The sequence below is a fragment of the Hippichthys cyanospilos genome, chromosome 4 (genome assembly GCF_059441005.1).
Source record: "Hippichthys cyanospilos isolate Australia breed blue-spotted pipefish chromosome 4, RoL_Hcya_1.0, whole genome shotgun sequence".
Lineage (NCBI taxonomy): Eukaryota > Metazoa > Chordata > Actinopteri > Syngnathiformes > Syngnathidae > Hippichthys > Hippichthys cyanospilos.
In genome coordinates this window covers 15,631,038-15,919,395 of record NC_142372.1, presented here as the reverse complement: position 1 = coordinate 15,919,395, position 288,358 = coordinate 15,631,038, and the positions used below count along the sequence as shown (strand labels likewise).

Sequence of the window (288,358 nt, the reverse complement as noted above, 5' to 3'; positions counted from 1 at the left end):
ATTTTTTGTCACGTTAGCTCCTATGCTAAAATTCTTGAAATCTTGACACGTTCAAACTCTTTTAAATTGCTGTCCAAGTTGGTCTTAAATGCTAAATTAAGACGCCTTTGATAATGAGATGACATTTCACTTCAAGTTGAATCTATTTTCTTCCTCATCCTAGCTCAGTCTGTATTGAAGGATGCAGACATGCTGCACATTGTGCTTCGAGGGACAATTATTTCTTCTGGTTGCTTCCAGAAATCGGTTAATTGATCACAGGCTGTTTCCCAAATCAAAAGCCTACAGAGCAATTAAGCATAGGCCTCAGATATGATTATGAATTAATTAGTGTGGCATTAATGAATTGTTAATGACAAAAGAATGGCGGCGCTGTTTTGCGACTCCAGTAGAATGCCGTGCACCCGAAGATTTCAGACATCTGCTGAGGCAGAATCATCATGTGGAACGGTTGTTGGCTGTAGATTTGAGCACCGTGGCATTCTTTTGGTAGTTGTTTTTGCTTTTAGTGCCTCATGTTAAAACATTGTCATCTTTGAGCATGTAGCGCAGAAGTTCAGATCCTTGTTTTCTCCTGCGCTTGTTCACTTTTGGTTGAACTCCCCTGCTGCCAGCATGACAATCCACCCATGAAAGATGGTCTAACAAGAAGAATCGCAATTTAATACGTCCCAGAGGTGGTTGAAAAGCGATATGTATCAGAAATTGGAGATGACTGCAAAATATAAGGTATCTAGCCATACTGTATGCATGAAAAATCCTCTCTGCCCTTGTTTGTATTAATTCATTGAATTTAATTGCTGCCTCGTCATCAGCACACTGAGCCTCCGTGTTGTGGTTGGTTGTCTTTTAGGGATTCTGCTTCAGTGCTCTTGGATGGAACATGACACTTACATTAATGTCTTCGTGTAATTTGCTGTCCACATGTGGGGAAACAAGCAAAATGGGGGCAAAAATAGGAAGCTCGTTGCCCGTGTTGCAGGAAGAAATACACCTTCACTACATTCACTGCGAGGAGCCCAAAGTGGACAAGTCCAATAGTGTGTGCATGTACTCTTTGTAAGTACATATTGAAAAAATTGTCACATGCATTTTGCAACTTATTCCTAGTTGTTGAAATGCTTACTGTTTTGTTGAATTTTATTATTTGTATTATTTTATGTGTGTGTGTGTTTTGTGGAAAACCCATACTTGTCTTGACCAGGACTACTCAAAAGACAAATACTTGTGCATCCCGAAGAAGGGATACATGAGATATGTAAAAACGCAAGCGATTGAGTTTAAATCAGCGCACAGTCAGGCAAATTATGCTTTGTGGTAGGCTAAATGATGAAAACATAAATGATGGAGTGGATTCTGAGCTTGTGAATACGCAACAGACGTGTCTACGTCATCGAATGGCATATATGGAGCCTGTGCCATCGTTAAAAAAAAAAAAAAAAAATCTACGACATTTCATGAAGAATTTGATGGCAAATTCACTGTAGCCAAGCTGAATTTGTCAGATCCGTGGATGTTTTTATAGATATGCAAACTGTGTTGTTCATATTTTGAAGGAGGAAAGGACGGTTGAGATGTTTCCGATGCCAGTAAAACGAAACAAAAAATAGTACAAAAGTCATTGTTGTACAGAAAACACATCTTTTCATAAAAATATTGTTTTATTTTACTTTGTTCAAAATAGCTCTGTGCCATTTAAACGACCCATTTCAAGTAGAATAATACTTTTTGTTTATCTAAATAAGGAATGGATCTTTCTTATGATAGCAGCCATGTATACACAAACATAGCACACAATGTTCTGTTGGGCTTGAAGGTGAGTGAAATTTTTAAAATTGGCTAGCAATCTCAGGGTAGCCTTTTGACACTGAAAGAGTTCAGTTATCCTGTGTTGGTTGGAGAGAGAATGAATGCAAAATGCACTGCGTTATGCTAAATGTAGTGTGAAAAGGCCTTTACATATCAGGGGTTAGAAATAGGCGGCTGATTGGCTGGTTGAGGGTCGAGATTTTAGTTGTCAAACATACTTGCGTGATACATGATAAACATTTCAAAGTATGAGTGCATCAGCCTGAAGAGAAGAACTTAAATCTAAGATCTTAAATCTAAGCTAGTGTAATTTAGTTGCTCTCTAATCTCTCATTTCATTTTGAATGGAACCAATCTTTTTGTCCTGACATAGGCTACGAAATGTAGTCGACCTGTCTTTTACTATAACAGACCAAAAGGTCTTTGAAATATATCCCAGTACGGGTGATTCATGTGATGAACAAGAGGTAGAAGGACAAAGTGAGAAAATACAGCATGAGATACCCGACTACAAAGGCAGATGCTGGCGGAGATCACGCAGGGCTTTTCTGATGTGAGAAACACTTGAAAGTACATCTAACACAAAAGTTGGTCCTACGTCATGTCCCAAAGACATGTCGAAAGATGAGTGAGACAGTGTGCCTCTCTGACGGGCCTTTCTGACTTCACAGTCCGATACCCTCGCTCAGTTTGTGTTTCACTCACTTTTTGCGAAATTAGGCAGGGAGGAAAATAAGAAGAGACTTAGCTCAAATAGAATTCCAATTAATTGATTTCTACAATGTTTCATAGGGTTCGATTCACACGATCGTATTTATGAAAACAATACGCCATACATCATTGGTGTGCAGAATTTCTCAGCCGGCACCTTTATCAAATTCGCCAAATTTGTCTTCTACCACCTGTGCCACAACATAAACCTGCTCAGTACGGGCGTAAAGTCTCGTCTACTTTCACTCAACAAATTGTTAAGTGCAGATCAAAGCATAGTTTAAGTACGTCCTTAAAAGTGAGTTACAACCTTTGTGCAAAGCATTGATTTATGACACTGACATTGTGCGCTAAATGATTCATCCCATATATGCCATTTGCCATTTTGCCACATCGGTTTAGTATTTTGATTTCTTGTCTGGTATGTTACACAACGGTTTCAACGTAATGATAAGAAGTTTTGACAATCCTAATACAATAACTGTTATTACCATTATGACACAATGGCAAAAGGGTTCCTCACAATATTATTTTCAGCTCGTGCTATTCATCATGATAACAAATGGCAGTAACTCATCCGAGGGCATAAATCTTGCAGGCCCCATTGTGACACAGTGTTTAATTACAACACGTCTAATTGAAACACCCCGGAACATAGTGGGATGTCTTCCTGGCTGTAGCGGTGTTGAAAAAAAAAAGAAGAAAAAAAAACTTAATTAATTATGAGGCACCTCCCTCCCTCTTTATTCTAAGTCACTGCTGTTCCTGCCTCAGTGGGCTGATGACATTTTCAGCCTCCCTTTCATCCTTCAGAGAAACGAATGGTGTGGCAGGAGCGTTATCAAATGAGCTGTGGAGTCAGCCAGTGAATATGTCATTGAGTGTGACTGCTCCCTGAGTGAATTGTGATTTATCTGGAGGGCTCCCTCGTCAGGTTAACTGACTTGCCCCCTGGCACCCCTCCCTCACCCTCAACTTGTTGTTGACGGGCTCACTACATCATTTGAGGGCGTTTTCTGCCACTGAACAATGGCGTACTTTCGGTTGACTCTCAACACTTCACTTAGGTCACCTGAGTTGCCCGGATTCCTTTCATTTCTTGGTGGCACTGCAATTGCCGTTATCATTTAAAGCTTGTTGCGTTAGATACAAGTCGTAGAAGTATTTCAAGATACAAGAATTTGTTTTCCTTGACTTGAGAGTAAAAATGTGATATAATGTTGAAGGATCTCGGATGAACTCATTTCCTAATTTCACAGCGAGCAGCGTTTTGGCAGGTGATTAAAAATCATTTTAAAAAAAGTGCTTCAAGCTGCTTACTACCACCGGAGTTAAGTCTGTCACACTAAACAAAAAGTAACCGAAAAATGTTTTTAAACACGCCTCATAACAGTTTTTGACCAAAGTCCGCACTCGTGAGGCAAACGACTATAAACACAATTTGAACACAAAAATTGGAACAAAACATTTAGACAGACACAATAATTATAATTTTAATAAATGAAACGCTGACAACCCCGCTCGATGAACATAATGTTTGGATTGGCTCAATTAAAATAAGAATTTGACTGCTTTTAATGTAAAATACAGATATTTTGACTTAATTAATGAGCATAACGAAAATACAGTTTTACTATTCATTGTTAAAAGTCTGAGAGACGCATCTTCCAGCTTGCCCCGAAACTGTATCTTTCACCCTAAAATACTTTATTATTTATTGTTGGCACAATATCGGAATATCATAGCGTGCCTCACCGTCATTCCAACCCCTCACTTTTACGCCCGAAGTGTTCTTGATTTGGAAAAACGTTAGTTCATTCCACAGCTGCCATGAAGCTCCTCAAAAATTTATTTCAGAGTGAACTCTTAAGAAACTTCTGCGAAACTTGTGGCACGGACAGCTTGAAGTTGTTGACAAGGTACTTTCTGATTCCCTTGCACAAAAACAGCCCCTTGATAAGTGAGTAATGCATTCATCAACCTACAGACACTCAAATGTCTATTTTTGTCACTCGGGGATTGAACACAAGGGTGTGTAAATATCCCATGAAATCTTTCTTAGTGGAAAGGGGTGATGCACCTTCCCAAGTAATCTCTCCCATGCCCTGCCCCTGTCTGAGCGTGATTAGTACACGGCTGAACCTGAAGTACAGTGTTGAAGCGCTGCCAGCAGACTCTCAGCACCAAATCAAAAGACTCACTGTAGAATCAAAAGACTTCAGTCTTTCTCTGCATAAACATGAGCGTAATGGAAGTGGTGGCGGCTTGCGCGGAATGTGAGCCGTTTCTGACAACCCTCGGTGGTTTGCCGACACTACTGTCATATACAGGAGACGCTATGTCCTTCCACCTTTACTGTCAAAATACAGAAAATACTGTGGTAGGTTATTTTATGGAGGTTGTCAAAGTGTTGCTTAATTTGGTTCAATATTATTATAAAAGTGCTTTCGGTGTACTCGTTGGAACGCTCTGTCATTATGAAATTCTAGTCAAATTAATGACACTGAGGTCCTAATAGAAGTGATGTACTTGATTTTGTCCTGTCACACATATTACTTTAACTACATGTGATGACTGGTTGAATAAGTCGTAACAATAACAAGAACATTTTGCATGGAACCTCTGTTCAACGTGATTGTCAGGAAAGTGCCTCTTTGATGAACCATCACGGTTTTTTTTTTTTGGACAATTTGTCTTTCTTCTTCTTCTTCTTCTTTTTGTATTTTATTAATGTTGGATGTCATCTAGCTTCCGTGTCCACTGTCATTGTGAAATGTCAATAGATATTGAATGAAAAACATTACACAGCCACTCACGTTTGTAAGTGAATGTCTGACATGTGCTCATGTAATCCTAGCAAGAGACAAAAATGTCCACCTCATGATCCAACCTATTGTTGAACTTGGAATTTGCTGTGAAATTTAACTTTGGACATGCAGGCTGTTTTGCTCAATTGGTTAAAAAAAACAAGCGCAATTCAAGCTTTCATCGCTTTCACTGTAAATGACCGCACGCTGACGATCGCAGCACATATCCAACCGCTCGGCCGCGTTCCCTCAGCTCCTAAAGCCTTCCTTAAATACATCGAGTATGGATGCATTAGTAAAGAGAACATGAACATCTCATTAGAATAATGGCCATCAAGAGAACACAGTCCCCGGGCTTGTGTTCACACTCACGTACAGACTTTCCTATTTGCGCTGGCGCTGTCGTTGGAAAGTGTCATGCAAAGAGACAGGTCATTTACATTTGTGATAAAATGATCCTACATTTTTTATTTGTCTGTGAAATTAAAGACTTCTTTAATCATTGTGGATGGAGGGGGACTTAGCCGACGTACTCATGTGTTTCTGATTGCATTAGAACTGATGTGGCGTGGCATGATGGATATTTAATAGTTGTGCTGTCCCTCTGTATCATGTCAGGATTCTGACACACACACATGCTCTTGGAGCTCTCTATCCTGCACTGAACTGCTTTAATTATTAGGCCCATCATCTTGGCTCGGGGATGGATGATAGATGAAAGAAGGGCTGGCAACGAGTACGGACGTGTAAAAGAATGCGCAATGTTGTCCAAAAGCCTAAAAAGAGACATTTGTGCAAAGTGATGCGATACCTTTCCCCGGTTATGATTTTGTAGCTTCAGAGGCCCCTGGAGTGCCAACGGCGGTCGCGCGGTGCCCCGGGCGCTCGGCTGATCAGAACCTCTACCTCCGCCTTGTTTAACTGTCGTCCGCCGCGGCTCCAGCATGTGATTTGTACTTTGCGGCATTAAACCGACTCGACTTGATTTAAACCATCAGATGTTGTCATGCCAATAGGAGCAAGTCCAAAGACGCGGCGACCACAGTTGCGTCACTGGTACCGCGGAAACATTCATCAGCGCGCTGGCAAGTCTATTCTTGATAATCTAGAGCTATAATGAAGGAACATAAAACAGCCATAGAAATTTGCCTAGAATGCTTTTTATAGGAATAAAGAGGATAGTAGATGGGAGCAGAGGCCAGAGAGTGATTATGTGGGACAGAACAGCCACTCTTACGCTGGCACCTCCAGCGTGCGGGCCATCTGCATAGAGGGCCTGGAAATTGATGACAATGCTAATCACTGCCATGGAGGCCTGACTGGTGTGGATGAATGGCCATCGCAGCCTCTGAACACACTGAGTAGTGCTCATCACACAAGCTTTTTGTCTGGGCTTGCCAGGTCCGCAAGCCTTCGCTGGCCCCGCCCCTTTCCTCCATCACACAGTGGCAACATTTGTTTGGCTTCCTCTCAATTCAGGAAGTCTTGGTTCATGTCCCAGCCACATTCATGGGCCAGGCAGAGGATACTCAGCCATTTCCCATTTCCCTATTGAAGCAATTGTTGTTAGTCATTCTTATTCATCGTTCCAACCCACCCCCGCATTTCATCATTATCAGCTTCTTGTTTTGCTTTTTTTTTTCCCTCCCAGTCCCTCGTCCGAGTATCTCTTATTTTTTTCGACTGCGTGACCTTTTGGTCGGCGATGTTCGGTAATGGAGACTTAACGTTTGTCACAAAATGGGCAGGAGGCTGTACCATAGCCTGAGGTTATAGCGAGTAATCAAAGCGGGAGAAATTGTCTGGAGGTTAAAATCGATGAAGATGTAAGAGATTTTCACTTGCAGAAAAATAGTCATTAAAATTGAGAAGAATACACTGTAAACACAAAGATGCTTCATCTTGATATTTGGTCCTGATGGTTTCCAGCTGTAATGCGTTATAGTCAAATCTTCTTGTGCGTCCTCCTCCCCTCAATGAATGTGAAGGGGACCAGCTGTCTAGCAGGAAACTTCTGTTCTTCCCTCCCATTACGTTACCTTTTCAAGTGCGCGTCGTAAACTTTGAATGAGAAGTCACTCTTCCAAATAGACAGTACGGTTTATGCCTCGATACAAAACAAAATGGTAACAGACCATTTGTAAAAGTGTGTTTCATCGCTTCCTTCTCATACGGGATTTGTCGGGAAAACACTCCACTCGAATGTGCAGCGGCTTTTCAAAATCCAGTCCAATCCAAAAGGGAGATAAAAGCCCAGACAACTGCATTACTGGCCATCTTGTCAGCTTTGTTACATTTAAACTCCATCTTGCCTGCCAGTCTGAGAGCTGGCAGAGCGCGGGACCCGAAGCGACAAAAGCGGAGGGCTGCAGCTGTGATTCGAGGAAGGCAGAATGGACTCCAAATGCATTTTAACACATTTGCAAGACATCCATTCTGTTCCCTATGAATCAATAATAGGCAATGTGCGGCAGACCCCAGATACAATTATCCACTCTGAAGTTTCCTCCCTTGTTGCCACAATGAGCATTAAAGTTAGCATGCTGTCAGGTGCAATGGCATTCACGCTTCCTTTTTGCTCCCGTCTCCTGGGATTGACGCATTTCTCATAAATATTCTCCCGTAAAATTGAACAAGGGCATGTTCATCATAGTGTCATCAAAGCAAGCTGCTAAAACAAAACAAGACTCACCTGTTTAATATCCCTCATTCTGCATCGGCTTTATTATTATTAATTTGATTTACCAATGTTTTTTTTTTTTGTTTGTTTTTTTGGGGAGTCAAGTAGATGCTCTCTAACAAATGCCGCTGGAAGGAACATTCCATCGGTTTTCACCACCTCCTTTTCTCATTTGGAAGCCTCCAGTCCCTCAGCATTGCTTTGGATATTGAACCGTTTCATGCAATTATGAAAACCTCATGGCTCGCATAAAACATCCATAAATTCAATTAGAGATTGTGTCGTGAGACTTTTTTTTCCAATTCAATGAGTTTTGAATGAATAAAGAATAGTCAACAATAATGCCTAACAGAAACATCCACTGGGGATGTTGAGATCGTTGTATTAGGCCTACACTGGGATGCATAAATTAATGGCTAAATTGGCTCCAACTGTATAATTTGGTTACAATGATATTCCGTAACCAACAAATCCTCCATTGAATTTAAACAATCCATACTCATGGATATGGAATTATGTTGAGCCATAGACCAGCTGAATAAATAAGGCAGTTTAAATAGAAAATCGATTGCGCCGGCATTTAAATCATCGTCTGATTTTGTACTTTGCGGCGCCTTGTTCATTAAAATAGAAGTCACAACACTTCAGCAACTGGCCTTTCCTTGAATACAGAAGTGCATGACTAAACCAAACAAAAGTAAACAGTCATGGACTGAATGCTTCACTTGTGGCTGAGAATCATTGAATTAATGAATTCGTGTCCAAAAGATTTAGAAAGAAAGTAACTTTTATTGCAATCTCTTTCTAAAATACTTGGATCATTTCATACTCCCGCACTAATCATTCTTAATGTACAGTGTATTTTAACACACCACATTCTTGTCGTCTTCAAGATAGCCATTATATTGATAAAACCTTTACAAACAAATCTGTACAGGGTATGAATGACTGATTTTTGTTTTTCTAAACAAAAGTATGATAAAAAAAACATACTAATATTATTACATGTTTTACAGTAAAAGAGCATAGCAATTATTATATATATATATATATATATATATATATATATATATATATATATATATATATATATATATATATATATATATATATATATATATATATATCAAACCCTATAATTATATATTTTACTGAATTATTTTCACATTCTGAAAACACACACATTGAAGACAACTCATTAAAACGTATTGATAAATATACTGAGAAGGTTTGAACATGTTCACTGGTCCTCACAATCCCACCATTTTTTAAAAAATTACGGTAGTTTTTGTCTTGACATTAATAAAGCAACAGAAAGCCCGCCTTACATTTGGCACAAATTAATTGATTGTGAATTTTATAATTGAGTGCATATATTGTGAAGCGTGACATTACAATTAACACATTTTTTGGAAGGTTTCCTGACTGTGAGAGAGTTCAAGTTATACATTGTGGTGGCAGAAGCCTGAAAATGTAATGGCCCACACACAATATGCTTGAGAAATGACAAGCTCTTCTTCCCACCCGTCTACTGCAAAACTTCTCAACAAAATGCCACAGGATGAATAAGATGAGCATATTTACTTCGACAGTATCCCTCATCTATTTGAACCCGGACACAAAACCCAGCCAGCAAAAATTTTCATGGTATCCTCTTTTGAATTGGTCAATTATAGGCTAATGCATTAAAACAATTGTGATTATCAAGCCGACTGTAGTTGCCACGAGACACCTTTGTAATTTCTATTCATGAACTTCTTTATCGACGGCAACAGCAGAAGAGTATACACCAACATAGACATAAATAAATTCATGCAGTATATATGTGATATTACTCTATATGAAAAAGAAAATAACCTCAGCATAAGAAATTAGGAAGAAACAGACAGGGTTTGACAGAAACCATTTGGTGCGAACAAATGTGAGACATGAAAGATTGTGTGACGCTCTTCCATAAAAGCAAGTAGTCGCAACCCATCCTTTAGCATGTGGTAATGGCCTCTCGTTGTTAGATTCAACGGAAAAGGCTATTCATACTGTTATGTGATTGAAAAGAAAATTGAACCCTTTTGATGTTATAAATGTGTCTATTACCGCATTTGCACACAAAATTTCGATGGAAATTACAATGAAAGAAGTGATTCTCCACAGGAAATGTTTGGGTATGACATATGTCCTTCTATTTCTTCTTGAATATCAATATAGTGTACACATACTAGAATAAGTGTAAAACACTGATTTTTCACCCAGCTGAAAGGCTACAATTACAACTAGGAAAAAATGTTGTCCACTGGATAGATACAGTACGTCTCCGTTTACCGCTATAGTCATGAGGAACTTCCTCTCTTTGACACAAAAGCATTTTAGTTTGCTTCAAAATAGAGTTTGTGATAAATTCACTGATGGAAAGGCGAACTTAGACTCAAACATCGTCGTACCGTATGAAACTTGAAAACATGGTTACTAGAGATGGGACCAGACACAAACCCCATGAGAGAGATGTCTCTCGGGACTGAGTCCAAGACAATGAGATGAGATTTTGGCACCATTTTTAACATAAAATAACACCCAATATACATTTTGTAATTTTCTTTTTACTGAGCACACTGCTGCAAAATAAATTATTTTGTGTGCAAATGTAAATATCAAAGAGTCGAGCTCAAATTTCAGCCGGTGCTGAGATAGTTTCTATTTCTGACGGGTGAAACAAAATGAATACATCCCTCGGTAGCTGTGTTATGGGGCCGCTCTGTTGGTTTTTTTTTTGGGGGGGGGGAATAAACTACATTTGGCATATCTGCCAATATACTACCATCCTTTCTTCAACTGGAAAATCAAAATCATTGTCCAGCTCACCTGTTTTCATATGTGCTATATAAATACAAATATGGGCGCTTGATCTAATTAATGAATATAACGCTGACAGAAAATCTCAGCATTTGGGTGGGTCTGAAAATGAACTCAAATTAGGTTGTATGACATGTGAATGTTAGTATGGGTGGTTAAAACCTTGCCTGCATCATTTATTATTATTATTATTATTATTATTATTATTATTATTATTATTATTATTATTATTATTATTATTATTATTATTGTTGTTGTTGTTGTTGTTGTTTTATTTTATTTTATTTTATTCAGGCAGGAGTTTGACAAGAAAACAGTGAAATACTTTTATATTCTTGTTAAAAAAGAAAACAACTTCCTGGTTGCATTAATTAGAAAACAATGCCTAAAATTTGGGGAGTTGAATCTTGCCATATTATGCATTCTATCTTAAACAATAATGATGTTGTGACACTTTTTTAACAACAGTGGTACTATTAGATAGTGTTGTTCAGACCGAGAGTGTCTAAATACTTTTAGTGTATGCAGCCATTTGATTTTATTCAGACCTGTACCAATTCCATCCATCCATCCATCCATCCATCCATCCATCCATCAGACCATCCATTTTTTAGAGCAGCTTATCCTCATTAGGATGGCAAGTTTGCTGGCGCCCATTCCAGCTGTCTGTGGGCAGTAGGCTGGGAACCTCCTGAACTGGTTGCCAGCCAATCGCAAGGCACAAAGGGACAAACAAGCATTCACGCTCCCATTCACACATAAGAACAATTTAGAGTGTCCAATACACACAAGACCAGGTGGTTTTGACCTCGGGACTTTGGACTGTGAGGTGGACATGCTAACCTCTTTTCCACCATGCCACCCCTAACCAATTTCAGAAGACAGACAATTACCCATAGTGTTCCTCAATTTGAGCTGAAACATGAGAATGTTGTGTTGGAAACGATCCTCTCTTCTTGAGAGTATTACAACCACATATGAACATCTTTTTAAATTATTTTTGTGTTTGGCAAAAATCCACCTTATTATGATTTCACAAGTTACTGTAGAGATGAAGTGATTCATTTGCAATTTATATTCCACTGGTTGCAGCTATAATTTGTAGGAATATTTGTATGTAATCAGTTTTTAATCAGTTGACATTGACTTGGAATTTATATGAATGGGGTTATTCATTCGTTCAAAGTAAATCAAAGGGCTCAATGAGGGGCAGTTTTCAGCCTAGAAGTAAAATACGTTACAAAAAACACAGAAAAATAGGATATAAAAAATTGCATTCAAGATCGTACACCTCATAATTTAACCTGTCATTGAACACAAGCTGCTTTCTGATCACTGCACCATCGCATTATTCAATTGCCTTAATGAGTGCATTTAAGCACTATTCAGCTCCGCTCACATTTGATGTCTCGGTCCTGTTGTAAAACATCTCTGCAAACGGTGATTAAAACTTCCTTTCAAAGTGTTGATAATGACTATGGATGCATTCAAATGCAATGAAAACTCAAAGACCCTATTGCAAGTCAGCGCAGCTAACTCAAGCGCAACAATCATGTTCGCCCTGCCTGCGTGGCAAACGCCAGTTTCACCCGAGGTACATTCGATGTCGGAAACAAAGGTGTATTAATGACTTTCATTCAAAAGTCACAGTTTCAATCCGATCCGATCGGGTGATGAAAAAAGCTTCGGCACCTATTCCATGCCCAAGTTTTCGGCCTGATTTTCACAGAATGTTTGCCAAATTGAAAAGCAGATGTTAATGTCTTTTACCACTTGACATAAAAAAGAAAATTTGTACCTCAAGAGACATAAAACCAACACATCGTGATTAAAACGAGTGTTTCCGAGGCAGGGAATATCATTTGGAATGGTTCGAATGTAAAGGGGGGTGCGGGGCTCTAATTTTGGTCATTTGTTGAAGTGTTTGCTCCAAAGTGAGACTCTCTCAAGGCCGGGCCGAGAGAAGGAGTTGCTCCATTGGGTGTTTCCGTCGGGAAAATCTTCCTACTTCATCTCAGGAAGTTGGATTTATATCCAACGTGATGATGGATGTGACCTGAGGACAACAGCGGCGGAATTTGCATGTGATTAGCAGGGCTGTGATTGAGGAGATGCACAAGTGGCGTGCTGTGGTGTGCCGCTGCCGTGTCATGAGCTCGTCATCCGGTGCACACGTGTGGCATGTGTGTGCGCATACGCGGGTGTGGTTGAGTGTAAAACCAGCTCAGTGGCTGCAGGTGTGAAAGTAGCCCAGGCTGTGAACTCCGCACACTTCCTCCTTTCCTCATTTATTTCCATTTTTCTTTGATTTGGTTTTACACCGCCGCTCGCTGCTGATTTGCATGTGCTCCTGACACCGTCGTCTCATACCAGCCCCTCGCAACCTCTTCAACACCCTTTCTTTCTCCTCACAACATTGTCAACATCATCTCGTCTTTAAAAAGTGAACAAAGTCTTGTACAGTATGTAGTACATGGTACAGTGATGCCTTGACTTTAGATATATATTTTTTTAAGTTTGTTCTTTTTTTGTCTTTTTCTTTAGTGGTTTTCCTAAAATTTCAGCAAAGGGTGCTAGATAACGGAAAAAAAAAATCACAAGAAGCAGTCTTTCCTAGTGATGGGCAAATGGGATCTGGCTGATACCGGATCCTGTTTAGGAGCAATAAATTAGAATAGAATGTTCCTTGTATTCCAATGCAATTTTAAGGGAAAATGCTACATTGATATGTATAGGTCTTTTTCCAAAATTATGTGCCAATGTTTTTAAAGGAAATATTATCTATCAAAAGTAATGGGATATCAGTGACTACACAAGAGTTGAGTACTCATAGTGCTATCACTTTGAGAAAACGTGGTATTAAACAACCACAAACTAAACATTAAGCAAAATTCATAATAAATATTATGATATAATTATTCCATAAGGAGTACTATAATTTATTTATATATTTTTTTGCTGATTTTTTTTAAAAAGGGATTCCAACATACAACGAAGATAACAGTGAGACATTCCTCTAACAAACTCATCATGGAAATATTCAGATTTTTGCAGATATTTCTTTCCTGTGAAGGTAAACAAATAAGGTCAAAATAATGTTGATCAAATGGTCTTTGTGTGATTAGCTTTATTGTTAAAGGATTAAGGAACCAAAAATCAAAGAACTGTTGTAACTGTGTCTATTTAACCAAACACTCAAAAATGTTGATGGAAGTCTGCTAAGAAAATGCTAACACTCAATGCAAAATGCAGCATACCAGCAAATGGAGCTAAAAGTAAAAAAAAAAAAAAGAAAAAAGTGCAACACAAATGATGTTGTGCTTCAACCCTTCAAGCAAGGGTTATTTGAACACAAAATAACATGCATGAAATAATCATGTTGCACAAATCAAAATGTTTACGTTCAATCTAAATATGTTATTTCTGTATGTATTTTAAAAGAGTAGCAGTTTTAATTAAAATCACATTTTTGTTGGCTTTTTATGACTGAACTGGATTAATGGCGTTTGTATTCATTAAAGCAGGAATATATGATTTAGCATAGCGTTTGGTCACGGACCCACTTAAGTCAAGTCATCAGCGTACATGGAATAAAATAAATGAGATGCGTTATGATCATCACTGAATAGACGTTCTGGTTGCCAAGGCCTCAGACTGCTTCTTGCATTCTTGTTATCTGTCATTGGGTTTGCTTTATGACGCGTACGAGGGGGTTATAGGCCGTCGGCAACATATGTTTGCGCTCACTGCAAGTGTTTTTACGACAGGGATTTCAAGCATGGTTGCAGAAAGGAAGTGATAATCAAATCTTTAATCCAATTAATTTATCCAAGCGGCAGAATGAGCCGAATGCATCAAGCTGCTCTGGTCATGGAGCTGTGCTGTGATTGAACTTAAATCAAGGCGCCAACATTAAGGCACAACATAATAATGACAACAGGCATGCTGAAATTCTCTGTCATTATTCCGCAAGCCTCCCTTACGTTGCTGTTAGAGTTATATGAATTTATTAATTAAATGAATTCATTTCTTTTCAGTTTATATGCAACACATCCAACATAGATGCACAAAAAAAAAAAAAAAAAAAACTTGAACTCTCCAAATTGGAGAGAGGTCTCATGCTCAGTTTGCAGAGGACACAGCACCTTTTTCCAACAGGGCTGAGGCTTCACATTTTGAGGCTTTAATCCTAATCTTAAATGCCTTATAATAAACTTCAATGCAAACTTAAAATTGCATCATTTTATGCGCTTAATTGGTGCAATAATCGACTCTGAAAATATTTGCCCTAAATTAGAGATGCAATACGGTACTCACTCACCACCTCAGCTACACCTCCAGAATCAGTGACATAGTTCAACCTCAGTGGAGTCCAACTCTCACGGGGTAAGAGATGCTTAGTGTCGGCAATTGAGAGCAAACAGCCCATATTAGACGATCCAGTGCTAGGACTAGGGCCAAGACTCAGGCTGAGCTCATGAAAACTAGTTGTTTTGTCAACCCGGTCCAATTCATACAATCCGGCTTTGATTTTCTAAAGAGTTCATTTGGCCAGTGGAAAAGCAGGACCAGGTGGTCAGTCATTGTCTCCTTTTCAAAGCCCTTGATGAGCATTGAGGGAGATCACAAAAGTAATCGAGCATTGTTCTAATTACAGCGTGTCACAGACAAGAGCAAATTTGCATTTTAAACAAGTGCTTGCTCTTAAGTGAGGAAGCATTGTTGTATTTTTCATGCCATGAACCACATGAGGAGGGCAGCGAATGGCGCCCAAACATGCATCACAGCCTTTCGGAGATGAACCACACGCGCTTTCCAGTCGCTCGCAAACAGTTTCGAGATATTCTTTGATATATGTTTGTTTGTTTTCATTTCTTTTACACTTATGCATACTTCATGGATGTTTCCTCCGAGCAACCATTAATTTAATATTGCAGCCTTCTCCAATGTCTTTTTTTTTCGATCCCCCACTCCCAGTTGCGGCAGAAATGAGAGAGGGTCTGAAGAGAAGGGAAGAGGAAGAAGAAGAAAAAAGGAAAGATGCAAGAATCAAATACGATTTAACGCTTTTTGACTGCTGTTGCACTATTTTCTTAGAGTGGATTTGAAGCGGGGCTGGGCTGCTTCCGGAATATCTTACAGCCTACTCAGTGTCTTTATCTACAATTCCACTTATTTACAGATCACTGAAGGAACATCTGCTCCAACACTTGCCCCAAATCTAAGAAGTGATGTTTTGCAATATTGCATTTAATTTTTAATGGCCAAATTCAGTTCTCCTTCAAAACAGAAGAACTTTCACAGATCAGCTCCTTTTGATGACATCTAATAGCCTGGAAATATAGTTGAATTCAAGGGATAAACAAAACTGTGGCAAACAAACCACCACAGTAATGGTAAACACTGCGAGTTGACAATAACATGGCAACTTATAAGTTGGAGGCTATTTAACTTTCTCAGTTATAAACAAGTAAATATGCAAATATTCGAGATAACTGTTATGGCTTACTTTGTATCGTTGTTTTCCTTCTCCCATTTTAAGTCAATTCAATTAACAACTGAACTTGGTTTTTGGGTGGTGGTGTGCTTATCTTACTGTACATCAGCATATGGTATATTACCACTTGGTCAAAGCAGGCCTCTCTGAAGTGCCGCCAAAACTGCTCTTGGGCCACTGCGGGACCTTTTTTGGGACCTTTTGGGAACATCATACATGTGTGAACTAAATGGTAGTGTTTGTTGACCTTAAATGATGAACGCTGGTGTGGTAATGCTAATTGCAATTGCTAACCAGATAGCATTGGCAAATTTTGATTAAAAATTCATTTGTATAAAACAGGTTTGTAAAACAGGGTTTATATCCAGTCACTTCAACTCACGTTCAACTTTAATGGATTATCCCATAAATAAATAAATAAATAAAAAAATGAATACATACATACATATATATATGTATATATATATATGTATATATATATATATATATATATATATATATATATATATATATATATATATATATATATATATATATATATATATATATATATATATATATATATATATATATATATTTGTTTAACTTTTAAAGTATTTAGAAAAAAAGGGAAGGGTGTGGCAATTCATTCAATAGAATAATCAATTATTAAAAAGATTTGACAGTGACAGTGCTCCAGTGTTTAGAAACTCAAAAAGATGACGGATTTGGTTTTTCTTAAAATTTTCTGAAAAGTACTTTTTTTTTTTTTTCTTTTTTTTTAGATGCCAGGAATTTGGCCAGACAGAAATGATACTCTGTAGTCCAGTGACCCTTTGTATATTTGAGGTTTATTCAACTAGGTATTGCTCTAAATGTAGCCTCCATTGTTTACCAGGGGCCTGGGCCAAAAAAATATCTAATATATATAGATATGAAAAAAAAGTGGCATCTTCAGGCAAATCCTTTTGGTTCATCATAAATTATTTTGGATGGCACTATTTTATGAAATCCAAAAAACTTGCACAAGGAAGATTAATAGGATAATATTTCAAATTTAAGAGGTGAAACACACTGTAAATGTTAATGTCAGATTATCTGCAAGATGGGACTATTATTTGTCTCCAATTGTTGCTTATTGCCACCCGTCTAAGTCGTGACGCACCCGCATCTGTTTATCTGCTCCGCAATTCAAGCTGGCTTAATGCCAACTCTCTCTGCTTCAGCTTCCGCTAGATACTGCGCATAGTTGATTTACAATACACTATAATAGGCCATCAGCTTAATTATTGCAGCACATTCATCACACTCAGCCTTTCTATGCATATTTTCAGGAGCCACAAAGAATGGCTGGTAATACCAACATTTGCATTTGGCTCCAAAAACAATGCTGATTTTCTGTTCCTTGCAAACAGTTTGCAACTTTTTTTTTTGCCTCTTTCAAACAAATACAGCGAATACAATAAATGTATATATATATATATATATATATATATATATATATATATATATATATATATATATATATATATATATATATATATATATATATATATATACATATGTAACTTTAAGCTCTGTCAGCAAGTTTCAACAGGTTTCCTGACAAAAGAACACCTGAGAAGAAGAAGAACACCTCCAATATACAAGAAGAAGAAGACCTCCATTATACATCACGATTTTGGTCACCAAAATCAAGATAAAGCAAAATAAAGTTACTCAGGGGTCCTGACACAAGTTATCATTGTCCTAATTTACTGAAGCTTGAAAATGAAACAAGCATTAACGAGTGTGAGACACTTTTGTCCCTCAACACAATGTCCCTGAAGGAAACTTGTAAGACAAGAAGTGATTCAGTCTAATTTTGGACCTTAGAGTTTAAAGCAGACAAAGGTTGAACCTGGATTTCATTAAGAATGGGTTGAGTGACCTGCCCTGTCCCCGCACTCCAGCAGAAGCACAGCTACTGACGACGAAGACAAGATATTTCTTTAACCAGCAACAACCATTTCCCTAATACATTGTAAATATCAACAGGCAGCTGACTACTGTATGGCGACTGTGTCATTATGCTATTGACTGCAAGAATCAGGCCAATTGGGCCAATTGCATGGATGAAATTGTTTCCATGTATTTCAGAAGAAGAGCGAAAGTTCACGGACCTCCAGTCAATGATATCCAACGAGGGTCATCAATTTGACAATTTGCCACACTAACAGGCATCAGTCAAGGAGCCAGTAAAGAGTTGCCAGGAGAGGTGATATAATCCTCATGTCTACCCAATCATTCTGTTTCCTTAGTTTATTCTGCATCCTTCCTAACGGACAATTTTACATTTCATTCTTTGTCATAAAGGCATGTTCCAACATCTGCTGAAGTCATTTCTCTCATGTTCTCATGTTTGACTGAATTTGTTGTTTGTATGTCAGTCTGCATCTGTTGTTATACTTGTTTCATTAAAATTGTTTGTAAATATCATATATTCACCAAATGCTTATATTTTTTGTGTTTGCTGACAATAAAAAATGGACCTCAATTCAATTACTTTAGAAGGTCTTTGATATACATTCTTATTAAATCACGGTTTTGAAATCATTCCCCAGCACAGGTCTGTTCTCATTCTCAGTGACTCGTTCAGTCTCAAAATGTCCAAATCAAAGCATAGCATGTTTGCTTCAAGTCACCTGTTACTGCCATTTGAAAGTACCAGAACTTGAACATACTTTTGCACAGTTTTTTCAAATAATACAGTAACTAAATGCACAAAAAAATTACCAAGCAGATGGTATAGTATATACACTTCAGTGCAAAAATACTTAGCTCACAGTAACCATCTTTGTCTGTAAATAGTGTATCATTTTACTTCATTTGTGTCCTCTATAGTTTTATTATACAATGATGAACCCTTTATATTTGTATTATGGTTAAAAACGTTAACATTTTTCTTCTAACATTGCCTGTACACTTATTAAAAAATTTTATGAGGCTGATAGGAACAAATGAAATCCCTTTCCATAATTTCCTTTGGGATTTTTTTTTTTTTTTCCGTAAATCAGTACAACCTGGAAGTCAGCCAGCATCACTGAAAGGGTTGTGTAGGACTTCAAAATGCTGTATATGTATGTGTTCATTTAGGATATTATGACAAATTGAAACTTTTTGGACTAATAGTTCTGGATGATGTGAGTTAGGAGTCATGCCCTGACTGAACTGCAATGTAAATAACATTCTTACATCGACTGTTTATATTGGATCCAGGGCATGGAGCAAATTTATTACAACATAAGCTATATGCATTGCACTGTTTCTTCTACAGCTACCACAATATGAAGGGTTTGCTCATTAGGCAATTTTTATTTGTGGTCCAGTCTATTTGCGGATAACGTTTGGACTCCGCAAAGCTTTGGGATCAGTGGTACGAGGAGCTTTTACTGTACCAAACTGATCAGGATGTGAGCATACCTGTGTCAGTAAAGTCAAGAAAGAAAGTAGTTATATAAAGTCTAACTACTTAATACTGAGTCTGAACCGATTGCGTGCCTTTTAAGAGGTTCGGCTGAGTGAATGACATTAAAAATATGGCGATTGTTTTTTGTGTTTTTACTTTGTATTTGTTTATTGCTGTGATACAGTTTGTATTCTCGTCATGAAGTAATTTAGTCATTGACATCATGAGGTCTAAATGCAGTTCTGATTGGCCGTTTAACACACCATTGGTTCCATGTCTGGTCCATGGTCCTTGCGAGTACTTTTACTTGATTTTTGTGTTTGTTCCATTTATTAAACAGCCGCAGGTGCTTCAGCAATTGTCCGTGCCCTTTGTCTAGCAGTGGCATATCTAAATCTTTACCTTGCCCTGTCAAAATAATTCTCAGCGCGTTTTCACAGAACACCAAAGAACACCCCCGTGTACTTTACCTTTTCTCGGGGAATAGAGTCGCAGGTCGGGTCGCTGTCTTGCCGAGAGTGTTGTCATTGTCGGCGGCTCGCCGTCGCCTTGACAGCTCGTAATCACACCTCTCATGTCGCCATTCAACATCCCAACAACACCACTTCTCCTGACTGTCACTCACTGTCACTAGGTGATATTTTCTACGGGCTACGGGTGACCATCTGGACACTGGGTCACCATATTCACATGTGGCATGTCATTCTTTTTTAGATTGATAATATGTAAATGTGACTGACCTTATTTCCTCTTGTCAGTCCAGCCCACAAAGGCTGCTGGCACTCTTGACAATTCAAAAACAGGATTCATGATGAAACCTACTTTTTCCTGCTCCCACAAAAGCAAGAATATGAAAACTTTTGTTTTACACCCACTGTCTTTGGAAGCAATAAGAAAAAAACTTCAAATGGAAGAGACTTCAAACAGTGAAGCACAACGCTTTGATCTGACTTAGAACGCAATGAAGTTATGTCACATTAAAATTTAAGAACTCGACTTGGAAATAGAATACTGGAGAGAAACCTGTATTGGAATCATAGCTTTACGCTGAAGATAATATTGCACTGTGGTTTTATAGATGCTAGAATAAAACACATATATTTTTGGAAGGTGAGATGAAGCTTTAACCAACTCTAAGCCTTTGGGAGTACAGGGCAAAATTCTTCAGATCACAACTTGAAAGAGGATGACTTGAATTAGTATATTCAACACTCGAAGACAAAGAGTTTCAGAAGGTAAAGAAAAGGATACGCAAGCGTCCACTGGGGCTTTCAGTAGCTTCCGTCTTCGCCGTTGTCAGCAGGCCTCACCATACGCTGACAAATGACCACAGCAGGCTGGACAGTATAATTTAGCACTGATTAAACAGCAGGTCTCTTAAACAGAGAGCCAAGGTTCATACGATTAACACAACTCATTTTTATGCAAGCATATATCATTACGAGAGTGGCGTGCTCCAGCTGCAAACACAAGCAAACACTGCATCATGATCTGCCAAAGTACTGTAGTACAGCTTCACGTAGCAATGGTCACGGCCCAGCCTTATCAAGAACGGCACTGATTGTAAATAGACTCAACAGAAGTAGAATGGTGCGTTGCTTTCCTTGTTTTTTTTTTGTTTGTTTTGTTTTTTTTGATGCAATTTGTTCCAAAATTATCTCACATTGTATACACAACTACTAATGTGCACGATTTGTTGCAGGTACTACAATGGCGGTAACCTGAAGACCGCTCACCGCAGAGTCAGCAATAGTTTGACAAATAAGAGGCCTCAACGTGTTTATTGACAGCCCAAATTTAAATTTACCATCAAAATAAATATTAAACAAAAGAATTGCACATTGTTAAAGTCCGCTAGCCTAAAGCTAATACAATGTAAAACTGAATGGTCTGATGAAGACTGAAGTGACAGGAAGATGACAGGTTTTGTCTTTAATGGAAAAACAAAACAAAACATCTGAACAAGAGAAACCAATCAAAAGAAGACCAAAATAACCCTATAGAATTGTGTAAAACAGCGTGGACCGGCTCACAAAGCTAGCATTGATTTTGTAGTTATAACCTTTATAAAGCTCTTTTGAACACAAATACATAATAATATTCAGACAAATCTACTTTCTCCTCCTAGATAACGAATTTTTGAGGAATGAGCATCTCTGTTTAATAGCCATATGTCTGTTTCTTACCGCCTCAGGTGGCCAAAGCGCACAAACCAGAAGCGACCTTCAAGGAGCAGCACAATGTATATGAATTTGTAACAAAACATGTGATTAAAACTGAACATTCTTTTGGTTAATACTATTGGTTTTCCGCTTTTTTTTGAGAGGAGGAGGACTGAATCAATGGTGTAAATTTGAGTAAAGAGTGGGATCATGGAAACAATAAAACTTGTAACTCAAGACACCTCTACTTTATTTTTTCCTGTGCAATGCAAGTAAACAACTATTATTCCTGATAATTGATATGGATGTGTTTCATTGTTTTTTGTCTTTTAATTAATTCATTGGCGACTGTATTTTTTTCATTTTCAGCTTTCAGAGCTTACTGGTATGTATTAACACTGTTGATTTTGGGGTGTATTTTTCACAAAGTGCTGGTATAGATGCTGTAACATAGCTTGTGTTTGACAGCGTTGAAAAGGTAAAACATGCATACCATCTGAGGTTTACAGCTGTTAACATATTTGAAAATGATTAAGTTGGGTGGTCTATATTTGGGGTGGGAATCTTTTCCATTAGACGACGATTAAATAATAATGAGGTGGTGAATATTTACTGCGATATTACAGTGAACGTAGCATGTGACCCACTTTTACGTTCATATCTAAAAAGGATAAGCCCTTTGATAATTCTTTGATTGCATACTCTATTTGACAATCACTTTTGGATATGAAAGCTTGCCTCCGCTCTCACCTTCTGTGTCTTAGCTCGTCCAGAGAAAGATGCATTTGTATTGGTCCACTAGATGTGCAATCTGAGGCAAATATGACTGAGTGATGTGTCATATAATCTCTTGGACATATCTTGCAAGACGGTTATTCTAGGAGAGGATATGGGGGGCTGCTTTATAAAACATTCATCTGGGAAGAGTAGCACAGCGATGGTGAGAGGAGGAGTGACAGGACGGAATGAGAAAACAAGCCATGTGTTTTTGTCGTATTGGCTCCCAACGTCTCTGGACTGCGGCTTCATTTCACAAACAGGTAGAACAAACATGAGCTAAGAGAGGCTTCGTATTCTTATAAAAAATAAAAGTCGTAGCTTTTTGCATTTGAATGTCAGATGAGCAAGCAAATTGTTTTTTTCATCAAGATTATGAAGAAATATTGATGGAATTATATTTTACATATGAAATTGTTGATCAAAACAGAATATGTTTATAATTTAGATGCTTCAGTGGGCACCTTTTACCCAGATCACGTCTTTGTATTTTCTCAGCCACCTTTATAATATGCATAATGCTTTATGACCTAGAATGTATTTCAGTTCACAACTGTGCGTTGTCAAGAACTCAGCCCATTTGAATTTAATACATATTTTCCACATAAAATAAGAAACATAAACTGTCAGACCTGTTAAAAAATAATTCTTAATAAATATTTGTCCACAGAAAATTATTAAACATAGTAAACAAGTGTCCTGTTTTGGGGTTGCAGTAAAGATCTGTTCACAAAAGTAAATAATTAATTATAAAAAATGTTGTTTCCCCCCCAAAAATAATCAACATAAAGTGTCAGACCTGTTCTTAAAAAGAAATAATTATTAATAAATATTTGTCCACAGAAAAATATTTAACTTAAAGTGTCCTCTTTTGGCATCATAGTCGAGATCTGTTCACAAAAATAAATCTTGGCACGTAACGAGAGGTGGCACGTGATAAGTTGGATCGAAACATTCTAGAATGGGGGAGAATCTGAGTTTTTACAATGATGAAATTGAATAACCTACTGAACATAAAATTTGTTTAACAAAACTTATATTTTTCTGAAACAATTAATCTGACAATTATTTTTCAAGGATTTTTGCTTTTTTTTTTTTCTTTAAAATCTCGAGTACCCCCCAAAGTTCCTTCAAGTACCCTCTGGGGTACCAGTACCTCCATTTGAGAACCACTGATTTAACCCAATAAAGATTTAATATGTCCAAAATATCATCCAGTCAAGTAGATGCATTATTTATCCCCGCACAAAGCTGAGTCAGAACAATAGCGACCGCTCGCGGGCCGGTGTAGCCCAGGAATAAATGACTGTGGGTAACGGAGCATGAGAAAGTTTGCTCATCTTGCGAGCGAGGCGCCATCCTCTCTGCTCCCAGCGACTCTCGGCTATGCTTGGCTAGCCTGCCGTGGCGCTTCAGCGGCGCTTCAGCTTGTGACAGATACCAGAGCCGAGTGGGAGCCCGCCAGAGTGGCCTCTCTCAGAAGGGGGACGACTGCTCTCGGCCACCCAAGGTCATGCTGGCCCCTGTCACCGTTCTCTTCACAGACAGGGGAATAACATTCTCATCTCGGGACGATTAATGCCAGGCAGAGACCAATTACCGCCAGCCAAAGGGCAAACAGTAAGCACGCATGAATGAAGCCACGCAGGTTAAGGCGGTCATGCGAAGCAAAAGGTCAGTGTTGTCCTAATTTCAGACAAGTTTAAGATGTAAATACTGTTGCTCGGCACATAAATGCAGGACCGAAAGGGGTAAATTAAGTGCGCCTCTTCCGAGTCAAGTAAATGCTGTCCATTAGAGATCATTACTGAAGGGCATTATTGTCATTACCTGAATTGTCTACCTCTTATCCTTTAACCAACTCCATTTGCATGAGTCATTTATCATATGCTAATATGCTGTAGATCAATAAGGCCCATATTGTTCACATGAGCTTGACAATGTCCTTGAAATCGTAACTGAGCCCGGGGTCTTTTCAAGGGAGAACAGTGTTCCACATGAGTAGTTGGATAGATTTTCGTACTACAATGTTTTCAGTTTTTTTTGGGGGGGGTTGTCGTGTGAGTGCTCAGTTTTTTGTTTTTTTTTACAGAACTGTATACTAGGGCTGTTGAGTATTTCTAGAATCGATTATAATTCCATTAAACGTTCAAATATTCAGATCAACTTTCATTTAATTTTATCTTGTTGACTGCTTATTTACCAATGATTATTTTTTGCATAATTCAGTGATGACTAAACAGTACTCACTTCACTTTTTGAAACTGATTCAGGCCTTGTCTACACATATTCAAACCCACATAATACTCCCTTCTTAGTGTGTGAAAAACATCCCTCTAGAAGACATGCATGTGTCTTTTAATTCATTTACAAGCATGCCAAGCCACTAGGCGGCAGTAAAGATTTGCTTTACAACTTTATTTAAAAAATATGAAACTTTCAATAACAACTAATGTCATATTTAGCAAAAAAACATAAAAAAGAAAGGGAAAACATGAACAAACCTGACAGTGGATAAAGAAAGCAGAGCACATTTTATACTTGACATTTTATGGAGTGATAACATAAAATTTTGTTTATGACTGTTATATGCAAATCACTACTTTGACTTCTTAGACACCTACTGCTTCCATTTCACCCATTTTCTATCTTCACTAGGATTGCAGGCTTATCCAAACTATTTATGTGCAGTGATTGTGGGACACCCTGAACTGGTTGACAGCCAATCGCAGGGCACACAGGGACAAACAACTTCTCAGGCACCTAATCACATCTAAGGACGATTTGGAGTGTCCAATACACCTGCCATGCATGTTTTTAGAGAGATTATCCATGCGGGCTTGGGGAGAACATGCAAATTCCACACAGAAGCCAGCTGGACTTGAACTCAGGACTCAGAATTGTTAGGGGAAATTGTGTAACCACCCATCCACCAAGCTGCCCACCCTACTTTTTGAATGAAGAAAAAACACACACACACACAGGGGTGTGTGGACAACGGCAGAAGGCAGACACACCCGTTTACAAGATGTAGACCATGCCTCGTTCACCTGCTCCATCACCGTGTTCCAAAGTGAAATCTAGTGTCTTATTTTGATCAAACACAAAAGACACTTAAACAACTTTCAATAAGAAAGACAAATTATTGTTAAGGGGCTGACATTTGAGCATTTCGATATTTACTAAAAAAATAGTTGTCGATTAAGATGACAATTATTTGTCTATTAATCGATTACTTTGACAGCTCTACAGTATACCCTACACTTTTAGCAAAAATATAAAATTGTCTTCAATGATATTTTTAGGATGTTCTCTCTCAAGCAATACTTTTCAGCGAAGTACAAAAACAGCATACCCATCCATCATGAAGGGAAGGAAAAATTCCCAACACATCTACATTTGCAAGGAGTACTGCGGTTAAGTTTTTTTTTCACAACTCTCAAACTGTGAACATCTGCATGGTGTCGTTGACAGGTTGGCTGGGACCGAGGAATATTCCTCAGGTCTTTGTTACAGCTTGTCATAGTAGGAAACAGAATGTGTTAGTTAGGTAGGTGTTTCATATGTGTTAGATGCCATGTCCACCTGCTGTGACTGAAGAGGATGCATTGCCTTATGGCACCACGCACTACTTTGACAAGACATCGATGACCAGATTCAACTCTGTGTATACCACTGTTGACAACAGTAGCGAATACAAGCATGCATCACGTTTGTGTCCTGAGATTACAATTTCCCCAGTGAAAATGAAATGAAATGCCATAAACCCAAACCCACCCACACAAAAAAAACACCCCCACGCACATTTTTTTGAAGGTTTGTTTGTGTATTTTTGACCTTTTTTTAATTTCATGTTATGTATTCAAAACGACCAAGTACTGTAGCTCTGCATTTGCTTACCTTAATGCTAACAAACAATTCTGAATACACCGTCTAGCCAGTTATAGAAGCAGCACACTTAACTGATGGGCAGCACATCAAAACACATTTTACTCAGTCACTAGAACAATATTATACATACAATAAGTTCTTTTCTTGTTTTTTGGGTGGTAGACTGAAATGAATGAACAGCATTTCTATTCATTTCAACGGGGAAGATGATAGCACGGCAGCAAGTTGAATTCAAATCGTGTCTCAAGGCACCACTGTACTTGATTTTGACAGTTGAAGCACATCAATAAGCAAGTGCACCTGTGATGGAGCAAATGAATACCGAGTGACTTTTTCTCCACATGACCTCACATGCTGCACTTTCATGCCACGGCGGGTGCCCCGCTGCAGGGAAATGAAGGCTCCCTCTAAATTTCCTTCCAACTGATTAAGACAAACTGCTTTTCAGCCATGCCCCCCCCCCCCCCCCGCCCTCCTCCCCTTGCCCCGACCAATCAATTAAGGCAATCAATTAAAGGCCTGGCGGCTGAGCCTGTGGTCATTGAGGGTTGAATAAACACAGGCTGCTGATACCGGCGATAAAGCTGTAACAAAACGCCATAACAAAACCAGAGGACTTTGATAATCATCCTTCCAGGGATTCGTGTTTTCTCAAAAGCAAAGTTGGAGTTATCTGCTTCATTTCATACACAGAGCAGTGTGTTGTTTATGCTCGCCTGCCAGACAGTCTGCTCTAGGACGTTAAATATTGAATAAAATCATCAGCCAGGGCTCTCCAATTGGCTATGGCTACTATTTGAAAAAAGTGCCAGTAGAATTCAAACATGGTACTGTGTTCCAGCATGTCCTCTAGTGGAAACAAGTGCTCGTAGGGGGCTGAAAGAGACTCTTTGGCCAAGCTTGGCCTCTTCACTGGCTGGCTTCGGGTCCAAGAGGTGAGGAGCCTGTGCCTGCGCTTCGGGGGATCCTGCAAAGCCACACAAGGCTGGCTCTTGGAGCCACGCTCGTTTCTTTGCTATTCCTCCATGCACGACTTCAGTTATTTGCCGCTCCTTGTACATTCGAGAGAAACTTTTCTTGGCTTTAAAGAGTAGTGCGAAAAAATTCAAATGTTTCTGCTATTTATTAGACTAGTGCGGAGATTGTTTATACAGTGCCTTATTTACAAGGGGTCTTTATTTTTCTTGTTTTTTTTATGTTGAGTAATTATGCGTCTGTCGTGTGATCTTCCCCTGCTGGTGAGGCCCTCATTTGGGAAGAGAAAAAAAGACATCAGAAGACTATATATTTGGCTCCTTGTGTAAGATTTATGTTGCCATGTCCCTTTGAGGTGACCACTTCCACTTATGTGTTCTCTTGGAATGTACATCTGATAACTGGCTATGCGAGTGTGAGATTTTATTGTGAGACGAGTTTGAGGCATTTTATTTAAGCATCTAAGCAATTTAATGCATCTGCTCACAGCGGTGCAATACAATTAATGCAAAATGGTAAAACATCCAAAGTCAAAGTGGGAAGTGTAAAATGTGCTAGGCTATTATGATTTTTTTGTTGGGGGGAGGCCAATTTTACTCATGGTTGTTCTAGATGTACAATTTCAATGGTATGTGCTGCACTTTAAAAACACTTTTAAATTGGTTGTTGGTTGATTCATAATTTTGTAGCTACCTATGATGAATTCCATGTCAAAATAAATCCTGGTCTGCTGTTAATGCCTGTCAAAAAGATGATGCCATTATGATTCTTGAGAGTGCACTTTACCTTCTAGATCAGGGGAAACCTTTTGACTTCGGGGCCACATTGACTTGCATTTGTCAACAATACATATCAAACATAAAGCCTTGGCTTGAATCACGTTAACGAGTTTCACAACTGGCTTCGCTACGTAGTCAAGCTGCAACACGAATTTATACAGTGCTTTCTGGTGAATTATGCAGTCCTCCTGCTTGTCCTGTTTCATCCTGAATTCGCTTGACCATCCCGATATTTTTTACGGTCAGATTTGGTAGCCATTTGTGGTAACGTTGCAGAGCGTACTCCAAGGTAACTTGTATCTCTTTATGACCACTGACATAATGTTAAACATGTCCTCTCTTTTTACTTACAGGGATTTCATATCCAAAAATTCCTCCATTATCTCAAAACGTTAATCACTCTGATGAAAATTAAAAGCTGAGCAGTGTCCTTTATATTGTGGCTTTCATCCACTGCCAAAAAATATCAAGGAAATGGTGCCATTTTTTTTTTTTTTTTTGGCAGCTTGCTATTTAAGGGTTTGTCAATTACTTCAATGCAGCGAGTCAATGACCTGTGTGTTTAACTAATTTTTTCAAATTTGTTTTTGCTCTCGAAACATAAAATACTTGCGGTCTCTACCATGCACCTTTAAGAAACTCTCCTTCGGACAAATGACTGCTGTGAAAAACGGGATTAAAATTCAAGTCAATGTATTCTGACTGATATTCTGTTTGCGGCATATGAATTAAGCAGCAAAATGTACCTGTTTTCATGCATCTCAGGGGACGGACATTTTGTCACTTGCGGTTGATGGAAAATGACATCACGGTCGCTCTGTGCCCAGGTAACGGCCAATCACGGCTCAGTTTAGCATAACCGAACTCATAAAACAAGAAACGTACATAAGTACTCATTAGAAAAATCTTCAGTTCAATTTTTAATGCAAATTATAGCACATTATTGTTTGTCAGATAGCCCAGCAAGCCGTGAGAACAAGCTGCATTCATCTCTACTGTAATCGGAGCACGTGCCTATGCCTGCTCCAGTTCATTATCTAACAGGCACATAACATAATTTAACATTTCCTTTGTGTTCAGGGACACCGTGGCAATTAGCTAACAAGTGGGTCATCCATTAGCCAGGCCCATGGCCCTGGGAGAGATATGAGCCTCCAGGGCAACACTCAACAATTCTCTGTAATAGAATGGCTAAGAGAGAGAGTCCATTAGTAAACATTTAGGAAACCACTGAGAAGGCAGGTCTCCGCGGGTAATTATATTACTGATTATTTACAACAACAGCACTCTGCACTTCATTGTGCTTTGTGCTTTATTCCTATTTATCTCATTCATGAGGCTGCTGTCACTGGTATTTTCCTGACATTTACCAATAGAGCCTTCGCACAGTCCTCAGAAGCACTTGACTTTACAAATCCCCTGTTAGGGCTGCGACATAACAATTATTTGGAAAAAAGGAAAAAAAAAACACTGAACTTTTTTTTTATGAATCAGATGAAAAATATGTTTCAAGTTGATCTTGATCTTGAAACTTTCATATACCACTTTTTTGCATAAATATCTGATGTGTAATGACCTGCGGCTTGTAGTCCAGTGCGGCTCATCTGTGGCAAAAGATGTTTTTTGCTGCTGCAGCTTATATACCAGTGCGGCTTATAGTCCGGAAAATATGGTATATTACATGGGGGGTGGCACTTTTCCGGAGTTCGCCATGTTTGTCATAACTACGGACAGCGGAAGGATGTGTTTTGCTGCATTTACCGCAATGCCTCTAAAGCTCCCGCAGGTGCATGCGAAAACTTACACATACTCCCGTTAAATACACAAAAATGCTTTGCTTCATGTTTAGTTTGAAATTTAAAAAAAAATAGAATAAAAAAACTTTCAAATGACAACTCACGTCTTGAAAAACATGTAAATCGAGTCTCTCGCATTTCCAGGTGTCACATTAAAGAATGCCGGATTATTTTTTTCGCTTCCTGCCTCGCAGGAGCTTCCTGATGTTGACATCCTTCTTAACTGTAGGTAATGCCATTCTCTTAGTAGATGTAAACAAAGAATAGGGCGCACTGTGGGATCCTGCGCTCAACGGGGATGACTTAGTATGGACACTCCTTTGAAATTGTTTATTTCAAAATAAATACTTAATGCAGCATGTTTGGTTCTGATGAAATGATTCATTGAACACACTAACATTTGTAATAGCAAACCAGCCTCTCACAACGGCGTAAGACTCAAGGTTGATCAATAGAGGCCTTGGGGGTTTTATTTTCTGTTCCTTGATCAAGGCTGTCAGATTAGTATAGGTACAGTGTAAATAGGACTGCTGCTTGAGTAGACAGCCACTCGGCAGCACAGGTTGGAGCATGGTTGCCTCATTAATATGATTAGGAAAGCAGCCTTCGGGCAATGAGGATGCAGAGCAGCCCTCGCGGGCGCTCCCTGGGCGGCCACAACACTACGGCGGCACAATGGCTCTTTTGAGGCCCCGAAAAGTTGAATTACGCTGAGCATTTCTTAATGACTAATTTCATGATATTTTGAGATTTTTCCTTTTCATCCGCATTAAGACAACAGTTGGAAAAAATCATTTCGGTAATATTTATTATTTCTGCAATATTTTTGTCCTTTGAAAAAAAGCAGAAATGAGCTAATGCAAAACAGTCAAGTCAATCTCTCCCAGCGTTCACAGTTTCATCCTTTATTTGCCTCTATCATGCTTTCGACTCTCCTCATCAAGACATTTCTCAACCATGTGGGAAAGACTCATTTTTGAAAAATATTGATCCGTGCACCCAAAGGACATGCAAACTTATTCTGGTATTGGCATAAAATAATTAGAACGCACAATAACCTTAACGCTCATCTGTATCACAGATGAATAGCACACTGAGGAGCAGGACAAGAACACATTTGCAAAGATATTATGCAGCATTTATCATTAGTAGTATGATTACCAAAGTCATCTTTTAATTCCACAGTATCAATAAAAAATACCAATGTGTTCGCTAAATTATAAATTAATCAATACATTTTTGGTCAAATGTATCCTGTTAGGAAAGCGTATTGCGGCCCTTTGAGTCTTTTATTTAATTTCTTGTGTGTGAAACTAATAATAGATACACAAATATATATACAATTGGAAAGACTAGCTCACACTTTTATTTCTAGCTCTTGCATGGGATGGGGTAGATCCCAGTGAGGGGTTTTGTGTTCCAGTACCACAGATAGCCAGAAGATGGTACTCTACTATGGGACCAAGCACACGATGTGATGGGTGTAGTTTGGGTGAATTAAAACAGTGAAAGACGAATTCTGAATCCTGAAAAGTCATTGGAAGACTAATGTTCTCTAAATGTACTGATTTTTCTTTTTCTTTTGTAGCTGCAATACCTTTGTATTTGTGCTTTGCAGAGAACCTTTATGTTTCAAATCTGTAAATCACTGGAAAACATGTCATGTCAGTTCATCTTGTGCTCATTCAGCAGTGACATCAGGTTGGGATCAGCCATGTTACTGATAGAAAAGTCTGATGGTTTATTGCCACAAAACAGGTACTAATGCACGCCGGTGTTTTGTTTGACGTTCCTCAAAGGCATTTTGTGCTTTGATAAGCTGCTGGAAACAGTTAGCAACATGCAAGGTGGGCTGGGAGACATCTATGGAAAAAAATGCACTTTCTGTCAATTGTGCTTACCTTATCCCCCGGTGGCGTTTGGGTGTGGGAATAGGCAGCATCCCGGTCACTGCTGCTCTGAGATAGCATTCAGACCACAGCACAAGAGTGGACGCCATTCAGTGCAGGGAACTCACGTGGCAGAATTGGACACAGGAATGGACAATGTACACTATCTTTGCTTTCAACACAAAGATTTTTTATTTTTTTTTCCAAGCCTTGGCAGGCGCTCTCTTGTTCAACATATGTGTATTTACTTGCTGTTGGACAAAATAGGTCCAATCAGGTGGACACTCTCAGCTTTTGTTCAACACCAAAAATCAAAGTGAAAATTTGTCTCACAATTATTTTTACTGCTCTGAACTACTCCTGAAAAATATGCAGGGTATGATTTAAAAGAGAAAGCAAAAGTGTGGGATTCATTGTTGCTTTAATTGTGTGGCTTGCCTGCACTGTACTTCCTCAGATGATGTGAAGGTTAAACTTTTTTTTTTTTTTTTAATAGACGTTGTATTCGCTGCTGCCACCCACAGAGACAACACATCGGATTGGGGAAATTAGTATTATGATTTTAAGGGATAAATAGCCGTTACTCCTAATTAATCCAGCACATCACATGGGGGATGTGACACTATGAGCCCAGGAGATCAAGGACCACACATCAAAGGCAGCACCGCTGTTAAAAACCTACACAAGCAAGGAGGACATTTACGTGTTGTTTATTTCTAAGCACGGATGGCCTGTGAACTACAGAATACAGCAATATGAACTAATTTGCTTATTTCTCATCGATGGAATGATCTTGCAACAGTGTCTCACAAATATGCCCAGCTGGAGTTGTTAGACTAAATTCCAGTATGAAAGCCGAATGAAAATGGTAGTCATTTATAAATAGTGCTTCTAAATATTTACTTCAAACAGTTTGTTCTTCTCAAAGTACCTCCATAATGGCCAGTATTTAAATATGGAAACATAATGGACACAAGTATGAAGAACAAGGAAGGCATTTTATTTTTACATGATCAATGAAATCGTATTGTAATTCTCTGGAACATTATATACAGTTTTAACATGAACAGTTTAAACAGAAAAATAAGGAGCTATACTTGGGTAATTTTATTGAACAATCAATTAAAAAAAAGGTTGAAACAATCTTATTCTTAACAATTAACAATGCAATGTAATTAATTAAAGTAAACATTTTAAAGTAAAACTTGTTTTGTCCTGCTAACAGGACAGGGGAAAAAAACACCTACTGATCTAGTGGGAAAAAAAAAGCTAAAGATAAAAAAAAAACTACCTCACTTTGAACTTTATTGCTAACATTATTGAGGTGCAAATGCCTTAGCCTGGCTAACAAAGTGAACATCGATGAGCAGTGGATATTTAAACACAAAGGATCCAACAACACATGTACTCAGTCGGAAAAGACTTACAGGCATTTATTCTTGATACAGTACTTTGCAAAAAAAAAATAAAAAATACTAATTTACTGTACAATCACCTCAAGATCCACACACTAGCATGAGCACACAAGAAATGTTTGAAATTGTGACACATTTTTTCTTATTTACATATTTTTTTATTGATGTATGCTGTTCCTCTTTTATAAGATAATTTACTATCCCTTTATTATTGTAAAAAATATAATACAATATGCCTGAGTGACTAGGTGGTCACCAATTAGATTGAACTCAAGCATGTGAGTCTGTAAAAGAGCTAAAACTGCATTATGAACTTGCTTTTATATCTTGTTAGCGGACATATTAGAAGCAGCAGTAGCAGAGAGAAGTAGTAAACTGGGGCCTTCTCTTTATTTAACACACTGGCCAAGCTCCAAAAAATGCCAATGTTCTGCCAAGTCTACCACATATTCACTGTTTGCTGATGGCTGGTACACATGTGGTTTTTGCATATGCTCTCTTCTCCCACTTAAATCATCTGCAGTCCCTGAGCTTTCTTTTGACATCTGCATCGTGGGTGCTGCCACTGCAGCTTAAATTTTTCAAGCAAAGAAAAGCCTTTTGTATGAAATAATAATGACCATTTCCCTCTTTTTTTTCTCTGTACTGTCATCTTTCTTACCCTCAGTGTCCACAACAATATCCCAACATGCTCTGCACATCTTCATCAGGCTGTTGTCCAATAAAAGCTTTGTAGTTTGTCAGACTTTACTGTTTTCAGATCAGAATTTGACAAAGCATTCATTCTGATGGCTAATATTTCAATTCAGACCACCTTCATTTGCTGTATCCTTTGGTGTATAATGGCTGGCTAACTAAAAATCTACAGCCTGGAACAAAGCTGAGCTCTGGACCTCGTCTCCAGGGAGTCGCCCTCTACCCCACCCCCCCATGTCAGAAATCCTGTGTGATTGGATTCGGACAGATTTGGGGGCTCAGTTGTGTATTTAATAATTCATATAGCAGTATCAAGTGCTTCGTTAATATACCATTACGCACCATGTTTATAAAAATATGTACTATACAAAAACAATATTAATCCACTCTATTTAATCGTATTTTAATGTCGATAATTGAAACACTTTTCCTGAAGCTGTGCGTTCCAACTCAGTCTTGCTTTGATCGACTCTTCTATTTTGAAAATACACACCTTTGTCACACTAAAATGATGCTTGCACTTGAAAGTTAACCTTTGCTTTTATTTGCGAGCGCAGACTTGAGGTGCGAGCATTGTATGGTAGCAAAGGACAACTTAACACGAACGGATTTTATAGTACGCAATAAATAGTGATCAAGTAACTTTTTTTGGAGCCACTTTGACACGCTGTTTCCTTCACGTTTGAAAAGATTTGAAAATATATGCATACATAAGTACCTGGAAATGAATTTATGGACTCATGGATTTATGGAAAATATATGAATAACTTTTGGATTGAACGGATCGATACAAAATACGCTTGAAATTGTTTCATGCCATTCTGTGTTAGTTTACTATCAACTTACACACAGGTTAATATAAATCCTAATTAGCATTAGTTTAACCATCCAAGCAACAGATTGAAGAAAAATGGTGTAATAACATGTCAACAGACAATATCCAGTTACTCCATTTACATTCTCTACACAGCTAATATTAGTACAGTAGTGATGATCTGAGAGAGTCAAAATGTCTCAGTGAATCATCAATATGAATCTTATTTGAGATTTAGGAAGGACACGCCCTGGTGCAATATGATTGGCGGGTGGGTGCAGGCAGAACTGCCACGGACTCAAATGGGATTAATAACACCTCAATAAACTGCATGTCTTATACTTGACTTGTGGCCAAGGTGGGCAAACCAGATACTTTTGTTCAACATTAGGTTACCAGTGTGACAAACACTGTTTAATTATTTTTTAATTGCGGATTATGCCCTAACTATTTTTTGAATATTCTGGAGTGACATATTTTCTCAATAAATTAGATATAATACAGTTTTATCAACTTGGGGGGCAAAGTTGAAATAAATGAATGCACTTTATTTCTATGGGAAAAAAACAACTGTTTTGACTGACGAGTGTGGTTCAAAAACGTTTTTAACTTGCAACACAAGGCAACAGTGTATTTGTTTTGTCGCTGCTCCTTTGTGTAGCGCCGCCTACAGTCTTCGTCAGAGTGCGGTTGTCACAAAGCATTACAAACTAGGAGATTCCCAATGTTCCATTTAATCTCCTTGACTTCCCCCTGTTAGCAGAGGAGCCAAGCAGCAGCGGAGGGAGCCCCAGCATCCTGTAGAACAAAGCTGGCTGACATGTTTGCCTGAGGGGCCTGCACTCACTCTCGCGCTGGCATACTGTGGGAGCATGTAAAACAATAAGGGAGCAGTCAACTGACACATACACTAAGCTGCAGTCACTTTGAATGACAACAGTGCTTGAGAGCAGTCAGTGCAGGCACCGGTCTGGGACTCAGAAAAAACAGCTTTGCTACGAGATTAAAAAAAAAGGCAGTATTTTACCTATCTATCACAGTTTGCTTATGCATCTGTCCATTTTTGTCACTGTCATCACATTGTGGTGGAAGAACACCATGTGAATTATATTCACTCAAATCACACCTTTTTACATTTAAATGACATCTAGTAAATGCATGTTTTAGAATGTTGTGTGTGGTGTTACAAAAAAACAACAACAACATCTTTTTCAAATATTGTTTGCCTTTTAAAACTTAAAAAATGTCCAAAAACCATCAAGGACATTGCTTTGAAAGCAATGGATGAATAAATGACTAACCTTCGAATAACCTGTAGATGGAAACCAACAAGCCGGTGCTGACTATTGTCAGTAAGTTGGCCAAATGGATTGAGCTGTCACCACCGTAGTGCTGACTTTGTGATTTCTCCTTGCCCTTTTGTGCCTTGATGTGTCCTGAGGCTAAATGAGAGCAGATGCCTCTTTAAACAGAAGGGTGACACTCTTTAACTTAAGCAATTCCTCTATCCTCCCGAATTGTGTAATAATAATCCTCGGGAAGTGGAAACCTTTAACCCCCATGACCCCAGATAGGGCTTTTAATCATAGATGTTGATCACATTGACCTGATTTGGCAGTCCGCTACTTGGCTCTTTCCTGTTTACCTTCACCATCAGAATCATATTACTGTCAAGAAGTAGGAGCTGCCATCAGCACTAAAAAAAGTGAACAACAACAACATTTTCCTTTACTTATATTGGACAGGCAACAATTCAAGATCAATTTTTTTATTTAGTGCCAATTCTCAAGAGGGTATCTCAAGGCACATTTGTTTGGTGCACATTTGGTGACATGGAGAGGCTTCATAGTGTGTAGAAAGCAGCTTGAGTAGAAAGGGAAGATTTATTGTATGATAGTTTTCACGTAGGTTTCACGTAGGTCCAGCTAGTGAATTTCACGTTGTTCAAGTTGAGTTCTTAGTCCAAATGTAATTCCAAAATGTAGCACTTTTCTACCCATGGATGTTTTTTTCGCAGCCTTGCTGTCTAACGCTAGCATGTTTTCTGCTAGCATGATTTTCAGTCTGTCATTAGCTGTCAGTCGATTTCCACTGACCAAATATAGAAAGCACTTTATTTTCACACAATTTAATACCTCTTGGAGATTTGGAGAGGTTTGACAAAAACTCCACATATGATCACATACACCAATCACGAGGCTCTCTGACACACACCTGGACTGTAATGTTTTTTTGTTTTGTTTTTTGCCATCCGTCAGACTCGACGGAATTTTATTGCTGCACTTCGTTTTGTCTGTTTTCTTAGAGTCTGAACTGGAGTGTGGACTGTGGCCTCTTTTTTTTTTTTTTTCTCCCTTAGTTTCCATCCCAATTGTGGAGTAGTAGCAGCTTAAGTGTGCATGGCCGTATGCTGGCTAACACAACACTACATGTCCGCGGGGACAAGCATGACGTCTCCCTCTGCTACTCCATCCCTCTCACCACCAAGATACTGTGAAGTGTTTGCCTCAAACACCTCTGCATCGACGGGAAGATACAAGCTGATAGGAGCAGTCCAAATTAAAAGGTCAGGGCTTTTCGCACTCACCTGGGAATTGATGGATCATGCACGGTGTCGAAAAAAAATCTTTAAAATGTTAATGTTCAAGTCCACAATGCACCTTTGAGATGGTTGGCCCCAACTCGTTTTGAACCCTACCATCAGGGCAAATCCACTTTTAGCACATCCCAGACATGAATAACCTTCAGAGGATAATTTAACTGGAATACATAAGATATCCCAATTTGATGTTCTTGGTTGAGAGAAGCGGGCCAAAACATATACAATATTTTTGTGTGTGAACCCAGCCTAAGGACGAATCCTTAATCAGAGCCCAAGCTGTGTTAGGGTGACCGCCTGCCTTTGCTGGATGGCTTGAGATGGATAACCTCGGTAGAAAAAACACAGGGGAGATGGAGAGAAAAAACAGGATAGACAAGTTGACTAACCAGGATAGGGACGAGAGAACAATGGGCACAAGAACAGCTGTATCAACAACAGTAATAGTCCCATAATGACAGTGAAACTTGTCCGCTCCCATAGATTGTAGTTGGCTACAAGACAGACTCGGATTGGTAACACAGGAGCCCACTTAACAATAGCTACATTCATAATTATAGCCACGATATTATTCTAAACAAGGTTGCAATAAGGAGGTGAGAGGGATAGAGATAAGAGAAAGAGGAAGGGACTCTTTAACTTTGACTTATAAGCAAAAACAATTGTCGAGGCCACAAGTATCACATGGTGAGATGTGTGTGCTCCCTGTTCACTAAAGAGGCGCACTCCAACCGGTCATATGGCTTGCAGGGACCCTTCCGCGCTTCCAGCACCTCTCATCAGCGCATGGCAGTCTGCTCATTGCTGGGGCTAGATTCCCGGCATGTCAGGAGCCATGTCTTGAAGCCACTCGAACGTGACAAGATGAGAATGAGGGCCACGGGCTAGCATATGTTGCTGATTAGTAGTCACTTTTTACAAGGGGGTCTCCATCCACAACATAATCAGACCATGACTCCTGTCATGTGATTGTCAACAAATACACTCTGGGCCACAATTTAAAAAAAAAAAAAAAAAAAAAAAGCTTTTATTTTTTAAATTTTAAACTCTTTTAAAAATGTAAACCTCTTTTTTTTTCCCCTTTTCTTTCTGGGCTTAGCTGATCCAAATCTGTTTTGATGATTTTCTTGTAAACAGGTCTTTTGGAATTAATGAAAATGGAAAGCAAGTTCTCTGGCTTGGCCCCTCGGGGTGTTGTCAAATGTTGATGGATTTCTGTGTGCACTGACAAGTAAAAACTAATACGTTGAAAAATAAGAAATCACAAAACTATTCTACATATTAATGGATGAATGTAAGCGGTCCGCCTGCGCTGGATGCACCTCCTTGCCCACCAGGCTGGGCGCACAACTCGCCTCAAACAAAACTTTCCGAGCCACAGTCGAAACTGCAACATCTGGCTCCTCGTGTAGGCACTTATTAGGATCAAATTAAGTAGAAATGAATGGGATGATACATGACAGGGTGCAGATGTTCAAAGCCGGGGTGTGAAAATCTGAGGGCAGAGAACAGCTTAATGAATTCTGTGTCTTACAGCAGGGGCGAGGCTTGGAGTTCACAGGTTAGAAAAAAGCCAGCTAATTAAATTCGGAAGCAGACACACAGGAAAATAAATGTTGCTTGTCGCTTCTCTAATTTCACCGTGGCATGCTTGGGGACAATGTTACGATTTGTAACTAATCAGCCTCTGCTGGGATATGTGTGCCGTTTTAACATTTGGAATATGGGTACACACACAGTATCAACCGAACCCTCACAGTTGCCAGGATGCTGTCGGCGAACATTCACACTTGGGATTCGACATTTTCTCATGTTGGTCACTTTTTGGCTCCAGGGGAATATTGAAATCCCTTTTTCAATTTTATTACATTTCATTTCTCTGCAATTCTAAACTTATTCCTTTTCCCTATCACTCAATATAAATTACAATTTGTAAAAAACATGTTTCATGGAACCTCCAAAAATGAAGACAATTTTTTTTCTTTTCACAAAGGCACTGTTTGTGGCATCATCCTCTACCGCATTTTTTTTTCACTTGCTTAAGTACTCACCAATACCAAGTACATAACCTTACTGATGTTGGTACATATTTCAATTGTGATGAAATTATGTTTCTTGCAAGAAAAACATCTTTATGATAACTAATATTATGATAATAAAAATTAAAGTGACAATGTGTAAGATTTAGAACTTTTTCATTAAAAAGGAATAACTTCAATTATTATAAAACTTGCAAGTGTTCTTAATTACAAACAGTACGTCTTGAATATAATCATGGGTCTAGTTAACATGAAATTATATTACATGTGGGGTGGCACTCCTGCGGAGGTCGCCATGTCTGTTATAGCTACAGACAGCAGGATGTGCTTCATTTACCCTTAAGCTCCCACAGGCGTATTCGAAAAATTGCACAGTGCCCCTTTAAGGAAAGACAAGTGATAACATATTGTATATGTTGAGTCTTCAAAATTGGAGGTGGAATGGCACAGCCAGTGTGTAACCGGCTGTGAATACAGGATAAAACTAACAAAATCCCAAATTAAAAGCAAACTGCAGAGAGTGGATTCGCTGTCGTTTACTAAACTGTGAGCTGCGGGGTGAGACCTCATAATGTCAGGCTTGGTGGCCGTTCCATCGCAAGAGAAATTTTGTACGATTGAGAGTTTCGACAAATTTGGTGAGATCTTTTTTTTAAACATAGTTTTTTGACTTTCACTAAGGTATTGTGTACCACGTAGGCATGAATCACTCTTGTTCAACGTTTTTATATCCAGATGGAGCTGTAAAAAATAGGGCATTTTATAGAGCACCCCATAAAAAAATAAAAACAAACTTTAGACCTACAGTATTCCTATACACAATGGTTATATTTGTCAGAGATTGGCAGGGGGAATATTTATAAAACGTTTCCTCCTAGTTTATTTAGAATGAATTGAAAAATACAGGTCTACTGTGAGCGCAATATATGCGGACTGTGTTCCGTGAAAATCCTCTGGCATCATTTCCTCCAGGAAGCTGACTGCATTTCTCCCATGACTGTGTGGAATATTTTTGGGAGCTGTTGTCAAGCATGTCTGACACCCAACAATTGTCCAACCAAATTATGCTGTTTTGTACAAAGCTGCTAAGACAGTTATAGTGCAACGGTGTACAGTACACAGTGTTATTTTTCATTTGGTTTCAAAGGGATAGGATAATGACAGGTGCTTTGACTCCTAGGAATTTCCATGAAGAGGTTTTGATAACTAAGTATTTCTATAGTATGCGCCGAGTTAGGCGGTCTTTTAAGTAGGAACTAACTGAGTGTGATTTTTGATTCGAGGCCAATGCTCATGCCAATTTTTGGTAGAACAAAATGATTAGTGAGTCATCGGACGATGCATTTGAAATTTTATAATTAATACGATGTCATTTGTGTCAATCCAAATGGATTTCAATTTTAAAATATCAGTGGTCAACAGTAAATATGTTTTAAAAAGTGCCTCTTCAGTTCACTGAATGCATTGTGTGGTACAATTAATGAAGTTATGAGGACATGAATTCTCGTCATATGTGTTTGTGTTACTAGTAGCTGAATTTGTGTCATATCTAACACATGTATGATTAATTTATGTTAAACTATCTATGATTTATTGTTTTTTTTTATCAAACTGTGATTTTAGTTTGTGTTTAAAGTTGTGACATCTGGGTCAATCCATTTCACAACAGAGTTTGCATGTTCTCCCCTGGCCTGTTCTCCCTGGGCACTCTGGCTTCCTCCCACAGTGCAAAAACATGCATGGCAGTATTGGACACTCTAAATTGTCCTTACCTTGTGAATGGTTGTCTTTGTGTGCACTTTGATTAAAATAATGGGAAAATATATTGGCCATTTGGCTGATTATATTTGACTTATGTTTGAATTTCCATAATCGGCCTATTTAATCAGCTGACCCCCAGTTTTAAGACTATACTTTCTAGTTGTAAAAGTGGATTTGTCACACAAGTCCATAACTCTGTCTTTCTTCATACTTTTTCCTCTGGGGATGTGCAAAAAAAGAAAAAAACCAATTGTGGACTATTTAGTCAGATGTCTGATATGACAGGTATTTTTAATTTAGTTTTTGTTGCTACCATGGCAGTTCAGCTTCTTTCACATAATAATTGATCATGTCTTTGTTTTTGTTTTTTTTGTTTTGTTTTTTTATAATGACTTAATTATGAATAATAGTTCCTTGTATGAAATCATTTGAAATCCACTGTAGGTTTGGTGACGCTGTTTTGCTTGTGGTCCTGATGTTGGGGATTTGAGACTTGTCATGGCTTCTACTACACAGCGGGAGGAAGATAAAAAGGCAGGCTTTGCAGCAAGGGGTGTGGGGGGGAATCACAGCGCATTAAAAAGCAAATCTACTGGGTGGGATCCACCGGCGGCTTAAGAGATCCAAGATGATTAAAGGATCAGTGGTCATCTTTTGCAGGTTGAATGGATCTATGATACTCACCTTGGTCCATAAGAGATGCTGCCAACAACAATCTCTCAAAATTAATAATACACCCGAGACACTTTGAGGATAAAACCAAGGTTACGGTAGATAATGACAAGCAGCGCGGTAACGCCTGAGATTATTTTTGTGTAGACATAGCCCATACCACTTAGTTGCTTGCTGTTCAAAGGTCATTATCATAATCTTACATGAAAAGCAAACATACTGAAGTGTTGTGTCATGGATCTCTTTTGTGACATCATATCCAATGACAATTATGCTTTTAATGGTGTTGACATGTAAAAACCTACAAGACAGACGAGTGACCACGGTACAGTATGTACGCATGGGCATAAAGTTTTTATCTTGTGTAAAAATGATCATTGATACTGCATCTCACCGAGTCACTTATACTAAATTAATCTTTGATTGTGCTCTTTATTTAATCATCTTGTTGTTGTGTAAAAACGTACATACAGTATTACAGAATTCTGCTTTCAAAAACACATTACACGTCTTTTTAGGAGGGAAGGCTGGAACAAATCGATTATTTATTTCAATACAAGAAAATCATTTCTTAAGGTAGCTGAGACATTATGAAATGCTAACATTTAGGGCAGAGAGATTATGGAAAACAATGTAATTGTGGTTTGAGCTTATTGTTCAACTTTGCTTTCATTAAAACTTTATTACGTCCTGTTATAGAATACTAATTCTAGGGAAATGGAGCATTTATTAATATGGAAGAGAGTTTAGCTGTTTTTTTAGCTGATTTTTTTGTTAAGCTTACTAAATACTTTGATGCAACATTTTGGCACACATTCACCATGATAGCAAAAATTCTGCCCCAAAGGTGCGGTGTATGTGTAATGGAAACAAAGATTCTTTACCCTTTCCTACTTATTACATGTAGACTTAATCACTCACCTTAAAACTAATCCAGTGTCTTTATCAGTTATAATTCGTACTCTTGACATACTCTTTAGTGCGGCGTTAAGAAGGGGTGTGGTAATTAAATTACCAGTGTGCCAAAGGTAAGAGTTTAGAAGAATTTATATGCATATACTTAACTGTGATTTTTTTTAATACCATGAACCAGGATCTTGAATAAAGTTTCTTCTCTTTGGTTGCTTGTCCTTTTTTATTCAAACGCAATATTTTCAAGGGAAAATACTATGGACTGGAATGCTTTAGCTCGACTGATGATTATGCATCCATGTATATATTTTTGGGACTTCTCCGTCCAGGGTGTGTGTGATGCGGATGGACTTGAGTGACTCAACATTTTGTGTCATCAATGAAGGTCTCTCTTTTTGTCCTATCTGGTGTCACTAGTGGGGACTGAGTGTTGCTCTCCAGCCAAAGACCTGCTTTATCAAGCAGCCAATATAACAAGACAGCTCCTTTCATGCTTCTTGGCTCCTCTACTGGTAATGGATTTCTTCAATGACTGTTTCCCTTTCTCCAGGTTTCACACGTTTTTCTCGGAAGTGCCGGGGCATACTCCGCTTCACATCTTTTTGCCACCCACTCTCATTTCTTAAGGTAAGTGATCCGTCATTCGGGCCTCCGCCGCCATTGCCTGAAATCCGGACTTACGATGTTGGCTCAGCCAGACAGATATTGCGCGCTCTAATGCATAGTGGAGGAGCACACCTAAATAGCTTGTCACTCTACCTACTGCCATCACACACATGCACACAAACCGAACCTATTCTCAGCACATTTGAAAATCTTTCTAGTCATTTTTTTTTGGTCATAATTGATCTCATTTTGGTCACACCAATGAAGACAGGCTTGTGGCTTTAGACTGAAGGAGGTTGAATGAACTTACTGAATTGATAATACAGTACCTGCATCAAGGGTTGGATTGTGGTTTCTGGTAAATCATTAACATTTGTACACACCACTTTCTGGAGCTGTAAAGAGTTTTCTATGATATTACTTGGAAACATCCATCCATCCATTTTCTAGAGCCGCTTATCTCTACTAGAGTCGCAGGCTTGCTGGTGCCTATCCCAGCTGACTTCAAGCAGTAGGTGGGGGATACCCTGGACTGGTTGCCAGTCAATCGCAGGGCACACAGGGATGAATAACTATTCATGCACCCAATATCAGACCTACGAACAATTTAGTATGTCCTACTTATAAACGGAGAATGGAGAATCTACAATAAAAATGGTTTATTGTTGGTAGAAAGTGACTGGGTCTGTCATTGTTTGCGATGCATACTATTGTGATAGTGTGTGTGTGTGTGTGTGTGTGTGTGGGGGGGGGGGGGGGGGGTAAAACGTTTCATCTATGTAATCTTCCAACAGAACAATTTTAAACAGTTTATGTATTCAAAGGTTCTATAAGTTTTTATTTTGGGAGTACCTGCTAGCCTTTGTCCTTTTTGTGGATGTTGGCTCACTCCCAATTTGGCCGCCGGTCGTACAAGATGTTGGCAGAGATATGGCAAGCTACCTCTGATCATTCTCCGATTTAATTATTTAATTATTATTATTATTTAATAATTTAATTTTTTTTTTTTAGTCTCTTCTCTTCTTTTACTTTGTATTTTGTAATATTTCCATGTCATGTTAAGCTTTTCTTTTTGACTGCTCTACACATTATAAACTCAAGGTTAACTCCAAATATAGATGAAGTATTCCCCATTGGTTTTGTTTGTGATTATGCTACAAACTCAATGACAGGATGACCAGGCTATCATCAAAATGTTGATTTGCTAAGTTTTATTGAACATATTCAATTTAGATTAATAAATGCATATTTAATTTGATCTCCTTATTCAAATCTAAATCAAATCAAATCAAATCAACCACAGGTGGGAGGATCCCCCTTCCAGGCTCAACAGGTTGGAGTGGATGCCGCGTGTGCCAAATGCGCACAAATACAGATACACAATACAGATTACAGAAACAAATTGTCCCATATTAGGCAGGAAACATCCAGTGTAAAGATGTCTTGCCAGTAGGCGAAGCCATTGGGCAGGAACCTCCCTGCAGTCCAGCCAGGTAGTCGACCCCCCCCCAAAAAAAAAAAAAAAAAGAAAATATTGTCAAACCCAAATAATACACAGGATGCACATGTACATTCTGACTTTTAGAGTTTGACTATTTACAGGATGTCTTACTATTATTTCAGAAAAAACAAAACAATGATGAGGTACATTTTTTGCAAAACAAGATAAAGGACACATTCATCGCCTGCTTGCCATCGTACCTATAATGACACGACCACGATCTATACAAGCATGACCGCTAAATAAAGATTGTCAGCATATTTTTTGAATGACCTAAATGCGTGTCAAATAAGCTTTTAATTGGACTTGAATATTTGAATATTTGAATCATCATGCCTGGTCACAATTAATGTAACCTTTAAAATGTGTTATTGTGAAGAGGTTAAAAAAGAATACAAATGTTTGTCTTCAAATGTTTGGTTGTCTTGTTTGTTTGGCAATTGAAGATAGGCACAGGTTTGGCGCAGTGTGCAGTCTAATTGAGTGCCAGGATGGAGGTTTCTAACTTTTGCATATTTGCGCATGGTAGAATTGGGCTTTACGGGATGCTTGCTGACTTTGAACACCGCCTCACGCCCCCCCCCACACACACACACACACACGCGCACGCACACCATAGTTGTGTCTGTTGATGAAGACATGCCATTCGAATATTGAGTCTAAGTAACTGATTTTTACAGAATGTTTTTGTTTAATTTGATCGATATATTTGATATATTTACATACATGTATACATTGTTGTATGATAAAATAATTCAGGAGGATTGCCACATTGTTGTCAAATGTAGACCTCCTCAAACCTTGCTTAATCACCCCCTCCTGGACATAGTCTGGCACCAAATTGAGGTTGTGCATTTTTCCTACACCGGACACATGGACGCCAGTCTACCAAGTTTGGGTCCATATATTCGGTATGGATCGAGACAACAAAACAAGCACCTATAATGCAAATACTAAAAGAGAAATGGTGAGCAAATGTTGTGCAAATGAGGTAGATGATGTTTCTTTGCATATTGGTTCAAAATGTGATGGATGTACTGTACATCATAAGGATGGATATACATTACAAAGAGGAGAGGCTGCCTGCTCTGGACATTCTTGTGATCTTTTCTCAGTGCTTCAACCCCTGCGTACTGTATATAGGCTGTACTTTAATGAGATCTATCAGAATTGCAGTAGATATTTATAAAGGAGGGCAAATCAAAAGGCTTTGGCCATGTCTGGGTGAAGGATAATTGAGCTGCTTGTGTTCTTGCTCTGTGGGAATGGCAGACAAAGCCGCTCTAATCACGTTGCTGTAATAATTGATGCTGCAATGAAGACATATTTCATTGGCCATGCCATAGGCAACGGTGAAAGTCTAATAACAAGTATTCCTCCCAACCTCTCCAGAGTTATACAATTATACTGGCTCAATGCATGCTTGAATATGCCAACTAATTAAATGAGAATAATAAAGATCAGGAGTCTAAAAGTATGAGACTTAGAACTGTAATGATCTGTTTGGGGAACCGGGAGGTGCTGATCTCAGTTGACTTTATTGTGCAGTAATTATATTCCCTTTTTCGTCTTGTGATTCTAATGGACTAATCCAATTACTAAATGCAGAAGGGTGACACATTGTGCCCGAGCATTGTACATTTTTTTTTCACTTCAGTTCAATTGCATTTATCGAGCACTTTGAAAACAACCATGGCTGAAACAAAAGTTCATTACAAATGATAAATAAAAACCAAACATTGTAGAACAAAAAGGACACCAGTGAAGCATGGTGGCTGCAGCATCATACCTTTTGGCCATTTGTTTTCAGCTGGACTTGGTTCCATACAGTTCCATACAGAAGTCAGAGTAAGCACACCAATTTTTGAAACAGCCTACTAGAACAGCTGAACTTTATTTGGTGTTTGTCAGCTGTACTTTGAATGGGGTAGTTGTCTGCTAAATTTGGTTGGAATGTGATATTTACCTGCTACATCCCTGTTATAAGGGGGTAGGGATGTTTTTTTCCACACAAAGAAAAAAAAACATTTTAGTTGTACAAGCTTTGAGCACTTTTAAATTTTTTTCTTGGTCTACCTTTTGTACGTCACTAAAACTGAAATTTGAACGGCGACTTTTAATAAAATAAAAAAAGAAGACTCATCCTTCCCATTCACACACCTGTGGAAAAAAACCTGCTCGACGTATACCAACTCAAAGCATACAGCTCTAAAGTGAACAGTCGCACTTGATGGAAAAAAAAAGAAGCACAAAAAAAAACGATCATGCCAAGTTGAATGTGCTGTGTGGACATGTGCCAGTGCTGCAGTCATCAGGATGAACATCTCCTTTGATGCCTCATTGCGCAGAAAACTCTTACAAAATGTTTGAAGTGTCTGCCCGTATAATGAAGCCTAATTCTCTTGAACTAATGCAACATTTGCTGGGAATATATCTTTTTAAATAAAAATAAATTGTGCCCGCAGGGTCAGGCCAAGATTCAAAAGAAGATCACCCAAGAGCAGCAAATGATTTAATAAGCCACCAGCTCGGATAGGGCAAGGAGAGGAGCAGAATGGGGAATTTCAAAGTCTGCCCAATTAACATCACTTCATCACGGTGTCAATCTTTTTTTGTGATGGCATGAGTGAGAAAAGGTTTAGAAAAAGAGCACATTTTTCAACTTATATCATTACAAAGGGCTAAACCAAGCAAATAACCAAAATACGACCCTTTCTCAAGTTTGATTTTTTTGTAGTTTGGTTAAAGTAATCATTAAAAATAGAATATATGAGTTTCCCATCGCCATCATTCCTCAAGGATTGTGTAAATGAATATTTAATAATCCGTACAGTGCATCTATATGTTTGCATAGTGATTATTACAGGCTATGAGCTTGACAGGCTTGATGTGGTATGAGTTGTAATATGCAAAAATGTGTAGGGCAGACAATGCGGAGTCCTAACATGCTTCCCAGCGGAATTTACAAATCTGAAGAATTACAAAATAAATGGCACCTTGCAACATTTACAGTTTGATTCTTCGCTAAGCATTATCAAGCTGCAAACTTTTCAAATAGTGATATAAAAACATGTTCCAAAAAAAAACAAAAAACAAAAAAACTGTCACATAAAGGGTCCTAAATTTCCTGAACAGGTTTTGATTGGAATTACTGAGGGTTCCTAAAAATACATTGTGTCCCCATTTGTATGTATTTTCAGAATGGTCAATCCGCGGAAAAAGACACATATTTGACCTGATGATTTCATATTATTTGCTGATTGCAAAAATGGCAATTTGTTTTAGCTCTCACATCCTGCCATATATATACTACTCGGATGTCGCCTGACACCCTCTTAGAGAGAGGACCCTGCGTTTCCATTTACATACACGTGGACATGCATCAAGGGGAGATGGGGACAAACTGTTTGCCTTTTCAAAGAAAAATCTGCCTTTGCCGTAATGTTCAACTCATGGTCAATTAATGTGTGCTGCACGAAGCATTTTTTGATGTATTTGCACCCACTATTTTGGTTGTGAAACTCTTCAGAATGTGGTTCTAATTCAGCCATGGGACTCATTTAAAGAGTACACATGCAGCAAACAGAAGTGGCAATATTGTGGCGCAACATCTGTGTTTGTTTGCTTGTACTTAGGATATGAAGTACATGCACAAATGCAAAATACTAACACAGTCAAACTAAATTAAGCTGTTTCAGGGGAAATGGTAGCATAGAAAACCCTTTAGGTTGTACAATTTTAAATTCAGTCAATATGTTTGCCTCAAAAGTAATATGAATTTGCTGTCCTGTTAATTTTGTGCCTTCCAGAAGAAGCAAATCGCTTAAATTAGCAAACCTGAGAAAAATCTCAATGACTTATTTTTTGTCTGACACGGAGGTACAAAGCACTACGGAAATTGATACCAGCCTAGCGCTGGCAAAATGACAGGCATCAAGGAGAGCACTTTTGAAATGCCAGAAACGAAAAAACTATTCTGACATACTGTCTCCTCTGTTTTGCATTACAATTTTGTATTTAATACAAAGTATTTAATAAAGTACTTATATGGCCATGGAAAATACGGTCCTCACCTGTCTATCTATCTATCTATCTATCTATCTATCTATCTATCTATCTATCTATCTATCTATCTATCTATCTATCTATCTATCTATCTATCTATCTATCTATCTATCTATCTATCACTGCTCCACCGTGTACATACATATATGTGTGTGTGTAGTATATATATATATATATATATATATATATATATATATATATATATATATATATATATATATATATATATATATATACATATATATATATATATATATATATATATATATATATATATATATATATATATATATATATAATCATGCATTGCTGGAACGTTATTCAACACTTTTGCTAATATATTTTCACTTGTGTGTGTGTGTATGTGTATATATATATATATATATATATATATATATATATATATATATATATATATATATATATATATATATATATATATATATATATATATATATATATATATATATATATATATATATATATACACACAGTAAAGTGAAAATATATCAGCAAAAGTGTTGAATAACGTCCCAGCAATGCATGATTCTATTCATCCATATGAAAACTGTCCACCTCCATAATATGCTTGTTTGCTTTGACAAGACGATTTGATGCTAAACGTAACACTAGGACACTAATTTTCCCTAACGTTCCAAAAAACTACTAACTCAACAAGAAACTTTTAAATACAAATATTGCATTTGAATATGAAAACGTATCTACATGTAAAAGGATCTTAACATTAGTACTCTTGCTTATTCAGCGTGGAAATTCATAGATCTGGTTATTAGACAGCTGCAGCAATATCGACATAAAAGGCCACACAAATCATATTCATTCACTTGAACAAAATGATCAAAAACCTTTCAAAACATGATGATGAATATTTTTTTTCAAATGATAATTCATCAGACTATACTGTTTAAGTATTGGGCGTGTGAAAAATGCATGAATTACGATTTAATGAGGCATTCTCAACATTTACATATTCATAAAGGTGTGTAATTCACACATGCATGAGAGAGCTGAGTGATAGCTTGGGGAGGATAACACATAGCTAAAGAAGCCCTTCTTTCTTTTAATTCCTCCTCCTCAAAAAAAAAGACACGCGTCGAACATTTATTCTTCCCCACAGAAATGTAGTCAAATGCTTTGGGGGACGAGTGCTCTGACGAGGTGCAATGATGTGAGACAGTTTGCAAAATTACATTTTCTGAAATATTGTCCCGTGTGGATTTTCAAAAGTTCATTTAGCAAGCCAGTGTTCCTAACAACTGTGCACAGAAGATCGCTTTGATAGATTTCCTCTATCATCACCACAGCGTCAAACACCAAAGCCACAATACACATTTGGCTTCATGCAAATTGAAAAAAAAAAAAAAATGTTAGTTACGCATGCCATATACAGTAGTTCCACATTTAAGGCATTTGCTGTGGTTCGCTGCTCATGAATAAGATGGAGAAATAATGACAACGATGATAATCATTTGTACTCGTGATTTGACGCTCTTCTTTGACTTGTTAAAAGCTTGAGTCGTGACGTCAGCACGTTGGAGCCTCCCTGGTGGAAAGCCAGCCGGTCCAAGACGGCTTGGCTGCCTCGGAGGCCTGTCCCTCCTTCGCATTGTTTTTGCGCTTTGTGAAAGCGCTCCCAAATATGGGTCAAAAAGGCACAAATAACATTCAGATGGTCGCTAGGCTATGGGCACAGCCATGCCCCAAAGAATGACAAGTCAAACAAAAGCTTGTCGAGGTTTCACCCGCTGGGCCGTTGTCTTTGCGCACGAAGTCCAAGTTGCGCCTTTTCAGCCTCGCCAGGATTGTGTCAGGCCTTTTCGGACCCGGTCCAGTTCTAGCAGCAGGCTTGGCCTTTTCAAAATAGCACGCAGAGTCTGATTCAACTCTTTTATTCCGTTACTTGAAATGTCTCTCTGATGCATTGCGTCCAGTGTCTATTGGCGAAGAGCATAAAACAACATGTTATTGTGGCTCTGGAGCCAAGTCAAAGTCTTTGTGCTGCAAGGCATTGTTTTGGTGCAGTACAGGAAGCGGTCAAGCGATATTTCCCAGGGCCGTGCAGTTGAGAGAAAAACAAACAAACCGTAAACTAAAATGACACAGAGTACGAACCCCTTTGGACCAAGACCAAATTGTCCAAATGTGTAGATCCCGCTTCTTATATGGATCTAAGATGAACACGTTTTCCAGCGATTGTGACGGCTACTGCATTTTCAAATGAACTTCAGTTATTAAGTAATGGTACACCTAAATAGAATTGTTAATTACTGTTTTGCAAAAGTTATACAATAATGCATGATGTCACACGACATGTTGGCAGTTGTCAAAAGGTTCAGCTCAGGCAGCATAAAAGATTTTTTTTTTTTTTTTTAATCTTACTCCAGTAAGAGAGGAGAAATGCGATGATATGTATCATGCGTTGCTGTCTTGGTTGCTCAGCACAATAAAGGATCATCAGCTAAAGGACAGCAATAGATTTGGAAAAAAGTTTATAGAGTGGTTAATGTCTTTTTACTCATGTATGACAGTTAAATACATATTGCCTACGTGGAAGATGGTTTTATGATGCTGCGGCGGACACTAGGACCATGTCTCTCACCCAGTAGGCATGTTGCTATGATCCTTTGATGCTTTGAACCTGTTGGCTGTGTCTTTGCTTTTTTGGACTTTGTTGTATCAGTTTTGTGATGGCATGCGAAGAGTAAAGATCTCCACTAGCACAGCAACGTGTGGTTTCTTCGCCTTGCCACAATGCTGATAGTGAAGCTTGAAGCCGAACCAGAATAATTTAATTTCAATTATTTTCAAAGGAAAAAAAATAACAGGGCAACTGTGTAGTGGTTCACTCACTTGATTCTGTTTGGCTTCAGTTTCCACTCAGTGACGTTTTCTCACTTTTGTCAAGTGGCTGAATACCGCCTAATGTCAATTAGACAGTTGACTGATATTTTACAGATTCGAATAGGTGCCTCTGTTTTAGTTACCAAAATAAATTGTGCTGCTGCCTTTTGTTGAAACAAACGTCAAACAAACCCAAACAAAACACCTGCAAACCCAAATGACTTCTAAACCAGGGAAGCTCATCAGAAACGCGTCACTGCAAACAAGGGAGGAAACTCGATTTTATTATTTATATATTCGCATATGGCCCTAAATGATTGGAATTTACATTTCTAGTAGAAAGCCAGCCTCTTATAGTCATAATGGTCACAATCGAGCAATCCTAAACCCGCTGGAAGTGTTTCCAGAGCCAACCTTCCAATCAGCGTGGTATTTTGAGGACGCTTAAGTTTGAGTTTAACCTTGTCGGACTTTTGGAAGGCACTTGCGAGCATCAGGCGCAGGCTTTTGGCAGCTGCGCAGGGAGCCTGGTGGGTCAGCTCTTCTCAGGGAGCTGCTACTGCTGCTGCCGTTGCCGCTGCTCCTCACTAATCTATTTGAAACCATCTGTGAAATGAGCAAGATTCCTTAAGTCCTTCACCTCCAAGGATTAAAACATCACTAAGGGGCTGTGCTCTTTTTACACCCTCGTTTTGTGTACATGCGGAGGACGCTAGGGATGAACTTCTGTCCTTTCGCGTGCACACGCTTCCGAGAGACGCGAGTCCCCGGATTGATTAGGGGAAAATTGATCGTTTTTGCACCTTAGAAAAGTTTAGCCTCCTTGGGCAGGTGTAGCATCTCGTAACAAGGTCCTGTATTGCTACTGCCAAAGTCTGTACAATGAGGTAATGAGTCAAGCCTAATGAGAAAATCTGATAAATAGCAGCTGTTCTCGGGGAAATGGGGCCGCCTGACAAATTCGCAGGGTGCAAGCGCTGTAGCATTGAGCGCGTAAAATATGCCTCCTCTCATTCCGCTCCTCACTCTTTGCTTATCAGCCTCAAGAAATTGTAATCCCGCCGCTTCACAACAACACGGCTGTATTAATAATGACCGCAGAGGCGTGACAGGTTCATCCGAGCAGGCCGCACTTTACCAATGCTGACTTCGGAGCGTCGTGGTCGTTGGCCATTTCGGCGCGTTGAGCACATGACTCGATCATGTTCAAATTTTGTCTTTGCAAACGTGAAACATGAATATTGCATTTTGATGACCTTATCGTAGATGGTCTTTTAACATACTATTTGCTGGGCAATTTCTGTAATAAACTTCATCTGTTCATTTTTGGGGATCAGGTTACATTAATAATTTAAATTCAATTTAAGTTTGTGTTTTTGAGTAAAAAATAATCATTTATGTTTAGAAATAATCTTGTGGAAACAAATCAGGCATTCAAGTAAGAATTTGAGTGAATACACAAAAGTTAACACACCTGCTACTCATCAAACCTGCCTTCTCTATACAAAGAAAATATGATATATGCAAAAGGAGATATTTTTTTTTTTTTAGCTGTACCACCACCCCTTCTAGAATTTAGGAATAAACAATAAAGGAATAGATTAAAGACATATCCCGTTCACCGAAGTAGATATTATTTACTCATTAGTTTATTTATTTATTAGTATGTTGAGCTCCCACATTCACTCACAATATAACTAAGACAAATGCACTGAAAAAAGATCATTAGTTTTCAAGAAGGCTCGGAAAATTAGGTCTAGATTTATAATGCTTAGAAAGAACAATCTGCTGCTCCTGAGACATTCCCCACATTATTGCAGCACGAGCACTAGCTTGTATTTGCAGCAGGACACACATGTGCCAATGTTGATTTGGATTTACCTTTTGCGTTTTCAGAAAATGAGAAAAGTGACATTTATTTAACGTGATCAAGGTGGTCATCATCTGAAAGGCAGACTGGGGGTGAACCGCTCTCGGAATAGTTTGGATATTAATGAGGGAGAGGTGGCTAGAAGCCAGGCAGGGATGATGGACAAACAACTCTCAAGTTGACCTCTCCTCCACACACACGCGCATACATCGTAAATTCCCTCATGATACATCTTCTCTATATGTGACTATAAACTTATTTCAGTTGGGAGAGATTCTAATTCCTCATGACCCCGCAGAGGATAAGGAGAATAGTTGTATCGATGGATACCATTACAATTAGTAATTGGATGAATTATTCAAATGTAATGAATACATGAAGGATCATGGAAAAATTTAAGGCAGCCAGTCGAGTAAAAGCCGTACCTTGACAAACGGTCAGATATTCCATTGCTTGAGCATATCTTTTTTTTTTTTTTTTTTTTTACAGTATCATAAAGAAATGCTTCTAGAAAGTCCTTTCTTTGATTAAATAAAAATAAGGGGAAATGTGTGTAATCAGTTTTTGATCAAAAATATTAATATTTGTAGGATTTACAATAACTGAATGCTTTTTAACAAGGGCTGATTGATAATGATTGTAGGCTGATGCCAATTACGACATTTGGTAGTTTTGACTAAAAATCTGATAACCCATTAATCAGGTGATTTGGTAGAACAAAAACAAATATGTATATGTTGGATAAAAATGTTTCTTTATCTATTTATTTTCAAAATTATACACATGATTGATCAAATCCACAAATAATTATTTAACTTGACACACATTTTTTTTTGTGGTGTGAAAATCAAACATTACCATCTTCATCTTTTTGGAATGTTGTTATTGCTAAATAAAACAATGGTCCAGATTTTTTATTAAATATATATATTTTTTATAATAAAATTTCTAACAAAAATATGTTATGTGTTGCTGGCATTTTATTTTTTCAGAGCTAAATACAGGCAGAAATTGGCCAGCCAATTAATCATTAAGGTTCTACTTTAGCATTCTCAACAAAAAGGCCAACAAACTGGCCTATTGAAAATAATCGGCAGAAGTTGAGTCAAGGCAAACGAGCAGGTCTTTTTTGCGGAAGATGTTTCACCTTTCATCCCAAAAGTTTGTTCAGTTCTCAATCTTCGATATGGAGTCCCTCTATTTATCCCTTGGTGGGGAAAGCTTTTGGAATTCCAATTAAATTGCCAACCGCAATGACCTGTTTGACTGAGAATTTTCACAGACAAGTGAAATGAACATTATTAAAGAAGACAGTGAGGTAGTCCAGTGTTTAAACAAAATGCCTCTTTAATGTGTAAGTGTCAACAGCAGTACAAAAGATGGAGTGATGTGAGAAGCTCTCGGCAACACAATTTTGTTCTCTTTTACACAAAGGGAGATACTTCTTGAGGTAAATGAGCGTAGTAAACCGGCCGCTTGTCAGCCTCCTGTCATATTGTTACAATGGACTGACACATACAGAAATGCGATTACACCATAAAAATGCCTCAACTGATTCTTGCCGGGATCATTTAGGTCTTTATTTTTACACAGTATGCACATTTCCATGGCTTCAATGCACCCAAATATATTGTTTAGTTATTGATGCATCAAATTGTTTGAACTCAGTATCGTAATACTGTACTACAAAAGCCAGGGAGATTGTGCTACACGCACACACACGCACTCACACACACGCGGTCAAATGATTCACCTTAAGTTTAGCACACATCAATACTGCACATGGAAACCAAAGAGCTGCTGGTGGACACTAAGAAGCCAAACAAACAAAACAAACATTTTTGTTCTTTTGAATATCGCCTAGCAAATAACCTTTTGTCATGTATAAAGAATGTGAACACAATGATGGCAACATTATTAAGTTGAATTAAAAACTTTACATTGGACTGTACAAGATATTATGATAAACTATTTACATATTCAGACATAAACTTTTTTTAAGCAGCAACAGACACTATGTATTTTTTTTCTCTCTAACAACACCCAAACAATACTTTCCATTTGCCTACTGTAGGTACCTGCCAGGAGAAGAAAAAAAAAAGTATATTTATATATTTACGCAGACTGCCAGCCATTTTAAAAATCAGGGCTCAGGTGATAAAAGAGCCCGACACAGTGTTGCTTGAGAAACAACTAGAAAGCAAAAAGTACCTCTATAGAACAACACCAAACATTATGTTGCTCTTCTGAACAGCAGCTAGTAAGTCAGTCCAGCATGTCAGTGAATTGTGCTGATTAAATTAACACACACAACAGTCCCACCGTATTCCTCGCGCCGACAGAAGAAGAAAAAAAAAATCAAATTACAGTAAAAGGATTGAACCAGCAAATGCGCGTTTTTTTTTTTAATTCAAACCATTTGCATGGAGGATTAAGAAAAAACAAGGATGGATAACAACTTATTCATTTTAAGTACGAGAACCAACAAAAAAAACAACAATTGGCAATAAGAGAACAGCATTTTGCCACTAATAAATATATGCACATTCCCACTTTTCAAACGATAGAAAACAGCAACGAGTTGAAAACAATCACACTTGTTCATGATGTCAAAATACGAGTGCTGTTTGGTTGTATTGTGAAGATGATCAAATTCTTTTACACAAGTGCTTCTTGTTGAAGTGAATACCCTTTTTTTACTCTGCAAGAAAAGCAATAGAGTTGTGCCTTGAGATACAAGTTTTCATTTAGCTTTGTTTTTCAGCATTGCTGTGACCTGTGAGCAATCATTCGAAAAACGATGACAAAAAGCTACAATTTGTCACATAAGTAGTAAATATCCTCATAAATGAGGTTTTTATCTATGTAAGACCACTCCCAAAGGGTTACTAAGTGAGCTAAACACAAAACAAAAAAATGTATGTGTGTCTTGGAAACCACCGCACGGCTTTGCCTTGTGCTAGAGTAACGCTAACGTAACATTAACCAAGCGGATTTGATGGACTAAAAAATATCATCTGTAGCCTTGAATTTTCAAAAACACTTAAAGCCACACATATATATGTTGTGCACACCAAAACGATTGTTGCGCATTCTTTTTTTCATTAATTTAATGTAATTTTCTATTGTAAAATGATTGGAAAGTTATTTCTTCAATAAAAAAAAAACAAAACCTCATATTTAAATGACCCTTTTTGGGATTGGTTAATGGCTTTTCTATTCTTTGTATTTCAGTAGTTGGCATTTTTGAATTACAGAATGAATTAAATTTGTATCTCAAGGCACCACTGCACAGTGTTTTGATTGACTGATTTGAATTAGTCCAGGGATGATTAGCAGAAGTCAGCCAGATTGCATGAGCATAATTCAGCATCTTGTCAAGGTATAATGACATTTTTCAAAGGTGAACTCACGTAGAAAGATGAAAGAAATCAAATAGATTAGCCACATACATAACTTGTTTCCTAAATAATCAAATAAAAATAGATTTCTTATATATATATACACATTAAAATCTAAATGGGATGGTGAATTTTCAAACTCATCAAGTATTTTTTTTTTTTCTCATTCTGGTTCTCTGATTGTCCTTTTATTGTTTTACTGACAATTCTGGTAGCTATAATAAATACAACAATAGATTCATACATAGTAATCTGGTGTTTCCTGGCCAAAGGAAGCCTCCTGTCAAATTTTTAAGTTTCTCCCCAAGGCAGCCCCAGCAAAGTGTTCATCCATCATGTGTGTCTTTGCATAAATAAACTAAATAGTCCAAGAAAAAAAAAGGCAAAAATCTGGCAACTGTGAGAGCAAACCCACTTGAGTCCGTCTGGGTCTTTAGTTAATTCATGGTGTTTTTTTCTTTCTTTTTTTTTTAATCCTCAAACAGATTCACATTAATCAGAATTGATCAAAAATACCATTTATATCCAGTGCTTCAAACACTTCTTAAACAGCGTCTCCTTTATGAGTTCGTCTTTTTTTTTTTTTTTTTCCTGTGAGTTTTTTCTTTTCGCCTCGTGAGCAGAGTCAAGTTTCAGTCCTTTGTAGGTAGCCCCCACTGAACGTGGGAGGCATGGTCATTCTGACGATATTTACACTCACATACAAATCATTCTAACCACCAGCAAACATGAGGAACACAATCGTCAGGAGATCCTCTCGGTAAAGTGTGTGTTGTAGCTTATGCTCAGAACATAAGGACAATAAATAGAAAAAGATGATGAAACACAAGGTGGAAGCGTCCTAAAAAGTGATACAAACGAGTAGTGGGCATCCAGTGATGGGCCGGTGGGATCAAAAATGGACGGATTCAAGGGCAAGCGGGGAATAACCCAAGTCATGCATTAATAATGGCGCATTTCACATGATATCCAGTCGTCAGTCATTTTAATAATCCCCCACAGCTTGATGTACTTGTTCCATCTGCTCGCCAGCGCCTGACGACCTGGGCTGCGGCGCTAGCCCTGCCCGGGCCTCACTTCCAGCACTTTGATGGAGGAACGCGCACCTTCGCTTCTATTGTTGGCATTGTGTGTTCTTTCGGAGCCAGATGGCGTCCCCTGTGGGTGCAGGCTACTCCGGGCAGGGGTCAAGGCAGCGTGCCGGGGTGGTGGGCAGGGGGGAGCCACTTAAACCTTGTGCCCTATAAAGAGGATCTAGATCTCAAAATGGAGGCTTTGACTGCTCAAGGAGCTTTATCGAACCAAGGAGGTCACTTGTCGGCTTTTAGACCAGGGGTGTCCAAACTATGGCCCAGGGACCATTTCAAAGCCAAAAACCATTGGCATGGCCCGTCTTGTTTGCCTGCTTTGTATTACGGCGCGGTAGAAAAGAAGCTCGTACGAAAAACCTAACTTTTCAAAAACCTTGAAAATGTTTTTCACTTCCAAATGCAGAAAGAAACAAATATAAAAGTAAAAACAATCGGTTAGCATGAATTGCAATGGTGCACATTGTTTTCTCAAAGACCCTCGGAAGTAAAATGAAAAGTATTTGAGTGTATTTGGAAATACCTTTGACTCCACATATCTATCTTTTAGTACTTTTAAACATACCTGTAAATTAAATGCTGAAAACATTTTTCTCCATGCCACGGTTTTATTAGTTAATAGACTTGTTAAAGCACAAGTATAACAAAATGCATTTTTTTAAACATTTAGCCTTAATCATACCATGTGCTTCTCAATTATATTTTACCATGTCCCCTCTTAACAAAATAAAAAGCAATATAAATCAACTTTCATCAACTGTGAATCATTACAGCATTTATAATGGTCACAGCTTAGTCTAAAACTGAAAAAATAACCAAGTGCATAAAAGTGCCTGGAATTAAACAATAAAAAAAAAACCTTCTGTTTTTGGAATTACAGTTTACATGAGGAAAAATAAACCAGGGGACTGGCCCCACTATTTGAGAAGCACTGATCATACCAATGCATTCTAAATTGAAGTAAACTTTGTTTATTCATAATTTCAATGGTTTGATTATTCTGTTGGCAGTGCATAGTTTCAGTTTGAAAAAACTAGTGCAGCACTAAAAATAACGAAAAAAACATGTTTACATAATTTTTGACCGTATTGGCATTATGTATGTCAAATAATTAAAAAAACAAAACAAAACAACAAAACAAAGCTTTTTTTTTTAACTTGCACATGCACGCCAATACTTCGTGTTGTATGGCTTGAAAAAATGCCAAAAATATGTGATTTGGCCTACAAGTATATTCATAGTGTCAAAGGCATTTGCAAATAAATATGCTTCAAGGAATTTGCCACACAAAAATGTTTACTCCAATGAGCAATTCCAAACTTTGACATGTTTAAAGATGATTGTTATCTTTCAACGTTTTACTCTGCAAGAAGCCCGAGGAAGAAAAGTTTGGACATACCGGCCTGGCCCAGCCGGTACAAGGCCCTCTTTGAGGTGTTTAGAAGGGGATACGATGAGAATAAGTGCACTTGACCAATGTTTGAAGTTGTCCTCACGTCTTAAGACTGCCAGTAATCAAGTCATTGCACCGACCCAATGACTGTGCTCCGCTTTAAGACTTCTTAGTGTCCGTTTTAAGATTTACAATGTCGAAAAAGAATTAAAAAAAAAAAATCAGGAGCTAAGACTTTAAACTTGCCCTCCAAACGGGGCTAAAGCGTTTAAGAGAATGTTGTGTCGCTACACAATTTGAGATTGTAATGCCTCCAAAGCTGCCTTTCGCCGCTCTTCCAATCCGACGGATTGGCGGGCTGTCGGCCTCGGAGCATTCTGGCCTGATTACAATCACTCAGATTAACAAATTGCTGACTGGGAATGGCTAGCAGAACTGGGAAATAGTGAGCGGAGATGCCGTACTGCTTTGTTCTGAGTGGACCGGGATAAGGTTTGGTTCATTATCGCAGGAAACTTTCTGACTTTTCTTTAGGTAAAAAATCTGCATATTTAGGTTATCGCATGGCACTAATGCACGACCTCTGAGGTTTAATAGCGATACTGATGCATGTTGGAATCATGTGAATTTTTGTACTGGTGATGTCGCCATGATGAACAGACACATTCACAAGCTGTTGGCTGGCACACAATACCTGAGTGAGACACGTGTGTCATGTCCCAAAATGGTTCAGAAACATGGTCAATAACCATAACAATGAGCAAGTGTTTGATTTCAAGTTCTGTATATTCTAGGTCACAGCCATTTTGTTTTTGATGTCCGTGATCACGATGACATGAGAAAATGACGCTTTACAAAAAAGGTTTAGCTACACGCACGCGCGCACGCACACACACACACCTACGCACACAAGACACACAAAGAAACGCTTAAGACCTAATAGCTTTTTTTTTTTTTTTGGGGGGGGGGGGGGGGGGTACCGAAGCCACACGTACATGCTGGCTTGCATCATGTTTTCGTTCTTCTTGCGAACACTTTCAAACCTCGGTGGTGCCGTCTTAACACTTCCCGCTGGGTGTCCATTAGTTGGCGCTGACTGGCTCTTGTGTGTCATTTTCACTACTGTAGTCTGATTTGGGCTCATCCTCAAAGTCTTCGTACATGTCCATGTCATCCTCGCCGTTGACTGGTTCGCTGTTGTTGGCTATGTTGTTAGCCTCCAACTTCATGTTGAAGGTGCTCTGAATGACGGGGATGGTGGGCTCAGGACTCGCCGACGCGCTCGAGCACTCCGATGTCATTTGGGGGGAGGGTGTCGTTGTTGCCATGGCGATGGCCCCGGGGTAGACCATACTGGCGCTTGTGGTGATGGGAATCTGGGGTGGTTGCCTTGATGTAGAAGGGAGACATATTTTAATTCGAATGGATTCGCTTTAGCTTTGGAAAGTCTTTGCGCAACTGAATTTTTTTGCAGCTTCAATTTTCATTTCACTTTACTTATCAAGCCTGACCAATACGTGTTACATTATATAATGTCTATAGTTGTCAATGGCACTGAATGTGTTAATGCAATGGGTACGAAACTCACTGGAAAACCTCTGGACAACTTCACTTAGTGAAATTAAAAAGTTTCAAAAGGACTGTATTTCTAAGAACATTACAATCTAAAATGGCTTGGTCTAATTTTAACCAGTAGGAGGGTAGCCAAGCGCAAAACCTGCCCAGTCTGCGGGAGTGCCTGGAAAGAACCCGTACAGGCTCAGGGAGAACATGCAAACTTCATAGAGTAAGGTTGGAGCGAGGTGGATTTGAATTCGGGTCCCTGAAATGTGAGGTGGACGTGCTAACTACTGCTCCACCGAGCCGCCCGCCCACGGATAAGATCATAGATTTTAAAAAGATTTGAAAGTGACGGCCCGACAGACCCCTCAATTGGTCTATTTCGGCAGATGACTGACGGCCAAGCTGCTGAAGAGCGTGACTGACATGGGAACACCTGGAGAAGAGTACTAGTGCATTGCACACACAGTACTTTCAAGTGCCACCTGCCTGCAGGCTTCTCTAAGTCTATACTTACAGCAGCTTCAATCCTGTAATAAGCCGTGCACTTCATGCCCCATTTGCAAGCTGCTATTGTCGAAAATGATTAAACCACTGCTATTGATTTAAGCACACACGTGTAGTAGGGTTAAATCAACATGTGCGAGTCGGAAATAGTGCTGCATCATAAACAACACACCGTTGTACTGAATGAGTCATTCCAGAAATGGGGGATATTTTTTGTCCCCACCATGGAAGAACATATTTTGTTTTAACAGACATATCTTAATTAGCATCAATTATGCTATGCAGTTTCGTCTTTTTTTTTCAAACCTTTTTAGCCATCGAGGAAAAAAGGGGGGGTGTAAGCAATATACACACAGCAGAAATTATTACAAGCTAGTGGCTCGACGACTTCAGTAGAAATAAGTCATTGCTTCTATGTTTCTTTTTTTTTTTTTCAATGTTTTCAGACATAATGAGTGTGTCACTCAAACCAATACAACCATGTTACTATGATGGTCAGAAAGTATTCCTTTTTTTTAATGATATAGCTAAGCTAAAAAGCTAGCATATATACATGCGCAAAACCTTTGACATCAGCAGTGTTTGGTAAACTTTTTTTTCTTCTCCTTGTTTACACCTTTGAGGTGTCATAACATCTGTAACATTAGTTGTTTATTAGCCATTTTAATTGAAAACATACCTAATTCATATATTAAAAAAAAAGATTTTTTTTTTTTTTTTTTTTTTTTTTTCAAAAACACTGGTACCAAAGTTGTCCCTCAGTTCTGGAAAGACACATATTGCGATTGATACTGTATATACTATGTGAGAGTGTGAGCCTTACCCCACAGTGAAGAACTGCCTCATCTCTTGTCGCCGTGAACGCATCATCTGCTTGTATTCTCCGATACGCAGCTTCTTGCCGTCGATAATGCAAGTCCTCTTAGGCCGGGGTTTGTACTTGTAGTTAGGGTACTTCTCTAAGTGGAGTTTACTCAGGCGGGCCTGCTCTTCGTAGTAAGGTTGTTTGTCCTGGTTTGACATGGATTTCCACCGAGAACCTGCATAAAAGAAAAAAAAAGACGTTATGAATCACAAGACAGGAGGACATTTTAGAGCCCACTCACACTGACAAAAAAAATCATATCTTTTTAATTTTTTAAATTTTTTAACATTTGGGCTGCCTACACCATTGTATGTGAGAGCCTTAGTGGACTCCCATTCAAGGTGCTTCAATAGGTGAAGTCAAATTACTGGATTGCTTGTATGCTGTATTGAATTTTGAGACTTAAAGTACTGTACTGTATTATTGTTATTATTATTAATTAAAACATGGCATGACTGTCATTGAAGAAGCGGATCTGATTAATTGCCTCATATGCATTTCACCATTGTATTTTTTGTGTTTGTGTGTGTGTATGTAAAGGCATGAGCATATTTGATTGGCTGTAATGTCTAAAATAATGTAATGCAGTTTATTGGCATTTACACAGAAAATCAGTAGCCAAGGACCGGTCACTCATTAAAAACCTGCTGCACATGACATTTTTCTGAAAAGTTGAAATTGTGGTGATTTTGTCATTACATTTTATTATTAACAGTGGTAACTTCTTTTCACAGGTCAGAATGTTATTCTAAAACATTATTGTTATTATTATTTTTTTCCTACAGACAGTTTGACCTATTTACGTCATGGGAACACACTTCCAAATTTTGGGTTGACCATTGGAATGTATTGTTTCACCTCAGAGGTTACAGCGTACTGTATTCCGACCGTCTTTATTTGCAGTTTGAAAGCGTAAAAAGTGTTTTTCATTCCACACCGTCTGAGTGGCTTTAACACTTGAGTGAGACAAGAGACTTTCTCTAGTTTCAGACAGTAATAAACAACAAGCCAGTGTACAGAGGACACTTGATCTGCACCAGGGCCTCCATGACATGGATGGTCGATAAGGGGACACAAATCAAGGCTTTTTTTTTTTTTACCTCTTTTTTTTAAATGACTAACCCTCATGCAAGCCACAGGCTGTACACGACCTGTGTGCATCCGTGAATTCTTTTATATTAACGTGTAGGGGACGATTTTCAAAATTAATAGCTGTTTACCCCCTAAACATCTGTGGTTGTAAAGTGACAACAGTGTGGCTTTTCTGGCGTATTGTGGTGTCGTAACCTACAGTATGAGAACCTACCTAGAATCTTGCTTATATTAGAATTATGCATGTCTGGGAAGGCCTGGAGGATCTTGCGCCGCTCATCTTTGGCCCACACCATAAATGCATTCATCGGTCTCTTAATGTGCGGCTCGTTGCTGTTCCTCCCTCTGGACTCCCTGAAGACTCTGGCCTCGGCTGACCCGGCTCCTCCTGTTGGCCAAAGATAATACTGTAGTTACGTTTATTGACGTTGCCGTTGACTTGATGTGGATGAGAACCTAAAGTGGTCGGAACAGGGACGAGAGGAGTGAGCCAGGTGAGACATTGGCTTAATGAGGAGCCATCTTGAAACTCGCTTTCAGTTACTTTGATTAACTCACGCACACAGCGTCAACCTTGACTGTTTGTATTCAGCAACTCAACCCAAAGCCCACACGTTTTTATAAACACCTTACGATAGAGAGGCCTTCTTTTGCCTTCCAGAGGGCCTTCTGTATTTTCAGACCAATAATCTTCCATCTGCACCAGTTAAGTCAGGTTTTTGGAGAAGTGTTTTTAACATCATGCTAAATTTAACCCGTTGACATCTTGTAATTTTAGCTTGCCCCCCTAAAACTGGTGATTATTTTCAACTGAAACTTGTTAGCCAATCAGAGAAAGGGTGTTTTTGAGCAGATTTTCAATAGGCAATATGATATAAAAGGGTTCCTCAAAAATGCCAATTTTCCCCATAAAAATTACTCAATTTCGCCTCAAAACGCCATTCAATTCTCAAAATTCATTCTGCTTAGGTTGAATTGACCTTTCCAAACACACTGCATTTTGACAGATTTACATTTTTTTTTAAAATCTTGCCATGTTGCCCTTTAAATTAAAAACACATATTGGGGCCTGATATAGCTTATTTTCTTTCACAGATCTCATTTATCATGCACTACCGTCAAGTAGTCATAATAACTCTCTTAAGTATTACGGCAGAAAGTGTTTTTTGGCAATACGTGATTTACATTATTTTGATTTTGTTTGGGTCAATACAGGATAACTAGAATCACAAACTTACACATGCACTTAACATATTATAAGCACAGATGACATTTGCATGTTTTGAGCGCATGCGCTCACACTTCTCTCCTCAGTTGCTTACTTTTGAGCTTGGCATCCATAAAATGTGCACGCACGCCAAAACAAATACACAAACAGAGGGCTTGAGGCAGTTTGGGAAAAGGGGAGCAAAGCAGAGAAGTTGAGACTTTTGGAAAAGAAAGTGCTTCACACATCGGTGATGATGAGATCGCTTTCTCAATCAGGGCATTCACGCTCAGCAGAGCTGAGTTTCTCTCTGTATTAAACTGTACATCAAACTGATAATGATTTCTGTTTGCATGCACATTTGCTTCCTTTTATAAGTAAGATGTGAAAGAATTAAATAAAAGCACGATGAATATTTCAACAAACAAAAACATGTTGATAAACAAGGCTGGAAAAATAAGACAAAAAAAGCCTTCCATATGCTACGATACATCTTTAATGATCTCAAGTCTGCAAAAGAAAGCTTGGGATGACTCATGCATATTTCATCATCCACATGTGAAGCCTTCTCATTAGACCATTGCACCAGCAGCCTGCCACGCATTACCTGGCCTTTGATTGCTATTATGATTTCAAATGATAAACAAAATCACATTCCTAATGAGTAAAGGGGCTGCGCAGACACATTTGTTCACGCTCGCTCGCTCGCTCGCTCAAGATCACTCTGGACACCGCACTGTTTTGTCCCATCACATGTATTGAAATGCGGGAAGAGTTGATGTGAGAATGCTTCTGCGGCCTGCTTCCGTTTCCACCACATTTACACTTTTAAAAGTCAAGATCCAAATATTTCCTGAGGCTTTAGGCAATTGTTAGAAGCACAAATAAATGCCACCTAAAAATCCACAGTCTCAAGAAAAAATAAAACTATTTGCTCCAGAGGAAATACAATTTATAATCGTGTGTTTTTTTTTAACTGATTTGAAATTTCAAATTAATTTTGGATAAACCTCCTGAGAAGCATCATCTCACTATAGAGAAATAAATTTGAAACTTGATCAAGGTGTACTGTACTTATTATATATGCTCATATTTAATAAATACAATTAAAAAAATCATTTAAACTACCTCTTATAGCATGCTTTTGGAAGACTTTTTAATGAAAAATACATTCTCTAATTCTTTAGAATTGTTTTTGTTTTTGTTTATTGCCTTTTCTCAACTACACATCCATTTATTTTATTAAAAATATAAAATGCATCCATCCATCAGTTATCCAATTTTTTGCTAATAATAACAAAAAACTCACTCCGGTCACCCTCCTGTTTGGTTACGGTTTATACAAATGAGGACATTCAGTCCAATAAAACAGTGCAAACACCCAAAAAAGAGGTGGGCCAGAAAATTCCATCAGATTTAGAGGTGAGAGAGACGATGCAAGGGAGTTGGAAAAACAGCACCAGTTTGGTGAAATGGCCCATATGCAGTATCAGTTTAATTTTAACCACACTGAATGGTTTCAGAATTTGAGGTATGCCCTTTAATGTTATTGTTTTTTTTTTGTTTTGTTGTTAAACGGTCCTGATGCTCCTTCGGTGCGCTCAGAGATAGGTGCTTGCACACAGGGCAGCACATCCAAAAATAGCAAAGCACAAAATCTAAGTGTTACGTTTCATCCATCTTACGCCTCCGTAAAGCTACAGCCGGAAATAATACACTAGCACTGCTGTCACCGGAGCCCACCGTTGGTTAATTTCATTTAGCATGCACTCACTGTACAGGATGAATTGATTTCACTTTGTTTGCTTTTGACAAGCATGTTTATTGTGCAATGAAATGTGGAGTGGCGGAGGGCTGACAGTATCCATCAACGCGGGGCAATCTGCTGACTGCTGGGGCCAGATGAAGGTATTCATTAGCTCAGGAGCGCAACGCTCACTCAGACAAGACAGCCAGTGTCTGCACCCAGGGAGCGCTCGCCGTAATTTACGATGCCTCCTGGCCCATTACTCTATCACTGACACTGATTCAGCAATTTATATACTGGTGTGCATGCATATGGGCAGAGGTGAGCCGCTTATGGGGAGGGACAAAACAAGTGCCTTCCATCAGATTGTGCCACATCCGTAGTTAACCAGCAAACTAGCCACGTGACTTGCTCCGCTGGAGGGAAGCCAGCTTGCCCGCTTTTCTTCGTCTTGGTTTTCTCGCCGCCTTTGCACATGTACTCTTGTCACTGTTATGTAAATGTGACGGAACTCGTATTCAAAAAGATTCATACCTCCACAGTGACAGATGATCTCGGAACCCTTAACATTGCACAGTCCATTCCTAAGTTCTGATTTGTTACTGTCTGAGTTATGAATGTACTGAATTAGTTGAATTGAACTGTGTTCCAAGCTACACATTATGCACAGTAGGCCGATTTTTGTGAAAAAAGGAAAAATATACAGAATTCAAAACCTTTTTTCCACTGTTATTGCAACTAGTAAAATTAGATAATAAATAATTAGTACAAACGTTGGCAAACTAAACAATAGAAAAGTAGGCTTTTCCTGGTTTCTCGCAGAATATAGACAGACAGACAGACAGACAGACAGACAGACAGACAGACAGACAGACAGATAGATAGATAGATAGATAGATAGATAGATAGATAGATAGATAGATAGATAGATAGATAGATAGATAGATAGATAGATAGATAGATAGAATAAACAAGCCATTTAGAGCCATTATTGAACTTCAAATAATCCAATTCTTCTGATTTCAGACTTTCAGCAGTAATATTTATCTGCAAATCTTTGTCAATGCAGACTGCTTATCATTTGTGTTTTATCTGCATTTGACCTTTGCAAACATTTACTTTACATTTACAAATCGGTTTCAAAAAGATTTTTGAATTGAAAATCAACCCCTTTTGTGTGATATATCTTCATTGTAGTCCAAACTTGTTTTTTATGTACTAAATAACACCATATTCCATTAATCAATGAAATAATTAATTCAACAATCGACTCTAAAAATAATCGATAGTGACAACCCTAATCAAAAAGCACTAAGAAATACTTCCAAGCATGTACGCAATCAAGTAGCTGTGTTTACATGATTGACTGTAGCCCGTGGTTGAATTCAACTCAAACACATCATCAATAGTGTTTGCTACTACAGCCTACTCGACTTGTTAACATGTTTCCACGACCTGAGGTGACATCACACTTCGGCAAACAAATTTGAAAACCGTCATCAAAGTCCCCTTTGGGCATTTACACACAACAGCAAATGTTATGGGAATATTCGTGTTTATAAATGCAGCGAGAAGATTGCTTGCAGATAGATGGAGGAGCTACTGAAACATGAGTGCGCGCATTCCATTGTCAGGTAATATATGGCCGTATCAGACACAACCTCCACATTAGCGTCCTGTCTCATCAAATCCCTTCAATCCCCAGCAAGCAATTTGCTGCAATATTGTTTCGATCTTTCCACTTGAAGGTCACGACACCGCTCTGACATTTTGCCGATTAGCTTTAAAGCAGTCTGTCTTGGACGTTTGGGAACCAGTTAGGTGGATGTGCGACTGTGTAAATAAACACAGATGTTTAGCTTGCAGTGTCAGAGGCTGGGTGATACTTTAGCGGTGTCATGGGGGATAACAAAGAGGGTGTGCTGCTTAATAGAATTTATTGTGATTCATGAGGCCCGTGGCTCACGTGCGACAGAGGGATATTACAGTCCCTTTTTAATTTGTCTCTCCTGTAAACCTTGCAGATGAATAGCATGAATTACAGTGAGGGAAAACGGCTTTATGTTTACGAGGGGCAGAAAGGGGGAGGGATAAAAATGTTGAGAGGAGAAAAGTGAAAGAAATAGAGCCCATGGAGTGCAGGCTCAGACTTGACCACGCACGCACCCAGCCAGAGGATAGCATTGCTCCAGTCATCCCCACCTCTTCTCACGTTTTCTCCTCACGCTGCCTTCGGGCATGCACGCTCGCCGCGTGGAAAAAGGCAGCCTTGGCCTTCGTTTGCTGTGCATAGACGAGTCAAAAGGCAACGTCTTCTCAAACGCGCCTGACATGGAAAGATGCGGCGTCTGACCGAGCGTTTAGATGTTACGCCAAGGTTCGGCGTCAGAGCTCACAGGTAGCTCTGCCAACGTGATTCACAGATGAAGGCCTGACTAATAGAATTGGCCCAGGAGAATGAAGGCACAAACCTGTCGGGATGGCTGCTAACACCTCTGACTGCAGGCGTTTAGCGGCGACAATGAAGCCTCTCCCTCCGAGTGGGATCATGTTGGATTAATGTGTATGGGCAAACAGGACATGACATTCGGGGTGCAGGCTGCTGGAGCCAGAGCTTAAAGCATGCTAATTAAAGTGACACAAATTACGAGAGCGCTAAACCCCATTTAACATGTCAATCCCCCTTTTTTCTTCTTCATTAGAAACGTGTGTGTCTCTTTGTGCATGTACTGCGTGCAGCATGTGTGCAAGTGTGTCTGCGCCCTCACTAAAACGTGCAAACACACTGCCAAACATGCATCAACATGTCACATGTGCTTTTGTCCTGTCTGTTGTATTAAAGTTTCAGCTTTCATAACATCCACTTTGTACTAAAACATGCTGACTGGCACACACACACACACACTTACTTAGCCATGGTGGAAATGTATTGATTAACCACAAAGGTACCAACTGCCTCAACTTGAATATTTATTAATGTATTTATTTTGACCTTTTTGGTGGAATAAATGTGGATTTTTTTCTATGTTTTCTTTTTTAGACAGTAACACATTCTGACACTAAACAAAGAAAATGACAGCACCCTATAACATTTTTGATTTTGTTTCTGATTTTTTGCCATTATTTCTCATTTTTTAGTTAAACAAGTATTTAATAATATATGGTAAAACAGACAAGTGTTCTTGCAAGGATTACGGTACTAGTAAAAAAGTTATTGTATTCATTAAATATTCCTAATTGATCAGCTGTTGTATTGCTGTTGTATAAGTATTGCCAAATATTTGAATATTGGCATCAGCCTCATAAAATACATAACGGTTGGGCTCTAATTTTATTCATATGTTTGGCTCAATAGCTTTCAGACACAATTAATCAACAATCAATCCCGTCTATTAGTTTCTACGAGCCAACCGGGCTATTTCTGCTGTGATAAATTATTAGTATGCCCATGCCGACTAAGGCTTCCTGTGCAATAAACACCCGAGCATAAGTCCCACGGCCTCAGTGAGTAAAAGGAAAAACAACAACAAATCCTTTTCGAACAATTACATTTGGAAACGCTCCAAGCTTCCGCGGTACCACAAGACAACACCAATCATCTGCAACAACCATGCAATCTTGACGTCTTTTCTTTCTATTCCACCTTTCCTCATATCACTTTGTTCATATCATTGCACAAGATTTAACATTCATTCAGTCTTACAACTTGGTTCTCTATGGAGCTTCGATGATGACGCACACGCATACAAGTTCAGCAAGTCATCAATACCACAAAAGGTCCGAGGCCTGATGTTTTTATCAGTGGAATTATAAAAGTGGTGAGATTACGCATGGCTTTGTAAAATGGAGGGAATCCTATCCCTTTTCCATACCTCGGCCACTACTTTCCAGTCGGTGCTGTTGCTCCGTGCTTTGCAAATATTAGCTTAAGCAACCTAAAGCCTTCTGTGAAGCGTTGTGATGACAGAGCCGCGCTTGCACACAGAGCCCGCTCAGTGCGGCCGCTCGCGTCTGGAGGGAGTTCGGCATCACACTAAGGGGCTTTCACACCCTATGCAATGACTGGGAGGTACACCGTGTAATTTTCCTCAGTCTACTACTGAGGAACAAGTGTGCTCTCCATAAATGCCCCTCTTCTGTATGTTTCTGTTGAAACAAGGGCTAAAAACTGTCACCCTCTTCTCCCCTCACATCTGGATGACTTTTGACCAGAAAATAACTTAATCATAGCTTTGTCAATAATTAAAGAGCACGCTCATCTGCTTTTAGCTTGATGCTTGTGTATATCAAGAAAATCGTGCCAAAAAACGACTGGTTCTTAAGAGGGCAGGCTCTTTACAAGCAGAGTAAAAATGTTGTGAGTAGAGTTAACACTTTGCGGTTCACATCATAAAATCCTGATCCCCATCAATCAACAAAGTGTGTTTTGCTCTTCTACCGTATTCACAATGTTGATGGTGTATTTTGAGTCATGCCTGCCTCCCTCTGGGAACAGGACCTCTCCTCTCCTTTGACCCCGGCCTGCTCCTATAATCCAAAGCCCAGTGGGAACGCCGATGGGAGGCGTCTGGCGCGAGCCTTTCCCTTGGCCCCGTAAAGGAATTAAAAGGGCACAACTGCGCTGGTGTGTGCTCCTTTTCAGCCGTGCCTGACTCCAGCATCGCTCCAGAGGAAAGACTCCCACTGGGAGAATGAGCACTCTGAGCGCATCTGTCCATGGAGGAGCCATACTCTTGTAAGGATGACTTCCTTTTGCGTCTCACAAGGGAAACAAAAATTAATGGGCACCTCTAATAACGATTATTCGAGTAACTTGAATAATTCAATTCCAAGTTGTACATGTGTAAAAGACGGCAAAGTTTGTGTACAACTGGTAAAGTGCAATGTGAACCCTGCAAAGCAGAACTGCACATCTATCAGTGCGCACACAAAATAAACAATTTTAGTTATTTTATTATACAGTAAAACCTGCATGCGCAAAAAAAATCCTGAATTGTGAAAAAAATCCATGCAATGAAGCCTTTCCCTCTTTCTTATGTCCTCATACAAGGAAAAAGCCCTCTTGTGAAATTCACTGGTGGTGAAAACAAGCCTGCGGGAAAAGTCTAGCTTGGTTTATACTTGACGCGCCAGTACCAGTTTTGCAGCACTGTACCTGTATACTTGCAGCAGCAGTCAGACAATATTCTCCCATACTATAGGTGGCAGTAAACAGACTCTACAGCATACAAACAACACTATAACAGAGGTAAAGAATCCTAGTCGATTCTAACGATTTAAACAAGACTCCAACGTGTTGCTCGCCAGGAGTTGTTTACAGTATTTATATCATGGTATTCCTTTTCAGATGACTCATAAAGATGTTTTACCGGAAAACTTCTGTAAGCAATAGTTTGTCCGCCATGTTGTCTGTAAATAATCAGTTCCACGTGGACATCCTTTTGACGTGTGTAGCCGCGTGGATTTTAAACCAATCCAACAGTTGAAGACAGGATAAGGTAATAAAGATGAAAGACGGATGAAGCAAAGTGAAAGACATTATGCAAAAAATGTATGTACTGTAAGTTTGAAAATGAATGGTTATTGTATATTTGGGAATTTCTTTTTTTTTTTTAATGTTGGATGGTTTTGTTTTTAACTTCAGTTGGATTGTAGAGCGCACAACACGTTTTTTATGTTTACGTCCGAGACATAGTTTGCTAGAGTGAAAAGTCCCTTGTTGTGAAAAGATTCTGGCTGCAAATATGATTTCCTTGTAGAGGAGTTCTACTGTAGTCTAGCTCAGTACGTTAGAACATGCATTAGAACATACTAAAAGGCCCCTCAAAAAAAGATTGACTGGTGCCCTTTCAATTGTTTTAAGGAAACGGCACCAAAATGAGCCAGTAATAAGCACATTCATACAACTGCACAGCTATGACCAGGCAGTCAACACTTAGACTGGCTAACAGCTAGCCTGTTAACAGCCAGCTCAAAAACTCTCATTCCCACTGCATTCATCAGACCTGGCCCTGCCTATCAAAGCCAAAACCATTCAGTCAGAGATAGCATAGTGTAGAACTTGAGAATGGCACACAAATAATACCTTCAACTCACAAGCATTTCAATCGATGGGATAATCACTTCATTCTAAAGATACTTCATTTCATTTTCCTGAAGCAGGCCATTTGCCTCGATGTAGCTGCAGATGTCATTAATTAGCCGATGCGGTTTTGAGGGCGTGTGATGCCACTGCTAGATGTTGGGTTACATTGTCATGAGAAATATCTCTCCTACTTTCCTGAGACACTCAGAGGTATCAAAGATGAGTCACAACCATTTTCCTCTTTGCGCTAGCTCTCAAGTGCCATGGAAACAGCCCCAAATATTTATGCCGGACAAACACTGCTGCTCTGTGCGTACCGCTCGCTCCTGTGAAGAAGCCAGGGCCACAAAGAGTGGTGACGCGTTGTCACTATGGTGCAAGCAAAATTTACTCTCCTGTGCCCAAGACCTCAAACAAGCAGAATAGCAGCAGGAGTCCAAGCTTGGAGAAAAGCCAGCTTTGTCCTAAGGTCCCCTTGTCCTCCAGATCACCTACCTGTGAAAACCTGCATTCCTTTGGAGCAGCTTTCGTTCCACCCCACACATATATCTACCAAGCACTACTACACTGCTCCAGCATAGGTCCCATGGCCAGGAGGAGGCGCACTAAGTGTATGTTCATACTTGACATGTTTGATTGGATTCAAACAAACTAGTGAGTTTTGTCAAGTGTGAAGATGAGCATATTGTTGCTGTCAGGCAAAAACCTAACATATCCAAATATAGTCAATTTTATTATTTCCTTCCACAAATGAATACCTCCAGTCTGTCCCCATGTCATCAGTTTCGACCAAAATAGTTATGAACCAAAATAAAGTCTCTTCATCACTTCATAAAAAATCTAATAACTCTTGAACGTGTAACTCTCAAAGATGTGTCATTAAAATACTGTATGTCTTGTTTGTTAAGATACGGAAACTATGCAGGATTACGGTGCTGATTTTTACAAAATTATGACTCAAAACACTTAGGTCTCATAGAGTCGAGTTAGCTTGTGATGCTAAAATTTAATTGCTCTCATACTTTGATGCAGAATGAACTGGTCGGCCACAAAGATACTAAGTACAGCACATGCAGATTAATTTTTGCCGATCATATTGCTTAAACAGTTATCTTTTTATTTATTTGATCACTCATTTAAGACATTTAGATGGAGTTTGGAAATAACATGCAACCACATTTATTTTAAAGATTAAAAGGCCCATATCATGTGAAATAGTACCTTTGGTGCATAGGAAAATACATTTCTTCTGAAATACGAGTATTTTGGTGCCTGAATTTCTAATCACGAAGTGAAATGGCTCATTGACTCACACCGTGTGGCTGCCAAGCCCTCGTTCTAAAGCGCCACAACAAACAAAAACATCAAGACGAACGTTGTTATTATTTCTTTACTAATTAGTGATTTGGAAGATGCGGGGATTATGCCTGACAGCAACGATATGAACCCCTGAGTTTCGGTTTGTTGCAAACTAACTCAAGTCCTCTGAAATATACACACATAGACCTGGACCAGTTTTCACGATATCAAAAGAGAACAACAACAAGGCTTGCAGCATTAATCATTTTTATCAGGCAAATATATCCCTGTGGATATCTCAAATAAAGTGAGTGAAATGAGCTTTGTCATGAAAGACAAGAAACATCTAAATATCAATGTAGCTCTGTTTTGGGGTTAAAGTTGATATGTAAAAGAACAAAAAAAGAGACATAAAATAAAATGATGTCTTTACCATCAAGATCCTCAGGCCTGGTGAGATCAATGACTCTGTGGCCAATCTTCCCATCCTCACCCAGTTTTCCAAGGTGGTGCCCGATTCCTTCAAAATGTGCCCTTTCCTGCAAGAGACAAACATGTTTTCAGGAAACATCATGAATTAATTGTAAGGACAACATATCATAAAAAAAAAAACAATAAAAAGACATCCGTTGTTTAACACTTTGGGGTGAGTCATCATGATGGAGGGCAAGGTTACAAGAGTTGTTCTTAATAGATTTTGCGATCTCGAACAAGCAACGGGGTCACGGCTGTCTTTGTAGCGCTGAGATTTGATCCTGTCATCGTCTTCTTACAAGCCGTCTCCTGGTTGACAGGGCCCAGAGCTCCGCCGTCATCATTTATTCAGCATTTTGCCGGATGTCATGTCGCCTCTTGAGCCGCGAATAAACTTGGCACCATGTTGTACTTGACGCACAATGAAATCCCGTCATTCAGCGCACCGTGACATTATTAAATGTCATGTCCATGTGCATTTACAGAATAGAATAACAGCTTTTGAATAGTTGATGCACATTACACTTAATGTATTATGCAAGGGGGAGAGTGCCGACTGCCGCCGGCTCTATTGTTGAATGACCTACTTCCTCAGTGAATAGACAAGGTTTTAGCAAGAGACTGTCTCGTTCTCCAAAGACTCAACTAGAAGATGGACACTTTGACTCTGCATGATACAAAGAATCCCCCTTTCTTCCCTTCTTTCCATCTTTAGCTTGGATCACACTAAAAGCCAGACATCTCGCCGCCAGTCCAAATAACAGCATTTGTTTTACTGCCAACGATGTGTTGTCATGTTGACCTCTGCCACTTGTGTCTAAACTGATACTCAGGTAGATTCCTGACACAATGTTAACGGTTCCCTTGCTGCGCACACTCAAATAAAACACTGACACTGATCTTCAAGCCCATTCTTTGTCATACATTACGGAGTTTTGTACGCTCATACATAGTGGTGCATGTATGGTGAACAAGCTACATCTTGGGAAAAAAAAAAGACGTTAGACTGTTTACTGTCACTCCCATTGGAAATGTACTCCCAAGGTAAACCTACAAAAAAGAAAACGTGGTATATAAAACTACCGCACAACTATGACTCCAACCCGCGTAATGGCAACACAAAGTGCAAAATGAACGAATAGCAACCAATGGCGCTTTAAAACAATTTAAGCGGCAGTTATAGAAAGCCAAATGACATTTATGGCCACATGGAAATGGATCATTTGCGAACAAAGAAGGTTCCAATCTTCGGCAAAATGTATTGTAAAAAAACAAAAAACAAAACAAAAACAAATCCTTCTTTTACGATACTGTGTTCTTAATTTAAGATAGAGGAACAACCTTCAAAAATCATGATTCTTCTTTTTTTTGAATGGGTTTGAATTTCATTTTTTTTGCTTTACAATGTAATGTGTTAATGTAAGAAGAAAAGCAATAAAATAAAATAAAAAATCCTGCAAACATTGGCATGATTAAAACAAAAATTAGGTGATTGATATTGCCTGCCCAAACACGTGAGGCCTACAGTAAAACTGTATTAGCTAGCATACATTCTTTGTCCTCCCTGAAAACTAATGTAACCGCATCTGACCGAGGAGCCTCTCCATGCTGATATTCTGTATGTATGTATGTTTTTTAGGAGAGAAGCAGTTTTGGATAATCAGCATTCGTATTCAATTCAGTGGAGAATGATAATTTGGAGTAAGTGTGTTGCAATGCAAAATCTCTATCAATCTCTTAATCTCAATGGACTGCTGTAATAGAGTTGGCCATGCATGATTTGTCTTTGTAACTCTTTTTACTAACATTTGTGGCAACCTGAGCGATTGTGCACTTGTGGTTCTTTGCTTACAAAAGTGTTTTTAAATGATGACATATGAACACTTTGTAGTCAAAAGATGAAGTGCACAGCGCTGTGTACAGCATCACACGCATGCAAAAGCATATTCATCAGCCGGTTATATTATTACTCTTAATGAAAGAAGCTTGCAGCCTGCTGACAAAGTGACTGATGTTTGATTAGCTGGGTGGGCAATGGGCTGCTTCAAATGCGACTTGGACAGTCGGCGTTCACGGCTGCTGTGTCTCCGTAATAAAGTCGTCATGTCGTCCCTCCCGTGTGCTTCGTTGGTCCCATCCGATCAATCAAGTCCTTTTATAAACTCATGATCATTAAGCATCGCGTTGGGCCCAGACGCTCACCAAGAACAGTAGCCGTCCATCACTAAGTTTCGATATGTTTTGTCCCATGCAACCGACAGAAACGGCGCTTTATGGGAGCCGGCGTTTTCATACTTCACATCATTCATGTGAAGGTCTCGCCAGAGTAACTTGCTTACCCTTCCTGTGCTTGATATGCTAATTATCATCATGCTGCCAGTGCAATATGGAAGCACAAATTTCCATAAAATTTTATATACTGTGCGTAATATACTTATTGGTTATACGTGCTGTAATTTATGCCTGCGCAGCATCAGGGTTTTGTTTTAAACCTTGAAAATATTCACCGAACTAATGCTTCTTTATTGCCCGCGCATCAAGTGCTGTGATAAATTAATGGCACTTTTATTATTTTATAGTGCCATTAAATTTTTACTGATCACTGTGATACAGAAGAGTAGCAAAGGACATGCAGCATTTTGCCAGAGAGAGAGTAGAAGAGACTGGCAGTATATTAGTGAAATACAGTCAAAGGCATTCTGGATATTACAATTTCAGGCTAAAATTACCATCAACAAAAAAAGGGAGAAAGCTAAACCGGAAGAATGAATTAAGAGAGGAGCTGATGTTAAAAAAAAAAAAAGAGAGGAAACAAAAGCTAAAAGTGAAGTCTTTCATTGGTCTCTCACATTGACCACGACCGCTGGCAAGCCACCAGTTTCTCCCTGAAATGACTTCAGCGTGTCACGCTCCACCCCGGCGCAGCTCCATTTACAGCGATGCGCCCCGCGCTGCACAATAACACATTATCATTTGCTTGTTTTGAAAATATTTGTTGGTTGCAGACCAGGCCGCCGAAAGGAGACGTGCGTCACAGAGGAAGGGAGATGAGGAGGAATAGAAGTTGAAGGCACAAGGAAGCCAAAAGGAGCTCTTGTCAGTGCTGTAAAGAGAGCTTTAATCTGGCAGACCGCAGAACATGTGCTGCTCTACCCACAGGGTGTATTCTGGGCAAAGGCGGGTGGCGGACGGCCCTGTGCATTGTGCGTACTCCTGCCCTATATTTAAGCAACACGCTGCCAATACTGACACTCCTTCAGCTTCTTTGTAAATAGCTCCAGGCTATAGGCAAGGCCATATGGCCTGAGATGGTTCAAATACAGATGAAAGTCAAACAGAAGGGCGCCGTAGATTATGGTGCGGATCGGCGAGGTTTGCAGAATCCGAATGCACGTTGCTCGATCAGAAAACTGCTTCTCAAACTTTTTAAATCAAGTACTACATTTTCGGTTCCAGCTGGAAATCAAATAAAGAAAATAATAAAAGAAAACAACCCCTAACCCTAAATAAGCAATATCGCTGTAAAGCATTGCTGCCATACCTACATATTGTGTGGAGATACTTACAAAACAAACATTCAGTCGATCAAAGTTTAATGAATTATTGATTGTTCAAACTTTATAGAATCCACGAATCCATTATTTACCAAAATAAACACTCTCAAATTCTATGATTGTGGTGAATTTAAAACAGGACAAATAATGCACAACGTATACGAATGACAAAATGATTTCATTTATTTATTTTTTTACTTTATAGAGAATATGTAAATGACATTCAGGGTGCAGGCTATAATTTTAAATTTGTGCTATAACATGTACCATTGATATTTTCTTCAGATTTGTCCTTCATGAAATAAATGTTTATATGATCAATCAATCAATCAATCAATCAATCAATCAATCAATCAATCAATCAATCAGTAAATAATTACTCTCAAACTATTATCACAATGACCAACAATGAAGTACTGTAGTTAAGTAAAAACTGAAATGTGTTTATATATGTGGAAAATACAATTACATTATGATTCATTTCAAATGTATTACATATGCAGTAAGTCAAACTGATGGATGCCAAATTAAATATTTGAAGTCAATGACTCCTAAAGAGTACAAGTAAAACAATTATACTTAAACTATATTCAAAATTCTACTAAAAAATTATGTACAAATTAACTGAGCTGCATTTTGCAGCTAAATAAAAAAAAAAAATTAATAAATAACACATCCGCAACATTATGCACTGTTTGAACATTTAATTGATTCTTTGCGCATCAAACTTTCAGAATCACTGAAAGAGGAGAGGCAAAATCAAAAGCGATTTCGCAATATTAATTTTCCCTTAAAGGTTTATTGAAATGTCAAAACACATGCTGCCTTTTTAGTTATTATTATAGCAATGCTGTTTAAAATTTAAAGCCAAGCATTCTTCCTATACTGCCCCCCTGCATCTACCATAGAAAGAAGGCCTACGCTGCATAAAAGAAGCTTCTCTAATTCATCACTGGATGTACTGGCCTAGAATTGGGGTTTCTGCACCGACCAGCTAACTATAAGATTGGACACTTTAAGCTTGGCCTGTTAAGTTTGTCCAAGTGTTAGACACAACCAAATTAGGTTAATTAAACAATTCAGGTTTTGTCATTTGTTTCAGCAAACTATCTTGAAAAGCTAAGGAAGCAAAACTGCTCACGTTCAGATACACTCAGACTGGATGCACTGTTTCTGTTACTTTTGGCCATATATGAAGGTACGGTTAATACAGTGAGTTTTGTGCTGAGAAATTTCTGTGACATCAGAGAGGGATTATCCACAATTTGGAAACTTTGGCTACAATTTCAGCACTGTTTTCTTTCATGGAAAAATAACACAATCACATTTCCATAAATGTGACCTGTAACAGCTGCAGAAGCCTAAAGAGCCACTTATGTTTGATAATGTGCTGAAGTAGCTCTGGTAATATCGCACACCTGGTGTGAGGCAAGTTGAAGGCTCGGTGACCACAATATGGACTTGGGTGGATCACGTTTCAGTCATCAGTGTGGTCTGCGGCCCTCAACAGTCCGGCGGAGACAAAGGCTGCTCAGCGCTCATCTGGTTTGTGTTTTTATTGTAACCCGTTGCCATGTTATTTATAATCCTGCAGCTTTCCAGTAGTTTTTGTGAGTTTTGAGCCATTTCAACATTAAACATATCCAGCCATGCGGTCAACCCACAGTTCCTTTCATGCCGACTGTTGCTCCTTTTTTTTTAACCCGCAGCGCTGTCTTTGTTAGGGCTAATGCAGGCGGCAGCAAAATCTACAGTAGCAGCCACAAAAGCTTGGCATCTGTTTCCATGCGAGTTGTCTTCCACATCAGTTAGAGGAGACATGGCAGAATATTTCCCTTGCATTTACACTGCTAGGGCATCACCTCATTTTTTTCAAACAGAAAGGGTCAGTAAGGCTTTTGATTGAATTAAGGGGCCTAAACTGTGTTAGGAGAAAGGGAGCTAAACCTTTTCTGGGCTTGCTGCCAGTTTGGAATTTATTGTTTGTTTTTAATAAAAAAACTACAACAAAAACAAATAGTAGCCTTAATGGGATTACTTATTTTGATATTTTGTTGGAAGGAAATGTCAATCTCAACAATAACTCATTTACATTTCTCAGTAAATGGAATATACTGAAAAATGTTCCACCGTTTGGTCAAGCTAAAACTTATTAGTAAGAGGGAACAACGGAAAAAAAAAATACAAAACCGTGATTTGAAAAAGCCCTAAGTCGCTGGGGAGCAATGTTTTATCATTTTCATAGTATGGGAGCATTTTGTTAAGCATACCCCAAAGCGCTTTGTTGACTGGACCAAACATCATTGCAACAGTTAAGCCATTTTGTTCGAACTGCAACAATGCCAAAGACTATAAACAATATTGTGTGGCTAAATGGTTTGTCGTGTTTCTTTTGTGGGGAGAACAACTCAACATTCTTTGTCTTGGTCAACCGGCAGGCCAGAAATTCACCATGTAAAATAACAGCTGACAAAATTGCGGTGCCAATACCGCCAAATAACCCATCCAAGACATTGCCATCATGATTTGTTGGTACTAGATGAGAAAAAGCTAAATAGTCGATGGCAGCTGGCTGGCACAATCACAGCTTTTGGTATTCTTGTAGAAAACAATTGGACAATGTGTTAATGTAAGCAATTGTCACGATGGCACTTGCTGGCCGTAGTCATAGTCTGGGAGCCCGGGGTAATCTAATTTGGATGGGCAAGGCCTTGTATGCCAAGGATTTACGCTGGGGCTAAAACGCTTTGCTTTGCAATTTCCAAGACAGCGGTCGAAAAGGAGCAGAAAATTGCTTCCAGGGCGGCCGACCAGACAAGATTATATTCAAAGTCTTTGTGAGGGCTTTGCCTCAATAGGAGCTCTGGCGTCACAAGCACACGCGCGCGTACACACATATGGGCAGACGGGACCCGTGTAACCATTACGAGCAATAGGTTAGGAGAAGTTTAAGCTCCATCTGAATATTTACAGGCTGAGATTTAGATAGGGGAAATGGACAATTGTAGTCATCAATACTGAGGAGAGAAGGTGCTCCGGGGCAAAAGGGCCACTTCGATAGGTTAATACTGCCCTTTCACCTCTTGATTCCAGAGAAGAACATGTCAGCACAGGAATATATTTTATCTCACAAAAACTCCTGGGTCATCACAAAGGCAAATGATAACATTTATACTGTTAGTTTTTTTAAGCGTTCTACTGAACACTTCACATGAGATAAAAATAACTCGGCATCTGTTCTTTTGCCATGCAGCTCTTTAAATTGAAAACGTTTTCAACGCAATGGTATGAAAACATCATGAGAAATTTTTGACAACCCTGCTAAACATGAATACTTAAAAAAAATAAAAATAAAATGAGGCTTGGAATTGCAAAAAAAAATCAAACTGTTGTTTGCACTAACGCTGTAGGCGTGTTTTTAATGTGTGAAGCTACTGCTCACTACAAAATGGATGCGACTTTGTCTAGCAAGTTTCATAAGCCTACACATCACTACACATTTGAGCCATAAAAATAAATCCACTTAAACCCTCTGGTGGCCAGAATATATCCCAGTGGGTCATCGCGGGTCTTTTTCACTAGGCACTCTAAAGCTCGGCCAAAGTCTCAGTCCACACGTTGGCTGTCATATCTTTTTTCACCTTACTTGCTCCTTTTCCTTCCTCTCTATGAAGTGCATACACTCATGGCTGACAACAAGGCACTCGAAACGGTGGGCTTTTTCAAGAGAAGATGCATTTTTGGTTCTGGCAGAAAACTGCATGGGGCTTTCCACACCACTATGAGTTCAAATACAAACAACCAGCTGGCTCAAGTTGGGCACTGTAGTGAAGGAGGGGGCCATTCATGCCACCGGGTGTCATTTTTGCCTCCAAAATCATTAATTAAACCGAAATTGTAAAAACGTGTTGCAGTTTACGTTATTTTGACACTTCACTATAACATAGCACTCAACTTTTTCACCCTATCAGAAATTATCTTCAACATTTACAATTTATTTAGAAACAAAGCGTTAAACAGAGGTGAAACATATAAAATGGTTAATAATGTTCTGGTAATCACATACAACATTCTGTACTTACTGCCATTATTTTTGTCAAATAATTTGTCTTCTGAACTAACAAAATTTCAAGAGGTTCGGTCAGTTATAGTGTGCGGCATAATGACATCATGATGGTGAAATAGCCTGCATGTCACTGCACGAGTAAATACATATTGTACGTACTTGTTTGTCATTCACCCATGACGTGCAAAAACAGCATGTCTGTTTATAGCTGCAGTGCATAATAGAGAGAAACAATTCAAATGGTTACAAATGGCTTGAGATCCAGTCTATTTGACTGCAGGCATAGTGGTGCGCGTTCGAGGTAAAAGCCTCTTCTGGGTGAGGAGGAGGGAGTAAATAATGGAACAAAGTAATTGCCCTCAGCAGACAATAATACCTTTGGATTAATATTTCAAAAAGATAAATTGTGGGAGGGTTGTAAAAGGTTTTATTGTACTGAGGGGATATAGTAAAAACAGACAAATAAAAAGACAAGCCTCCCGTTGACTATGAATATTTTACATGGCTTCGGGTTAAACTCCTGCATACAGTCAAGATCGACAGTGCTGCTCTAGGTCGGTGGAGAGGAAGGAAGGGGTTGTAGAGATAAAGGTGAGGAAGGAATGCATTGTCCTGATCGGACACACTTTGTACGAAAAGATGAATTGATCCATCTGTAAGCAGCACTTAGGCCACCCTTCAGCTCGGTCATTACAGTGGGATAAATCAATATTTAATATCCCACTCTAACAGCTGCACCGGATGATCTTAACCTCTCCTTAATCCCATTTATGTTACTGTTCCGCAATTTTCTTGTAAACTCTATGTCATGATCGGAGTTTTTGTTGTTTGGATTATTCAATCGACCCCCGCTATTAGTGGGGATTAGTGACCGGGCTGGGCCGCAAATAGAGAAAATACGCATATGATTGCCTCCGACTGACATTTTTTCATGCTCCGGCAAGAAAAAAATGGAGCTGGATGAGAAATCCCAGGGAGAAAGCCGGCAAATTATTTTTTGAATTCATAATCATACAAGCTACTAGTATGCTACGTTGACTGTATTTTCGACAATTATACATTACAACATGATTTGTTAAGTTCTCATTTCCATCAGTGCATAAGCGCTGCCTTTTGTATTAAGCGTCCAGGTCCACCTCATTTTCTCAACAGTTTGTTCATCACATGCCTTACTTTTGTTTCTGCAAAACATTAAGCCTTCATTTTTTACAGTTTTTTTAACACCTTCCTGCTTTCATTCCCTGGCTCTACCTTTTTCTACCATTATCATCACCTCACGAATAAATGAACAAACCTAAACTGCCGGAAAAGAAGGAAATCAAGACAAGCAAACTGACACGACAAGGACAAGACAAGAGAGGCAGATGGGAGCTATCTGAATGATTAATACAAGTGACAGGGCTGACCAGAACAGGACGGAATAAAATCCAACAACCATGACAAGAGCTAAACACAAGAAAAAAAATCCATAGCATGAAACTAAACTAAATGAAATTCAAACCACAAAAACATGGACACTTGACACTCTCGCCATGACAAACGTAAAAAAAAAAAAAAAAAAAAAAGAGAGACCGGAACAGAACACGTCACATTGTGCAACTTACCAAGGTTAAAACCCTTTGGGTCTGTTGGCTCATGTCGGCAAAAGGCTGAATTACTGTTCTTTATAGAAGCCGAAGGTTGGCAGTGATGGCCCCAATCTGGGAGCAGTCTTGATAAGTGCTCCTCTAATGTCAACACTTTCTAATTGGACCGGTGTCGCTAAAAATACGAGGTGACATTATTTCCAGCCCGATTTGCCTCAACACAAAGCAGCCTGGTGTTAGGTGTCATTGAGAGACATAAGAGTGATGTAACCAACAGAAATAAATTGCTCGCTTATGTAATATGTTTTTGTTTTTCTTTAAAAGAACAGTGGTGGGCTGTTTCAAGGAAAATATGTTAGAACCAAATTTTTAATACAGTGCCTTAGGATATGAGTTTAATTTGTCCTGTGACCATGCTCATATCTCAAAACTGTCATTCCGTTTCAGCATTGAACTTGATGAATATGAAACATCCTAAGCAGCAAAACTAAATGTGTTTAAAAAAATGCATTAGACAAAATGAAGTTACACATCAATCAAAACATGCAAGCTGTCAGCCAAAGTTCCAGCTGATTTACATCTTTAAGTACTTTTTTAGTACTTTTTAGTGCATTTTTGGAAAAAGAACCACACATTTTCATTTTACTTTCATGATTATTCCACAAATCAACACCTGTAACAGAGACACACCTCTGTTATTGTTCTTGGAATGTTGTCTTCAAAAACTTAAATATGCCTACATATCGGTCTAGTTTTTTTTAGTCGAGGATGTACTTCCAATTTTAGCAGTCTTGTTTTACACAAGTACCTGCACTTCAACAGGGTTTGAGTACGCTCACCACCCCTGCTGTTGCCCCTTTCAGTGGTGTTGCACACCGTTCAGAAAAAGTATACTTGACTGCTACCTGAATAGGCCGTGTGATCCACGCAAACACAAAATGATCGGAAAACCAAAATACATATTCGGTGAGGTTGTTTTTTTTGTTTGTTTGTATTTTTTTTTTTTACATATACATTGACCTAGTTGAGGCTGTTGGTTAAAAGTGTTACTTGGTGAAAAATTAATGAGCATCGCTCCCAGTTCCTGCCTGCTCCTCACAGCCAACTGGCACCATGGCATCAAGCTAAAGAGAGCAAGACAGCGCCCAACCTTCTCTCTCTCCTTGATTGACTCATCGATTGAAGATATTTTTAAAGGGAATCCCAGCGAGTGTACGCTCCCGCTACAAAGCAGCCCCTGCCTGTGTCGAGGGACGCAGGGAGCTGCGTGTATGCTTAAAATGGGCAACGACTTCAGAGTGGTGTTAGGCCACATCGGGCACAGGCATGGCCTGTCACGGCCTTCACACCAACACTAGCAAAGACTCAACCGCGCGCGTGTGTACACACCGCCAACCGTCAAGTTCTTCACCCTGGACAAAGATGAAAGTCTCATACATTCTGAAGATTACTCTCTTATTAAGGCACTTAGTTTATTTCCAGCACTACGTACTTTCATGTACTTTAGAAGCACCATCAAGGTATGAGTGACCTGAATAAAACAATACAGCACTGCCTTGAGATACAGATTTGCGGACCATACTCGTAACTCTAATATCTCATCTGAAATCATCTTTCTTCATTCAGCATGGGATAAGGCTGACCCATGAATAGCGAATCCCTGTGTAAAATGTATACCCATTACAAATACATCGAAAGAATTCTCACCATTCACACCTAAGAGGCAATTTGGAGTGTCCAATACACCTACCATGCATATTTTGGGGAATATGGGAATAAACCAGAGTACTCGGCGAAAACTCACGGGGAGGCCAGAATATAACCCATGATGAGACAGATGCACTTAACAGTCTTCCATCGTGTCACGCTTGCCATATTTCATAGATGCTGAAGAATATATGTTTACATTATATGTGTGCATTGTATTGCTGCACCATTTGTGTTTAAATGTTTATTTGTTAGATTCTTCTAAAACCATGATTATTGATGCAAAATTTTAGTATCTCAATAGTGTTTTCCATTCAAAATTAGCATCAAGATGACAAAACATTCCATAGGCGACATTACTTTATTTGATTACACAATGTGTAATTCTGTTTTATGTTTAGTTGGACAGCAAACTTCAACTTCAGCTTGAATCGTTCACTATTTTCCGTGTTGTGTGAAGAGAGTTGAACTAAAAAAAATCTTACTCCTTGTATAAAAAAACAAAAAACAAAAACACACCGATCTCAAGGCAACACTATAAATCATTCGGCAATATGAAACTTTTGAATAACTTTTGAATAACAACACGAATGGGCTATTAAGTCTCCTCTTATGTTCCATGCTTGTAAACAACCTGATAACGGCACCCAGACATAAAAACCCTCAACAGGTGTGTTGTTCTCGTGCACTCTGCACATCATACCCCGTGTCCCCTGCCACCATAAACAGATTGTGCAGCAACAGTATCTATGCTAAATGTCGTCCGGGTTTGTTTTTGGCACAAACGCATTGTTTGTGTTGAGTGCCACTTCAGAGTTTGCACTATGCAAAGTTGTAAGGGTGACAGACACAGCAGAAATAGCACAGTAAGAGCAGACAGTGACAGAATTGGTGATTAAAAAAGGACAAGTTGGCACACCAGTTTTTTTTTAGGTCTGTCCTTAACTATAGGCCACATCAGTATTCTAGAATGAAATAAATGGAAAACTGTTAATCTATGAATAAAAAAAAGACTTGTGTAAAATATATATAGGACCTGAATGGTATATTTTCTTTTAGGCCCATGCAGACTGTGATAATCAGTGAGATAAAATTTGGATAACCGCTTAATTAAAAATACAGGTAATTAATAGAATTACTCATATTTTGGTTACTTTACACTTATAACAACCAAGACATGAATTATAGGCAGAACATTTGATTGTCTTATAATCAATTGTTTGATAGTTTTCCTGAAACTTTACAACAAAAATCCACCAGTTATGCCAATTTTTTTGTTGCTATTTTGCAGAAAAATGTTTTACCATTTTTTTTTAATATATTTACATATGAAAAGAATGGGGAAAAAAACATTCTGCAATAAATGGCCTGATTATTACCAATATTAAAAGAGCTAATATTATCTAATCAGATCGTATGACCGATTTATGGTTCTAAAAAACATGACAAGAGAGTGTAAAGTAAGGAACTGGTTCATGAAGCATAATTACTTGACGCTGGGTCAGGCTGGCTGTGACATTTATAAGCTACGAGGGTTGATCCTTTCCAACGTTTTAGTTAGTGGCAGTGAAGAGATGTCGCCCGTAACTAAACCTTTGTTATTTATTGAAAATGTTGTATTTAGGGGCTCTTGTAAGTCTTTATACCAAGTAATCAAAACTAAAATAAGTTATGATTAAGATGTTATATTTTCTGAAGCTGTATTTGACAATAAGCTGTGTAAATGGTAGGGCTTACCTTGTCAACCCTGCAGTTGTTGAGGCCGACTGAGGTCAGGGCAGACAGCTTTGCCTCCATGCCCTGCTGGTGGTGTTGCAGCTGTTCCCGCTGGATCTGCTCCCTCATTTTACGAGCTTCCTGGATGGCCTTCATCACTGTGTCCTGGTCCCCGAACAGTGCCGTGGAGTTGAGGCTTGACAAGATGTCTACACATACAAAAGGAATAAGTCAGTGCTGTCCAAAAGTTTGTTGTCCTTTTGGGAAAGACACGCCAAGACTATTAGTTTCGAATCCGACACAAGAGTGAGGGTCCATTTTTTGAGGTCTCACCTAACGAGGAGCCGCGGCCCAGGCCTCCTCCGAGTGGACTGGAGATACCGCCCTTGTTAGCAAAACTGTTTGGGTTGCCTTTGCAGCCGGGGAACATGTTTTGCGTTGGAGAAGTTGGCGACTTGACCATGTCTGTGGTCTTCGGCCGAGCTGAAAGGTTGAGCGGTTGTGTTCCTTCCTCCTACAGTAGAGGAGATAGAAAAAAACATTATAGGGGACGCATGAATGCCCCCAACCCAATTACGACTTATTCTGCTTGTTCTGGAGTAAGAACACCATTGTAGCGAAATGCGATTCATCCTTCTCCTTTCCTCATAGTCTTCCCTTTTGCCGAGCAGTGCCACTGTGATCATCCTCACAGTTGCTCAGAGCCTTTGTTCACACTAATTAAAGCAGATTCTGACTGTCTGTACATCTTCATCTGTTCTCCCTCGTCTGGCTGTGCACTCTGGTTGCGAGAATAAATAATGACCAGATAACGCTGCTGACAGTGATCAAAGACAGCTGTTCCATTCATCACTCCGACTCACATTATCTACTTAATTAGCTCGTTTTCTCTTTTCATTCATTGTTTGCGCATCCGCGCTTTTATATACATCGATATGTTCTCCCCAAAAATCTAGAATGACAAATAGCAAATGTCTATAGCTTTTATCAGCAGTCAGAGGAGCAATTCTTTTTGATGATGTACAAGCTCGAACTGTTAAGGAAGCGGCAGCCACCTGCAGTATAGAACCAGTCAAAAGTTTAGAAACATCTATAAGTTTACTAAAGCTATTAACTCTTGATAATGCACAGCTTTAATTTGAAATTAATTCCAGTCATAAAGCCTCATCCGCATCATAAGCTTACTGAGAAACTATCAAGATGTGCAAAGCATGTCTACAAAAAAAAAAATACTGGATGGTGCTGGCCATAATCTACAGTAAACGACCGTGTGCATCAATACGCAATATTTTAGTGTATATGAAGACATGTTGCTGTTGGCAGCCTTATTTAAAGCCCAAGTGCCTCCTTGTCCAAACATATGGCTCAACGTGTGCTGCCCCAAGGCCTTGTTATTGCTGTGCCAATAACAGTTTGTCATGCAGTGAAGCTGAAAGCACACAAACAAAACTAAAAGCAATCTTTTTCCACTGTGGCTACAGATGGCGGCTTGCCACTATATATTTGATTTCCATTTGTATTTTTTTATTTTATTTTTTTTTAATAATTGCTCTGCCTGAAGTTTTTTTTTGTCTGATTTCATTCAACAGTAAGTGAAGCGTGTCTGATGTTATGTTTACGACGCGGCATCCGCGATCAAAAGTCAGTTGCTACGTGTACTTGAGCCAAACTTCGATCGCTGTCCTGCTATTCCAATTCCAAGACATGATTTATGTTCTTTCTCCATTGTGATATTATTCAGCTGAGCCACTCCAAGTGGCCGTGTGTTTCTGATTAGTGCGGTGAATGGGGATGATGTACTGAATATGGCCTTTCCTCTCCACGGAGGTCTTGTGGAATGGTGCCATACAGCAGCAGAAAATACAGCTGGCCTTTGATTTGTTTAGAGGGCAAAAGAAAACCAAAAGGAAAAAAAATAGCCATTAGACGTTGTGATCTGTTTTCCAGTATGTTGTAATCCCATTGTGGTGTTAGCTATAAAATCGTGTTTAGTGGGTGGAGCTATACATATGAAATCCACAGATTGATGAAGCGTTAGAAGCCGCTGTAACACTGCACAGCATTGTAACAGCAGTACAGTTACTAATTTATTAGAGCAACGACAAGTTGGGTCAAGTACTACTCAAGGCCTGGGCTGCAAGAGTTGAGGGCTGTACCTTGACTTGAGTGATAGGACTGGAGGAACTCTTGTCATTCTTCAGAGAGGAGGGGGAAATGGGCCCACTGGCATTGAGGGGCTGCGGTAGTGGAGGCATCTTGGCTCCAGGAGAGACCTGCATGCTGGCAAGTTGGGCGGCGTACAGTTGCTGTAGAAAGCCACAAGATGTTAACATCCAGATACAGCCAACATTGAAACTTTTATATTCTGTCTTTTTCCTCTCCCGAGCTTCAGTGTCTCCCTTCATCTCTCTCTCTCTCTTTTAGCGTCTTTCCTCTCTTTCCATGAGGCTGGCAGAGAACCTCCATCAAAGGTCTTAACTGTGTTTCAAAGGCGGGACCCAGCGAGAGACAGCAGTCTTGAAAACCGCACTGTGATGGCTCATATTCAGAATACTTGGAGCCCCTATTTTCCACTTATCACACAGAAAAGTTTGCAGTGCGATGCAAGGGTGCTAGTAAAGATCTCTCATCGCTCTAAATCAGCCATATATATATATATATATATATATATATATATATATATATATATATATATATATATATATATATATATATATATATATATATATATATATATATATATATATATATATATATATATATATATAACAGCCTCCAATTGACATTTCTGGCATGATATTTAATCCCATGCAACCATGTGAGACTGCCCCATTAAACAATACTTGAAACCCGAAAGCTTCCATGGAATTGCCATCATAGATTAAGTGAAACACAAGCATTATGAAGGCTTAGAAACCCGATGTTATTTTCCTTGGCATTCGGTCTGTTCAACATGCAAGTGTTAGTGACATTACCACACAAGAGGGCGGTTCAAGTGACTGGCCAAAGATTTAACAACTCTTCAGCCCATTTTATATTGTAAAGCATCATTTTACAACCCAGCTTAGACTGTTGGGCGGTTAAATATTTTGGGGGATAATGAGTTTAATATCTTCACATTAAGTTGTGTCATTATTTTTTTTTCATACAATATGGTGTTTGTACTTGTGGATTTAAGCAGACATAAATAGCAGAGAAATCAGTCCACTTTGCATCCATTAAGTGTTGAAGTTAGCGTTTGTGCTCTGCGGTAAATTGTGAAAGGTCTAGCAAATAGAACTAATAAGAAACAGTATCACTGGATGTAGCTTTTCACTTTCCTTCTTGAGACACAATGCACTCTTTAAGTCCTACATGTCTACCATCCCCAGACAAGGTAAGTCTTATGTTTTGTTAGTCTGAAGGCACTGTCTCGGGGGAATCCAATTTCTTTTCCTCCGGCCAATCAGCAACCTATGTGTCATTTCCTGATTCTTTTGGCTGTGTACAGACTGCATTTGTGTGATCGAAGACCAAGAGATAGTGACCAAACCGGGACCAAGAGCTCTATATGTCCATGTACGTATCTACTGATATTAAAGCTCATGTATGTTGTAAGGGCCGTTATCTGGGGCACATGGGCATCAGTACAAATGACCAATTCTTCCACTGATGCGAGGATAACAAGAGCGCATGGCAAGCGGAAATGACAAAGTCATTATGTTTCCTAAATGATAGCAGTGACCCCACCTCCCTTTACAATCCGCCTTATGCCTTTTTTAACTCTGGTTTTTCTCTCTAGGCTCACCTTAGTTAATGCCAATGGTAAAGCTGTTCCATTAAAAAGATGAGTGCTAACAACATTCGGGGTAACCCGTCACTCCCTTTAGGCTACATAAAAGAACCAAGAATGAAATCTGTTCGACAGATGTTTGCTAACAGACCTGTCCACAGGCATGCCCCTGACCTTGAGTGGGAAGAACTTTATTGTCCCGGAAAAGAGCATAATTAGACCCTGCCACAAATTAGACGCTGTTGGGATGGACGTCGTCAGTGCTGATTAGCAGGTCAGTGCCACGGGGTGATAAGCAGTGCTTGCCCCCTTAACCAGGAACAGTCCCAACAACCACAGAACAATAAATAGAATCAAGACCTAGGAAAAAGAGTGCTGGCCTGCTATTCATTGCTCAAGGACATAAACGGTACATTGTAGAGGTTTTTGTCAGCATTAGAGTTTGATGAATGATTATTAGTATTGAGAGCCATTAAGGACAGAGCAAATTTTGCCAGTGTTATGGCCAGTGTGACAGTGACGTGATGCCTCCTCGGCAAGGCTATTCTTGTAAAGCAAAAGAAATCTGCCTACTGAGTGCACCCCAACCCTTATGCCTATATATGTTTTAATAGTTCTTGGTAATGCCATTTCAGTTCAGGGTAAAAAAAATAAATTAATAAATAAAAATGCTGAAAGTGTTGAGCCAATTCACTCGGGTTATTTGAGGACAAGGTGAAAATCTGAGTGAATTTCAGAACCGTTCCATTAGAGGATACAAGCATTTAGTATATTGCCATAAAAAATATATTATGTTGCATATCAAATTTTGCCACCTATTACAAAGGGGTTACTGTTAGGGTTTTGTTTACAGTCCTCTTTAGTACTTGGTCTTGCCAGTTTTAAAAATGTTGTTTCTCACAAGCCAACCTCATGAATTAAATCTAAAGTCATCCTTTCAATCATCCTAGTCCCTCTCCCAATCAAGCAGAACCGATCTGAGAGAGCATGGATTTAAAGTGAATGTGGCGTGCCCAAGGTCAGCCATTTAGCCCGTGCTAATTAAAAACAAGCCTTCAAGTTGCAGCAGAGGTTAAATAGGATGTGCACTTTTCTTTGCTGCCTCTGACATTAAACTTAAATTACACTCTTTGCTGATGATGTTGGAAAAAACTAATGGTCAATAGACGGTCATAATTAAAACATGACATTTTGTTTATTTGGTCAAATATCAAAATGATTAACCACTCGAATCACACAAAGCTCTGAACTCTAGCCTGCGACTGTTGCACGTCCCAGTAGAGACAAACGCCATGAAAGATTAAAAAAAAAAAACAGTGGAAAAGCAAATGAGCCAGTTGTTTTGCTTTAAGAAAATAGTGGCTCAGTGTGGCAATAGTGTGTGTTGGAAAACACCGTGGCAGATATTTGTCAGGTTTGCCCATGCCAGTGATGATGTTAAATTTTGTAACCACGGCCTCCTGTAATACCTTGAAAATAAAACACAAACACATTGCCTTGAAACCATAACAATTGCTCATACCGATTAACTTTGACGGCATTTATTACGCCATTTGCATTATCCAGTGCCCGCCATCCTATCATAATTACACACTGCCTCCCTTGTGTTTGTGTATGTGTGTGTGCGAAAGTCTCATTCACCTCTGCCTGGCCTGGACGTCAAGCACTGGGCTGGATATGAGCGCATTAACTGTGCTTCAGTGCACCTCACCATTTAAAAGGCAGAACAGCGCCAGCCCTGTTTGCCACAAGGCTTGTACAGGCTCATTGCCCAGGGCAAGCAGGCAGGCTGACCCAGCCTAGGCCCAGATGTCGAGAGTGGAAGAAGGCGTCCTGGTGCACTGTGCCGATGCTTTCCAGTATGGCTCAACATCTGTCTCATCTGCTGGCACCCAACCTGCTCCTCTCCATCCCCCTCATCTTGCTTGCGTTTGTAGCTTTTTTTTTTTTTTTTTTTTTGCATCTACAGTATACGCTGCTTCTGTGACCAATTGTCATTAATCTGTTCTAGCCCCGCTCTTAAAACCAATGTTTTATGTTTGTATTTTTATAAAAAGGATATTATCACCTCAAAAAACAGAGTTTGCTGGCCATGATTTAATGCGGCAGTTGAATTAATTATGCTGCCTCTTCCGGTGTGCCTGCCTTACCGTTTGTGTTAAAACATCCATTGCTTATTCACTATTAGCCATTTTAGAGCATGTTGAGATGTTCAAGACCCACAGGAAATTGTGGTTAATGCTGATACAGACCAAATCTACAAAATGAAAGAAAACGTGCTCTCCTTTCAACGAGAAAAAATCTGTATTTTGTTTGTTCATATATAAATAGAATTATACAAACAAACTGCTCTGATCTCATATCTTCAATGGTCCATGGCTGCCATCTACTGGTGGTAGTGCATCAGTAAAGTTGTTTAGAGTAGAGCAGTATCAGACCCTTCCCCACCCAAATATACCACCGTATACTCGTCAATGGCAATAAAGGAGATTTAAAACATTTTAAAACAGTGACTATCAATGCTAAACGTAAGCACATCAATGTTCTTTATAGTATATGTTAGCATCAAGCTAATGGCCCCCTCTCGAGGCATATCATATGGTTGTTTTAAATATACATGTTTATGTTTGGTAGTAAAGTTCAACTTGGAGTAGTAGCACGCTCCGGCTTTCACGCCAAAGTAAAAAAAATAAAAAATAAAAAATTCATCTAAACCGACTCGTCTCTCAAGGCACCACCTTACATTTGAAGGCCGGGCTCTCCGGGGTTCAGGCCCCAGAGCAAGCCTTCCAATTCTGTGCTGCTCACAGCATTATCCACTCTATCAGTCCATCTGTCTCTGTTCACCACAGCCTCCATCCAGCTGCTCACCTAGCCACCCTATTAGCCAGCCCTCCATACGCAACTAGCATTGCTGCACTACTCGGGGTTACCTTCAAAGACTGGCCTCCTCTGCTCATAAACAGGGAAACAGCTGCTCGCTACAGTATGTCACTTCACTATGTCCTGCCCTCCTCTCTTCCCATCTCTCTTTCAAAGTCAAAAGTGCCTCACTTGTTAATGATGGAATCTATTTCCTCACATCTGCACTACACAGGCATTTACAGTCAAACAAAAGATTTTTTTTTTTCTTCACTCCCACTTTCGTCCTGTTTGTCCCCGGACTGCGGTACACTGTTTCTTATCACCCGATCATCGAAAGCAATAAGAACTCCTTCAGATGTACTGTATCGGTCTGTGTGAGATCTGCTTGTGGCTGAGCATGTGGGCTGCTTTTAATCTCTTGCAGTGGGAGCCCATGTGTAAGGCTAATGCGGATGTTTTACCAGTGGCCTGGATGCAAAAAAAGTGTGATATTAGTGTAAAAAGCAGAAACAAGTGGAAAAAAGAAATTGAAGTCATAGCAATTTTTTTTATCTAAATTTCAGGGTTGACCTGATCATATTTTAATTTGTTTGAAAGACAACTGAAAGATTTTCAAAAGTAATCTAATTTGATTTTTTTTAACTTTGATATACAAATGTTTTTGAAGGTTCTCTTCCCATGTACTTTTTTAACAAATGCAATCGATACATTATTCTGTATTACAATGATCCATTTCATATTTTTCAAACATTATTTTGGTATTATAGAGTTTTGAGTCTTACATTAAAATAAAAATAAATGAACCATGAATGAAAATGAAAGAAGGTTTTTAATCTACTAATAATGAGCATTATTAACTTATTAAACACTGAGTTGCAGTCTTTTAAGTGTTCACTATGACAACTTCACAAAATGATGCTTTATTGCTGCACCTTTTCATTTTTCATAAAACAAAGGCATGTTAACATTTGGGCTACAACCTTGGACCTATCTAGCCAATAAAATAAATAGATGTTTACTGCAAAATTGAGCCTACGATATTGATCAAATTTGACCCTATTTTTTCCTAAATTGTGGCCTTTTCGATTTGAAAAATGTAATTAATCATTTCATCCTAATTAAAAGAACGGTTGCACTAGACTTATAGCGATATAAGAAAAAAGTATACAGGATACTTTTATTTAAAATCGATAAGATCTGAATGCACTGCCTTCTTCCCACTTAATGCGTTGCCACGGTATCAAATCATGACTTAGTATGAGAAAAAAATGTAAGGATGATTCTTATTGCCTTTGTTTAGACATTATGAATTAGCCACATATTAATTAATGTCCCAACGAGTTAAGACTTGCGGGATTAGGAAATTTCCTATTTCCTTGTTTCACTCACTCAGCTGAATATAGTGGATGTCAGGACACATTGTGGTGCAATCTAAGCACAATTTCCTCTGTTAGGTGAAAGGTGTCACTTGCAATCAGGCAAGGACAGGCAGAGACGCAGCCATTGTTTCCTGCTGATCCCGGGCCTCATCGCCGCACTGTGCGGGCACTAATGAAGAGGGGCACGTCGCGCTGGGATAGTTTACCAGCCTTCTCTCCTGCGAGTTGAGGACGCGAGCCAATCTGTCAGGAACACATTGAGTGAAATTGCCCTGTGGTATAACCGTGCGCGCTGACAAGCCACTTGCAGACTGCCAGCCAGCACAGTGAGGCGACCACCCTGTATTGACAAGCAAATTACAGTCTCGGGCAGTCAAACACATCCGGCAAGATTCATTTACATCCATCGGCTCCGAGGCTTTGTTACCTTGTTGGGGTTTCTTCTCTGCGAGGGTTGGATTCCGCAATGTTATGACAGGGGAGAATTTGATGGGCTTACATGTGCAACATTATGACTGACGGAGCGGCCGGCCTCCCTGGCTGAATCCCATTACCTCGGCAGCATTGTGACAATTAATTCATCCAATGAGATTTTTTTTTTTTTGTTATTGTTTTACGGTTCGTATGTTGAATAATCTAGCCAGAGTAAATTGGTGAACATAACACCTTGCTATGCAGATGACAAGTATGTGTGATTGTGCCACAAAATGTAAATGAGGAAGATTTTTACTCTGAGATATTTTCATTACAAGCTCTATGATCCCCCCCCCCAAGAGAGATGCGTGCATTTAGGCCAGTGTTGTAGATTTAATAAATGACACATTCAAAAGAAAACTAAACTAATCCACAAATAGAGAACGTTTTCACTTTACTACGGTGCCTTGATTTTTAAAATGCAACTTTCACAACAGTTTTGGAGTTGTAAGCTTAACACCAGCCACAGTACTGCGTTCATATCTAAAATGTTTGTTCTTGAGTCAAGGCAAAACTTTGCCGATCCATGACTTCTATGTTCGGACACTTGTAGGGCAACCCTTCAAATATGTCTTAAAATTGATTATTCTATCAATTATTCCATCAATTAAATGAATAACCAGATTGTTTTTTCCAGAATCAACTGTATTACAAAACTAATTTGCTCCCTTTACTGCTTATCAACCAATTATTGTTATTTATTTGGTATTATTTAGTGATTACAAAAGCGACTAAAGATCAGTTAACACATAACACAAGAGATAATAAAGTTATACTCACCAACCTTTTTAAAACGGATTCAGGTATCACTGCAGTTATTGTTTTCTGAAGTAAAAGCAGATATTTGCATTTGTTTTGATAAAACAAAAGAAACTGTGTCTGTTGTCATGAACGACGACAACAATTAAGGAATAATTACTATTGAGAGGCTCCCAACGTGTTTGGAGGATTTTCATTTTAAAAATGTCTCCAAACGATTTTGCGATGCTTAACATGGATGTCAATTAATTTGATAATTTAGTTGTCGATCAATCGATTAATTTTAACAGCTAGAATAAGTTGTCTCTCGGGGCACCACAGGCAACACCTTGATGTACTAAATCTGTCTTCTAAAGAGAGGATACCTCTGTACTTTTTCATTCTGAACAAATAATTTAGTATTATTAAGGCAAGACACAAGCGCACGTTTTAATTCTAGTTATCTCATTGTGTTCCTAGAAGAAGTCATGGCAGTCACGTGGTTTGTCGGTCCCAGCCGTGTCGCAAAGGGCATGTTTGATTTGCCTTGCTGTTTTAAGGGGAGTCTCGGTCCAGGGTAAATAACAGAAAGCATGCCAAATATATGACAGAGTGACTGAATTCAATTAATGGGAAACGCACCTCTTTTTTGTTTACAATGTTCACCAGAGGTCAACCAAGTCACGGTCGTGGGGGCGGCGGTTTAGCCCATTCCCAGGGTTAGATACATAGTCACAATTAATGACTCGAGGCCTGTATCCCCCTCTTCACTCCAACCTTCAGATATATGACTGTCTCTTTTGACCTCACACAACGTTATAAATAGACAAGAACATGCCTGTTTGAACCACCCATCCTTTTCAATCGGCCCACAATACACATGTTTAAGACTAAACCATTACCATACTTGCAAGGCATACGTTCACTTGGGGCCTTCAAACGCAAGAGACGCGCGGTCAACACCTTACATGCCTCTGATAGTGCTTCTCATGGGTGCATAATCACACAGGGCTCTTCAGAGCCAGCTGCGATAACTGTTAGAACTTGCCAAGGCTCGTTAACACTGACAGTGGTTGTCTACCAAGGACAAAAGTCACATATATCAATGTGCAAAGAGCACACCACCACTGTCATCGGCTTTCGTTTAATCCTGACATGCATCTCCCACACTGTTGCATGTGATGCTTTTCACAACTTTTGACTGTTGTAGCTAAACCTGCTGTCAGTATCTAGATAAACACATCCAACGAGATCAAAATAAAATAAGGCTCGGCATATTGTTTTGCAGTTTTCGGTATTTAGAATTGATCTTTCCAAAAATTATGTCACCCAGTAACCCAGAGATCAAAATAGGAGTCATCACAACTCCTCAGTAATATTATTAGAAATTCTTCACAGAGGATAAAGAATTTATGACTGAGTACTGTAGCATTGTCTGGCTACATTTATTGCTGCTCCGCTACATGCTACCGGTTTGCCTGTGTTTATCGTATTTTTTTCATTGTTTCATTATTAACTTTAAGCAAGTAGAGTAAAGGCTTTTTTTTAAATACAATATACAAAATGTATTCTATTAATTGGTTTGACATCAAATTTCAACAGTTACAGTTAAATATTGAAAGCCTTTTTTGGTTGCTCAAAAAAAGCCATGCCAGGTCGCTCATATCTCAAGGCAGCATTGTATTATTGTGCTTCTTCTGTTTGAAAATGACCAGGTACATATTCATTGGAATCCTAATTACTTGGGCACAAAGCTTATGCAGTGAGGAGCTCCGCTGGCAGTTGTATTTGTCATTGAATGTGAAGGAAAGAACCGAGATAATCATCTATATTAAACATTATGGCCTCAGGTTAGGCCCTGACCTGGGTTCAGCTATTTTTTTTTTTTTTTAAATACTGTGTGAGAAACATCCTGGAGCAGTCTATAGGGCGTGGAGCCTTTCCCAACATTTTCTTTGCACACACAACCCGATATGACTGCTCACATTTTTGTTCCTATCTTCTTTTGTTTCCCCCACACAGATACGAGAAGCTGATAAAAGAACTATGTCGGTGGGTTTGCAAGATAAAAAGCAATAAGAACGATTCTTTGCTCACACTGTCAATTGCCCTCTGATACATTTACTGGTGGGCCATCAACGCAACCAAAGTGATTCTCATTCCCTCTGATAACTATTATCTTCATACCTCCTCTTGTGGAAAGGCCAGAGAGGATAAAGCCTCTATAAAACGGGATGAATTACATATGTAATATGATGAGCATGTGTGTGCGAGGGCCGGATGGGGGTGAGGGCTCCAGGATTATTTAGTGAGCACCGCGCGGCTCATTACTTAGCGCACAGCTGCTTAGCCCATCCTTTCTGCCCAAGGTTTGGCGCGTGTCCCTAGCATTCGTTGCCATAGAAGCGCGCGTACCTGCAGCTGGAGCGGGCTGAGTCCCGATGCTGCCGCAGCTGCCATTGTGGAGGGAATGAACTGCACGGGATAGTTATCACCTGTCAGGGAGAGACAACAATGTGTACAGGTTGAGACAATGAGCCGGCCCACAGCGCGCAGACGAGTGCCAACACGGATCCCGAGTCCCGCAGTGCGTTATTGTGGCACGCCGCGGCTATCCCTCAGCTTCAAGTCCAAACATCTGCATTAACAAAAGGTTCAACTGGTTTGACTGGAGCAGGATTATGTGGGAACCTCACACGCCGTTTTGCTCTCTTCTGAGGAACTCCGGAGGCTTGTGTGTGCTTGCTGAGTTCAGAAGTACAATTAAGGAGCTCTTGGATATTCAATTAGCAGTTATGCAATCGGGCCAGCATACCCTCTCGGGCAATTTGTACAGCTTCGGACTTGTCGGGCTATTGTTCAAAGCGATATTGTTTCTGACAGGGAGCAGAATGTGTTTGTATGAGGGAACTGGTTAGAACAAGAGTGCCGGCAAAATAACAAGATTAAAACAAGTCTTTAACAAGCTGCAGTAAGTCTGATAGTCACAGCAGTTTATGGAGAGAACGGTTTTAAAGCGTGACACTCCCGGATTTACATGCAATGTTTTGATTTACAGCAATGTCTTTTTTGACTTGTCCTGATTACATTTTGAACAGCTGGATTGTTCATGTAAAATATCTTTCTACTAACTGCAACCAGTCAAACTGACTGCATTATCTGGAATTGGGATTGAACATAACTCAGTTTTAATCCTGATTTGGTTATTTGACTTTATTTTGTAAAATTTGACTTTCTTAACACAAAGACCAAATATAGTCTTTTTAGACACTTCAGTTGCAAATAGGTATACAAATGTGTCCATTATATTCATTCACAACTGAATCGTGACTATCTAAAGCTCCAGTACCTAGGTCATTTTGACCTTTGTCCTGTTCCATATAGAAGTATCTTTAACATCATTTGGCCAAGATCAAACTTTTGAATTTTCTGTATTTGGGGCATGTGCATCTTTTGAATTGACTTTTGAATTGACTTAAGGACATCAAAACTGCAACTAAAAATTTTCTTTAAAACTGATTCTGTCAATTTTGTCGATGAATCAGATTTTAGATTGTCATTTCTTTATTAAAATTACAGAGGTCAGCATTTTATATTGACACGGATTAATGATGATTTGGGTCGTGGTTTTGGAAAATTGCCCAAAATGTTGAGTTGGGTCATTTTAAATAAAAAAAAGTATCTAAACTATTCATCAATTATCAAAAATAACTTGATTGGTTGTTAAATAATCATTTAATTATTGCACCTCTAAAAAATAAAAATATAAAAAAAAAAGAAAAAAAGAGTTGGATGTGTGAAATATTCTTTATGACTGGGCAAGTGTGAATTTGATATTTTTGCAAAATGTGACATGAGATGTTGAGGGCTTGCCATACAAGCCGCCGCGTTAACTTTGCCAGAATAAACCAAAGAGATGGAGCGGCACAGGGTTTGTAGCATGAGTGCGTCTGTGCAAGTGGGGAGGGGGAGTTTCTGTGCAAGTTGGGAGGGGGAGTTTGGGGAGTTGGCCTTCGCTCAGACCCCACTTCTTCTTGTCACTTCTCCTCACAAACATATGGAGCCATTAGGCCACAGACAAGGTAAATGTATGTGCCTTCTCTTTCACTTTGCCCTGGCCCGCTTGCCTCACTTTGCAATCTTGTACAGCGCAGCACAATGTGATACGGGACATGGAAATTCAATCCCCATTTAGGAGCAAATAAAATCACACGGCAGTAGTGGTTTCAAATAGTGCTGGCTTGGAGGTGCGGGCTTGCGCTGTGGTTATTTCTTCACCTCCTTCATTTCGGTATCGCTTTCCCGCTTGTCTCTCTCTGCTGCCTGTGACGTAGATATTTGGGAATAATAAATGGCTGTGTGTCTTTAGATGTCATGTGAAACCTAGGGAGAGTCATGTCCTAAATGAGTGCTGGGGAGGGGTGATGTGGGTCTTGGCTGTCTTCAGCGTATAGGCACTTGGCTCCAGCGGAACGGGCATCGTGCCAGGTCGGTGTCATTGGTGAAAAGGTATTATGTTTTAAAACAGTTTTAACCACGGCTTGTTCTGTGTTGACCTGGTCACTGCATCATATGATTCTTATGAATAGAAAAGCCGCAGTCGCACAGTGGCCCAGTGCAGGGGAACTCAAATGCCGTACGAGGACCCCTTGGGCTTTGTGAATGCATTTCAGGTTTGTGCATGTGTCAGTGAACTGCAATTTGATGCTATGACAGAAACAGTACATTTTTCTTTTCAAAATAAGAGCAAATTTATTGTAACATAAATTAATTGTAACATGAAGCAACCTATCGTTATTGTTTTATATATAACATTAAAAAGTGTGACTATCCTGAATTTTTAGTCAAAATATCTCTAATGTTAATGACAAGTTAAAACGACTGAGCTACCTGGAATTGAAGATATCTGCGATGCACTTTTGCAACTTTTATTTAAGTTAAAACTTCATTAAAGATATTGGAAATGGACGTGTACAATATATGGTAACTGCTAATTGTGGACTGGACAGGAAGAATGTCAATAACCTAACATTTTTATGACAAAATGAACTCTGAGAACTTGATCGTTGCTTTGATTTCACTTCTGTTTCAATTTTTTGCCCAATTTTTCATGCTTGTGAGGAGAAAATTAAAAAAAAAAAAAAAGCAGTGGTTCCATCACGAAGCAACATGAGCGCTTTATGTAGGCTTGAATGCTTTGATATCTTGGTAAACAGTGTAGATGGTGTGGAAAGTCATATTTGTTTAAAAGATGAGTTGCTGCTTGAAAGGTTGTGCTTGTCTACCGTACAATAGCAGGCCATTGAGCACGGTTGGTGAATGGGCTGATGACTTACCACCATGGTGCCCGAGTGACTTTGTTGCCATGTGAGCACAACAGGGTTGGGGTCATAATCAGTGGTCCCCGTGAGCTGTCTCATAACGATAACATCAGATTAGTGTGCTCTAGTCTCGCAAGTAAATGCTTGGCCACTTCCGTGGAAGAAAAAGAGCGGGGCAGCATCCTGCATGCGCGGCAGGTGGGGGAGATAACATTGTCCTCCCTGGCTACATTGTGTGTATTATATTGGAGGTGGAGAAATAATAGATGTTTTGAAATACCTCTCCTGTAACAGTCATTTCCAGGCTATTTCTTCGTCAACTCCTGCATTATGCACCAAGCGTATACATGGCGACCTCTGACCACGATTCCCTAATAGCTTCTGTTATTTGAAATAAAACATTTCCAATGTCAAACCTATTGAAAAAAAAGACTCCTGTGCCTCAGGCAATTTGTTTAGGCTGTCATGGCTCCATAGTTTCAAAATAGCTGACATTTCATCTTGTGTTTTTATAGTTAATTCATTAACTGCACTTCCACACCTTTTTAATGTACTGCTGCTGCAAACCTGCTGACTTCCTTGAGTTTTCCTTTGCTGATTTCAGTCATCTTTCATGTTCTGCTTCGCTTTTACAAGACACAAGGGCTCGCTTTGTTCTGGCAATCACGTTTTTTATCAAGACGGGGCGGCAAAGTGCAGCGGTACAGTGGATGTCTCCCAACTGAGAGGGTGCAGGTTTGATCCCTCGACCATCCCGACCATGTCAATGTATCCTTGAGCAAGACGCTGAACCCACAGCTTCCCCTGTTGCTGTGTCTTCAGTAGGTAAATGACGGTGAATCAGTGTAAAGTGCTATCAGTACCTGAGGTAAAAAAGTGCTTTTAAGTGAAAGTCTATTTTCCAAGACCATACCAACTTTATTTAAAAATACTATTGGTTTTGTTAATTTATACATAGACTATTTTCCAAATTAAATGACTCATCATCAGAGCAAATTCACGAGGATGATCCCTACTTAGAGTTTAAAAAAAATATATGAATTTCCCCTTTTTTATAGTGGTGAAGGTAATTTACCTTTTGATGGTTTCTCATATCTGTTTCTTACATCACGTTGATGTATAGTTGTCAAATGTTTTTTTTTTATTACAAAAATACAGTAGTCGCATGCAACAGTAAAATGGTTCTTTTTCTCTCATTGGAAAACTCATCAGGCACAGCGAGCTGGCTCTGTCTCAGTGACCATATCTGTTATTTTGTGCTCTGAACCCAAATCTCAAGCAAACGTGTTTATTTCTTATTCAAAGGCAGTGCTAAAACTTCAAGATGTCAAAGAAAGAATGTGATCGTGTACCGGAGAAATCACAGAAGGGGATGAATGACTTAAGTTGCAAAGCATACCTGGCTTATAAGACATTCCCGGGGGGAAGAGAAAGCCTTGCTGGGCGGCGGCGGCTGCTGCCAGAGTGCGTTGGTCGTGTGGAAAAATGGGGATCATGAGCGGAGGCATGTGACCCTGGACCTGCTGAACAGATAGAGAGCGGAGATCAGAGAGAGGCCTAAGCGAAGGCATGGTACACAGAAACACAGATTACGTTCAGGGTGGGGGCAGGGGCTATCCAGATCACAGGTTTCTCTAACGCGTGCTGACAGGGGGCTCCATGGCAATGTCGGACCCTCGTGTCCTCGCGCAAAACCTGGCAGATCTACGCCTGCTCGCGCTCCAAACCGCTGTTTCGCTTGAAGACATCAAAGGCGGCACTTATTGTTCCAGCGCCAGAAAGTGGAAGTCACAGCATGACTGAAAGGCTCTTTATGACTTCTGCAGAGAAGTACTGCAAATGTTGTGTGAAGCTTCCACTAACTCCCTGACTTTTACAACAGATAGGACACTACACACCCCGCGCATGAAGTCATCTCTGCTGATGGGAGGGGGCGTATGCAGACAGACTTTGGACAGTCCTCTAGTGTCTTGTGACATGAATTGAAATTGTTCTGTGACCAAGCTCGTAGTTAAAAAGCTCAAAATATTTTGCTGTAGAAATGGGTTTGTCCCAACATTCCTCACCTAAAACAACAATGACATTTCGTGTATAATTCAATGAGGAGAAATTGCACTCTATAATATTGTATTTTATAAAACCACAGAACAATAATTAAATGTAGTGTTTTTAAGAAATTAAATTGTTTTTGACTCCCTCGGGTATGTATTTTTTTATTTTTTTATTGAAGATATTATGCATGTATTATTAACTGTTTTTCATTTATTGCGATAAGATTGCTAACAAGAGGCTCAGTGTATCACACCCTCAAACTAGCCCATGCCATATTGACTCAAAATGTATTTCCGCTAAATCAAATCAAATCATTGCATTGTAAAATGAAACATTCTAGAAATGTATCGCTCCATACAATTTGCTGTCAAATGTTTTTTTATTTAGAGATGCACAAACCGAGTGAGGACTGTTACACTGTCTTTCTATATATGTTGCTGCACTGTTTGCGTTCAGTGTCGTTACTTGAAGCGTTATAGCATTGCAAAACAGAACCTATTTTGTGTTTGCGTTAAAATAAAGACCTATGGGCTAAGTTAGTGCATTTGTGGTTGTTTCAAATGGAAAGTTTAATTCTCTTCCTCAACTGGGAGTAGCAATGAATAGCCTGCCAAAATGCTGCTTGTTGTATACTGTGTTAAATGCTACTATTCAACACACATAGGTCTGTGCTCACAAGTCAAAACTCTAAGTCACTCATATCTCAAGGTACAGTTATTTTACTGCAACATCCTTGTGCCTGTTTTTGTTTTTTTTTTTGCAGTGTCATAGTACACCTTCACCAGCCAGTCATTTGCTGGCTTCCCTTCCCTAAAGGGAAAATGAACACAACCTCCCCGCTTGTGTCAAGGGTGGGTGAGCGTGTGTGTGTGTGATGGAGGGTGTTGCAGCAGTGTCTAATCTTACTGACACTCCCCGCTTCAAGAGAATCTTTGACAGGGATCACCCATCTACTATAGGCCCGAGAGGGTTGAGCTAGCATCAGGCCAGGCAACCACAGGGGAACTTAGCTGGGAAATTGGGTTAATAAAGGTCACTCCCCCCCAAAAATAAACACTTTATACAACGTTTCACCATTTGACCCTGTTTAAAATCAAGCTGCAATAAAAAGGGGGGGGGGGGGGGGGGGGGGGGGGCAATTACTACTCCTGTATTGAGGCATGAAATCAGTCTGGTGAGCCCCACTTTTTCAGGTTGTAAATGCCTGAGAGTAAAGTGTCTACTTTCTTTCACACACATAAAATAATAAAAAAAACTCTGACACAACTAAAGGTGTCAAACAACACCAAAAGACCTAAACAAAAAGGTCCAGACAGCTCATTAAACAATTCTAGAAATATACTGTATGTAATAGCAATTCCGTACAACTGTGCTTCTACTGGGTAAAAACAAGACAGTGACAAATAATTGCTTTATAGGGACATGCTGCTCTGTACTACGAAGCTGAAAGGTTGAGCGATGGATTTTGGCTTCACTTGTATGGAACATATGGAAAAACACAGTAATTAATGTCATAACATAACTTGAGTCAGGCTAGGGTACACAGCTTTTCTGTGTGTGGCTGTTTGGACGGTAAAACCAGATGGGCACTGAAAATGTGAATTCATATGAGTGTGTCTCTGTGGTATTGCCTATACTTTTAGAAATTATTTTTTTCTTTTCTGTCTAATGTGATTTTTTTTTTTTGTTTTACAATTAAAAATCGATCATTATAATTGTACCGAAGCTTAAATTAAATTTACAATTCAGACAGTCAGAAATTAAATAATTACAGAATTTCAATCACACATAATTATCCCATCCCATAAATAATTACAACATACATAAACTAAAAATTAGCTCCTGTGCAAACAAAATAAAAAGTGATTTTTTTTTTTTTTTTCCATTTCTGTAATACTATGATTTCATTGATACAACTAATTAGTAGATGGAACCATTAATGAGGATAACCTGACATATTCTCCATCCCCCAACATTGACTATAAATGGTATTATTTATTTCAAGATATCAACTTTTATTACCTTTAGCATTTAAAAATATGACACAAAATATACTGGATTCAACCAGCCAAAACTGAGGATATAAATATGCATGTGTTAAGAAATAAATGCATCGAGTTTGAATGGACGTGATTTGCAGTAACGAGCTTCGCGCATTAAAGATTAATAAGCGGCAACTAACGTCAGAGTGAGGCGAATCAAATCATGAGGCGCTTCAAGGTGGGTACAAATAGTGGAGCTTAGCTGGGCTGTCAATTAAGCGCTCACATGTTGCAGGGACATTTCTAGTATAACTGTGAGTTGTATTTTAAGTAGACAACAAGAAAGAAAAAGTACCTTTCCACAAACAAAAAGTTGAAAGTGTGTCACTTGCAGAATAGGTAAATGATTTAAAAAAAAAAAAAACATTTTTGCCATGCGTCTGCAAGTGTGTGCAATTATTTCTTAAGTCTTCTTTTCATGTATTTATTGATCAAACACGAGCAATAAATTAAGTTATATTACAATTAACACGATCAGATTTCATCCATCCATCTTTCCATTTTCTATAGCCGCTTATCCTCAAAAGTGTTTTGTTCCTATACGTTAGACTCACGCTAATAACAAAGACAAATGAACCTTGAATTAATATTAAAGGCATTTTATGTACTTCAGAGTAGTTGAACCACTAACCTCTTCCTTTAATTTTTCACGGAATGAAAAAACAAAGATGTCAATGTGGACTGCAGTTCTTAAGCACTAATTCAACAATTACACTCCAGAAACAAAAGATACCAATTAGTAAAAAATTAACCTTTACTATTTGAAAATTGTTGATTTTAATTCAATGATGTCATGTTCAACCCTCATACCAAAGCTCGCTTGGATGTTGACGTATCGGCGCACGTCGATACAGCGAGGCATCGTGCTGCCATCGCTTCTTTGTCACCACATCGCTAACAACTGGATAATGTAATTTCACACCATCTGCCCCCGAGCTTCATTAAAGAACCATGAGTGGGCAATCTTATGAGGAACAGGTGCCATTGTTTGTCCCTCAAGACCCAGCGCTAAGGATCTGACTCGGAATACTTGAAGAGGAGCATCTGTAGTGATCAGTCAGACAGACTTGGCTGAGGCGCCGCGCTCTGCCAAGACGCGCTCCAGCAGAGGTTTTCCGCCTCCTCGCAGCATAGATCATCAATTCCGATGACCCGATGAAGTCTGTAACAGGCCAGCGCGCAAGCTGTTTGGCTTTGAGGGGAAGGTCTACTGAGCGTTTGATAAATAGAGCCCACTTGCGCTTGTAAGTCAAGGAAAAACATATTGAAACCTTCCGCAGTTGGGAGGTTGTTAAGTATACAGGGCGATTTATCGTCTTTTTGATTAGCGCATTCACGTTTGTCCGCAGGTTTTCAGTGCGATGACTGAACACCTAACATGAATCGAATCAATTTTCCCCATCGACATGAATTGAAATGCCATTCAGCAGAGATGCGATGAGACACGACTCCCACGAGACAAGATTTCTCACGAGATTGAGTCCACCAGAACGAGACAAAACGAGATTAAGGTGAAATTAAAATGTGTAAAATTAAATAATGTTCAATATAAATATTTAAATTTTCATTTTTTTTTAAATTGAGAAGAATGCAAGAAAATTAACGAGCGAGCGTATACGTGTATAAGCAGGAGAGGACTTATGTTACAGGCTCACTTTTCTTGCTGAGCTAGTTTGACAAAATGCACACAGCTTGTGCTAGCTGCGGTGGTTGCTGTAATTTTTTTTGCAGTGGCACTTTCTGTTATGCCAGTTTTTCACCATTTATTTCTTCAGCTGTAAAACCAAAATGTTGCCACACAAGTGATTAGAACTTAATGAGCATATCCTGTATTTCTCATCTTGGGGTACTTCTGTTGAGTATTTTGGTGTTTGTCAAATACCAAATACTATTTGGAGAACAATACACATTTTTTGTGATGAAAAACAACATAAACACAACAGACCAAATAACACGTTTCCACTTAATAATGAATGACTAAGTGATATTAGTATATTTTATTTGAATAATCATCATCTTTTTAACTTTAAACTGGGAAGTTTTGGACAACTTGTTCCCCATATTGTTTTTTTCAATGAGATGTGATGTCAGCGCCACAGAAGACACATTTGCCTCAGCCTGGTATGTTCAATAGTGATCAGTAGCAACTGCAGTCAGACTGTCCTTAAACTGCCTCTGGAAAGTAATCCGACTGCTCTCGGGGGCACTCGAGCGCTGCTAGCTAGCGGCTAATTTATGCTCAACGCCACGCTAAATGCTGGCAACAGGCGCTGTAAAATTAAATGTCAAGGCAATTAAGTTGTTTTTAGTGCTCCAAACTGGCGATTGAACTTCATTTCCGAACGCTGTATCGTTTCTATCTTTCGGGGAGTCGCGACTTTCTTTTGGATGGCAAGGTGAAAGAGAGGTTAGCACATCTGCCTCACAGATCAGAGTCCCGAGTTCAATTCCAGCTTGCTCTGGCCTTTCTGTGTGGAGTTTGCAAGATCTCCTCGTGCCCGTGTGGGATCTCTCTGGCACTCCGACTTCCTCCCACATTACAAAAACGTGCATGCTAGGTGTATTGGACACTCTAAATTGTCCCTAGTTGCGACTGAGTGTGCGAATGGTTGTTTGTCCCTGCGTGACCGGCAAATGGCTGGCAAAATGTTCAGGGTGTCCTCAGCCTACTGTCCGTGGACAGCTGGGATAAGTACCAGCAAGCCAGTGACCCTAGTGAGGATAAGCGACTATGGAAATGTATGGATAGATCTATTTTTATGCATTGGCTGGCCTTCTCAAAATGGTTGGCAAAGTGTTTTATTGTCATGCAATGCATTCTGCCGTGTATTCTATTGTAGCTACTTGTTACCCAAGTCCACCCAAAAAAGATCTTGTGGTTTAGAGGGGCAACAAACAGCATGCTGTTATAATCTCGCAAGTTCTTGTCGTACAAGGTCTCGTCCCATCAATCCATTCATATTTTTCAGCCACCAAAAATACCAGTTTGACTATGTGTATTTAACAATAAAAACAAAGCTATATTGTAGGTAAATAAAAAAAAGAACAAAAAGAAAACCGCTATTTCCATATAGTGTAATTAAGTAGAAGGTCAAACACACTATGGTTTTTTTTGGTGATGGTGTGCCTGTAAGTGTGAGTGTCTTCTCCATGCTTCTTGCAAGTGTTTTCATTTTACGTCTGACTGTTTGTCCCATGCAAAAAACTGCATTACCACTGCCTTTATTTGTGCTGTCTACACAGAGCTGCACAGCAATGGACTTCATGTTGAATCTCTGTTGATTTGTATGTTTTCTTGCATGTTTTTGCTCTTGAATAAAATAAAAAATAAAAGTGGTTCCTGCACCCGTAAACTTTAGTCTATTTTCAACAAATAGCCTGGCACAAAAAAAGGATAAAAAAAAAGTGAGTAGCACATCCTTACTTTATAGTATTTCTTAGTTGATGTTGTAGTGTAAGCTCAGCTAAGTAATACAGTACCACTGAATTTAGCAGTTAGTGAATCACAGCCATGGATACATCTCACCAACACAGAATGCGAACAGAGATGTACTTAGCATTACAACTTAGCAGTACCCGTGTTTTTCACTGTCTGAAGGGGAAACCTCTTCAAAACACCCACAGGGCCTTAGGACCCCCCCCCCCCCCCCCCCCCCCCACACACACACACACACACACACACACACATACCTCCCCCCCTTGAAATCCATGGATTGATCCGTGCTTGGGTTCGCTTATGTACGCACTGCCAAGTGATGGGAACAGTGAGTTGCTGTTGCTTTTACATTCACAATCATTGCATGTTGACAAGATAAAGAAGCGGCAAGGAAAACTCATGCCTCTATAACCACCATGTTTCATGGTTATTGGCTTGAAAGGACTTTTTGCATCTAATATCCTGATTTATTGCTACTTGACACCCTGAAGCACACCTCTCACACAGATGCTCAGAATTAATCTGTCTGAAGCAGACTTTCACAAAGTATCTCGTTACAAGAATTTTGTAAAAATACAGGTTTAAAAATAAAGGCAAGTAGATGAGTTTTGAGTGATTTTGGAGGAGAAATATAGATTTTAAAGATCACAAACCCCTCCCAATATCTTTCAAGGAGTTACTGCATTACATTGATTTCTCACATTAATACATACATGCACAATTTATTAGCTGTCATCGCCAGATCTCACTTTCTTTTTCACATATTCTACAGGAATTTTTTGTCATTTTACCCAGCTGTTGCTGTAAGAACTGAGAGATCACACTTTTCCCCCCGCTTGCCAGGGAGCTGCACTTTGAGTGAGAAAAAATCACCTTTTTGTGACCCACTTTGATGAACCGCGATAGTGGGGAAGCTGCCTGGCTTTTACCCCAGCAGCAGCAGATAGTGGACAGTAGGATATTGACGAGTCACCGCTGGGCATCTGCAGTCCACCGGTGGGCATTTTGTTTAGCACTAGCAAAAACAGCTGAATATCACTTGTGCCTGTGAGCCTCAATCGTCTGTACCATGTGAGAACTTTCCCATTGAAACAATGGGCCGCTTCTTCAAGCACAATTGTTGACGGCGGACAACTGAAAATCGATTTTTTGTTGTCATCACATGGCAGTCAAATTCAACAATGGTGTGCATAGATGATCATTTTCTAGGAAACATATGGAAACATTTACATAAGGCCGTCTTGAGTTTTAATCAATTTCATGACCACACTCACACAGTATTGAAATGAACGTAAGTGCATCTTATTCAATCCAGCCCGCCCGCAAAAATAAATAAATAAAAAAACCGGAAAACTACAATGTATATTTTTAATAAAATATACGGCATCAACATTAAATTTACTGTACTTAACTAAATGGTTCCTGTATCATCACGGCATGGCTGCTCTGTGGTAATATTCTAATGTCATGTAGACTAATGAGGAACAGTTTCACTCAACAACTCTAAGTGACTCAGTAAGCTGCAGTACTATTTGTTGCAGAGGATAAAGAATATATACCTGTGGGTATCCGGCCACTTGTGGTGATGCACTATTTGTGTTGCATAATGAAAGCTACTTGTCATATCCCAAGGCACTACTGTAGCTATGGTCAAAAAAATCCCCCAATAGTTTCACTATACAGACACTCTTTTACACATGACCCTTCGGAGATATGAACAGAATTACCTGTAACTTCGATTTTGTATTTAACATATTTTCTGTGATGCCTGTGTGGTCATAGTAAACAAACCTTTTGCTCAGTACCGCCAGCGTAATGCTGGGGTGCCCAATAAAGCTCGGCTCTTTTGCAGTGATGTCACTGAACTGACACAGGCAGAATAGACACATTTACTGGGCAGTAACTAATAGGGATGGGCCAGAAGTGCTGTAAAATACAGTATAGTACAAGGGGAGAGTGTGCGGCCTGCCCTCATTATAGTTAGGCAGGAAATGTCGTGAAAAGACAGTCATTGCTTCAAAATAAACTGTACCATAGCAAGAAGTGTTTGACGCAAATGTCCTTGGTGCGCTTTTTTTTTTTTTAAGTTCCTCCAGGAGCATAGTATAGTTTATAATGTTGTCATGCCAGAGAAGGTCTCCATGTAAATAACACAATCTTGTTTTCCGATTGACATTCTATTTTTTTGGTTGACTTTTTTATTCTAACAACTTACGAACAAATTGAGCAAACAAACGGGCCCCCGAAACGTAAATCCTTCGTATGTAGAGGTCCGGCTGTACAGTCTGCTAGGATTTAATATTACATAGGGCATCTGTTAGTCCAATGTTCATTGTGCGTACGTGCCGCTCGGGATAAAAAGCAGCAAACATGAGTGTGACGTGGTCCGGTTATCAAAAGGGAACAACCAATAGCTGACTTCTTATTCCACTAATTCCTTGCACAGTAAAACAAGCTGTCTTGGAAAACAGCCATTTCAATAAGGCTGTATTACACCGACAGGAGCTTGAAAGCAAGCTCGAACAACCCACTGACCCGCCTTGCACCACCCCAACCTAAATCCTTCCACTCCCCCCATCACACCACGTCACTTCATCACAATTCTCAGTATAACTACTGGCATATCAGCACTGGAAAATACTACCCCCCATCAAAATAGGAATTATGTCTGAATTCAGGTTTTTTATTTAGTGAGGGGAACACAATTGATCACAATCACAATATCCTCACCATCAAACACATTTCTGGCATTTCACCCTAAAATTGCTTTTCAACATTCAAATGTTATGTTTGCTAAGGATATGCAGTCGTCTGAATTAATGCCTCTTCAAGGTCCATCCACAGACCCCTTCAAACAGCATTTGTAATGACTAGAAAGAGCGAACAGACAAACAAACCCACGAGTGGGTCTCGGGCTTGCATCATTAAAGCACACATACATCATTCACGCTGGGTGGAAATGAGAATGAGTTAAATGGCCAGGACCATCATTGTCGGGCTGCAGGAAGGTTTTGAAAACATTTGTCATGAATTATTCGGTTGCCTGTTGAGTAGTGTCAACATGAGGACAATTGTTATCAAAAGACTGCAGGCAAAGCTTCAGATTTTCAGAATAATATGATTCTTTAATGGTGGGGTGTTGATTTTGCTAGCTGTGTAATATGACGGCAGTAACTTGGAGTTGAGGAGATGCGGGGACAACTCAAGCTAATCGGAATATAACCACTGCTCTGAGGAAAATTTTCAAAATAAAAACCTGCTAAATCTATTGCATTGGCATCCATTTATTGGTGTGTTTTATTTTGAAGTATGCCTATGTGGAGTGTTACACTCAGTTGTTGCTACTACATTTGTATGTAATTGACATGAAATAAACATATAAATATAAAATTAAGAAATCTTTCCATATTATTTCAAATATATGCATTACTCAAGGACTTGTTTCACCTGAAATATTTTAATTCATATGACTTACATAATGAGTTGACATGACAATTCCTGATTTTCTTCCTGCTCTTTTTCCTCAGTCAACAAATGCAATTTAAATTGAAGCCTTCATGAGAATGCACTTTGTTTTCACTGATGCAATCCATGAACCAAGTACGGCCTGAACTGTGGTGAGTATTCAGTATGGATCACAGATAAAACTGAACAAAACCTAGCACTCTTCAATACTTTACTATTCGTGGACTTTCACTTTTCACGGCAAGGCTTTGTCTATATCCCAGACAAATGGTTGAGGTTAACTACATATTGATCCTCCTGATTGACAAGTTCTGAAAGCAATGTTTTGAGTCACAATAAAAAACAAAAGCATTTTAATTTAAAACTGATGTTGTGATAAAGACCAATAAACTAAGCTATACTGTTATATTCCTATGGAAGACTTTGCTAGGAAACATAGCCCATTCACTGTGCTCTGCCATGGAATACTTGGACTTGCCTCCACCCCAAAAACAAGAAGCTCCTTTCTTACGTTGGCAATGGGCTGAATGCTTTGCTTTGCCACCCCCAACCCTAAGAAAACACACGCCCCCTTCACACTGTCAGCACCCCCCCCCCTCCCCCCACACACACACACAAACATAGTGGATCCTATTAATGCAATGCTGTCTCAAATGCTGTGAGTGTGGCCACTGCTAAAGACGATGGGCTTGTAAGGCCAAGGCAAAGACAAAACAGTTTGCACAACATTAGTAGGAAAAACACTGTTTATGTATATCGGTGGGAGAGGCCAAATCAGCATCACACAGCAAGATGTGTTCTCTTAACTGAAGCCACTCCACTCCTGGCTCAGTGTAGTCAAGGTCTGAAAAAACAGGTGCCTCGTTGTAGTACTTTGAGCGAACATGAACATTAGTGAATCATAGATTTTTGTCTGTATATAGATGTTTGAAGATAATTGATGAAAATGTTGACAGACTGAGCTCTATGTAGGACTGATTTGTCGAGCTACAGCATTAAAACTTTTTTTTTCACCACTATAAAATTGCAATTGATTTGCAAAAAAGTATTCTGTTGTGACGTAAATTCCCTCTGACATGGGTGAATGAGCCTGGATGCTATCGTGAGAGCTAACTGAAAGCTAGCATTTTTTGCCACTTTGACTTTTTGGATACAGCCCAGCCATTGTAGGCTTCCACCAGATATTTTCACAGCACAAACATGTAGGACTCTGTAGGCATAAGAAAGTTCCTAAACAAAGTAGCATCTGTTTCTCAGTGGGACGTGGTTTCACACATTAAGTGGTCACAATGTTTGACAGCGGAAATGGCAACGTGTTTTTTTTTTTCCCACTATTTTGTCGTCTGATTTTAAATACTGTATCTTTTGACTTCTTGAATCATTTAAATTGTCATTTTGAAGAAATACATTTTACCAAATAAATAAATAATACATTTAACCTCTGATAGCAGAGCCTTGCCGCTATGCCAAATGAGAGTCCAAAATCCAAATCTGCTTTAGAAACGCCTCAAGTGAATTACTTTGGTAGACCCTCAAGCGCGATCTCGCACATTACACACATTCATGTGGCACCTCTGGGATGGAGCCCCTTAACGATCGTTGCTAAAACTGCTGATGTAACTGAATACAACAAAGCATACCTTTTATTGTGTAATCCCCAAAATAACGATCACTTGTTTAATTACCTTCTTGAGTCACAGGCTAAGGCGGAGCACAGAAATGAGAGTTACTGTATATTGAGAGTTCAATAGCTTGTGTTCATTGCCACACCTTATCATGCATATTTATCACCTTTCAAATTCTGGCAAATGTGAGGCATAGCCTCTTTTTGTGTCCCAGAAGACACAAACCATTCAAGCAGCACCGTCTGTTTAAGTTTGTGCAAGAGGAATTAGCGTTGACAATTCTGTGTATTTGCCAATGCTTACTTAGCTGCTTAGATTGTAACTGCTCCACCTCAATCCTTTTTTTTTTTTTTTTTTTTTTTGCGCATGATTAAGTTTTAACAGTGCGAGGATGGCTTGATTGTGCAATTTGCACACAACTATATAACATCAGCATTTCCTCTGCTTCCAGACAAGAAGTCACATTTCATAACTAATTAAATGGAGCCCTCCCCCTCCAGTCAAGTCCACTAAAGGGAATTGTTTGTATCCAAGTGTCAATATATTAAATCACAGGGGCTAATGAGTCAGGTCATGGTTTTCTTTTATCTTCACTCTTGCATGTACACATCTTCATCAGCTAACAGTCTCCTTAAATGGGGGCTGAACAGGCTGGACTGAGCCTTCATGGGTGCAGGCCAAGTGTGTCTTACTGGGCTGTTAATGCCCCCCCTTCACATAATCCTACTTGCAGGAGCGCACGCGCATGTTTCCCTCTGTTGTTATTCTGCATTATGATGCTTACAGTTCCCATCTAGCTTCAATGATTGGGAGACTTGCACTTTCATTCTAAAACAATACCTATACATTGTTTTCCCATATATCGTATCCAACACACCCCACCTCCCAGGTTTCGCACTGAGACAATCATTGTGCGGACTCAACAACAAAAGAATATGAGAACACACATGCAGTAACCCTACAATGTTTTACCATTGCCATGCAGCCCTGTGATTATTGAAGCTAATCTGACTCATTTCAAATATTTTGCATCATTTAACTTCTGTCCCATTAAATTGGCAACCAGAAGCAATAGAATGACTTTGGATAATAAGCATACGTCATTTGAACATAGCAGAATTAGTAATCCTCAAGTACATAATTGACTTCTTAGCCCATTTGCCTTTGACAAGATACACTAAGAGAGTGGAGCCTATTGAACACTTGTATTAAATATTAAATCAGCTTTACCCATTAAATGAATGCTAATGCAATCAACAACAAAAAACACAACAAAACATTGTAATGTGTTTTAACCATTTTTATAAAAATGTTCTTTATAAAAAAAAAAACAAGCTCATGATCTTGTTAAGTCACAATTCTGTTGCCTTGTACTGCAGGTAATGACAATAAAGGGTTTAGTTTAGCGTGTACGTGTGTGCATTTTGACATCTACAGTACCTATCTACACTACCTTTTTTTTATGTCAGGGTATGTGTGTGGGTGTGTGTGTGTGTGTGTGTGTGGGGGGGGGGGGGGGTGTATCTGAAAATATTGCAACATGAGTTGACTTTGCTTTTCTTAGAAAGTCGTTATCTCTCCAGTTGTGGAACTTCTCACAGCTGGCACAAGAATGTCCCACGTAATTTCAAACCGATGGTGTCATATTTTTTTTTTTCACTTGAAAAGAGCCGTTGTATTTTTTCTTGTTGTGATTAAAAGCGTTCCACTGTTTCATGTTCATCTTTCTCCCGCCTGTTTGTGAAGATAAAGTTCAGCTTGACCTTTGAGCTACTATTTATTCTCTTGATGTTTGTATCAGTGTGTGGTGTCCTGTGTTGTCATCTCTGTGAACGTGCTTATGCACATGCAACAGTGTGTTATTGTGAAATAAAAAGCCCAGCAGAGGGGAAAACACTTAAATGTGTGTTAAGGAATGAGAGAAAAAAAAAGAATAAAATAGATGCAGTTTGCTCATTATTGTTGTTTGCAGTACAACGCATTTGATTTCGGAACAAATCCATCCTCTGCTAATATATATGTTTATTTGTCACGTGTGGCATATAAATCCTTTGAACAACTCCAGACTAAATCAACTCAGAGCTAATCTCATCGTGGGATTGAATTAATGCCAGAAACGAGCATTGACTGACTGAAGGGAGAATAAACACAAAGCTGTGAGCTCACATTTTCAAAAAGCCCCTAACACTGCAATCAAAACATCTGCTATCTTTAAAACAAGTGACATTGTAATCCGGGAGGACAAAGACTAAATCTCCTCCATGTGAGGATGAAGAGAGCAGCCACTTGATTAAACTGCACGCAGCCTTGTTCTCAAGCTCTTAAGTAAACCTAAAAGCACCTCACTTGTGTCAGATTCCCTTCGATCCACATGCGAGGAGAAAAAAATGAAAAGCTAGAAATAGCAAATGTAGCTTGTCAACAACAGTCTCGGGTAGCAGCGCCCGTGGTTTTACTGTCCGGGCAGTTTACGATTCCTACTGATGTGATGGCTTGCCTCATCAATATGATGCCTCCAGCATGATGCATTATTTTAAGTTTCCTCCCTCAAGCCAAAACAGAAGGGTTTTGATGGCTAGTGACGTTTAATGTTCTCCGAGTGAGCACCAGAGTAACTTAATCCCTCAACACCTCTCACGGCTTGAGTAAAGGTCTGTGATATACAGGCTGTAAGTGTGTTTACACGATCAAGTCAAAGATGTCATGTATTAAAACTAGACCCCAATGTAGATTTTCTTTTCGTTTTTTTCTGGCCAATGACAATTTAGATTTGTGGCAAAATGATTAATCAGCCAATAAAAAAATAACATTTTCAGGTGTGTTATTTCTAACAACAATAAATATATTAATTCTAAACGGAACATTTGACTACTTTATGATACAGTGGACCTCTGTTATCTATTGAGGAGAAAGATTGGGCCAGCCTGTGTGTTGAAAAAAAAAGCATGGCCGTCAAAAATGTATTAAAAAAAAAGCAATACATACATAAACAATTTTGTAAACCCCCCAAAATGTGTCACAAAAATGTATTGAATATTTTTTTTTTTAATATTGGAAAATAAATAGTGACAATATGCAATTCCACTGAATTTTGTACTTTAATATTTGTTTAACTTTACAACAGTGACAAAAATCTACAAAAATGCTCTGGTTTCTTTTGTGATTATTTTGTGGTGTGGGGCAATGTTTGAATGTCATTATCTTCATCTCATGTTGTAAGGTGTAATTGTAAAAAAAAAAAAATACAATTAGAAATTTGTTTGTATCTGATTTGTGCAGATTCTAATAGAACTCAAACTGGCCAATTAATTGCTCAGGTCGCAATTAAGAGGTATTTTTTAATGGGCAGGTATGATAAAGAGTAATAGAATGGCATGCGTGTCATCTATTGTTCTGCTCTGTCACCATATTGGACGCGTTAAGGGGTACTGTGTTCAAAAAAAAGAGTGCAATTTGCTGAATATAAACAAATAGAACTCATGTGATGCAATGTTTCTGTGTTTACCTCGAAGTCAACTTGGGGTTTCAAAGAGAGGCAGTCAAAGAACCTGTGGCTAAAAAAATGATCTCTCTGCTCAAGTACTTGGAAATGAACATTTGGCATAACATCCTTGTTCTCAAAACCGCATCAAGTGGAATTTTCAGGTGTCATTTACCTTCAACTACACGACGAGACGGACCACGGGCCACTAAAAGTGAGATGAATTAAGGATGTTCCCTCTCACGTGGAGAGTCCTTCATGTTAGCAATAATACCTATACTCAGTGGTCTATAAGGTACTTCATTTGAGAGAGTTTGAGTGACTGTTTAATGCGCTTTGATTCTCGGTGAGATCCAAACTAAAATATTTTCGGCTGTACAACTATTTGTTTTGCAAGTCTGTCTTGCAATTGTATCTCATTCTCCACATTATAGAGAGCATGTAGTTTAAATCCAACATTTTCAATGACTGTGCGTAGAGGTCTTCTTCGTAACCGTCTTAGGTCTTTGGACGACTCACTTGAGCATTGTCAAAACAAGTGGTGATGATTGAAAGGAAACACAAATGTGAGGAAATATGCGCTCATATCTTGCACGCTCTGCATTAGCCTCATTTAGCCAGGGAGGCTCGCAACCTTGACCACATCAAGCCATCGTCCCTGAAGCGCCCGGTACGCTCTGCCTTCACCGGCAATGCGCTGCCTGGGTGGTCTTTCACTGTAACACTATCACATCAGGCACGCTCAAAAGCGCACTGATAACTGTGAAGACGAAGGAATGGTAAGAAAGAAACCATGTGGCAGAATAGCAATAAATCCTGGCTTCTGCCAAAGTGTGCCATGTTGGCCTTGTGAGACTTGCTGACTTTCAGAGGCATTTACCAGCCCCTTTCATGTCGCCCACCTCCAGGCTCTGCTCCATCTACTCATTAGATCCTGTTACTTTCTTTCTGTTAATTAAGATGTGCTAATTATTCTCCCCCGTATTTCATGGCACCCCCGATTCCCCCCAGCCCACCCAGTGATTAATGTGAATAAGCGTTAGACTAAGATTATAATTAGGGTCCAGACCAATGTTGATTCTGATATTTGTCAGAAAAATATTCAAGTATATATATATATATATATATATATATATATATATATATATATATATATATATATATATATATATATATATATATATATATATATATAGTCCCTCCTAGGGGGGCAAATTTTTGAATGTCATTATTTTTGTCATCTAATGTTGAAATGTATTCATGTCTAATGACTAATGTTTAAAGATGCAGTAACAGCAACTATTGGCATAAATCAGCAAACTTGGTTGATTTTTGCGAGTTTTGAAAGCGCTAATATTAACCGAGTAATCAATCTTATGAATTCTAAACAACATTTAAGAGTAATTTGATCATTTTGTTTGGTTCGGGATTTTTCATGATATCGAGCACATGGCAGTCATTTTTGCCTGCTCTGTATGAAAAGGGTCAAATTATGGAGGTGTTTTTTTTTTTTCTTTTTCCTTTTTTTTTTGACTGGTCCATCAGCGCAGGTGAATAACCAGCCTGTGTTGGTTCTGTTTTTAAGCGGCCTAGAGAAACATGAACTGACCTGGATCTGCTGCTGTAGAAGGTTGATCTTGTGCTGCTGCTGCAGAAGCTGCTGCTGTTGTCTGGCAATCTGGGGAGCAGAGAAGAGATGGGAAATGAACCATATTGCCTAAAGAAGCATGTGAAAGACATCCAGATGCATCCGCTAGTTTGGTATAGATAAATTAGTATTGAGCTATACACATAATTTTAGGCAGAAGAAGAGAGAAAATGCAGACAACAAATGATTTCTTCCTTTACCAAATATTTACTTTAAAGATACACAGTTTTTCAACAAAGCAACTTTTAAATCATACATATATAGTGAACCTTGAACAGCTTTGTCAGAGTGGTGGCAAAGGATCCTAACTGATTTAAAGGACAGACAAACCAAGGTCCCGCAATGTCTGAGTGACAATCAGCCTCACGGTAATCCTTCCCATTCCAGCAGTCTCCTTGCCTACATGCCTGCTTGATTGAGCATGACAACCTAGTTTTAAGTGTCATTTAATTTTCATTTTTAAATATAATTACAAAGTGTTCACTGTAAGCTATCGTCCGTCTGCAAATGTGTCAAGATTAATTTGTGCTGGCTCCCTCACGAGTGTCAACAGCTAATTACTGCGTTGTATGCTGATGGCTTGATGACATTCTAGCTCTCAGCGGGCTCCCTCGGCCTCCCTCTCTCCCTTCTCCCCCACTCCATTAATATTCCTCTGATTTCAAATAAGGTGAAATAATAAAACATCTTATGCAAGAGTTCCTTCGCGCCACAATGTCCACAAAGCCCTCATAGTTGAATGCAGTTTGCAAATGAACATCAGGGATTGAAAAAGAAATCAATACAGTTAATGTATTATTAGTGTACTTTAAGCAAATGCATCACTTCAAGGTATATGGTCAATGTGTTCATTTAGCCCAGCAAGGTCTGAGGGTGTGCTAAGAAAACTCTGAGTGAACTCCTTGCTGATAATTGACTCATAGCCATTAGGCTGGCTGCTGATAATAAAAGTGTCGCCCGTGTGGATAGTTTGTGTCCTTATTTCTTCCCAGACATTAACACACTTCATGGCCTCTGCTAATTTGCTGATTTGTACAATATGGCTCATTGGCCTGATTTGTACCGCAAATCTAATGCCAGCCCCGTTCTAATAGGAGTCAATTTATAAAATCTAGAGGATGTCCGTGTTTATATAACATTTAATTCTCACATCCCATTGCATTTCCTCGTACAAGTCATAATAATGTTTTTCCTGCCGTTGAGCATAAACGTGTGTGGGAGAGCATGACTGAAATATCCAAAGTTATATAGAAAGTAGCATCTACTGAAGCTTATATTATCCCTATTTGCTTGTATGGAGTGAGATTTTGTTTATACGCCAGGCAATACGAAAGAGCGTGTGAAGTGGCACTTAAGTTCTAATGTATTTAGTGAGTGTTATCACCCAAAGGATATGTAATTTGTAGGAAAAACACTGGAAGAGTGAATGCAGCAATCCAAGGTGTGGACCGGTGGTGGGTAGGGGCGGGGGTCCTCAGCACTTACCTGCTCCTGCTGCTGTCGAGCCAACTCCATTTGTTGCCTCTGTTTCTCCATTTGTGAGGCAGCCAGCTTTTTCTGTTCGTCGTGGGCTGCCAGGAGCTGCTCTCGTAGGCTGATCAGCTGACTGATCATTGTGGAGAGCTGGTGTTCCTTCTCTGCCAGGCTCTCAGGAGTACCTAGGCAAGGGAGAAAGCGAAAGGCACATGTAAGGGCTGAAATGAGCGAGATGATAGAAGTCATGGCTAGAATGAAGACAAAGGGTTATAAGACTGGTGAGGCCAGGCGTGATGTAGAAAAGCAGGAGAAAGAACTGAAGCTGGTGGTGATAAAGATTTTCTAATGCTCTTTGAGGCTTACACAGGATTGGATTCAGATGTTTTGGAGACGAAGTTAGAGAGACCAGACTTTGATGATTTGGACAGACGCGGTGAGTGAAGTTGATGTTGGAGGATGCAGAACGATGGTTTGGATAGAAAAGCATGAGCCGAATAGGAAGATACTGTATGTGATTCAGATCTAGAAGTGAAAGAAAAATGTGTCAGAGAAAGCTTCCGGCTGTGACGAAACAAGCCAACAGGCCAGCTGAATGCTTTGTAAGAAAGTGCCTTTGCTAAGAGTGTACTACCGATCATTATGTTGGCCCATTGTATCATACATAATATATAGTACAAAGAAAACTGCACGCAGAGAACCTGACTGCAGCACTGTTAAGGTCACACAGTCTGTAATGGGCCATTTGATTGGAGCTGGTAGTCATAGCTTTTAGAAGAATAAAGGGAAGCAATTGTTCCTTGCTTTGACAAAGAGCTGCGGGGAGCTGCCTAACTCAGATGGCAGCCCCAGTTCAGGAAAAGTCAGACTGGTTGTGAAGAACATAAAGCGCCTTAGTTACTAAAACCACAAATAGTGGGCACTAAATTGCTTGTTCAAATTGATAGATTGGGGATCGTGTTCATGTCGCGCACGTCTAAAAGTGGTTTAAAAATGGCGGAGACTCTTATAGTTCTTAGCTCTCATCGTTTTTGCAAGCACAAAATAAGGTTGGGACTAATGGAGTTGAAGTGTTAGTGCAATAGGCAAAAAAAAGCCTGAAAAAAAAGCAAATAATGTTGGTGAGGGCCAGCAACCACATACAAGCAATGCTTTGTTTGATTTATGCCATGAGTGTTTGGCAGTTGAATGTGTGTATGTTTCAAATTAGGGACAGCAACAATTGTCACAGTGTGCTGAAATGGCTCGGATGCAAGAAAACACAGAAAGGAGTTTTGTTATCAGTGATATGGCATGACTCCTTCTTGTGACTGCCTTCAAGTAAGCCGTTAGGTCATTTGGAAACTCCAGTTACCAGGGTCGTCCCAATACCACCGTTTCACTTCCGATATGAATGGTAGGTATGAGAAACCCATTTATTCCAAACAGTATGTATGTAAATATATATATATATATATATATATATATATATATATATATATATATATATATATATATATATATATATATATATATATATATATATATATATATATATATACACACACACACACTAAGGAAATATGGTCAAGCCACAAAAGGCAGTTTTTTTTCACATACTTTCAGTTCTTTCTGCGGGCCACACTATTCGGCTTTCTCTGCTCTCTCCATTCGCCTAATCAATGCTAAGTGATCCTACCATTGACTTACACAGCCAACATAATTGCCAGCGCGAGACTGGACAGTAACTCACTCTCCTCTGACTGCACTCCTATGTGACAAGCTTTTTGTAGAGGACATAGGGAAAAGTGACAGAGGTATACGTGGTATAAAGCCTCGGTGATAGAACAAAACGGTGGAGTGAAAGCTGGCTCGGGGCCAGCAGAAGCCGATTCTTTCCTGGGTGTCTTCCTCTCGTCTCTGGCCACATCTGTCTTGTATTTCTGCGAGAGCTCCCTAGGGCCCTCTCCACTCAAACTATTTTAATTTGACTAAACACCTGATTTATTTTATCTCTCCGATGAGGAAAGCCGTTTGTCTTAATAGGGCCTGTCAACCTCCAGAAGCCATTCAAGGCAATTTACTGGCTGGCTCGTATGAACTTCACTTCATCTCGCTCTTCCTTCGCCGTCTACTGCAATAGAAGGGAGACGCAATTCTCCATTTATACTTCATATGAAAAAAAAAACACACACACACACCAAAAAGCAGCTATTCATTTGGTCTGTGCACAGCTTGAATTGACTTCTTATTCACCCGACTAGACTTGTTGTGAATGACTTATCTGTAAAATTGATGCAATCGCCACCAATTTTGTTAACCTTTGCTAGTGTCTGCGATATCACAGGTCACCGGCGACGTGCATCAGTCGCTGCCATGATAAATAACAGCTGTAGGTGGAGGGGACGAGGAAACCAGAACACGTAATCCACAAAGGGAGAAAGAAAATCATTAAGGAGGTTGATAGACGACTTTAAGCAGGAAACCTTTTCCAGATGAACATTCAATCGTTCGGGAATCTCCAAAGCGATGATAAAAAGCTCAAAGTTGCAAAAATAATCAAAAGTGTACAGTATATCTACATTTGTGGCTGTGGTAATGTGGTGCTAACGACCCACAAAAGGATCCGCTGGGTGCTTTTCATTCAATGTCCTGTCCAGACTCTTAAGAGAATGCGAACAGAGAGCCCATTGTTGAGATGGGTGAGCTGGATTGTGGGAAGCCCAAATGCCCCGCCATCGTGCTATTTACTCATTTTGCTTTTTTTCCCCATTGCACACATGTGATAGCGATACACATTTAAAATAACATTAGAAATGAAAACGTGATCATTGTACCTGAACGGCTTAGAAGTAAATGAAGCGCATATGTTTTTGTTCACCGGTTAGAATAAAAAATCTCTTTCATCCCCCTCTAAATTATGCATAAGGTTTAAAATGCAGATAAAAGTTTTATTGGGTGGTGCAGAAGAGGAAAATTGTGGTCTGTGTCTGACCAGACTGCTGACAAAAGAGGCCGTTTCCTGCATATTGCATGGCTTTTAACAGTGCTGAGGCTGAGCTCTGTCTCCTCACATTGCGGCCAAGATTGTAGACGGACAGCCCAGCGATGAACACAATGAAGCCATGGGGGCATGAGTGAAAACGTCCTCTTCACCGAGTGAGCAGGACGATACAAGAGAGAATGTCCCTGGATCGAGCAGTCAAGGTGTCCTCGGATTTCTGTGGTCCCGGACTCCTGCTTCAGACATTCTAAATTGACACACACAGAAGTCTGCGTGTGCGTGTTCAGTCCCGGTTCCCTCAACATTCACCTTTTGACAGTCCGTCTTTTAAATATGAAGCAGAAAACAGCAATGGGTGACTAAATAAATGATAAGAGGAAAACAAGCGGGGCCACGGTTGCTCAGGGAGGAATGGGGGTATTTGAGCTTTGGGGTCTTTGGATAAAAGGCACTTTGTAGGGGTGCGATTTGTTCTGTCCAATACTCACATCTCCCTCTCTCTTTGGCTCCCTCCTCGCTCTAATCAAGCAGTCTCTAATTTGGGTTCCAAGTCCAGTACGGGAAAAGAAGGAGGCTTGTTACTTTGAAGAGTCCCGAGTGAATAACACAGATAAAAGATTCAGGCACACAAAAAAAAAGAAGAAAAGCGAGGGAGGCCGAGGGTGAAAGGGGGAAAATCACAAGGCGCCCTATTCTTTTCCTCTCCCTTGGTTAGGACAGCTGAGCCATTATGACCAGATCTGAACTGTTGCTTTTTTTGTGCAATAAGACTGAAATGTCTTTGTCTCTTAATCAGCCAGCTTTAGGGATTTTTGTTGATGTTGCATATGCTCCAACCCGGTCCTAAGAAAACGAAAATATGTCAAAATGATACGACAGTGGACTGCTTCAAGTACAATCCAATCATCTCAAAGGTGTTTCACCAATGTCCTCACATGTTCAATCAAAGAATGGTGTGTGTCTGTCATGTGTAAATGCGCACACGTGTAAAGTCGCCGCTATTCTGACTCTTTGTCCTTTCTTCCTTTCTCATAAAAAAACAAAAAACAAACAAGAAATGCTTGAGAAACCGCTAAAAGGACTTGAGGACTGAATAGAATAACCGTCCAAGGAACCCTCTTCGTAATTTTTTTTTGCAGGAAACTACCAGCGCAAAGCATTTTTAGTTTAAAAAAAAAAAGGAATCTGATTTCTTTAACTTTGGAATTCCATTCCAGTTTCGGGGTGAAAAAGTTTGGACACCAGTGAACTAATACGTTCAGAACATGTCGCGATAAAATTTAATTTGTTAGAAATAGATACATTTTTGTAACATCCTTTTAAACAAAATCTCTTGTTTTTCATATAGGAACAGAAAAAGCCTGACCCTCTACATTTTTAACATTCAAAAATTATATGCGCTAGAGCGATATCATAGCTATGCGCCTCATAAAGAGTTTATGACCCCATATACATCATAATTTTGGGGTTATTTCATTGAACTAAAATGATTTAAGGGGCCCCAATAGACACTCTCAAATCTTTAGATTGGAACTTGAAGTGTTTATTAATAACAGCCCACTTCATTTCTCATGGCTCGGCTGTACACTGATGGAGACTAATATTTTGATGATAGAGGAAGCCACACTCTTCAATTTAATTATGTTAATATGAAAGCTCCACCACTTCACTGTCTGTCCGTGACACTGGACAAGGTAGCATACTTCATCAGAGGCAAGATAGACACTCGACCTAAACATATCACTCCACATGAATGCCAATGGCCCTGAAATTTAACACAAGAAAAAGAAAAACGTGTCTGCTGTTGTTAAGGTATTCATTCTTTTGCAAACTCAAAGAATGTGACAAAGATGAGACTGGCTCACAACTCAGCAAAGTGCATTACACGACAAAGATTACTTCTCATCCACTTAGTTATGATGATTTTGACCCCTGCATTCATCTGTCCATCCATCCATTTTCTGTACAGCTTATTCTCTTTAGTTTTTGAACCTTTTGCCCACAAAATACAAAAGACATCATCGTTTTCCAGGCCCACTTCAAACAAAGCGTTGACGGAGGCAGTGATCAAGGTAGAATTTGAATGTTCATTCATTCTTCGCCTGCACACCAATCATTCTTTTCACAGGGCATTCATTCATTAGTTGCAGTCATTAAGACTGGATGCATATTGCTTGTTACATTAGATGGCACAAGAGAGACTTTTTCAATAACTTTCATAACATTGCTCTTGAAGAGTGGCAACAGTCAATGTTGTATGGGATTTGAAACCAAATATGTCGAGTTAATACAATCCATCATGATCATATCAGTCATTCAAGGATCAAGGATGTGATTGACTAAATTGACTCAGAACCATTTTTCTATTTCAATACATTGTTGTAATCTTCAAGATTTCAGTTAAAATCTTCATTCCATGCGTGATACCAAGAGTTGAATACAGTGTAAGATACTAGATGAATTAATTCCGTGACTGCTCAAAATTAGGAATGGATGAGTAGTGATAACAAGTATCGGTATTGGGTCAACACCTAGCCTTATTTCAGGGTATCGTTACTCACACTGCTAGCCAATACTAGTATCTGATGCTCTGGTGGATCAGTTTTACAATTACAAACTTGAAATTACAAATTATTATGTATAATACACCAGTATTTTAAAAGAATCGCCTTTGATTTTGTGACGTTGTAAGGTAAGTGTAATCTTGATTGGGAAAGATAGGTCTTTCTTCAAAATGGTCCGTCATTGTTTTTTCGGGGAAATGGGGCTGCTCGTGTTATCAGTGGCAGAGGCTACTCAACGGTAGCGTACTTGTACAAAAGTCCCAACCGATAACTCCAATTATTTGTATAATCGTTTCCAATTGAAAGTTCCATTAATCCAATCCAGTCTTCTCCAAAAACACTACAATAAATAGGAATAATTCATAGTACTGTATTAGCCTTTATGATACACACAGTAATGTGCTAACATTGTGATGCTCCTTGTGTGCCTGCCTTTGGCAAAGACAGACATTCATATTATTCATGGTGATATCTCAACTCCTCAGAGTTAATCAATATGGCAGAATTATTAGTTGGCCTTTGCTGAGGATAAATAGCTCATGACCACGAGTGATGTTATGTTGTCTACATGTGTTGCTGGACCATTACTGTTCAGTCCATTGCTTAAACGTTGATAGTATTGCAACATAGAAGCTATTTAAGGATTAACCTTAAGATGGCACGCTGAAAGTCTCATGTAGATGGATGTTTGAAATTCTCAAATTGTAAATGTCTTTGAAAGGAGAGTCTGTTTTTCAGAGGAAAATTCATCAGACACAACTATAAAGTCAAATGTCACTCATAATTGTATAGTCAGTTGTTACAAACACCTTAAGAAAGCCCCCCCAAAATGTAAATTTCAAAACAGGAAACGTAAAGACTTACTCTATTAGTTGCACTGCCACAAGTTAAATTCCACAATTCATTAGAGGAGAAAAACACACACTTCAACACTCCAGAACATTCATCTGGTGACTGTGGCCCGAGGAATAATAATTTACTGTGGCTCATATTTCACCTGAGTGCACAGGGCAAACACTTGACTGAGGTGTTTTCCACAAAATGCTAACGGAGGCATTTTGAACGAGAGCGAGTGGACAGATACATTTTTGTGCTGTTTGTTTGTTGGTGCAAATGCAATATGCTAGGTGTTGATTTATTGTAGTCGTTTTGGAGGCTCGCTTTGCTGCGGGCGCAGCGGGTTACGCTAAAAGCTTTTCATCACATCTCATTTACTGATTTGCAGAAAAACATGAGCATCTATTGTGGTTCGTGAGTCCAATTTTTAGTAGCGGCATTTTATTTATGTTAATCCAAAAAATGTTGTGTTAATCTGAAAAAATCTCTGTTAACAGTCAGTGTGACACAGGTAGTGTTGGGCTGGCCTCAAATCAGACGCAGACGCCTCCTCGCCCTGCCCTGTGTTCTCTTCCTAAAGCGCTTGCACTTATCTGCTCGCCGCAGGGCCGCCTGTGTACGCCCGACCACTGTCATGTAGACACCATCCCCAAATTGATTGCAACAGTGCAAGAGCCCCAATTTTTGTGCTACGGATTTTGAGCTGCGCCAGTGTACAATGTTAAGCTTTTTTCCCCTCCTTCTTTTGCAGATTCCGAGAGAGTGAATGCAGCTTGTGTTCCAATTTAGTAACTAGATATTTTCCTTCACTTTGAGTACATTCATGAGCATTTTGCTTTTTCTCTTTCTGCCTCCCAGCCACCCCCCTGGAAACTGGCACTTAGCAGGGAAACGTAAACAGCCCTGTTGAGTAGCAGGCTCAAAGCCCCTTCGCAAAGCAATACACACAAGCACAGAGCAACCTTATCTGCCATAACACTGTGTATCACTGTATTTACGTGCAAGTGTGTGCGTTTTTTTTAATTGCTGCGTGTGTATCCACTGCTGACCAATGTGTTGGATGCAATCTGGTTTGATCCCTTGCCACAATTCTCCCTAAAATAAATTAGTATTATAATTTTGCTTTGTCTTAGGGTTGTAGTTTTGATGTAAAAAAAAATGTGCCAAGTTCAAATGCAAAATAGGTATCTCATTTTTTGAGAATTTAGTCAAATGGGAATTTTCAACCAGTAGTTTCCATCGTAAAGTTAATGATTGCATTTAGTCTATTTTAAGTCAAAATACATCAATCAAATAAGATCCTAACTTTCATTAGAAAATCACTTTCAAGGAGGTATTAGATCATTTCAAAGGAAATAATTTTCTTCATACAAGTCCAAAATGGTCGCATACCTATACAGTTTCTTGGATAACGATGGTAAATGTTAGTCTAAAAACAAATCATGAAAGGTAAATTGCTACGACGAATTATAGCGCTTTACATTTTGTATGAGTTCTTGTGAGAACAAGTTGCGAATGCAAATGCCACCCACTGTGATCTGATTGGCCTTAGTAAGTGCATCACATTGTCCTCGCATATGTAGTTGACTTCAAGATGTATTATGATAAGCCCATGAGCTACAGTAAACATGTCCACTGCATATCTAGCTCTTCTATTCTTCTTTCTTATCGTGTACTCTCTGCGGCTTGGAGTCCTTCCAGCCGACCTTCGCTTTTGCTCTGTGGTTTTGTTCAGAAGATTTCATCTCCTCCTCATCGTGCTTGCAGACTGACAGCTAAGCTCAGGTATGAAAACAAATAGTAGTTGAGGAATTGACTGATGAAAAGAAATCCCTCAGCAATGCGCCTTACTCTGCTTTTTGCCTGCCTCTGCTGTAAAAAGCAAACAACATGCGAGAGTCAACAGTCGTTTCTCAAAAGGCGTGTTTGGTGCTTTAATTAGCTTTGCTAAATGTTCCTGTCAGGTCAGCTGTGATGTTTTTCATACTGTTTGTTTGCTGGACATGTGCGATCACTTCAAGGGTAAAAGGTATTTGAGGCAGGTTCCAACAAAAACCAAAAGAGAGGATGTCTTTTCATGGGTAAAAACAACAGCAAAAAACGGAGCAAAGATCAAACCTTATCGCGGTTATTGTTAAATGAAATGATTTTCTCTCGGCAGTACAATAATCACAAGACAGAGCAATCACAAAAGGTTGTCTACTCATTATAATTGGCGGAGTAAATGGTGAGCGATTAACACAGAGGATACAAGGCCACACATCCAGTGTACTGTATGTCAGCCTTTGTTACCCACTCTCATTTAGTCATCTCCAATCGACAGGCATGTTTGCCTTTTGTGCTGATTTTTAACCAAACAATGAATGGCGCATGTGATTCATCATAACACTTAAGATCTTAATCGGAAGGTGTTTTCTACTTGCCACTTTTGTTTTTGTTTTAATTAGGAAGACCTTGTGAGTCTCCAACCCTGGGCTTCTTTTTAATTGCCCGTATTTACATCAGGCCGACTTCAAACGCGGAGAGGGAGAGAGAGCGAGACATTTGTAAGCGGGGGCACAAAGCAGCCCTTTGAAATGTCTACAGTCATATGAAATGGCACGCTAATTAAAAATCTAAGTCTGCCACTGTAATAGCAGAAACATTTCTATTAACGAAGGTGCACAGACTGTCTATAACTCATCAACGGACACATGCTGTCATGTTTATTTTCAGGCTGTTTACAGACTATCGAGTAATCTCCTCTTCCCTTTGCATCAAAAAGTGGAAATGCGCTGCTTCTAATTCAACCAAAGGAATTTGAAAAAGGCAAAATATCACAAACTATTTTCGACTTTCTCGAATGACAGGTGTGCAAGAAAAGTTCCAGAGTTGGTGCCGCAATATAATATATTCCTAGGCACCAAAGTAATTCTTCAGCGTCAACCGGACAATCAACCAGCATGTCTACAAAAAGATCCTTCTGTGCCTGGAGGAATTGTGGAAAATTATGGCTGATTCACCATGACACTGTGATGCCCTGAGCATCCGACACATCCCGGCCTGGAAATACATCGCCGCGCTTTTACAACCTCCCTACCGGTCCGTGTAACTCATTTTCCTAATTGGTTCCTGGAGAGGGCCTATTTGATGACGCGGATAGATTTAAAACGTCATTTGAAAAGTGATGGATTAATACCGCCATAATGAAGATTTTGTTTTTGTTTTTGCTGAAAAGAATCACGAAGGAGGAGATGAAGAGCCGATGACAGCCCGGTGTTATCATCCAGCTGATATTGTGCTTTCCTGTGCTGTATAAACACTCCAGGGTACTCTGTAACAGTCTGTGCTAAGAACTAAGAAGCAGCCCTGCCCATCCGTGGCCCACCTTCACCTTATCATAAACAAGCTTTTTTCCGGGAGTACTGATTTGTGCTTTGCGTTTGCTGTCAGAGTTGAGACATTCCACTTGGATGCAGACTCGCTGTGGAGACAGTTGTGCTCCGCTCCCCTTTTAGTGGCATCTGTCGTGCTCTGTTTACATCAAACACACGCCAGGTTCAACAGTTACCGGGGTGGCCACAATGCCCTGCATGTGTTGCAGCCAAAGAACTCAGGAAGGGGACGACTACACTGTCTTGTTCAGAGACTAAAACTGGGTGTAAATTGCCCGCAGTGAAAGAGGCAGCACTTTGGAGAGAGTCAGACATTCCAACAAAAGATAAATGGGGGGATCTCAATGAAGAGTGCAGCCAAAGGCCTTTGTCTTCTGTTAAAGTAAAAGCTTGTTTCTGAGATTACGCAGAAACTGATACGGATGACGAACCTATTGTGGTATTTGTGCTGCGCGTTCTTGCGCTCTTCTTGTGCTGCGCTGTTCTGGCGTCTTACCTTTTACATCAGCTAGAAGATCGCTTGTGTTGAGCCTCTCCATCTTCTCCTTCCAGTCTTTTGAAAGTAGTTTCTCCATACAGGATGAATCTAAAAAAATAAATGAAAAAATAGATACATAAATTAAAGACTTCCATTAAGTAGGAGGAACGAGCAAGCAAGAAAAATAGCCGAGGAAGGTGTGAGGGAGCAGGCTAACATTCTAGTGACAACGTAAAATAACTGGAAGGCAAGGACTGAGCCTTGGTAGGTCTGTGCCTGCACATGGCTGCCAATGATGAAAACAATTAACATTTGTCCAGGAGACAATGAATCAGAGGAGGAATGGTAGCAATCTGCCATGCTGTCGCTGGGCCAGCTGATAAAGAACACAAACGGGCCAGCTGACCCAGACCTCAGCCATCCCAGCGCCGCTGAGAGGTCAACTTGTTCCTATCAAACACCGGCAGTGGAGGCGATCCTCCACCTTGACTGTTTCCAGGCTTTATTGCATCAACACGTCCGAACAATTCATTCAAATTCAGTTTCAATGTACTCCTTTCCAAGAGTCCAATTGGAAGTCATACCAAAAACCCTTTCTGAAGATAACCCTTTCTAAAGAAACGGCATATGGAAGCATATTTTGAAAGGCTTCTTTAAACTCAGAAACCACTTGGCATACACTGTTTTGCAGCAATTTGGCAAATCTTCAGAGTCCGGTCGGGGCTCGTGGTAGGTGTGAATCTTTACATTTTATCAAGTACTGGAGGACTTGTGCACATATGGTAATTGATTACTTTCGTATTTGATTGCATTGCATTGCGATTGCATGTTATTGTTTAGTATGAAAATATAGCGAGAACGGGCATATTCATTTGAAAGCGTGACATTCCATCACCTTCTTTGTTATCGACTGCATTCAAAAGCAGTGTTGACCACACTGCACCAAATAATTTTCCTTTCATCCCGCAATTTGTCCTCCATCTCTTGGCTCCGCTCTTACCAAGCAAAGACTTTTTGCTACCCCTTCCAACTCACTAACTTCAGAGGGACTGGGGAGTAACGGGGGGTCAGTGGTTGTTGCTGCCTTGTTTAAGGAGGACTTTCTCAGAGATCAAGCAGAGTGGCCATTTTGTTTGATTGTCCACTTCCTCCAATGTGATGGGGTCGACAGGACATCTTCAGCTCAGGGTCATTATAACATTATTTCTGCTTTATTGACTTTCCAATTCCCAGCTCACAGTGCGTCCCCTTGACCCGAAGAGGGAAAGAGTGTAAAGGCTACATGTGTTTGTGTGTATTTTAACTTCCTGTGTGGCACAAAGATCAGAGCTTTTAAAAGGGAGCTTAGCTCTTCATCCCTGGGCCTCACCCCAAGTAGTCTAAGAAAAAACAAAAGCCTCAGCCCTCAGAGAACCATCGGTACATGCATGACATTGTAGCCGGAGGCAGGGAAACGGGCTCGTTTGAAAGGGGATTGAACAAACGCAGGCGACGTATGTCGGGAGGCACGCATATGCTCTTGTTTTTCCCCTTTGAGTCCATACACTTTCATGGCAGATGCCGCTCCAGCACTTGATCATTAAGGAATGCGCCAACTGCTGGAGATAATGTGGTGCCAGCTTCCATTCTACTCCAGTCCTTGCCCTCCCTTCCACCTTCCTCCCAGGAGAACAGCCACTCCCTCACTTCTCCAGACCCGACCTGCCAAGTGTTCCGACAGGAGAGACTGCAGCTGGAATGCGCCGCTGTCCTCCCTGCCTTCCACCTGGAACAACTGAATAATGGGCCCGGATTAGTCAATAAAATAACTCTCAAACACCTTTCAGTATTTAGACGCCGTCAACAAAATGCCGAGCCAAGTGAATGCAGACGAAAGCAGGTGCGCGTCAAGAAAACACACGCATTTTTCCGACAAGAATTTCAATTAATGAAAAGAATGCTATTTCACTTTCTGAAATGCCTGTCTGTTTTCTCTGGAGCAATTATAAATGCCGGTGGTTGGTATTGACAAAATAATTATTACCTTGACACTGAATCCTATTATAGTGATTACGAATTATTTCTGACAGTCCAAACACTATTTGGCTGCCAAACAACTCGCGAACAAATTGTTAGTGTACATTTCGAAGTAGAAAGGCTTTCTTCTCATTCTCTTGCAGTGCAAGGCCATCGCATCGTGGCATATTAATTCCCACAAGAGACGAGTCTTATGTATTTATTTTTATTTTCTTACGGGGGCTCCTAAGTCTCACACCCCCACCCCTCCAGTTGCTTTTCCTCCCTCTCTCCCGATAAAACGCTCTATAGCTCGGGAGCAGGCCATTCAGCTGGGATGAGAATGGAATGAAAACAATAGCCCTTATCAGGCGCTTATTTACATTTTCCCAGCATCGCTGCACTAGACAGCTTGGCTTGTCACCAAGCCCACATCACCCCACTGGACCCGGACCAACTTCCTCCAGCTCCAGCGATTCCAGCGCTCCCTGCGGACCCTCGCCTGGCACGGACCTCCTCCACTCTGCAGCGAGCGCAGATAGCAACATACAAAACTACAGGAGTGTGTGTCCAAGACGTGCTCCCATTGAGAGGGGGGAATGCTTTTTGGACTGCTAAGCCTGTCTGGGTCGCACTGTCCCTTCTGGGGCTGGTGCTGTACTGCTGGAAAAATGCCCTTAACCTTTTTTTTTTTTTCCCTGAGATTTTTTTTCCGTTTCCGAGTGGCACTCTGAAGGAGAAGCGTGATCTGCCAAATTCATCATTTATCTTTTGCGCAACTATCAGTTTCCGTTAGACAATTGAGCTTATTCATGTGGGTGACACCTAACACTAAAATGATGAGAAGATACCAACTACCGTTATCCCCTCCCTGCTCATAAAGACAAAGTAACATACAGCGAGACGAGAATGTTTCAGAGTTGTATGCAGGACAAAAAAAAGCTCAAGTAGCCTCTTTTCAGCACGTTTGGCTTTTTCTAGCAAAGCTCCTCAGTTTCTTTGTTTTGTTTTTTTTAATAAGCAATGTTTATTGTTTTTTGGCTGGGGGGGGGTGTATTCATCCTTTTGATGTGATTGCTTATCTGTATTTTTAAGTAGAATAATAAACCTCTGAGGTTTTGTTATAAGTGGGCAAATATTTTTGCACACACACTAGGACAATAATAAGTCTCTAAAAATACCGGTATGTTTCCTCTATTTTAATTTTTTTTTCAGTTGAACTTGATTTTGGCATGTCTGATGCAAACTAAACTGTTTTTTACATGCTGTTACTGTCTACGAGCTATCCAATAAAAGGGTGGACTCAATTTTTGAGAGAAAAATCGTCAGTATGAAAATGAAAGAAAAAGTTATGATTTTTCACACATACGCTGAAGTCCAGTTTAAAACAAGCGAATCACACATACGCTGAAGTCCAGTTTAAAACAAGCGAATCAGTTATGTGTTAAATGAGTACTTTTTTTGGCGCAACACAACACCACATTTTAATATAGCCCGATGAAATGGTTTGTTACAACACGTTGCCAATGGGTGTTTGATTACAGTGTTGTCAGCAATGAAATTGTTTCAACTGTCTGCCTCCACATTCCGAGCCTCTCCGTGTACTCTGCTCTCCTGGGAGAAAGATGATACTCGCGTTTGAGTGTTTGCTGAGCTAAAAAGCCACTGGCATCGAGGAGATGTCGATCGAGAAAGAAATAAGCCACAAGTAGAGGATAGCAGTCTGAGGGGGGTATTCCAAGGGATTTGCAGCCTCATGTTCCATGCTAGGCGGCATTTCTCCTCATTTACTATCAAAGGGGGCCAACTTCAAGCTAAATGACAGAAGTTGAGTCGGATATAGGGAGGAAAATCAGCGCTCTTTGTGTGAAAAAAAACATATATATATATATATATATATATATATAGATAAACATATAAACATATATATGTCGATGACCAAATGCAGGGCATTAACCACGTCTGTTAAAAAAAAATGTTTGAGGGGACTCCAATTGATGTGCTCAGTAGGGATAAAACTAAGGTAATTTGCCTTATTGCAAATATATTTTGATCGAAGCATCAAAATATAACTAAAACTAAACCAAATGTGATTTTTGAAGCAGCTGATCATAAGGAGGTAGTTCTACAAGAAGCTTATGCGAGATTGTTGATTGCTTACTTCTCTGTGCCCCTCCCCTCACAAAATTATAAAAAAAGCACGTATCTATTAAGTTTGCATCTCAATATAAGAATGCATATTTCTTTCATATTTTTAAACACAAAACACTTATGAAAAGCTTCAGTCAGGATGTGAAGCGAAAAAAGGATTTAAGAAGACAGAGCTGAATGAATGGCATAAATTACGTCTGCACATGTTCACAGTAAATCAGCTGTTAAAAGACGAGAATTAATGAGGATTAATGTGGCCTTCAGGAGGAAGTACTGTATTACTGTGTTACGGAGTACCTACCTATCAACAGTAATTCATGAATCGTCTTTAAAGGATACAGTCGATGTATTTTATTGACATTTTCGTGTATTAGTAAATTCAATGTGTCCACGCAAAATAAGATGGTACGCTATTAGTATCTTGAAAAGCTCCTGTCTTCTGCCAGATGGAATTCTCGCTCACATTTATGAATGGCAGTCAGACAATGATAGGCTGGAATTTACAATAATTTGCCATCCCCTCTCCACCGCATGGGAAACAAATCAAAAGTTGAGATTTGATTGATGGGGAAAAAAAAGAAAATGATTGACACGCTCGGAGGAGTCCTTTGAATGTCTTAATCACAGACACACTGAAAACAAGAGCCCATCATCACAGCAAATAAAACATAATAATCACAAGAGGCAGACAGGGAAATGAAATGCAGAGAGAAAACATGTTTTTGTCATTCAGCCGGTAGTCCCCGAGACAACAGCTGTTAGTGCCACAAATACTCCTGAACTCTCCATAATCATGGCGTTATTGAAGCGAAGACAAAAAGGGCACTAATTGCAAGGGAGCAATCGGAACGCAATAGGTTACACACCCGGGTGATGCCGCACAATGCAAATGCTAAAGAGGGAAAGAAAAAAAAAAACAACATTCAGAGCACAACGGTGTGTTGTCGCTCATTTTCAGGCAATTACCTTTCCTCATTTTCAACAATTTTAATAACCTCCAGCATTTCAAGAAGACTTTTTGCTGCAGTTAAATAATTTGAGCTTCCAAAGATGTAATTACTTGTTCTGGCATGCATAAGTAAAAAGGTCCACCTCCTTGAGACATGGCAGACTATTGTGGCGCACCTGCACCTTAACTGAGACCTAATCATTATTCCGCTCGGCGAACATTGAATGTTCGCCACCTTCCGAAGATCCTGTTGGCTCACGTAAACACTTGCTATGAATAGGCAGCCTCATTTAACGGGATGCGCCTCCTCCCAGGTTCTCGTTGGTTCCGCTCTCTTCCTGGCTTTATTTGATCTGAGGCGCTGTTTATCAACAACTAGCTCATGGTTTTTTCATTTTACTTTCTAAATTGTAAATCATAGCTTGTTCCTTGGTAATGTATTTGCTTGACTAATGTTGGCGCACTGAAAGACCTTGGCACACAGGTGTTTATTTTGTAAATTGAGGCTCAAGGCAAACCAGGTCCTGGGCCACATTCGGGTGCTGCAAATATTTGGAATAGTAATGGTTATCATCAACTAAGGAGTCCTTTTTTAGGATTATCGTCAAGTAAACTGTAAGTGTTGGATTATTATCGATTTTATCGATATTAATATCGGTATTATGTTTTTGCACGTGAGTAGTAAGAAGGCTTTTTGTGTTGCGTGAAAAGCCACAGGATGCACTCGAGATATTCACGATAGATTGAGCATTTTGATTGGTTTTGGACATCTGAATTGAGATTAAAATCATTTTTAGGAAAATTTTTAATGAATTGTTTTTTAGGAGACATTTGGAGTTCTCACTGACTTTCTCAGTGAATTTGTAAAATATGACAACCCTCATAATGCTACACAGTTGAGCACAAACCACTGTTAAGGCTAAATGACACTATTTTGGATTTACATTTTCATGACTTATTAAAAAAAAAAAATGTGAAAATGAAGATACACATGTAAAGATAGCAAAGATACACATGTGTGCCTTCCAAGGAGCTGTTTTAAGCACTTTTTCCCCCCGTCAGTCCAACATCCAATGTATCCGCCCCCTTCTCCCGTGACTTCAAGTGAGCAAGGTGTTAATCTCGTCGCGGTGACCTGGCCATTTGGAGAGGCCGTATACACAGACGCAGCACCCCGACCCCTCTAAATACACGTGTCTATCAAGCACATAGGAATTAAGCATCCCCGGGAGGCTTCACCTCCTGAGCCCAGCAGCATGTGACTCCTCCCAATCCATTTTACTGCGGCACTCGCTGGCAATCAGGCTTGAATTATTAAAGTGAGCAGTGAGCAATGATCAATTCATTGCGGCCCCTGCTCGTAGCCCGCCCGCTCGTACCTCAGCAGAAATGACATTGAGAACACTTGAGTGTGCTTCCAGACAATGCACATAAATGTGACTTATGTCGGACCCAATATGTCAATAATCATAACTGTACAGGCTGAGGCCACGGCCAGAAATTCAGTTTGACGGCAAAAGATGTATGAGCTGCTTTCTGAGCAGCGCTGGGCAATGGCACTTATTTTTTTCTCTCTCAAAGTCCCTTTAACGTGAAAATAAATGTCCTCTAAATTTGAAACATCAAGCCCGAGATTTGATATTTTAGCATTTTAATATATTTAAATGATAAGAAAAATCAACAAGTACATAAATAAGCTTCAATGATAACTCAAGCCATTCTCTCTGCTCTTAAATGTTGTAAGTGCGCCACCTGAATAAGCTCATAGCATGCCTTGATTAGCTTAATTAATTACCATTACTATGACCTAGATGCTAGTTCAGCTAGAATCTTTTTTTTCTTCACAAATGTGTGTATTTAGAAACAAGTCTCTGAATTCAAAGGTATATCATCATTAAGCCTTCAACTCAAGGATCACAAAAGTTGCAGGAGGGCACGGAAAAAAAAGATGAAATGAAAACTTTGCGAGGAAGCGACGAGGAGCCAAGATAAACCAGTATTCCGAGCCCCCAAAACTGCAATCTCCCCTTAAGCCGGAGAGTGGCAGCTGGCAGAACAGCTGGTGAATAGGATTAATGTCAGAAGAATGAAATAAAACTCAACATATGTCCGAGCCTGAGGTGTTGGGACTGTGCGTGATTGTGCCCCCGATGGATGCCATGTGTGCAGCTGGAAGGAGCTGCTGTGCTGCGCCGCTCTCCACCCCACAAGGTCACTTTTAAGAACTAGGCCCATTAAATGCTGCGAAAGCCAAATCAACTTTTCATCCACTCCTATCTCTACTCCCATTCACTGAGCAGTCACCAAATGACGGATTCATCGGCTAGCTAGAATATTAGCGCTTACAAAATAAATAAATAAAAAATAAAATAAAAAATATATATATTTTTTATATATATAATATAAATATATATATATATATATATATATATATATATATATATATATATATATATATATATATATATATATATGAACTTTGTTACACAATAGAGAAGGTAGTGGTTTTTGAAATGTGACTAATATCCTTATTGGTGACACTCTTAAGTGACCAAAAGGAGAACATTTGATTCATTCAATATTTTTCTAAATTAATGGTCTCCTTAATTTGCGCTGCCAAATATACAAAGCGGCATCAGGCTGAAAATATCCAGATTGTTTGCACACTCATCGTAAACCAATTAAACATTTGTTTTCAAAAATGTAACAATTATTAATAATAATCAGGACAATTCAAGAAAAGTGTAACAATGATAACAAAGCATTTTGCTTAAAAAGTGGATTTTTGAAATCTGATCTAGTGTGATTGCGTATGTGTGTGTGCGTGTGTATGAATGGGAGCGCGTGTGGTTACTCGACAGTGTTTGACATAACTTACAGTGCTGATCATCGTCGCTTTCTAAGATGAACATAACATGGAGTTGATTTGAATTTATAATTTGCATTTGATGTCAGTAATCATTTGGGTCCTCACACTTTAATAAATGAATATAATTTGGTACAAAAAAATTAATTACTGGGTGGCATGCAATGGAGAGGTTTTTTTTTTTTTTTTTTGGGGGGGGGGGGGGGGGTGATTTAACTGTCAAATATAAACTAGCCAACTAATCAATGCTGGAAAAACATTCCCATTTATTCATCTATGTTAATAGATGTGTGAGGGAAAGCGTCAAGCGCTGTGATCATGGCCGTTCAGTGTGATTTAGTAAATTAATGGCTGCCTGACTCTACAAGGACAAAAAGAGACTAATAGGATCCACATGAATGCATTATAATTTGCAGCGATGCCAAGTGTCTTGTATGGACACCAAAACTTTATTTCATCATAAATGCTGGATGATGCTTGTGAGATTGAAACATAACATCAGGTATTAAAAAGAAAAGAAAAGAAAAAACTAACAAATTACATTAAAACATGGAGCCAGTGACTGCCAGTTGTAGTACAAAAAATGTCTGCGCGGGTGCGAACATTCTCGCTTTCAACAGTACATTAGAATTTCACTTTAGAAAAACTAACTAAAGTCAAGGCGAAAGTGTATTTAATTTCTAACGCAGTTCATTTTCACTTTTAAAAAGTAGTTAAAAGGTAATTATTAGTTCTCACGCTTAGTTTGTTTACAGAGATGACAGAATTCTGGATACGCAGTTGCTGTTTACTTTAGCGTAAGACCAAAGGTCAATATTTTCATAATTAATGTTGAATAAGAAGTGCATACCAAAATCTGTGTGTGTATTATTATACCACAGGCACCATTTTAGACATAACATGTGAGCATTAAAACTGTCTGTAAAGATTTTTTTTTTCGAAGTAACATTATATTTTTTTTCCACCGAGGATTTGCATACCATTTAGGAGGTTGATACAGCATCAAGTAAGCTTAAAGATTTAAGATTCACTTCCCCGCTGTTACTGTCTCAATGTGCTGTTGTTCAAGTGGCTTCATCCACAAAAGATGATGTATTTTCTTCTTTAATTGGCTCATTTCCTTTCTGCGGCAGACTGAGCCATGTCCACTGTCGAGGGCACTGACAGACCACTGCGCTTGCAAAAGAAAGATGACCAAACAGTTATTTGCTTAAAAGTGCAATGAAATAAAATGTTAAATGTGTTTTTGTTTTGTGTTGAGTAGAGTGACATGCAGAATAACATTAATACATATTTAATAAATACAATTGACAGATTAAGTTAAACTATGACTCAAACGCAAATATATGGATTTTAGTGCCCTTTTTGGCTTTCTAAAAGTAGACTTTACCATGAAATAAAAAAATATCAATGCAAAATAAAAGTTCTTTTTTGGCTTAATTAAACTATTCTTTAGGTTGATGTTCTTTTTAAGGGAGAAAAAAAAAATCACATAATCCTTTTACTCAATCTTGTTGCCCTAATACGATCTTTGAAAGCCATAATCCACTGATGAATCTTTAACATTCCGCAAGTCACATGGGGCAAATGATGATACTGTATTTAAATTATGACTGGGAACTCAAAGTTTTAACCCAGTTTTAATTGTTTTAGTTCATTTATTTATTATTGATGTGCTTAGTGTCAACAGCACGCTACTAGTGTATGGCTTCTTTTCCACGTAAATGCTAATTTGAGGTTAAATTCTCACCCCTGTAATTTTCAGTTCTGTTACGCATACACATTTGATTTGGATACACCGTTGGATACACCGATTGGATTATGTATTATCAGATGTGGGGTTAAAAGGAAAAATTTGAAAGCATTACAACAAAGATCTGTGACAACCTTTTCTTTTAGACAACAGAAAAAAAATCAACACTTTCCAATGTGCGGTTGAGGGGGAATACTTTTTCATGTTCCAATGCTACAATAAGTTAGGAATAGTAAGAAAAGTGTAGCATCAGCAAAATCACTCTGACTTTTGCCCTGGTTTGAAAGTCTTCTACTTATGACTGGAACTTGATGGCATGCAATTGATAATGCGACATTAAAACCTTTTAGTCCTCTCAGTGGACTGGAGCAGACAAAAATGATAGCGTGCATCCGAAGAGGGATGACATTTGTCAGATAATTATACTCATTGCCATTCAGGCTGCTCGGAGCAATAAAACACATTTCTATTCATTTGTTCTGACACGCTCATCCCATCTTCTGGCACTCGCAATGTTATCGTACAAGGAGAGGGAAAAGAAAAGCACGGAGTGGGAGGAAACACTTGTTCATCCCGACAGATTAAAGAGTCTCTTTGTTCGTCTCTTCGACGCGCGTGATTGTGGAGAAGAGGAAAACAATGCAAATATGTTAATGGGCCGCAAGTACACACGTTGTCATGTTTGCTCGTGTCAAGGCGGATCTGTGCGCCGCATGGCTGACGTACCTGCGACTTACAGAACAAGCCGGCGATGTGAAATCTGAAATCATTAGCGAGCCACAGAGGCTGTGTGTGCCCGGGGTGTGGGTTACATGTCAACTATTTTGATCCCTGGTCAGATGACACTGGCTCCTTTGTGGGGCGTGTGTATGTGCACTATGTTGGAGGGCCGAACGCCGCAACCGGGGCTGTGATACTGAGCTGGCATGACATAGCCCATACGCATGAGCGCCGTTCTCCCTAAATTTCACCTCCTCCTCCTTCCTCGGTTTGAACTTTGATTGTTTCTCATCTCTGTCATGCCCAGTTTCACCGGCTAAAGCCAGCTATTATTTATTCAATGGAGAAGGCGGTTTCACAGCCTACTGACAAATATAGCAGCATTAATGGCCTCTGCCTTCTTGTGTGTCAGCATTTCACCGTCATCGCACCTCTCCAAATGCTGCCGCGTCAAATAAAACAGTCAGAGCGATACTGCTGCTATTTTTCTTCGCGAAACAAAACACAAGGCCCCCGCTCGGCGGGCAGTGATATAATTAACTAGACTCGATAAGCAGTTGATGAAGTATACCTACAAGTCGGACATGCATCGATGTGTTGTGTGTGTGAGGACAAACAAGCCTCTGTGTAATTCTGGCCGTGATTTGTCTGGAAGAAACACCCGTTTCCTCCTATCAAGGGGTTCCTGTGCAGCCAGAATGGCCAGGATCACAATGGGAGTTTTGTGCTGTGCGGGTGCAAGGGGTAGACACTGAACAGCTGAAACCGGGGAAGATGGCCCCTGGAATGCTCCCCAGCAGTTGCTACTGTTGACTAATCGGAATATGAGAACTGGGGAAGGTGATCTTGAATGCGAAGAATGGCACATTGAAGAGGCAGCTGCTTGTTTTGTCATGTGAATGACGAAGACGGCAGCAGAAATTTAGGGGCAACAAAATCTATATCTTTGCCTGTGTAAAGCGAACCCTGCCGAGACTTTGTCTGCGTGAGGGATCTGCCTTGGAACAGATAGTAAATACATAATTCAGGAGGGGACCGGGCACTCTGGTTAGCCCATACACACTCCGTTTAGCCGTGGGCTCTGATCTCAGCCTGGCGCAGGAGCAACGTTGTCACCAGAGAGTGAGGCTGGGAGGCAGATGAAGAATTAGACAAAGGTTGGATTAAGTCAGGTTGAACCGCTGAACAAAAAAAGATAGTGAGTGCGCAACATGAGTGACGCGCCTTGAGCTTTCTATTGCTCGATTGAACTATCGTTCAAAAAGAACTTTCAATCTGTTTAATGCCACTCTTCATTGAGGTTTACTGTCAAATCAAACAAACAAAAAGTACAATTGTTTTGTGTCACTAAATAAAGTTGCCTGGTAAAAACAACATGCCATCATTCTGCTAACACATAATGAAAAATACCTGTGATATGATAATGCTAAGTTAGCGTCGGTGCTTGCTTTATTTGAACTCAAGCAGTGGAGCTGCTTGATGTTCTGACCAGAAATATAACAATCCTCACACATACATTATTTACCCTCTATAGAAAAAAAATACCCAAATCAGAGCATCTGAGTCACTTGTAGTAGAAATCCAAGATGTTACATATTTACACTTTTTTTTTTTTTTTATTAAACTAGCAGTCAACTGATGATCAATCATGGCTCAATTTGTGAATGTCACATGACCCAACCCAGAAATCGGGTGAGTTGTGATGCCTTGTGCAGACATGATGTCAATTTTAGCCGACGGCAAGTGTAAAAACTTGGTTTTAAAGATTTTAAAGGTTTTAAGGTTTTAAAGTGATTGTACTTGAAAAATAGTTTACTCATCAAATTAACTACTGATTAATAACTGATTAATGTTTTACAGCTAAAAATGACTAAAAAAGTTGAGTATCTACTTAAGGAATTATTATTTTTATGAGAAAAAAAAAGTTTGCATTTAAGGCACCACAGTAGTGGGGTAAAACTTTGAAAGAAAAATGATTAGATGGGATATGACGAGAGTACGGCGATGACTACCGGGCATTTTTTTTTTCCAAGTTCAAATGTCAGACTGGCAGACTGCCCGTGCTGTACAGCCGAAAAACCTATTTAACGTCTACTTCACAGGGTGACAAGCGGCTTGATTGGCAGAGAGCAGAGAGCAGCTTTTGATCATGTGTCCTAACAAGCGATTCCAACTCATGTCTCTTCAGCCTGAACAGATCTGCATTACCTATTCAAACAAAAGTGACAGACCAGAGCGCTGCTCCGCTGGGCTGGCGCACCGTGCCGCAGGCCAAGGCGGAACACACACACACACACACGTAACCCCACCCCACCCCGCCCCCCCAAAAATCTGTAAAGCTGCCCGTCTGTAGCAGACACAAACCTGTAGCAAGTATTTAATCAAACAGATCACTTGCATCAAGATCCATGGCCGAAAGATGAAAAAAATAGCAGCGTATTATTAAAGGGGATGGGAAAATGCTTGACTGGTATTTGGCCAGCGTGCTCATGAGTCCTGCCAGGAAGGTCCCGGCCTAAGCAGTGGGATGCTGCACCCAGAGGAAACACAAACAGCTACGTGGCTGAAGAAGGCCTCAAAATCTGCAACCAAGGCAACTGGATTCTCGAACCCTCATTGCATATGCATGGAGTCAGAGGCTCATGCTCAGATCATTATAACAAAGATTCCTATTAATTAGGTGGGATAAAGCAGAAGCAGATGACACGGCAGCTGGGATGAGATGAGAGGGGCGAAGGGAGGGAAGGAGGAGAGGAGGGGAGGAAGTGCATCAGTCTGTCTGGGGCAAAGGAAAGAGCATGTTCTCATATCTAATATACACTGGATTTTGTGGAATTTACTTTTGTCACATCAAGCCTTCATTTTTGTATTGATTTAATTCATTAATCATTCCCAACTGATGCAATTATCCAAAAATAAACCTGCCGGTGTGATGTTGCACCTGCAGTCAATTTCCTCCGAGGCTGCGAGTGGACTCAGCAGGGGTGGCGACACTGACGGAGAAAGTGCTACAACAGAGTCGAGAGTTGATCAGCGCTAATCAGCGCCCAAACTATTCTCTTTCCCAAGCTTTCCCACAGCCCTGAATCTCATTACATGCCTGTCGTAATAGAGCATAATGACCGCACAATGATGCTCACTCAGCCTAGTGCACAGTCATTATACAGTGATAATACACAACCTCACCGGGGGATTACAGTTACAAATAGCAGTGTGGGATAAAGGCAGAGGTCAGTACACATGTCAATGTATCTATCTAATGGAGGTAACCAATCAGTGTTGTGCAGCTGTGGCATGACCAAATGGAAGGACATGCCATTCAGGTATTTCCCGGAGATAACGCAATAGTGACCAAAAGGGATGATCATCACAAACTGCTAGGATTGCTCTGGTGAGTGACATGTTTTTAGCAGCAACGTAACTTTTACATTTGCGTGTGTGCATGTATGTTAGTGTGTGTGACAGTTCGCATGTGAGTGAGGGAAATTTAAATGAGCAGACGGATGAAGAAAAAAGTTTGTGTTATGTTCCTCAAAAACATTTATTATAGGAAAAAAAATGTATCAACAAAAAGGAACCTCTGTGCTCTATTGGAGGAAAAAAATCAATTGGATGTTGTATAGCTTTAAAAAGACCCAATTTAATAGAGGAAAAAAGAAAACAGTGATGTCAATGCATTTTAAAATTAATAGTTTATTTACATTGCAGTATTACAAGCACATCATTGTGCCTGGTGTTTAAAAAAAGAAAATCTTTGATGTAGCATAGCTTGTAACATTCCTCTTGCGCATCACTCAGGTGTGATAGATAGATAGATAGATAGATAGATAGATAGATAGATAGATAGATAGATAGATAGATAGATAGATAGATAGATAGATAGATAGATAGATAGATAGATAGATAGATAGATGGATGGATGGATGGATGGATGGATGGATGGATGGATGGATGGATAGATAGATAGATAGATAGATAGATAGATAGATAGATAGATAGATAGATAGATAGATAGATAGATAGATAGATAGATAGATAGATAGATAGATAGATAGATAGATAGATAGATAGATAGATATAGATATTCAATGCTTTTTACTCTATCTAAGAAAAAAATGTGTATTTTTTAAAGATTTGGGGATTGAAAGAGCTAATAAGCTTGGTTAATATGTCAACTAAATTTAAAAGTTGAAAAGCGTGCATTGCCAAGCTGCTTAACGTTATTCTAAGCATTTTTATAATATTGTTTGTAAAAACTGAGTCACAGGTTTAAATGGTAAAATTGTTTGGTATTTGACAATAGGTTGGTAATTGTTCTTGTCGACAAACCATTAGTTTGCCCACTGGACTCCTCTCTGAATATTATTTAACAATAGGACGACTAAAGACAAACTCAAAACCAAAGTTAAGTTATGGTCGAACCTCCAAGGATTCAATTAGTTGAACTCAGTGAAAAAAAGCCCTAAAAGCCAACACAGGAATTCTTCATCCTTGTTCTTTGAGATAGCCAAGATTCCCCACACAGAGTATTTCTGTGTTGACTTGCAGAGTATTGATTGAGACATTAGTACATTAAAATAAAAGTCTTCTATATCCATGTGAATGAACTCACGGTCACCTTGACTTTTTATAAGTGTCGCTTTTCTTCACCCCAACCGCCACAAGCCCTATTACTTTCTCCAAGCATTTTTAACTCTTGACGAGTGCCGTCTGAAGACGTAACCATAAACAATGCATTTACAATAGCTAGTAAGTAAACATGGGGCACGATCGTTAGCCCTGCTGGCAACAGCGCCTAATAGGGCTTTTACAGCAAAGGTGACTATTCAGCTAAATGCGGTGCTTGCTGCTTGGAGGACATTTTCATTCATTAGCACAGTCACAAGCACTTAAAGCACTTTAAGGACCCACAATGGAAAAGAAGTGTAGAAGGATACTGAGGGTGAAAGGGTACAAATATAGAGCTAGAAGAAGGTCCAGGGGATAATACAGAAATATACTGAGCACCGTGGCTGTTGAAAGTTTTATGTGAGGCTCAAAAAAAAAATGACACGAGAAGAATCTTTGGATGCACACCACTTAACTCCAACTACGTGAGGACAATGATGTGTTCTGACCAGGCACGGGAACCCCAAGAAGAATGGCAGCAGATGGTAAATAGTCTCCGAGGATCCCCATCGCACAGACACCAAAGCGGCCGAATTGGACACAACAGTTGCCATGCTTAGATAAGCTGTATATTTAGCTCATCTGTTGCTTGCAGCACATTAGCGGTGCCATTAAGACAACAAATGGCTTCTCTAACCTTCCTGTGTTCTCTCCATCCTGCCCTTTGCCGGATGCTGTCTTTAGCCGTATCTCTTTTCATCAACAAAGAGAAAGCAATTTGATTTTACATTGTGGTTTTTGGTGGTTGACTTTTCTTTTGCCTGGAGAGTGATTCTGCCTCCTTTTTACAGATATCACTGATCATCACCACTGAAGCTTCCTCAAGTGCTCTCCAAAACTGAGTGTCTCTCAGTTCCTGCAGCATGTGAACAGTATCCTGAACTTTGTGCCTCTCTTATCGTCTGCCATTTCTCCTTCTTAGAAACTAATTTCCTCTGACAGGGGGCTTATTTTAGTGGCAGTGATACACAGTGCATGAGACAAACCAAGTCTCTATTATTAACAGGAGATTAAAACAGCTGTATGGCACTCCAACGCACCCTCTCCTCACCGCAATGACATACGGCCCTGGATTACAAGATGCTCTTGACCATTTAAATTTACTGCACCAAACAGGCTTCACCAGCTGGGGTTCATTACCATAACGCCTGGCATTGCCACAGAGAGCTCAGAATGGAAATCAACTTGATGAGACACGTACGGTATGAAACATAATCCGAAGGCCAGGCAGTGCGGGAAAATGTTTGCTTTATTTCTCAACAAAATGTGACATCTTAAAGATCGACTCCATAGGCGTTCATATCGACAAATGATTATATGCACATTTGTTGGTGTTGGAACAATAAGTCCCAATGTCCAGTCCCCTGTAGCAAATAGATCACCAAAGGAACACTTAAAAGACAAGGAGAAAATGGATTTTTAGGCTAACAGAGGTCTAATTTATTCATCAGATGAAGTGCTTAAGCTAAGAGCTCCCCAGACACTAAATGAGACACATGCATTCCCGAGGGGGTTCAACATTTGATTGGATGTAGTTACATTACTCCAGCCCTAATTAAGGAGGGGATGAGTTTCTGCAGCTTGTTCAAATATTTGTTTCCTTCACCACTGTACTCTTAATAGACTGCAGGCTGTGTGTGAAAGGAAACATGAATATTAGGAGATGGCGTTCAGAAAATACATATAAAACACACACACACACACACACACATATATATATATATATATATATATATATATATATATATATATATATATATATATATATATATATATATATATATATATATATATATATATATATATATATACATTGCAGAGCAGTTTCACAAATCATTGTTTATTGACTTAATTTGAGGGCCAATCTTCTAATTTTGCGACTTTTTTTTACTAAACAATAATAATAAAAATAATTATTATTAGTTATTTAAGTTTTTATATGTTTTTATAGTTATTTAAGTATTTATATGTAAGTTTAATTTATCAGTGGCCCTTTTTTTCTGACTGGATTTAAAATGTCTGACTGCATTTGAACACTATGCATCCTGTTCCCATGGTAGCTGCTAACGGAGACTTGTACCATAGCTTACAATGATGATATCGCTGACAAGCGGTTTCTTACATCCTTAATTAGTGATTAAATATGATTCTTTAATGCCGTAGTGTTGATGTAGATAACTACAAGTATGTAATTTGATTGTGGAGATTTGGCGCAAAGGAGTCTTGTGGATGAGTCTAATCAAAACCACACGGGGTAAAATCTTAAAAATAAAAGCTATACAATGGAATTGCATTGATTTTCATGTATTATCTGGTGTTTTTATTTTAAAGGTGGCCTAAATAGCAGAATAGTAGCATGTTACGTTGTCATTTTTGATTCCTTGGCATGTTGGCACACTTCAAATAAACATAAAGGAATGAATATAAAATTGAAAACAAAATGTCTTGCATACTTTATTGAAGTATCTATGTTACTTAAGGACTCGTTCACCCCTAGTTGCTGAAATCCTCCCATAAATGCGACTTACACAATCACTTCACATGACTACTTCTCTGACAGCAAATGTGCAATAAGCAACATGCTCCCTTCACGAAAACACACGCAAGTTTTTGTTCACTGAGCAATCCTCCAACCAATGTCCAGCCTGAACCATGGTGATTATTTTAAAAGGATCACCGATTAAGCAATAATAAATAAATAAATCATTAGTTGCATCCTTATCTCATAGTGTTCTCCCATGTTTTTGCTGGGCAATACCATGAAGTATTTGATGCAACAAGTAACATATTGGGCAAGTGAAATTGCTGTAAAGGATACTTTTGATACAAGGGGACCTGAGAGGAAAGTCAGATATACTGTAAGAGAAAGGCACAGTTGGGAGGTACTTCCCGGGAAGCGTTTTTCTTTGTCGACGGTATGAACGGAGATGGGAACCCTACCGTCTTGCTCTGTCTTTGTCATCTCCTCCAGCTTCTTCTGCTTGAGTGTGTCCACCACGTCCGCCAGGCTTCCTTTGCGGCGCTCCGGCGTTCCAAACGCTGATGCGCTCAGCAGGTCGCCTCGCTCCCGGGCCCCCTCCTCCGGCTTATGCGGGGAAGTGGAATTGTTGCGAAAGGAGTACAGCGAACATACTTTATTGCTGTCAGATTCCTGTGTGACAAAAGAAGCAGCCAAAATAACAAGAGATGAGTGGCTTCCGGGCTTTTCTTTTGAGCTTTCAGTCACAACTCGAGAACTGTACGAGGTGATCTGGACATATGAAAAAGCCGCCGTGGTGATTACATAAAGCAGCATATGTGTCTTCAATAGAACTCGCGACACTGCTAAATAGGTTTTGATGTGGCAAATGGAGATGAAATGATTAGGTATGCTTGCATAGGGTATATTCAGAATACACTTTGACTTCAGCTGCTCAGATTAGACAGAGAAACCTCCCAACTGTAATTCGTCAAATTGCTCTTGAGTGCACATTTGTGTTCAGGTGAGTGCTGTGTAATTTGTTCATTTTCTAGTGCAGACCTATTCTCAGCTGAGTGCCTGGAGACGTCGTAAATCTTTGGCCTGTCTCAAGCTGTTGTTGTTTTTTCAGTCCCACCTGCGCATGGTTTAGTCTTTAACTCGGGGTCTTGTCTCTAGCCGGCTGGCTGAGTGCTCCCTGTGCACGAGCGCACATGAAGGGAGACGGGAAGAACGGGATGCGGCTTCAACGGGAGAGGGAGCACAACGCTGCAGATGTGGGCTTATACCCGGCACACGGGCCACACGGCTGAGCGCTGCATCTGACAGAAGGTGGTGTTAATTATGGTTTGTGGAGCAGAAGGTCGCTAAGCAGCAAGGAGCCTGTGCCTTTAACAGGGGAACACTTAGGTGTGATTTAAACATTTGCCCTCATGGCAAGGAGAGGAAACGTTACGAGATCCAACTGACAATGTGAGATTTCATCAAAAGCGCCGCCGTGTCCATTTCGCGACGAATAAAAAACTTGGTGCCAATTCGTCAGAGTAGCAGCGGTGTGTCGGGTGGTCTGGTACCAAGCGCCAGGGTGGCACGACTGACTGACCCGCTGTGCACCTCCCAACCTTGTGTTGGATGATTATGCAGGGTGGCGGAGACAGTGGAGAGTGCTTGAGGCTAGTGGAGGAGTGCTGGGTTAATCAGCTGGCACGGGTTCAGGGCACAGCCTACACAGACGCATGGCACAGCAGTGGAGTCAGGTAATCAGCACACTCTCATTCCTCACGCCTTATGCCTTGCTATTTTCTCCTCTGTAGCTGGCCACGCCGTCGTCTCAAACTATTCTCTCGCTTAACCTTGTTTTGATGCTATCTCCTCACCCTTGGTTTTCAGCAATTCATTTTTCAGTTGTTTTGGTGAAACGGTCAACTGTCATAGCACCATTAGCGTTTTAAATCAATCATTTTGTTTGAAAGGATCCTAAACCTAGTTTGTCCTTTTTGGAAGAAAAACCTTTGATTGAATATTTTGATGATAAATCATTTGAAATGTTTATTTTTCATGTGCAACTAATACCTTTAATAGGAATTTTCCAATTCCTGTTGATTGAAAATAACATCACATCTTCGAGGTTAGAGTAACAACCTCACCTGTTTTCTGTGTGTCCATGTGATGTTCACAAACTGATCCAAGATTAGTTATTACTTGAGCTTTGAGCACATGTTATCATTTTTAGGCTGCAAGAGATAGAAAAGTGTGCTTTTAAAAGTGTTAACTGCACGGGAAAATTGATTTAGTCATCAGTTTTTAGACAAATTATTTTTTCTGCTCAAAATGGCAAAACAGTTTAATGATTTTAGTTTATCTCTTTAATATTTTGTCGATATTTGAGTTGATAAAAATATTTGTCATGCACCACTAATACTTTTAAAAAGATAATTTTCCAATTGTCGGCTGAAAATCACATCATATGTGCACAGGTAACAACCACTCATGGCTCGCCTCGCTTACGTCAAATATAACAAAAATATGTAAGCCATAATTGGTCATTACCTTTACTATGTTTTATATTTGGTTGTTACCTGAGCCTTGAGCACATTACATCATTTTCAGTCAACAGCAAGTGTTTTTCAATGTATTACTTGCACATGAAAAATGGTGTAGTTATCAAATATAGACAAATAATTAGTGTATTACTGCTGAAATGGCAGTGTAGCTTAGTAAGTTTACTATACCTTTAATAGTTTGCTCGGGTAACAACCAATCACTGCTCATCTTGCTAACGGCACAGGACCAAACCCAGAAAACAGATGAGCTGTGATTGGTCATTAATAAGTTCTAGAAAAATGGGTTTTAAGATATTGATTGGATATGAAATATTGATTAGATAGTATTGTATGTGAAAAATAATTTATCAAATGAATTATGAACCAACAAATAACCTTTTTCCAACTGAAAATATTAAATTTAGAATCTGCTTAATGTTCAGACCTTTAAAAGCCCTTTTTGTATTCTCAAATTACTAAAGGAACAACCTGATTAACACTATATTATCTGATGTCTCGTTATATGATACCTATGAAGTTTCAGTTTCTGACATACCACAATTGATGTTCAGCAATTTGTTCTTCAGTGTGCCTGTGCGTAGCGTATGCACGTGTATACTGTATGTGTTGTGTTACGATCCTGTCGTGTTGAGGGTCTCCGCGACCAACTGCAGAGCTACTTCAGAGGCCCTCGGGTGTCTTTACTGTTCTGCCGTCTGTCAGACAACCTCCTGCCTCTTGTGTGCATCTAGCTCACAAGTGCACACGTTGCCCTTCACTCTGCGAACATCAAAGTAGCTATGCACTTAGAACGTACAGCATCTGGAGAGCGGCTGCCGATTTAGCTTTGTCGCAACAACACATGGCTACCAAGGACGAGACGTGCTTCTTTTATAGAAACAAGAATGCAAGCTCGAGGGAAGCAGAAAAGGCCATGTCTTCTGGCCATGATGCAATTGGGATTTGTGTCATTGCTAATGTTTAGGGAAATGTTTCTCTGTTTACTCTGAGAAAAGAGATCCCTTAATTTTTGGCAGAGCTGCTTATACCAAGACCTCAGAGGTTTCCTTACTCCGAGGGGCTGGAGCTAAGGATAGAATATCTGCTTCTTTGTGCAAGCCAGGGACAATGTGTGCCTACTGAGACCGGATCTACAGCACCATGAGGACAGAGCACCATAATACTGTCGTGTACACTTGAGTTTAAAACTGAAGTCTAAAGAATTGGAAGTTGTGTGTATAACTGAATTTTGCACGCAAGCCTTGTCTGACTTCCAACACTGTAAAAAAAAGAAAAAGAAAAAAAAAAACACACACAACTTGTGTTTTTGACGAGCTGGGGGCATTAACGGTCCTCTGCTATCCGCAATTTCAGTTGGAACAACATTAAAATCTAAATTATTTTACTGAATTTGAGTTGTTTTTAATATATTTTTAACTTGGGGGACAATACAGTGACAATTAGTTCTGTAAAATAATTTCTTGTTGAATATGGGGGGAAGCCAGTTTTCACATTGGCAAAAGTTATATAAAATATTTTGCTGAATTCCCCATTTAGAATTGTCATGTTTTGATCCAGCTTTTTTTGTTTGTATTAGCTAAAAACTTGGAAAATAAACTCACTTTTAGGGCTCTTACTCATTCTTTCGTAGTCGAAACATGCTGTAATGTATGTAAGGAAAATAACATCTTGGCACACTGAAAAATGTGCCCCAGAGGATTTACACTGTTTAAAAAAAAATATTCAGATCTAAGGCAAAACAGCAAATTGTTTTGGAGCAAACGGTTTGCTCTTTTAGTTGTGCTAACTAACATGGTTGCAACAAAAGTAATGAGAATAAAAAATAAAAACAAATACTGTTTTTCTACCCCCAAAATGCAAGCTGTGTTTTTTACAGTGTACCTCTTGTGGTAGAGTATATGTGCAATTTACCCAGATGACTGAAGGGCAAAGGATTATTAAAGATCCGAGCTGGTTTTAGAGTGATGGCAAAAAAGTGCGGCAGCTTCTTTCAAGTTTTGTGTTCTGTCTTCAGACTCGGTACAAACACAATTGCGTGTTGTGTATTGTATCTCACCATGCGCTGTTGGGCAGACACCAAGCTGTCCCAGTCACTTTCTGGAGGTACACTGCTTAGCGGCTGAATTTCATCGGGATGGGCTTTTCCATGGAGCAGATTGTGCAGCGGCAGCTGCGGCGTGCAGTGGGCGTCAGCTGTCTCCTCTTTTTCCCAAGACAAGTGATCCTGGTTCATGGCATCATCTCCATCAACCACAGAGGCAAAAGGAGACGTGGCTTGCTTGGAAGACATGACTCTGCTGTAGAATGAGAAAAAAACATTTCATTATTATCAACTGTATAAGAATGTGCAATGCATAAAATTGATGGCCTAAAATCGGTGGCGTTTTCCTTGGGCGTTTGCACAAAAAGTACACCTGTACTACAAGGATCAACCTGACTGCCTGAGAGGTCTGGAGCAGGCTGTGGGGTTCCTAATCTTTTGTTTAATGCAGATGGATGGCTTGATCTCGGCCTGGAACTGTGCCTGCTTGGGGTCTGGGCCAAACCCCAAGATACTCATGCAGTGGGTCAGCCAGACAGTGGGGCTATCAGCCAGGAAGCAAAAAGCAAAAACCAATAAAAAAAACAAAAACCTCATAAATAATTTTACTTTCCATGCATTTAGAAAACACATTTTTGGTTCATGTTGTTCTGATTTTTCCTAATGTTACTGTGATTTTTTGAGGGATCAATCGATTTTACTGCCTATTACTTCACATCATTTTAGAGGTTTTACATGACAGTGATAAAAGACGCAAAGCTAAAGTAAGTTGAATTGATATCAAGTGAATAGTTTCCCAGGTGTGTTTTTAAACTACTTTAAATGGCCATACGAGGTGACAAACATTCACTTGTCTTTCCAAGTATCGCATGTTCACATGCTCACACTGCTACACTGTGGCAAATCAGCCTGAGCGGGGAGTGGGCCTAAACAAAGGTGTCCTGAGTTCATGTCATGTGTCTCAGCAGCTGAACAAACAAGTCCTGAAACCCGTCTGTCTGTCGTTTGGCCCACATCTCTACCTGCCTGTCTGTCTGTCCATGCCCCTTTCCATTAATGTGCCTGCATGTGTTGCCTCCTTTGTGTAGCAGGAATTGGCCTTCAGTTTTAATAAGCCTAGCCTATAGATACTTACTTGTGTGTGTCTGTGTGTGTGCGTGTGTGTATGTGGGTGCGCGTTTTAAATCCTCAAATCTGAGCAAAGATCAGAATGCGCTTTCCCATTGTAATCGAGCACTGACTCCGACTGAGAAATGGAAGTTGGAAAGAAAGGATGTGTTCGCTAGGGGGAGGCTCAAGCGTGTACCGACATATTTTTTATTAATGCGCCCAAAAAGCCCGAGCCTGGAGTGCAACAATCACCTTTTCCTCAATGGAGTGTGAGAGTGAAACAAAGCACTGCTTTTGTATTACACAGTAAATCAAGTGGCATTATTTTACCACTAAAATATTCAGTCTCCCAGGCACTTTTACTTGAGTCTCCAGCCATCAGTCAAACTGCTGAGGCGTGAGCAAGACAAGGGGATGGAGAGAGAGCGATGGAGACTCCATCCTCCTGTAACATGTGTCTACAGCAATCTTGTTAAAGAATGCAACAGATCTGCGGCAGGCTCCATAACAGTATTTGTCAGCAGGAGTTAATAATTTATTAGCAGAGCAAGGAGGTTCCGCGCTCAGGCAAGCTAAAGAGTGCCTAGAACTGCCTCGAACCCGCCCCCTCCCCTGACAAACACCATACAATACCACCTCATATCAGTGAAAGGGGAAATAATTCTTTGAAAACATCTAATGGCATTTTATTTCTCATACTGGAGCGGAGATCACACAGCCATGTGATCTAAAGGCTTTTCTCCGCAGCGCATCGGCGCTGACACAATAAAAGCAATTTATGAGGAGAAAATAAGAAATTTCAATGTGGGTGTAAGTATGTATAAAATGAATCATCTCAACACACCAAAAAAAAAAAAAAAAAATCACCCTTTTTACAGGCTTGGCCTCAAATGCAAAGAAGACAGCCGTGTTTTCGTGTTTTGTACATGTAGTGTTTTCTGGAACTTTTGGAGTGAATCAGTCTCAGTCAGTTTCTGCCCAAAAATGAAAACAAGCTCCAACTATGCCTTTATATGGCGCACGGGGAAAAAAAAAAAAAAAACATGAAGAGCTTGAAGTTCATAAATCCTTGACAGGCTGCTATCCCTCATGCTTGATTACACCATAACAATGGACAGCTAACAAGCCAAACTAATCAATAAGTACATGAAATGCTGTCTTCTTGCCCACTTTCTTTAAGACAAAGCCCCAGTGGTTTTGAAGACAGGAAACAGCCACAAGGGGAAGGGTCATCTCTATATTTATAGCTGACAATATTGAAGGAGAAGGACTTATGTTCCCGGGCTACAAGCTCATATAGCCTGGAATGCTTTGACTCATGAATTGTTCCCTGTGATAGTGTTTCAGCGTCAAGCAAAACAACCTCTGCTTAATTGGAAAATATTAGAGAGGGTGTTTTACACCACTCATGTCTGTGCTCTTTTGACTTTGGGGGGCAAACTGTCCTCTGCTATCCGCTCTCCTCTTTCACTGTGAAAGGGGCCGACACTGTTTCACCTGCTCCGTCTGCCCAGTCACGCCATTAACCTTTGATTGACCCTGGTGACATGGAACTCATCAGATTCCTTAGAAAAAAAAAAAAAACCATGGCCATCCTGCTGAAGGTGTCTTGTACTTAATTTCAATCTTAGACTAAATAATAGCTGTTTGGTAAAGATGGAAAATAACGGTCAACTTTGGTCTTTGACATTGTACTGAGTGTTGAACCACTGAGTCATGGAATGGAGTTTTAAGTTTTAAAGTGTGCCCCAAGTGCTAGGAAGAAAAAAAATATATCAAGAAAAGCTGCACTCAAATGTGTTAGGTATTGCTGATTGTATTAAAGCAAGCTTACAAATCCTGAGGAAACATATTTTGTGCGACGACAAGCACGCAGACTTACTGACTAGCAAGGGGACGTTATTTGTTGATGTTAACAGCCGTCTTGGCTGGATTTCATTTATTTATTTTAGAGACCTTTTCTATGGTGCAATTTTAAGGTCACCTAAGGAGAAAAAAAAAAGAGCAATTGCAACTGACGAGTGCCAGGTATGACCCAATCAACAATTTGATGTCACATCAGGTCCTAACATGACACAGTGCATTAAAATGAACTGGGGGATTACCGTGGGAAACACAAAACTAGACACAAAACATGGAAGCACTGATATGTATCCAAATTTACAGTATTACTCTATTAACAACATCATGTCCTTGTAGTGAGACACCTGCTGTACGCTTTAAGTTGGCACTAAAGCTAAGCACATGCTTGTGGCATCTCGTCTTGCCATCTGCAAATTTACAAAGGACTTTCAGCTCAGTCGTTGGTGGCAAACTGTCCAGCCAACAAAGCAGCATTACTGTACAGTACTTTTCAAATGTCTGTTTTGGTTTAAGAGCATGCATGTTGTGAACAGAATTAGCTTTACGCTTGCAATCTTTGTCTTAATATATTTTTTGTCCAAGAGAAGAACAGTGTTACGTGTAAGGCACAAATGTTATACCATTTAATGTGTGTGCTAACAAGAACTTTATTCATCGCAGATTTTTTTGATGGCGGGACTCACACATCACAAATGTAGGTGTTAATTAGTGTAGCTTTGTGACGCTGTGGAGAATCACTAGTTATAGAGTACAAATATCTCAAACAAGAAATTGAAAAAAATTTGAAATTGAAAAAAAAGCACTGTGAAACAGGGAAATTTATTTTTGAGGGGTCGGAGCTGACTAAAGTTTTTTTCTTACAACATATTATGTGATGAAACATATGATGCGACTCATCGGCTTTTTGAACGATAAATGTGCAGGGCTCCCACTATTTACATTATATTATATTATAATAAACTACAAAAAATGATTAAACTGTTTAAATCCTTCTAGTATTTACGTAATACATGACAAAGTCACAAAGTTACAAGTTACAAGTCAACTTGTAAACACACACTGTGTGTGAGTAAATCACCGGAACTCTAGCTTTGTGGAGGCTGTAAATCAGTCAGTATTAGTGTAATGTACAGTGTAGCCGTCAAGCCATTAATCACCCATAACGACTGTTATTTTAATTACTTTAATTACCATGTAAGGAAAATACAATGCATAATTGTATAAACATTTGGAATACACTTTGTGAGCTGATTACTTTTGGGATTTAAAGATATGCTTGTGTGTTCTGTGTGTGTGTGTGCGCGCATGAGAAGAGCAATATCATCTGCTCGTTTCCCTTCAGGGGTTCCTCCTGTTCTAACAGGTGTCGGGGTAGGGTTCCTCAGGGTTCTTCACCTGCCATAATGAGATATTACTACCTGACAGCTCCCAGCTGGAGGAGCATTGACACGGAATCCACCGTTTAGCACAATTAAATTATCACCCTCCATTGTGATTGTGCCACGCTGTGCAGCCGCCAGCTTTCTGGGTACATAATCAACTTGTAATAAAAGGCTGTAAACCGCACACGCTCACTTTTCGAACGGAATACGCACACACATTTGGAGGCACTGTGGAATTCCTAAAGGGGAGTTTTGGAAAGAAAAAAAAACTACAACTATTTTGTAGCTGTCTTTGCAGTCAGTCGGTTAGCGCGTCTTAAACCTCAGCTGACAATGTAATTAATGATAATGGCATTCATATAAAGTAAATGGCGGGGAAGATACCAATTTTTCCAACTACTGCGGTGAAGTGGCTGGAGACTTGTCCAAATTAATTTTGTGAAATTGTTCCTCCATTATTCTTGTCCTTCCCCTGCAAAAAGTCAACTCAATTACATATGTACTTCATCCGCACTTCACACTCTCTCCTGATACCTTCTCTATTAGACATGGCCACCGTTACCACATTGCTAAAACCCAAACGACGGGCGCCCAGAGCAAATTAAGCAAGCCACCTGAAGTGTGCACTTTACATATCGAGCCGAGTATTGATAATTACTTTGCCGGGTAAATTATTTGCAATAATATGCCGCAAGAGGAAGCGCCTCGTCGCTCACTTAAAACACTTGTGCAGCTGCCATGGCTGCGTGGTTGGTGTCCTTGCACCGCGCGAGGCAAAGGCACACGCAGGTGTGAGAGTGCTTAAGTGTTCCTGTCTGACTCCTCAGGAAGGGTCGATGAGCACTCACACACTAAATCCCTCCACGCCCTCTCCTCAACTACCTCCTTCCAATTGCCCGTGGCCCCTTTTCCAGATCCCAGGAAGCTCTCATAGTTGAATGACAGAACTCTCAGTTCCTAAGAATACATAAAAATTCGCTTTATACACTGACTATATGGTGTTTAACAAGGCCGCACAGTGGGTTTAAGCAACTATACTGTACATATGTCGGTCATCAAAAACTAGAGACGAGAAAAGCTATTGATGCTTTTGCCTTCGTTCTCGCGCTCTGTCTTCCTCCCTTCCAATTTTTCACAAAACCTGCCGGGCTCTGGAATTCCCAAAAGAGTCTTGTGTTGCTGCTGCACTTCAGCAAACCTCACAGCGAGTCAGGCCCTTCACCAATACAAGCCTATTTGCCGAGCAACAGTGGAGCTTTGTGGCTTCCCACAGTTGACAGTAAGTTATGAGCCCTTTGTGAACAGGAGAAGGAAAACAGAGATCGGAATTTGGCAGCAGCATAATAATACAGAAATCTCCTGTTCGTGGAACGTGAAATTTTCATGGCAACAATCGAGCATTGTTGAAGGAAAGAAAAGCAACGGTGACACATGAAATATAGAGTGGGGCCCCCTTTTTGTACAACCGTAAACAAAGCGCCATTCAAGCCATGTCCATTCTGTCATTTATAAAGATAACTTCTTTTGTGTGCCGCAAGTTTGCTGCAAATGGCTGCCCTTCAACAAATCCAGCGTAACATCTCATACAGTTGCCAGAGAAGTGACTTGAGGAGTGAAGTGGGGGCTACCAAGAATTGGGAAACCCATCCCATGTAACCAAAGAGAAGCACAATGGGTGTAAAGGGGGCATCAAAATGCCAATAGGAGAGAGAAGTCAGGAAACTGAATGTGGGCCTTTTGAGTGACTAAAAAACACAAACGCTCAGTGACAATAGCTTATTTTGAAGGAGGGGAAGCTTATTTCATGGGAGGGGAGCTGTGGGCCGGTCTTTAGTCTTACCACCATGAGGTCATCATTGGCACAGTAAATGGGATTGGTAGAAATGCCAATGGAGCAGACATCTGGAGCGTGACCACACAGTGCCGCCGTTCCTACCAGTCTTGGTTTAAGAAACTGGAAAGTTTGCATAGTCTCGCAAAGGGAAAAGTGTGTTTGCTTCCATTATCATCCCTTAATTACAGTAAAGGTGTGGTGAATGACAGTTTGCAGCATAGGGTTTTTTATGAATTGGTCAAAGTTCCTTTGAGCAAATCAACAAATCCATTCTGCACCTCTCCTTTTGTGATTTGTTTTTTTTTTCATTTAGTGTGACTAAAAAACATACAATCTGTGCAACTTACAACTCTTAACACGTGCAGTATCTCAAATGTGTTGTATCCCACCTAAATAAATGTGAAATTAATCTGTTCCAGCCTTTCCATCCCCCCAAAAAACAAAGTAACCACATGTTACGTTATATAATTAAACAGTGTGTTAGTTGAATAGGCACTGCGCTGTTCTCTCTGCTGTACTTGCTTTGACCACCAAGGGGAAGAATAAGACAGATGTACTGTTCATTGAGACACCTCGGCTCCTCTTAATTGAACAGCACGGAACTCATATTAGTGATACTTTACAGAGGGTAAAGAATGTTTGACCGTGAGTGTCATTATATTGTCTATCTATAGATTCTGATGTAGACACAACCATTTGTGTTCAACCTGGTACTTAAAAGGTCTCGTTGGCATTAGCGTTAGGCTAGCCAACTGAAAATCTCTGCAATTTGGTTGTTAATAAATACACATTAAATGCATTTGCTCATGTCTCAAGTTTGTGTCAAAACGTAAAATTGGTAAAATGTGTAAGGGTATTTACTCGTATCTCAAGATGTCACGTAGTTCTGTCTGCACTATGTATGAGGGGAAAAGACCATGTCATCATAGTTGTATATAGACTACAGAGCCCACATCTCATATTTCATTTCTATCGTAGTTTTTTTCACTGATTTCTTTCTTTCTTTGTTTTACAGTTTACATCTGTTAGGTGTAATTCTACTGCTGGCTACTAGATGGTGGCACACTAAATTAGAATGATCCTTTATATTTGGAAGACCAACAACCTAAGTTTTTTTTTTGTTTTGTTTTGTTTCATTTTAATAATTATTGCATCCCTTGTAATCCTGCTTTTTATTTCCACACAAATCAATAGCTGTCGGTTGATTCTGTAATGTTTCTATTGGGACACTATTGATATATATTCTGAGACTCTTTTTTTTAGTTTGGAAAAAAGTGGATTTGTTTACTGCAAACAGTGGGATTGGTACCCTGTTCCACTGTAAAATATTTTTGTAACCCCCGCTCACTCAACATGTGTAAAAACGTCTTTGCATTATTTTAAAATTGTTTACAGAGCAGAAATTATAGGATGTGAAAACATGTCTGGAGTGTATTGTGAATTTAATTTACGGAACGTAACCCCTACAATGGGGGGAGGTACAGCATTTGTATCAATCAATCAATTTGTCTCTAAATCAACTAATTTAATCTGAAGCAAAAATTTTTGAGCACACCAAAAATGTAATTTGGCTTCTTTTTTCACTCTGGATCCTGTGTGAGATGGAATAGGGGCTGGGAGTGAAGTAGCTGAGTTTTATGTGACACGTCAATTGGAAAATCAAACTGGGATCATTCATTTGCTCCACCAGAGAGCTATGAGGAAGAAGGGTCAGGCGAGCCACTCCTCAAAGATTTATGATTAAGCCTTATTATTTTTGGGAAACTGACATTGATTGCTGATTTAAGCCACTAAAACCAATTAATTTGCCCACACTGAATAGAAAGCATGGTCAACAGTGTGTGGCGTTCTGACAGCCTGGACAGGAAGAAGTGGAGCAAATGTGAAGGACTAGATGAAGCTCTGTTTGGCGTTGGTTAAAAGTTACCTACAGTGAATGACAGCTGATAAAAAAAAAAAGAAAACTAGATCGGCTCACGATCCTAGTAATTGCCCCCAAATTTAGTTCACATCAGACATGAAGTGATTTTTTTTTTTTTAGCAATGCTGACATTCATGTGTCAGCACAGAGAAAGGTTGAGTAAATGAATGTGAAACATACTGTTCATGAAAATCAACGAGCTGACAGTCATGGTTGAACAGAAAAATGTTCTGGACACTCCAGGGAAGCGGGCACTGAAAGGGCTCGGACATTGACCGAAGCACAAAATGTCTCATCAGTCTGCCACGAACCTTGTTTAACTTCTTGCACCAGTGTTCTCCAACCTTTGAGCCGAGGCACCCGTTTTGAATAAGGAAACTCTCCCGCCTCGTCACCCACAACATGTCACTGTTTTTTTTTTTTTTTTTTAAAGTGGACTAAATGTGGATTTTTTTACATAACACAAAAGCTGGAATACTCTGTTATAAAACTAGCAACAGGTGAATGCTAAGATTTACTGCACTTCTGCCACTTAAATGAAGGGTAATTATTGTGTTAAACGCCATCTAAAAAATCAAGCCAACCCATCGCAATCTAACCTATGTAAAGGGATTGATAGCAAGGTTTGAATCTTTTACATAAAATAGTGATGGTAATTTTTCAGCAATTCTTAAATACATGTTTGTTATATTTATTATTTATTTCATAAGTCAGATATCTAATATCTTTGTTTAGCCATCATCCCGGTTTTATTACTTTTGAGGGAGTCTCCATGATGCGTTTTGCCAGGTGGTCATGAGATGTGCCTGGCTACACTAATAACTTTTCAATGACTTGCTTTTCAGTAGATAGAGTGTAAATCGCGGAGGCAGAACTGAAATAATTAAGTCAATTACTTTCTTAAAAAGCCCCTAGTGTGTTGCAGCACTGTTTGCGTGTGGTTGGGCCTGTGTATCCTGGGCAGCGTCTTGCCCCGGCCGCCTCTGTTGTGGTTCCCTGCCACCGCAATCATTATGCTTAGCCTCAGCACAGCGTGGGTGCAGAGCAGCGGCTCACTTGGCTCCGCTTGCTGAGCCCGCAAAGAAATAATCTGGTCATGTCAATCTATATTCCTTGATTTCAACAGGGGCCTCATTAACACAAAGATTCACTCAAGCTAAAAATGCCTAGTATATTTCCTTTTTATTTTAGTCACTTGAAAATAGTTATTTTTTTAAATTATTTTTATTCAGTGATTTTATAAATAAAAACTCTAGCCTATCCCAGCTTGCGTCTGCAGTAGGCGTGGGACACCCTGAACTGCTTGTCAGCCAATTGCAGGGCACACAGACACGAACAACCATACATGCACCCAATCACATTTTTTTATTTTTTTTTAACTATCAAGATGTTGATGTTCCATAAAGTATTATCCATACTGGGATTGTGGACCCAGGAAGGATAGTCTGTGCACTGGATCCAAAAATAAACAAACAATCATTTGCACCCCACCCCCCAAACAATAAAAGTAAAAGTCCGAAAAATGGACAAGTGCCAACGGTATTGAATAACCAAAGTTGGTCTACCACGGCCATGGTCAAAGCACCACAGAGACCATAATCAATCTTTTTAAAGATATAGAAACTAAACAGAAGACAAATAGTGAGTGAAGGCCAGACAAATATTTGATAAGGGGATAGGGAGTCTAGTAGTTCGACAGTGTTTTTGCTCTGCGCCTACACACACAAGCCTAAAGCATGTGTCTGTCTATTTGCTTTCGACTCAGGTGGAGGTAACAGCTGCATCTTTCACAGATTCTTGAGTGGGTAACATGTTCACAAACAAAGGCATACAAAGGAAAATCAAAAAACCAAACAGCTTCATGAATTTTCATGTTTTTCCCATAGTTAAAGAGAGATGTTTTGGAATAAAAAATATCACGACTGTATTTTCATATTTACTCAAACTTTCAAAATGACACGTGACAAATATAATCTTTGGGGAAAAAATTGATCATCTAACTTAGGCTTCTATTTTTATATAAAACATGGCCTACAATCTTGTTATGTTTATTGCTATGAGACTTACTTTGACAGTAAAAGTTTGATATCTTTGCAAAGCCATGGGAATGTGCCGGTAGGTGCGTATCAAATTATTGATTTCTCGTAATTAGGGCCTTCAGTTGCCAGTGGGTTGATTTTTTTCTGGTGCGGGGAGGAAAAGAGAGGCTCATTTGTTTCAAAGATCTTTTTCATCATGTCATGTTAAGTCATACCAACTGTTTTAGCAAAAAAAAAAAAAAAAAAAGTTGTTAATTTCACTTGGGTTAGTTATATTTTTCTTGACACAGTAGTTACAATTGTACAGTCCATAATGTGAGTCTTATGTCTTGGACAATGTTGGACACAATTTTGGTTGTTGGGCTTCTTTAAAAAAATAAAAACTAAAAACTCCCTGTTTAATTTGGCAATGCTATAAAAATAATTTAGTGTCCTCACAGCATGCAACTATTTCATATTTTTGTGTAGTTGCTGTACTAGGTTTTACTATGCAGACTTTGTCATGACTGCTGTTAAGCAGGCCATCGACCAGCTTTCACCTGTCATACCTGCTATAAATAGCTGCACCATCCCGGAAAATACTTTGCTAGTTTTCTCTATATTTACAGGACCTAGTTTCCCTGTATTCTCAATTGTGTAGTAAACCAAACCTGGGAAAGTCTAGGAGAAGTTCAAGTAAATACATTTGTCACAATTGCTTTCTCCCGTGATTCAGATTTTTTGCAAGCATTCATAAATCTATCAGAAGATTCAGAATTTCCCATAACCCCTCCTGCGTATGTGCCTGCCTGAAAAGTATTGCATCACGGGGAAGGGTGTAAAACCATCCAGCAACACACTGAAACATGGAAGAAAAACCTCATGTTGGACACTTTCATAAACACCTTGAACACAGGCTGGCCGGCCACTCAGACTAACTGTAATGGCACACCTGGCTGCATGGTGCCAAGTATCTGCTTTGACCGGAGTCTTATCCAGAAGTACACAAAAACACAGTCATTCCGATGAGTCTCAGCGTTGTATGAGCTCATTTGCGCCCACAGAGGGTCTGTCTCATAACTAGTATGACTTTTCACACTCCCCAAAAAGCCTTGTTTGATATAGTTAGAGTTGATGCAATATGAAACACACATGAAGAGTCAGCAGCGATCTGCATATTCAATAACTTCCGTAATTATATGCGCAATTCATCAAGGGGATGTGATTGCAGGGGAAGTGGAATAGAGTGGAGTTGAGAGGTCTGATTCCTGGAGGACTAAAGTCTAATCACTAAACTAACATGATAATTGAAATCTGAATTGAATGCTTTAGCTCTCACAAAGACTATGAAATCTTCCACCAAGGCTGAAAAATAAGCTTGGAACTATATATTTATTATGGTCCATCATCAATTCATGATTAGAAAAGTATATAGGCACTAACTCCCCAAAAAATGACATGCCATATGGAATAAAAACATCCCCATTAACTTATAAGTGCTATAAAGTTGTTCCCTGTTGTTAAGTTCGTGCTGGCCACAGTTTGAAAGGAATTTGCGCAGGCGGCTATGGATTTTAAAATGTTTCATATGCTGTTTAAATGCAGACTCGCATTTACAGGTGACGGAAACATTTTAAATCCAGGCATCATGTTTTCCCCAACACACCGAATGGAGAGTTTGCATCAGAATTCAATAATTCCACACTACTCCCTCCATCCATTTTTGCTTGTGCATATCCTTGACAGGCGAGAAAATTCTTGTTTTCAGTCAGAGAGTGAGCTTTGCCTATCATTACTGCAAATGCTGTATAGTCGTGTCGATACAAAGACACGTCCAATCACAGTAAAATATTCTTTAACATTTAATGAGCAGAGCATGTGAGGGCACTGCATCTGTCCTCCGCTTCACCTCCATATCTAAGCTACCATGCAATTCACATCTCCGTTTTTGTTCATTGTCTGAGTGCAAAAAAAGTCATCTGTCCCATTCTCCTCTGCACCGCCTTCTTCTGCTATTGCGGCCCACCCACAGGATTCATATTCATCCTTCAATAACATTTAATTAGTAATGCCAAATTCATTAACCTATACTGCTGTTGCACTGGCCTCAGCCATAAATTAGCTTAATGTGAGCGGACGTATTGCAGCTGTAATAAGGGACATAAAACTCAGAGAGAAACAGATACTGTTCCTCGGTAGTCATGGATCATTATAGCAGGGGAGCGTTCATGTCCAGAGAAGCGGCTCTCTTCATTTTTGTCGGGCTTGAAAAAGCTGTTTTAAAGCAAAGACTATTTTAAAATGTTATTTCAAACATGCAGTGCAACAATGCTGCACCGAGAGATGTTTTTTCTATTGAAACAGTGGCGGTTGAAAAATGTCACTGTGGCACTGTTATTGAGTCAAAGAACTTGAGTCAATACCTCAGCAACAACAACAACAAAAAGCGATTTATATAGGAGGTCCTTTTCCAATACCATTGAAGTCTGATTTACTGTATTGTGGCTCAACACAGAGCCTATGATGTAGCCAAAGTCCAACACAAGCTATACTGACACATGCTATCGGCTTTGCGGTTTTGTGCTCAGTTTCTCTGAGCACTTCTGAAAATGGTGACTAAAAGTCAGACTAACATTTTAGAGCTGGAACTAACATGCTGTACAACAGTTACAGATACTGAGATTACAGTAAACCAGTGGGAGTGTTTGAGGTTGGTGTTGAAATGAACGTATGCAAATGCTATAAAACAGTATCTGTTGCATCTATGACATGTAGTTATGTTTTTAGATCACTGCTTTCTATGAAGGCTACACTGTATGTGATCGGACACGAGCAGAGACGCACATATATATTTTTTGTGGGTTACTCACATGAGTACCAGGACATAGTGTGTGCGACACATTTTTTCACTTCCTTAGACTGACCTGATAAAAAGAAAAAACAGCCATCACAAGCATTTTTGATATAGTTTTATAGTATATGTAGACAGTTGTGTAGTATGTATGATTTTATAGTCCAATGGTAACATTTTGACCTTTGCACTTCTTGATCTATCAGTGATCTTGGATTAACACCTTGCAGTCATCAGCCTATATATATACTGTAATTGGCCTGAATCCCACTTTGGTTGTTAAAAAAATAGTTTACCGTATAAGTAGCAAACAAGATCACTTTCTCACATATAATCAGTCATCATTCTCTTGGCTTGGACTCTTTTGTGGCGAGCTAATCGACCTTTCAATGATGTTCTGCCTGTTTGTCCCGAGGCCAGCAACAAGAATAGCAATAATGAAGACCGTCATCAAGTATTGCACCTTGAAATGATGGCCTGCCGGCAAAATAGAAAGCATGGTTGTTCCGATGCCTTCCTCACAATCAACAAGCCATTGTTAAGAACCTGAGAACAATGGGAGTGACGAATGAGAGCGATAATGATTGGCCTGTAGTGTCAAGAAGATCCTATACAAAGGTTCCACTGGGAAAGAAAGGCCCTGATAGACTACAGATATTCTCATGAATGACAACAGTCTGGCTTCAGAGTAAACAACCTTTGGCACTCCAAGGTATCCCATTGTTTGAAAAATTGGCCATTTACTGTATACCACAAAGCCCAATTTGGGGGAAAAAATGTATACTGTTATATCATTTAACGGACGTTAACAAAACAGTTGTCCGTTTGAGTAGATGTGCTTGACAAAATCACATTGTCACAGTTGACAAGTGATTCTGCACATACACTTGAAGTCAAATGACTAATTCACTAATCGGGTATGTCAGCCGAGTTTTATTGAACATGTCAACATGACTCCATTAGATGATTGCTAATCTATGCTCCATTGCAAATCTGGCCAAACCCCTTTGGGAATTAACACAATGATTAATGTCTACATCTACCTTTACACATGGTGGATTTAAAAAGTCTACACACCCCTGTTTAAATGCTAGGTTCTGAAAATACAACAACTAGGACGAGGTTAAATCATTGCAAAACCTTTTAAATTGTCAATGTGATCTGAAACCTGTGCAATTTATTTGAAGAAAATATAATCTCTTCGAGAGATGAGGTAAATACAGAAATAAATAAATAAACAAATAACCAGCTGAAATAATGCACAAACATGTACACCGTTTAGAGGGCATTCGGAATGAGCCTATCACATTTAAACATCTGTTAAATGTGCTTCAGCATAATTAAAAGCCACCATAAAGTACAGCTGATTATCCCCAAATAAAGTTCAGATGTTCTAGTGAGCTTTTCCTGACATCTTCAGTCAGGCACAAGTTGTAGTATGCAGAGTGCATCTACAGAATCAAAGGGATCCGAATGTTTTTATGTATGTCAGGCAAAGGATGGACAAGAATTTTCAAGACATTGACTATACCATGGAACCTAATGAAGACAGTTGTCTTCAAGTGAAGAAAATTGCAAGTTCCTGGCAATTTGGCTGTTTGAAATTGTAACACACGACAACAATCTGCTGTCTTTTTTACATGTCAGGGTGGCAAGATGGGAGCCTCATCTACTAATGGAAACAACAACAACAGCAACAACCAAATTAGAAAGGATATAGGAAACTTCTACGGTTCAATGAAACCAAATTAGAACTTTTAGGTGAGAATCCCAAATAATGTGTTCGACGCAAATACAAGAATACTCGTCCCCAAAGGAATACAAGCACCAAAGTTAAGTATGGTGCTGACAACATCATGGTCAACATAATCGGGACTGTTTTTCTACCACTGGAGCATTTGAACCTTATTCTTATTAGTGGCTGGTGTGTGGTGTCTCCAAAATTCTGATTAGTTCATTCTAAACACAGTCACGGCCTAAGCCATTATTGTAAGCGTAAGGGATGCAAATTTGTATAACAACATTCTGTCATTGGTTCCATGTTACTTCCCATTCTCAAATGATGTTTGTTTGTTTTTTTAATTGAATTGAATTCCAAAAGTTATTAGTCTTACTTTTATGGTGGAAATTTCAGACTTATTTTGTTGCATCCCGACAAGCGGCCATTTAAACTGTGTATACTTTCTATGTCTGCTCTATGTATATGTAAACTTCCTGTGTGGTGTGAGTTGTAACAAGCACAGAGCTTCACTATTAGCAGTGCACAATAGTGAGCTAGGGGGAGAGACCGAGCTGGAGGGCAGGAGGAATGCTAAGTGGGCCCCTTAGCCTAGTCAACCTTCAGTGGGTTTCATTTATCTTCATCTTGTTAGACTAAATTAATTAACAATCTCAATGTTGCACACTTTCTCCTTTCATTACATCAAATAATGGCAGAACTGCGGGGAGGGGGGAAATTGGTGAGGGGGGGAGTTCAGCCCACTGGGAGTTGACACTGAAGACATCTCTTTCCTTTGCTTGCTCTCTTTACTTATCTTCATCTTTTTCTGTCTCTTCATATCTCTGTTTATATTCCTTCCCCATTCTTTCACAGTCTCATTTTCACTAAACTAATGTGACTCGTTCTTCGCAACTTTGGCATATACTGTAAAAGGTTCTGCAAGAAAATAGTAGCAGTGACTCATAGTCTTGTGGGATTTGTCACTGTTTTAGACAACTGTGAGATGTATTTTGACCAACAATGGTTTCATCAGAGTTTGGCTTAATAGGACTTTTAGATTCCTCTGTGGCATCCTTTGACTGATTGTTTTTTCACAATGGCCTCAGATGCATCTGGTCACAAAATGATTCATTTCGAGTCACAATAATGACTCCTCATATTTGAGAAAAGAATATAACCAATCATCACATGGAATCCACTGCCGAGATGCACACCCACAAAGCTTCCTTTGGCCTTATTCGGTTGAGAAAAGATGCTGGGATTCTTCACTTGAGGAATGTCTTAAATGCCACATCCCTCCACCTCTATCCTTTTCTCCCCCAAAGACGCCCATCTCAAAGCACAGTCCAGAACACAACTGTAATCCGAGCAAATGGGCTAACCCAACTTTAATCGTGGTCTGATGGCCAATCTCCTGCCAGAGTGTGTGCTATTCTACTGACGCTTCTCCTTTAATTAGAAAACATTCTGACAAGATAAAGATTAGCGCAGGAATAACGTGTTTACTTTAAATAATGCCTGTGCTTTGGGATAAAGGGAGGCAGCAGAGGTCATTTTGCCCATGATTTCATTGTTGACAACATCTCCCTGTTAAATTTTACAATTGTGTCTTTGAGAGCACTATGCCTTCCCTTCTCAAATGTACAATTAGTTTCAGAAGTTATAAACACTGCTATCCACTTTGCAACATTGCTTCAAAGAACTGGAAGTGGGTGTAGTCATGCCAGCTCAAAACCAGAGCTTCATATCTGCTCGAATACCTGCTGTCAAGTCAGAACAGATTCACCTCACAGATTAAATTGGCCCAGTGCAAGGAAAATAAAAAATGCCCTGTACTTTAAAGGGGAGGGGGATCACAAAAATACATGAAAAGTAAAAAATCAGTCTGAAAAATGTACAGACAATGTTGACCCCGGTTTGATTTCTGGCTTAGGTTCGACGTATCATAATGATTGTATTGGATTGATGAAAAAAGACACATTTCAAGACATGAAAGTTGTTTGGGTTGTATTCCTTGATGATGTTTTAACCAAGAGGGTAATGGTATCAAATTGTGCTTTCTTTTTAAATGGCCCCAACTGTTCCAAGCGGGGGGAAAAATGCTGTTAATTTAATCAAATAAGTGACCTTTTGAAAAAGAAATCAAAGAGGATTCATTAGCTTTAGTAAAGTTTGGCTGACAGGCTTTGAAAAGCAGATGCTGCTGCTGTGGCTTCTAATGAGCCAACCCTAATTAGGGAGCAACACTGGAGCCTGGAGAAGGTGGTTGACTCGGAAAGAAGCCAATGGTAAATACAGTCTCTTATTTATTTCCACTGTGTCTAATGACAGCACACTTTTTTAATTAGAATCACAGGCAAAAAAAAATGTAAATCTTATGGAGGTTCGAATACAAACAGAGAACACCACAGTACATGGCGAAGATGATAGGCATGGCGCGGCGGCCCTGATGAGGTGGGTTAGAGAGGGAGAGCAGACAGGGAGAATGGTTGGCCCAAAGCATGCAGTGTTAAGACCAGAAAGCCTGATCTGCTGATCCCTTAAGACATGAAGGGGAAAGAAAGGGGACACCCCATCTACGTCCAACTCTTATGCTGATGGGCGCTCTCAGTCTGACTGCAGGCTAACAGAGTGAGCATGCCTGTCTGCAACCACATGGACACACACGGCTTGGATAAAAAAGTCAGAACCCACGTTTAACACAGTTCAAATACACACACAAATGGGCACACGGGCACGTACACACGGGACAAAGTCTGAAGCTAACGATGTGTGGAGAAATTTAACCCCCGGTAGCCCGCATCCCCCCTCGCCCGAACTGTGATCCTCAATAACAACAACGGAAAAGAAACTAACCTCAGTAAAAAGCTGCTACGAAGAAAGCCTTCCATGTCAGCGTGCGGGGTTCTGGCAGGAGAAATCACAGAGAACCATTTTCACTAAGAAACTACGGTCATGATCAAGAAACAAAAAAATCGAAATTAAAATGGAAGAAAGAAAACACAGAGTACGCATGTTCCTCTTTATAATACGGCATGTCTTTAATTAAATCAGAAATATGGCTATGCATCCGTGCGCTCCTTTTTACGTACTGACATCATTAATTATACCTTGTTGCATCGGGGGAGTGGATTTGCATACAACGTCGGTTTGCGCTGAGAGCCTGATGATATGTTTGCATCACGTAAACTACTGATCACTATACAGCCCTTTCCCACAACTGTGTACGGATATATACATGAACATCCAGCACTCTAACCGCAGAGCCTAGCGCGACTAGTTTGCTCGGAGTTGCAAACGGTGGTCCAGCTGCAGCGCATGTGTGGCGAGGGTGCTGCGGCTTCTGGGAGCCAGGCCACAAGAGACCCGAGATGAGGCGTGCAGCGTCAATGAGGCAGGAGGATGTGGTCATGATGTCACCGCTTGTAGGGGTCGTTCAGAAGCCTTATCCACAAAGTGCGCGAGACGCACAGCTAAAAATTACTTTCAACAGATTTTGGCATTGCCGCATGAATTATACACTTCCATTGTGTTAGCCTGGGTTAGAAAGGATTGGGACTTCCATGTGCTTCACATGGCCACGCAGGACACAATCCTTATGGGACATCAATTTTTCTTACGGATTAGGGACGTGATTTAAAACAGAACACCACAAATATTAGCCTCCAAACTAAATTATGTAGATTGGGGAAATGATTAGTTATTTTTGGTAATCAAAGTAACATGTTATAATCACTAAGGTGTGTCACAAACTCAGCAGCAATGAGTTGAAGATTCACTTTCTATGTGCAAACTCTCAGAGTTTATTGCTGTCTGTATTTTTTAAATGAAAAAAACTATTAGACATCTGCCTTCAAGTTTGCTAATTTCAGCGCTTCCTTCGTGTTGTTTTGATACGCTACTCTTGCGCAGTGACAAGATCTCACTTAACATGAAAATTCACATGAATTTGTTATAAAAAATATATGTTTAAAGAATAATTTGTGGTTTTATGAAATATTTGGCAATGTGAGCTAGCTTGTGAGCCATCAGACCTACTAATCAAAACTTATGCCTGGTACAGATGTAACAATTGGGCTGTTTTTGGTCCAGTTTTGCCCCTTCCCAACAAAGGACGACAAACGGCAAACAATTATAAGTTACAATTATCCAATAAAATGATCTTGTGGTCTGTCTGAGATGTGTTCGAAACTGTCCCAGTTGGCCAAACAAGTCAATGCCCTTTTTTTCTGTGTTGCACTTCAATCGCTTAAGATAAAAAAATATATATAATCCTTCCATGTGTATCACTGCTTAGTAGCTCGTGTTTGCGCGGAATAACCGCACACGAGAACAAAGGTACTTAAGACTCGTGCCAGACGTGCAAAAATGAAACTAAAAGAGTTTAACACTACATAAAGTTCAGTCTTTGGCCATCATCAGCAATTATCTTCAAACATATATTTAAAAGCAAATCTCACAATTCACTTTATAGGGTCTTTAAAGTCAAAAGCCACAGATTAAAATTCCATCCTTTATGCTGAAAGTCAGTCATTTTCAGTCCCAATAACTCAGTCACCTCATCAGGAATACCACAAGAACTAATGACAGCAGACATAAGAGTTGTAGTGATATGTGTGTAATTTGGCATTTTCGCTCGCTGTCTTGGCTCATGAGACAATGGAAAGAATGAATCGGGCCCAAGGACGTCGTGCCTTTCAGTCTGGCCAGCACTTAGTGAGGCAGCGGATCCACAGGGCCCAGAGGGCTCAGCCGAGACTTTTCTCACAATAAGGTGTCTAGGGAGGTGGGCGAGCAATAGCTAGGGGCACTGCTGCTCGGCTCTTTTTTTCCACTCAGCTGGGCCCAGCGCACATAATACCATCACCACACCAAGCCGGTGACAACGTGAGAAAACACCCGTCAAACAGTGCAGAACAGATCAAGCGTGTCTCCTCGCTTCTCCGAGTGCAAAAAGCAAAAGCTACCACCGGCAACAAAAACAATGACTCCAGCCGATGCGATCCTCAAACAAACCCGAATCAGATTTTCAATCCTATCGTTTGATAACAAAGAACGTGTGTGGCCTCCATCCTTCAACAAGATGTAACAGATCAGTCCTTGCTGGGGTGCTATCTATATATCTCGAGTTTCATTTCATCACCCCTTGTTCTTTCACCCTCACTCTCTCCGCTTGTGTTTCCTCAGCTGTGTCGGCTGTCTGCAGCCCCGTTGTGGTCAGGAACAACTGAACTTAGCCTATGGAAGCAAAGGTGCGGTTTGGAACTGGAGGGACCGAACTCAGGAAAATGTGAGCGAGTTCCAATATATCTCAGAGAGAAACAAAAAAAAAAAAAAGAAAAGAAAAAAAAGAATAGCTTTAAATTAAGGCAGAACCACAATTCAAGGGCAGGGACAGGATCGACATGACGGAGTTGGCCTGGGCTGGTTTGAGTGGCGCGGCAGCCCTTTCGAAGAATGAGTCCCTGCCAAAAGCTCTCTCTGCCTCACCAAGTCTCCCACCATCTGCAACAAATGTGCTCTATTAAAGCAGTACCATATGGACAACAAGCTCGCTATTAACACGGCCTCAGCACATCCCCTTAACCTAGGCCAGATTTCAAACTTCCAGTCAAATTGACTGCTGATTTAATGCATCACCAGCAGCCATGCGGGTCTTGGCATGAGACGGCGCTCTCAGTCTTCAGTCATTAACAGTGCGCGCTGCACTGCGAGCTTCAGAAATTAGCTGCACACATCCTGCCTTGGTGTCACTCTTACCACCAACCAAATCGAAGGATGCTGAGAAGAAGTCCGGAAAAGTTCCTTAAGGAACTTTACTCAACAAAGCTGAATGGAGGGAACTATCTTCCGAGCACATCCACTCGCGGGCTAGCAGCGGGAGCTTTCCTAACTGCTGCCCTGTGTTTCAGTCCTTCCACACTGATGGAGAGAGCGTTTGCTCCCTCTGCATGGATCCAAAGTGACAGCGATTAACCCTACGGGGTGTAAGTGGGGTGAAGGGGTTGAGGCGGGGGGACGAAAGTCCCACTGGGCCATGGCGGCCATGTTGACGCCTCTCCTGTCTCTGACTCATGGGGGACCCACCCACCGCTCACAAAGCCGTGCTCTCTTCTCCTCGACCATGACGCCACGACCATGAGTCCTCTGTTCTGCTGCCCAGAGACAACACACACACACACACATGCACACCAAATCAATTACAGTTCTGTGGTTTCAAGGCAACTCCAATGCTCAACTAAGTTTTGTTTGTTTATTTTTTTTCTCCTTCTGTCTCAGCTGCTTAGATACTATACAGAATTTTGAGTGGAAACACATTTCTTTGTAGCCAGGCGAACATGCATACAGTAGTCTGGACTTTTTTTTCCTCGTCATCTTCTTTTTTTACCGTTTACCCTCATTAGGTTCTTGGATGGGTTGATTCCACCTGATTTTGGGTGAGAGGTGGAGTAGAAAATCACAGGGCACATGGACAAACAACAATTCACTCTCACATTCTCACCTAAGGACAACTTGGAAGTTGTTAATTAAGTGAATAGCCATGTTTTTTAGAGGGATGTCGGAGTACCTGGAGAAAACCTACACAGGAAGAACGAACCAAGCCCAGATTTAAACGCTGAACCTCTAAAATGGCGAGGAAGATATGCTAACCAAATACCTACTACTTACAGACCGTTTTTTTTCTCAATTCAACCAAGATACATTGTTCTTGTCAAGAACACTGTAGAGAGAGAGAAAAAAAAGCATTCCATTATCTTTAATGTTGGAACATCACATCTCCAATTCATATTGTCTGAAAACAGTTGGGTGAAAAATAATCTAATTATTGCAGTCATTTTGACTAACTTTCTGAGTTGTCTTAAATTTGCTTCTCAAAACAACCACATCTAAAGTTTTTTTTGTTTTTGTTTTTTTTTTTTTTTAAGGCAAAATTTGTCATTTGTCTTGTACAAAGTGTCCCATTTTGGGGGCCTATTTGTGCAAAAGAACCCACTAAGTTGAATTAGGTCAAATTGACCTAAATATTGGGTCAGTCCTTGACCCAATATTTAGGTTCTTTTTCACCCAACTGTTTTGTGTTTTTAGAGCGCATCATATTTGATATGAGCATGGTTCAGCAGTGGAGAGTTTGCCTCCCAACCAAAAGGTTGTGAGTTTTATTCGTGACTATGTCGAAGTGCCCTTGATGAAGGCGTCGAACACTAATTTGCTCCCGGTGACAACATGGCGTGTGAATACCTTGAATTTCATGACCTCTTGCAGTTACTGCGGTTAACATGTAAATGTGTTGCCAAACTTTTGACAGGCACTTTATGTTTATCAGATAAGAATGAGTGAAAATATTAAGGTTAGGTACATTTTGGTGGGCTTATTTTGTTCATTACAATAGCTATAATCCTTTGTTGCAGAAGAAAGCCCGTCAACCAAGTTAATTTTGCGTTGCACATGACTTCCAACATAAACGTCTTGTCAGTCGGCTCTTTTTTTCATATTAATTGCATCACTGAGACCTTTGAAATCGAGTTGGGGAATACGATGTGGCCACGGTTTTGTTAAATTGTGTTAATAAAGCCTTTTCTCTACTCGGTTTTGGAGCAAAATTGGTGCAGTCAAGCAAGCTCAACACTGATGCATGAGGTTTTTGTGATATTATAATGAATAAAAAACAAGTGTTTCTTCAGCTATTTAAACGTTAAATAAATAAAGACCAATTAAAAATTATTATTGGAAGGCATTTTTTAACCCTAACCCGATATTACAGCAATATAAGGCTTCCATTTAATTTTCAGTAAAGTTGTGATTAGGAAAATGAAAGGATTCCGCCAAAGGTTGACAATATACGTGTTAATTTTTGCTAGTTTTTTCCTAGTTTAATTGGGAGCCTCAATGTCTAAACATTGTGCACAAGACCCAATAATTTGTCATTATTTGACACTATTTCTGCCACCGCTGACCCTATGGCAAGTTAAAGACTGCTTGATGACAGTTTAATTAAACAGGCCCTCGTACTCAAAAGGCTCACATGATTTCAATTGAGTTTTGGCATGTGTGAAAATGCTACTGTTAGTTTAGAAGAAGGTGTCCTAACACAGTCTTCACCACAGTCACACAAGAAGAGTGATACTAGTCAAGTACATACTCGTAAAAACTGGATGCACGTTTGCAATAAATGCACGCACACCTTGGTTAGTGTCAGTTGACATCAATTGACCTCGCTTACTGATATCCATGTATACCGACACACACACCCACACACACTCTTGATACAGACACACCTCAAGTCAGCGCTGCCAGATGAGTAGTGAATTAATTTGTGTGAGCCACTCCAACATTAGCAAGGTGTGTTGAAAGGTGTCTGCCCATGTTTCAAATTAAACGCGCTGCTGGTCAGCATTAGCACCTCGCCACCCGTCAGCAACTGACACTTAGGAGGGTCTGGGGGGAGGGATGGAGGGAAAAGGGGAGCCCATCCGCCGTTCACACTGGAATAATTAGAACATGTCAGGAGGAATTAATTTCCTCATTTTTCAAAAGGATACACAGAAATTACCATGTTATTATATGACAGGGTCCCTAGGAGGATTGGATTAAATTTGATTTCTCGCGCAGCCCACACAACAAATTAAAGTCATAAATAAGATGGAAAGAAGCGGGGCACAGAGCATATGTTTATGGCAATGAGTGAAGCCGAGGGACCGGAAACAACTATCTTCATTTCATTTTATTTAAATCAGGCCGACACCGTGTGTCTGAATGACAGCAGTTGCTAATGGATCCAGATTAGAGGCTCCTTGATATTAACGCAGAGCTTTCTTTGCGCCGGTATTTGAAGGAAAACCGGAGAAGCCATTGCGTTGACCTGTTCAACAATGATGCAATTACACAATCTAGTCTCATGACAACAACCCTGTTCAATCATGATGCGGTTGTAAAGATGTGCAAGATGCCACGAAATGTGCATGCATGTAGTGGTGAAAATATCCTATTTTGTAGCGCGGTGCATTTTAAATGATGTATTTTAAAGCGAACTGTGGAGCTCGAGCCAAGCGTCGACTGAATGCAATTGGCAATAAAGTTGAAATCGGTATTGTTCTTTGTTCATGCGAATTGTAGATCTTTAATTAAAATATGGCGCGGTTAAGAAAAACAAGAAAGATTCATGTGAAAATAAACACGTTATCAAGATTTAAAATCTCTTGATATTTTATTAACCTAAAAGTACATGTGTGTACATGTGCAGAATGTTGTTAAACAATTCAGTCAAATTTGAATGTCAAAAAAAGAAACTGCCATGTAAAAAAAAAAAAATTACAAAATTAGGCTTAGAATCGTGAAAAATTATGAGTTTTTTTAAATAATCCAGTCACCTGTTTATCCAGCCTTCGTCTCCATTCTCATATCGGTTATCTTATTGCCATGATTCGGCAGCGGCTTTCAAAATGGGCCAGCATTAGCGAGGAGTACTCCCCTGGGCACCACAAACTTTAAATAATTTGCAAATCAATTAAGTGGCTACTCTAAAGGCAACAGGGACTTCACACTCCAGGGTCGCGGTGCATTATCAGTCAGAGACGATTCATGGCGTTTTGGGAGAAAAGTTCATGGTTGAAGTCATTAATTCATTTAAGCGGACTTTTAGTTATGCATTACTTTCTACAGCTGGGGTAGCAAGAAGATTAACGGCGTGTTCTTTGCTCCTGTTTTTCACCGTATAGTGCTACTAAGTGAACTCTGTCTAACACTTGCGGGGCTCATACCTTGAGATACAGGACAGCAGCCAAATCTATATTGGATTTTTATTCATCAAATAAATCATGTTTATCATTCATTTAAATAATAACAATAAACCTCGAGGTTAGATCTTTTTGCCGCGACTCAATATCGTCCATGTTTAATCACCACTGTAAAGAGAAGCCAGACAACACCGCATCTAATCCACTGAGAGCATATTTTACTTTAATGACTTCATCATAAGATCGTACATCATGCAAAACAGAGGTCTATTTATCAGATGCATGTTGAGGACGATTTATTCAGTTCGAGTGGGGCTTTCACATGCTTGCCGGATAATGATGGCTTCAGCAATTACCTTTCGTGTATCATTTGTCAAAGTTAAAAACAATTGGAAGGTCGTATTTGTCAAGCGGTTGGTCTTGAGCTCTCAATCGCTAATCGCAACAGGCGCGATGAAGCGGCCAGGCCAATGTCAGGTCTAAAACAGAAATAAAGGACCGTTGGTTTCATGGTGTCGTTATTTCATTTGTAACGTAATACCATCCCGTGGTCTATGCCAGGATCCTTGGAACGACAGCTGCAAATCGTCGGCTTTGTTGTGTATGACGTGAATGGAGTTGATGGCCTATTCATAGTGGACCCCAACATACTTAAGCTTCGGCATATTTGTTGATTTTTTTTTCAATATTTTAATTTTGGCTGTTTTTTTGTGCTCCAGCTCTTTATAAGCTCAGCGTGTGCGGGCGTTTTTTCAATCCATGCAACTATATCAGCTTTTGGTTCAACTTAACAGGCCCAGGAAGGTTCATCATGATTCAGATGTTGTGATCTAAGCAGTAAATAAACAAATTAATAAAAGCGCCGAATTTACGCATCTCGTGATTGGGTTAGTTATTGGTTATGATCGTAACTGGCCCCAACAATCTTATAGTAGCAAAGTCTACGATATACTAATGTAAAATATGTGCATTGAGGGACATCGATATTCCCAGGTGTCTGCAAATGTATGATTGAAATTCAGTTCTCCCTCATTTTGCAAACTTTAGGAAAATACTCAGTGTGATTTGTCAGAATTTTACAAACTGTCCACGAAATTGTTTTGTTATTTCTAAAAATAGATATCAAATTAATACTTGATTACATTTGAAATGTGGATTTGACTACATAGCCATCAATGGTTCTCCCCCTCTTACGCCAACAACATAGATGCTAATTGTTAGCCTGTATTATGTATTTTGTGTGTGCATTAAGCTATCCAAAGGCAGTCATGTGGTTGTTTGAAATGCATGTTTATTTCTCTTTGTTTTACATGGTTAGTTTGACAGTAAACTCAGAGGGGGAGGTGTATTAGTGTTTAATATATCAACCATTGCCCCAGTTGATGACGTGTACTAAAGATACAAATTACTGGCAAATTATTTTATTTTATTTATTTGAAATTAAACGGGAAGAATAAGCCTTGAAATAGTACCAGATGTAGGATGAAAGAGTGCAGTTTGCTTCTGCAAAACTGTGTAATTGTGCATGCATTGTGACGATTCGGTTGTCCAGCTCATTTGCTGCAGGTGCTCAGTGTGGGTGACAAACAGCAGGAGACCATGAGGCATGTCTCAGGAAGAGAAACAGCTCGAGAGGCAAATTGATACTTACAAAAACTGAAAGACTCGCTCCCCAGTTTCCGTCTAGTCACTGGCACGTTGATTTCGAATTCATGTAAATGACCTGAAATGTAAGCACAGAAAAAAAAAATAGATGGCTTTTTTTAAAATATGCTATTAAACGCCAACGCAAAAGTGCCAGTACAGTCAAAATCACATTTAGCAATAGGTATTGAAAAGTATGTGATAGAAGAATGCAACAGGAACATGGTGCGTGGTTTTGAAACAACATGGCCATTTGATAACAGTGTTTACCGACATCAGAACAAACAGCGAAAGAACAAGTGAAAGAGAATCAGGGCCATGGTGACTGTTGGCTTGAAGGTCACTTAGCAATACCATGCTCGTTGTTCTCTATGTAAAATTTACTTTGACTCTTCTGACAATCGTTTAAAGGGGACCTGCTCTATTTAGCTATTTATTACACACGCCCAACCATCACTCGTTTCAAATGTACACTGATATTTTGAAAAGCACTTCGAAAATATTCGAAACGTAACAGTTTTATAAAGGTCTTTTTTTATCCAATGAAATGCCTGAAAACCAACAATGGTGATCATTTTTCTCTTTTCCATTTTCTGTTCCTCAGTATGGTGAGATATCAGATGCACTTTAAATGTGCATGTCTACATATACCATACAACTCATTTTGATGCAGAACCACCAATTTCTAGTTGCCCCAAAGACTTTTTGCGTGGAAAATGCAAACATAAAGTCAGAACGTTGGTGACTGGGATGTGTCAGAAAAGTTCCAGGACATATGTCACAAATATAATACAAAATTTAAGTTTTTGCATTGGCAGTAATCCCTCTTGAGTCTTTAGCATATCTAGCCTTTTCTACGATACCATCATTCACCACTAGAAGGATTCTTTCGGGATCTCTGCAGAGATCTCGAAAAATGTTTAATTGACAGCTAATGAATTATCAAATTAATCAACAACTACTTTAAGAATGGAGTAATCTCCTAGAGCCATTTTTTATCCAAAGACGATCCAAAGACATTGACAGCATCGCAACATTAATTATTCCTTACTTTTTGAAGTCATTCATGGAAACAGACTAATTTTCTTTTGTGTTTAATGAGAAAAATTGCAAACATCTGCTTTTACCTCGGAAAACAATAATTGCACTAGTACCTGAATCAGTTTCAAATAGATTGGTGAATATAAAATTTTTTGACCAATGAATGATAAAAACCCTAAGGAAAAGTGGTATTCTTTTATTATTATTTTATTTATTAATATTATCGGGGATGTCCCAATCCCGATCACATGATCGGAAATCATCGAAAACCCTGCAAGTAAACGCAGCCAGGAATAACCGATTGAATAACAGATTCTATAATATATTCTATAAGGTCCTTATCATGGACATTTTGTTGTATTCCACCAATTCAAAACGGATCATTTTGACGGGAAACTGTCAGATGCTCAGCGCAATAAATTGTCTGTGGTTTGAATTTGAAATGCATCTTTTGTGACATCCAGTCGGGAAACATTTCCGGCACACCTCATACGCGGCCTGAATCGGATCAACCGTCTTCTCAAATAAAATTCCCATCACCATTTCCTGTTCATTTTCTCGCATTATCTTGTTTTTCCACAATAAACCACCATCTCATTACCAACTGATTTATGCAATTAGGGTGCATCAGCACTGCCAATTAAACAAGGCCAAGGGTTTTTTAAGGTCACGCTTAACTGATCTGTCACTAATTTGCGTTACGGCACCTCAGTATCCCGTCACGTCCAGTCCGTATGTCATCACCGAGAGGATCCGATAAATGCGGGCGGCTCATTGCTATCAGTGTGTGCGTGGGCAGCTGGGGGATAAACACAAGCAAGTAGATAAAGGCAAAGCGTTACAGACAGGTCTGAATGTGGTAGCCTTGAGGCTCAAGGTGACAATGGAGGAGAGGGGAGCATGGACTGACCCTGGCTCAATAGGAAGCTGTTGCATGAATAGCACATGGGCCTTTCAAACGCACACAATTTCACTGTTTGGAACTGGGCTTCAGCTGCAACCACCCACCTCTGCATTCACACACGGCTAGCTTGTGTTCCACCTATTCATCCCGGCCGGAGAACGCATACACAACAGGGATGGTAATTCAGTACACCAGCCTTGTCAGACTTCTGACTGTAGGCCTAATTCCTGTTTTGCCTCAGTAAACGGGAGCTCTCGCAATTACACAGAGTTTACCAATCCTTGAACTCCTCGTCTGATGGTAATTGAGAACAATGGGGAAAATAATAAATGGGTAAACGTATTTCTTATTCATGACTTATTATGTCAATTATTTGACTGAGGGACAACAACAAAGGAATTTATGATTGCAAATAATGAGCGAGCCCAAATTATGTGATAATGAAATGCCGCAATCCCCGCAGAGTAATAAGAGTCTGTGTCAACTGGCCTATTGTAACAGCATGCAGCCGCTATTTTCCTGCTGTGAATTAGACCTACAGGCAGGAAACATTAAAGCGCTCCTAATTAGAGGACTGGGGACTTGTTAAAAACAATTGCAGTCAAGGGCAAATTATTAGTTTCACCACATTTTTCCAAACCAATTGTCAAAACACTTTCCCTAATAAAATAATACGTCCCTTTTTTCCATTAGTTGGTTGGAGGTTCCACAGGGTGGCATATTCCACATAAACCCACAGCAGCTAAACAGATTATAGTTTGCTAGTTATGAGAGAATAATACTATCGGTGATTCTTAAACAGTGTGCCAGTCAAAGCTAAAAAATCTGGGCCCCCAGAATTAGTTGCCATGAAAAAGGGCCCAGACGTTTGGCGACAGAGGCTGGGGTTGGAGGCATTGACGGATATTTTTTCCAAGTGACAGATAATCACTACTGAAAATTACGGTGAATTACATTATCTACTGGAGGGGTTCACAGGGGCGCTCAACATGCGCAGGGCCCAACAATGTCTTCCAATTTATCCCCTCAAATTGACGGCCATTGTGGAAAACATATCAATTATAGTTACAGTATGCTAATTGTTCAATCCACTAATGTATCTCTCTTCATTCATATATGTGTCGTCGTCGTAGACAGAATAATTAAATGGTTTTCCACCAAATGACTGCTTGTGTTCATTTGTTGTGCCATTTTTGCCTGGTGAATATAAAATATGTGCATCTTCTTAATCCGGGTTGGGCAGTCCTTCAAGACTGACGGACATCCTTTTTTGACCAATGAATGATAAAAACCCTAAGGAAAAAAATAAGACAAAGCATTACCGTAAAGTGTTTTTTTTTTTTTTTTTAAGTCCGTCATTGTTTCATCAATCTTTGGCAGAGGCGGAGAGTCCATGGGGACTGACCCTGCCGGTCTCAGTACCAGATGTTATTGGTGGTTTGACATCAGAATGTAATCATATTTCTTTAACATGTTTGTTTATGTCTGTATTTGTCACCACCTGACTGTTGTATTTGTATGTTCTGAGTTACTAATAGTAAAAGGAAAGCGTAATACTGCTTCATTGGTGACGCACTGTGAGGAACAAAGACGTGACACTATCAAAGTGGGAATGTTTCAGGGCTTTGAAAATCGTAGTGTTGTTAATGGTTATCCCGAGGGAAAACATGGGCATGTTTCATTAAGAAGTATTTCAAGTGATGCAGCTCGATCACATCTCACACGAGCAGCTCTCAGGAAATGTCAGGACGGATGCGAGCTGCCTCACTGGCGTGGCAGAAGTGCACTTAACAGGTATTCTAATTTTTCCTTGGTAAATCGGAATATAAAAATAAAATAAAACAGGCAGGGGGTGACAAATAGAGAGAATTTTACAGAAATATATTACTTAAAAGTGTGAAATCATTGGATGTGCGCAGTCCTTGAAGACCGATATAATCTGGCAAGCCGATAACATCTGGCACTGACACCGGTTTGTCACGGAGACATCCCTTTTGCTGATGAATGTGTAAAATGCCCACTTCTGGTGGTGACAAAGTGATAACGGGCCCATGGGCAAAATAAAATGACTCAATGACAATTATAGTTTGGTTCATCTTACAAACAAAAATGGTAGACTGCCCACACCCCGGGCGCCAAAGAATGATGAATGGGCAATAGAAAAATGTGTAAAATGCTTTACTCTGGTCTTAATAGAGATTACAAATCACTGCTTTGACTAGAGTTGAAAACACTTATCACACAATCAATGAAAAATAATTGAATGCGTGCCTTTTTTTTCATCTCAGCTGTCAGCGAGGACATGGCAACACACAAAGGGTGAAATGAGGCATCTTATTTGTTAATGTTTTTTTGTTTAAAAAACTAATAATAATGTACTGCCAATTAGGCTACTATGCTAAAAATGGATATTTCTAACAGGCCGATGGCTGCCAGACATGTAGCAGTGACAAAGGACTCAGTCACTTGCGGCATTTGTGTCAAAGTGTGGCCTTTTCTCATGGGTCAAATCTTTATCGCACAGACATACAAATAACCCAACCTAAAATGTCCCCAAAATGTATACACACTGAGTCTAAATTCCAGTACAGATCTTAACTCAATTAACCTCAATATTTAGATATTGTGTTGGACTTTTGACATTAACTTGTATGTTCACCTTGTGCTCACATGGGTATTCTGTATGTATTCCAGCTTCCAAAAACATGAAAGTTTGTTATGGTAATTAAAAGTTCAGAAATGTGCATTACTAAGATTGAGGTTGATACTCTAGATATTATCTGGCAATCAGCCAAGGATGTAAAAAGCCTTTTGGTAAAATTCAGCCGGGGTAAGAATTCCAGCTCACCGGTGACCCTAATGAGGACAAGCACGATCAAAAAAGGGTGAATGGATTTCAACTTCACTTTAATACATTCTTGCCGGCTTGTCTTTTGCAGGGTACACCCCACCTCTCACCCAGCTCTTCACAAACGCCTGTGATAAGTGGTTTAGATAATGAATGGATATCTTGAATAAGTTTCGAAAATATACGCAAAGGCCATTACTTTGTACTGGCACCTCCCATGTTGAAGATGTTCATGTATCTTTAAAGTAGACATCAAGCAAACGCTTAGCCTCCCGGGATTGCTGTTTGAACTGAAGCCTCTTGTAGGGCTTTGTGAAAGATAGCAGTTTAGTGTGTGGTTGGTGTGGGCTACACTTGATTTCCCGGTGTGTTTTTCTGCAACCATCTGAGCTCAACAGAAACAAAAATCACTACAGTAGAGTGGTGCCTGGATCTCATATCATCTTTCCCTCCAAACCACCAAGAAAAATGATGTATTTTGTTAGAAAAAGAAAGAACAAAGAAAGAACATTTGAAAAGTTATGTATCATTCTTGTGTTTTGTATTGTATATAAAATGTGGCAATTTCATATACAGTATAAATGAAATATTAAGTAACAAGACTTTTCTAACATGATTTCGTGAGCCTCTCTCCTGGTGGATGTGCCTTAGCATACACACATACAGTATCTGCATACATGTATATTAGTTCTGTGAAACAATTATTTAAGTATTTAATGACTAAATTTTCTATTATTAATTCCAATTATTCATATTACTATTTTAGATTAAGCTCGTAATTGCATTGAATTATTCAAAGCAGCGTCCACGAAAAGTTTCATAAATCCATTGGTTATGATTTGCGCGGTTCATCCAGGACCCAGTTTAATTTGTCCAAGGAAGTCAGGGGCAAATTCTCTATCTCTGTAAATTGTCAACGTAAAGAACCTCCGTCCCACCTTCCCAAGAATGATACACAGCCCCGACTTCCAGTCTAAGCCAATTTAGTAAACAAATAGGAAGACATGGGATGCGCAAACTTAAGTGCATGAAAGGCTCGGACAAAACTATTATACATAGCTGGCATTATTCCTGCAGTTTGTCTCCCCACCTAACAAGAGGGTGATTCGCATTTGTTTCTCAACTAGTGTTTGGTAGCAATAAACTGTGCTACATTCAAGGGCTCTTTTCAAACTTGTCTAAAGATGGATGATTTTGTTTTAAGCAAAAGTGCCTTCATTCGAATAAGATTGTGTATTAGGGCTGTTAGATTGCTTCATACTCCATGTTTGGATTGAGCGTGGGAGTGCTGCAGTGCATTATGCGCTGTTGTGAGGTGACGGTCCTTTGAAAACAAAAATCTGCACTGAGGGCATGATAGGTGAGGCGTAAAGTAGCGGAGGATCGCTGACCGTCAAGTTGCTTTTTGCAGAGTGTAACAAATATACGCTTACTGTTATATTGTATGTCCACAAATTTTGGTACACCATTTGTGTTCAAACACACGTTGCATCAAGTGCAACAACAACAATAAAGTTGGTTAGGGTAGTTAACGCACTTTTATATTGTTGTATTGTGTTTTAGCAAATAAGCTTTATTAAGTTTACAGAGGCAATGTGAAGCTCCGTTGACACGTTTTGACGTGTTTGCAAAAATATTATATTAATACTTATTCATATCATTGTTAATAGTTTTTCTAGAGCAACTTGAATTTCTACAACTTTTGCATGCAATTCTACCCAATCAGCGCTGTTCCAGCTGGTTTAAAAATATAGCATTTATCTATTATATCTGGTTGCTACTCCCTACTTAAAGGCTGTGCACTTACAAGCAGCCACAAAGGGAAGTGAAATCAGTTTTTAAAAAAAGTTAATATTTTTCATATTCACACGTGTGTATGAAACTTTTTTTTTTTAATTAGTTTCTGCAAGACAGGCCGTATTTTTGTTCAAGTTATTCGGTGTTGAAAACAGGTCAGTCTCACGCAAGCGGCTGCTTCATTCACCAGCACAGCATTAACTGTCACTGTCTTCCTAACCTCTCTTTTATCCTCTTTTCATCTTTGTCCCTGTGAATGAACTCATCCTAACACTGGGTTACCACAGACGAGACACTCACAAAAACGTCTTGCACCAGTGTGTCAGGAATGTCTATCCGAGTGACACTCTGGTGAAAGTATCTTTGTCGAGGGTACAATTGGGATTAGCATTTTTGGCTAAGGGGCAAAGGTAAGGCAAAAGGGAGAGAAAATCCACCCAGGAACATTTTCTTTCAAGGGAGTAGCTTGATGAAGATAAACACTTGGACTGGTCAAAGCTTTCATGTGGTAGTCTGCGAATCTACTTTTATTTTCTCTCTAAGTCAAATAAGAAAAGAATTAGAATATTTGGATCCCCGCTCTCGTAACGTGCAGCTGTGCAACCTACAAATTCTCTTTGATTTCCCCATATATTCTTGACTCCAAAGCCTATAAAGACAGACAACATAGGAAACGGTTTGTCTTCTTGCACACCAATGAGACCTCTTTTGACTTCCAAGTTATACACGGATATTTTATTTTGCCTCTGTCTCTTTTATCAGTGCGTGTGTGGTGTGTGTGTGTGTTTGTCTGTGCGGGGTGCAGGGGGGTAACACAACTCTCCCCCTCACCCAGGTAATGTGTTTATTTTCTGAGCCCATCTTCTAGTTTACTGTGTGCCGGTGTTTCTCCCCTCTTATCGCCTGGCCCTCGCGGGGCACTTTAGCCCCTCAAATCCTGTTCACCACATACTGGTTTTAGAATCTGTGAAATGAATGCTGGAGAAGCGTGGCCACAATGTCCGCCTGTGTTGCTTCTGGACTAAAATGGGCTTGGCGTTTTTTTGTCCAGGGAGATGCATAATGGAAGTTTTTAACACCTCAAAAGAGGCTGGGTCTTTGTGGGGGCGAAGTACAAAAAGCTGCCAGTCTCCAGAGGAGGCAGACACACTGAGTGGTGCTGGACAAAGAGCTCAACAAGCAGAATCAGCAGGGGGCATCGCTGCACGCAGCCGCACACATGCACCTATATATATCATATAATGTAAATGCAACTAAACGCAAAGGGAAGAAATGAACGTGTAGAGGTAAAGCTGCAGATATTTGCAACTAAATCACATTAGAACAAAAGCATTGCTTTGTCATTAGTGTATTTGCCCCCCTTGATTCAAATTATGGTGGACTTCATAACTAAATTATGCTAAAGTAACTAAATACCATGATCCCTTGCCTCCTAGCCACTAAAACGGGAGTTTGTAATGAAAAGAAAAAAAATCATGTTCTGAGAAATTGTTAAAAACAGTCTAACCTCAAGCAATGATATTCGTAAAATAATCTGTTGAAAAATAAATCTGGCCCCTCTGGTGAAATCGTTTGAATGTAATTTATTTTGTAAGAAATCACTGTTCCGCACAGTGCTAATGATAGCTTGGAGCTGCTAGCTCTGTTATATTGTTAAAGCTGGACACGTTCATCGCAACAACACACCTTGGGCATTTAGGATTAGTGAAGCGAAGGAACTTTCAAATCATGCTAGAAATATACAAAATGTCTTCAGCAACATTGTGAGAAAGTACAGAAATTGTTACATTTGGGCAAACACACTCAATGGAAAAATACAATTTCTTTCTTTTTTTCTTTTTTTTTTTTTTTTACTGTATTCAAGACCAACAGCTGTAGAGCCATTGCTTATGTTGTTTGCTTGTCAACGATAAGCGTTCAGATACACATCTTGCCTCCTTTTACAAATGAGTTGTGAATTTAATCAAAAGCAACAAAATCAATCTGCAATTGTTTCACCACTCAAAGTGGTTGCCAGTGACAAGGCCGAAGCCACAAGCGTCTGTATTCAAATGATTCCCTATTTCAGGCACAGCTTAGTGTGGATATTTTCCAACAGCACTGCACTGAAAATCAATCACATGCTGAATTAAACCAGAAAGGAAACAACTGATCCATAAATGATCAGGTTGCAACAAGGCAGCGGTGTCTGAAAATTATGCCGTTTTTTTTTTTTCTTTCCCTGAAGAAGTACTCAGCACAATTTGGGAGGGGCATAGTTTTCCACCAATGAGTTTTATTGCTGTGCAAAAGTAGTCCTAGGTTGACCAATAATAATTTTCCAATGAGGGCTGAGGTGGAAAAGATTTGTGGTCCGGTAGGTGACATCATTCATGTGTAGCATCTTTTATAAAGACTTTGTTGTCATGATTGGATGGAATGAATGACACACACAAAAAACAAGTGTCAAGAAAATGAAAGAAGTGTACAACAAAAGCACAAATGTAGTCATGGTGGAAACGGGACGTGGTGGAAGTAATTCACTGTGGATCCACTTGCCCTACTACAGCCAATTTCACAATTAACAATCAAGCCTCTTTTTATGTCTTCTTCTATACGATTGCACAGGTCATTTCCCTAAAAAAAAAAAAAAAAAAAAAACAACTAACAAACAAACTACAATTAATAGCAGCATTCAAAAATGCAAATGAGTGCATTTAGGTGGAGTTTGAGAATATTTCTGCTTTCGTAATCTTCTAAAGAGGTCAATGATTTAGAAGGAGGACACAAATCTCCCGCGACATGGCAGGAACTGTAAGGCACTTTGGTTTCCCCATTCTCCCTTTCTCGTCTCACTCATGTCTCCCCCGCCCCTTCTCCTCATCTCTCCCTCTTAATTCAACTCTCCCCCTTGTTGCCCCTGGGGTGGTAGGGCTAGAAGAGAAGGACAAGGGGGCTTAAAGCACAACTCTGGTCGGCTGTTCCCTTCAGAGAAAACAAATGTAGTGTTTGAGCCACTGATCACTTGCTTAATTGAGTTTAACACTCCTTTTCTGGGTTAAAGAAGAGCCTTTGAAATAAAAGGTCAAATTACCGCGAGAGTCAGGCAATAAATAAGTCAAACAAGGTAAGAGGTTCCTGCCAGCAAATGTTAAAGGGAAATTTAATTAGAGGAAAAAACAGGAAGCTTTGTCGGATCTTCAACTATTGGCTGTTTCAATCATACGGCAAGTTAACAACATACAGTGTCGTTATTTATACGTGATTTAACACAGCGGTGGAACAAAATATGTAGTCATATCACCCCCCACTGCTTCGGGAAAAAAAAAAAAAAAAAAAAAACATTAGTCTGCACCCTTTAGTGCATTAAATTTTCCCATTATATGAGGTGGGCTATGGGCCCATTGTCCATTGATTCCAGGACAAGGAAAGGAAATGAACATAAAGCAAATCTTCAGTCTGGACTGAAACAGAACAAGAGAAGGAGGCAGACAACGCCACTCTACACCCAAAGAACTACAATGTGGCCTTTGTGACATAATGTGCCCCGCGCAGCAGATTGTGGAAAATAATCCCAAATTTACTGCTGACGTTGTCCAGCAATAACAAGTGACATCACAGCGTGTGCCATGTTTGCCATATTTCAGCGTACATGTTGGATTTAGAGGAGAATGGAGGGGGGTTATAAAAGCATTGCCAAGCAGTTATTATAGCCCCATCATGTCCTGTGAGCCTATTACAGCATGGGACAAGAAACTGTAAAACTCTGCAGACTGACAGCAGGAGGGAATCTGCACAACCTCACAGCACGCTTTAATTAAGCTCCAGACAAAGATGGAGCTTGTATTATACCGTCAAAATACTGAGTGCTGAAATTCTGTCATACACACTTGGCTCTCCAATACAAAAGAGTGAGTAGAGTGTGGCGTGGAGCGGCAGGACACAGAGGTTCTAAACCTAACAACATTTAACATGAGGTTGGTGTTAACAATGCTGAAAGCATGGCAGGTGGGTCATACGAAAGATCAAGTTCGGTTCATTTTGCTTGTTCAACACATGCTTCTCTTTATTCAACGTGACAAAATGACATCGCTCCGATCCAGAGAGACTCACTGCAAACTATAGTTGCTACATAAGTACATACTGAGTGGTACGCCGGGAGTGTAAACACAGTAAATTGGACAGTGTCCTGGAAGGTCCTAAAGACCCAAAAACGAAGCAAAAAACTTTTGAATGAAATGAAAAACAAATTTTCATTAAAAAATTTAGTGTTTCTACTGGGCTACAGAAACAAAACATTTTCAACAGCTGCTTCTTTTTAATTCTTAAATGGTATATTTTTTTCTGATATATAGGTTTGTGTGTGTGTGGGGGGGTGTGCATGCGTGTGCGTTTGTGTGTGTGTGTGTGTGTGTGTGTGTGTGTGTGTGTGTGTGTGTGTGTGTGTGTGTGTGTGTGTGGGTGCGTGTGCGAGTGTCCGCTTTACATCAAACTAAATGTCTTTTTAAAGGGGGGTTGACTGTGGCCAAATGGTAAAATGTCGAAATTGGAAAAAATATTAAACCCCCCACACCATGATATTTTTTCTTTTTGAATGGCCAAGAGATAAGCACCTTTTAGCAAAGCAGCCACTGGAGTTTAAGCTTATTATGAATACCTCTCCGAGCGCAGAGCCATGTACAGCTGAAATCAAAAGGAGTAATGGGCAGGTAAGCCAGTGTCATTTTAAGGAGGAAGTCAGTTGTGAAATTGTCAAATCTTGCAATATTCTGCTCGCGGCATATTCTCATAAACGATTTCTAATGGCACATCTGTGAAAAAAAAAAAGAATTCCAGTGTATTGTTCGAAAGAAAATCTGCAGATAATCTTTCTATTGTTAATTGTATTGATAATTGTATATATATATATATATATATATATATATATATATATATATATATATATATATATATATATATATATATATATATACACCTTTTTTTTCCTTTATTAAATATCAGGCATTCTTCCTTGCCTTTTTCAAAATAGCAAATAGCAATAAATAATAGCAAAGTGAGGGACCGAACTGAGTACAGCTCAAGGACACTAAATGATGAGGCATTGCGTTATTCTCTTGCCCAGATGAGGGGCACAGCCCCCCCCTGTTTTTATGTATTTGGGATTGAATGAGTTTTAAAGATATGAATGTATTGATTGTACAGAGTTATCAAATTAATTATTTAAAATGAACTTTTACTGTTGAAAACGGTTAAATAAGTTTTATATCCCTTTAAAAAGAAGTGCGGGTAACACAATTGTCAGAAAGTGAGCTATGTCTACGCCTGAAAATATATCTTCTCTTCAGAAAGTCTGTCTGTGATGGATGTGTTAAGTTGCTTTTACATTAGTCAGTACCCAAGTAGATCTCAAAAGACCAGTGACTCCTGGTCTAGTGTCTCCCAGTCACCGAAAGCAGCCAGACAAATAAATCCTTTCTCCTGAATATTCATCAACGTTGCCACATGATCTGCGGGTCACTTAATTACAGTCACTTTCCCCTTAATCACGGGGTTCTAATTAGGGCCTAATAAGCTTTTTTCCCCATTCTCTCTGCGTGCCTCTGTGTCACTCACACATCAGACCATGAAATAGTATATTAAGAGGCTGTCAAACTCGAAAGGAGCACCCCTCTTGCAGCAGTCACACTGAAGGCAGACCTTCTTACGCTAATTGAAATTATCGAAAGCTTAGCCCAGGCTTTGGCCTGAAGTAGAGCAGGCAAAGGCCGTTGCCAGCAGTGAGGCTTTTCTGGTTTCTCTGATGTCGGGTAATTGTTTAAACCCGTTTTGGTGCGAGGTCCCGTGCAGCCAATCCTGCCAAGATTGGAAAAAACATTCTTGCTCGCACATTTCACCACTGTTTCGTCTATTCTAATTCAGGCCTCCTTTGGCTTCAAGCGAAGCCTCAAGGATCCCATGTTCATCTTGGACAACCAATGTTGGAGATGATGATCACTGACCACAAGTTGATAATGATGACTGTTTAATTAGAAGCCTTTCTTTGGCCTGACCAGAACCCAAACTCCTCCACCCTGCAGATGGTAACCAATAAATTTAGCTTTTTTGAGGATGAGGAGGAACATTGTACCTCGCCGGCCTATCCTCAGCTCCACCCCTAACCAAGAACATAAAGCTTTGCTCCCTGTTGACACACAACCACAACCAGCTCCGTCCATGTGTGTTGGAAGAGTCCGACCATGCTTCTTATACTCTACGTTCATTTACATTCTGTTGGAATTGGTTCCACATTTTGGAGGCCAACCTTGGCTGCTGTACAACATTTGATATTCTTTCATTATCTTTACCTCAACCGAAGATGGTAACTTTCCCCACGCTTCAAACAGTAGCAAGAATTACACACAAACTACCTTATTTGAATGACATTTGCGGAAAAATGTGCAACAGGCCAATGACAGAGAAACACGCATACCCAATACTTTTCGTTAAACATATATGTTTAAAGGGCAGAAACGAGGAAAAATGTGTGTGCTCTCTTGCGCGGCATTTGCGTTGATACATTGCTGGCTAATCTATGGTTAAGTGCCTGTGTATGCTGCTGTTTAGACAATGCGCAGCATGAGGCCGCGGTGGCAGCGAGTACATCATGGTTAGGGTTTAAACATGTAAAACAGTTTGTTCAAAAAAAAGGCTACATTGAATAATTGCAATTGTATTTAGTGTATTATATCCATTTTTCTTCCACTGACCTCAGACGAGTTCTGGAAGATCCTGGAGAAAATCCCATTTAGCATTGCTGCTCATGTCAAACAGCCCCCTCCCCTTCCGTTTATCTGCCAATCATCCTCCCTCTCCAACAAGCTTACTCTGATTTTATGTGTGTGTGTGCATGCGTGCGTGGGTGTTTGTGTGTGTTCTCTATGTGGGCCGGTGTCGTGTGCCAGAGTGGCTATACCCCCAGATTGTCAAAGAGACTCATGGGAAATTTGCAGCACGGGCCAAACCACAAGCTTTCTCTATCATTTCAACAGATTTCTCTTTTTTTAGTCCCATTCAAGAAAGTGATTATAGCAGAACTTACTTTCTTGGCTTTATTCTGCAGGCTCTCTGGGTTTTCCTTACCACAGCTGCACTTTGCTTATAAACGTGCAGCAATCCAATATTTTCTTAAGTACATTGTTAGGCAGGCCATTTTTTTCCACTGCGTGTTAAGAGTTGCTTTTAAAGCAGAGTATTGTTCACTCACGTTTTTTTTTTTTTTTTTTTTACATGTAATTAGAGTTCATGCTTTCTCATCGCACTACCAGACGATTCTTCGCTATGAAAAGGCACCGGATAAGTTGTGGGCGTCCTACACGAACTTTGAAAGTCACGGCATCCTATAACCGTTGAATCAGGTGACAACCTTACATAATGAGAGAGTAAAAGTATGCTACTTAGAACAGAAAGCTGTTGTTTACTTTACAGTATGTTTTTCAAAATACCAAACCCTTCAGCTACAGACAGAATGAAAACCTCACTTTGTGCGTGGCATGATTGCATGTTTCTGACACTACATAAACTGATGTATATTTACCGTAGGCAACAGCGTTTACCCTTTGGCTCATGATTCTCGTGTTTTTTTTGTTTTGTTTTTTTATCAAACACAAGCCAGTGGAACAAGACTCACTGTCATGTGTTTATTTTTCCATAAAAAATCAATACAATAAACCTTTCATGAGTTAGGTGGCTTTGTATTCCAATTTAGTATTCGCATCCCTCATACTGTTATGGTTTAACCACTAAGAAAATAGCGCTTAAGTCATAAGCCAGTGTTTTGGTAAGACTAAATAATAAGTTTATAAATTAGTACACAAGGGTCTGAGGTCATTTTGTTTCACGGGCCATTATTTCATCATCAGTGCCTTCAATCATTTAATCAAAGCAAAAGAGGATACTTTTTTTTCAGATTAAGGGCACAACCTCATAATGCAACCCAGTCAGTGTTAAAATTATTATTCAGACAAAAAAGACCTCTGCAACAGGAGACACTGTGGTTAACTTCATCAGAAGCTGAGCCACTCGACCCTTTCCATCTCCTCCCTCTTTGTCACATTGATTTATTTTTGGCATTAGCATGTTCCATTGGAATAACAATCACAAATATGATTTCTATCCCAATACGGCCTGGCTTTTCCATAACTTCCCCCGCCTGTTTTAAATGGCTTTTTAGTTGTTCCACAATGAAAATTTTAACTGCTATTTGTTTCCATCCAGAAAATATGCCCTAACCCAGCCACAGTAACATTGTAAGCAAATAGTTCAAGATTTAGAGAATTAAAGGAGAAAGAGTGTAATGTAATATAATGTAAAATTATATATACAGTATATATATATATATATATATATATATATATATATATATAGATTCAAGTTCTTTGCCAAATTAAACTCAGTCAGTGACAGGCAGGATGGACTATGTTTTATTTTAATGTTAATTTCTAAGTATTTTGCAATTGACAAAAGAAAACAGCACCACCCTTCCTGATGGGCATAACTAAATTTTGCAGCCAGAACTTGGTTCTAGTCTCAACTACAGTACAATGTCAATGGTTACAACTGCATGTTCAAGAAAACAAATGAACGTAGCCACTTATTTGTTGTTGTAATTCGGGATTACTCAATGTGTTGCCCGCTTAGCTATCTTGGTCTCCCTTGTGTGTCCATTGCGCTAAAAAAAAAAAAAAAAAAAAAAAAAAAAAAAACTTAGCTGAAAAAAAACGCCAATCAAGAATAAAAACAGCATCAGTTGACGGACATCAGTCGTCGCTGATTATGTTGGTTTTTTTAATGCCCCGAATTGACAGTTTGAATTTCATTTCCAAACAAGACTGTAAAAACATGATTAAAGTACAGCACCTTGTTGTTCACATCATATAACTCACTAGACAACAATCTCCCTCCATGCGCGCTTGCTCGAGTGAACACCACTTAGCAGTACCACCACTCAACACATAGTGACGTCCATCTGAATGCAAAAACATTCATGTGCCAATAAAAATGGCTTCCAGCATCTTTATGGTTGTAATTGGGAGAGAAGAGGCCAGATTGGCAGGCCAAGTCACAACCGTGGAGCATATTTTACGTCTCATGTCAGATCAAGCTGGCAGATACGCGGTCATCTGTCAGCTTTCACCAACTACATCATTTGTAATTGTACGAACAGGGGGGACGTGTGTTCCGATATGTACAATGAGCAGCTCACACTTTAGCGGTAAGAAAACGTTGGAAAGGTAAATATCGTATCGTGAGGAATGATGGTTTATGAGAAAAGGTTGCAGTGTCACCAACACAAAACTCTGATATTTAAGCAAAAAACATTTACATGTGAAGGACTCATCTATCTCAAGTCATATATCAAGCATAAAATTTTAAGTTGTACTTTTATTGCTTTTATCAGCGTGCATTCTAAGCATGTTTTTGTTTGTTTGTTTGTTTGTTTTTTAAATGTGACATGCAAAGATTGCATATCAGAACCTTAAACTTATAAGGGCACATGTGCTCAGGACAAATAAGTCTCAAAAGAGTAATTGGATCCTCATTGTGCATGATGTCACAAAAAATGTCAGCAAAAAATCAGTTCAGTGAGCATGAGGATTAACCCAATGGGCTGCATTGTGAGGATGACCCCAGAACTGTAAATGAAAGTTATTTAGAATACCAAAGTGGCAAATGAGTCTCTGTCCTTGATGCTTGATACATTACAGCAAAAAATGAAAGGACAAATTGTAGACTGCTAAGTCACCTTTTTAGTCACTTCCAAGTGAATGTGCAGCATGTTTAAGAGACATGTGGTTAACTTATTTTTACATTTGTCCTGAATGAAATTTCTAAATTCTGAAATGTTTGTTAAAATATTACATTTTGCCATTCATCCTATACAGTTAATAAAAATGACCATTTCACTGTGGACCAATCCATTATATCATGTTGCTCCTTTTGTTTATTTTGTTATTTATTTAGATTGTTTTCATTTGTTTCTTTGTTTGTTTTCAGATCTGAACAAGTACTGGAATGGGTTGGGTTGGTTCAGACCTCAGACCGTGCTGCTTTTTGTAACAAACATGATTGACTTTCAAAACAGATCGATATCAAGAAGGTGTTGTAAGTGTGATGCTGTATGTCACTGCTAGTACTAATAGAGTCCTTTTCAGGGAAAATGTTGCAATGGTGTTCGAGCAGGCTTCCCCGTGCTTTGTGCGTGTTTCGTCCACCTCATACAATGTGAAGGTTTGAAGGGGACGTATCTCGAGAAACAGCTGCCTGCCCCGGTGCAAATGCAGGACTCCAGTGCCGAGTCCTTGAACATTTGTTCCAAGGCACAGGCTGCTCTATGAGAAGGCCAGATCCGAGTATAATGGGATGGATGGTGACAGTTGCCGTGACGCCTTTTGTGCGAGCTGCGGCACAACAGCTAACATTACACTAATCACGTTTGCCCCGTTCCCTCACGGGGACACAAGCACGGGTATGCAGAGCTTCTATGATTGAGGCAGGACATGGACAGTAATGATCTTCCCTTCTCTGTGATGTAATAGTGCCGTTCTACTACAGGGCCACTGTATTTTTTTTATTATTATTAAAACACTGTAATAGAGCTGAAAGGTTTTGAAAAATGACCTGTTCTTTCCCCTCAGTATTCCGACTACGATTTACTGTTTTACTTTTTAAAAGTCTAATCATTTTCTAACAAACACAAGTAATATATTTACGTTACAATAAACATCAAATTTACTATTTTCATATTTATTTAATTGCTCAGTCAGCTACTGTAAAAACACTCATAGACACTGTTTGCAAAAGTCAGCGTCACAAAGTAATGAAAACACGAAGGCATTCTGTGGTACAAATAATTTTACAAAAGCTTTGAAATGGTCGCCAGTGAGGGGGAAGAGTAAATTGTTTTCATTAGATTTCATTAACCAAAATCTGCACAATGAGCACCGATAGATATCGGTGCTTAAAATTGACTTCCAAACACCCGTTATCTTTTCACACAACCTGACATTTCTCATTTCTTGGTCTGCATGCCGCCTGTGTGTGTGTGTGTGTGTGTGTGCGTGTGTGTGTGTGTGTGTGTGTGTGTATGTGTGTGTGTGTGTGTGTATTGTTCACATTTTGGGGACATCAGTGTTTACATAGTCATTGCGGCGACTCACCTCCCTTCTGGGGACAAAATTACATCCTCAGTAAGTCAATATTTAGCTACATTTAAGGCAAAGGAAGTAGTTTAAGGTTAACACTGGCTTAGGGTAAGTGTCCGAGAAATTATACTAAATCGTGTGTGTGTGTGTGTGTGTGTGTGTGTGTGTGTGTGTGTGTGTGTGCGGGTGTGCGCGCGGGTGTGTGTGTGTAGGCACTCCAAATCCAACACATTTTAATTACTGCCCGGCTGCTCGGTGTTTCTTTTTGATGTGGCAATCAAGGCGAGCATCCTCACAGATCCACTGTACAAGTGCTCATTTGATTCATAAAAAACAATCACCCCAACTAATTCCTGAAGCCGATTACCGGCCAAGACCTACGTCAAAAATACACACCCACCAAAGCCTGTCCAATTAACTTTACATATTAATGTGAGGCGTAAAGTGGGAAAAAAGATCAACAGAGGGTGGACTGTTGCATTTTGAAGTCAACATTAATTATGCGGAACTATGCAATGGACTAAAGGAAAATGGCCAATTATTTTTTCGAAAAACACTAGCTGGTAGAATGAATGATACAGGCCAAAATGGGCCACTTAAGTTACTCGCGCAATTAGATGATGCACATATTTATATTTTTTCCTTTTTTATCTTTAATCCTTCAATGTCGGTAATTCTGTGTTAATCACTTAGAGCAGGTTCCCAAAGTGTGGTATGAGTATGACAGGCTCCATCTAGTGGCATGCAAAAACATTGCTTGAATACTATTCGGTTGTGTTTAACTTTAAAGTACATACATTTACATTTCTCATCATCTGTAAGCACTGTTAGTTTTTATACTTCCCAATTTCTCTTGATCATTTAGGACTACTACACTATACATTATTTTAACATTAGTTATCATAGTGGTACTTGGACTTGGAGTACTTGGAGCCAAGTATTTTTTTAGGTGGTAATTGGTGTAAATGTTTGAATACCGCTGACAGAGAAACAGACCCTCATTGCTGTTATTCATTTGCACACATACTGTAGCTGCTGTTCTAAACAGCGGCTTGCTCTCTCAGTAAAGCGCACAAACACTATATTGTGAAGAAACAAGCAAGCTAACATATTCCCATATGAGAGCGTCAAGACTGTTCTAACTTGTCAAAAAGTTCTCGCCGAAAGGGACGGATCACAGATTTGACGGTGGCGTATTCCTGTCACTTTGTATCCTCGCGGAAATATTGTTTCTGCAAATTGGTTAACACTTAAGACAGATGTCACAACATGTGTCGCCACATTTATTATCTGCTTGCCTTCTGCTCTAACTTTACCAGGCCTGCTGTTGTTTACATCTCCCCATCTTGTTTACCCTGCGCTCCTGTACCACAAAGAACAGGAGAACCCGCTCCAGCCCCCATCCGAACACACACTCACACACACTCCAGTGTGCTGTGGCCACACTTCACCACAAGTCCTGTCACTTGGATGCTGCTTTGAATGAGTGTGGAATCTCACATTCAAATCAAAAGCCTGGTTTATACTCATACACACACTAATCCTTTATTAAAATATTTGTCACATTAATCAATTAAGCCAAAATATTGACAATAATGCCACAAATATTTTTCATAATAATAACTCACACTGTGCTGCAATATTAAGAAATCATTTGTGTATCGGAACTGTTTAATCTTGGCGATTGCAATGTTTTAATTGAGTGGGTAGCAAAAATGTAACAGCTGTAAAATTCAACAACACACGTACCCTCAACTGTTTTAGTGTACAAATTATTTTGTGCATCACAGAGAAAAGACCAAAAGCAGGGTGTACTTATTCAGAGAAATGTGTACCAGTAATATGATGAAATGCACTCTTCCTCCTCCTCACGTGTCCACGTTTTTCTTCAAAAAGCTCCTGCTAAGTGAATCAAACCTGTAAATCTTCGTGGAAATGTAGTTTGTGGCACTTAGACTAAACAACATTATACTGAGATGACTCTCAATAACAATAACGGTTTTGATTGCAATGTATGAAGATTCAAGGGCAGAGGTTACGCTTGCAAAAGCGATACATTGAACTTGGACAAAGTGCGGGATTTGTTTAGACAACTGAACCAGGTGCCCTGTCAGTCCTAAAAAAATCGTAACTACATCGCATTCTCATCTTTTAGGGTGCGTTCAGAGCTGCTGCAGTCTTCATACACACGACAATCACTTTGAAATTACATGTGACGCAAAGGCAGGTGAATTTAGGCTTGCGTTTATCTATAAATCGAGCGAATTTACGGCAAATTATGAGCAGGTTTGAAACATCGTTTACACATACAATAAATAACAGAGCGCCAAACATCCGCGCTGAAGAAAATGTGCGTGAAGTTAGTGCACTCTGTGTGCACTCTTCATGAGCCTGCGCTGCTATCACAACAATGTGCTGAATGGGCAGTCTAATTATACATGTGCCATTTAGACGTGTGCATTTGGTGTCCACGACCACCTTACCTTATGTGGAAATTTCACGGCAGCGCACCACCAAGCGATGTCAAAGAAACTGCATTTGAATCAAAGTTGTTGCGCAAATAATTATCTCTGTTTTGATCTTTAAAAAAAAAAGTGGAGAGAGATGCCTTCAGGAACCGGAGGACATTTATTACTGAATTGCTCACACGTGTTGTAAAACCTCGATGATATGTTTGAACTTAAAATCAATAGATACGTCTAACTTAAGTTAATTACAATTAATTATATATTTTAAACCTAGTAATGAAAGGAAGCGAAGCGGACTTTTCAACAAAGTCGAAAATTATTTTTCATGCGATTACATTTTACATATTTAATTTATTATACACATTTGTACTTCATCCTAATAAACAAAATTCGTATTATAACAACTCCAAAACGGGTTTTAATGCACACCGCATTCCTATTCTTTATTCATTCCATTTATTTTGACGTGACATGTAATAATTTGAGGGGCGATCGTCTAAATTGGCAGAAAACATTTTTGATGTTTTTTCTGCATATTTGCACACTCCACAAAGTTTTGCAAACAGTAGCCAGATCGCCGAGTTTCCGGCTTTTGCGCTTAAATGGAGAAAAGTGGCATGCAAGGGCATCTGCTGTAAATGGGCAAACCCTGCGATTGTTCAATTTAATTTATGACTTGTGCATTCTTAACAGGTCAATTCCCCCGACCTCTGGGAAAGTGAGCGGAGAGCGCGTTCATTCCCAGGCTAAACGCGGACACAGTTTGTCATTTAAGAAGAAGGGGAAAAGGACTAAAAAAAAAAAAAGTTTGGGGTTAAAGACAGTTGTAGGAAACGATGAGACACGGATGAAGCGGAGTGTGTGGGGGCTCAAACCCGCGCGTACCTCCCAATGAATGGCGAATTAAGCAGTGCCGGAAAAGTTGCGCGATACACGTGAACATGTCAAAAAGCAACTTAAATGAGTGTGACACGTTCAGGGTCAAGTGGGAAAAGTCGGAGTGATTGTCGTCTCGCGCGGCTAAACAAGTTATCAGGTTAAGGAGTCTCGAGCCGGTGTCCGCGTGTATAGTGTACGCTCGGCTACTCACTGAAAGCGTGACACGGGAAAGCGTTAAAAGTGAATAAAGTGAGGATATAGTCAAGTTTGGGAGTGATTTTTTACAAGGGGTGAACACATGCGCATCTGAGACGTCACTTAACTTATGCGCACCTAGCGTGCAGTGGCTAGCGAGTTTTTTTTTCGTTTGTTTGTTTTTTAAGAAATACCAGCTCCCTCAACGGACTGTTATTTCGTTTTAAACTATGATTTGCCTTGATTTAAAATCGTAGAGGGGCAACAAATCCGTATAGACAAGATGTGGAAGAAGTAATGCAAGTCAAAGGCGTTGTTTACCTTGACGACGTAAGTCGAGGAGAATGCGGCGCGTGTCCTCTCCGTGTCGTAACAAAAAGACAAGTGTATGAATGGTTCAAGTTAAAAAGTCTTCTTCTCCTTCTTCTTCTTCTTCTTTTTTCTTTCTTATTTTTGTGTCAACGCGGCGCCGGCATCAGAATCAGAGGTCCCGCATGCGCTCGCCGAAGTTGAGCTGTCCAAAAGTACAAGTATAGCTTTTGTTGCTCTCTTCTTTATCTCCCTCCCTCTTTTTCGAACTCTCTATCCAACTCTCTCTCTCTCTCCCTCCTCACCCTCTTTCGCTCACTCTCTCGCTCTCTCTCTCTCTCTCTCTCTCTCTCTCTCTCGCTCTCTCTCTCTCGCGCTCTCTCTGGCGCTGTCAATCTCGACAATCAATGCTCGCTGCAATGTCGCAGGTATTCAAAGCATTTCCCCCCACGCGAAACATCACAAAGTGAGTGGCCAGGGCATTGATCTGGTGGGAGGGAGGATTTCTTCCTCCTCCTCACCCCCTATGCTCCCCCCGGCCCCCACCTCCTCCTCCTTCTCCCCCCCCCATCATCATCCTCCATCCCCTTCCTCCTCCCAGATGAGAGCGAGCGAGTCGTTTTAATAAGAGGACTAAAATGAAGAAGAAGGGATGAAAAGTGTAAAAAAGAAAACAATTTTTATCCTACGCGTAAATCATGTAACAAACTTGGAGAGTCAGCGCGATTTCGGTGTGTATGCAAAATCATGACAATAAGGACTTTTATTCTGTTCTTTTCTACAACACAACTTAGTCAAAATCATTACAACACATTTGTTGTTTTGTTTCTTGAAAATATATTCACGATAAATGATTGATGGGAAGTTTTCCGAAGCTTCTAAATGCGGCTAAATTATTTGTCATATTTCATGACAAACCCCTCAGCATTTATTTAAAAAACTCAGTTAATAGATTGTTTTGTTAGTCTTATTATTGAGTTGCATTCTATAATCGCAACTGCATATATCATCAAGAGCGTGTCTTCCAGCAGTAGCAAATAAATATCCACTCTACCAAAATGTTCCAAACAAAGGAAAATGTGAATAATTTAGGGTTTTATTATTTTAGGATAAATATTATTATACAGCGAGTAATTTATTTTAGATCATTAAATCGTAAAATCTTCGAAAAACTATTTCCACATTCAAAGACCAACTCTGCCGAGCCTTGTATATTATATACTGTATTTTTCTCCGATTTGTAGATATTGTCTAAAACAAGCAGGAGTAATATTGGTGTAATAGACGGTCAATGTTGTCTAAGTATTTTAGATTATAAGAGAAAACATACACGCGTTCAATTCTATATATCATAAAAAAAAAATTTTCAGTGTTTGTGCGCAAAAAAATCCGGTCCCACACTTATGTGCCAGTTCAAAATAAATGAATAATAAACAATTACTTACAGATTGATGAGACACCAGGAGGAATAAAATGTTGTTTGTTAACTGTAGAATAACACAGAGCAAAAAGAATGAGCAGAAGTGGAGAGAGAGAAACTGGGACTAGAATATTCAAGTCAAGGACGCCACATCAGATCACAATCCCGCGCGCTAGCCCAATTCGCCCCAAAACGCACCAACGCTGAAATGTTCCACAACTTGAACGCCTCACCCTCACGATCTCACCACAATTCAAAACAAGTGCTTGCCAAAAGTTATATTCTTATTACGGAAATAAATAAGGCTATTAAAATCATAATAATTAAAAGGAAAAACAAAATTAGCTGTTATCAACTTAAAGACTATCCTTATAAACTGTTATGTGACACGAACAAGTGTCAATTTTAGTAGTAATATAACCTATATCCAAATAGATAAAATCATGATTGTGCGGTAATAATTTCCATACAGTTTGACTTAGAGTATCTGTGACTCACAAATCTTGGGATGCATGTTTGACGGGCCTCATACGCCACCTTTTGGTCATTGCTGGTAACAAATTTAGATAGCCTCCAAACTTGATGGGTGAACATTTTATTTATACTATATAGCACTTTGCAGAGAACACACAAAATGCTTTTCAAAGTTAAATGCAGCAATACATACAGTTCTGAAAAATATAAGACTGAGGCCAGATTATTACCGTGTGAAAACGCATGCCAGCCTGACAAATATTCATGGATGTAAAATGTGGTAACAAAAAAAAATCACCAACTTAAGAGTTCAAGATGTACATAATAGTACAGTGTATTCATTTTTTATTTATTTGAGTCAAGTGCAATGTATTTTGGTCCAATTCAGTTGTATTTAAAAGTACATTTAAATGTAATTTACGATACTTTGATTGATTTATGTAACTGATGTGCAATATATTACAATTTTCACACTCACTCACTCACTCACTCACTCACTCACTCACTCACTCACTCACTCACTCACACATACAGACACACACACACACACACACACACACACACACACACACACATATATATATATATATATATATATATATATATATATATATATATATATATGAAAATTGTAATGTATTCCTCATCAGTTACATATATGTAACTGATGTATATGTATACTATATACACACAGTATACTGATTCTGATCCTGCTGCCTGATCCAAGAACGCTTGAGCTTGAGGGCACAAATGAATGTCCAGACTTTCTTCTTCAGGATCTTCTAATAAAAGGCAGGTTTATTGTTTTCATCGATCAAATTAGTTGCCTTGGTCACAAGGGAGAAAAGCAGGCCCAGTCCATAAAACTGCCACCGCCATATTTTTATTGTTGGCATCATGATTTTTTCTACCAAATGCTGTGCCATTTTTAAGTCAGATGTAACTGGCTGTACACCTTAGAAAATGTTGACTTTTTGACCCATCAGTCAATAGCAGAGGTCTCCAACCACCGGTCTGTGGCCGGTACTGATCGGTGAATCAAGTGGTACCGGGTCGCATGAGCCGCAATCGAAAAAATAAACTACTATTTCCGTTTTATGTATTGTCCGAGTCAGAAAACTATTTTATTTTGAAACCTGGCTGGACTCTCTTGGATTCATTTTGGTCTCTTGAGCACCAACATTTCACTCACAAATAAGTTGGATGATTAAGAAACAGACATCTTTGGGAAAGGGAAAAGACCCAGTTAAGAGACAGGTGATGAGCCTACAACTTTGAAGAAAAAGAGGAGTCGTACTTGAAATCATGAATTCTCGCCGCAAGAACTTTGAGTGCTAATTTGTAGCCAAAAAGGACCCACAAAGTGACAAGGAATGGATTCTCTACATTAGTGATTCTCAAATGTGTGTAGAGTACCCCTGAGGTTACTTGAAGAAAGTTCAGGGTGTACTCAAGTTTGTAAATAAAACAAATAAAAAAAAACATGAACAAAATCATTTAAAAATAAATATTGAATTAATTAATTGTTTCAGGAAATTATAAGTATATAAAAAACATTTTTACATTCAGTAGGTTATTCAATTTCATTAGGAGTAAAAATTCAGATTCTCCCCCATTCTAGAATGGTTTGACCCAACTTGTTTCCTGTCAAGGAATGATTTATTTTTGTGAACACATCTCTACTATGTTCCCAAAAGAACACATCTCTACTATGTTCCCAAAAGAGGAAACTTTAAGGTGAATATTTTTCTGTGGACAAATACACATTTATAATTATTTATTTTTGAGAACAAGTCTGATATTTTATGTAGATTTTTTTTGGGTGGGAGACAAATATGTATTAATATTTAAGTTAATGATTTGTTTTTGTGATGAGATCTCTACTGTAATCCCAAAAGAGGAAAATTCAAGTTGAATGTTTTTCTGTGGAATAATTATTTATAATTATTTCTTTTTGGGAACAGATCTGACACTTTATGTTGATTATTTTTTGTGGACAAATATTTATTAATAATTAAGTTAATGATTTTTTGGGGGGGAGTTTTTGAACGTGAGAGCTACTTCTTTGGTACCGAGTGATACAAAGGGCTACTAGTTTATGTGAAGACAGTGATCATGAAAATGATTTTTCACAATAATTTCTGGAGTAAATATGCAAATCAAGTACAAAATGTAATGTAAATGTAATACATGTATAATTGTTTGTAAAATTCATTGAAAATCACCAATGTTCTATCTTTTGTAAGCTATTTGCAGAACAGGCCTGTGTGCTACTCATGTGACCTTTAGGGGGCTAACATGTGCCCGTGGGCACCATGTTGGTGACCCCTGCTCTTCATCATATGTGTCTAAGATGTAGGCCGCACCAGTACTACATTTCCCACAATGCAACAGTGGCACCTGAGCAGAACGGCTTCATTCCATTATTCAACCGAAGTCATTAGCTAGCATAACAACAAAAGTTAACTTTCAGAGACCGATCAATAATGGCAACATCGAAGATGGACACTGAAAACTTCACAGGGCACACAAAGACATATCCGCATTCACACTCACAATCACACCTAAGGGCAAGTTAGGAGTGTCCAATAACACCTACCCTGCATATTTTTGGAATGTGGGAAGAGACCAGAGTGCCTGAAGAAGACCCACGGAAACATGGGGAGAACATGCAAACTCCACACAGGATGGCCAGAGCAAGCTGGAATTGAATCAGGGACCTTTGAACTTTGAGATAGACGTGCTAACCAGTCAACCACCGCGCCACCTGAAATTTAACTAAGCTTCCAAGTATTTACTATTTCACTAGGTGTATCCCTAGTGAACCGGTTTGATGCAGTTAAAACTTTGGCAGTGATAAATATACGAAATACTTTCAACAGTTAATATAAATATATATATATATATATATATATATATATATATATATATATATATATATATATATATATATATATATATATATATATATATATATATATATATATATATTAACTGTTGAAATTTAAAAATTAACAGGCAGAAAATGAAAGGACGACAGAATGGCAAGGCGGGGGGTGAACCTGGAATGAGTATGTCTATTAAAAAAAAACAAGTAACTTACAGAGGCTTTAAAATGGCAGCCAACTGCTTTTGCTTTTGATCTATTTGAAATTTGAAGTAAAAATAGTTGTTAACTTTCGGTTGAAACAAGGTTTTTAACTGAGTAGTGACTTGATTTATCTATAATGGCATTCTATTGACAGCTTCACACACGTGAAGAGTAAAAGAGAGTCCAGTGTGTTTGGGAGGGGGGCAGAAATGCAGACGCATTTGCATAACTTTATAAGCCTTTGATGCATCTTGAAATGCAAGTCTAGCCCATAAATATTTGAAGAGGAGAGTGCATGAAAATCAACATTTTTGTTACAATAAATTAACATGTGTTCGTCTCCTGTTCTGCATGCTCAATGAGTGAAGATGAGCAGCAGCCCTTTAAGTTCATACCGTTAAATAGCGTCAGTTATATAGGTGTTTCATACACAATTCTTTCTAGTCTAAAGCAAAAAAACATATTTACAATTCTTTACAATTAAACACGTTACAACCGCAGAAGACGTATTTAATCTATAAACACATTTGAGCAATAACTTTTTATATGCTTGTATGTCAATTGATGATGTTATACTGTTACTTACATTTTGTCAAATTCATTAAGTGATGCTATGTTTTAAACAAATAATTGTCTTCAAATAAAACCTGAAAGTCAACCAGCGTCATTGGAGGTTCCAATTTGCAAGGCTGTGTCACCCAGCTTTCAATGCAAATGCAGTTGAGAAGCGGCAGTGTCTCTTCTTGTTGGACGCTGATTTTTATTACTGTGGCTACTCAGCCGTTGCTCCCCACAGGATTGCTTTTTGCAGATATTTTTAATGTATATTGCTGTATTTAATCAGCGGCGCACTCATTTGACTGCTGTAGTAGTGCATGGCTGACAAGGAGAATTAAAGAGGCGGGAGGGAAAGGACATTTTTGCTGCTCTGCTCCATATTTACCACGAAGCCACCAAGCGGGATAAGTGATGTGAAAATGAAGGGATGCGTCGTCATTTGAGATTTGTAGTTTCTGAATATAAATGCAGGCTGTGGCGTAGTTGTTCTGCAGTTCACAGGGCTGCCCTTGATATATTTTATGGGGTGAAAAGTGTAAGTGTTTGTTTGCAAAGACCTTCTTCAGGCACCATCAAGCACGCGTGCACATTTTGACCCAACAACAGAGGTCACGAGCACCCAAATGAGTGACTGGCACACCCCGACAACTTTGTCACTAGCGAATGCAAAGTTATGCAATTAATGGAGACGGCATCTGCATACATGCAAATTGTGCGCCTTGCAAAGTGGGACGCTCTGTTCTTATTAACTTGACCCAAATCCCTCACTTGTAACTCTGAAGTTCATCAAAGTTTAGTCAGAATCTAATATTTCCTTTCAAGTGAACAGAGAAGCACTGATTAGCCATGTTGAAATAAGAAGTGCAACATGCCAATTCTAATTACTGTATATAGTTTTTAGGGACGTCCTTACACAGCCCCGAGAAAGCAAATACCAACATCTGCAGCGCTCATGATTATATGTGGACCATTTTTTCTTGTGGCGTTATGTTGAATGGTACCTGAACTAATACTAGCCTTCATGCTGCCCATTTTTTGCATTAGGCTCGGATGGCATCATGTACAATACAAACTCACAGACGTTTTCATTCACAGCAAAACTCTATTCTACTGTATCAAAACTGTTAGCATCCGGTTGCTCAATTATTTGATGGAATGCGTTGGAGTCAATCAAAAAAATCTGAGCAAATCAGAGAATGTGTTCAACCAAGGTTCTACTGTAACCCAACATTAATTCTGCTTATAATAGTCTCAAACAAACGGAATTATTCTGAAGCTGTTAAAGTCTATTCAAAGGGCTCAATGTGATTGTATGAGATTTTTTTTTTTTTTTTTTGCCAAAGACAGATGTGTTGCCTTGATGCTGTGCTGAAGATCGTGAGCTGCATCTATTGTCTTTTCAAGGCAGTCGCCAAATGAAGTAAATTTCACTAGGCTCAGCTTGCGTGTGTGCTTGTGTGTGTGCGCGCGTTTGTGTGTGTGCGTGCGTGCGCAGCTGATTAAAGAGGGGGCTCTGGGGCATTCGCTTCATTTACAAAGCAATTGCTTTTATGCGGAAAAATCCCCATTCACTGTAGGTATTGTAAAAGCCTGCCGTTTAAGGAGCATGAGATGAATTCATTGTTTAATGTAACCAAGCACTTTTTCAATACACCCTCATTGATGTATGTCTGAGGGATTTCCGCTTTAGAGCATGATTTCATATTTAATATCGTTGTATTTTTCCTCAAGGGTAATACGTACGTCTCTGCACATCGGCTTTGTAATACTATGTTTAAAAAATGACATTGTTATAGTTCTTACCCCCAAAAAAGTCAGTGTTGGGCCCGACTACAATTCATCTCTCCTCTATTCTTTTTGTAGCAGGCGCTAAGAATATTCAGTGATTCCAAGCTCTTCAATTATTCAGCAAATCACTATTCCGTTTCTTACATATTAAAAAATGTACAGTATGTGAAGCTTGGAAATGATAAAACAGCATAATATACTGTTTCAAAATCAAAGCACCTATTGCATTGGCCTCCTTGGTTTTGTGTTTGTACAATTGGACTACAATGAGGATCCCCGCCGCGTGCAAAGGAAGCACCAACTGTGTTTTCTAATCCCCAGACGTTGACAGCCAGCAACAATTGTATTTATGTCGAGGGAAAAGCGATTGGTGGAAATGGAACGCTTGGGTTCCTCTGTGGGGAAAAGCGCTCGTTGCTTTAATACAAATGCAGTGAACAATTTGCACGCGAGCGCAAGGGCGCAAAATCCTCCACATGGCCTCCGTAGGAAAGAATAAAAAGCTTTCAAGTGAATGTCAAGTGCTCTATAAACACGCGCATGAGTCGTTTCTGCTTTACGTTCTTATTTATTTATTACCTTCATTTTCATTTCTACAAAAACGTGGCTCAGGCATAAAAGAAGGAACTTGTCAGGAAAGGGAGCATCATGTGTCTTAGTTTCATGTGAGAGCATTTCTGAAGCCAGAACGTATTTAGTCAGGCATTACGGTGGGAGGCCTTGATTGTGTTTAACAGAACATGACCCAATTAGCATAATAGGCCCCTCTTCCATTCCCTTTGAAGTCCAGAGCACGGAATAACAAATGTATATAAACCAGCGGCCAAACGTCAATACACAGAGATGCCACAAAGCTCGTGGGAGGCCTTGAATGAATTTCTGCACAAGGAAGGGAAAAACACCCCATGTTTTATTGCTGAATAAGCAGAAGCAAGGCTGCGCGGGATCTTTTTGCCACCAGGGCCAGTGGGCGCTGTGGGGCCTCTATCCTGCAGGAGAGACGCAGGCAGCCAAGGAGGGCAGGAGGAGGGAGGATGTGGCTGCGCCCACTGTGGAGCTGAGGGAGTTGCGGCCTTCCTATCGGTCGCTTTCAAAGCGCACCGTGCTGTAGACCACACTATGACTATAGTTGCTAGTTAAAGATAAAAGTGGCGAACTATGTGTGTGTGTGTGTGTGTGTGTGTACATAAAAAGATGTGACTGATAAGTAAACCCTGATAAATACAGAGGTGCCTTGACATACAAGCTTAATTTGTTCCATGACTATTCTTGCAACAAGAAAGCTCTCATTGTCCCAAATTTAAATGAATGGAAATCTGTAAATAACGCTTATTCCCAGTTCCAGCTTCTACACTTTTCTTATATCCTTTTAATAGGGAAAATGTCATGTGAGGAGGAGGGTTTGGACCCAGGAGCAAACTGGTCATGGAGTTGGAAAAGTACAAAGTTTTTAGTAAGTAAACACAACTCAGAAAACCAGACTCGGAACGTGAACTCAAAGAACCACTTGAAAATCCATAATGGAACTCTACGATTCAGAAACTAAGCCCATCGAACAAATGGGCAAAACTGACTTGGAAACTTGACTCAAAGAGGCGCGCAAAGTAGTCTAGCACAGATTGCGACCTTGGCTTGGCTTGCCGTTCTGATGAAGCATCACTGCGAACTTAGGGCTACAACAAACTAAAGTACCCTAGTAACTGCATGGCAACTGATACGTCAAGGAAAAAAAAACAGTCACAACAGTAAATACAGGACCCAATATGACAGGTGATGAACACATAAAAAGGAGGAAAAAGTAACAAATATGTGGCCATTATGACAACCATAACAAATCCATAGCAAATGAGTGGACTCCATGAAAGCAGGCCTGTATGCTACCTCCCCCAGCTAACTAGTGGCGGTACGGGTCATGCGCCGTCACTGTCAACCCAAGAACATACGGCAAAGCTTAGCGGGACTAAATTGTCTTCTTCTTGCCGGCCAGATAAGGTGATCCGCGGCATGTTCGGCCTGTAGCGGGGCATACACTGGTTTGTGTGCAGCAAGGAGTGGAGCTTTGCTTCTCAAGGCGGCATGCGTTCCCTTTTCAAGTCAGTCAATATCCGGAAAGCAAGCTGTGTGTCCAGCCCTGGAGTTTGGCTTCATTCAATTTTAAATTGGGACTTTGAAAAATCCAGCATGGTCTCGCACAACTCTGGTGAGGGTATGTGCTGCAGAAAACGGCTGGACTTTGAAAAATTGAAAGCACAGAACCACCATCGATGAGGCTGACTTTACAGCTGGGTGTGGCCGCTTTGGACGCATACATTTAATATAATGGTGCAAGAGTACACCCATAGAGGTGGACAGGAGAAAAAAATAAGTCAAGCTGACACAGCGGAACGCATTATGTTTGTGTATTTTGTTGAGAAAGTAGTGAAGCGTGCTCAAGGATTTCATTTAATTAGCTAAAATAATATATTAGGTGACATAGTTTATACTCAAAACCTTTAAAGTACAAATAAAACCTAAATCCTAACGTCACCTCACCACGTTCAACGCCAACAACTTGACATGTACTTTCCCTGACGATAGTCAGCAGCTACATAATTAATGTTAATCAAATCACAAATAGTCACAAAAACACAAAATACAGTAGTTTTTTTCAACCCCTTGTTCTTACCACAACAAATTACTGGGAATTTGTTTTTTGAGGTGACTTTTGAAAGTCATTTAAAAAATGAGGCAATAGAAGCTTTACAGTAGAAAAAAAAGAAAAAAAAGTTACTTTGTCCTTTGTACAAGTTACTTGCATAGTGGTGATTAATTTGTATATTTTAATTAAAAAAAATCCTGTCTCATTAGGAAGTCATTTGCCAAGCAGTGCTACATTTCATTTCAGTTGTTAAATTTTATTATAAATTGCATAAACTATTTGCTAAAAAAAAAAAAAAAATCCAGAAGCTCAAATGACAATTGCCAGTATCAAGTCAGCAACTTTGTTTACATTCTGAAATTCTGTCTACAATCCAGTACAGACTAAACTTGGAGTCAAAGGCTTTACTATTCACATTTGGATAAATGGCAATCGAGTGCCCGGAAAATATGTGAAATGATCCATCTGGATCTATGCAAAAATAAAAGCTGTTTTAGGTAGTCGATATGTACATGATGACACCGCCCTCAAAAAAAAACAAAACAAAAAAAAAACATCTTTATCCGTGATAAAAATCCACGATCATGAGATTTTGTCATCCTTATTTTTGACATAGGGTTAAGGATATTTTTTACATGAATGTATTATATACACGGAAAACAGCAAAAGGTGATCCATTGCTGACTACAAAATATTTCAGTCTTCTTTACAGTTTACAGCTCAAAGTGCAAGAGCATATTTAGAAAATATACTTTTTTAAAGAATTCAGTGCTGCACATTGCTTTTCAGAAAAAAAAATCAATTCAGAGGTTAAATACTGGATATTCTACATTCTGTCGTGATGTAGACAAATGTATCCAAACTCAATTAAAAGCATCTTCTCTTGTTGAATCCAGCTGTTTGTTGCCATCATTGTAGAGGACCTCAGTGTCCAAAAATTGCTTGAGCTGAAAAAGAGAGACATTAACAATAAAAATGAAAGATGGTTGGTTGTTAAGAAGAGGCCTTCAATTACAGTAATAAAATGCTTGAGCAAGGGAAAAGTTAAGATAAATTCATCGCCTGGTTCGTTTGCATGACACAGCACCAACCTGAAAAATCACGTAATTTCAACTATGGTGCGCCAACAGTATTGTAAAATATAAATATGGAATCATGCTAGGATAGGCTTCAGCATTCTCGCAACTCCCATGAGGGCAAACAGTTAAGAAAATGGATGGGTGAATAAACCTCATGAACGAATAATGTAAAGTAAAAGTGTGTTGGTTTTTTTGGTTTGTTTTGTTTTATAAATTCACAGCTTTAATCATGTATGTGTGTGTGCTGTGAAGGGGCGTGGCTGTTTACCATACTATTAGTTCATAGTGTCTCCATGTTCCTTGCAATTGTTTTCTTTTTGTTTTCGTGTTTGGCTGCTTTTCCCGTTCAATAAATGGTTGAAAGTTAATGACTTTACTTGAGCAGCAGTAATTCTGAAAGTCCCCTGTACATCTATAATTATACTGTAGCTTATAGCATTTACTCTGCACCTTATTAGCCAGGTTATTGCTGTATATCATGAATACTAGGACCCGGCCAAAATGTATTTTTTTAAGGCTCATTCTGATATTCGGCAGAATAAAATCATGATAGTCAATTAATTGAAATCAATTCACGCTTACAACAATAAAGCCCTGATTGACTGACAGAACAATAGACAATTTTAAATATAATTTCATAAAATGTCATTGTTTTTTCCGTCAGCACAGACACAGAGCTACAATAATACAGCTGTTCCCCCTCTTGTACATTCAAGGTGTTAAATCACTCAGTGACTCTTGCTAACTATACACACCTTCGTTTGTCAAGCATTCACGAATGTTTAAACCAAAGCACAATTATCGCAATGGGAAAAGCTGATGCAGATTATAACGGGAACAGATCCAAACGGTACGGTACACTTAGCACATTCCACATACAGTGTACTACAGTATGTGCATGAAAGAAAACATGCAGTTCAGCCTTACTTTTTCTCCATGTATTACACAAACGTGTAGTGAATCCCGTTGCTTAGAGGAGAGGAGGAGGAAGTTGCCACAGATACAGGGGGAAGGGGAGGAGCGGGAGGAGGAAGAGGTGGAGGAGGAGGCGGAGGAGGTGGTACGGGACTGTTAGCCTGTGATGGAACTGAAGACCAGAGACATAGAAGGAAGAAAAAGGAGGGAATGATATGGGCTGCTACTCAACTAAATGTGTAAGAGCATTGAAAGAAGTAGTGAGAAAGGGTGTGCAATACATTTTCTCAAATATACGGATCAGTTTATTACTGCATACAATGAACCAATATCACAAAAACAATGTAAATAGCTCAAGGCAACTCAAATGATTAAAGATGCGGTAAAAGTTTTTGTTGTTTTTGTTTTTTAAATGTAATTTACAGTAATAGGGTGAAAATGGGGTTAAATAGGGTTGAAGAATTGTAAAAGTACAAATCAATAGAAAAGGTCTACACACCTATGCTGAAATGCCAAATGTGATATAAAAAAAAGACACCAAGATACTGTAACTCAGCCACATTCCAGTTCTAAACAGGGTGTATACACTTGTGCAACCATATAAAGTAAGTAACAAGGTTTTTGTTATTCTATTGCAGTACTTCTGAATTATATTTTACCAAGCCCCCCCCAAGGAGAGAGAAACCTTTTGACGCCCCCCCCCCCCCCCCACACTCGATGCGCTGTCTATAAATAAGATTTTTATCTATAAGAATTATATACAGTAAGTATACTTAAACCTGTATACTTTTTAACATTAACAAAAGAAACAAGTAATATAAATCAACTTATAAATCAACAACTGTTAATTATTTTTTACAGTGTTTATACAGGTTACAGCTTAGTCTAAAATTGAAAAAAAAAACTAAGTGCGTCAAAGTGCCTGAACCAAAAAAAAAAAACATATACAGTGGAACCTTGAGATAAGAACGCTTCTGTACACAAAATATTCACTTCAAGAGTAAAAATGCCGGCACATTTTTGCCACTTAATACGAGAAAAAAATTCAGCGTACCAGCGATATCGTGCATGCTCCAAGAGAAAACTTGAAATTCTCACACACATTAAGTGCGCCATACCACTGCACCAGTATCCTGCTCTCCCATTGGTCAGAATCCCTCACAATCATTGTCCCACTCTCTTATTGGCTGTGCTATATAGTACAGCTCACTAGTGTACAACTTTCTAAGCCAGCGTCATTATTGGCGATCTTGTGAGTGCGTGAAGACAACGCAGGGGAAGGGACATGGCATCAAGTAGGCCGACCTCGAGATTTCAAGGCTTCACCCGGATGCTTTGATAAATTCAAGAGGAGGGCTGCATTCATTCCGTGCTAAGACATGGGAACGTTGCCAGTGTTAATGCGCTAACACACTAACGTGCTAACTTGCTAATGCGCTAACGCTCAACACTTCCCATAAAGCGCTAGGCGAGAGCTTCCCGGTGATGTGGATGCAAAAGCCTGGGTAACGAGGTATTTGTTTTTTTGGTTATTGTTTTGCATTAGTCAAATCTGATGAAAATTAGATTTTTAAGGGTTTGTATTTTTTTAATTATTTAATTAAAGTGGAATTAAACCTACTGTTTGCTATCATTTTTTAAAAGAAAAAGATGATGAAAGTTAAAGTTTCAATGTTAGCAGCATTTGTTAAGTTCAAGTGGAATTAAAGCTACTGTTTACAGCCTTTTTTTCCAAAAAATCTGATGAAAATTAAAGTTTCAATGTTTTCGTTTTTTTTTAATTAAAGTTCAAGTGGAAATAAAGCTACTGTTTACAACCATTTGTTTTATATGATGAAAATTAGTTTCAATGTTTTCAGTTTTTGAAATCAAATAAAGGTCAAGTAAACTTATTGTTGACAGCCATTTTTTTTCTGTCATCTGCCTGACATAAAATATTATATATATATATATATATATATATATATATATATATATATATATATATATATATATATATATATATATATATATATATATGTATATATCACACAATGACACACAATGTTACACAGTCTTGCTTGAAGAAGGCTGTCATGCATAATAGTATGGAAAAAAGTAGGAAAGACTTATTTGGATTGAAGGCTGTGAAAGCGCATTAGTAGTTTCTTTCCCCTCTCTTCTGACAACATGCCACCAGTTATATTCTTTGACATTACTCCACGCTGGAAATAATGTTCTAATTGTTGACTTTGCCTGAGCCTGCTGATGAGGCCTCCATACAGCTCGACAGCTCAAGCGCTGCTGCGCGTGACAGGTGTGTGTAAGTGTTCGCGTGTCAATGTGTGCGCACGGTGGCAACTCTTGCCGCCTAGCTGCTGTAGAGCACGGGGAAGATGAAATGTGAGCGCCGCGTCTTTCATGCGGCTTCAGAGAGGTGCCGTGCCTTCAAAGAAGTGTTAATGCTATGCAGCGTTTGGCTGGGTCATTGATCAGCACACAAAATGGCCTCATCCAGCGAGTCCTCCCCCGTTTCAAACATTCCACATGGACTGCAATTAGACGCAATGTGAGCTACTGACACAGAATAATGTGAACTTATTAAGGAATGAAGGGCTCTGCTTGAATCGACACCTTACGCCCTCTTCTTCTCCGCCTTCATCGTCTTCAAACCATCAGGCCAATTTTCTTTTTTTTAAAAAAAGGGCTCATTTTAACCATCTTATACTAAAACTGCAATTTAACATCTAATAATGTATTTCAGTAAAATGAGAGAGCTACATTTCGTTACATTACTAAAGTCGAATTTGCAGGGCTGTGCTCCACTATGGTATTTAGATTTCTGGAAACTTTTTTTTTTAAATGTTTTTACCCCAGTACTCTTCTACGTAACATCCCCGCAGCATGCTGAGTGGTCTTGTAATATAATGAAGTGCAAACACTTTGTTAATGTACATGTGTACCTGTAAATAGTGGATCCCCCATACTTGTGGCTAGGTATCATGGATTCACATATTTGTGGATGCTTTTTATTTTCAATCCAAAAAAAATAAGAACAGAACCTAACACTGGTGCGTTATTAAAATTCACTGAGGAATTATATGGGCTTCAAGAATAATTATAATAATTATTATTATGATTATTATTCCCATAATAATAACAACAACAATAGTAGTAGTAAAAGTAATATTGTACTACTGCTACTATTACTACTGCTAAATTAGTAATAATCTCATCCATCCATCCACCCGCCTCCCACGTCTTTCTATTGGTTTACTTAGACGGAGCCTTGAATAATGCGATGGTCACTCGGCACAAACAGTGTGCTCTTCAGGTGTGATCCAGTAGAGTCCATAATGTTAATGTTCTTTCAGTTACCATGAGCTTGTTTCGGCTTATACTTTATTTTTGAGAACAAGAAATATCAGATACTTTCGTAGTTTTAACTACCACTCAAAAAGGTGACTTTTACGTTTTTTGGTTTCTTTATATGGTATACCAACTACACAATAACAGAGGCATTCTTTTCTGTTCTAGAATCATTGAACTTTTACCATGTATCAATTTCAGGTTTTTAATAGAAGCCTGGACCTACCTGTGACCCGTTTGCTCTTGATGGAGGCCTCTGAAGCCAACATGTAGGACATGGTGATGATCCGCTCCTGCTCCTGTAGAACCGAGTCAAGCCCTAGTAGGCTCACTTCAGACTTGTCTGCACATAATGCTGGTGCCAGCTTTTGGACACTGGAACATGCACACAGGAATTCAAAATGATGCTGGATAAACACTGAAGTATTGCCAGTCACTGACAAAAACCCTGTGCAAGTACTTTGCAAAAGTTTACCATTAGGTTTCTTGTTTTAGCAGTGCTATAATGCCAATGCTTAGCTATTTAGATTCTGTTTTTAAAGTACCAAAAACTATTAAATAAAACACACGCAGAAAATAGCATTTATTCTGAAAAATAGTAGGAAGCCTAACGAATGTGATTGCCAGCATTTTTTTGTCAATCAATCAATCAATCAATCAAATTTTATTTATATAGCCCTAAATCACCGAAGTCTCAAAGGGCTTCACAGAATGAAAAGAGGTCGTACAGAGACATCTTTTTAGTATACGGTACACAACAGCATCCCCTGTCAAAGCTCCCAGAAGCGTCCTTCACTTTGTTTTACTCTGTTAAAATGACAATCTTCAGTTGTTTTTTTTTCGCGTAATTACCAATCTCTGGTCCAGAACATTTTGACAGTGTTATTTTTACTTCATTTATTGCTTTATCTTACCTGGACTTAGCCAAGATGCTCTTGATTCGTTCCACCTTCCGATGACGGTCTTCCATTTCTTGAGAACTCAGAGGCTCCTCTGGCTCTAAATCCACATATCGTTCCGGAATCAACACCTTCTGAGGCTTTGACAGCTGTGCATAAAAATGAGGGAAAAATCAAATCACAAAATCACTCATCGAAGTATCAGAGCCTAATTTTTACAAAGATAGCCATTCAATACAAAATATCTTTCACATATTAGCCCTGCCCTGTTACTACTGCATAGCAAAAATGTATGAATAACTGTCAGCCCCTTATGAATATTTATAATTGCCTATAGATGTCACAAGCTAGGACCAAAGCACGACTTTTATATGACTGGGCTAGGGGCTAAAACAGAATGACCAGGTTGATTAAATGGTCAATTACTTCTTTGATGAATTAAAAAAAACAAAACGTGAAAAACAAGACATTAATTCGTGCAAAAAGACAAACATCAACTAATATAATATTAGTAGTATTAGTCCATAACATGTCAAAAAAATAGGTTAAAATGTTGCACCAAAGTAGAAGCAGAATGTTTGCAAGACTAATTACGGTTGTTGGCTGAAATTCCAAGGATTTGGTCAATTTCAAGTTAAAAAAAAAAATCTAAATAATTAATCATTTATAAAATAATCATTGATAAATTTTATAGACAATGATTAGTTAGTAATTGTCGCGGTTCTAGTTTCTAGCATGCACAGCAAACTAAGATCATTTGCCAAGGATAGAGGAAAGCAAATGAAATTGGGAATTAAACTACTTTTTTCCCCTCAACTTACTTCCTTGATGCCATAATATGACACCAAAAGCAATACATTTACAACTGACAAGAGCTTTGTGATAGATTTTTTAAGTGGTTCGCCAACTGACTGTTTTCAAGTAAGAATATTTCTGTGTGTGCATTAAGAGCAGGTCATTTCCGGTACCTCTTTGATTAAATCCGCATCATAATCCAATGTTTCCAAGCCATCATGGGTCTGAGAAGTCTCCGGCGCAGAGCTAAAGCTCAGCCAATCGTCTGAGTGCGATCGGGGTCGCTCTTTGTGCTCAGGGGGCCTCTCCTCCCCCTGGACACTCCTCACGGCCTGAGCCTCTTCGCCCTGCACGGCCCTCTCCAGCAGCTGCAGATCAAAATCCTGTTCTCTCCTTAACTGCACAATAGACACACACAAACAAGCATACATGACTTAAGACACACTAGAACAAGGTGTGTCATCAGTTTTTTTTTTTACTTTACTCGTATTTCTTATACTTTTTTTGTACTTTACTAGTACATATAGAACTAGTACGCACTGCATCCAGACTTACACTTAAAATATCCTACTAGCATGTGAAAATTGTTATACTGTATTGAAAAACAGTCTACTAGACAAACACTCATTCTACTACTGGTGATTGTCCAGCTAGTAAGACAAAGAGCATACCTGCAATTGGATCTTAAACTGGATATTAACAAAACGGTCACTGTTCTTGCTTATACAGATTTCAGCTAACCCCATCTCACAACTGAGATTATGGACCTTCATGTAGATTGTAAGGTTAGTGTCATGTCATACAGCAAGAAACATTACTCGTAAGATGGTTATTTTACGAGTCATTCATTTGAGAGGACCAGGAGCACTTGTTTATTGACCTTAAAACAGATAACAGATACGGATATTAAATACATCCTTAAATGTTTCAATGGGAGCCCGGTTGAGCATTTGTTTAATCTCCTTGATAGTATCAGTAGTGCAAAAATGTCAACGAGTGCAGTTTTGACTAACTGGTAAAGTAGTACTAGTATGAGTTGCCCAACTGATGCGCTGGGGAAAAATAAATAAATATACTGTATATACAGTATTCGTATGTATACAGTAGTCGTTTTTTACGTCTAATGGGGACCGAAAACGCCCTGCTAAAAGTGAAAAACCATGAACAGTGCAATACGCCTGCTGTGAGGCGACGGTCTTTTAGAAAAAAAAAATCTGCCATGCACTGAGGGCGCAGTAAGAGAGGCACGAAGTAGCGAGGGATCAGTATTCATTTGTACTGGACATGCAGTGAATGAGTTAATAGGTACTGTAAGTGTGTCAAAGTCGTTCTTGTGCACTCGAGTGGGCAAAGCGCATGTACATGAACCTTGAGTTGTACTGTATTATTAAAGGTATCCAAAAAAAATACTCTTGTCTGTAAATAAATCACATGCACCTTGACATCACTGTATAGAGTGAAGATTGCACGTGTGTGCGGCTGAGGACATGTTGAAGGGGTGAAACAAAGGAAGAAAACATACTGTAGCATGCATGCTAAAATAGACAGTAAACACAGCATGCTACTAATGAGCTACGCATTCAGATGACACTTTCACCCAACACAGGTAAAACAAAAAAGAAAAACATGCCAGTATGAGTTCATACATGTTTATTCATTGGAAAAGACCCAACAATTTAAAACACTAAGAAAATGCTACCAATTGCCTTATTTCCATTGTTATTTTGTATACAAAATCAATAATGAGACACTGTTAGATACACAAGCATTGCAAGCTATTTTCGGCTCTACGCACCCTTGTATTGGATCCCATGTAGCCAATGAATGTGTATATTTGAATGATTATTAGAGTGTGATAACGGTTCATCTTTCTAAGACGAGTTTAACAATGATGAGCTTGATAAAAATCATCTAGTAAAATTGTTATGGTGTTACGTGAAAAGCACATGAGAACTCTGCATAGCTCGGAATGTCGTTCTCCCACACACAAACGCACAGTGTCTAAATGATAGACTATGAAAGCGTTCATGTTAGTTGGCAGCAAAAATTTGTGGCGGCCACTTTATTGATTACATGCAGTGTACATACCGTAATTTCATACAGAAGGGGTTCTCAAGATGTGATTGGCTGGCGACCAGTTCATGATGACAAAGTTCTTTTTATATATGCGTTACAAGAACTCACTCACTTTGCTAGGTTTGGAAATATTATTTGCTTAAAGACTGGAAACATGGAAACAATTTGAAGTGAGTTGAGGAGCTTCACTCAGACAAAAGTACTTCCTTACTCCCATCTTGGGCGGGCAATAATTACTTTTACAATGATCCAAAATTATTTATTGAGGACTCCAGTTCACTGAGCCTAATTTGAGAACCAATGGCGTTAACTGTAAACAAAAGAAGATAATTGGGAATTTTCCAAGTTTAAAAGGGTCCAAAAGACTTAGTGTGTCACTGCTGAGTGATTACCACAACTAATTACTTGAGATTTAAACGTGGTCACAAACAAATACAGAGAAAAGAATGCCTCTAGGATTACAAACAAATCTTTGGCATTTCAACTGCCATCAGGCATGATGTCACGCAGGGCCGCAACATACTGCACCTCACACAAGCGTTCTTCAGAGAGCATCAAAGTATTAACTCTTTGGCAATTATTTGTAGCTTTTCAATTTGCAGAAGCGCTCCATCCTCAAACCCAGCATTTTTTTACTTCAGACCAGTTCAAATACATTTTACTGGAACTGATCTTTTTCAACCTAACTTAAACACAATAGATTCACTGATACAGATTTTATGCCATCTAAGAAGGGAGTTACTCATTTGCTTCTCTTTTTCTATAAGGTAAAATAATTTCAAGATGGAAGTAAGTTGAAGACTTCAAATATTAAGTACCGGTAGATGCTTTTTTGACCACAGAATTTTGCTCAGATAGCGACGAAATAACATTTGCACATACGGCAGAACATAGACTATTAGTACCATACGTTGACATAATAAAATGTCATACTTACAGTACAAAAGTTCCTGTGAACAAGCCTTTTCCAGACCATTAATATGAAACAATCAAATAAAACCTTGTGCCGCATGATTTCATTTTCTGGCTGGTGTGCAAACCAAAACACCAATCTCGTGACCCCCCGTATTGTGTTCAACCTGAACGCAAGAAAATGCAATGGCTTCAGAAGGCAACATTGGTTAACTGTCAGCAGCAAACTGGATGAATGAAATTTTAGAGGGATGAGATGATGACAATGGTGTAACAAACGAGAAGCCGTGTTGAACGAACTGTCTCCCACGCATATTCTAAAAATATGCTAAATCTCTCAAAGCAAAAAAGTAGTGCCTTGAGATACAAAGTGACAGGACTTTGAAGGTTTGTCGAAGTAATCTTCATCTAAAGACATTTCAGGTTGTTTATTGCCACTACCAGCTGGCAGTTTAATTTTAAACTAAAAATGAAAGAAAATTACACATCTTTTATTGAAAACTATAGGGCTTAGGAAGGTGTTGATAGCCTAATGCAAATAAGGCAAAATTCATAGTGTTGTTGTTGCGTCGTTACGATCTTTTCAGTAAGGGCTATTGGAACACAAATGGTGGAGCAGCATTTGCTGAGCGATGTAACTATTCGCAAACACTATAGTCTATTCTAAAAACACTAGTAATGCTGCAGTTTACAAAGGAGCTGCAGTGACGCTTTTATATAGAATATAAAAAAACTGTAAATTTGCAGTATACTGGCCCCTGTACAAGGCATACACACATGGAAGGCAAAGAAAAATTTCCATTGAATTGAGGCAAAAACAAAAAAATGTGTCTACAACAGTTTATTTCTGTACAATTTGTCAAAATGTGCTATTATATATATTTTTTTATATAAAATACATTATAAGGTGTATTTTTTCTTGTAAAACAATTATAAAAACGTGTTGGAAGCGGTTTGGAGGCTGCAAAAGAACAATTTTAATTTATTTCAGTGGGGAAGATGGTTTGAGAGGTGTGTGTTCTGACAAACTCATATCTCAAGGCACCATGGTATTATCAGTGTACAGTTAGGCTCAGCATATTCGCAGTTTAAAATTGTAGATTTTTTTTAATGTATAGTAATTAATAGTATTGCTTTGGTGACAGCACTGAGAAATGTGGCATTTAAAAGAAAAGTTATCTTTTGTCACCATTTTGTAGAATCTTCAGCAATTTAACCCATTTAAGATAATATGCCAATTATATACATATTTGCTGAGTTTCGATTTCGTGGGCGCTTCACTATTTATGTTTGTATTCCTTTTACACAGTTGTTTGCAGTTTTGTTCTGGTATTTCATAGCAGATGGATTAATAGTCAAATCTTCCTGTATTTTCACTATGTTTTTCAATTGCAGCTGTGTGGTTAGAAATGTGTTAAATGAAGGGACAGAAGACAAGGAAAGGATGGACAAGATGTGTTAAAGATAGCAGGCATGTTTTGAAAGGGATGTGCTCATGTCATGTATGGATGGTTCCAGTTCATATAAAATCATTGGCATTAACAATTTAAAAACTTTGAGAAATCAAGTAGTAGTATAAAATGTCATGAAATATTTGGAGCTCAAAAAGTGAAGCATAAATGAATGTACATGTTTGCAATGTGGCAAACAACATGCATTAAAAAAAAAAAGTAGTGTAGCATGCACCACTAATGTTTGGCAGGTCAGGGGAATGTTCAATGGCGACTCTCTGTTTGCCCGCTGCCATGCCAGAGAGTGTGACGTGTGGTGTTGCTCTAGATTAGAAACATACAGATCCAAAGTCGGCCGAGAGAGGGCGTGAGGACGAGGAGCGTGACGGTGCTGAGGCTTGGCGGTCCCCGTGGCTCAAGGTGCGCTTACGCTGTCGCACCAGAGCCTTCTGGTGCCTCTTCATCCTCTCCAATTGCTCGTCGGCGCTCATCCTCCCACGCTGAGGCGCCGCCTCCGCAGAGTAGAGACGCTCCAAGGCACTTTTCGATTGCTCCTGGGAGCGGGAGGAAGCGATCATTATTCAGGATAATTCGTAATTTGGGAAGAGAGCCTCACCTTCACACCGGGAGCTGACGTCGCTCTTCGCAAAGTCACATAGGACGAGATGCTTGAGGAGTGATTCAGTCTGAGGGAGGAGCCTACTACTCCTTAGAGGGAAAAAAAAAAAAAAACAATCCCAGCCATTATTGCTTAGGTCTTAGAGGAAGTGTAACATGACGTCAAGGTGAGCGTACCCCTGCTTGGTAAAGTCTGATAACCTCCGTTGTGTCCTGATGATGTGACACTAGAGCCGTCTCCCATACCCACCAGCTCAGGATCACTCAGGAAAGGCCTGAGCTCCACCTGTCACAACCGCAAAGCCGTTACATGAAACAGGTACGCCAAAGTCAAAGAAAGCTCTTCATTAAACAAGTTTGTTTGCACTACAGCGAGCATTTTACATTTTACATGGGGGGGGGGGGGGTGCGAAAAATTACACATGCTCCCTTTAAGACCATATCTATTGCAGGTTTATGTCACTTTTTATTTAATATACCTTATTTGTGCGTCTTTGGAGGGGACAGTAAATCATTTTATGCATTTGTTTTGACAAAAGATACAAAAAAACAAAAACAAAAATACTATCGGTAAAATAATTGATTACTGTGGGTATTTTGTATGTTTGGGACTGTAACCCTTATACTAAACAAAGGAACTCTCTTGAGACTAAAAACATTATTTTACAAATATTTTAAAATATTGTTTTGCTAGGATTTTAATATATTATAAATTCTTTTTCACTCTCCCACTATGAAGAGATAGAAGACCATTGTGTAACTTAACTTTGAGGACTTTAAGAAATGAAAAAACTCGCTTGCCCAGTTTTTGAAGCCAGAGGCAAAATGTGCCTCTGTGTTCATTAGCACTCCCAGTTCATGTTTACTATAAACCTGACAAAAAAGATGTAAATTTGCATCTGCAACACTGTAAATTTGCTTGAAAAAATAACTTAAAAATAAATAACAAAAAAAAAAAACCCACACACAGAAGGGCACCTCAGCACAGACTTGTACTACATGATGTAAGTCGTATTTACCTTGACGTCTCCATTCAGGCCTATCTCTCGATCCCTCTTTCGTTCATCAGACTGTCGTTTAAGCCCGCGCACCGAGGTGTGCCTAATGACCGTTGTCTCCTTGGGCAAAGGGGGCACGGCGGGAGGGTGCTCATCAGGACTGTAGACTTGAGGTAGTGGCGGTCTGGGGGGCACATCTTCTTCAGCCTGCACGCACGCCATCGGATTAATTCAATGCAATGAGCCACTGGCTTATTTGTGATTCTCCATGCACTTGGTCACCGGTTCACAACATTTTTACTAGCGTTTAAAATGTGCAATCACAATAGCCCCGCTCGCGATAAGGATTATACTAGTCCATGGGGAATAAATCCTCATATGGCTTTCCATATAGCTGCGAGTCACTCACCCATGTATGCCCAGCGCTGTTGGTTGAGGAGTTGAATGGCGGTTGACTGTGACTGGAGGATAGCCTGAGAGTTGTGGCGTTGTGGCTAGTAGGACTGATGTGGGGGCTGTGCTGCTGGGACAATCTCATCTCCATAGCAGGCGGGCTTCCAGACATCGAAGGCACTGATAAAGCCGACGCGGCAGGCACAAATTTCCTCTCTGGGGAGGATTGAACGTGAATGAGTACACGCATCAACAGAGTGTCTTTTCCACTGGGCGCATTCAAGACATTGATGACAACATTAGAGGCTTTCTTGGGACACGGCATATTCAAAACAGACAAGAAATCGAGAATATTGGGTTTTTACAAGGCTGAAATCGCACATGACAGAAATGGTTTCATTTGCTGCCATTGACGGCTCTAGACGTCTAAGGTCCATTATAACTGGACTGGCAGTGAACGCGCAAGCTTTTTGTGACTAGCATACACATTCATGCAAGCCTCAGTGCTTCTCACCTGGGTTGGTCACAGAGGAGATAGTGACTTTGTAGTTGTCTTTACTGCTGCTGAGGCCTGCAATAACATCTTCAATCCTCCAAAGCTCTTTCCTCATCTGGACTTTCTCCTGCTGCTCATTTCACAAACAAATGGATATTTACAGTAAATCAATCTTGCTAGCAGATGGGCGGTGTGACCAGAAAAAAAAACAAACATCAAAGTTGATGTGTTATGAACGTTGTGTTGATTTGTGTTGTGTTGGGCCAAGAGCAAGGCAATAAATAAAACCATAAGCTGAGTAAGCAGTTCAAATAAGAGTAAATCAATCTGCACTTTTTTTTTTTTTTTTACTTTGTGGCTGACCAGTTCCCTGCACCAAAGCATTACAATGATCATTTTAACTCATTCAATGCCAAGGACGGATGACATTTGTTAGGAGTCCTTCACATTCAATCCCAGATGCCTGAGTATTAAATTGATACATGAAGAACATTAATTTCCACACACTTTAGTATTAAATCGATACTTAAAATAACTTGGAAAATAAAACATAAAAAACCCTCCCTGGCATTGAATGAGTTAAACAAAACATGTACTCAAACTCATCTGATCTTTTCTTCACTAAATTATTGTGAATAAAATAACATTTGTTTCATGCATTTTAATGGGCAACATTTATACGTGGATTTTCATTGGTGTTATATATTCAGGGGACAACTGTAAATATATTGCAAAAAAAAAAAAAAAAAGTCACTTTGGGTTCCCAGAATGCATTGTGTGGTTCAATGCATTTCATTATTGAAGTTCTAAAGGCTTTAATTCTTGTCATATGTGTTTGTGTTACCAGTAGCTGAATGTCATATTTAACACATTTATTTACACATTTATGCTGCTCCATTTATTTTATTATATTTCATTTTTAAACAAACTGACTACAGGTCGTATGCAAAGATTTAGATACATCAAGGTCAGTTCCTTGCACATCTTCCTTGCGTTGTTTGTCAAAATTAAAATGTGTTTTGTTTTGAATGACAGGTCCACAGAATGATCTTATCAACACATTTCATTATATATAATTAAGCATACAGTACAAGGTTATGATATATATTTGTGTGTAACAAATAATGACAGCGTGTTATTCACATAAAACTGCTACGAACATACATAAAGGTAAATAGATAAAATAATTAGACAAATTTGGCCATTTGGCCGATTATTTCTGGACGATGTTTGAAGGGTCAAAATGGACAATTCAATCAGTAGGCCAATTAATAGGCGAGGCCCTAAGTTTCACGTTTATAAATATAAATAAATGCATTATTGTAAATTCAATGAAGTTCAATTATGACAAAGCAGAATTCCGCATGGCTCCTGCAGAAAAGGAGGCGCTCTCAAGCTATTCAATTGGCTTTAAAAAAAAAAACCAAAAAAATCAGCCCAATTGGGGAGACTCACCTCTACTATTGATTTTGAAAACAAATGAAGTTGACCATATTTAAAAATATGAAATTTCATATGAGGACTCAAGTTTATGCATTCCCATCTGCCTTGGCTGCAAACACCTCTCAGTATGTGGTGCTGATGTCCAGATTTCCTGATGAATTCTCCCTCATGTGTCCTTTTTAGAGACACCGCATACCTGAGAAAGGTCAGTGCGAGTCATATGTCCTTGCAGAGCTGCTTTGAGCCAGTCAACATCTTTCTCCAGCCTGAGGTACTCTTTCCATGCATTCTCCATTTCCTGCACAACACAACATGAGTTATATGTAGTGCACCTGAGCATTTAATGACATTCACATGATTTAAAAACATGCATGCCTCACAATATGTACATTTTGGTGCTCGTGCAAATCAGGTCTAGGCATTCATTACTTTTTGATCATTTTCTTTCTCTCCTTTAGACTAATAAGAAACTCGTGTAACCTACTGTGGATACTTGGGATATTTCTGCCCTGATGTGCACCACATCCTCCTGCAGTAGTTTTTGCTGGTAGGCAATTTTCTCTAAGTGAGCTGGTTGATCACTGTACTGCTCCATCTGCTGGTGGGACACATCTAACACTGACTCCAGCTTGTCCTGGATAGAGACACCAACTCAAATCAAGATTCAGTTTTTTTTTATAAAGTTGTGAAGGGTACCCTAACTGCGTGCGCAGCCACTTTTTGTTGTCCTACAATATGAGGTATTGTATCTAGTGATACATTATCTGACATTTTGGTACTAAACAAATTGCACTCTTGATATTTTAAATTAGTTGGAATCATTGCTACTGATATGAGCACAAACAGAAATTTAAAGTTTTTTTTTTGTTGTTTACAAGTAGCTGGGAATAGCCTGGAGTTTCTGTGTAGCCATCAAATGTGAAATTACACAACCAAGTGATTTTTAGCAGGTAGGTTACTGTTGTGTCAATACTACATTAAAGCCTCAAATATTATATAACAGTGAAAATTGAGTATCTGACCCCCACCCAAAAGTTTTACAATTGCCTAGAGAAGGCACAGGATGGCTTGACACACTACTTGTGTCTAAATTAAGCACTTCAAACAACTTTACCGCAGTTCGGCATGAAGCTGCCACACAATGGCACCAAAGTCCTACTTCTATATATATAAAGCTTCTGAATTCACTTCAGAATAGGTCCTTGGCAGTAATAAGACACAAAATGGCAATAGAGCACTTCATTTATCTAAAAAAAAAAAAACTCCTCAACTTATTTTACATGCTGTGGTTCTTGGCAGCAATGACAAAAGGAAGCGTTAAAGCACTTTAACCTCCTCAATTTATTTCAACATAGTCCCTTGGCAGGAAATTCCAAAAGCAGCATCGAAGCACTATTTTTGTTGAAAACTTCTCAACTCACTTTAACGTGTTTTTTTATAAATTAAGCTTCAATTAATGACTATGTTTTTTCTTTATGAAGCTCCTCAGTGGATTTTAACAGTTCTTTGACACCAAGATGCTGCCAAAAGATGGCAAAGCACAACATTAGAAGCGCCTCAACACATTGCATAATAGTTCCTTAGCACAGAGATGTCAAAAGATGGTGTCAAAGCACTACTTTTGTCTAAATGACACATCAACATCAGGCCTTCTTTGTCTTGAATTGTTTTGACAATCATATAAACTTGATACCTACACGATGGAAGCAATGCCTCTTGTTGACCAAAATGTATGAGAAATAATCCTCCTGTTTTGTTGGCAGTTTTCAGTAAAAGACTTCTGCTTGCCTTAAGTATAATCAGCATCGTCATTAAAAATGGTATTCATATGCATATTTGTTATAATGTGCATCTTGAATCTTCTTACTCTTATGTTAAATGAGCAAATTGTTTTGGTATACCGCAAAATTTGTTTGTTAGCAGGCTTACACACAAAAAGGTTTCTGAAACTTTTGGATAGTTACAATTAAGTATTCCCTTTGTAACTTTGTGAGTAGGTTTCCAATTAAAAAACCAAACACACAAAAAAACTGAGTGACACTTGAAAAAACACATCTCCAGGTCACATAACTAACCCTAACCATACATAACCTGTCCCACAAACGTCATTGCTGGTCTTGTGAAACGAACACTGGATTTGGATCATACACATTTTGCTGACTTAATACGACCCTGGTCAGAGTGACCTAGGGATATTATTGCTGTTTCTTGCAAACAAACAGGAAGTTAAAAAAACATAGCTGACTGTCTCACACATCTATCAAATTACTGTAAATATAAATAATAGCATGGACATCATGAGACTAAATAAAATGCATTGAACAAAACCTTATCTTCCTTCAATGTGCGTATTCTGGCTTCTAGCTCCTGTAGAATCTTGTCCTGCTCACAGAGTCTGCTTAATTTCACCTGGAAAGACAAAATAATCATAAACTACATGAAGAAAAAACATTCAAATTCATCTCATTTTCTCTTATAACAAAGTTACTGTATATTAGTGAGGAGCAAAATGGCATTCAACGAGCTTGTCCTCACTGCCTTCAGCAAAATAAAATTAATTGATCTCTGTCTGAAGATGTCAATAGGTTTCAGCTCTTCTCAATCTCAAAAGGACATTCTTTCCACTGTGCATTACAAAAATAGATTTCCAGATGTGGAAATAGCCATTACATGCAATTGCAATCAAAAATCCATGTGATTTCCAATTCACTTTAGGTCCAAAGTGTGTTTATTGGGAGCGACAGATGTGTTTTTCCAGAAATGGGTTATGTGTTTATGAAAACAACATAAGCCTGCCAAGTTCACAGTGATTCTCACACAGTGTATTTTTCTCACATCTACTTATCATTCTGTTCAATTAATTATTAAGCTGTTTTTATTTTGCTGAGGCCGTATATTGTTGTTTTTAATTGCATGAAATATTCATCGTTCAGACAAATTTCTTATAAATTGTTAAAGTGGAACAATGCTAATGATGAAAAGCCAGGACATCTATCCTATTTACCTCCATTCGGCATGAAACAAAGAGGGTGCGAAGCGGCGGCGCACAAATCAAACTGAAAAATTTAACAGCTCGACATCCAAAAGTCCCATTACATGTATTTTTCCCTTTAAATTGCAGCAAGGAAAATAAAAGCTGTGGTCGATACTCTCAGGCCCTCACTGTGCAGTCTGCTTGAGAGTCCCCACTGTGTTGCAGTGTACTTACGCTCCCTAGCCTCCACTCCCTCTGTTTAACATAACTTAACACACACACATACAAAGCTCACTAAAAGTCGCACTGCTGTCAGTGACTAAAGAAGAAAGGGGAGGGGGGGAAAAAAGCATATAAACGTCACGATCCACTTACATCAGCATCACTTTCAGCTATTTTCACAGGCCTCTGCGCTTCTTTTCTGAGGCTTTCCCGTCCAGTAACCTGAAATGGCCCATAGCCGCAAACAAAATAGAATATTTAACACCATTATGACCACACAGTTCGATGCTCTCCTGCTTTAACGCTCCCAAGTTAACACATAAATATTTCAGAGAATCTTAACAAACAACAAACAGTGAGGCTACAAGACAAGTCTGATGGATTTAGTGGAGATCAAATAATGGAGGGGGGGCGCAATCATAGAAGCAGAAAGCGCATGAGCTGGAAAAACAAAAGTTTGTGCAGAGAGCAGAGGTTTAACAAACATTTAGGCAACTAAGACCACATGAAATACTACCAAGGAACTGTGCTGTAGTGTATGTGTACTATGCAGTGGCAGCCGTGCGTAATTTACCATAAATTCCGGATTATACGCCGCATCGTACTATAAGGCGCAGGTCATACCGTCAGATATTTATGCATTAAGATGGTACATGGAACTATTTTTGTTTAAATGTCAAACTTTTTTTTAACTGCCTGCTTACAAGCAGCATTCTATCTTCAGAAGATTGATCATGTCTATTAACTTAATCAATACTTTGGTAGCATCTTCTTATGTTTCCTTTTGATTGATTGACTGATTATTTTCTTGAACACACCTATAAACATGTTGCACATACACATACGTATACACAGATATCACTATCAAATTTACATGTGAGACTTCTATACAAGATATTATTCAGCTTGGGTTATAATTAATAATATCTACTATCTAATGTGGGACAAAGGAGTCGCGAGGACCAGTCAAGTTAATCAGAACGCAAACCACTCTGAGGGACATCTTCAAAATATGAGCATACAGTCTTCAGGAGAAGACGCACATTTATTTCATTGAGCATTCCATTGATCATGGGAGTAAGGCTAAGGAATCCTGGCACTCTTGACCACAAATGAGCAATCACTCAAAAACCATTTGGAAGTGTCAGCAGGTGCTTGATTCAGTTTAGCGATTCTGACCGCTTACTTGAGGCACAAAGTCCAAAATTTAACATAGCAAACAGCAATGCGAGACTGCTTTTTTCGAGTCTTGCATACTATAGGCTTTCTTCCTACGGGGTTGTAAGAAAGCCAGTAAAATTTTCAACAGGTTACCTTAAAGCAACAGAGAACCATATAAGGTAGGAATAGTTTGAGGTGCAGTCTCACATCATACATTCCAGAAACCGCCAACTGACTGTGTAGAGCACATTTTAATGAGAATTCAGCAGGATTTATTTTATTTTTCATTCTTAATAAAACTGAAATTTAGGAATCTCAGGTATACATGTCTAAATAAAGTAATGAAATAGGTACAGAATGTCCTACTAAATTCTCAAGCAATCACATTGAAAATTCTATCTTTTAATTCTGTTCACCACCACAAATCCCATCACCAATTCCTTCAAATGAAAGCAAAAGACGACAATGCACAACAAGAAAAGGTTGCCGTATGACATGCAGGATCACCAAAGTAGTATTTTGCATTCTAATCAAAACCTCACCATCATTTAAAATCGTTTGCATAAACACCTTCCTTACATTCCAACAGCCTCCAAAAGTTGGAGTAGCATTTTCAAAGCCACTCTGAACCAAAACAACCAGCGGCTCGTGACTTTGGATCTGTTTTTAAAAAAAGAAATGAGGAGGATTACTTTCACAGTCCTTGATTATTGAATGGACTGTCCCAGGTCCTGATGCACTGTGGTGGCTTTCAATTACTAAATGTAGCTCTGCTCAGACACTCTGACTCTCACAAAACCAGATAGATGGATAACAAATATATATTGTAGTAGACATTAAACAGCAAAGCAGATGTTAGGAGGGGTGGGTGGGGGGGTGGGGGGGGGGTGCAAGTGTGAGAAAACAGGAGGGAGAAAGAAAGGATAATCACATTTAATGGGGCCCACCTTCAGATCTAGATACTCCAGGTCCTTCTTCAGTTGTATGTAAGTATCATCAGCCTTAAAATGAGCAGTGAAGAAATGCATCATTCCAAAGGAAGCTGCAACATCATTTGAAATGAAGCGACTACGTATTTTGAGCTAAAAATCAACTTTAAAAATTTAGTTGCTCTCAGTGGACCTTTTCATAAAGTTTGAGAGGGGCATCAATTGGCTTCTGGAAGACATTTGCCAGAAAGTATGTAAATCTTTGGTTGGGTTGCCGTTGAGTAATTTAGCTAAATATAATGGCTAGCACATTATCATTCTGAGCAACAGAAAAGTCACTCGCTCAAAAATCTTTTCATGTCTATTTTTGAATCAACCTGTTCAAATGTAATTTATAGCAGCGGTTGAACACACACATAAAAAAAAAAAAAAAATCAAGAAATTTGCCGAGAGGGCTTCTTTACAAGTGATTTTTTTTAAGGTGTTGTCAAATGGAAACACTTGTGACATCATAATGAAAAGGTCCATTGTAGTGTCCTTGTCTTTTTTTACACGCAAGCAGAACTGAAATTAAGTATTTAAGTAGGAGTGCGGTCACACAGAGCGAGACCAAGCGTGGCACTGACTTCACAAAGTGCCACGGCAACTTCTCTCATAACAGGGCAAAATAATGGAAAACGCAGGCATGAATGGTCTTTATGTGGTCACTAGTATCAATGAAAGTGCAAACAACAAGCAACATGCTTTGCACGTCAACACGTGTCTGTCGAATCTGCACACTGTCTCGTGCAATGATGTCCAAGGAAACTGACTGTCTATGAATGACAGGGAGGGAATGTTCAGGATCAATCGGGTTGGGAGACAAGTGGGTGGGTATAAGGTGGTTCATGATGCACCACCTAGGGGGTCGCGATGTCAAGGAGGTTTAAGAAATTACGAGACCCCTGACCTGCACGCCGGGGCTTAGGAAGCCGTTGGGCTGCTGATGCCGCAGTTGAGCGAACGCTCCGCCGACGCCAGCGGGGCTTTGCGCACCGGCCATCTTGGCCTGGTGTCGCCGCAGCTGAATGAGCAGCAGAGTCAGCTCCTCGGGCTGGAGCCACACCCGGGTTTACAAGACAGAGGGAGCCGGCAGTTACTAGTGACTTCAAACATATTCAAAGCCAATTTCAAGAGTGGGCACATTGAAAGCTTCTAAAGGTGGTCAGATAAGGCCTTTATTGGTGGAAGTAATGCTGATCAATGGTCATTGGACAGGTATGAGCAAGTAGATTTAAAAGCCTGTTGGGGATGGTCTGATTGGATGGAGCACCCTGAACAGATGGCCTCTGTAGATTGAATCAGCAGTTGAACAAAATCATCCATCCGTCCATTTTCTATAGCCACTTATTCTCACAAGGATCATAGATTCGCTGGCGCCTATCCCAGGTGACTTCGGGCAGTAGAGAGGGTGACACCCTGAACTGGTTGCCAGCCAATTGCAGCGCACACAGAGACCAACAAGCATTCACGTACCCAATCTCACCTCAGGACAATTTAGAAGTGTTCAATACACCTGACATGCATGTTTTTTGGAGTGTCGAAGAAAGCTAGGGTGCTCAAAGCGAACTCACGCCAGCTCAAGAACATGCAAACGCTATACAGGAAAGCAAGCCGTAGCCGTGCTAACCACTCATCCACGAGCCGCCCTGAACAAAATCAATTCTGTAAATTTGATTGAACCCAAAAATAGTGTAATAGAGGGGGCACTCATGCTAATAGAGGGAATTCTACAGTAATTATATGCGCTCTGAAAATGTGTAAAAAAGTTCAATTTAACAATAAATTATTCAATGCTGTTGTTGGGAGAGCGCATACCACATGAGTGCTTGCTAATCACAACATTTTACGGTACTTGAGCAGTTATGCTACCAGCCTAATAATACATCATGTAAAATTGTTCAAAATTGATTAACAAATTGGCAATGTCTCATACGCAACATCGACAATGCAATATAATGTAGATAAAAGTGATCGGTGAATTCAAGATCCAAAAAGCATGAGCTGTTCAAGGTTCCTGAAGTACTGTGACATATTTTTTTAGGGGGCTTACTATAGAACTATAAAAATGTGATATGTGAATATATAATAATAATAATTCACATTGTCTATGGGCCGATGCATTCAAACACAAATGACTTGCTATTTTACAGTGGAATTATTAAGTGTCGTGGAAGGGATTCATACCGTTTTGCCGTGCAGGCTGGGTGCGCTGACGGTGTGCGTGATGTAGCCCATGGCTGGCATGGACCGTCTCGCCATCTGGGAGGTCTGCGGAGGAAAGCGAGCGCATCCACGTGTTAAGCCGGGCTCACATAATGTTAAATCAAACAGAATGTCTAATTCACCGAAAGGCGTAAAAGTTCAAAACATTGCTCCCAAACAAATATGTCTACACAGCAGTTTTTTCTTTCTATTGGAAACAAGGTGTGCACAGACTTTTCTGACGCTACAGGGCTTGGAAAGATTTGACATTTTTGCTTAACACACAGAATTAGCAAAAAGCATGCAGGCCCACTATCGCCAGCCTTAAAAGGACACAAACAACAAGAGATTTAATTAACTCCACATAAATTACAGCGAACCTGCTTTCTTAAAATAACATTTGTTTGCTACAAGCAAGAGCAGCACTGTGAGACGTTCCCTCTGAGATTCCCAAGCCACTATTTTTTGCTGTATAATAGGTTTTTTATTTAAATGCAGGATGAGAAGAAAGAGAGCGCGGCTGATGTTTGAGATGGAATCGAGATGTTTACAGGGTGCTGCTGAGCCCTGGGCACATTGAATTAGATGCTAATAAAACATCTCTCTTCATGATAATCCGCTGAGACCGACGCATCGCTATTACCAGAGCCTCCTCGGTCTTAAAGATACTGGGTGCACCAAAACTTAAGTTGAACTGCTAGTCGTTCACACAAACATTTGCTCCTTTGCATGGTCACTGTGGTCGCCTTTGTTTTGAAAATATACTGCAGCTCATCCATATTATAAGGATACGCCTGTAATTAGTCTCAAACATTATGGGGGCAGATTGCGTGTGTATATAAGAGGTCAAATGCGAGGTCTGTGTGTGTGTGTCAGCCAATGTGGTTGACGATGGTTATACAGGGCGTGGATGACGGGCCCGCCTTTTGACTACAGCAATGTGTGGATGGAATCAGAGAAGAGCTCGGGCTCAAACCACCTGTGGACTGTGGAAATCTTGGAATGCACGTCAGCCTCTCAACATTTAGCTGAATTTTCAAAATGCTTTTGATATCTACATAGCTTAATTCAACTTGACCCCCCGATGGACAACAAGTGAGTATGTTCAAATCTGAACAGTAGCTTGCATAATGAATATACTGTGAACCCTCGCATATTTGTGGTTCGCAAATTTTATCCCTCGTTATTTGCTGAAAGTTCAGATCAGCCATCTTATGTTTTTGCTTTCAGGCCAAGGTAATAAAAGTACTGCTTCGAAGCAAGACACGATGGTGCCACGCAACTATATTGGAACTGAACATGTTTGTTTGCTGTTGATAAAACTAGTGATTTGCTGCCATCTTTGTGCCAAAAAAAAAGGTAGCTCTTTACTTTAGTATTGTGTAATTTTATTGCTTGGATTTTAATGTTTCCTGCGGCATTTTGTTTAAAGGTAGTAAATCATACTGAGTTGAGGAGTTTCATATATATATTATACCCTATATTATACCAAATTTGTGCTCTACTAGAGTCATGTAACACTTTGGTGCCAAGGAATTATGTTGGAAATGAGCTGAGGTGCTTTAAAGGTAGTACTTCGGTCCTACATTATATTGGTCTACAACTAAAATCCATTCTTTACACCGCGCCTACTCTAATTCATATTTTTTGTCCCACTATTTGTTGTTATCATATACGTAATGGCAAAATAATGATTCTGAATGTATTGTGGAAAATTCATTTTTATTTTGCAAGCGTATGATTAGTTTTTACTGGCGTTATTTCTGAGAGTCCTTTAAGCATTGTTATATTTGTTATCCAAATGCAGTACATTCTTGTGTTTGATTAATTTTATGTAAATTAAAAGTTTGGAATATTGGCTGACTATTCTTTATTTGAATAAGATCACTTTATCGCATATCTTCTAACATTTCATACAAAAAACATTATGTATTATTCCTGCTAGTATCATATTGGAAGTGAAAAAGTTTTATCAGGACAGCACTTCGTATTGGCACATGTTGAAATTAGCTAGGGAGCTTCATGTGAATAAAAATGAATGATTTGCAACTATCTTGTGATATCTTAGTACAAAAAACATGAAGTGAGTTGAGGAGTTTTCTATGGACAAAATTATATCTTTGTCCAAAGCTTGTGGCATTTAAAGGCAATTAAAACTGTTTTTTGGAGGGAATCAATTACTCGGGGTGGGCTTCATAACCGTACTACCACCACAAATAACCAGGGTTCACTGTACTAGACTATACTGTACAAACAAAGTATTAGGAAGGTGACTAGATGATTTGCTGTGACAAAGCACAACATGTCAAACCTGTGACAGGCGAGTAAAGATGTGTCCCGGGGAGGTTGATCCAGTGTTGTCCACACTTGACAAATCATCAAGCGGCCTGACTGTCCGTCTGCCCGAAGGCGTGTGTGGCCTGCGAGGGGACAGAGGCTTGAAGGAAGGGGAGATGGAGGGCGGGACCTCGCAGGGGGACGGCGGCACAGAGATGGAGCGCGGCATCTCCACGGTGACGGTGAAAGATGAGGAGTCGCTGAAGTTGGGGCCGGTGTACACGGGCGCCGTGGGGCTGCCGTGTCGGAACTGCTGCCTCTGCTGCCACTCGTACAGTTGCCACACCATACCCTCCTTGGTGGCCACGCGCTCGTCTGAGGACATGCGGAAGTGGCTCAGTCGGTCGTGTGCGTACTTGTAGTCGCTGGGCAGGTTGAAGGAGGGCGAGTTGCTGCCGGACGGGAGGCGGGGAGACTTTGGCAGTGACTGACAGGACGAATCTGCCGTGTTGACTTTGGGCTGTAAGGGGGGAGTTCGCCGAGGGAGGTTGTAATCGGCAGAGGGAGCGCTGACAGAAACAAATGACAAGCTATTAACTACAACTCAAGGGCAAGCCGTTAAAGCGTTCACTCTATATCCTTGATAGCTATCTTAAAATGTCAAACACAGGCAAAAAAACGAATGTTTATGATTAAACAATGTGGAAATAAATGAATGTTGCACAATAAACAACATAAAATTTATTAAACATCAATGTTTTCACATCAATGGTTGAGTTTATGCTAAAATAAAGGCAAATGAACAATGATCCATATGAGTGCTATCTCCTGCACTTCAGTTTCTTTTGACTTGTATGGTCTTTTAAGTATTCGCTGTAACAACCTTCCAAAAGCCAGTATAAATCAAAAAACAGATTAGAACCATAATGCAAACACATCTGCGGGCATGAAACATGTAACATTTCATGTTTCATTAAACAATTCTATTGGAACATGATAACGACACTTGTTAAGCACTGATATCCATAACAAAATTGTATATATTTAAAAAAAACTAAAAATTCAAGCCTACCAACTGACTGAAATAAAGCAACCCCCACCCCACCCCCGCAAGTAGACTTTGGGATGTGAAAAAGGGCGCAAAGCACTGGACAACTTCAACCATGGAATGCATGCGGCCTTGGCACCATCAGTCACTGGACAACCCCCTTTCCTCGCCCCAGGTAATTCCATACTAGTAGCATTTACTAGTAAAGTGATGACAAAGAGCATACTAATACATGGACATCATGCTGGATATCAGAGAAATTGAAGAACTACTCAACAGCTTTTCGAATAAATTTGGCGCAGTGCTGTACCCATGTTAAGTTAGTTCTATATCAGGCGATGCAGGATGTAACGACTGTTTCACCATTAGCATATTTCTGACAGGCAGGATGCAATGTTGGCCACTAGAGAGCATTATTTAGCTGCGTTTGTGTCCTTTTGATTACAGACTGGAAAGCAAGTTGAATAAAAATCTTTGAAGACTGCCACTCACCTCTTTGGCGGATCGCCCTTTTGAACTTTGACCCAGTGCTCCACCTGAGCCAGCGTACTCTTCCTCTGTGCATGTTTCTCGGTGTCAGCCCTTCTCTGATACAACAGGTTTCCATTGTGGTGTTCTGACGGCACGGACACCGGCTGAACGCTCAGATGGCCGTTTCTTTGAGGGACGCCATCCACCAAGTTTGGAGAGAGTCTCTCCCTTGGATCTGACAACCTGGGCCTTCCTTGGACTTCTAACATGTATCTTCCCTCTTCTCCTGTAGCCAGCCGTGCGTCGTTGTCCCAAGGATGCTCTCTGTCTGTCCTTGGAAATGTCTCTGACTGAGGTGTGGGCTGTTTGACATGGTTAGCCTGCTGTACATATTTTTCTGGCCTCTCTGTTTCTCTGAGAGGAGGAAAAGAAAAGGTCATTTGATAATAAAAATGTGCAGTACTGAGGCAAAAACACATGTATCCATTTTCAAGAGCATTCATCCTGAAGCCGGAGAACAATTTTCCTCAAGTGTATTGGCTCAATAAAGTTAGGGGAACGCTGAGGTTGAGTATGTTGCTATTAAGCAACAGGCATCCAGGTGGCGCAATTGGAGAGATGCTAAAACAGTACTTGCAAAAATAATTTACAAGCACAGCACTAAAGGTATGGCATTTTCAGTTTGCATTATCCAGGGATGGGCAATTAGTAGTAAAGAAAAATAAATTGAATATGATTAATAAGTCAATATATACAATAGTGTCTGTTGTTGCTGTGTGGATCTTGGCCTCACAGGGGCAGTGTGGTGCTGCGCATGAATGAAGGATGACCTTTTTTAACTCTCCTGCGTGGATCTTGGCCTTTTAATGGGCAGTGTGGTGCTGTGCATGCATGAGGCACACCCTTTTTTAAGATTGAATAAACAGCAGAAGAAAAAATATGCTATTAAGTTTTACTAATTAACTTTATGTACTGATTGGGAAAAACATGGCTTTTTTATGTGTCTGTATGTATTCCTACAATTTTTTTTGAGAGAATATTCATTGGTTGAAGAATATCACGAATGGAACTCAATGATATTTTTCTCTAAGCCTGTCAATGGGGGTTTTGCTTGACTGCTAGCATTAGCACTGGTGATGTTTTTTTTTACAACTAAGTATGTATTTAAGTTTGCATCAATCCATCCATCCATCATGTATAGCCACTTATCCTCACTAGGGTCACCTGCATGCTGGCGCCTATCCTAGCAGTCTTCGGGCAGTAGGCGGGGGACACCCCGGACTGGTTGTCAGTGGATCGCAGCGTATTTGAATATACAATGTCATATTTAAACATATGCAGTGTGCAATTGATTATGTAAACCCCAGCTGGCCACTGAATTAAAAATTAAAGAATGCTCGGACGGCAGAATATCATTCTTCTCATATATACTGCACAAGTATCGTGGTTCATTCAGGATGGAACTTGTAAAGGAACTTGTAAGCACACACACACACCATTCTTTCATAACATATCTAACATCGTGAGAAGCATAAATCAGAATGAAGATTAAATTTCAATTCATTTATCCCTACTATTACATACAGGGACAGTTCACTTATTGTATTGAGGTGCAGTAAGACCCACTAAAGAAGTACCTCCCTTGACTAAGACTTATGTCCAGCTGGCAGAGGGCTTCGGTCCTCATCTAGCTGCACATCAGACATTATCATGGCCCTGAACAGATGGCCATAGCCTGACCTGATAAAATGAGGCCGCATGAAGGTAGGGAAGCTATTGATCATATTCGTTGGTAATGCAAATATAAGTACAACAGGTGTCAAAATGGTACGTCCAGTCTCTTTTTTTTAACGACATCACCTCAACTCATTGCACACAGATTGCCGTGCTTTATGAAGGGGGGTAGGACGTTAGTTATACAGATGGAAGCCCAGCCAATGAGGAGAGAGGCTTACTCCGTGGGTGAGACCAACCTCTTAATGGTGTGACTCTGCTGCATCAGCGCCGCCTGGTTCATGGCCCGGATCCAGCCATTCATGTCCTCCTGTGTATCCGCGCTGAAGAAATACGTTCGCATCCCGCAGTGTTCCGCCTGTGAGCCAATCACAGAGTTCTTATTGTAGATGTAGGAGCGCATTCCTGTGTGGCTCGCCTGTCAAGTGGAAGACAGAGCAAATGCAGATGTGAGAATTAAAATGGCCGACAATAGCGTTCGAAGAGACTGACGGCTGTCAACATTTTCAAAAGGGGAAGCAAGGAAGTGCATCATAAACAAAAACATTGTTTAGTTTATGGCAACTCTCGCTACCGACTATACAATGGAAAAGATATCATTAGTAATGGGATATCTGCAAATTACTGATATAAATATCATCCTTGTAGTTTTTTTCCTAATCAAATGTGTTTTAATCATAATTAAATTAAGTAAATATGCAAAACTATCCATACCAATACAATTTGTCAGAAAATTTTACGTAACCCATCTGTACATCTAACGGTACACAAATACAACACTGCCTAAGTTCAGTTCTGTTGTATTGTACTCTTTGCTATAATACTGTACATTTGTACTCACAATAGAACCTTTTTAAACTTTAATTTGAAGTAAAATATTTTATTAAAATGTTTATTAAACTTGTAAATGTGAAGTAAATTTTGCATAATATTTTTACTTACTCATTACACACATGCAGTGTGAATGTTCAAACTGGGCAAACTGTTAAAATGGTCCCCAATTATAATTTTTTGAATAATTTTTGATGAACACTCATGCTACTTGCTACTGCATTTCAACATTGTTCATGATTGTGGTAACTGGACAATTAAGTATGTTTTGAAGTGGTGCTTGGTGTGCAAGTTTAAGAACCACTTCTATAAGAGAAACATTGAACATTAGCATCCTTCAGCATATGAAATGACATAGATCAGTTGTGTCCATTACATAGACAGCTGCTGAAATCTGCGCACACACAAAATCTGATAATCAAATTATATTATTGGTATTATTAATCAGCATACTAGTAACAAACAATCAGCATATGGTTGAGTTTGATGCTAATTTTAGCAACACAATCCAACTATCAGCGTATATATAGGCTGTAAACGTATTGAGTTTGAAAAGCCACACATGTAGCTGAAGTCTAGAAAGGACTCAAATCATAAAACCTAAAGGCAATTTTACAATTCTATTATATAAACAAGTCTGCAGTTATGGCGGTAAACAGAGATACGGGGCAGTAAAATGCACTGACTCGTGGCTATACCCTGAAGCTGATTCAGGAACTACAGTACTACTACAAGGTGATGATGGCAACAAGCAGTAATAATGATTAAAACAAATGAAATGCAAAGAATGTCTTTTTTCCAGAGTGGTAAATGTTCTCACATACTAAACATACAATAAGTACACAACAGACGTGAAGATACTGTATATGCGAGCTATACCTCTACCCATTTGCACAGTCCACTAGCTTTATCCACAAAATATTAGTTATGATTTCTCTGTTTTGATTCTTTTTTTTATTTTTCACAAAGCGCTTTTTTTCTTTGGGCTATGTGAGGTGCAGCTGAATTTCAGAAACTTTAGTTCTATTCTACTGTTCATTCCTAAAAACTAATACAAGGTAGAAAAAAAAATCTTTTTTTTTCCAAAATTTATTTGTTGGATTTGATGTACGAATAATTTTGGAACACAATTGTCTATGGCTCTTTATAAAAATCAGCCAAAAAGGCGATCATCATTTCTGGAATTGTCTGGCACAGAATGATTTCAGTACATTGACTATGGATTTGTACTTCCCACCACTGGTCTTTTCCATAATGATCAGATGATAGATGGCAAGAGCTTGTCAGGACAAATACCAGAGCATATAGACGCACTGTTGTTGATGCTGGCGCTCTGACTCGATTAAACTTGTGCTACAAACAAAAGCCAAAGACCCAATTTTGACATCTGCCCATTATAGCATATTTTGGTAAATAGGGCTCATTGTGTATGTCACTCAGGCACTGACACTGCAGTTTCCTGCTGATCCAATTTCCTTAAGTGCAAATCCAATATCAAACGGGTCACCATTTAAATAATGCAAAAACAATTTGCTCAAATTAAAGCACCTCAAAGAGCTCTGGTATTGATGGACCTGATGTTGCTGCTTCATGACAACACACTACTAATGCACATTTAGGAAATGCACATTGCACGGCGGGAGAATGAGGAGGCATCGGATGATAATGACGATGATCACTGGTGATGATGCTGAAGTGAAATCAAATACCTACAGTATTCATGCAAGACAGGAAGCTTGTGTGACTCAGGACGGCCGCTCGCAGAGAGAACGGTACTCACGCCGCCCGCGCACACACACCCGGTCACAATGGAAGGCAATTGACCAACGGGGAATGGGAGAGACACAGTGAGATGAGGAAAATAAAGAAAAAAAAAGAAAAGAAAAGTACAACAGGGAGATCAGAGCAGAAGACATGAAAAACAACAAATGGCTCAGACTGTTAACTTTCCTTGACAGGTCATTACAAAGAACACGGTCAATGCATGCTGAACGACGTCATCAAACAAAAGTTAATACCTTAAGGTACTACGACTCCAAACGCATGATAGTTGGTAAGCTGTTTTTTTTTTTCTCCTTCGGTCCAATAAGCAAGTGGATGAAAGCAAGGTGGTCCCTTACAACTCAGGCGAATTGGTCTTAAATTTCAGGTGGTGGGATTTGCAAAGCAATTGTTATTCATTTATTTATTTATTGTCTGTTTAAATCTCTAATGAGGTCAACTTTGGTACTCTTCGAGCCTGTTCTAAAAATGGCTCACCAATGACATGCGTCTATTCTTAATTGTTTATTTGTTATTGTTTTAAAAGAAAAAGAAATAAAAACATGGCTACTCTAAGACAAAAAAAGCTCACGCAAATACATTTTTCTCGCTATTGTGTTTACCAAATTTTCACCAATGCAAGTACCGTATGAGATATTTTGAAAAAAAGGTCAAATGCCAGCATTGCAGTGCATGATCAAGTCATAGAAATCAATTCAGGGTTGAAGCAAAGCTAGCCGACGAAACACCAATGAGTAGATGAATAACCCCTCAATAATTTAGCAGCTTTTAACTTCACGAGTGCATATCGTAGGTGTTGGATATAACCCTCATAGCTCCAAAATCACTTTTCAATTGACCCCCAAAGTAGCATTGCATCCTGAAAAGAGTGCATGCCATTTCCAACACTTCAGATTGGTAAAGAATTTGTAAAACTATAAGGCATGAGCGAACTGAACAATGGTACAGATTTTTTGAAAGAAAAAAAAACAACCAAAATTCACCAAAATATGTTATGAGGTTGACTGACTTGAACTGAAACCAACAAGCTAAACAAGAAAATGCTAAACAACGAACATTGAAAACTTTTTGCAATAAATTTCAAATGAGTTACTAGTGCCAATTATTTTGGCAGTTGAACGACAATAAACTAGGTTATAAGATTACCTTGGGTTAATATCATATTTCAATAATTGCTAATGAAAAATGAGAATGAAACCAAATGTAGTTGCCTAGAGAGGGTCAACTCCAGTTATTAAACCTTGGTGATTATGGTTCATTACAATTACAAATAATTCCTTTAACACAAGAAAAAAACAATACCGAATGTAAATAGGTTACTTGAAAAACAGGTGCCCATTTTTGTTAATGACAAGGTGGCACAGTCTTAACAATTCCAATAGTAAGACATCACTTCTAGTTACTGTCTTCATCCATCACAACATTCAATATAGGCTACATTTTACAGCTGTCTATCACATGCTGTTGTACAAGTGGCTCGTTGGTTATGAATTAAATACTAAATGAAATGGGCGTTCTCATAGATGTGAAAAATGGTGACACAAGCGTTTTTCACTCCACTTTGCATATAAGCCACAGTTAACTGCAGACCGCAGGGATTGGAAGCAAGCATAGTCTATCATTTCTATTCCCATCTGCACAATTAGCTTACATTGTAGAATGACATTTAAAGGCAAACGCGACTCATTCCAAAGTTTATGGGCACATATTGTACATGTAAATGCAAGAGCCAAGAAGTGAAAGTAGAATATAGGCTCATGGATGATTGTAACAGAATGGCCTACAGCCGCTACGCAACATCAAATATTCAGGCACCAAATTTCCACAGAGGCAGGGTACAGTATAGACTGTTGTCGCTGAAGCGGAAATAAATGAATGCATTTACCACCTTCTGGTAGAGTTCACAGAGGGAAACACTCTTTAAATGCTATCCACAGTCACCTGTTCAAATCTTACCACTGTTGCTGCACCATGACTGATAGTTTCACTGAGTACCATTCAAAACATTACAAAACATTGTAATTTTGCTCTGTTTTACAATAAATGGATTAATTAATCTTTAGCACAATTAGTGCGAATGAAACCCAAACGTTTCTGCTCCCTGCCCACCATTCATGAAAGGGGAGGAAAAAAAAAATCAGACAAGAGAAAAGTCTGCTGTGCTTGACGTACTGTACATATGCTAATTCATGCAGGAATCATGCCTGGAATACGTAAAAGATCCACTGCAGCAGAGACAGCCATCACTGGGGGTTGTTAAAAAAAAGGTTAACGGCCAGACCCCGACCATCTGGAAGAAATCCTCAGAGCTTATTCTGATGTGCTAGGAAAACATTTCGTCGAGAATATAAACATACTGTTGTTAGGAGAAAGACCTGAATGTTACTATTTTTTTTTTATTTTTTGACAAACACAATATTTGAAGTGCTTAGACAAAGGTAGTGCGTTGCCACCACCTGGTAAGCTGCCGAGGAACTATGTTGAAATGAATTGAGATGCTTTTAGAGAAACTTCTTTGACTTCTTTTCGCAATGTTAAACATTTTGTGGAAGCATTGTCCCGTTCACTTGCATCTACAAGTGTATAATTAAAAAAGATGCTCTGTATTATTGTAATAGATGCTCCAGCATCACCCCTATATATAGAGAGAGATATTTGAATAACAATTATGTAATGAATGTGTAGTATATAATGCTTTCTTTGACAACATGAGCAACACTGCCATCCAGTGGTCACAGTTCATCACTACAGTGCTCAATTGACTAAATATTAAAATAAGCGCTAGTCAAGGGTGTCAGCTACCGTTCCATTAAAAAAAAAAACGTCATTGGCACAAAACATAAATATTTTAAAAGATGATCATTCTGGTCCATGACAGTGAAAACGTGAAGGTCTGTGTTTTAGTAAGCACCCTGCCCTCTCGAGTAACAATTCATCACACTAGAAGAAAGACTATGACTTGAAGAATAACTCTTTTTCACAACTTGGATGACCTTACAGCACTATAGATACTTAAGACATGTTCCTACAAAGCAAATAACCAAACAAAGGCCTTCTATACTAGTCAGCCTTCCTAAAAACGAACTAGGTTTGGAAAGCAAACACATACGAATTGCTCAATTAGACTGAATAACCAATAAAAAGGCTATTCCAAGGGCCCAAAATGTATATTTTTTTGTGTACTGTATTTGTTGTCATGGTTGTAGCACATAGTGAAAGCCTGTGAGTTCATCATCGTGTTGTCATGAAGAAATATTGTTACCTTGAAAGCATATTTGCGGTTGACATGGTCCTCAGGCGCAACTGGTGCGATGAGATAACTGGGCAGAGGAATGCTACCGAGGACAGTCTCTTCACGGCTGTCTAAAGCAACAACGACACAAGCGCACAAACATGTCAGTAATTGCACCCAAAACACACAAAACGAGTTTGGCCAAGATGATATACGATGTTTACAAGAGATTTGGGATTTATGAGTCATGGGAAAGGGTAGAGTAATTTGTGGGTGACAACTGTATGAGCAAGGCCATTTGACACTAGGAGGTGAATTGTTTTCTCTTTCCTTGGGGGGACTTGGCAAAATATAATTGAGAAGCACTGGTATAACCCAAGGTCTATGTTCTAAATTGATAAAAGTGAACTTCCCCTACGCCCTTCTTGATATCGCAATTAATTTAAATTGAGGATGGGAGCTCCAGTTCCTTGAGAGCCATTCCGACCGGAATTCGATGTCTCTCACTTTCAACAAACCTGATTCAAATCATCAGGATCATTATCAGGCTTCTACAGAGCTTGCTGATGAGCTGATTATTTGAATCAGGTTTGATGGGAGATGGTGACTTTGAAACAAGGCAGGACCTGGATCTCGAGGAACTGGAATTTCTTACCCCAGGTTTAGACAATATGCCTTGAAACTTGGACAGTTGAGAGTTTTGCCAGTTGCTAACACTCACCTTTATAGTAAAATAGGCAGAAGTCAGACAAAACAAACCACTTTCGTTTCCAAAGTCGCATTCCAGAGCTGTCCTGGAGGTTCACAGGGAAATGCACATGTGGTTAAGAACACAACAAAAATAACTTTCATTGTAGCATTTGAATGATGAATTGCAAATCAACAAATTTAGGTACCTGGAATTATCAAGTGAGTATGTATGCATTTGCATTTTTTAACCCTCTTCAGGAATTTGTAACAATTAAATGAGAACGCCTCTGTTCCATAATTTTCATATTTTATGAGCCTTTAGTCCAAAAAACGAACTAAAACTTAATGTGAGGCTGAGAAGGTTAAAAGCTATTATGAGTAGGTTTGAGAAACAATGAAAGACTGTCATTCTTTGATTAAAAAAAAGGTTTGGCAAGTCTGTCGTTGGACTTAAAAGTCACAAATAACCGTCTTCAATTATTTAACAACAACAACAACAACAACAAACAATCTAAATGGTTGCTACAAACATGATCAGTTACCTGTTTATAGAGCCAGCCCCTCACTACCACCGGAATGTTGGGGTTTCGTTTAATAGACTGATCCCTCTTGCCGAAACTATGACATTTGCTTGAACCTCTCGATCCCTGCAAGGACACAAGGATAAAGTAAGTTGCTTACAGAGAGAGAAAAAACAAGTGTGCTTACCTGCTGAAGAGGTGTATTGACCTTGTAAAAAAAATGTAAACCATTGCAAAAAGTGCTGTGACCTTACCTCAAGATAAGAAACTGCTCAACCAAGCAAGGATGTGCACATCCATTTCTAAACTTACTAGGTCATTCTAGAGTTTGCATTACTGAGACACTTAATTACTTTTCACAGGTGCTTTATTTCTGTAAATACTTGCTGTCTAGCTTGAAAGGCCAACAAAAAAGTGTATTGTTTTGTATGCATAGAAAAACATACATTAAAGTGACAAAACCTTGCACTGATTTCACGAGGAATTAATTCAGAATTAAAAATTTTAAAACTGTTAGTAATTGTGGCTTTGAAATGCAGGGCTTGGCCTGGTGTGTCCCATGCGTGTCAGTAATAGTGTATGTACAATTGGTTTGCTGAGAATTAATTGGCTAATCTTTTATTCAGTCTGCATGGGATATACCTGGGCATCATTCGTGGTACAATAATGTGTGTTTTATGTATTCATTTTGTCACTGTTTGTTGAATGTTGAAAATATTTATTTTTGAGTGTTTTTTTTTTAATAAATTATGATTTCAAAAATCTGTGCTACAGTGAGGCTGCAAAAAGTGAGGGACAACTGTTATGAAAATTCATCGAGCATTTATCTATGGGAGTAGCCTTTTGCTGTGCTGCTATTATGCATGGAAAAAAAATGAAAAAAATGACTAAATTATTACACAATATAACCATTAATCACCATAAAGTGTCATCTAGAGTTGATTAAATCACTTTATCAAAATTACTGGGAGTTTTTTTTCTCACCCAGAGAAATGAATTAAAAAGCAACAAAAAGACAAATCTTCTCACCTTTGATGCCAAAGTGGCATCCATTGTGGCTGTGGTCACATGCTTGGAGGACTCTGTGACCATACTGGGTGATCGGTGATTGGACATGCGGGACTGGATCCTACATTTGAAAAAAGGCAACTTTTTAATTACTTTTTCATTGTTTTTTACTTTGAAACCATACATGTTAAAACAGGTCTGTACTTTGCCCTCTTTACTCTTAGGCTTTTTTCCTCGTGCACATGACACTAAAAAAAGTCACACATACGTGTGACCTTGAATTACTCAGAAATTGGCTAATAAGAAATCACACTTTGCTATAATTTACTCAGTGCACAGCTTGAACAACAACGAATCGACCGTCAACAAGATGTGGGATGTCGACATGAATGAGTGGAAAAGGACTCCAGTAACAACCTGTGAAGCTCTAGTGAACTCCATGCCTGAGCCCAGGTTAAAGGTAGTCCTGGAAATTAATGGCTCAACACAAAAAATACCTTTTGTTGCCAGCAGTTTATTGAGATTGTATAGTGAGTGTTTGAGGTGACAGTTCTTAAATTTGCATTCGTCACCAAAAACACCCCGAAAGCGGTATTTATCTTCATTCGGCCATCGCTGAGCCTTCCTGCTCAGCGCTATTCTTTGCCCAATCTAAAAAAATGACTGGGTCCTCACTTTGTTACATCGCTAATTAAGCACTATCCCCAAAGCACCCAATGCAGACTGAACACATGCTCACCAAGCAGTCAACGGTGCACAAGAACGACTGAAAGGGGTGAAGCAGACACTCAGGGAGGGGCAGGACTGATATAAGAACTTGAAACGCCATTTTGCCAAAGATAATAAAAATCTCTTTCTTTTGCTTATAGACGATCAGGTCAAGTTTAAAATATCAAAAGACCCTTTAACCCTTTAGTGGGCATAGCGGACGCTTTTGGCCAATAGTATCAACAGGCACGAAGGGCTTTTATTAGGCACACGTTTTTCTATTTTGAAGTCCTAAACCGGGGAGAATTTTTAGGATTTGAGGGAAATTTAGGGATACGTTAGAATTCAAGCAATGGCTGTTGCGGCCGCTTTCGGCCGCTTTGCCTGTTTAGACTATCGGCCGAAAGCGGATGCTGAGCCCAGTAAAGGGTTTAAGTACAGTACTTGAATCAGTACTTTTACAATAACCTGAGTCTTATTTTTTTTTTTTTTTGGTAGTATTTGTGTTTCCACTACAGTACACAGTGTGAGTATAAGTTGGGCACCTCTGCTTATTTCCGCTGAATAATTCCGATGAAGCTCAGATTTCTAGTCAAAACAGATGTGAATATTTCCTGGCATTAGCAACACCACCTGTTTCGACACCAAAGACACTTATGCTGGCACATGGAGCCCAGGGAGAAAATTGGACATTCAACAAGTTCATGTCCGTACATCCAAAAAAAAAAAAAAAAAAAAAGGCTGACGCTCTGTAAATTACATTACCTAATGAACAAAGAGTAAATACATCATACTCTAAATTACAATTCAATGTATCTGCTGCACTAGAAGACTTTTATTTAAGTAAGTAATATTTTAATCCAATATTTTGACTGATTACATTGCATTTCCATAATGTATTCTGTATCTGTTCCTCAAGCATATTATTGATTCCTCGCGGAGGTTGCATGACATTGTCCCATCAGCCTTATTGATTGCTTACATCAGGTCTTATCATGCGCATTGATTATGCAAATGCAAATGAATTTTCACACAAACACACTGGTGTTTAGATTTTAAAGATATTTAACGACATGAAGCTGCCACTTAATACTAACGCCTCATTAGAGAGTCACACTTGTGAATGACACAACTGTGGCTAACGGTATGGAAATGTGTCATACTGTATACAGTATGTATGAATGAATTAATAAACTCTTAAGATTTGTTCTAATGTGCAAAACTGATTATTGATCAATGAGCTTAATGCAATCGAGGTTAAATAATTAAGCTCCAGGTTAAATAGAGTGCAATGTTTGGCTGCAACCAGCAAGATGCAATCCATTTGCTGGTTTCATGCACAGCGAGTTGGGACGCCTGGAGAAAAGGTCATGTATGCTTCATAAAAAAGTCTACACACCTCAAATTGCAGTTATTGTGATATAAAAAAAAAGAACAGTGTAAGTATTTCCATTTTTCCCCACCAAGCATATCAAATATAATCTAAAAGGCTAAAAAAGTAAAGCAAAAAAAAAGGAATTACCAAAACAACATGGTTTGCACAAGTCTGCACACCCTCATAAATGTTTTTGTGGCAGTGTTGTGAATGAGCCAATCAAACTCAAACTTAAGTGCCTCCAACTAACCTGTTCTAGTTTCCTTTCCAAACACTTTTGCCTTCTAGCAGAAGCCTGAGTTTTTATGCTAACACAAACCCTATGTTTAACTTTTCATTATTTCTTTCACAATTTCTTTAACAAGTGAATAGTGATTAAGCAATAAATGGAAGGTAATGTTTATAAATTGAGTAAAAGTAAAAACAAAATCGGAATAAAAAAATCAATTACAGATACAGTATCTTAAAAAAAAACCGACTCCCAAGATTTTAGTACAGTAAGAACATATTTATTCTTTCATACTTCCAACCACTGCTGAGATTCATTGGTCCTTTGCACATCATCAGCTTCGTCTGAATGACAGAAAACAATGTGTGACCTGTTTCTGTGACATTTCTGCTACAGACGCTTTTGTATTGTTTCACAGCAGATTGAAAATAAACTTTCACCTCTTCCTGCCCGGTGTGCAGCACAGCTGTAAAATTGAGCTGGAGAAGTACCAGTGAATGAGTTGAGCAATCGAGATTGCCATGTGAATGTGACTTCCTTTTTTTTTTAATCTAATCTTTGCCGCATGACCTCCACTGCAGCAGTCTTCTCTTCTAGGATGTTTCCTGTCATATCAAGGGGCTGTTTTATGTGACACTCACTAGTGTTTACCACTAGTGTCATTGCACTGGTTTCCCAGGAGATTTGTTGTTATATGTGCACTGAAGAGGGGCCAAATTTCATGTTTGTTAAGATTGTCAAGGATGGCTTTCTTACTGTTGTAAAGGGAATTAGATCATATTAAATGTTGGCCCTTTTTTCGCCTTTAGGTCCTGGACTGTTGGACGGTCAGCGGGCAGGAGAGAGCGAGGGAGGAAGGGAGGGAGGGAGGAAGGAAGGAAGGAAGGAAGGAAGGAAGGAAGGAAGGAAGGAAGGAAGGAAGGAAGGAAGGAAGGAAGGAAGGAAGGAAGGAAGGAAGGAAGGGAGGAAGGAAGGAAGGAAGGAAGGTTTAGCTGTTAAGTTGATTATTCTGTGTGAAAAAAATCCAGGAAGGAAGGAAGGAAGGGAGGAAGGAAGGAAGGAAGGAAGGAAGGAAGGAAGGAAGGAAGGAAGGAAGGAAGGAAGGAAGGAAGGAAGGGAGGAAGGAAGGAAGGAAGGTTTAGCTGTTAAGTTGATTATTCTGTGTGAAAAAAATCCAGGAAGGAAGGAAGGAAGGGAGGAAGGAAGGAAGGAAGGAAGGAAGGAAGGAAGGAAGGTTTAGCTGTTAAGTTGATTATTCTGTGTGAAAAAAATCCAATTTTAAAAGGCCAAAATATAAATGGGTCAAGTTGTTATTGATGGCATAAACCAAACAGAAAAAGTTATTCTCTGACACAAAGTCATTTGATTCCTGGAAAAAGCAGTTTTCCTTCTCAGTATTATTAATACTGTATTAGAAATGTTGGATTCCAATGGGATTCTCTCAAGCAGTGGTTCTCAAACTTTTTTCAGTTCCCCTTGTGAAACATCTTTTCAGCCAAGTATCCCTAAATCAGTGCAAAGAATTTTAGGGTGAAAATATATACCGTAAATTCCGGACTATAAGCCGCTACTTTTTTCCCAAACTTTCAACCCTGCGGCTTATTCGGTGATGCGGCCAATTTATGTAATTTTTCTAACGGCCGCCAGGGGCGCTCAAGTAGAAAAGGTAAGATTAAGACCGGTGGAATATATGCGTCGAGGAAGAGTGCAACTTCCTGTCTTGTGCATAAATTAAATTAGCGTGAACATACCCTCATCTTGGAAAATGCAAAAAGAAAGGCATATGACGCAGGACAAACTCCATTCCAGCTGTGATTCCTGGGGGCACAACGAAGTATTTGCAGCCGCTTGACATTAGTGTGAATCGTGCATTTAAAGTGGCGCTCCGTGTTGAATGGGAGAATTGGATGACTAGCGGCGAGAAATCTTTCACTAAAACTGGCCGCATGCAAAAGGCAACTTTTTCACAAGTCTGCCAGTGGATCCTGACAGCGTGGGGCAGCGTCAAAAAATTCACCATCACCAACGGGTTCCGGTCTGCTGCGTGACGGAGAGGAGGGCACAGTGACAGCGAGAGAGAGGCTGAGGGAGTGTGTGACGACGTCTATATGACACTGTTTCATTCCGACACTGAGGAAGATGACTTCGATGGCTTCAGTTCAAAGGAGGAAGATGAAGACGGCTTACCATGATTTTTACCAGTATGGTCTTTTACCAGACCTGTTTTACCAGACCTGTTATACTGTGTTGCTAGTGTGTTGCTACCATGTTGCTAGCGTGTTGCTACCATGTTGCTAGCGTGTTGCTACCATGTTGCTACCGTTTTACTGCCCTGTCACAGGCACCGTTTGGGAAGAAAATTATATTATTATTATTATTATTAAGTTATGTTATTAAAACTTTGAAAACTCTCTCTGTGTACCATCTTTCTTTGTAAATATGTTTACATGTTTTAATGTGGGCACATTATATATATATATATATATATATATATATATATATATATATATATATATATATATATATATATATATATATATATATATATATATATATATATATATACAGGTGCGGCTTGTGTATGTACAAAATTGGTTTTCCTCTAAAATGTAGTGGGGTTGCGGCTTATAATCAGGTGCGCTCTATATATAGACAGGTAAGAAGAGGTGGCACATGAGAATTTGGTTCGAATCATTCTAGTATGGGAGAAAATCTGGCTTTTTACAATAAAGAAATTGAATAACCTACTGAACATAAAATTTGTTTTATGAACTTATATTTTCCTGAAACAATTTAGTATTTATTTTTTTAAAAATGCATGGGGTTTGCATGGTTTTATTTAAAATCTGGAGTACCCCCTGACGTTCCTTCTTGTTCCCCCATTTGAGAACCACCGCTCTAGAGTGTCGCTGAACAAGAGGAACAATTTACAATTGCAAGACAAACATTATATGAAAAACGGACTGGGCATGGATGGGTGTTTGTACAGTGATTTGTAAGTATCTCTGATTAATTCCATATACTGTAAATTTTAGATACTCTGGTATGATCTTTTGCTTTCGAGCAGTAGCTAAATTTAATTTCTATTCGGATTGGGTCATATTTCTCTCAAAAGCCCCAGTGCAGCTCAAGAAAAAACAGCCAGCAGCAAGCTTTACTGTATGTGAGGTCAGAGTAGAACTCATTTTCTGCCCTGGAATTTTTTGGCGCTTTAGTTCACACCATTTTAATGAAGATATTCACTTTTGTACGTAGTAGTGTAATAGAAAACAGCATACATTCACTCCGATTCTATTATTATATTTGATTCAAATTTAATTTACAATTCAATGTGCCCATTAGGTCATCATTCAGAGTTCATTTGAAATAAGAATAGAACAAAAAGGGGGCTGTTAAACAAAATGGAAAAAGACATTTTAACGCTTAACAAGGTATATTGATCAAACCCTGTTGAATCAGCAAAATTGAAGCCTGCAACATTGCACTTCCTGTGAGGCATAGTCAGGGTTCCTGCAAATGGGTGGTAAATATTTGGTTTGCCTTATCTGCCGTACATTTCTTTTTTTTTTTTTTTTTTTTGGTTAAAACCAAGAACTCCGACCAAAGAGACCAAATTCTCCAGATTCGCCTTGGTGTGTAGCAACCAAAAAAACAGATTCATATCATCATTCATCCATCTATTTTCTAAACTGCTTATCCTCAAAAGAGTCGGAAGGCTTGCTGGTGCCTATCCCAGCCGTCTATGGGCAGTAGACGAACACACTCTGAACTGATTGCCAGCCAATCGCAGGGCGCACACAGACAAACTATTCAAGCACCCACTCACACCTAAGGACAATTTAGTATGTCCAATACACCTGCCATGCACGTTTTCGGAGAGTAGGAGGAAGCTGGAGTGCCCAAAGAGAACCCACATGGGCTCGCAGAGAACACTAAAACTCCACAATTGCAGTGCGCCACAGAGCCGCTTATTTAGCATGTTGTCACTGTCCTCTTATATTCCAAAAAAGATGCCAACGCATGCGACGTTAGAGATCGAAGTTCTTTTTGATTGGCCAGAATGTGATTAAACAATTGCTGCCTAGTAGCGCTTTTTTTTAGATAAACAGAACGATATGGATGGGCTTTTTTTTTTCTTACACACACAAAGAGGGGACAATTACCCAGGTTTAAATTGTCCTGGTTAAGTGTAGACAAGACCTTATTTTGAAACTCATTAAAACCACTTCCAGTCTAATAAAACCCCTTCCATGGCTCTACTGACTTTATCAGAGCAATGGTTATCGGAGGAAGACTCTGCAAACATGATTTCTTGCTGTTAAAAGTAACTCTGGTAACTGTGTTATGCCTCTTATACGTGTTAATGTGTAGAGTGTGTAATATAGTAGTAGTGGTTTTGTTTCTAGCCTTGTATAAAGTTATTGCAATTTATGGTGATATACCAGCATGACATCACAATACCCTGTTTCACTGGGGCAAACAGCCAGTGCTGTATATTATTCTCAGTTATTTTTAGCAAAGCTCCCCCAAGAAAAGAGAATACATTTCACTCGCCACTGTAATTATAAATAAGATCATTATCCATAAAGATTTATAAGTATTCCTAAAAATTGTATCATTTTTAACATCAAAAAAAGAAAATGATATAAAAATCAACTTTCATCAAATTTTATCCTTATTTAAACTAGAAACATTTTTGACCAAATGAACCGTTTGAAGCTGAAACAAATATTAAATCAATAAATAATATTAAATATAAATTGATCTGGAACATTAACAGACGAGCACCCATATAACACACATTTTAATCTGAAGAAAAAGATGTAATACATTGTGCTGTCAATTTTTTTTTCTAAATCACATCAATGTTTAATGTGATTTAGAAAAAAAAATGACAGCAATTTAATAAGTTTATAACTCCTGCATAGACTTTGACAATGACGGTGCCACTGCACCACCTAGTGCTGTGTATGTGCAACTACACTTCACACAGCAAATACAAAGCCTGTTCCCCTGGGTCATAGGCGCAACTCCTGGGATCGCCCCCAGTGGCTGATTGGAGGGGCCGTAGGCGCAATACGACAGCCATGCCTACGTCAGTCTGCCCAGCGCAGCTGTGACTACATAACATAGCTTACTACCACTGGTGTGTGGTTTTATCAACAATGTATCCAATGTATGAATCCAATCTACCCAATTGTGTGTTTGCAAAAGCTCCATATAAAAGTGATGCAGTATTATTAATTCACCAGAATGTCCAAATTACTCACTCCAGGCTTGACAATGTTCTTTTGGTGATGAGCACTGTTGTGTTTGCAGCAAACACCCCTTTTGGAATTAGGGTCAAAAAAGTTGACCTAGCGTCCATGAAAAAATCTACCAAACATGGAAAAATATAGATGAAGTGTTGTGTAGAACTGTGAGGGGAAAAAAGTGACATGCAGTGAATACGTTACAGCTGCATTGTACATAATTACTAAAATGTACACTTAAATCCAAACGTGGGAGTTTCACTAACATCACACAACTTTGAAAGGAACAGTATGTGCAAATTTATGAAGCTTAGGCATTTTATGATTCCATTAAAAAACATTTCACACAACCTGACAAATGCGCATAAAGCGCAGTTTGCGATGACTTTTGCTTACTGTATGAATGTGGACTTGGTGAAAATTCTCTCCCGGAGATCCCACATATCCATGAGGGCTTTCAGGGCTGACACTGTTTTTACTTAAAACCCTAAATAAATTATTGTTTGTTTTTTATGCTGATTCAAGGAATCGACATTCAATCATCTTGCAGGCAAGTCATGTTTACCTAGCGACTGCAAAATGATCACACAAAAAGATAACTTTAATTGTGCTGTGAAGCTGTCACGCCGCTTTGATTGCTTTGCAACCATGACATGCTACCAGTGTCATAAAAAAAGGCGGTAAATCTAGCTGCCACACAACATAATGTTCCATACTGAGATAAAGGAACACAAAGGTAAAGAAAAAAAAATATTCATAAAGATGGCTGCTCTGTAGTGGTAATGAGTCATGCTGCATCAAAAACTAGAGGGACACTTTATTGCATTTCCAACTTCATTGTCGTAGAAATAAATAGCCTTAGACAAAATATCCATGCGTAAAGGCAAACTGATGTTTTTCACGTCACACATGACAAGAGCATTTTTGAAAGTGTCGTTGAAGGTTTTTTTTTTTTTTTTTGTGTGTGGTATAGATTGGATTCAGGCATAAATACTCTGTGACTGGTATAATGTAAACTTTAAATACAAACCATTGTAGAACAAGCGTTTAATTTCCTCCAAGTTGCTACCATAATCCTCATAGTGAGAATGCTTAACACTAGTAGTATGTGAGCTTTCTTGTGGGACACAAAAGAATCACTGCCGGGGGCCAGCTCATTTGCATTTAATTTTTAAGAACTCATTACATTGTTAAAGGATTTTTATTATTAATATTAAATGTTACATGCAATACATTTTAATGGGATCATTAAGTATACTTTGTGCTATTTTCCTATTTTTTTGAGTAGCCTTTTGTGTAAACTTTTGACAACTGCTCCAAGTGCTCCATAGGCTGTACTAATTTTCTCATTAACTCCTAATTGAAAGCCTCTCCTGTGTTTGTTCCAGGTGATTAAACTTTGACTAGGCTCTCTCCCAGTCTAATTTGGAAGTCCTATTCCCTGACCTTGAACGGAACAGACCTAGAACTGAATTGAAAAGGAAAACACACTCACTTGTCCTGTAGCGTGTACTCTGTATTTTCTGGTGAAATCTGCCCGGTAACAGGGTGCCGAAATGATGTACACCTCACGTTGTGGCTGCAGGAGAAGAAGAAAAGGAAATGAATAGCAAGGAAGGATCAGGTTCTTGCATTGCCAACATAGTGATTACCTGGTGGTTTGAACCCAATCTTGCACGACAGTACCATTCGTACATTGCGTAAGTTGCAGTTCAATTGTTTATAACTTAAAATGCAAACATATTTTACTTAAAGACTTTTTATTTTTGAACATCTAAGTGTAGCTATAGTAAGATTTTTATGTGCAATGCATTTTAAATGAATCAATATTTTAGGACAGTATTTTTTTAAGTGAGCTTGACCACTGCATTACATTATTTTGAAAGGCGATAATACAGGAATAAACGACCAGATAGAAAATTCGCACAAGTGTATTCTTCAGATTGGTAGCGAGAAATGAAGATTAACCAAGCACACAGGCCAACCATGGCAACTTTCAGACTTGCCAAATCCTTTAAGGTTCTTTTGCTTTGGATTAGGACCAAACTGTTTTTCAATATGCACACTTTTATGCCACCAAATGTAAGCAGGACAGCTTTCTGTTAGCTATGCTCAGCAGAGGACCATTTAATCTTTAATCACCGTCAGCCAGATGAAATATTTCATTACTAATCATAACTTTTATCATATAATCTTTGACTGAAAAGAGAGTGATGAAATGTTCCGGTACCATTTCCATACACATGCTACATAGCGAAAGTATCTACATACAGAAAACACTTTGACACGTTTGCACTTAATGAGTATTGAATGAATAACTAGTTTTGCAGTGATGGGCCAGAACATCAGTTATCATGAATGATACAAGCATAATGCCTACATCAAGATTTATGAATTGACATTTTGGAAAAGTTCAGACAGCATCTTGAACAGGATTGCTGCCAAGAGATTCAGCACACACGAACAGCATCAGACATAAACACTATTCATAGCAGTACTGGGGTGGTTGCCATATCCATATAATCTATGTACTTTATGTATACACATATCTAAACACACAAGCAGAGGCACTGGGCCAGCCTTGTTCCTGGTACCAACTCATCATGGGCTAAACTGCACTGGACACACTGTAGAGCACTGCACCACCAGTACATACCCCATTAATTAGAAAGCTGCATTCTTTGAGGCTTTTGTTTCAGCCACATTACTTCTGAACTATTTGTCACGGAATTTGCAGCATCCCCAGTTAGTGCGGCAGCACTGCAGCACAGTACATCTATTTGTTTGCAGCCCGCTTCATCAGCGCTTGTGGCACTCTCATCCCTAATGGCAAAATAAACTCTTGCTTGCAGATAACCTACCCAGCAGAATGCAGTTGTGTAAATGTGCACTGTTCTCTGTGTAGTGACTGTATATTGCATAGAAAAAGGTCGGTATACACTCTATTTAGAGTGGTAGCTTGACTTAAACGTACACTGGCTCAAATGGGGGGAAAAAAGAAGTCACAGAGGTAATTTCAGTCATTTACTGAACAGAGCAGGCACACAATTACAAAGTGGTGACACTCACAAGGAATACGGACAATGTGTTGCAAATGGCACAATCTAGCTAGTCCATTACTGACATTACTAACTTGCCTTTTAAGACACACAGCACACAAAAAGAACCATGTATGTTTGCGTATTTCTTCTGCCCTCATTTCACTTTAACAAAATAATTTATTTCTTGATAGACACTTGTTTTCATTTATATCTTACAATAATAAGTAAATCCCAGAAAGAAACTCATGAAATAGCTGGACCGCAAACATGGAACCTGCAGTGGAGGGGTCTATTTTTATTTGTAAACATTAGGGATGTTTGATACTATTTTTCTTTTCCAGACCAATACCAACATGATGATTCACACTTATTTACACAGTAATAACAAATATAACAATTAAAGGCACCATTAGAACTTATGATGCATAATTTGTCCATTAACACAATGGCAGAAAATTAATTACTACTAAAATAACTCAAATAAATCTGGTACCAGCCTAATAACGATACCTATCATTTACTATCATCTAATCTTATCTTAGATAAAAATGTGTTTTGAGGGGAAAGGAACACATTCTCAAATGGCAAAGAGCTGTGTTTGGCTGTGTCCATGACTGACTAGCATGACTTAGAACAAGTTGACTTTTGTAATCAGAAGCATGTGTTTTAACGTAACGAGGCAGCAGGGGGAAAAAAACACCTTGATCACAGAGCAGCTATTCTAATATTCCGTTCATATGTTTATAAAATGGGACTGCTTTCTTCATGAGTCAAAAAAAAGAGAAAATCGATTGTACTCTAAAAGTGTGAGAAAAAAATGGTTTGTTTTTTGTTCGTTTTTCCCGTCTTTGTTGATGGCTACCTTCTTATTCCAAGGGAATTTGTGAATTCGTGAGTGACTCTCGGTAAATGTCAGCAAAGTATGGTCTCGTATTTCACCGTTAGATGGCAATAAATTCTAAACATTGTCAATTTGATAACAAAATATTGTAAGTCAATTGTTGTTTGATTAAAGCTATTTGAAGTGCAAAACAAACATTGCATAATTACAAATGATATATTATATCAACTCACACGTTGAAAAAAGTGCCACTGCAACTAAAAACTGCTGATCAAGTTTTGTTTGGGGTTTTTTGATATTCAATATGTACTTCAATATACACTTTTTGATTAAAATAAATAGATAAAATAGATAAAATAGATTAACAAATCTGCTCGCAGCGTTGTTCTGGACACAGCCTCACAGTCGTTGTGTTGCTTGGCAATGATCACTCAAGTTTGATGGATTTTGTTTCGATAAGCAGAAAAGGATGACTCATGAACACATTTCTCAATATGGCTCCGTTTACATTCGCAGTGCAAATGGTTCAAGTAGGTTTAGGCTGGAAAATAAGGTGTGTTGTAGTTCCATTAAAGCATAAACCAAAGTTCAAAGCTTTTGTTTACATTCAAACAATATAATGGGCTTGTTTTAGAACAATGAGAGGGCTCACTTATGTTTGCCCAAAATAGAACAATATTTACATTATGATGTTTTATTATTGTGGTTGTAGCTTGACTCTGCTGTCTGTTTTTAACATGAAGTCAAGGCAAATGTTCAATAGAGCTCTTTTGTTGAATCTTATTAGCGCCGTTACCGTTGGAAATTTGAACACATGCAACTCAAATCAACGCAAACTGCACGTCAACCACAAACATGACATTAGACAAGACCACAACAATATCTGTTCATCATAAACCATTAGAGTCAAGACAACTAGGAGATCATGCATCCCACGTTATGATTAGAGACTACGTATCTTACTCATATCAGACACAGATTCATGGTGAATCGGCTGTGCTGCAACAAGCCATGGGAATTGTCTCAGAACTATCAGGGCTGGTGTAGAATGTCAAGGGTCTGTTGTAGTGGCTGCTATCCAAATTAATCAGTCAAACATGGAGGCGCAAAGTGTCCAGCCCGGTATGGTAAAGATCCAACTCCCACTCATCAGGGGAATACCTCAGCTGCTTATCAGATCCTCCTCTATCTCCATGTTTTACTTCCCATCACAAGTCTACACTCCCACTTTTCTACGTACTAGAAGTTAAATATGGGAGGTGTAACCCTAGAGAATGTGTTTTAACTGTGTGCCAGCCATCAAAACAGAGTCAGTAAAGGTTTCATGATTTCCTTGACTGGTGTCGGAATAGGAATTCAAGCAATGAAGTCAAAAGGGGAGAATGAATGACTAATTAATCAGACGTCAATATTTTAAGGGCTAAATAACCAAAAATGTATGTAAGATGCAGTTGACCCAGGAATAAACAATACAAGTTCAGGACACCTCAAAGTCCCAGTATGAACTGGTTTATCACCAGGCATGTTGACCTGTGATCTATGTTCATAAGGAATTCAAAACTAATCCTGAGGAGTGTTAGCAGAGGGAGCAGGTGGTACCAACTCAAGCTTTCAGTAAATAATGAATAGCATGAGATGTAACTGTATGGCGTTTTCAGATTTATATGGCTTACGTTATGTAAGAACATTTTAGGAATTTGCCAAATGTACATAAACATTATTGCTTATTTGGTAGTTGTTCTCGCACTTCTATTCTAATACATCATCATGGTAACAACAAATAAATAAATTAAAGTGACTTTTTTTTCTCATAAACCATCATTATTTTGGACCATTTTGAAGATGACAATAAATTGATAATCAGTCCAAAAGGTGAAATCCAGTGTTTTGACACTATTGGTTGTATAGATCGACCAATAATGCCCAAACGCACTGGCATGAGAAAAACATCATGAATAAATAGAGGGAAAGTATCCTATATATACATTGAAAATGAAATTAAATAATATTTTTAGAGAGGGTGTCAATCATGCATTTTCCCTATTCGTGGCAGGTTTCAGCCCTTGCATTGCAATTCCATTTGTCCATCCACAGATAGTGTAGCTCAATGATAATAAACAAAATATTGTTATCACAATTTTCAACTCCTTATCACTGTTAAGATGCTTGCTTTCTTTGCTTTGTCTCAAGTATCACACATATGGATTAAGCTTGTTTTTAACACATCATATGAGTACGTGTTGAGTTTGAATAGTTTTTGTATGAGTACGACTAAATTGTGTTGAGTTTATGATTTGAAAACTTAAGAGTGCAAAAAGTATTTTGAATACAACCCTATTTTGAATACAGTTTGCATATTCAACTCAAATTCAAAGGAGCGATTCATGCAAAAGTTGAGTCTCGCAAGGTCATAGTCATGCAAACGTTGTTGGGTTATAATCAATATACTTTTTTGCACTCACAAGTTTTCCATTTGTAAACTCAATACAATTTAGAGTCGTATTCATAAAAAAACAAATCAGACAACACAATTCAGAGTCGTTCTCGTACGAATGGTTAAACATGCATGTCCTTTTGACAGCGATCTTACTTCATAAACAGATGTTCCACCAAATGGAAGAAAACAAAATTGTGCTATACAGACACAAACACACACGCGCACACACACACACACACACATAACAGCAACATTGTAGTCAATCAGGCCACCCAGTGTGTGTGTGCGTGTGTGTGTGTGTGTGTGTGTGTAGGAGTAAGAGAAATACCCTGAAGCATCATGCAGCAGCATCCAGTCAAGCAAGCTGAATGAAATAAGCCGTAATAATAGTGCACGCTGTGTCTCAGCGAGCCATTAAGCAGATAAGCATTCTGCAGCATGATTTGCACATGTTGACCAGCCTCTGTCAGTTTCACAAGCAGCCTTACGTTTAAGCCTTTCCAATCATCCTTACTGGTTGATTCTGCTGCAAATCAAACACTGGCCCGACTTCCCTTGTCATTGTCACTCACTACTATCATTATCACCATTAGCAGCTCTTCTACAGAGTGTATGCTGCAGCCATTTCTGATCATTGCAGAGGATAGTCATCTGGCTGCTAATCAATTCATCAATTCCGCGTGAAATGATATGTAACCTCCTTGGTGGAGGTATAAAGCACTTGAGGTGTTGGCAGCAAAGCACTGGGACTGCGGTGAAAGGCATAATCGCCAAAACATGTGCCAAGGCTTGCCAGTGTCTTAAAAACATTCGGTCAGAGTGTTTGGCACAATTTGAAAGAGTGGTCCTGGCAAAAGCCTCATTAACATTCAAGGCACACCTACCCTTCTGACACATCACTTTTTATTGCCGTCCCGGTGGTGCGCTCACAAACAAGCTATCCGAAAAACACGCAAGGCAGCCGACTAAGTGCTTACGCTTAATATAGAATTGTAAAATTGCCAGATTAAATTATAAAAAGCTAATTATGAAGATTACCATTTGTATGGTGAAATTCATTCTGAAGTTCTTATTCACACTAGACATTTTAATTACATTTACACACTGTTGGAAATACAGTTTGTGGTTTTCTTAACCACAAACAGCCACTAAGTGCAGAGAAGTGCAGCTTTAGTACTAATGCATTGTAATTAATAGAAAATAGTACTGTACGATTTTAGGTTTACATTTCTTTTAATCATGAAATAGATCAAAACAAAAACGAGACAGTAGTCAGTATATGGACAGGGGGTGTGAGCCGGCGCGGCCACTTTAGAGTGCCTCATTGTCAGCAATGATTTGAGGAGATTCAAAAGCACAATAAAGACACATGACCACAGCAAGTGTGTCAAGCTGATGAAAGGTCAGAGCCATCTCCGATGATGAGCCCGGGAACATAAAGAGCCAGTGGCCTCAGGAAATCCCAGGTTAATTAACAGTAACAGGATGACTTTTTTACCTCAATGCTCCAGGGGCAGCATCAAGTATGTCGTGCATTCAGCTGTGATATATCGTAAGGTCACAGAGTAATTCAGGTTAACGACACTTCAATGGGAACAGAGGATAAAGCGCATGTACATCATCTCATTGGGACAGCAACAACTGATGTCTTGGGATGTTTTGCATCTGATGTGAATATTAAACTACTCTTACTCTATAATACCTAAATGTGGAAATGTGGAGTCAACGATTTGACTGCAATACTACAGATTTGCACATACGTTCCAACTTTTAAAATATGTTCAAAGGAGTTTGTGAATATGTTCCAAATAACAGATTATGATATGCCCTTAGGTATAGGCCAAAACTACCAGTTTGACAATAACTAATATTTTTACATAAGATTGTTCATATTTGTTAACAGACCAAATATTTCTCTATTTTATCCTCTAATATTCTCTATTGTGTTAAATGGAGAAAAAAAGGGTTTAATTTGCCCATCACTGTGTTTTTAAAAAGGGACATTTTAGAGCTTTGATTTTAACATGGGAAATATTATCGTATTGTGAGAATCTTATAGTGGCCCATGCCGATATGTAACTTAGCTAAATAAAATTATAAATTAATTATATTAACAGCATCTACAGTACTTTATGTACTCATCAGCCAATTGAAATCAAACCTAAAGCATGTTTTTGGTAAATGATCTGTTTAGCCTTCCATATATTGACATCATGTTGGTTCCTCTCATTGAAAAAAAAGAGGCTGCAAATTGGATCCGACAGCAGATTGTCTGATGGTAGACAGGAGTTGATGAGAAAAAAGAAGTAAAAATTAATAATAAAGAGCAAAGTCTGATGTAGGATTTGTGCTGTGTCTGTCTCCACATACGTAAAGAAAACACGGACGATCAAAATGATTCGCGAAGGCTCGACACAAGCAGGTTTGCACTACAGTTTGGTATTCAAAATCTGTATTTTGTGACTCATGTGAACACATGAAAGAACAACACTATGAATAGCCTTATACTGTACGTGGTAAGCACCATGTCTCAACATGGACATTGTTCTCTAACGATGACCCCTATTAACAGTCATTTTAGCTTGCCTTGGCTTCCATACGGCGTCTCTACACTGGTGATAATCATAACGAGCATTACTAATATGTCATCCCTGAAAAGGGCTAGGTCTCTTGTTGCTCCTGGCTACTTATGTAGCTTGTTGATTACCATGGTGACAAGTACAGTATATACTAAGGTTATTTTGGTCTGGATATTTAATATAATGAAAGGAAATAGATTGCTAAAAGCAAGTGGAAAACCGGCAAAAAAGGTTGGAAGATATATTGCTAAAGGAACCAAGTCCCACTTTGCACTAAAAGATGTCTTTGTTTGTGTTTAATTACTTTATGTGGCACAAGTCAGAATTGTTTTATTTCCATCCCCATTGTCTGTTGCAAAAATCACTGATCCAGAGCATCCATTGCAGCCAAACAGTCCCAAGCACACCGCAAAGCCAAAAACAGCTAATCGCCTAGGCGTGCAATGTAGGACAGAAGGGGGATGCTAAGTGCTCGGAAAAGAGGGAAAGCTGAAAATCTGCAGCAGGAAATAGACATTGGGCTTGAATACACTGAGCCCAGCGCAAGAAAAGAAAGGCAGGAAAGAGTGTTATGTAAGGTAAATAAACGTGAAAGTATCGTAGACAAATCAAATAGTAAGTGACTCTTCATGAGACTCATAAAACACAAACTATATGCCTATTAATAATACTTGAGGGTGGAGTTGCCAACATTAAAAGAAAACTGTCCATTATAGAAAACTTAATATCCGACAAATAGACCAATGGAACTTGTAGTGTGACATGGTGGAAAGTATGTTAGATTACATCCTCAAGATACACCCAAGCCGTATTTCATTTGAATTTGACCGACTCACCCTTGAGTCCCTTCAGGGGAACTCCACCCACGTGTAGGAGGAGGCTTAACGAGCAAACAATCATTGCGCTGTCAGCAGAATGAAAAACCAAAACGATGAACCTTGACAATACAATGAAAAAAGAGCATTCTAGTAAGTTTAATGACATGGTGAACTGGTGTCATATCAAATTGTGATTAAATAATGGCATTCAAACATGAAATCAAAATGTCATTAAGAAAGAAACCAAGCTTTTAAAAGAATTTATGGGCAGGGTTTCTGCAGCACAGTCCAAAGTGTACCATAGATGAAGGCTTTGTCCTTTGAATCAACCAAGAACGTACTTTCATAGAATAGAGAAGTTAAAAGGTAATTACAGACATAACCCCTGAGGCGGTTCAATACAGAATGTATGGGGAAAATGCATACGTACACCTCCGACTGTATGACGCGACTGAATTGTCACGCGTTGTGCGTGGTTCTGTAAATAGCTTTGTGTGGCCAATTGTAACTAGTTTCGTTGCACATAATATCACAGATGCATGACCTCACACAACAAAAACATGTCTAGCCATTCCAATGCAAGAAGTATTTATTATATATTCTACATATTATTTAACTATAGTCATAATTTCACAGTGGGCGGTAGGTTTTTTTGTTGATTTTTTTTTGTTTTTGTTTTTTGTTTTACCTAATCTCGTCTGTTAAAAATGTATTGCTTTCTTTGAGGATGTAATGTTAGTGGCTTAATAAACATTCAATTGTTCTACATATTTCATGATGTTAACGACTAGAATGAATTATTTACTGTTTAAATGTATTTTTTTGATAATGAATGTATTGCATGAGGGATTGCATGATCAACAGTTAAAAAGTCAAACAAATTAAAGGATAAAATAAAAATGGATAAAGTGCCCTCAACCTTTGAGTTCCACTGCAATACAACAACACCACAACATTCTATATTTTTTGTTTTAAAATCAGTCATCACAAAATGGAGAACAATCTAGCTAATCATGCACATTTACTCAAATGAACAAATACGCCCTACCTGCATGTTGCCAGCGCTACTTTCAAGCAAAAGTCTGTCATCTCTTGTCCTGTCCTCAACACACTTGTCTGCAACATGACCCCGTCTGATTTGACCAAACGAGACAAGCTCTTTTTCGGCATGCACACTCCAGTCAACTGGCACACACGCTCACACAAATTGCATATGTTCGAGGTAAGATTATCTTTCTGGTCTCAGATTTCTATAATCCCTCAGCATCCGAAACAAATCACACACAACAAAAATACTCTGGGCTTTGTACGACTTCATGTTTTATCATTTTAGTGCTTTATTAAACCCTTTTGAGCCTGGACATCCAACTAATTAAATTCAATTAGCTCTTAGCGTAGCGCTTTTCACTACTACAAGATATCCAACCCAAGATAAAATGTGATGTATATTTGTATTGCACTGCTTATTTCATTGAAGGGGACAGATGTAGAATCTTTCCAAATGAGTCATCAAATGGAACAATCAAACTAAATATTCCTGATAAAATCCTATCAGGTTTTTTGTTTGTTTGTTTGTTTTTACAGCTGAAACCATTAAAAGACAGATGACTGTGACAGGGTTTATCAAATTGAGATGAAATATGCACCATGCAGAGCCAAAATTTATGTAGACTGATAATGCCATTAGTCCTTTTTGTAAAAGCTGCAGGTAATTAGGTTTCCATATATTTGGACGCAAATAATTCAAGCAAAGTTAACAGTTTGGTTATCATTCTTTTGGATTTCTAATGGAATGCACTCCTTGGAGTGCACTCCTGTGAGTAGAGTTGTACTTTTTTTTAAACGTAAAATTCATTGGACTGAAGTTTACCCACATCATTGCCTTAGTTTGCTGACAGACGCTGGGAGGCTATCGCACAATCAATTTAAGCAGATTAATTAAATACATTAGGAGAGTTTGGCTTACTTGGCTGAGAGCGGATAACTGAATTCACCAGTTATTTTTAGATGTCAGTATGCTGAGAGTAGAAAATTGTAAGGATCATTAAGTCAGTAAAGTGGTAGTCTACAATCAAAGAATTCTAAAATATTCTTGTTATAAAAGGTGAGATTCAAGCTCACCAGTCCAGTCCGCTTTACTGGAATTTACGTGACAGAGGGTGATTTGCGTTTATCACAATCTATGGAATTTAAAAGGTCACAGCTTTAATACGTAGAAGAGAAGAGGGTCTTCATTTTTAAATACCACAACCTTCTGCTTAGCATCACCATCAAGTCTTTTCTTTAAAGGCGTCTCCCAGGAAATGTCCTCCCTATTTCTGGATGCAATGTCCCATGAGCCAATTTTAGATGTGTCATTTTTCAAGTGCGGACATTCAAAGTTGAAGTTAACAAAGCCATGACCTGTAGCGGCTAAGCATGCAAATGAGGCACAGTGACTGCTGGTCACAAGATCCCAAGTTTTGACTTCACTGCAGATATTACTCAGCTGTGCTGCATAAACATATATAATTCATAATGGACTGGTATGGTTTCCACTTCTCATATGCATTACAACCCAACTGAAAGTGTAATTGACGAGTTGCAACAAAGAGTTAATTTCAAATGTAGACACATCATTTCAGGCATTCATTCCTGTATACAAAAAAATATTATGAAAAGCTTAGGCCATAAATTTGAAGTACCATGAGTATGTGACTTAAGGGTGATTGAGCTAACATTCTAATAAAGGAGGAATATGGGATTTCGCTACTTGCGAGAAACTGTTGGGGACACATACAATACAAATATGATGGTGCCTTCAAATTTACTTAGTTCACTGACCACAGTTGTAACATCATATATCAAAATGATCGTTCCCATTGAAGTAAATAGAAATGCCATTAATGTATTCCATTCAGTAGTATTACTACTTGTTTAAAGCAAAGAATCAATAGCATAAGCTATATGCTCCACCAATTGTACTCAGATATTTATTGCTTAAAAGGGACATACAGTAACCCTGCTAAATAAATAGTGTTTTGCATTCATCACAAACATAATGCATACATCACCCTTGACTTTGATACATATATATATATATATATATATATATATATATATATATATGGGGAAAAAATGTCATCTACTGAACTGCCCGTCCCTAGAATGCAACACATTGAAATATTGATTTATAATGCACTATGCTGCATTTACAGTTCTTCATGTTTTACAGCTCAGTGACAAAATTTCAAGACTCTTTAAACAAAGCATTAAATATTTTAAAGTGAACTTTCCTTACTAGAGATTTAATTTTTAGCAGACAAAGAGTTTCATTTGTGGTTTCAGCTTCATAGTACCGTACACGAGAAGTAATCATTGGCAGTTAATTTTCCAGATGAAGGACATTTATGTGCCCGTCCCCTTGAGTGTATATAATTCATCACTATATTGTGTATCTGTCGATGGGTTGGGCTTTAATCTCAGCTGTGCTGGGGAAGAATGTAAACATTCAATTTTTTTTGTCCCCCAGGAGTGCTTATGACTGCAGCACACTACATTTAAAGGTGTTACCGCATGTCCACGAATACAAAAGAGCATACCTTGATCCTTTGGAAAGATAGTTCACCTTACATGGCCAAACAGTCAATGACCTGTGTTTACAAGGCACCGCATGAAGACCCCTTGCTCTACTCTCGCCTGCACAATCAGAAGATACATCAGCTTGCATGCACACTAAATTCCCTCTCCTGCTCTCACACTAACTAAGATTTAACGGCGTGCAGTCCAAAGCCCTTTAGCTGCAAAGCTATTGCCATAAATTATAATGAGGTGAGGGCGTGAGATACACACCTGGAAGCTGCGCGATACACTGGCCGCCTCTTGTAACAGACTTGAGAAGACCTTCCTGGTTGGCCCAACATGTTAGGTCTGTGATTTGCTGCACTCTCCTCAATGATGGCTGTGCACCTACTCGCTCGGCTTACTCCGCCGCTCCTGCTGCTACAGCTGCTGACGTCCTCTGCTGAGCACGCTGGCATTGATTCATTCAAAACATCCTCCTTCCCACTGCTCCCGTGTGAGCTTGCTAAGGTGCAGCTACGACTACACGCAATCACTGAATTACTCAGTCTCCGAGGGGTAATACCCTTGTGATGGGTATTATTAAGAGCAGCCAAGCTCACCAAGGTAACGTTTAAGAGGCCCCTGAAGAGCAAAGTTAAACCTCACAGGTACAAAGCTTTTAGGTATAAGCTGTAATATTCCTCTCTACTGCCTCACTTTCCCTCCCTGTAGCCGTATTCTTTCACACCCACATCTCATCAGAACTGTGCCTCCTTAACACAACGCTTCCCTGAGCAGGACGCCCTCTCTGCTCCATTCTCTCTGCAGTCATCCAGAAACAACGTGTGTGGCCAAGAGGAGAGGATGCAGGGGTCTTGACAGGAAAGGATATACTCATGCTTCTTGCGGATGTGGAAAATTGAAATTATACATTGAAAATAACATCAAATGCACCTTAACTTTACAATTTAAATATAATTTAACTATAATTTGGGGCAAAAATAACACATGCTTTAAAATCTAAGGAAGGCACTTAAGACTTATTGTTGTTGAGAATGTTTTTTTTTGTTGTTTTTTTTACAATACCATACTCCATCCATTAGTATTTGTTTAACTTCACGAGAGGGGTTTGTTTAAAAAAATATATTTATTTATATTAGGGCTATAAATCTACATATTGCAGTACATATGTAACAATGAGTTAGATTAATGGCAAAACATGATTTTTGCAGGTGCCCCTTTAACGTTAAATCGTATTTCTTCGAAACATTTTTACTTTGCCGAGAAGTGGTTACTTCAAAATCAAAGCCAAATGAAGACAAAAAAAAGTAAAGAAGATGATGATGGAGAGAAAAATCAATAAGAAAAAAAGGAACAAGAAAAAAAATTCATGAACACGTGTACGCAAAATTTGACCTCTGACACCCACTAGAGCAGAGGGCTGCTTAAGCGAGATGATGAGGTTTGATGATATTCATTCTTAATGACTCTCCAAGGGAAATTACCTGTGGTGAGACCCAAGACAAAAATGAGTTTGACAGCTGTTCTAAAACATTACTAGGAGGAGCAGTTGTTAATATATACAGCTTGCATGATTAAAAATGATAAAATGGATTAAAATACTATGTTGTCAAACGTTTTAACAATGGAAACAGTTTGCGTTAGAAAAAAATGGTTTCTACATCCAAACAGGTTAGAGGTCAAACAATACAGTCAGCCCCCGGTTTACGAACACCCTGTTTTACGAACATTTCAACTTACGAGCGTGGACCGCGGAGTTTTTTGTCCCTCGCTTACGAACAAACCTTCCGTCTTACGAACAATACGACATGCCGGCCATTGTATTCGGACATTTGCTTTCACCTTGCTACGTCAACTAATTCTGAGGCTGACGCTCCTCACGCCAACGTTGAACGCTATTGCTCTTACAATGTCACAGTCACTGTCTCAGTCACGGTGTCAGTCACGGACTCAGTCACGGAGATGCTATTGGCCGGCGTCGCGTCAATCACAGAAATGCCGATATGCTATTGGCCTAACGCCTTTATCTAGCTTGATGGCACAGCTGGTCGGGATGGAAGGAAGGAGAGAAAATGAGTGAAAAACGGAATGAAGGAATGGTGTTAAGACTTTGCAAACTTTATCTGTTAGAAATGGCTTCTAAAATTGCTAGTGGCGGTAAAGGAAGAAGTAAGAGGATGATGACAATAGAAACGAAGCAGGAGATAATAAAAAAAAAATACGAAGGAGGCGCACGCATGGTTAACCTTGCTCGTGAATATGGACGGAACCGCTCGGCAATCTTTTAAGGGCAAGACTTTCCTTGTCGGGGACGGACCTCGATCGACAACAAAATGGAGAGACTTCTTCTATTATGGATTAAAGAGAAGGAAATCGCCGGTGATATGTTTTAGTTCGAGAAAAGTTCTTGTATAAGAAAATAAATCAATAAATTCTGCGGGTTGGTCTCTGCTTACCTCCGTCTCCACTAAGCTCAAGTCACGTCACCCCAAAGGACAATGTCATTTATCCTTTGTTTATCCATGTTAATTAAATTGACTGTACAGTACTAATTTTGAATGTGTGTGTAAATTCGTGATGTTTTCAACTATGATTTCACCACGCGCTGCCAGTCAATGTGTACGTACAATTGACCTCGTTTAGCTACATCACCAAAAGTCATCTGCACACGTGTAACACGGCAACGCTGATATGCTATTGCTCTTACAATGTCACAGTCACTGTTTCAGTCACGGTGTCAGTCTTGGAGATGCCGATATACTATTGGTCGAACGCCTTCATCTAGCTTGATGGCACAGCTGGTCGGGACGGAAGGAAGGAGAGAAAATCAGTCAAAAACGGAAGGAAGGAATGTTGTGAAGACTTTGCAAACTTTATCTGTTAGACATGGCTTCTAAAATTGCTAGTGGCGGTAAAGGAAGAGGTAAGAGGATGATGACAATAGAAACGAAGCAGGAGATCATAAAAAAAAAAATACGAAGGAGGCGCACGCATGGTTAACCTTGCTCGTGAGTATGGCCATAACCGCTCGACAATCTTCTAAGGGCAAGACTTTCCTTGCCGGGGGACGGACCTCGATCGACAACAAAATTGAGAGGCTTCTTCTATTATGGATTAAAGAGAAGGAAATCGCCGGTGATATGTTCTAGTTTGAGAAAAGTTCCCGTTTAAGAAAATAAATGAATAAATTCTGCGGGTTGGTCTCTGCTCCCCTCCGCCTCCACCCAGCTCAAGTCACGTCGCCCCAAAGGTAAATGTCATTTTTCCTTTGTATATGTTATTTAATTTAACTGTACAGTAGATTGTTACTCATTTTTAATATGTGTATAAAGTCGTGATGTTTTTACCTAAGGTTTTTGCACGTGTTGCACGCATTAACTAATTAACATAGGTTTGGATTGCCCGTCATACGAGCAGTTCAAGTTACGAGCGTAGCCGCTGAACGGATTAAGTTCGTAACACGGGGGCCCACTGTACTTTGGAATGGACTGTGTGCAAGAGTTCCAGTGTTTTCTTTTCTTTTCATGCCTTCCAGATATTCAAACAGTACCATTTTGTAACAGTGCAAAATAATAAAGAGTGTTTTTTTCAAGTCGTTGCCTTGAAGGAGTGGATACAATGGTTATGAAGTGCTTTGCAGTCATCAGAACATAATAAATCATAAAAGCAAACGAAACAGCGCCCAGCAAATGGAAACATGATGCATGCTATACAATAACTAATGTAAGACATTTAGGATAGAAACAACCCCCTGCCCCTCCCAATGCAAAATATGTTTGGAAGAGATATTTGAGTTCTGATGGTATTTTCTTACTAATGGTGAATTCCTCCATTGGGTGGATGACTGTTTGCAGATAATACAATCATCAATTAATCAATGCTAAAAGGTCAAACAGAAACTTGTATCGGTCACTTGCTTACACACACAAAAAATAAAATAAAATAGACAAGCAGAGCTGTTTATTAACCACATTAAACAAAGTGTGCTAATAATTGTGGGTAACATAGACAGGTGTCATTAAATATGGAACATAGCCGCATTTTGTGATAAAAAAAATGACAATGCAATTTCAGCTGTTAGAAATATTGATGAAGGTCAAGACTCATGTCCTGCAGGTAGTGATCATTCAAGGTTTCATGAGTTGCACTAAAGGTTTTGATCAAAGATTAACATTTTTTCCTTAATAAGAAATGGGTTATAGTTACCAAAGCTGAACCACACGAAAAACTGTTAAAATTGCATCATTACTGAACATTGTTATTACTGAATACAATTTCTGAATTAATCCTCATCATCTTTTGTTTTTAATCCAATATATTCCTATAAAAAAACAGGGGATTTGCAAATACTGCTTGCAGTCTATAACATTACAACCAATAGGCAACTTTGCACAGCCACAACTGACACTTGAATTTAGTACTTGGGTCCTTGTTCAACTTCAGTATTCAATGGTGGACATAATGATGGCTGCATTCCATTCAGGTGAGTAAGCTCAAGCTCTGTGGCATTGTTTTCAATTAGCACAAGTTACAAGGCACAGCAGCAACTCAAGCCAGGTTCAGCATGGCACAAAGTAATAAATAAAGTCATCAAATAACATTTCCACACCACTTTAAAATATGTATATATTTCTTTTACAGAAAAACAAGTTATATACTTTGAGGGCCTGTCCCAAGATAGAGCTTGAAACAGAAAGTTGCTACTCACCCTTAAAGAGTCAAAACGGGAAAAAAACAACCCAACAAGTAAAAGTTTCGATCATATCCTGCTGGCAAAAACAATGAGTGGTTTAGCTTGCGCTTGTCTTGTTTAGCTTGAACCTCAGTGAAGAGCAAAGCCAGAAGGGAATATCCTCTATAGCTGCTGTTTCAGCTGTCTCTCTCTCTTTGGCCAGTCTTGATCACTGTGAGTAAAACTGCCTGCACTTTCATTGTACAGCCCTCTTGAGCCTCTCAAGCGTTGACTAAAACGATAACAGCGTCCACTTCCACTGTTTAAAGATAAAAGGAAGGAGAAACCCCGCCGGGAGTTGTCATTCTTCTTGGTCACTGAAGATGAGCAGCTTTCACCTCTGTGCAAAGTGCTGACCTTGGTTCATGTCTGCAACCAAAACGTTGCGTCTGCGTCTGATCCCCCCCTTATCAGGTGACACCGATGGACCGGGGAGACAGGGATGGAGGGCAGAATACAGCAGAGTGGCAAATTCTGTCTGACTGGCCACAAAAGTCAATAATCCACAGACAGATGTATAGATAAGAGCAATAAGGCGTGGATGAGGGTGGCTGTGCACCATCAATCAAATTGACCAACGGGTCAATGTTCATATTTTACAGTGACAACCACTTTCAGGGTGTTCTAGTTTAAAATAGCATAGGTCCCAAAGAGCAAAACAAGTGATAAATTAAGAAAATAAAAAACTCTCATAGCCTCAACAGCAATATCTAGTGGTGAAATGCAGAAAAGCAACTCACTCCCACAATGCACTCAATTGCTCTCTGACAGATTCCATCTGCTTCTAATCTGCATCATCACTTATTCACACCAGTGCTGCAGTGCTATGGAAATAAGCGGCATTGTATCAGATCGGAAGCTAATCAAGAGCTCAAAAGAGTACATTGATGATTTGTTATTTCATGAATAAGAAATGAGGCTGGCACTTGCAGCCCTTAAGAAAATTGCATATGGATTCACTGGTCAGTATTGTCGAAATTGAGTTGAACAAATGCTGCACAAATTACACAAACGCAAAGACCAGCTTTCATCAGTCATATAAACCTATTCATCCATTTTGTTCCAGAACAATATCAAATCCAGTAATCATGACAAACAGTTATGCAGCGCTGCCATCAATGAACCAGGGCTTATACACAAATACTATTTGGGTTAAAAAATAAAAAAGTCTAGCCAGAGAGCACACATTTGTATTAATCTATAATGCTGAATATAAAAATGAAGTTGGAATAAAAAAATTTGTTTTAAAAATGCAAAGACAGTAACGGAGCTGAACTGAGGCCAGAAGATGGAAGTAATTTTTTTAGGTTTTTATTTCCTTGTTTCCTTATTTCCTTGTCGTCCCATGTTACCACTTTAGAAATAGTTTTGGGAAGCCATGCACAAAAACAATAAAAATTCAGTGCCCATTTTAAAACAGGTGTCACACGTTTAGCTATTTTGGCAATTTAGCAACTATTGAAATTCACGTCTGTCTTCATTTTAAATTCTGTCTGGAATATTTCAGCAGGACTGTGCGTGGGACAGTGTTAATCCCACACAATTAATAGTTTCATTGCAAGTGAACAAATTAATATTAGTACCGTACTTCAAAGAATATCTCAATCATAATTTTATTAAATTATTTATGGCTGCCCGAAGCCAACTGAGATAGGCGCCAGCAAGCCTGCGACACCTGTGGGAATAAGCGGCTATAGAAAATGGATGGATGGATGGATGGATGGCATTCCAACAACATTTTACAGCACACGTTGATCAGGGTTAGCCTCAAGTCATCAGCATTCGGCTAACAACGGGCCCCTCTTCTAGCTTCCGTCATTATCTCAGTGATACACATATTATTACTTCAGGCTATAAATCAGGAACTCAGAAGTAAATAATAATCCATTAAAATTGTACTTAACAAGTATATAAACCAGTGGCAGTAAATGGTAAAATTCCTATTGAAGAATATATCTATGAACGTCCACAGCAGTGAATGAGATGAGTAACAATCAATTCCACATGGATGACCAACTTTATGACCAATGATACGACTCATTATTCCTACTTCTGGTATGCAATTAATAGAAGTCACGTGCTGAATCCTTCTAGTGAACCAAAACTTTTCTATGAATTCAGTGCCAAAACCTTCAGGGTCATTTGAGACCACTAAATAAAACTGAGTGTCAGAGATATCATCTAACAAATGCACCTTTGTGGCCACTAACTAATCACTGCTGTTCTCACGTGTGAGGTGAGACAAGAACAGTGCACCTTCTCTCTCTGCAGTGGCTCCAGTCACACTGGGCTCTGACAGAATGCGGCAACTTTCATCTGAATTAAATCAGAGGGTGGGCGCACACACACACACACACACACGCACACAGTCAAGAGGCAGCTGGAAACACTCAGGTGCAACACTTCCTCCTTGCTTGGCTACAGTTACCAGTATAAGCATATGTGGGTTGGTTTGGTTGGACAGACAAATGGACCACAAATCAGCGCAAAAGTGAAAGAGGATAGTGTCTATCACCATCCGGCAATTCAGTGGTGATTAATTCTGACAAAAAGACGGTTAGCATTAGCATGCGCATGGTTTCTAGCCTTGTGTAATTAATAACTCGTACATCAAGGCCAGGTACACGCCTATATACGAGAAACTGTTGTGTGTGTGTAAGCAAACAAATAATGTTTTGCCACGGTGCATTGCAAAGACAGATGTTGGAAGCACGCTATCACCGTGCAAATGCCTTGACCTTTTAATGTGTTTCACCTTCAGAACACATGGTGCCAGGGTGGGAATTTGGCAAGTAGTGCATCAACTTGCGAGTTTCAAATGAGGAAGCAGCGGCTTAATGGTCCTGTCAGAAATAGTTCAGCTCATCATTTATTTCAGTCTTGACTTTACACTTCAGTGGCAATTCAACTGCATGGTCAAAAGGCTTTATTTGCAGAAAATGTGAGCAAAACCTCTCTTAATCCCGTACATACATGTATGGGATAAATGTACATGCAAGCAACAGCCTGGTTTTGTTTCAGTAAACCACGGGACTTCAAAGAATTCTGTTACAATTCTTAATCTCATCAAACATCAAAGCTGGCACCCTATTTATTTTAATGACACATTACTGTAAATATGGTCATCTGCTGCTACATATTCCCTGTCAGGAAATATATGGGTTGCAAATGCTATTGGGTGAATCGTATGAATATACATATAATGAATGGAAAACAAGACAAATTCAGAGGTGCTTTCAACAAAGGGTGTGTAGCACTGGAAAGTGTGTTTATTGATGCTTTTCCACTCCACTGCAATGGAATCTATCTGATTGATATCCAGTAATTGTGCCCTTGTCCTTAACAGGTATATTTCTACCAAAGGCACTTAGCAATGATTACCAAATAGTGGCCATTCACATCTCTAATGTGTTATGCATGCAAATTTAATGATGTCCAAAGGTATTTCTGATTAATGCCACCAAATTTTCTGGCTATACACTGACATATTTCCAAAAATATGACACAATCCCTACAAGTTTCCGTTTGAAATCCTTTCTAGGGTTTCTTCCTCCCTGATCCCACAGGATTTCGAGTTGAGAGAAACTTCAAAAGGGAAATCTTATCCGAAAACGTTTCCCTCTCAGATTACACTTGAACATCATGCTTTTGAATTTTTAAAAGTAAATCTTTAGTGGGAGTTTTGTTGAGTCATTCAAGGGGAAAAAATACAATACAGTATGTAGGGAAAAGCTTTTTAAATATTATTCTTGCAAATAAATTATATTGAAAATCAACATGTTTTTATAACCTTTGACTGGGGGCATTAAATTGTTTCAATAGTTCAAAGAAAGAGAAAGGTCATTTGGTATATATTTGTGGCACTACTTTTTCCAAGATGAGTGATTGGAATAGATAGAATGCTGTGTTTGCAGGAGGAGAAAGCTTCATTAAACGGGGATTAAGATAAGCGTCTACAGGGATGCTACAGAGAGAAAATAAAATATTGATAGAGCAATCGCATTTGATGAGGTTTAGATGGAAGCATTTGTAGCTTTAGCTTTCATTAAGGTTAACAAACACTTCCTTCTGCACTGCCACACTATCATTGGCCCCAATCACAAAACGGATTCTCCGAGACAATTTTGTGTCAAAGCAGTCAAAAAGAAAAATCGAATGACTTGTGGCTTTAGAGACCGCTAGAGTGGACCGACAACGTCTACTTAATTATTCTTTTGGTTATGTCTGCTTCAGTTATTGAGAGCGAAAGCAAAAGCATTGGATAACACAAAAAGATTGCAGAAAGTGTGTAAGTGTACCAATCCCTCTGGAATTTACAGTGAACAAATCCTGATTCCAAAACTAACAAACCTAACATCATCTTACAAAAGCCTCAATAATTGATGCCCAGATGTAATTTATAAAATGAACCTGCAGCAGTTGATCTCTGTAGTCCTAAAACACAGGATTACAGTGGAAACTCTTCAATAACCTTTAACAAAAACTAGGCTGTGTTGGAATAAAATATTTCCTGTTTTGTTGTGCTTTCAAATTTATAACGATGTGTCACATTGAACGTAAAATTACAGTGCAAACAACAGATTGGAGAGTTCAACCGAAATAAAGATTTTATGATATAGTATAGACTCCAAAAAAAGTTTATTCTTTCCTCTTGCTTGACTTTAGAATCAACAATATATCAAAGAGTATTATCAATATTATAGCATCCATCTAGGCCTGAAATGGGTGTCATTTATACTCCCTCCAAGAGATTTGACAGAAATCTGGTGACAGCTGGAGATAATGCTAAATGGACTTCATTTATATAGGGACTCACTCCAAGATGCAATTTTCTAATGTCACCTCAGTCAGGCTTTCACAAGATAATGATGATGATGATGATATATGCTACCACGGCTTCATTCACACGCTAGTGACATATAGAAACTGAGAGCTCACTACCTTACACAAGGATACTTCCTTGGGGTTGCAGGAAAAAAAAAAAAAAACACCCTGGTAAATAGATTGCATTAACATATGCCATTAGGTCCATATGATATTGTTATTTGTTATGTTTTTATTTTCTACCTGAGCTACCTCAATAAATGCTTTGTCTGAATGATATCCCATTTGTTTATTTACATGTGATAGGCAATCAAATGGAGCAACCGATGTGAGAAGGGCACTTTGATTTAAATGTATTCATGGAGTTTCACAGGCAATGCTACAAATGTGAAACTGAAACTGTTCAAACATACTGCAGGCATGACAAACGTACGACATCATATTAAAAAATACACAAGTCTGTAAAATGTTGCCAAAGTTGTATCAAAAATTTCGAGTATGTGTATCTTCTCCCCGTGCCTGCATAGGTTTTCTTCGGGTAGTCCGGTTTCCAAGAACATACACGGTAGGTATATTGGTATATTCATAGCCTGTTTCATCACTTGCTCAAAAGAATTGTCCGCTTATTTAACCATTTTTAGCAGTAAAAAGTTCATATTTGAATTCATTCGATAATTGCTTTTCATGTACAATTGATACATTTTAAAACACATTTTTCTACTTTATGTCAACTTAAAATGCCATCGCATGTGCTCAAGAATCGGGTAACCAACACTTGTGATGTTCACAAGCCGAGTTGTGAGTTCTCAAGCTCAAGCTCATGTGGTGTCATCAAAGGGAGACAGCGAGTTAAATGTGTTTTACAAAGTTGTAAATGTACGTTAAAAAATATTTGGTTATCGTACCTAATTATTATAGAAATGATAAATGAAAATAAACTAAAATGTTAACTTTTCGCCTTTTATCACTTTTCAAATGACACAATTACGGTAAGTAGTGAATAATTATGATAAACAAGTCTTGGAAACAATCCATCCAGCATTCTGCCACTTTTGTAAAATCTCGGTTTTATGATTTACCTTGTTTCTAAAATGATAAGTTAATAGATTTAATTTGATTTATTGGACAGCCCAGGCAAAGCAAAGGGTATGTGACTACTTTGTAGTTTTAGAATTTTACAAGTACCCACTGTGAAATGTATTTTCAGCCAAGCACGCCCCTAGCTAGTGCGAAGCATTTAGATTAAAAAAAACAAAACAAAACAAAAAAACGACCGCTTCTTGCCATTTCTGTCTAATTTATTAAATTTTGAAACTACTTTGGTATCTCTTGGCATATTTAATTTAGCAAATGCAGAAGATAGATGGTATAATATCATGTTTCATTTTCTCTCATAAAATGTTTTCAAACAATTCACTATAGCTACTATTTAGCACTATTTAGTGTGTGGTGTTTCAATTAATTTGCCCATAATTTTGAAAAGAAAATGTAGTATTCCTGTCATGGCATTAAAAAGCATGAAAACTAATTTGCTCATACCTGTAGAAACCCTGTTAAAATCTCACATTACCCCCTGAAGTGTTTTTATGTACCCCCAGGGGTACTCATAACCCCATTTTAGAACCACTGGTGAGCAAGCTAGGATATGGGGTCTCAGTGAATTCTCACTTCTCAGTGAATTAGTCACATGCCACTGGATCGCTTCATGAAAACTTCGCCTTTGCAGTTTCAGTCTGAAATATGATTGACATTTAAAGGACACAAGCGCTGGAACCTTTTGTGACACACCTCATATGTATAAGTGTCGGTCACAGTATTGGTATATTAAATTTACACTCTGCTTGTGACATTTCCTCCATTTGTGTTTTAGTTGAAATATTCACTATTATTGAGTCAAATATTATTGAGTCAAATATTGAGTCTTCTAAAAAAGTAATTAGATTAGAAATGAACATAGAGATTTCCAAACATGAGCATGAAAAAGGTTGAAAATTCCTTCAAATTTTACTCGTCTTACTCATTAACCTGTCTACTCCAAAAACATATTTTAAGAGCAAAGCAATAAAAATATACCGTAGCTATGTATTCCCTCTTGAACTTTAATTGGCTAAGTGCAGCAATTCAAAACATACAGCACTTTTAATCAAGTGACACAGATGTCTAATTAGCCAAGATACACTTGGGACAAATAGAGAAACTTGGCATCATTCACAACTACAGTTAATCACGGTAACTATAAGAGATAAACTGGAGAGAATCACTGTACTCTCCTGCCACTAGATAAAAAGGGGTCGCATCGACAGAAAATGTCTCCCAAAAGAGTTGCGGGTTAAAGGTCAAACCCAGTTTACACTCACCATTTCTCGAAGGAACTATCGATAAGTGTCACTATAAAATAAAGACAGCCGGATCAGTTTTTACACATGTACTCGGTCTAGTCAGTAGCAATGTTTTCATGTCATCTTTATTTATACAGATGCTAACACTTTTTTTTTTTTTTTTTTTTTACTTTGAGACGTACTACAGTATGTTGTCAGAAATTTGGGCTGTACCTACTGGTTGCTCGTTGGCCGAGCCCTTGATTTAGCATTTGATTCAAGTTCCAGCCGTATCCCTTGGTCACAACCTTTGAATAGCGGCTAAGAGAATGAGAGTGCTGGTCAGCGGTGTGTTAAAGTATTCACGGGCTCCTGGGATTCTCTTTGTGTGGTCTCGCCCTTTTACTCATCAGGCTTCACAAAATGTTATTTATTGCCATGTGTAAAACGTGCAAAGAAATCTATAAAGTCTAATGCACACTTCCGGGGCTTGTTTGCATGCGTGGCACATATTGTGGATGCTTTTAATGCATTCACTGTGCATGGATCTGTCAGCCTGTAAATGCACTTGATCACCATCTTGAATTACTGAGACAAAATTACAGCATTCAATTTTCCTTTTTGTGCATGTTTTGGAAAGTTAAAAAAACAACACCATTAAAATCCAATTATATGACTGGATATTGTTTCATTGATTTTTCTTTCATTTCTGAAAAGTCTTCCATTTCCTGCTTCTGAAAAGCATGCCCTTAGCATGATTCATCCACCATGCTTCACTGTAGCGATGGTAATGGCCTGGTTTCCTCCAAATGTGACACCTGGCATTCACACCAAAGAGTTCAGTCTTTGTCTCATCAGACCAGAGAAATGTGTTTTTCATGGTCTGAGTGTCATTCAGGTGCCATTTGGCAAATTCCAGATGGGCTGCCATGTTCCTTTTAAGAAGTGGCTTTCTTCTGGCCACTCTACCATACAGGCCTGATTGATAGATTGCTGCAGAAATGGTTGTCCTCTTGGAAGGCTCTCCTCTCCACAGAGGAACGCAGGATCTTTGACTATCAGGTTCTTGGTCACCGCCCTGACTAAGGCTCTTCTCCCCTGATTGTTCAGTTTAGACAGACGGCCAGCTCGAGAAAGTGTCCAGGTGATTTCAGACGTCTTTCATTTATGAATAATGAAGGACACTGTGCTCATTGGAACCTTTCAAAACCGCAGAAATGTTACCGTATCCTGCTCCAGATTTGTGCATCAAGACAATTCCTAGGACTTCATGCTTAGCGGTTGTGATCTGACATGCACGGCCAACTGTGGGGCCTTATATAGACAGGTGTGTGCCTTTCCAAATCAACAATCCCAATCAACACAATTTACCACAGGTCGACTCCAATTAAGCTGTAGAATCATCTCAAGGATGACAGGAGAAAAAGGATGCAGCTGAGCTCATATTTGAGATTCACAACTAAGGCTGTGATTACCTATGTAAATGAGATGTCTTCCCCCAAAATCCCCCCCAAAACATTTTCTTCTCCTAGTAATTTCATAAATGGATTATCGTATGTAGAACTTTGAACTTTGGTGAAACATTAATTTAATATAATTTTGAATGAGGCTGTAAGATGACAAACTCTGGAAAAGGTGAAACGCTGTGAATACTTTGCTGATGCACTGTAATTCAAGTGTCTTACGTTTTAGTGTTGTTTAGTGTTTGTTTAAGTGATGCAGTCATGAGGTCACAGCTAACCTGACTCAAGTCTTTGCCATGGCCACAACTCACTATGACTACAGCTTTCTAGCCATTGGAATCTGGCCAGTCCCATCGAAAAATGGACGGATTGGTAATGTTTGAGATGCTATTATTCAAGTTAGCTATATGAAGAAGGAAAGACTCATTCAGCTTACTTACTATGCTCACATATGCCCCACAGAAATACAGTACAGGTGGAAAAAAATGTTGTAATGACCCTGCAGTGTAAATCCAGCCTGAGAAACAAACTTAGACAAATCCATAAGTAGCCAACTAAACTCTTGACATTCAAGCTCAAATGTATGAATGCATGCTGTCTTTTTGCAGACCAGAAGGAGAATGCATTTGTAACCTGCACACAATAAATGTCTTATCACTGACAAATACAATTGTTATCAAGCAATTCCATACTTACAGTATCTTGTATTGTGTATAGTAAACTTGGTATCAGCAGAGAACAAACATCTTACCAGCCGGGGAGAACCACATAGACTGCAGTTAAGTTTATATAAAACTGTTTGGATGATGACAAGATTAAGAGTGATGCAGCAAACCAACCTTGAAAGAGTCATTTTAAAACCCACTGCCTTATAAAGCATGTCAGACTAGCAAGTACTTGGCTTGCATATCCATTTATATATTTATACGTGACAGTGACAGAGTGCTGTCTGTGGCTGACCTTACAAATGTTTATATTTTTGTGACTTTATTTCACCAGAGAATCTAGTGATAAACACACCACCATTCGACTTCACAAATGTTACCAAGGGAATCGGTGGTGGGAAGTAATGAAGTGCAAAGTACATTTCTTTGCCTTTCTTAATGACAACAAAATGAAAAACAAAATATGAATAAAAAGAGGTACTGTAAACTGCTTTAGGTCTAGATCTTGATTGATACGTTGTACAGTTATAAGGGGAAAAAAAAAACGGGACATCAATGACATGGTGGGACATGAACCAGAAAGCATGAACGTCAATGTTGCAATCTAGCTATGGGGGGAAAAAAAACAATCATGGCAGGAAGACTTTCAGTCAGTAAAAAAAAAAAAAAAAGAAAAAAAAAAAGAAGAAGAATATTAACTCAGGGGCAGGAAGGCTGTTTCCGCCAGTAAAAATAAAAATACAATTTTACAGGGGTGACGAGACCATTCCAACAAAACATGTTCACATGCAAGCAACATTTGAAACACTGACTTAGTTACATAGGCGATATGTACATGTTGCACACCAAGGGAATTTCAAAGTTAATCCTCTAAAGGTATCGTGTACTTGACAAAATGGACATTAAGAGAAGCAAAGCTGTTAAACTGTCTCAACCCCTTCCCACTAATGTACTACACGTAGATGTTTGTTTTTTCCTTTTAACCTTTTTTAAATGTTCTGTTTCCGCCAGGCAAAATATTTGAGAATAACATTTGGTGAAAATGGGCTTCTGCCAGTAAAAAGGAAAAAGAAATGGGTTTCCATAGATATGGTACTGAAATTATCCATTTTAATTTCTACTTTTACATTTAGGTACGTTTAAGAGTTTGCACTTTTGTACATTTAATTCAATAAAGGTCAAATCAATACTACCTTTTCCAGTCTTTTCTACACAAATATCTCTAATTCTACTTAAGTAGAATGTAACTACTTTGGCCACCTATGCCTCTCTCTGATTTTACTGCAGTAATGTCTGCCTGCAGCATAACCAGCAGCAAAGAGTCAAGGCTGGTCCAGAGCAGAAAGTGCTCTGCTGCCACTGCAGACACAGTGGTAATTTCTCCAGAATGAACATTTCTCCAAGATGCAGTGCATGTGAGGATTTAGGGTAGGATACTCTGATACTTCTTTATGGTGGATGCAGAGAAAATCATTCAGGGAAATTATTCAGCAAAGCTAATAAGAATGTAACTTAAGTTCAAGAAGACCTGCAGCGCTGACAATAGTACTGTATCATAATTTTCTAGATCTGCTGTAGTATCTGTTAATTGGGTTATTTTTCAACATTATGACCTTTTTGCTTGTAATTGCAGCAGTGCATTTTTTTGTTCGTTTGCTATGACTAAAGTGACCAGACGTCCAATTTTATTTTATTTTCAGCCTCGTGTGCCATGTCCTGACCAATTCTGTCCCAATAAAAAATTGAATATATTTTGGGAGAGCTGAAACTGAATATTAGCATTTTAATGGAGGTTGTTGCTTTGTTATACAATGAATTACACACATGTAAGTGGATGTCACTGTATTGTATGACAGAAAAAGCATTACATAAAAAGAGACTGGAGCGAGACAAATTTATTCTACAGCTCGATGGACATATTCATCATTAATAATGGTGTGCATATTGATTCTTCTTCATGATGAGCACACTTGTCTTTTGGTGTCATGGTTTCGCTCATGCAAAGTGATGACTTTCTCTCATGTAGACGTAATAAACTTCAAATTACTGATATAAAGTTGACTGATGGTGACAAAAAGCAAAAGATCAAAGGCTCGCAATATTAGACAATGTGAGGCCCGCCGCACAAAAGAGATGGGAGGCACAAGTCATTTGACTTGAGTCGGATCAGGCTAAAGGTGACAATTTGGGGACATGTGACTTGCTTGCTAAAAACCTGCAAAAATGTGACTCGACTTCAACTTGCAATCCAAGAGCATTTGACTTCGACTTGAAAGACACATGAAAATGAGGTGTAAGATTTCCTTGAAAAAAATAGTTACGTTTTTTTTTTTTTTGGTTGTTTTTTTATTTGTTTTTTGAAGGAGGGGTGTTTTGCCAGTACATTACAGATTTTTCCCAGCAAAAATTATGTTTTGAAGAGAAGTCAATAAAACGACAGATTAGACACCATGGCGTGTGTATTCTTCAACAATACCATTAAAAATGCAATTGTTGTTTAGGCATGGACACATATATGTACATAGAATCCACGCTGGAGTACTTTTTTGGTTGTTTTTAACGTGGCAAGGCTGCCCATAAACTAATGCAGGTCAACTTGTTGGGACTTCATAAAGCGACACATTGCAAAGTATACAAAGTTAATAACACACATCCACCCAGTTTACAAACACTAGATTGGGGAAACAGATTGACATCAAAAACAACATATTGCAGGTTTTTGCCAAATGCAATATGAGTAAGCTTATTTACATTTCAGTAGCTTTATCAGTGGAAAAAAATAGTTTATTATGTTGTGATTCAGCAAGTGTTTATGACTAATGATTAGCTTGCAATTTGGTGGCAACTTCACTTGTTTATTTCTTATCAAATTTACAACTTGAGAATTACTCGTGACTTGCACATATGTGACTTACTACTCCCAAATCTGCCACACACCTAGGACAGGTGGCTGAAACTCACTAAATTGTCGCACAGTGTGTAGGTCATAGGTGACAACCTTTCCTTGATGAATAAGGTGATCTATCATTGCCAACAGACTCTCAAAATATCCAAACTCTAATATTTTATTGTCTCCCACTGGCTGTGAAATTCTTTCTTTACATGGGCACCATTTATTTGCGGTTCAATAAATATGTTTTTTTTTAAAAAGAATCAAATAAAAAATACAGTGTACAATATACATATAGGTGATAGATGTGCAGTGCTCGATTGCTTCACGTTTTTCAGTTTGATGCCCCACGTATTAAAAACAGATGCTCCTTCTACAAGAGCAAGCAGACTATAACTGGTCATTTTCATCAACTTAGGGTGTGTGTACTGTATTTATGTGGATCCAAAAGCCCATTTACGCCCCTATATACACAACTGTATCATTCACTTTCAAAAGTTGTAAAGGGTCTGTCACTGCGCTACCGGTGCTTTTGCGGTCTGTCAACACTTCTATTGAAAAAGGACCAAAACAAATCACACTGTAGTTTGTGACTTTGGGAAAATCTGTCCTCCCCGCTTCAATAATGCAATCGTGTTATACATCTCTGTCACCACAAGGTCACACCCCTCTCCTGAAATCTTTACAGTCTCTCTCTCTCTCTCTCTCTCTCTCTCTCTCTCTCTCGCTCTCTTTTTTCTAATAGCGCACGCGCGCACACACACGCACACACACACACACACACGCACACACGCACAAAAACCTACACACCTACCTAATGGAGAGTAGAGGTCCTGCATGGAGCATGTGAGGAGAATTTTAATTTCCTTCTTCCTGCTCCGCTTAGGCTGCCACATTTACTCAGACCGCAAGCAGCAGTTATTTGTCACCAACCCAGTGCCACTCCTTACTGTGTTATTGTTTGTCAAGTGAAACTAATAGCTAGACAACATGTGTGCAGCATCAGCGATTGAGGACAATCCTGGCGTTCCAGACGTACCTGAACTACACACGGTAAACACTTCAAATACGAACGGTGTTGCATTTCAACCAGCCAAACAATGCAAACGACGAGTCACTCACTTGATGAAGTAGCTGGCTCCTTCGTCCGTGAAGCCCTCTTCCCATCCTCTTGGCAAATCTGGAAAAGGAAACGGACACCGACTGAAAACTACGGCGAAACGCCCGACAAATCCCTGCAAGCAGCCCGCGATTCGGACAATGTGCGTTGTACCTGAACGTATCATGTGTCCGGAATTAACAGGTTCGCCAGTTCGCGGGTGAAGCCAAGTGGTACCGCGAGTTTTGTCACTGGAAGAAAGACACCTGTTACTTAGTGCACGATGTAAGAACAAGGCTCGCGGGGAGTATTCCAACAAGCAGCGACGGGTAACCGCATAAAAAGTGGCTCACTTAATAAAAAACACGCGGCCATCCCTGCAAACTCCATAGGACCAATGGTCAGGTAGGGTGTCCCGTCCGAGCGGTGCCGCCATGATTCCTCCTCTACGGCTCAACTTCACCCCCCTCCCCCTCGCAGTCCCTCTCTCTTTCTCTCGCTCGTCCATTCGCGCTTCGCCGACTTGTCGACGGAGCTCAAATAATCCCACCGCTAAAGCTGCATACTTTTAAAGGGGCCGAAAGGAGAAGGCGCCATCGACCTCGCTCTTCCGCTGCAGTAACCCTTCAGAGCACAACGAGCGTTATTCCACTTCCTCGGCTTGCTCGGCGTCCCGGTTTAACCGGGAGTGTCCCAAGTCTTGACGGATTTCGCCGGCCCCGTTGTTTCGTGCCACTTTTTACGCACATCTCATTCCTGTGTCTCGTTTTTGTTTTTCCTTCTAGTTTGTTTGTTTGTAGTCTAGTCAGACAGATAATTGTTTGGGCCATGTGTTTTGTCAATCATCAGAGGTGGGCAACTTACGTTTTTTGCTGGTCTGGCAGTCGTCAGTGCCCCGCCCCCTTCTGTCAATGCCATTTTTTCGAACCAAACCCAATTGTAATCGCCAGTCCGTCGGAAACGCAGAAACACTTTTTAAACAAGACAGTGCACATTTCTGCAGGGGAGCTCACCAGGCATGTTGTGGCATATTCGTCAGCGGTCACTAAAAAGGCATCGAGTATGAGCCAAATGTCACATTATGATTATGATTATCCAAGAAGATTATTCCGAACTTTCACAGTTACTGAAGTAATGCTTAACAATGATGATGAGGCTGGCATCTATAAGGCTTTCAATATCACTTTTCAATAGCAGTACTACCAATCAGTTCCGTACAAATGTCCTTGTGAGTTTCCTTTTCCTGATGAATCTCCTTAACCTTGTATTTCTCCAGTATTTACACAATTATTTACAGAAAAAATGTTTAACGGCAAACAAAAAGACATAAAGGAAGAAAAACAGGAACATTAGACAACACAATGACACAAAAAATGGCAAAACAGAGTAAAATCAAAAAACACTTCAAACCTGCACAAAAATTATTACATATTTACAAATAGTGCTCACACTTAAAAAAAAAATTCCGTTGATACACCACCATGGGGTCTTGCCATTGAGTGTATTTTAGATAAATTTGGATCAGTGAGTGAATCAATCAGGCAGTTCGGTTTATACTAGTGGGTGTTCATAGGAGGAGCGTAAACAAAGCGAATGGTATAAATCTTGCAATGCAGCTTGTGTGGCATAAAGTTTTGTTTTTTTTAAGATGATAAAGTATGCATTTCTATAATCTAGGATAGGGAGGGCAGTCATTTCAACAAGAAGCAACTCGCTGTTAATGAGCATTGATTTCATACGAGACCATTTATTTCAAAACCTAAAATTGTGAACATCACCAGTGTTGAACAAATGGTCAAACAACTTGCCACAGTGTGTCTCTCAGGGCTGATTTTTATGGCGTCCGGCATTTAACAATTGAATATTCTATAAAGGCATCTGCAGGAAAGATGTAGCTTAGAATTCTAATAGGTGAAGTGGATTTATGTGATGCTGTGCTGGCACATAACGCC

The 288,358-nt window shown here is 39.2% G+C and overlaps 2 protein-coding genes across 4 annotated transcripts; both read right to left on the bottom strand.

The window, feature by feature from the left end:
- Positions 1-60,708: 60,708 nt before the first annotated feature.
- Positions 60,709-201,254, bottom strand: sox6 (SRY-box transcription factor 6). 2 transcript variants are annotated; one of them, XM_088412810.1, is made up of 17 exons: positions 201,068-201,254; positions 179,463-179,534; positions 170,934-170,984; positions 153,394-153,634; positions 149,256-149,466; positions 131,232-131,321; positions 120,990-121,162; positions 119,466-119,534; positions 103,155-103,275; positions 98,850-98,929; positions 89,363-89,512; positions 87,540-87,720; positions 87,228-87,415; positions 74,537-74,642; positions 63,980-64,153; positions 62,632-62,848; positions 60,709-61,130 (listed from the first exon to the last, which is right to left on the bottom strand). In XM_088412810.1, exons 3-17 carry the CDS (start codon positions 170,966-170,968, stop codon positions 60,824-60,826), a joined length of 2,343 nt encoding a protein of 780 aa, XP_088268936.1. In that variant the 5' UTR covers positions 170,969-170,984; positions 179,463-179,534; positions 201,068-201,254; the 3' UTR covers positions 60,709-60,823. The 2 variants fall into 2 exon arrangements, with proteins under 2 accessions (XP_088268936.1, XP_088268937.1); XM_088412811.1 differs by lacking the exon at positions 170,934-170,984.
- Positions 201,255-211,259: 10,005 nt separating this feature from the next.
- On the bottom strand, positions 211,260-287,030 carry plekha7b (pleckstrin homology domain containing A7b). 2 transcript variants are annotated; one of them, XM_088413374.1, is made up of 29 exons: positions 286,760-287,030; positions 286,581-286,657; positions 286,430-286,487; positions 256,631-256,714; positions 247,593-247,692; positions 246,585-246,689; positions 246,074-246,146; positions 245,383-245,483; positions 239,729-239,925; positions 237,795-238,187; positions 236,289-236,823; positions 233,960-234,043; positions 232,683-232,826; positions 231,752-231,805; positions 229,797-229,865; positions 228,776-228,856; positions 226,932-227,081; positions 226,644-226,745; positions 225,023-225,134; positions 224,525-224,724; positions 224,137-224,322; positions 223,295-223,403; positions 223,116-223,207; positions 222,841-223,053; positions 218,234-218,458; positions 217,281-217,414; positions 216,593-216,741; positions 213,031-213,190; positions 211,260-211,971 (listed from the first exon to the last, which is right to left on the bottom strand). In XM_088413374.1, the coding sequence occupies exons 1-28, from the start codon at positions 286,912-286,914 to the stop codon at positions 213,045-213,047; spliced, it is 4,128 nt and encodes a 1,375-aa protein (XP_088269500.1). In that variant the 5' UTR covers positions 286,915-287,030; the 3' UTR covers positions 211,260-211,971; positions 213,031-213,044. The 2 variants fall into 2 exon arrangements, with proteins under 2 accessions (XP_088269500.1, XP_088269501.1); XM_088413375.1 differs by having other exon boundaries at positions 239,747-239,925.
- Between the last annotated feature and the right edge of the window lie 1,328 nt (positions 287,031-288,358).

Excerpts from the sequence above, each read along its gene's own strand:
- sox6 (XM_088412810.1), bottom strand. The coding sequence starts at position 170,968 with ATGGAAGGCTTTCTTCGTAGCAGCTTTTTACTGAG. Across the intron at positions 98,930-103,154 it reads GGGAATGTCTTATAAGCCAG|GTGATAACTATCCCGTGCAG; the intron begins GTATGCTTTGCA and ends TCTCCCTGACAG. Across the intron at positions 64,154-74,536 it reads CAGGCCTGAGGATCTTGATG|GAGGAGCCGGGTCAGCCGAG; the intron begins GTAAAGACATCA and ends TTTGGCCAACAG.
- plekha7b (XM_088413374.1), bottom strand. The coding sequence starts at position 286,914 with ATGGACGAGCGAGAGAAAGAGAGAGGGACTGCGAGGGGGAGGGGGGTG. Across the intron at positions 247,693-256,630 it reads GAGTACACGCTACAGGACAA|GATCCAGTCCCGCATGTCCA; the intron begins GTGAGTGTGTTT and ends TTTCAAATGTAG. Across the intron at positions 245,484-246,073 it reads CTGCCTATTTTACTATAAAG|ACAGCCGTGAAGAGACTGTC; the intron begins GTGAGTGTTAGC and ends TTGTTGCTTTAG.